The sequence below is a fragment of the Eptesicus fuscus genome, chromosome 2, assembly GCF_027574615.1.
Source record: "Eptesicus fuscus isolate TK198812 chromosome 2, DD_ASM_mEF_20220401, whole genome shotgun sequence".
Taxonomy (NCBI): Eukaryota; Metazoa; Chordata; class Mammalia; order Chiroptera; family Vespertilionidae; genus Eptesicus; species Eptesicus fuscus.
Window position 1 is genome coordinate 60,574,510 of NC_072474.1, and position 288,358 is coordinate 60,862,867.

The 288,358-nt window shown below is 39.6% G+C and overlaps 1 protein-coding gene and 1 pseudogene across 1 annotated transcript; one reads left to right on the forward strand and one right to left on the reverse strand.

Annotated features, from left to right (window-relative positions):
* Window positions 1–4,585: 4,585 nt before the first annotated feature.
* PTPN13 (protein tyrosine phosphatase non-receptor type 13) lies at window positions 4,586–211,863 on the reverse strand. The gene is made up of 48 exons (XM_054727633.1): window positions 211,368–211,863; window positions 168,923–169,042; window positions 142,115–142,293; window positions 140,115–140,180; window positions 136,370–136,555; window positions 132,107–132,194; window positions 115,795–116,358; window positions 101,346–101,441; window positions 100,883–100,976; window positions 92,578–92,800; window positions 89,331–89,405; window positions 89,019–89,193; window positions 85,381–85,534; window positions 84,973–85,111; window positions 83,941–84,093; window positions 83,179–83,361; window positions 74,048–74,210; window positions 69,218–69,635; window positions 68,981–69,078; window positions 67,372–67,428; window positions 59,006–59,095; window positions 58,241–58,348; window positions 57,939–58,070; window positions 54,192–54,655; window positions 53,027–53,158; window positions 51,505–51,598; window positions 50,801–50,886; window positions 49,680–49,836; window positions 48,089–48,303; window positions 47,895–47,993; window positions 45,634–45,998; window positions 44,488–44,662; window positions 42,793–42,951; window positions 41,543–41,714; window positions 41,232–41,442; window positions 37,806–37,876; window positions 34,698–34,759; window positions 31,906–32,041; window positions 31,091–31,228; window positions 30,905–30,993; window positions 24,248–24,303; window positions 21,983–22,086; window positions 20,322–20,470; window positions 18,481–18,571; window positions 15,520–15,857; window positions 13,712–13,927; window positions 9,648–9,710; window positions 4,586–5,298 (listed from the first exon to the last, which is right to left on the reverse strand). The coding sequence occupies exons 2-48, from the start codon at window positions 169,035–169,037 to the stop codon at window positions 5,203–5,205; spliced, it is 7,494 nt and encodes a 2,497-aa protein (XP_054583608.1). The 5' UTR covers window positions 169,038–169,042; window positions 211,368–211,863; the 3' UTR covers window positions 4,586–5,202.
* Window positions 211,864–215,993: 4,130 nt separating this feature from the next.
* Window positions 215,994–216,506, forward strand: LOC103287987 (cofilin-1-like; annotated as a pseudogene).
* Window positions 216,507–288,358: the final 71,852 nt, after the last annotated feature.

A 288,358-nucleotide genomic window follows, 5' to 3' on the forward strand; every position in this document is an offset into this window, starting at 1 on the left:
TAACTCACCCCTAATGCCTCGGCAGGGCCAGACCAAGCGATTTTGCGGCCTTATCAGCCCGCGGGCCGGACGCTCCCCACCCCTGGGTTACAGTCCAGTGGGGAAGAGATCATCGCGCTGAACACGGTAGAGCTGAGCGTTAACAGAGATCCCAGGTCTGAAATGAGCATGACCATGAGCTGTAAAGACTGCACCAAAAAGTGAATTTCTAAATTGTTTCTCTGCGGAGGAACTTAATGGTAAAATCCAACACTCTGTTCTGAAAGGATCAACTAGCTGGTCAGCGTGGCCAGCATTTACCATAGTCAGGACACTGCGGGGACAGGTCTGCCAAAAGCCATTGGCTAAGACAGAAACAACGCCAATCAGTGCCAGGGTTTGAAAGCCGTCACGTCAGAAGCCTTCCATCTCCAGGGAAGGTTCGCACATGTGTTACTGAGAAGACCTGGACACAGGGAAGGTTTGTACATGTGTTACTGAGAAGACCTGGACACCCGTAGCCCGGAGGCTTTAGGATGTAACTATGAAAAAGCTCTACCTGAATAAACGGGATTCTAACAACTGATCTAAATAACCACGAGTTCCTAAAAGCCAGGGCCTACAAGAAGCTCAGGAGAGGTGGGGCCAGGGAAGTAAGGTCAAGGGGACGGAGCCCAGCTCTCTGTCTGGAAAGGAGCCAGGTGGGCGGTGAGGGCTGCGCGCTGCAGAGGGGGGAGCACGGGCGTGGCCAGGGCTACCGGCTGGCTCCCTGGGAAAGGCTAGAGCGCCTCTGGAGTTGTGGGTGGAAGGCAGACGTGGAATTGAATCCTAGCTCTGCTATTTGGGCAAGTGACAGCCCCTTCGGACTTCAGTTTCTTTTTTTGAAAACAAACAAACATCCCAAACACTCTGAAGTGTAGGTAGTGTGAAAACAGCTGTTCGGATGGATACCTGGGGAGTGAGCGGTAAGCGTTCTGCCCCCGCTTGTCCCTGTGCATCACAGTCCTCGGGTGGAAAGGGTGATTCAGCCGCACCCGTGTGACGCATCGCACCTTCGCCTCTAACCACCTCTGACCAGTCTGTGTGTGTGTGCCCTTTCCCTCCTGGAGGAGCCCGGCCTGCCTGTCCAGGCTTATTGATTCTGCTGGAGGGACCTCGGCTAAAAAAATGGGCAACATGGCTTATCGGGGAGTGCACTGAGTTTGCTCAGGCTGACCTTTAAGATAGATCTAATTTTGGACAAATGGATAAAATTATGTTTCTAAACTTACAAAGCTGAAGACTACTTTCGAATACTTCCCGTCCGTGAATCTCTTCTCCAAGTTACACATTCAGACAGTTCCGGGGTCAGGAAGGTTTGAAAGGCTGACCCAGTGTTCGCTACTGCGGAGATGATGCCAGCTGGCAGAACGGGAAAGGCGCATTCTGCTGCTGCTCTCCCGCACCTATTGTTTCCTTTGTCTTTACACAACCAGGGTAAGGAAACCAAGGTTCTGTTCAGGACAGCAATATGCCTGGCTAACAGCCGTTTTGAAGCTAGAGATGGCCGTGTGATATGGTTCTTGCTGATAAGTGGAAGTCTACTTGTGATTTCTGGAAAAGTTTGTTTTCTTGCCCTAAGTAGGCACGCACTGACCCTTTCTCCTGTCTTTTCCTCCCATTTCCTTCCCGGAATGTGGTTGTAAAAGCTGGAGCTGCAGCAGCCATTTACAGGCCATGGAGGGAAGGCCAGGATAATTATGTATCTGTTGATATTCCAGAAACTGCCTATTTCTAAACACGTTTTTTTTTTTTTTTTTTTTTAAAGGAAAGAAATCTCTAATTTGTGCACGCTCACTTGGTTGGTTTTTGGTTACTTACAATCAAATACAATTTCTAATTGACATATTAACATTTAAATTAGCTTAAAAATACTATGCAGGTCAATGCACAATGTTACCTACATTTTTCTCCACCATCACAAGTTACCTTGGATATTTCTGAATTATGTAAAATGGGAGCACATTCTCTTGCAGTCAAGGTATCTATGATCAGAGGATAGCTTTGGTGAGCTGTTTTTTTTTTTCTTTTAAATTTCTTGTATTCATCACATTGCATTTAGATAATTAGTCATTTTAAAACCAAGAGATCTGTCCTGGCCAGGTGGCGCAGTTGGTTGGAGCATTGTCCTGTATACCAAAAGGTTGTGGGCTCAATTCCTGGTCAGGGCACATGCCTAGGTTGCAGGTTCGGTCACTGGTTGGGGTGAGTGCAGGAGACAACCGATCAATATTTCTCTCTCATATCGATGTTTTCTTTCTCTCTCCCTTCTTCTCACTCAAATCAATGAAAAACATATCTTCGGGTGAGGATTAAAAACCAACAAAAAGCTCAACAGATCTAGCAGGGAATCGGGAACCACAGATGTAAACACCTGATTTTTTCTCAATAGCCGTTTCACTCCAAAAGTCTTAGTTCATAATTCATAAATATTTCTACTAATGACACCTACCAAAATTTTGATTTGGAGACAAAAATGTTTCTAAGCCTGCAGTACTCAGGACTATACTAAAATACTATTTTTTAAGAAAATAGCACTTAGTTAAGTTTTACAAATTATTCCATCACAATTTGTTTCCTCTTCTACAGCAGAGTGGCCTGTCACAGGGAAACACCTGGTCGCCCCATTCACCCCCCAGCTTGCATGTACGAGGGGCACAATTCGACCAGTTCTTGCTGGTGAGTGAGTGGCAGTCCTATGTTCGGCTTCCAGGCCTGCCCAGCTCACATATGTAATCCCCCCGGGTGGCCCTCCACTCGCTTTCCCTTTTCTGGCTGGGGGAATGGAGAGGATTCCCGGGATGACCTTGGAAGCTACGAATGGATTACAGAACCTCCGTCCTTCTGGGTTCCTGGGAATTGGAGGGAGGAGAGCCGCCTGCTGAACTCTCTCCTGCCCAGAACTGTTAGACTAGAAATGAAGGAGCCATTCTGCTGGGGTGTATATTTTACATGACTCACCACCCTAGGTTACAGTCCAGCGGGGAAGAGATATGTAGTGGGGGTGATGAGCCCCATTGTATTTATTCACTCGTTTGACATGTGAACGCCTCCATGTGCCACCTGGTTGTGTGGCCTTGCCCTGCTTTGGAACCAGAGTGGCCAAGCCATCGGCCAGTCCCATTCCATGACAGTGCAGCCAGGGCCTGGGCGGGGGGGTGGGGTGGGGGGTGTGGGGGGTGGAGGTGGGGGTGTGGGGGGAGGGGGCATGTTTACTCCGAGGGAGTTCCCAGGGGCTGTAATCCGAGAACTGCATTTCCCTCCCAGTTTCCATTTCCTTGCTGCCTTCTTTCCAGGAGAGGGATCTTGCCTCAGCTTTCCCCTCTCCCATCTCTGCCGACTTCAGATGGTGGCTAATCACCTCCAGCTGTACTGGCTCCTGCTCTGCTGGCCTCGGTGCCTGTGCTTGTGACAGGAAAACAAGGCCTCAGGACTCCAACTCACTCAAAATGGGTTTCTAAATATTTTAAAAATATTTTTAAAATTGCTTTTTAGATAGGAAGGGAGAGAGAGTTTAGAGAAACATCAATGTGAGAAACTTGGTTTGGCTGCTTCCTGCACACCCGCTACCAGAGTGAGCCCCAAACCCAGGCATGTGCCCTGATTGGGAATCGAACCGGCAAAGGGATGACACACCCAACCAACCGAGCCACACCAGCCAGGCTCCAAATATCTTTTAAAGCCATAGAAACCTTTAAAATGAAACCTTCAGCTATAACCCAGGTTATAAAAACTCCCTAATGAGATGGATATGGTGGTGATGATGCTTCTTTTGACAGATTTGAAGCCACTTCTGAGGTAGGGTTATAGGTTCAAACCTGCTCCCTGGTGAGGAGTCAGACAGCGCTGTGGGGCTTTGTGCACTGACTGACATTGTCTTCTACCCCCAGGGAGCCTCAGATACAAAGGCGCAGGTCCCAGCAAACCGATGTGCCGGGTACGATCAGAAATTGGAGGTAACTAGCTCAGGACTGGTCAGGCCTCTGAGGATGAACCAAGCAGCTTCCTGGGTCCTGGGAGGCAGCGCCACTCCCGCTGAGGGGAGGAGCCTGTCAGAATCAGGAGGTAGCAACAGACGTTCAATAATGAGCATCTCTTCCCCTTCAGGCAAAAACAATGATCCATCTCCCAGGTATGTGACAGTGTCATCTTTCATGACTCCTTGTCATCTGAGATATTCTGAGCTTTACCACAACTAGAACTTGAAAATAGTCTGGTTTAGGCACCATCAGCCGGCACCACCCACAGGGAGGCAACAGGAAGGGAGCCTGACTGTCTCAGCTCCTGTCAGTCAGTACCGGCCCCTTAGGTCAGACCTCCCTGAAGATCCACCAGGTTCCTGACGGCACCCCGGGTCCCTGTGGCTGGCACCACTGGGCCCAAATGGGGAGATGAAAATCTGGGGTCCACAAGACCTTGCCTTCTCAGGGCCTGGATATTGTTAAAAAAAAATAGCACACTAAAAAAAAAAAATGACCCCCACCCCCCTGGCTCCACACACACACACACACACACACACACACACACACACACACACTGAAGATGTTTACTTTGCACACACTTTTGGCTTGTTCATTTTTTAAGGTGTATTTTTATTTACAAAGTGAGATGATGCATAACAAAGAGGAGATGCAGTTACAAACATATCTGCTCACTCCATTTTTCATGAAAAAGTATATAAATATATTACAGTAAATTCTATATAGTAAACATTAGACATTGATTCAGTAAATATCTGCTACTTTTTCTATGCCAACACTATTGCCATTTAAAGCTTAAATACTGGTTTTAAGTATCCCCTATAAAAACAACTACTTTATTAAAATACTGGAAAAGAATTTCTCTATAAACAAGATTGGTACATTAAAAATAAGACTCAATGTGTCCTTGTAACAATGTCCACCATAATCAAATGCTGCCGTAATGGTCACTAAGAGCTGCGTTATCCAGTTAGTGTTAAAATCTTAAAAAATAACTATCACGGGTTAAAGTAGCTGTAAAAAATACAGCAATTCACCATTATTTGCTGCTATGAAGGAAGCCTTGCTAAGGTAGAGGAGAACGAGCAAATGCTATCATGTGGACTTGCTGCCCTGTGGTCTTTGCTGTTAATGGATAACAGGAGCGTCTGCTGGGAGTTCAGGCGGGAACCGGAAAGGCACCCAGAAGGCTGTTCTTTCAGGGTCACTTCAGAGGCTGCGGCTGATCTTTTTGTTCTTCTTCAGCTTGAAGACGTGTCAGGACATAAAGGATGACTTGGTAGCAGAAAATATATTGATCCTATGAGGGTGGGCAGAGAGAGAGAGATTTTTAGATGCATACTGTGAATGTTTTATAAATATAGCTTCACCACTATTTGAGGTTTGAGTAATTTTGAAAACATAGAAAATATTTAACGTGAGAAGAAGGATGGAGAATTGTGCAGTGTCATAGAAATGATGAAAAACAGAAACCAGATTGATAAAATGAGAAGGGAAGAAGCCTTGGGGCGGGGGTGGGGGCAGGGATAGAAATGTCCCAGAGTGCTAACGGAAGCTGTCTCCGATTGGTGGACTACTTCCATTTTTTTTGTGTGTGATTTGCTTTTATAATGAAAAGAAAAAAAAATAAATAAAGAAAAACTTCCTACAAAATTTCTTCTGGATTTATTGAATTCATCTTGATGTTTTGAAATGTCAAGAAACTAATACCAAGGAAGCTACACAAAATACTTTTCTTTAAATATTTGGAACAAGAATATGGAAATCAATGTTTTCTGAATATTAACATTTTTGGTGAAATTATTCTCTATTAAGCTGATGGTGCAGGGGTTTGAGTTTTCTTATTTAACAAAGAACGTGTCTGAAAATAAGTTGAACAATTCACAATATACTATATGGGAAGTATAAAACAAATATAGCTGAGTCACAGTGAAAACACTGTGTGTGATTATGCACACCTGTGACTGAAGAATATAAGAATATTGCTTAAAACATTAACAACTCTGAAGAGTAGGAATAAAAGTAAACTTTTTATTTACTTTTTGCTCATCTGCCTTTTAACTTGCCTATATTTTTCACACATTCATCCTTAATCTTCTCTCACACACCAAACAATCCGTTAGCAAAACCACTTGTCTTTAAAAAAAAAATTTATTGATTTTTAGAGAGGGAGGAAGGGAGCAGGAGAGAGAGAGAATCGTTGATTGGCTGCCTTCTGCATACCCCCTATCAGGGATCAAATCTGCAGCTTGGGTATGTGCCCTGACTGGGAATTGAACTGGCAACCTCTTGGTGCATGGGGTGATGCCCAACAAACTGATCCATACCGGCCAGGGCAGCAAACCCACTTCTCTTCTCCTTACAGCCACACCTACTATTCTAATCAGCGCCACCACTGCTTGCCACCTACCTGACCTTCCTGCTTCTAACCTTGCATCCTCCTCCCCAAATTGGGTCTTATTTTAACACAGCAGCCAGAGTGATCCTTTAAAATGTGAGTCAGACCATGTCACTCCATACTGACAACCCTGCCATGGCTCCATTTCACTCAGAGCAAAGCCCAAGTCCTGGCTCTGTCATCTCCTCTCTTACCTGCCCCTCCTCCCTCCACCTCAGCCACCGGCCGAGACCTTCCTTAAACACATAATCCCACTCCCACCTTGACTTCCATGCAGGTGGTTGTCTGCCTGAAAGGCTTTTACTTGCAGGTATCAACATGACCCCCCCCTCTCACCTGCTCCAAATCTTTGCTCGAGTGTTATTCTCAGTGGTGCCACTTATTTAAAATAGCACCTCAACATGCCACCACTCATCCTCTTTAGCTCACTCTACCTGTTTTCCCTCTAAAGCACCTATGACTTCAAAATTTACTTATTTAATATGTCTACATCTGCCTTCCTCATCACCATCCCACTAGAAGGTCTCTGTTATTCTAACAGGGTCTTCTTTTTATTCACTGACTAGAGGCCTGGTGCACAAAATTCATGCACTGGTGGGAGGGGTGGAGGTCCCTCAGCCCAGCCTGCCCCTCTCACAGTCCAGGAGCCCGCAGGGGATGTCCTACTGACTGTCCTCTGCAGGAGGCAACCTGGCTGATCAGGGGAAGGCGCCACCCCCATCACCCTGCTGCTGCTGCCACTGCCGGCCGCCACAGCCACCAAGGTGTTTTCATCAACACGGACTCGAGTCTATTCACCACAAAAAAAATGACAACTTTCTTTAGGCATTTTCAAGATGTGTCTTTCATAGGATATGACCTTCCTTTCTTTCTTTCTCTCTCTTTTCTTTCTCTCTTTCTCTCTTTCTTTCTCTCTCTCTTTCTTTCTTCCTTTCCTTTTCTTTCTTTCTTTCTTTCTTTCTTTCTTTCTTTCTTTCTTTCTTCTTTCTTTCTTTCTTTCTTTCTTTCTTTCTCCCTTTCTTTCTTCCTTCCTTCCTTCTTCCTTCCCCTTCCTTCCTTCCTTCCTTCCTTTCTTCCTTCCTTCCTTCCTAATCCTCACTTGAGGATATGTTTCCATTAATTTTTAGAGAGCGGGGAAGAGAGGGAAAGACAGAGAGAAACATCAGTGTGAGAGGGACACTTCAATTGGTTGCTTCCTGCATGAGCCCTGACCTGGGCCCCAGCCAGGGAGGAACCTGCAACCTAGGTACATGCCCTTGACCAGAATCGAACCCAGACCCTGCGGTCAGCAGGCCAAGGCTCTATCCACTGAACCAAACTGGCTAGGGCAGGATATGACATTTCTTAGCCTCTCCAGGAGCGGACCTTCGTTTTTTTCCTCCAGGAGTGAGGTGGAAAAACCCTAGATCACCTTCTTGGATTCTTATAACCCAAGTTACCAAGAACACTGCAAGTGGTGTACCAGGAGCTTAGCCAGTGAGCGGTCAGAAAAGGTGTTTCCTCTGCAGCTCATGCGCAGAGGTGGGACTGCCGGCGAGGCTTTGCCCTCAGCCGCGGCAGCTGCGAGTGGGTCCTCTCCCCTCTCCCCTATCCCTCCTGACTAGCACTCAGCCACAGTGGCTGCAGGCAGGCCCTTCCTCTCCTCTCCAGGCCTGCCCTCAGCCGCGGCAGCTGCGGGAGGGGGGTGGGGCGGGCCCGCCCTCTCCTTTCCTCTCCTCTCCGGGCCTGTGCTTGGCAGTGGAGGCTGCATGTGAGCCTGCCCTCAGCCGCAGTGGCTGCGAGAAGGTCCTCTCCCCTCTCCCCTCCTGATCTGCGCTTGGCCGCAGAGGCTGTGGGCAGGCCCACCCTCTCCTCTCGGCCCTCGGCCATGGCAGCTTGGGAAGGCCCCCCTGTCTCTGTCTCCTTCTCTGCTCCAGGCCTCACCTGCACGTGCAGCCTCCTCCTGACCGATCATGACTGTTACGGTGCCCCGGCTAATTTGCATATTACCTCTTTATATATATAGATAGATAGATAGATGTGCTCCAGGCACCTAGAGGAGTGTGGGTACATAGGAGGCACACAAATGATATCTGCCGAACCAGTTAACTTCCTGGGTCTAAAGACCTGCTTATACAAGTCAATATGTTTTCTTTACCTATAAAATCTGTGACTGTGAGGGAGCTTAATATTTACATTTAATTTAAATTAAAAAAGTATATAAAAGAAAAGTAGGCAAATTTTACTTTTAAAGATAGTAAACTTCCATATACTTAAAGAAGTAGAGAGATGTGAATTTACAGATATATGAAAATAGCTTCCACATCCCTCCCCACAATGCAAACAAAAAGGAGATTGGAGCTACTCAGAGCAGACACTCTAGGTCAGTGGTCGGCAAACTGCGGCTTGCAAGCCACATGCGGCTTTTGAGCAGCAGTTTGCCGCTCTCTTGACTAATGAGTTTGCCGACCACTGCTCTAGGTAATGCCATCCCTTTGAAGGTCAGCAAGTGAGAAACGGGTTTGATTACAGGTGAGTGAAATGAAAATGCTCTAAAGAGAGGACAGATAGACCCACGCATTCATTGTTCCTAAGAGTGCCTCATCCAAGTGAAGCAACCCAGCCTGCCTTCTTGCCTTCTAGAAGATGCTGCTGAATCAATTCCCTCTTGGGGAATTTCTGTAGCAAGAATGTTGTCTTCTATCTTTTTGGTTGGATATGGAGAAGGAATGGCACTATCTATGAGCTATTCTGCACCACCTCCCCATGTCTGCCCCCAACATGTTACCTCGTGCTCTGTAATTTATTCAGTGCAAATTCTGAATTTCTTCATTTTTAAAATTAAAAGGCAATATTTGAAAAAAGATAGCCTAGAAATATCTTATTTTTTTTAAAAAAATATTTTTATTGATTTCAGAGAGGAAGGGAGAGGGAGATAGAAACATCAATGATGACAGAGAATCACTGACCAGCTGCCTCCTGCATGCCCCCATTGGGGATTGAACCCACAACCCGGGCATGGGCCCTGACCGGAATCGAACCATGACCTCCTGGTTCATAGGTTGACGCTCAACCATAGACCTATGCTGGCTGGTCTTCTTTTTCTTGAATTAGTCCTCATGCTTTATTTATTTTTTTTAAGCCCCTCATTACCATAAATTTTTGAATTTATACAATAATGTGGGAACCCTCAAAAGAAAAAAGATTAAACTAGAACTTTTAAAATATCAGAATCTTCATGAAAATCCTTACTAGAAGACATCAAGACTCACCTCTGTCTGAACCATCCCATGTCTTTGTAGTCTCATGCAGCGCACTAAATCAGAGATGTCAAACTGCCCAAAACAAAACGAAGCAGAGTCCATGTTAGGTAAAAAGCATAGCCCAATTTGAATGCCAAAGATTCACAGAGTCAAGTGGCTTATACATATTTCTGTACCCCATTCTCCTTCTCCTTCTCCTTCTAGCAGTCCAAACTATTATGGACAAAATAAGTTGGTGACTGACTTTGCCATCACTTCATAATTTCATTTATGATCTTTCAAAAATCAAGGGAGGTTATTCTATTTGAAAATCCACAAAAGAAATTCTTGTCCCTCTGAAATTTGACTAATTTCAAATGAAAAAAGAAAAAAAAAAGAAAAGGAAAACTAAATTTCCTGTTTTCCTTTTCAGAATAAAATTCCTGATCTTTTCATTTTCACTGATATTTAAATTTGAAACAAGGGGGAAGTAGACTATTTTGTTTTGTCTCACTTAAATTATTATGGTAGATATAATAGAGTGTAAAGTGTAAGATAGAACTTCTTTTAACAAAAATTTTTTTAAAGACAAATATTGTAATTACATATTATGTATAGTTCAATATTCTATCATTCTAAGTAATGTTTACACTAATTTAAATATTAAGTATTATTACTCTCATTAGCTTTATTTCATAATAATTTTTAAATTGGGAGTAACTGTTTAGAGCTAGACTATTTAACACCAATTAATTTATTTAACAAAATATACATTTCCCACCAATAGGTAACAACAAAAGAGTATAAGCCTGTTCATTTCAAAATATACTTTCTTTTGTGCTTTAATATTTCTATCCCTAAAAGCATGATAACAATATTGACTTTATTTTATATAAGCCTAAAGAATATAAAGAATGAAATGCATAAGGGGCTTTTGAGTACATGGCTAAAAAAACAAACAGTAACACAAATATAAAGTTGAAGTATTATTTCTTTTTCATTATGGTCCTTGCAGTTTTGAACATTTACAAAAAACAATTCTGCATAGTAAGAAAATTAAGGCATTCATACAAACTGATAAAAAAATTCCAAAATCCTAACACATCATTAAAAAGTTAGATTCCAGAGAACTATATGGAACTTAATGAGAACTACACCAGCATGAAAAAAAGAGGTAGAAACCATGAATAAGAATCAAGTAGAAATGAAGAATGACATAGCTGCAATAAAGAATATCCTAGAAGGGCCCTAGCCAATTTGGCTCAGGGGTTAAAGCATCGGCCTGCAGACTGAAGGGTCTCAGGTTCAATTCCAGTCAAGGATACGTAACTCAGTTGCAGGTTCGATTCCCTGTCCTGGTTGGGGTGTGTGTCTCTCTCACATTGATGTTTCTCTCTCTCTCTCCCCCTCTTTTTCACTCTCTCTAAAAATCAATAGAAAAAATATCCTCCTTTAAAAAATAAAAATCATAGTAGACTACAAGAAGAAATCATAGTAGACTACAAGAAGCAGAGGACCAAATCAGTGAATTTAGAAAATAGAATGTATAGAAAAACACCCATTCAGAGCTACAATGAGAAAAGAAATCAAAAATCAGGAGGAGAGTTTAAGGGAGCTTTGACACAACATAAAACTTAACAACATCTGCATCACAGGGGTACCAGGAGAAGAACCTTAGCAAGGAATAGAGAACTTGTTTTAAGAACTAATGACAAAATCTTCCTAACCTGGTTAAGAAAAAAGCCACTCTGGTTCAGGAAACACAGAGAGTCCCAATCAAGATGAAACGCAAAAGACCCACACCTAGACACATCATATTTAAAATGGCAACTGTTAAGGACAAAGAAAGAATCTTAAAAGCTGCAAGAGAGAAACAGAAAGTTACCTACAAGGGAGCTCCTATTAGACTGTCAGTTGATTTATTGATAGAAACACTTCAGGCCAGAAGGGACAGGAATGAAGTATACAAAGTAATGAAAAGCAAGGGGCTGAATCCAAGACTACTCTATCCAGTGAGGCTATCATTCAAAAATGAAGGTGAAATAAAGAGCTTTGCAGACAAAAAAGGCTAAAAGAGTTTCACCACCAAATAACACTTCAAGAAATGCTAAAGGAACTGTTGTAAGAAGAAGAAGAAATAATGAGAGAGAGAGGAACATAGGCATAAAGAATAAAAATGGCAACAAATAAGTACCTATCTTATATAATAAAAGCCTAATATGCTAAATATCTGGTCGTCTGGTTGTCCCTTCATCCAATCAAAGCATAATATGCTAATGATATGCTAAGGCCACTCAACTGCTCGCTATGATGTGCACTGACCACCAGGGGAGAGACAGTTGACCGGTCAACCAGTCGCTATGACATGCACTGACCATTAGGGGGCAGACGCTACAACTGGTAAGTTAGCTTGCTGCTGGGGTCTGGCTGATTGGGACTGGGCGAGAAGGGCTTTACTCACCCTGGAGCCCTCCCGCAATCCCTCCTGGGCTGACCAACCTCCCGTGTCCCTCCCCAGCCCTGATTGTGCACCAGTGGGGTCCTTGGCCTGGTCTGTGTCCTCTCACAATCTGGGACCCCTCAGGGGATGTTGGAGAGCCAGTTTCAGCCTTATTCTGCAGGCCAGGCCAAGGGACCCCACTGGTGCATGAATTTGTGCCCCAGGCCTCTAGTCAATAATAACCTTAAATGTCAAAGGCTTAAATGCTCCAATCAAAAGACATAGGGTAGCTGAATGGATAACAAAACATGACCCATATATATGCTGTTTATAAGAGACCCACCTCAGAACAAAAGACTCACATAGGATAAAAGTGAAGGGATGGGAAAAATTTTCCATGCAAATGGAAATGAAAAAAAATCTGGGATAGCAATACTCACATCTGACAAAATAGACTTCAAAGTGAAGGCCATAACAAAAGACAATGAAGGCCACTTCATTATACTAAATGGATCAATACAACAAGACGATATAACCCTAGTAAACATATATGCACCCAATATAGAAGCACCCATATATATATATATATATATATATATATATATATATATATATGAAAACTTCTGGAGGATTTTAAGAGAGAGATAAATAGTAATGCAACCATAGTAGGGGACTTATTAATACCCCACTGACACCAATGGATAGATCTTCTAGGTGAAATAATTAATAAGAAAACAGAGACCCTAAATGACACACTAGATCAAATAGATTTAATTGACATTTGCAGAACATTTCACCCCAAAGTTGCATGATATACATTCTTCTCAAGTGCACATGGGACATTCCCAAAGATAGACCACATGTTAGGACACCAACTAAGTCTACAAATTAAAGAAGATTAAAATCATATAAAGCATCTTCTCAGATCACAAGGGCATGAAACTAGAACTCAATCACTGGTGCAGCCACTGTGGAAAACAGTGTGGTTTCCCCCAAAAAATTAAAAATGAAACTGCCATTTGACCCAGTGATCCCATATCTAGGAATATATCCGAAGAAGCCTGAAACACCAACCAGAAAAAATATATGCACCCCTATGTTTATAGTAGTGTTATTTATAATAGCTAACATCTGGAAACAGTCCAAATGCCCATCAGTAGATGAATGGATAAAAAAATTGTGGTACACTGACACCATGGAATACTATGCAGCAGTAAAAAAGAAGGATCTCTTACCCTTTGAGACAGCATGGAAGGACCTGGAGAGTATCATGCTAAGCAAAATAAGCCAATCAGAGAAAAACAAGTATCACATGATCTCATTCATATGTGGAATCTAATGAACAAAATAAACTGATGGACAAAAGAGATCCAGAGACATTGAAGCATGGAACAGACTGACATATGCCAGAGGGAGGGGTGGAGGATGGGAAGAGATTAACCAATGAACTTATATGCTATATATGCATAGCTATGGACAGATAATAGTTAGGGGAAGGCCTGGGGAGGGAAAGGGAGCAGGGTGGAGGGGGTCAATGGTGCGGGAAAAAGGGGACATCTGTAATACTTCCAATAATAAAGATAAATAAAAAAATAAAAACAGATTCTACCATTATTTCTGGTCGAATGCTCACTCAGACTATCCTTGTCCTCACCTCAAGATCTTGACTGATTAATCCTAGCACCACGTCTATGCATATCAGAGTCCCTGAACGTCCGATGCCAGCGCTGCAGTGGGTGATGATTGGGCCTGATCTGTGAACGTGTCTCATATAAGAGATGAAAGTGAGCAAGTCGTCTGGCTGAGAAGGTGTATCGTGGTCCGGCCAGGCAGTGAAATTCAGATGGGAAATATGTCGCACCTCTCGTGTCTGCGATTACAATAGAATAAGAATATAAAGGCATGCTATATCGTTCACATGTAGTTACTTCTTAATATTATTTTGTCCTTTCAAATTTTAGCTTTTCCATCAGATAAAATCAAAGGAAAATGAGAGACAAAAAGACGCCATCAAACAACAAACACGTGGAGGGCCTTTATCAAGGAGGACGCTAGATCCACATTTTAAATATTGGTAAAACTGCTTTTTGGAAGTCCTAAAAGAAAAATATGTTTTGATAACAACCTTTTTTTAATGGCCCCATTTCAAATTCACTCCAGATAAAAGCCAGTTACTGCAATGGCTTAAAAACCCTACATAATTTGGCCCAGCTATCTCTCAGACCTAACCGCCTCCTTCTGGCCACCTTGCTCCAGCCACGGGGATCTCTCTGTGGTTCTTTAAAAACACTAGGCACAATTCAGTCTCAGGGCCTTTGCACTCCCTCTTCCTGACTGAAATGTCCCCCACCATGTCCATGTGGCTCATTCAACACCTGCACGGTTTTTCCACAGCATCAGTATTCTCTCATCAGAGGGTAAGCTCCATGAAGTCACAATTTTTTTTTTTGTCTGTGCTGCTAATTGCTGAATCCCTTAATTCCATAACAGGACCTGAACTCTATAAACATGTATATATAATCAAACTTATATTTGATTAAATAAATATATAATCAAACATATTTGATTAAATATTTAATTTCTAAAATTTAATTTAATTAAATAAACATTTAATTGAATATTTAAGAAATATTGAACAACAGTGCTTGCATAGGTAATGTAAGCTGGTGTAGATGAATTAGAAGGTATAAACTTTAATTCTTTGTAAAATCAAAAATAAAAAATCACAAACGAAAATTTCAGGCTACATTTACATGTTGCCAGCAGAACTGAGTGAATATGCTCATATGCTTTGTTTCTGTGAAAGAAAAACTACTTTCTTTAAGAGAGCTAAAATGCCAATAGGAAACACATTACTCACTCCTAACTAGTATTCCTGGGGGGGAGGGGTAGCGAAATCAAGTGTGGAGGTGAAGAAACAGTAGCTTTACTTAAGGTCTACCCAATTGTCTAATTCCAACTAAATTTATTCAGTGGTTAGGAGGCCACAGTAGGAATTACTGGAATGACAAACATTTATGCTACAATTGTCCATGTATTACCCAAGACGTCTTTATGGAGGAATATCTGCTACTTAAAGATTTTTAAAAAACAGTTTTGTTGAGTCTACTTAAAGGTTTGATTTTTAAAAAATGAGTTTCCGGTGCACAGCCTCTGAGCCATTCTGTGCCATCACTAAGCAAAGATGGATGATCACATTAAAAGCCCAGTGTTCTCATTTTCATTTTAATATAGTACATACTGGAGGAAACTGGCAGAATTTAAGAAGAGGGTCACATTTAAACTTATATCAGATAAAAAATAACAGGTGGCATTAGTTCCATTGAAATGGGAACCAAGAAATCACTGGCTTTTTTTTTTTTTTTTTTTAAGAAATACATTGATACGATCATGGAAAGGGTCCAGGCCTGCATTCCAACTAGGAGATAAGCCTTAGAAAATGGAAAGATTTATTTTCCTCACCTGAATATCTTCTAGGGTCATTGCTCTTACTACAAAGCCCTTCAGCGGCTGCATTTTCACCAGCGCCAGCCGAAGCCTGTTGCTGACCATTGTCGTTTTGCCGAGGGTGTTAGGCCAATAGCGCTGGCATTTGACTTTTTCCCCTTCTACCTCTTGGGTCATCATGGCTATCACTGTGGATTTTTGTTCCCAAATCATCTGCCAGAAATCACCAACAGTTGTAGGGAGAGGTCCTTGACAGGCAATATAAACAAACTCTTCCTTCCCTACTGGTATCTTAATGAAGCTGGCGTTGATATATCCACCTTCATCTCCGAGAGGCACTCTTGTAGCATCATCTGTGAATTTACCACCACAAAACAGAGTCATCTATCTCATGCATTTTTAAACAAGAGCTTTATAAACAGGGTGAGTTAAAGATGATGAAAAATTCCTTATAACCATAGAGGAAATCACAAACATTTCAATAAAGATATATTTTCAAATTGTAGGATAAATAATTTTATATTTACTCAAACATTTATGGTACAATTGTCCATGTATGCTACAAGCTGCCATCTTAACTTGCAACATGATATTATTTACATAGATCTGGCTGAAGATATTAAAATTAATAAATTAATGAATGCATTTAGAAGTTCTTAATAACCAACTAGAGAAACAAACACAACTATAGTACTTCTTTTCCATCCATATTTTTAATGATGACAATAATAATGAATTTAATAATGAATGACAATGCTGGAAAATTATTTCATAAGACAAAAATTAGTATTACAGTGAAACTATTAAAGTACTTATTACAAATATAGGGTGTCCCAAAAACATGTATACAAACTTCAAAGGCTGATAGTCAGTTGATGTTTCTTTCTTTTCAGCCAGAATAAACTTTGAACAAAGGAAATACATCCTAAAAGGCTACTGGAAGTTTGAAAACACAGTTGAAGTACAAACACTGCCTTTATAATTATTCAAAGTGTGTGTACACTTTTTTTTGGACCCAGGGTGTCCCCCAACAATGTATACACACTTTAAGAGCTGATAACTCACTTAATTTTCGCTCCTTTTCAGGTTTAAGTGATTTGAAATAATGGGTGAAGCCAGATTAAGCTATGAACAAAGACATTTTATCCATTAGACTTTTTAATGGGGATATATAAAAGATAAAGTTTACGTTACAAAACCAGCAATAGTTGATGGATTGGGGTGCACAACTACAGAATGAACTGATTCTTGATGTTTTCAATTCCACTGCTTCGCATTATCAGCAGTGCCTGGACCCGAATGGTCATCAGTTTGAAAACAGGCATTGTCAAAAAAAAAAAAAAAAAATTACTCATTTCTGTAGATTCTTTTACATTTTGAAAATGAACTGTATGTTAATAAACACCGATTTTGTAATCATTCAAAGTGTGTATACATTTTTTGGGCCACCCTATATAATTGGCAAAATTAACTCTTGCTCATGTAATTAAGCTACATTCTTTTTAATAAGCAGCCAAAATAATAAACACAATAAAAAGGGAGCTCACTTTATTCTCTAGGCATACAGACTCTTGTCTCTGTCTAACTGTAATTTTATATAGTCAAAATATAAACTTTCAAAACAGGCTGAACCAGTGAAAAGTATATATAAGCCATCTTATCCAAGGTAATTAATTTGTATGTATTTATACATCAGAAGTCATTTCTACTTCAAATATTTATAAACTTAACTGGTAATTTCTGTGACTCCCAAATTATGACTCTTAGTAATGGGTTTCAAAACCCTCCATTGATTGTCCTTCTATTCCTTGACTTGTACCTCTCAGTCCCTGAAACAAACCCACTCAGCAGTTCTGAGCTCATGACTTATCCCACTCTGACTCTGAGATAATAGCCTGGCCATTTTCTCTCTCTCTCTCTCTCTCTCTCTCTCTCTCTCTCTTTTTGCCTGAAATAATTCCTATATACTTTATGCCAAACCATAATCTATTCCATTTTAAAGTGCTAAGATTCACTTCTTTTTTAAAAAACATATTTTTATTGATTTCAGAGAGAAAGGGAGAGGGAGAGAGAGATAGAAACATTAATGATGAGAGAGAATCATTGATTGGCTGCTTCCTGCACGCCCCCTACAGGGGATTGAGCGTGCAACCTGGGCATGTGCCCTTGACCGGAATCGAATCCAGGACCCTTCAGTCCACAGGCCAGCAGTCTATCCACTGAGCCAAACCAGCTAGGACCTAAGATTCACTTCTTATAAGAAATTTCCCAAAATGAATTTTGTGTTCTCCATCTTGATAGAAAAAATGCAATTGTATTATTATTTATTGCATTATTTGTCATTATTGGTTCAGTTATTTCTCTTTGGATTTATGACTTCCTGGCAAAGATAGGGTCAGTGTGTCATATGGTATAATCTATTGTGATAATATATATACAAATATGGCTGATACTTTTTATAAGATATTGCTAGACATTAATATTTTGGCTACCTACATATATTTATATATAATTTAAAAAAAAATCAAATGTTTGATAATAAGAGTCAAACATGGGTAAAAAGATTTTTTTTTTCTTCTGGTACCTGAAATAATGCAACCTGGTGGTACCATTGTGCCACATGCATATACTAGTACACAGCTGTTACATACCACTGACATTTCTTTAAACTTACAATAAGTGGGATAAAGAGATGTTGGTTGTGACATATGAACTAAGAAATTGTTCAACCAGAAGACAATTTATATTGTTAAAAATACTGATTTAGCATCACTGATTATTTTCTAATACAATGCTAGTAATAATTCATGAGTGTCTGAAGAATTATTTAATATTCCTCTAATTGATTTTCAGAATACATAGATAATTTTAAAAGGAATTCACACTGTATACCTAAATTTTTTTGTTACTAATATAAATCTTTGTGCACTTAAGTAAGAGATAGATAGGCTAGTATGAAGCCAAATTAGAACTTACAGGGAAGTATATTTTTATATCGGTTCTTCCTTCTGTTTTCCTTAGTTTGTCCAACTAGACACTGATCCAAAGGTTTTAATTCTTGAAGATTCTGAAGGCAAAAAGGAAATAAAGTTAAATTTGTTGAGAGTAGCAAGTGTTAGGGTGCAAAAATGGCTATTGATCGGGGAAGACTTTGAGTGTTAAAAAAAATAGATATGTCTTGCTCGACCGGAGTGGCTCAGTGGTTGAGCGTTGACCAATGAACAAAGAGGTCACGGTTCGATTCCTGGTCAGGGCATATGCCCAGGTTGCAGGCTTGATCCCCAGTGTGGGGCATGCAGGAGGCAGCTGATCAATGATTCTCTCTCATCATTGATGTTTCTATCTCTTTCTCCCTCTCCCTTCCTCTCTGAAATCCATAAAAATATATTTTAAAAAAAGAAATAGCTATGTCTTGTCAAGATAAATAAGCCTAAATTACCAATACTAATTTGATACACCAGTTGTTAAAATATATTGTTGGAAATATCTTTCACATGTTGTAGTCAACTAACTTTATGAGGTAGTACTTTATACCTTATTTTAAATTCAGTTTAAAGATGTCTATAATTATAACTTAGAAAAAAATACAACTTATAAAACCAACTTTGGCTTAAAGCTGGAGCAGAAATTCTTGACAATATTGTCTGTGGGGTCATAGAATATTCCATATTGTAGAGTTGTAGTTAGACAGTATTATGTTCTAAAGTCAACTTTTTTTTCACTTTTTATTCCATCCACCCATCCACACGTTAACCAAATATATACTGAAAATGCCCACTGTATATATAAGGCACTGTAATAAGTATTGGGAATATAGTTGTGAGAGAAAAAAATATGATTTTGGCTCTCCTGGAGCTTATACCCTATTGGGAGAAGAAGGCAGTAAAGAAGTAAACAAGCAAATACTGTGATCTATGCTATGAAGAAGTTAATAAGCTGCTGTGATAGAGAAAAATAAAGAACTTTATAAAATAGGGTGTGATGGAAGATCTCTAACATTTATTTTTTTAATTAATCTTAGAAAGGAAGGGGAGAGAGAGAAAGAGAGAGAGAGAGAGAGAGAGAGAGAGAGAGAGAGAGAGAGAGAGAGAGAGAGAGAGAAACACCGATCAGTTGCCTCCCCCATGTGTCCTGACCAGGATTGAAACCATCACCTTTTGGTGTATGGGAAGACACTCCAACCAATTGAGCCACACCAGCTAGGGCAAGGTCTCTAACATTTAAACTTAAGACCTTAAAAAAGAAATATTTTCTGGAAAATGGAGGGGAACAGTATATCCTTGGAGCTGTTAAATTAGAAACTGTTGCTAATGATGAACCACATTTATAGTGTATTAATTATGAAGTCTAGTGGATGGTTGGACTTAAAAAAACACCACCACCAAAAATACTTTATCTCTACATATGAGGCGGGGAGAATAATTTTCAGGGAAACTTATCAAGCTCCAAAGTGGCTAAAGAGATCCCTTTAAATCAATACTATGTTTAGGATCCTAATTTAAAAAACATAATTTACTACTAGATATGATGAGATGGTGGTGCTTTTTAAAAAAAATTTAATTTAATTTTTTAATTTATTGTGTAAAGATTTACATATGTCTCCTTTTTCCCTGATTGATATCCCTTCAACCCCCCCAGCCATTCCCACCCGGGGCAAGCCCCCCCCCTCCCCCCGCCCCGCCCCAGTGGATGGTGATGTTTTTATGGTTGGAAGTTAAGTTGTAAAATAACAGACATTATCAGAATTTTCAAAATTTCTTCTAACCTTGAATACAATTTTGTTTGAGAAAGAAAAACCATTTGCAGAAGCTACTTACCTCCAGCTCCTTAGAAGGAATTCCTTGATCTAGTAAACCCCGCAGCATTCGAATGACTGATTTCAACCTGGTCCCAGTGTATTTACCAGAGGGAAGCACTTTGACGATGGGAAGTGCAGTGAGCTCCTCATTTGTCAGAAAAGGATGATCTAATAAGAGGTCAGCAGTTGATTAAAAAAAAAAAAATCCACCCTCCCAACTGATTTAGCCAATAAGGGAATTAAATTTAGTATATTTTCACCTCATGTATTTTTACATGAGTGAGAGAATCTTTAGCATTAAAAAGGAACTAGAATTATTCAGTAGGCAGGTAAGTACAATCAACACAGGAAAATCTTGGCCACAGCAAGGCCCTTGTACTCAATTTTCAAGGAAACACCTCACTGACTATTCAGAAATTCTTAAGGCTCTTGACTCAAATAGCACTGTTTTCTTGATGAAAATGTATTTAGTTCTACTATTATTTTGCATTTAAATGAGTTTCCTAGCACATGGGGAAAAGAGGAAGGGAGGTTCTTCAGAAATTCCTTACAATGCGGCAATGTACTAGTTAACACCAATCCCCCATCTACCCACTCTGGGTACTTAGTGTCAGTGTCTCTGGTATTTGATAGTTTTCTCCATGCAAATGAAGTGCTGGAGCCTTCAGGAGTTTCTCTAACAAGTGCTATCAGTGCCTTAGAATAGGCATGTGTCTAATTTAGCACTTGGTCTATGAAAAGTGCTTAAAACAGAAGGTAGTTATCCTGAAAAAAGTTGCAGAGATATCTTGCAACAGACTGCACAAGTGTAGCTTTAATTATGTCAATCAGTTGATTAAAGTATTCTGATGATGCAGCTAACACACAGGCAATTGTAATTCTAGGCACCGTGGGGCACACAAAGCTGTACAAGATACCTCAAGGAGCTTAACATCTGGCTGGGGTGAAGGCTAACTTTGAGTCAAAATTCACTCATGAAATAACCGTGAACCTTTACAAAAGCTGAGTGTGAGTGCAGCAGGAGCTTAGAGGCTAAAGAGCACCGGCTGCAGGAGTTGATGAGCTCTGTCACTGACAACAGTCTACCTAGATCCAAAAGTACTCATTCACTTCTTTAATTTCTTTTAACTAAAACTTCAAATTACAAAACCATGGTATTTTATTGCATCAGTATAACATTTCCTTATATGAATGAAGAAGAGAAATGCAACTCTGGATAAGAACCTCATTTCTCCACTGACTCAGTTATAAACGAGAGAAGCAGTGATAGGAAGGGCAGACCAATGGGCTCTAAGAGCTAGCTTTTAAAAAACGAGGTTGAGATTCAAGCGTAATACATTCCTACCTTTGAGCCATCCTACCTATTTTACTGTAAATAAAATGTGCTCCTTCTCATTCCAGAATGGCGAAATTGTGACTCTGTGTTTCCATTTATAGTTATGTATACATTTATGTGTTCGTTTTACTCCAAGCCACTGAGAATTTTCACTTACAACTGTGTAAACTTCTGGTTACATAAATGAATGTTGATGTTTGCCTATGTGATTTAACTTTATGTATAGAACCAAGTAATGTTCACATATGGTGAAGTAACATATCCATATATTCTGAAAATATAATTTTCAAACACTTATTTTTTTCTACCGAGTTTGATGAAAAAATTGCTAATAAAATTCTTGCCTTTATTGGAATCTTCGTGGTTTATTGCTTCTATTGGCAATTCATCACTCCCCCATGTTATTTCATCATCATCAGTCCTCCTTTCTTGTGAATTTTGAATTAATCTAGGAAAATAAACACATTTACAAAATTTTCTTCAATTCTGTCCATAATACATATAAATATTATGTCCTAAAACCATTCATTTCCTCTATAATGATTATGATAGTTAAAAATAAATTATCTGATTAAAAGACCCAAATCCACAATTCTTAAAATTTCCCCTCAAACAAATCCCAAGTCTCTGAACCTCAGACTGAAGAAGCCCTTGTAGGGATAGAGAAGGTGGTGGTTTGTTCTTCCTGGATGACTGAGCACAGCTGTGTCAGTACAGCTCTTTCGTTTTCCAACAGCTGCACCACTGGACTGTATGGATGCACCTTCCTAACTTACAGAAGTCCCTACTGATGAACATTATTCTTTTACTGCAGCCAGGAGCCGGCAGGACACTCTTGTCTCTGGGCACTTGCTCAAGCTATAAAGCTCAGTACAGTTCTCATTATTCTAGGGGTGCACAGTAGACGCCCTCTCCTTGGTAAGGTAAATGGCTAGAAAGACAAATTAGGTAGGAGAATAATGCTTAGCACTAAGAAGAGATGAAAAAGGATAATGTAAAAGCCTGAACAAAGTACATTTGTCTAGTGCATGCCAAAATGTCAATGACCGGGAAGTATGCTGTTTAGGGTGAATGTTTTCCTCGGCTTCAATTAATGGGGGTCACATTAACACTGAATTTTCAAGTGCTGTGTTCATGAGGTTGCTTTTGTCTTCTAGAAATAAATTTTGTCTTCAAGGATGTATTTTGGAGATCCGTCCATTAGGCATTCTATTCTTTTCTTTCTGATTCTTTTGAACAGCTTCTTAGCATTTCATTGTGGAGTATACTCCAATTTATTTTGTGTCTATTACGGTTTTATTTTACTACTATAAACAATATAGCAAAGAATATTATTATAGAAATGTCTTTCCACACAAATTGGTAGTGGGACCAATTCTTAGAAATAAAATTGCTAGGTCAAAGAGTATGTGCCAGTTCTTTGAATTTATGACATTAATCATTTATATGCATTAAGAAAGAAATAATATTGTGTATTTTAACTGTAGGACCTACCACAATTTCAGAGATGTTAAAATAAAAGTGAATCTAAGAATTAATAACATGCAAATAAAACTTTTATGTTAATAGTGTTTCCAATTACTACCTAAAGTATATTAATTGACCCTTACTCCTTCCTCCCCTTGCCCTGACCGTGGGATGGAACTGGTATCTACAATTATTGGCAGCTGCCCCAGATATTTGCTAATCTTTTAAGTATAAAATTGTATACATTTCTACATTAATATGCACCCCCTTGTCTAACTTTACATAGTGAAATATTCACTATCAATTTGCTTTTCTAGGAAAATGCAAATATGTAGCTCCCTGTGGCTGTTTGGTTATCACCTGGTATGAAGCAAAATTTATGTACAACCACTATGTTGGCTAACAATATATACAACTTTTCTTGATCCATCACTTAATGTTACAAAAAATCTTATTTTATATTAGAAATTGTTTTAAAAAAGAAAAAAAATAGTGGAATTTAAAAATGTTCCTTCTTTGGTTTTGTTTTATAAGTAAATAACTTATAAAGTATAGGAAATCAGAAACAGAAAGAGAAGTTACCTATAATCACACCAGAAGATAATCAAATGTCATCATTGTTGGCATATTCCTTTTAGACCCTTTTCCCACATGCTCAAGAGAATACTACTTTTTTGGAACAATGTTATAACAAATACATTGTCACATGTCACTAGAACCTCTTGTTAAAACTATTTTTAAAAATTTATTTATTTTTTAATTTTTACCCAAGGATGTTTTTATTGTTGCTTTTTTTAGAGAGAGAGGAATGGACAGAGAAAAACAGTGATTGGTTGCCTTCCATATGTGCCCCAAGGGATTGAACCTGCAACCTAGTTATGTGCCCTGACTGGGAATCAAACCTGCAACCTTTTGGTGTATGGGACGACACTCCAACCAATTGAGCCACCTGATCAGGGCTTATAACAATGTTTTTAAAACATTCTTAATATTCAGCCATAGCTCCATAATTTACATAACAATTCTCATTTTTTCTGGAAAAGAAAATTTTAATTTAGAAATAAATATCTAAAAGGAAATCTTCAGAGCACTTCTAAAATAAGTATGGAATTGTTATAAATACTTAAAAATTACTTTCTTACCTTTCACTTTTTTCTTTTTCTTCACAATAGTCTTCACAGCCATTCATTTTGGTAGACTACAATAAAGAGAAATCAAAATCACATTAGCCCAATGTAAAAGAAAAATTAAACACTCTCATAACGTTCACATTTTTCCTGTGAATTATTTCCTGTATGTACTGAATTATTTCCTGTATGTACTCATTTTCACATTACAAAGTCACTTATAAAAACACAATTTATGGAGTGACGTCAGAGGAATGGCGGCATGAGTGAGAGTGTATCTCTTCCTCTCCCCCTGAAATTTCAACAAGTTAACCAACTATAATTCAACAAAGAAATCCCTGCTCAACACAGACGCATACCTGAGAGACCTGCGCACTAAAACATCTAAAGGTGGGCAACCAAGAAAAAATGGGGAAGTGAGAAGGGAGGAGAGTGCAGATAGCCCACAGATGCAGCCCTGCAACCAGGATATTGAGCGGGGAGAAAGCGGGTGGCAGTAGATGCTTCCTTCAGCTGGGAGGAACAGAAAGCTGCGGGGGAGGAGGGCAGCCCAGCAAAGAGAGTGGCAAGGGAGTGAACAGTGACTGAGCCAGCATAACAGAGCATGGGGGTTCTCCACTCTCAAGGTGGCAGTGATGTTTCAGACAAAGAAATGGAACCACAGAGCCCTGTTGCCACTTGACTCCCCCAAATCGCCTCCCATTGCCCTTGGAGTCAGGTCCAGGAGAATATTATCTATAAATCAAAAGCTGTTGTGGCAGAACCACTGTTTCCCTCTGTGAATGATCCCCAGGAGGGTTGCTTGCGGTGGACCCTACAGAGGTCAGGGATTGCTATTATGGTGAGGGCAAAAAACAAACAAACAAACAAAAACCCCACCCGCAAGCAGCACGGCTGTACTGTCTTAAGGAAACTGTGGAGGTTCAAGACTGGAAGACCACAGCGGTAAAAAATCGTGTGATTCAGCATCATCTATTGGAAAATAATAGAAAGACCTCTTCAGAGATAAATGAGTAAGCAAAGGAGGACAGCAAATACCATGGAGAACCATAGCAATGAGGATGACCAGAAAGAAAATGAAAAAACTCCAGAAAGCAAGCTGGAACACATGGAAATATGTGATATAAATGACAGAGATTTCAAGATTGCAGTTCTGAAAATACAACGAGATGCAAGAAAATACTAACAGGCAACTCAGTATACTCAGAAAACAAATTAATGAACAAAACGAATGCTTTACCAAAGAGATTAAAACTTTAAAAAAGAACCAATCAGAAATCCTGGAAATGAAGCATGCAATTAAGGAGATTAAAAGTGAAGTATTGAACATAGAAAACTAAACTAACCAGATGGAGGAAAAAATTAGTGATATTGAATATAGGAATCTAGAAATGATGCAGAAGGGAGAAGAGAGAGAGACCTGAGCATAAAGAAAAGTGAAAGATATCCATGAGACCTATCTGACTCTATCAGAAAAACCAAGAATTTTAGGCACTGCAGAGGAGGAAGAGAGGGAGCATGGAATGGAGAGTCTATTCAAACAAATAGTGGATGAGAACTTCCCAAATCTATGGAAAGAACTAGATCCTAAAATACAAGATGCAAACAGAACACCTAGTTACCTCAATATAAAGAGGCCCTCTCCAAGGCACTTGGTATTGAAGCTGTCAAGATTTAATGACAAAGAAAAAAAATTCTCACAGCAGCCAGGGAAAAGAAGGAAGTGGCCTACAAAGGAGAACCCATCAGAATGTCATCTGGATTCTCATCAGAAACTCTACAAGCCAGAAGAGAGTGGAACCAAATATTCAAAGGTCTGCAGATAAATTACTAGCCAAGAATAATATATTCACCAAAATTGTCCTTTAAATATAAAGGAGAAATAAAGACGTTCCTAGACATACAGAAGCTGAGGGACTTTATCACCAGAAAACCTCCATTGCAGAAAATACTCAAGGGAGTTATTCTACCTGAAACAAAGAACATAAGGTCACAGCACTACAAGTAAGATCACCAAAAAACTTACAGCATAAAAAGGGATAATTTGTGACAACAAAAACATAAAAGGGGAGGGGGGAAATGTATAAACTGGCAAATGAAGATGAAGATCAGATGCACTCAAAAGGAAAAAAACTATGGTATATATGGAACTTCATTTTTTATTTTTAACCTAATGGTAACCACATCAGAACATATAGCTAAAAACAAACAAGAAACAGAGAAAAGATGTATGGCAAACCACCAAACAATAACAACAGACAGAAACATAAAGGAAAAGAACCAATAGAGGCACAGACATACCAGAAAACAAAAGATAGCATAGCTATGGAAATCCTCATACATCAATAATTACCCTAAATGTAAATGGTCGGAATTCACCAATAAGGAGGCACAGAGTAGCGAGTGGATCAAAAAAACAAAACCCAACCATATGCTGCCTACAAGAGATACATCTAAGCTGCAAAGACAAAGGTAGATTCAAAGTAAAAGGGTGGAAAATGATTCTCCAAGCAAATAACACCCATAGAAAAGCAGGTATAGCCATACTTATATCTGACAAAATAGATTTCAAGATAATAATGATAATAAGAGACAAAGATGGACACTATAATGACAAAGGGAACACTACATCAAAAAAATATAACACTTCTTCTACAAGTTCAAGAAGATTGAAATCATATCAAGCATCTTCTCACATCACAATGGAATATTTACAGTAGCTAAATTCTGCAAACGACCCATCAGTAGATGAGTGGATAAAAATAGCTGTGGTACATTTACATGGAATACTATGCAGCAGTAAAAAAGAAGGATCTCTTACCCTTTGAACAGCATGAAGGGACTTGGAGAGTATTATGCTAAGCAAAATAAGCCAGTGTGAGAAAGAGAAGTAGCACATGATCGCACTTATATGTGGAATCAAATGAACAAAATAAACTGATGAACAAAATAGATCAGGAGACATATAACCATGGGACAGATTGTCGAATCTCAGAGAGAAGGTGGCGGTGGGGGGGAAGTCTTAATTTATTATTTTTAAGGATGGACTGACCCAAAATATCTTGAAATCTCAAGGCACAAATTTATGGGAACTCTGTACTTTGGTGGTAGGACAGTTTATATAATATTTCCAAATAACTGGTAGGAATATTCTACCTCCACAAAAGTTAATTTTAGGTTTGTCCTGGATAGTTTTACATCCCAATTCTTCAATGTGAGTTTTAGAATAATTTTAAACAAGCCACCCCTGACTGTAATGTAAAAAAAAAAAAAAAAAAAAAAAAGACAAATATTTCATGGGACCATATTTAATTTATGGGTGAATCTAGGAAGAATTTAACTTTTGGGTTTTTCTATCAAAGAACAAGGACTGTTTTGCTTTAAGACTACTTTTATGCTTTGTGAAGTTTTAAAGTTTTCCTCATACGGATCATATAGATTTTTCGTTGAATTTATACCTAAAACTATTGTTTTGAACTAATGTGAATGAAGTTTTCCTTAATTATATTTCATAATTGGTTAAAACAAAGACTTTGTTATGGACTGATTTGTGTGCCCCCAAAATACACAGGCCAAAGACCTAACCCCCAATGTGACTATGTTTGGAGATAGTGCCTTTGTGAAGGTAATTAAAGCTAAGTGAGGTCATAGGGATGGTTCTCTAATCCAAAGGGACTGGTTTCTTTTAAGAAGAGAGACACCAGGAGTGCACAAACGCAGAGGAATGGCCATGTGTGAGGTCACAGTGAGACGGTGGCCATCTACACACCAAGGAGAGAGGTCTCACAAGAAGCCAATTTGCTGGCACCTTGACCTTGTACTTCTAGCCTCCAGAATTGTGAGAAAATAAATTTCTGTTTTTTTAAAGACACCCAGTTTATGGTATTTTGTTATATAGCACAAGCAGAATAGGACAGACTTCAAACTCAAATGTCTGCAGAAACTAGACAAATAATAAAAACCTTTGAAATGCTGGGTTTGGGAGTGATAGTGGTAAGCAGGGTCAGAAAATAGGAAATGGTGGGGTCTGTGGAGAAATAGTCATAGCATACAAGTAATCTAAATTTTGAAATTTAATTTACCTTGTGAATTCTGAGTTTATAGTATCATATAAAGAAATAGGGCCCTAGCTGGTTTGGCTTGTGGATAGAACGTTGGCCTGCAGACTGAAGGGTCCCGGGTTAGATTCCAGTTAAGGGTACATGCCCGGGTTGTGGGCTCAATCCCCAGCTGGGGATGTGCAGGAGGCAGCCAATCAATGATTTTCTCTCATTATTGATGTTTCTATTTCTCTTCTCTCTTCCTTTCTCTCTGAAATCAATAAAAAATATTAAAAAAAAATAGGGCCCTAGCTGGTTTGGCTCGATGAATAGAGCATCAGCCTGTGGACTGAAGGGTCCCAAGTTTGATTCTGGTCAGAGGCACATACCCAGGTTGCGGGCTCGATCCCTAGTTGGGGAGTCCAGGAGGCAGCTAATCAATGATTCTCTCTCACCATTGATTTTTCTATCTCTCTCTCCCTCTCCCTTCCTCTCTGAAATAAATAATTTATATATATATACACACACTAGAGGCCCGGTGCACGAAATTCGTGCACAGAGGGGGGTTGTCCCTCAGCCCAGCCTGTACCCTCTCCAATCTGGGACATCCCTCTCACAATCCAGGACTGCTGGCTCCCAACTGCTTGCCTGCCTGCCTTCCTGATTGCCCCTAACCGCTCTGCCTGCCAGTCTGATCACCCCCTAACCACTCGCTGCCAGCCTGTTTGCCCCCAACTTCCCTCCTCTGCCAGCCTGGTCACCCCTAACTGCCCTCTCCTGCAGGGTTGATCACCTCCAACTGCCCTCCCTTGCAGGCCGGGTGCCTCCTAACTGCCCTCTCCTGCTGGCCATCTTGTGTCCACATGGGGGCAAGATCTTTGACCACATGGGGGCAGCTATATTGTGTGTTTCAGTGATGATCAATCTGCATATTACTCTTTTATTAGATAGGATATATACACACACACACACACACACACACACACACACACACATATATATATTATATTTATTATAAACAACAGCAACAAAGATTCACATGAATCTTTGTTGCTGTTGTTTATAATAAATATAGAATTTAAAATTCATTAAGGTATATCTATGCAGTAGAATACTGGAAAAACAGAAATTATGAGAGGTTTTTATGTACTAATGTGGAAAGAGGATAATAATTATCAAGTAAAAACCAAATTTAGAACTATGTGTTATAATTTATATTTAACAAAATCACTTCTCTCTCTCTCTCTTCCTCTCTCTTTTTTTGATTTGAGGAAACCTGAGAAATGATTCTTTCACTGGGGTAGGATGACGCTTAAGTGTAACAAATGAAATTAACCTCCATTTTCACCCTAAATGTAATGTTTCAGTAAAATAGGCAAATAATCTCAGATGATGTCAACTTCCTTTTTTTTAAAAATTCAACAACATTTTATAATATACCAGAGGCCCAATGCATGAAATTTGTGCAAGGGGCTCGGCCTTCACTGCCGTGGCAGCTGCCTCAGCCCTCGCAGCCCCAGATTCATCTGGAAGGTCGTCCGGAAGGTCGTTTGGCTGTCTGGTCTAATTAGCATATTATGCTTTTATTATTATAGATAGACACTGAGCACTAATTCTTACATAGCTTATTCTTACCAGTTTGGATCCAACTATTTCAATATTTTATGAACCAGTCAGGTGTCTAAGTCTTTTAAAACAAGTCTCAATTGAAATCTCAAAGTAATCATAGCAAAAGCCACGGAATAATTGGAAGAATTAGATGTTTCTGTGCTAATTAAAAAACCAAGAATCTATGAGGGGAAGAAGGGAGCATTCAAAGATAAAAGCCAAGTTTTTTTTTTTTTTTACCTAGGTGAGGTATTAACTGGAATGAGATCTTGGATTTCTCAACATTTTGTTTTGAGAGAGAGAGAGAGAGAGAGAGAGAGAGAGAGAGAGAGAGAGAGAGAGATTTTGCATTCATTGGTTGATTCTGTTATTTTTATTGATTTCAGAGAGGAAGGGAGAGTGAGAGAGAGAGACAGAAACATCAACGATGAGAGAGAATCATTGATTGGCTGCATCCTGCACATCCCTGACAGGGGATTGAGCCCGCAACCCGGGCATATACCCTTGACCGGAATCAAATCTGGGACCCTTCAGTCTGCAGGCCAATGCTCTATCCACTGAACAAAACTGGCTAGGGCCGTTGGTTGATTGATTCTTGTACGTGCCCTGACTGAGCAACCTTGGTGCATTGGAATGTGCCCTTAACCAACTGAGCTACCTACCTGGCCTGGGCCTCAACTTTTATTTGGTGTAAAAATAATGACATAAAAAATTATCATTTGTTTGTGTATGTGGTTTTTTTTTTTTTGTGGAACCTTTTTTATGAATGGAAAATTTCACCAAAAGAAGTTAAAAGATTTAAAGGTAAATTCTTTCTCCAAAATGAGTAAATGACATTAGTTCTCATTCTTACTGAGATTACGAAGCAGCCATCAGGATATTATCTTTATTTCATGTCTAAAAGGGAAATTGGGAGATAGAGAGAAGTAAGGCCTCAGCAGAGAAAGCAAGTTTTAAAGTAAGGAGATATATAATTCTAACAAGATGTAGTATCCTACAGTGTTTATCTAGGTAGTAGCCTTACCTCTGTAAAATCTTCAGGTAAAGGTGATCCATCACAGTCTGTATCTTCTGCTCTCTCTTCAGATAACTTTCCACTGGTTTTCAATGCACCTGGGAGAGAAATAAAGAAGCCAAGAGGGGTTACAATGCTCCCAGAGACCTTCTTGCACTCCTTAGTGTACCAACTGATTCCTTCGGGCCCATCTACCTGGAACACAGGCACCTGCTGCCGCATTAGTTTGGTTTAAAAGATTCTGGGCTTCCTCATCCACAACATCCAGCAGAGACTGGATAACTTCAGCTTCTTGAGGGTCGTCATAAATATCATCTTCCTGTACATCAGATTCTTGAAAAACAGCAATTTACATGGGGTTTTACTTTGAAAATATTGATATAAGAAAAAGACAATGTTTCAAATAGATTAAGGCAGGTCTTTCCAATTTTAAGCATCCACTTTGAAAAGTAGCCATGAACAGATAAGCAGTTGACACTAATGGGGGCTAATCATTTTTAGTTCTAGAACTACTCTGGCTGCTCTGGCAAAAGACCACACAAATGCACCCAACAAAGAATAAAACAATATTAGTGTTTGTGATACACCTTTTTATGAGACATTAATAATTTAATGCTTATTTTGTAAATTAATCCCAATTATTAATTCATGAAAGAAACTCAACAAATTATGTTACAAAGATTAAGGATATGATAGAGCAGCCCAAACATCCCCAAGAAAAAATTTCTAAATTATTAAGTAGCCTGTAAATTGTTTCTTCAAAGAATGTGAGAAACACTATCAAACAAAATAGCTATCTTTTCAATCATTTAAAAATAGTTTTAATCTTAGATATGAGAATGAATTCTGGACATTGGTACAGTAATGCAGTTAACAACAATTACTATTATATTGTTCTTTTATTTCTTTGAACAACAAACGGTCCTTTTAAAACCAACTATAAAAAAATAAAACAAACTATAGGGACATGTAAGGCAAATAAGAGAGGATACCTAATCTTTCTTTATTACCTGAATTATTAGAGCATTTAGAGAAACTGGATGACTGATTTGGAAAACTACCTTTGGACAGAATCAAATTTGCTGATCCCTTCATCTGATAAGTAGAGCATTTTCCTTCAGGGTGCAAAACTTCATCACCATTAATCTAAAGCATAAAACCAAAGCAAATCATTAGTTTAGGATTTTATTAAGTTCCAGGGTTAGGGAGGAACTGTACATTGCCCCTCAATGTCCTTCTCCCCCTTTCTTAGTATAAAATTCATTTTATATCTCCTCACCTTAGATGTGTTTTTAGGAAGTACCAGTGCTATAAAATGTGTAATAGAAATGGAACTTTCCACCATCAAATGTGTCTGGAAATCCTAGATTAAACATTAAATCAATATTTTTACTCTAAGAATTCTCACAATGCTTACTAATATAAATTCTGGGTTGCCAAAAGAGAAATTTATTATGCTTTACTTCCTAAACTTATTTGACTGCAGAAATCTCTTTTTTGAGGCATATTTTAATGGGACTTATCTTTCCCAGAACTTTTTAGAAAAGTTTAATAGGGTTACTAAACTTAGAAGTTAAAGGGAAGGGGGAGAAAATCAACCCTTTAAGTATTTGTGAAACTGTTACATTGACATAAATTTCAGTTTAGTGACCTGATCAATTGTTAAGTATAAAGATTCTCAAATCTAGTCTAAATCTCATCTCAATTTAAGAAAAATAACAATGGGCTCATAACTATAAAGTAATTATTTATAAGATATAACTTTCTAATTCAAGGTAACTTGTGAAACATTTCATGGTAGAAAGCCTATTGAAAAAATGACTTGGTGCCTTAGCTAGTTTGGCTCAGCAGATAGAGCATTGGCCACTGGACTGAAGGGTCCTGGGTTTGATTCCTGGTCAGGGCACATGCCTGGTTGCAGGCTCGATCCCCAGTAGGGGGCATGCAGAAGGCAGCAATAATGACTCTCAGAATTGATGTTTTTATCTCTCTTCCTCTCCCTTCCTCTCTGAAATCAATAAAAATATATTTGTTCTGAAGATTTTACTCTTTTTATTAAGAAAAAAGTAGAGATGATAGATGCAATATAATTATTTCTTCATAAATAGTAGTTACATGATGTCAAATAGTTTCATTGAATTGTGAAACTCCAATCTTCTTGAGAATTTCATAATACAGACATTTGTATTCAATGACAGAATATTGGTTGAGCAACTTTCTGGAAATGTGTTTGCAGCTATGAATAACAAAACTTGTAGTTTCTTGGGTTTTATGTTAATATAAACAGAAATTATACCCTTCTCCCTTTCAACAACATGCCAATATTTAAAAGGAACATAAGCACTATACAGCATGACTAACACTCAGAACATGTAAAAATTCAGTTGCTTCAGCTACATGAAATTGAAGTCGTTGTGGCTAAACAAAGAACTGAATGTTGCTGTACCCAATCCACAAACATACAAATACCAGAAATTTTTATGTGTTTCAATCATTTCTGTCTAATTATTCTTCTGCACAATATCTTTTCAGGCCTTCCTGAACCGTGTCGCAAGTTTGAGATAAAATAGTGAGATGAAAGGCACAGAATTTTGGGCTTCTGGCCACTAAATTAATTTTCTCCTCCTCCACTCAATCTAGTTCATGTCCAGAAATTTTGTGGAGATAAGATTTTCAGATTACGAGGAGAGCAATGCCCCAAGCTCTGGATTGTACATGGAAAGACATTCAAACAGTGAGGTTCAGAATACATTGTATGGAATGTGTGTGGGATTAAACAATCTCACAAAATGAAGATCCAGCTGTGATTATTTTATTATTTTAATCCTCACCTGAGGATATGTTTTTTTATTGACTTTAGAGAGAGGGAGAGAGAGAGGAAGAGAGAGAGAAGAGAGAGGGAGAGAGGGAGAGAGGAGAGAGAGAGAGAGAGAGAGAGAGAGAGAGAGAGAGAGAGAGAGAGAGAGAAACATTGATGTGTGAGAGAAATATTGATTGGTTGCCTCCCATATGCACTCAGAATGGGGATCAAACCTGAAACCTGGGTATTTGCCCTAACCAGGAATTGAACCCATGACCTTTCAATACATGGGACAACACTCCAACTAACTGAGCACATGGGCCAGGGCCAGTTGTGGTTATTTTAGAATGTACATTACATGCCAAAAGAGAATCATTAAGTAAAATGATAGCCAAATAAATAGGCATATATGTAGCCTCTTAGAGAGAGCCTGAAGTAGAATTTACTTATATGATAAAATAGTTTTGTTAAATCACCACCAGGTTTCTCTGTGCTAATCTTAAATGATTTAGGCTCTTTCATTTTATCATTGGTAAAGCATTTCCTATGTCTTTTAAGAAGCAAGTAGCCACTTGCTTTTGCCATTAATGTTTTTTCCTTAGTAGCAACAGAAAATTGCCACTTGAGAGTCACTGCTGGTCAACATTAACCCAGATGACCAATTTCACTCTTAATTACATTCTTCTCCTCCGGATACCTAAGACAACCAAAGGAATTGTGCACATTCATAAAACACCCTGGCACAAAAGCTATCTACTTAAGTAACTAACTTGTTTAGAAGCCAAGTGTGTGCCAAATATAGTAGGGTTACTTATGTGGGGGCTTGACTATGTGAGCTCTACTTAGCAAGGCCTATTAGTTCACTGAAATATATTCCTATTATCAATATATGTTTCAGAAAAAGGTAAATATTTAAATGTGAAATCAGTTTGGTTCAAGACACAAACAAGCGGGTTATTTAGAAAAGGAAGTAGGACATGAAGAAGGTGGCCTCTTACTTACCTTGGAGAATGAGTCCTTAGGAGTGAGGGCAGGCTTGCTGCAAGGCTCCACAGTGTGATGACCTCAAAGGGACAACATAAAGAATAAGGGATGAGCCAGTCAGGGCTACACTAGGCACACCAAAATGATGAAAGAAAACCCACGTATCTGTACATGATCTTATTTTTATTAGTACATTATAAGAGGTCATGACATAAAATGATTTAAAACCAACTAGATGGAATCAAATGTTAGAGAAAGATTTACCCCAAGGAAAAAGCCAGTAGCTTAAAAGAAAATAGTTTGCATAAAAGCTCCATTCAGCCTGGTCATTGTGGTTCAGTGGTTGAGTGTCAACCCATGAACCAGGTCATGGTTCAATTCCCGGCACACATGCATGGGTTGTGGGCTCGATCCCCAGTGTGGGGCGTGCAGGAGGCAGCCGATCAATGATTCTCTCTCATCATTGATGTTTCTCTCTCTCCCCCCTCTCCCTTCCTCTCTGAACTCAATTAAAAAAATAAATATATATACACATATACACATATACATATATATATATACACATATATACATATATATACATACACACACACACATATATGTATATACATATAGTCAAGCTGAATGGTTCTAGGGTGAGGTACAGAATATGAATTATCACAAACCAAATGGGAGAGACATCACAGGCCATGAACTAGATTCACTTTACTATTTAAGAGAAGATAGCAAGTCTTTTAGACTATCAGTTTAACACAATAAAATAAGTTTTGGATATAACTAGACAGGACTTTTAACATATGGCTAAACTAAAGGTTACTTTGAACTCTTAGCTGTAGTACAAAAATTCAAACACAAATTAAAATAAAATTATGTTTCTCTTATAGTTAAAGTCATATTTAAAAATAATTTGCTTCACCAAATTGTATTTTAAGATATTTTTAAAGACATGGTAGCGTTTGGAAAAGTTAAAAAGAAAAAAGAAATACAGGTAAGTGTATTCAAGGACTTCTATTTGACAATGACCTAAATATAATTTCACCTGGAGAGATGAAGGTTGAAATAAGTTTTTAGGAATAAATTTCTAGAATTTTGTGGCTAATGTTACAAAGAGTCCAAGAATGGCTTTTAATGTTACTTCCAGAAGATACAGTACATTATTAAACTTCTAGGAAAAATAATGGAAAAAAAAAACCGATACTAATAATAAAGCACTGGTTCAAAATAATCATATTAGAATAGTATAAAACACAATAGTTTATTATGTGTAATTGCCCCCTCCCCCTTTATCTCCAGGCAACCACTGACCTGCTTTCTGTCACTATAGATCAATTTGTATTTTTCTATAATTTTGAATAAATGGAATAATACAGTTTGAACTTTCTCCCCCCCCTCTCCCCCCATCCCAAGTCTGGCTTCTTTCACTTAGCAGACTTATTTGAGGTTATTTTAATTATGTTCCTGTGTGTATCAACAGACCATTTTTATTGCTAAATAGTTCTGTTGTTAGGAATTGGATATTTGAATGTTTTCTGATTTTGACTACTACAAAGCAAGCTGCTAAAAAATTCCTGTACAAGGTTTTGTGTATGGATAAATACTTTCTATTCTCTTGTGTGAACAAATACGAATGCAATGGCTATACCATATGACAGGTATATGTTTAAATTTTAAGAAACTGTCAAACTGTTTTACAAAATGGTTGTACCATTTTACATTCCCCTCAGTGACTACGAGAGTTATTATATGATTTTTCAGAATTCATAAAGGAATTAGTTCTATGGGAGTCAAGTAAGAACCCAATAAAGACAGATCATTAGGCAGTTTCTACAAGGGGGACAGGGAGCAGTGACTTTACTCTCTTTAGCTTAAAAAGTTACAAACAGGAGTCTTTCCAGTGGTCACTAGAAAAATGCTCTCTGGGTTGTTCTGATAGCCTGACCCTAATGTGAACTGGAACTGTTCGCGAGTAGATAGAAGGAAGGCGTTCAAGATAACAGAGGAGGAGAGGAACAGATTTGCCAGCTTTCAGAAGATAAACTACTACTGCAATCTTAGTGAGGGTCCATTTAAGCTACTTTTGGTACTTAGGTACTACTACCCGATAACCTAAAAGTTTAATTATGTATGAAGTACTGAATTTACATTTCATATACACTAATTCTTTCCTTTTTTTTAAAAAAAATAATTCTTTATTGTTGAAAGTGTTACATATGTCCCCCTTTCCCCCCTATTAGCCCCCTCCAGCCTGCCCCCCGCCCCAGGCCCTCACCGCCCCATTGTCTGTGTCCATGAGCCATGCATGTATGCATACAAGGTCCTTGGTTGATGACCTCCCACCCACCCAGCCTCCCCGACCTTCCCTCCGAGATTCCGCACTCTGTTTCATGCTTCCATGTCTGTGGGTCCACTCTGTTTATCAATTTATTTTGTTACTTAGATGCCACATATGAGTGAGATTATGTGATACTTCATATATACTAATTTTCAACAACATTTCCCTGTGCCTAACATTCTTCTTATTATATTAATACTAGCATTAATAGCTACATTTGCTGACCCCAATTATGTAAGTGAGAGCATGGAGTCAGACATCCTAGGTTTAAATTCTAGCTCTACTGGATATTAACTTTATGAGTTTGGGCAAGTTATCACACTTCTCTGTGCCTCAGTTTCCCCTTCTATAAAAGGAGGATAATAATAACATGAGTGTGACAGGGCTGTTGTTGCAGAGGCTAAAGAACTTAGAAAAATACTTAGTGCAGAATAAGTATCAAATCAACGTTAACTGCTGCCACAATTACGAATTCTACAATTTACATTATGATGCTAAAATGTAAGACAGATATTTTGCTTACTCATTGCCATATTCACAATGCCAGAACAGTGCCCAGCACAGATAAGAAATTAAGTAACTGTCTGAATAAACTATTATGTGACAATTAATGTGATATTTCACATATATTATTGTATTAATGCCTCATTATAACCTTGCAAGGTAGCTAGAGCTCCTGCAAAACACTCTGCAAAGGCATTAAGAATATTTTAGTGATAGTGTCCATATCTGCTTCTGGAAAAAATAGTTACGTCTCCATCACTATTTGTGTCATAAAGTGAATGTATCCTTACCATTGGCTTTGGCTGACTTCGGAGTTGAAACAGCAGACTTCTTGGAACTTGGGATCACTGGCTGACCATTTCTGTGTTATAAAAAAATGAAAAGGCAATTGCAAATTACTCAAGATGTTTGTTTAAGTATCCTTTGAACCATCTCTTAATGAGACCACGGAGTTTTATTTTGGATGGGCTTCAGGGGGCCTAGGCGACCCCTAAAACTAAAGACAAAATTTTATCAGTCTTCATCTATGTATTTTCTGAAGGGAAATATTCTTGACCAAAAAGAGTAAGAATCACTTCTTTATATAATCTCTCTTTGGGTTTCAGTTCAACATATCACATTATTTCCCCTCTCATTTCAAACACTGGCAAAATTTCATGATCTAATAATTTGGTTCTCTGTCACGCAAGTAATACTTCAAAGATAACTTAGAAATCATAGATCACTGTTTTATGACCCTAAAGCCCTTGATATGTGTTTTACTTTTAAGTTATTTAAAGTTAAACTCTAGACAAAATAATATATATTCAAAGGATTATGAGAAGAATAATACCACCCAACATGAAAAACAGTAAAAAAGCCCTAGCCAATTTGGCTCAGTGGATAGACCATTGGCCTGCAGACTGAAGGGTTCCGGGTTTGATTCCAGTTAAGGGCACATTCCCAGGTTGCAGGCTTGATCCCCAGTAGGGGGTGTGCAGGAGGTAGCCAATCAGTGAATCTCTCTCATCATTGATGTTTCTGTCTCTCTCTCCCTCTTCCCTTCCTCTCTGAAATCAATAAATATATATATTAAAAAAAAAGAAAAACAGTAAAAAAGACAGCATCTTGGAAACAGGATTAGCATGCAATCTTACTACTGTTAATACTTGAGAAAAAAGGGAGGCTGCCTAAGGTATATAATGTTGAAAGAGGCAATTCGCCATGGGCCCTACGCATTCCTGCATATTATTCCTGGGTGATCCAGAAATGCAAGGCCAAGGTCACTTTTTATCTGGGACAATTCTCAAGGCCATGTTTGCGGTGAGCAAGCTTGAGGGATGACATAACTTCTTTTCCCACACAAAAAGCAGGCTTTCTAGCAGACACCATAAAGGGGCAGGTTCCTGGGTTCTTCTTAAAGTGTTCCTCTCCTGGCATACAATCCACTGCAAGTGCAGGAATCCACTAGGCCCACATATGTCATCTCTGTGGGCCTCAGAGGACATGTGGAATTGACACCAATACCATTTTCAATAAGTATTTTGTCTCTGATGCATGAGTTTCATATCTCCTACCAGCATGCAAGAAACAACAACTGGCTAACTTATTAATTTGCAAGTAGGGTAAAATCACAGACCCTTTACCATTCTTGACACAGAGATAATCAGCATAAATACACACCCCTCCATTATTGCTCTCCTGTGGATAAGGACAGCAGATATATCAACAGTGGAGAGAGAGCTGGAAGAACAAAGAGGAAAGCAATTGGGACTGCCACTATTATATCTTTAGTGACTCCAGAAAAGATAAAAGTAGAAAGAAAAAAGAAAGCAATTTCAGAGCTAGAGCAAAGGGTGCTCTATTGATTTTGAGGCAATCCTATACAATAAAGATGTAATATGCAAATGGTCGTTACACCATGAAGCGTAACGACCGACCGCTTAACGACCGGATCCCGGATCAGCAGGAGGGTGAGGCAGTGAGCTACAAGTGGGCAGTGGAGAGCTACAGGAGGGGGCAGGGCAGCAAGCTATGGGGGGGGGCAGGGGGGTGGAGGGAGCTACAGGAGGGTGGGGCAGCGAGCTACTGGTGCACGGATTTGTGTGCAGGGCTACTAGTAAATAAATAAATAAATAAATAAATAAATAAATAAATAAAAGTCAGCTAAATCTATGGTTTACAGAGATGTTAATTTTCACAAAAATATTTTCCAGGTTGTTTGAACCCTTTCCTTCCCTACTAATTAACATTCAGCTACAACTATGAAAATAACTCTATGCCCAATCTAATTTTTAAAATATATGAGAGAAAACAGTCAAGAATTACATTCAAGGAAAAAAGTACACATTCTGACTTAAAGGTTTAGAAGAAACAAATAAGTTTACTATCAAATAATTTAATTAATAGTACCCATATTTTGAGAGACACACTCTGTAAATCTCATCACGTATCAAGATAAAAATGTGAAGTTTCCCTTTATATAATAGAAGGCTGTAGTCTAGAAGGCCTGGATTATGTACATTGTGGGTGGCAGAATAATGCCCCCTCACCCCCACCCCATGTGTACATCGTAACCCTCAGAGCCTGTGAGTATGGAACCTTACAAGGCAAAAGGGATTTTGTAGATGTAAGGGAAGGTTCTAGAGATGAGGAGATTGTTATGGATTATCTGCCAGGGCTTGATGTATTCGCAGGGGTCCTTATAGATGAAAGAGTGAGGCAGAAAATCAGAGAAGAGCTGTGATGACAGAGCAGATTGCTGGCTTTGAATATAGAAGCAGGCCATGAGCCAAGGAATACCGGCAATCTCTAGAAGGTGGAAACGGCAAGGAAATGGATTATCTCCTGGAGAAGGAATGCAGCTCTGCCTTGATTTTAGCCCACTGAGACCCATTTTGTATTTCTGATCTCCAAAACTGTTAAAGACAATAAACTTGTTTCAAGCCACCATATTTGTAGTAACTTGAAATAATACATTTTTTCCTATTTATTTTATTTTTATGTGAAAGAAAAGTTACTATTAGCATTTATTATGTGGAATTGTTGTGAGGTAGAGTGGGTGTGGTGATTGCACGCCTCACTGGTGGTAGACATGAGGTGTAGGCAGGACTGTCCCGACACTGGGAGTGGGCCAAGACTGGCCTAGGCCAATCAATATGTTCCTATCCCTTTCCTTTAATTCAGGGACTGGCCTTAATTTAGGTCTAAGACAATCAGCACACATTCCTTGCTTTACCACGCTGATTGAAGACTGCTCTGGATGGTGTAGTACGCAGGTGCGAGGCGTGAGCCTGACACAGACATGTGACTTTTGTGTAGGAAACATGCACAGAGTAGAGAATAAAAACAGCAAAGAAATGAAGCCAGAGGCCTAATCAAATTTTACCTGACTACTACATAACCTTTTTAACCATAAATGGCAGTAAATCCCCTTTCTTGTTTAAACCAACTTAAGTGGTATTTTCTGTTACTTGCAACTGAAAACATCCTAACTGACAAATGTAGTAACCACCCTATTAATAACTGCAAACGTATACCCAAACACGAATCTGCTTAAAGTGCTCTGAGAATCTCTTGTCGATCAGGAAGTCTGTTTAACTTAATTAAGTTCTGCCAGTTTAGTCTGTGAATTACTAATTCAGGAATATATCTTTAAGAAAACACAAATAAAACCAAGAGCTGGAAATGTGTACGCATACACAGACAAAACCCACAAATAACTGCAGAGTAAGTACCTTGTTGCTTTTAACACCAGGGAAGGAAGTGACGTGTCTAATGCTCTCTCAGCTGCTTCCAAGGTCATGCCTTGTGTGCTGACTCCATTCACATAGTGGATGATGTCTAATAGCTGGAGATTACCCTCAATCGCTGCAACTGACCTTGGGTTGATATCACTAATATATACAACTTGATGAAGGCTGTCATGACCTCCAGATACGGAAAAACCTTCAGGGAATAAAAAATATTTGTTTCCTTAGCCTTAAGAGTATTTATTTTTAATCCAGCCAAGAAAAATCACACTGCATAAAGCTTGAATTTGCATTACCCAATTCTTCTTTGTTGCACGTTAATGTAATGTCAGGTAGCAAATGAGGTGGCACTGGCATCCTGGGTAATTCTAGAACTCTCCCAAGAACTAATCTGACTGTCTTGGGTGCAGCCCGTAGCAGATTCACTGCATCTGTGTGAGTCATGTTTGTAACATCTGTATCATTAACCTACACAAATGAGAAAGGGGGAAAAGTAAGATTAAATTTTTGGAACAGAGAAGTTGCCAAGAAAATATATTAACCCACCCTAACTCAGCGCTTTTCAAGCAGTGTACTGTGACACACTGGTGTGCCACAAGAATTTTTAAAACATGCAATACCTGACTATTCAGGGGCACTGACCTCTTTTCCCTTAGATTAAAAAAAAAATCAGCCAACACAACAGTAGCTGTCCAGTGTAAATAAATCAAAATTTTTTTGATACCTATTTTTGTCTGATTTTCAAAAAATATAGTTTTTGGTGTGCCACAAATTTTAGCAATTAGTTTATGTGTACCAGATGAAGTAGGTTGAAGATTGCTGCCTAACTTTTTTATATATAATACATGTTATCCAGTAAGAGATGCACAATAAAGACTGGTCCCTAGCCCTGACTGGTGTGGCTAAGTTGGTTGGACATTTCCTGTGTACCAGGAGGCTGCAGGTTTGACTCCTGGTCAAGGACACATGTTAGGGTTTTGGGCTTGATCCCGGGTAGGGGGCATGCTGGAGGCAGCTGACCAATGTTGTATTCTCACATCAATGTTTCTCTCTCTCTCCCTCTCCATTTCTCTCTCTCTCTAAAAAAAAAAAAAAAAAAAAAATCAATAAACTATTAAAAAAAAGAAAAAAGAATGGTCTCTAATTTATTGGTAATACCCTGTACTGTGGAAATACAATAAACACAATGATCAAATAATTATAAGTAAAATATAATGTAAAATACTTAACAAATGCATCAATTTTTTGGTGGTATAGGAAAGTCATCTTTATAGTAATTGAAGAACTTTCTATCCTTGAGACCCAAGATAGCTTGTTTAATGCTTTAACTGAGATTAGAGGGACTTCCAAATTAAAAAGAGAACTTTAAGCATTTTTTCAAACTGTTAACTGTATAAAGGCCTTTACTTTTAAGAGGTAGAGAAGGAAAACATAAACCAAACAGAGAAACAGAATGTTATATTAACTCAACCTCTTGTTCTTTCTCTCCAGCCCTTGCTTGCTCTTTGCCTACATTTTCAAAAATTCATTCCATGCAGTATCTTACCTTTATGAGCCGGTCCCCAGGTTTTAGCCTTCCATCACTTTTGGCTGGATCCTGAATGACATCATGAACATAACAACCAATACTCTGATTGCCTTTGGTTACTGTAAAACCCAGGCTTCCTTTTTCCGATTTAATTAGGGTAATGACAAGTTCTACTTCCTAAGGGAAGAAAACAGTGATTCCTTTAGGAAGTCTATTCTGCGTTATACACAAACAAGAAGATGACTATTATTTCTATTGAATAGCAGAGTGAGGAAACCAATCCCTAAAAGGTTACTTATCTTGTCCAAATGAAGCCAGGCCTATCCAACTCTAGATAGAATACCCTCCAACGTGGAAGTTGAGTTTAAATACAACATTATGTGTTTGTCTAGAGGCTGAGACAGAATTTACTCATGCTTCAATTCTTATATTTTCAGGGTAAACAAGGACACATTAGTGGCTATATCTTGATTATCAAAGAATACTTTTTGAAGGGAAGGTTCAGAAAATTCTTTATGTATTTCTAGGTAACCAAAATAGATGTCAAGGGCCACAAAAAAAGGTTTGTTTTTTTTATTTATTATTTTTTTTGGTTAATCCTCACCCAAGGATATTTTCCCCATTGCTTTTTCAGAGAGAGTGGAAAGGAGAGAGGGAGGAGGAAAGAGACAGAGAGAGACATTGATGTGAGAGAGACATATCGATTGGTTGCTTCTGGCACACACCCCAACTGGGGCTGGGGATTGAATCTGCAACCCAGTTATATGCCCTTGACCAGGAATCAATCCCGTGACCGTTTGGTGAGCAGGCTGATGCTCTAACCATTGAGCAACACCAGCCAGGGCTTAGGGTTTTTTATTTTTTTTGTTAATATGAAATCTTTGGGTGATTACATATCACAACTTCATATATTTAGTTGCATAATTTTTTTTTAAAGATTTCAGCTGACACATAAAGGTTGCTTACAGCTTATAAAGGTGATGACAGATTTCTTAGGAAATAATTTAAAGACTGTAGTTTCACTCTATTGCTGATACTACACACGTACACACACACACACACACACACACACACACACACACACACAAATTTATAGGCAAACAAAATATTTGGAAAGATGAACACCCAAATGTGTATGGTTTTTGGGTGGCAGGATAATAGTTTTAATTGTTTTTTTTCTTTGTTTTCTAATTTTCCTACAACAAATATTTATCACATGAATAATAAAAAGTTTTGAAAAAGACTAACTTTAGGCAAATGTAAATGATATTATTATTGAAAATTTGGCTTCCAAACTGAATTTGTAGGCTTAGAAGTTCTAGGGCTATTAGTACAATGTAAAGGGATCCATTTGCACACACTGAAACAAGTATGGTGGAGAAAAAAATTATTCAGTCTTGATTAAAAAATAATTCATTAGAATTTAGCAAATAGCAGATACTGAATTAAATGCTCTATGTATACTAATCCATTTAATCCTCACCACATGAAGGTTACTAGCCCCATTTTATAGCCAAAACTACTAAGACTCAGAAAAATTAACTAATTTTTCCACAGGCATCTGCCAAATGGCAGTAAGTCAGCAGCAGAAACAGGATTTGCACCTAAATTTTTTGCTTTCCCCCTAATTCTCAGAAGAGAGACATACCAACTATGATATCCATTTACTGGACATGAATATGAAGGTACCTTAATACAGCAGAAACAACTCACCAGCTCTGAGTCTTCAAGGTGGTTTTCCAAATCAGTCTTCAAAGATGTCAAGCTATCTTGTCTGGTTGGTTCAGAAGTGTGACATATATGATATTTATCTGTTAAATTAGTGGAAATAGATTCTGTTTGGGGTGGTCCAGGAGTCACATCCAGTGGTAGAGGGGAAGGAGGATTACTACAGAGACAAAGAAGCAAGACTCTTTTCAAATACATTTCAATGTCAATATAGTAAGTTTGTGCTGCGAACAGAAAATTTTAATAAATATTCATATCTGCTTTTGATTGAGACCCTTGCTACTTTTTATCTGACTCTGGACTATGAATTTATTTCATATCTGTTATATGCTAACATCACCAATGTTCTATTTTGAAGCTCTTTATAAAATGCACAAATCAGCAAGACAGATTAAATAAATATACTTTTGATTCCTGGTTGTTAATTTAAGGCTGAAGCTAATGTGTTTCAATTTAATAAGAAAGAGAAGAAGAAAATAAATGTTTTATTTCTGTTGTTATTTTAGATGATACAATAGAAAAAAAATACTTGAATGAATATGATTGAACCTGGATATATATACAAAGACATAACCAAACAGTACAATGTATGACTAACAATTGGAGGCATACATGTCTCTTTATATGCCTCTGTTGTCAATGATTTCTCCTTTTCCCATTTTCTGTACTTTTGTATATCCTACCTTATGCAAACTCTCTATCCCTTCCTCCATACCACTCCCTTTATATTTTTACTCACTACTCTCCTATCCCATCACTGTCTAAATAGGTTTCTTCTCTTTCTGTCAAATAATCTGAATGATGGTGAAATACAAACAACTTTCCCAATTTTTAGTAAATATGCTTGAGAAAAAAAGAAAAAACAAACAAGCAAAACGAAACAAAACAAACAAACAAAAAAGAAGTAAATATGCTTGAGAGAGCAGTAAGGCTCAGGCTGAATGGCTAGGAAGCTTACAGCTAACTAAAACTGTCAGCCACAATAGTTTGATAGCCAATAGGGTCATCATCTACTTAATCATTGTGAAATTCACTTACAGGCACATTTCATTCTTAGAGAAATGTAGATTGTTGCTCCTGTTAATAACAGTTAGTTGTGTTGAGTGCTATGCATTACAAAATTGGCAATACCTGTGCTCGAGTCCTGGTTTGTTGGATATTTTCTGAGGATAATAAAACATGGTACAAATGGTATCTTCTTGACTCTTGGTCGCCTCGTGTTGATTTTGTGCCTGTGGTAGCATGTTGCTTAGAGTCTGATGAAAAGCTGAACTCCAGCTCGTATTTGGAATTTTTGCTGGAGCTTTCACTAAGTCTTCTTCTCCACTCCCACTGCTGTCACTGTAACTGTCTTTCCTGGATGAGGATGTGCACTGTTTCGTGCTTTTGTCAGACATTTCATTTTCATCTGAGCTGGTCCCTTGCCCCACACATGCTGGCTGAGAGGGGTCTTTACTGTTGTTTGGAAGTACTTGTGCTGGAGAATGCAGCGGGGTCTGTAATGAACACATTTAAAGAGACCTGAATGTGACAGCTTATAGTAATTTTAGAACATTTGATAGAAAATGAACACATTCAACAACAGCACTTTCTATTAAAATATTCTATTACTTTTTATAATTAAAGTAATTATACTCAGTAGAGAAAAAATATATAAAAATAACTCTTAATATTATATGAATTATACTTTAAATCAGAATTAGAGTTATCTATATATATAAAAGGCTAAGCAACCGTCACATCTGAAACAACTGAACAAACGACTGAACAGGCTGTGTGGGGCGACCAGGCTGGCAGGGGGGTTAGTGAGGGGTGACCAAACAACTGAGCAGCAGGCTGCATGGAGTGACCAGGCCAGCAGTGGGGGCAATTGGGGATGACCAGGCCAGTAGGGGGGACAGTTAGGAGCGATCAGGCGGGCAGGCAGGTGAGCAGTTAGGAGCCAGTGGTCCTGGATTATGACCTCCCCCCTCCCCCCATGCATGAATTTCGTGCACCGGGCCTCTAGTACTATATATTCTGCTTTGTATCCTACTTTAAAAATTTAGGTTTTTATGAGTACTTTCTGAGGTCCTTAAATATATTTTGAAAACAACCATATAAAATTATGTAATAATACTACAGATGGATATACCTTTAATTTATTTCAGAATTCTCCTTTTATTGGATACAGGGCTAGTTTCTAGTTTTGAACTATTAATAGAAATCTAGGGGAACTTCTTTGTATATAGATTTTCACCCAAGTTTCTAATTACTTCCTTATAATTTTGTATATAATTAAAATAGAATTTTTTATAATCAGCACATAGGATGTTTTTAAAGGCCTTGTTAAATATTTCCAGATTGCTTTCCAGAAAGATTGTATCAATTTATATACTCATCAAGAGAGTTCCACCAGTTCCTAACTGCTGACCCAAATCAATGTAGTTTCTCTCTCTCTCTCTCTCTCTCTCTCTTTAATGTAGTCTCTTAAAATGCTATTTATAACCTTCCCTATAGAAATGTTACTTTCCTATTAATAGCCTTCTCACACTTTTCTTTCTGATATAAAGGTTACAAGTTTCTCTTGCCTTTCGTATGCAGGGGTCACGTTCACTGTTTATGGAACACTACTTTTTTAAATCCTCATTCAAGGATGTTTATTAATTTTACAGAGAGAGGAAGGGAGAAAGAGAGAGAGAGAAACATCCATGTGAGAAATACAGATCGCTTGCTTCCCGTATGCACCCTGACCAGGGATTAAAACTGCAACCTAGGTATGTATCCTGACTGGAATAGAACCCATAATTTTTTTGGTATACAGACAACAATTAACTGAGCCACCCAGCCAGGGCAGAACACTAGTTTAAGTACATAGGACAGAGGTTGTTTTTCTTCAAAGGCTGTCTTATCTATCAATATGCTATTTATAAGTAACTCCAAAATAGATTTTGGATCCTTTAGATATTCCTTGACATAAAAAAGGAAAAGGAACAAACATATTTTAAAATATGTTTTAAAAAAGCAAAATATCTTAAATAATTCTCAGTTTTATCTAATCTAACTTAGAATGAAAAATATGTTTCCCCATTTGGTCCAATGAAGAAATAAACAAAAGGTTTTTATAACCATTATTTTATGTCTTTTTCTATTTATGCTTAGAAAACAAATTCCTAAAATCCTTGAAGCTAGAATTTTAGAATTGGAAGGGAAAGAAGAGAAAGTGAATTGAGTTACTTTATATTGCAAATACAGGATGCACTCAGAGGTTAAGTGACACACACAAGATAATACTCTTAGCTGAAGTACCTGGGATAAAACCCCGGAGATCACGCTATATGAAATCACTACAGCTGAATTAATCACTCAGTTGACATGCTACAAAAACATAAATTACTTTTTGCAGGCCTTACCAAAAGAGCAGGGTCAATGTCTGGTAGCACACCAGGTGGAGGTCTGCAGAGAAGCAAGGATACTTCTGGAGATGTTCCTCTGAGAGCAGATATAACTTCCTGGGGGTACAATAAATGACAAGTGAAGCTTAGTTAAACCACCATTACCAAATCATTCTGAAAGGCCAATCTATCTCCACATGCTTTGGGCTCACCTGCTGAGACAGTCCTTTCAAAGAGGCTCCGTTCACTTTCAAGATAACATCTCCCACATCAATTTTTCCACTTTCTGCTGCTGGCTGTCCAGGGAAGAGCTTTTTAACCCTTACTATGCTGGTATTCATTTGCTCAGGTATAAGATTATCTTCTCGAGAAAAACTGAATCCTAGGCCTGAGCTATTTTTAAACAATTTTACCTCAAATGTATTCTCTGCAGAAAAAAAATTTAAATATTCTTAACATGTTATGTATACATATGAACATACAAACATAAATACTTTTAGACACATTTTTAAAAGCCCATTTCCCCACCATATTTACAGCTTTATATATACTCACTGCATTATTATTCTGTAAGCAAATCCTATTTCACACTATAAATCAGAAAACTAAATGTAATGAACTAAGCTGCATGAACTAACTGCTTGAACAGAAAAGAGGATTTTGAAATAAGGGTTCTGAAAAGAAAATTATGCTTAATCCCTCGTGTTTTAAAAGACTGTAGAATAACAGAAAAAGAAGAAAAAAAATCCAAGAGAGGAGAAGAATAACAAAAACCCAGGTATACAATGGGAGAGAAAGTTAAGAGCAAAACAAATGTTAGAGAAGGCATGGGGAAGATGACATTCTAATGTTTTGGTACAGTATAACATAACCCAGTAAATTACAATGACATTATGAAAAAATTCTCATCATCAACAAAAAATTTTTTTTAAATAAGCAGAAAAGAATAAAAAAACACATTTAAAAAATGATGGAAGAAATAAAGAATATAGGGCAGTGAGATTAAGTGGGTATACTAATTTTACTTTCATAATCAGGAAAAATATAGGCTGGGTTGTATTTTCTCCGTACTTTTGGAACTAATTTAGAGTTGCTAACATTTGTGCAATCAAATAAAAATTTAAAATAAAAGACAAATAAGAACTTCATACCACCACCATCCTTCATAAAGTAAAGGGTATTTATGCCCCTTAAAAGGAAGATAAATGGAATCGAAGAATAAAGGGGACTTCTGTATCATGAACACATTTAGCAAAAAGTTCAACACTACATCATTTTTAATTTTCTTATTTTGCTACTAATTAGTGGTATGTCTAAGGGCTGTTAAAGTTTGTAAGAAAGATCAGTATCTGGGATCTATTAGGTAAATTTCTACTCAGGGTTAGCTTGACAAGTCCATAAAATTAAATGGAAATATAGAAAATGTAAGAGCCAAGGTTTCATATGGGTTTGAAGCCATTTTCAGCAATTATTTCTATATTTTTATATTTTTTCCCTTACAGATATGATTTTGAATTTTACAACTAGCTAAGGCACTATTAGATGACCATAATCTGTTTTAAGCATAACTTCATTATCCAAAGTCTTTCAGACTCTAAAAGCAGCAAAAAAATCAGAAAACTAAATGTAATGAACTAAGTCATTTAAATATGTCATTTAAAAAAAAAAATCAGTGTAGTGCTGCATCAGACTATTCACATTTGAATAATAATTAAAGAGACACAGGCATGAATTATGATCCAACATGCAAAACTCAAATTTTGAATAAGTGAAAGCTGAGATGACAGTGTCCTAAGGCCTGACCTTCAGTGACAAAGCTGTAGTCTTTGATAGGAGTAATTTTCTTCACCATTTTTTCTGGCACTTGACCATCCAGATCTGGAAGGGTACACTGTGGGGTTTCAGGGGCATGTTCTTTGGATGCTGGAGACTGTCCCTTTTCTAACAGCAGATGAACCAACTGAAAAAATAAAAAAGCACTCCATTAACGAAAAATAATTATAAAAAAGTAGATCAATTTTCAGGATTTTTGTATAATCGATGGTATATATTTCAAGTAAATAACTGGTCTACAAAAGTATAGGGAGAGCAAAAAAGAAACAAAAGCAAGGGATTTGAAAATTTCAAAATTAAGTTTATATTATTTTCTGTATAAAAGGATAAATGATTAAAAAGAAAAAAAAGGTCTACTATAAAATAGCAAATATGCCCTGGCCAGGTGGATCAATTGGTTGAAGCGTTGTTCGGTATACCAACAGGTTTCAGGCTCAATTCCTGGTCAGAGTGCATACCTCTGCTGTAAGTTTGATCCGCAGCTGTAGGACATCTGGGAGGCAACCCTTCAATGTTTCTCTCTCATCTTAATGCTTCTCTCACTCTCTCCCTAAAAATCAATGAAAACATATCTTGGGTGAGGATTAAGAAAAAAATAAAATAACAAACATATTATAGAAAATTGTGGTACTAGAATAAAATCACAACTGTACTATAATATAAAGACCACTGTAAATAATTTGCTAAACTCCCTGACTTAAAATGTATTTCAACAAAATAAATTTAGCCTTGGGGATAAAGAATGACTAGAAGTGAAAATCACTAGATATTTGTAGATGCTGATGAAAATTTTTAAAAATGCAATCTCCACCATTCCTTCTGTCAGATCTCTGGTAATATTAGGGCTAAATGTGATACAGAAAGCCAGTTTCTTCAGTAAAAAAACTAAAACCTCTTGTCATAATACTTGCTTTTTTTTTTTTTTTAAATACTTGCTCCTTAATTTGTAGAAAAAAAATACTAGAATGTTTATATAAATCAGGCTTGTTTTCTTGACTAATAAATTTAGAGATATCAAAGAAATTGATGTTATTCACACATTATTATGTTCTTCTAAGGTATCTTAAAAATTTGGTATAATGATCTATTACCTGTCCCGTATTTCTCAGTGTTTCCACAGCTTGCTTATGGGTAGCTCCTTCCAGACTAACTCCATTAACAGCTAGGACACGATCACCTATAAATCAGGCAGTCATTTTGAAAAAAGCAAATCATAAAATATAATCATGCTCTTTAATACCATGTGATTTTGTTTCGTATTAATTTGTTCAGGAGAGACTCAGACAAATTTTGCACAAAACTGTAACAGTTTCTTTAATGTGTATTTAATTTCTTTCCTAATTCTATGGCTAATCTTAGGTACATTTTAGAATAAGATAATGTATATATGTAAAATTGATTTAAATCATGGCGTAAGATAAATTAAACTACAAATGTAGAGCATTGGAGGGAACTAAACTAGTTAGTTCTTATTAGAAATGTAGATGTCACTGTTTTTACAAGGTCACTATCCTGTTCCCATCATCTGGTAGTTTACTTCTTAGAAAGTGCAAAACATGAACTAAAATATCATCAAAATATTTTCTGATACTAGAGAATAAGGTGGAAAAAAAAGAGTTTTTGGGATGACATCAAGGAGTTTTTTAATACTCAAGTCTTAAAATAATTGTATATGTTCTTATTTTATATTACAAATAATTTGAAGGTCTATTAGTCTATCAACTTTCTAATTTCTTATTTATATGTTGAAGTGATAATCCTCTATATAATTCCCATACACACACAAATAGTCTACCTTTGTGAATTCTACCATCGAACTCTGCTGCTCCCTTGGGAAGAACTGCTTTCACATAAATGCCACCATGCCTGACACTGGTATTCACACCTCCCTATGTGGAAAAAGACAAATAAAATAACATTTTGTAATACAAAGAAGTTCACACTCCATTTTTCAAATATGAGACCCAGAAAGCATTCAATTTATCAGCGAAAGCAGCTGCAGCATGTCAGCACATGCAATTAGTTCAATACCCCAAAATATTTCTAGCTAAGTTTTCCAAATATTAAAGCAGTTACTTTGTAGGAAAACTCTTTATTCAGAAAATAACAACATGCCAGATCTTGACTATATGAAAAATTACTCTTCCTCTGTAAGTCTATACCATGCATTATGAGCCAGCAGAAAGCAAAATCCATCTATGTAAAATTAGTGTGAGAACTTAGTTGTCAGAAAAAATAGTATATAGAATAATATACTTCTGATCATATTTGCTATCTGAAAGCAAATCTTATGAGTCAAAGGGAAAAACATTTTTTTCATTTTGAAAGATTTTGGTAAGAAATTTGGTTATAGTGGACATGAGAGGTAATGAGTAGATTTTCCATTCTCATGGATATACAGCTTTTATTTCCCTTCATAATAATAGGAAGATAAAATTCTAAAGTTAAGGGCAAAAGGAAAAGAGCTGTAATATTTTTTAAAATGCTAGAGAATTAGGTCTTTTTGATATTGATAAGTTATATATTAATAGTGCTATTTCTGAATCACTTTTTATTACTAATATCCTTCAAATATCATAAATGATAATGTTACCATTTAGGGTACATTCATTAATAGAATTCTAAAGTAATTTTAACAAGTAGCCATGCTCACATTTTAACTACCTTAAAAGTACACATATTCCTTGGGAACCTGTAATTTTAAAATACTAATCATGTTTACAAGTTAAGATGTATTATGGAGAGAAAGGGCATATACATTAGGCTTACATTACTTATGATGTAGATTAAAATGTATTATTTCATGTTCAAGCAGAAACTATCAAATATTTGTTAAATCTTATGTCAGATTAAGCAAGTATGAAATCTATGTGGAAAATGTAGTGCGAATCACAGGAAAAAGTGATTAGTACGCTCAAGTTTTTATTTTATTTTTAAATATATTTTTATTAATGTCAGAGAGGAAGGAAGAGGGAGAGAGAGATAGAAACATCAATGATGAGAGAGAATCATTGATTGGCTGCCTCCTGCATGGCCCCCAGTGGGGATCGAGCCTGCAGCCCGGGCATGTGCCCTTGACCAGAATCGAACCTGGGACCCTTTAGTCCGTAGGTCGACACTCTATCCACTGAGCCAAACTGGCTAGGGCAGTACGCTCAAGTTTTTAAAAAAGTTTTAAGATATGGTTCAATTTTTAATTTTGGAAGTATTTGACAAGTTTCCTATTTGAAGCAAAATAATTGAATTAATTAACTGAAATACAATAGGCTGCTGGAAATGGAGAAGAGAAAACATTTGAAAACCTTGTCAAACAGTACCGTGACACTTATCCCCAAGCTGTTATCATTTTTAGCCAGTTGAACCTCAAAGATATCTCCAGGTTTAGGAGGTGCTGAAGGAAAAGTTTTAAAATTCATTTTGTTGGATGTATTCACTGAGGAGGAAGATTCCTTAACAAAGAAAAACAAACAAAAGGATTTCTTGTTAGACTCAAAATGAATTACTATTGGAAGATTTAATATGTGTTTTTTGGATAAATTAAGAAAAAAACAAGATATTAAGGGATAGAGTGGATTCAAAGATCATGAGAGTTGGAAGAGATCTTTGAGATCATCTAATCCAATGCCTTCATATTTTATGGTTGAGGAAATTGACGTCTAGAGATTAAAGGGTTTGCTTCAGGTCAAACAGCTTGATATGGCAGAGGGAAGCCCGAACCCACTGCAGACCTGGCCTTTACATAACCCTTGTCCAATGCTTTTTAGACTCCAAAATTTGGAAAGTAAGCCAATTTCCTTAAAAAAAAAAAATCAATACATATTAAACAGTAGCTTTTTACTTAGAGTTTTAAGATGAGTAGGCTTCATGTTTACTTTGCTTATGTTTACAAATCCAATATAAACATAGGCATTGCAGCTGAGTCCCATTTATAAAGGCATAACCCTTTTATGAGAAATGTTGGTTTTCAGTAAAAAAAAAAAAGGGGGGGGGGCTTAAGGTTCTTTCCTGAATTTGCTTGTGAAAGTGAGCTTAAATTTATATCATTTCTAGGAAATGGGCAATTTTCTATATTGTTGTTCATCCATCCAAAACTTCAGAAGGATTTGGTTATCAAAAATAAGTCAACTGGCCATTCCATGAACTACTTAGGAACAATACTTTTCAAATATTAAATTCTCTTACAACGTGAAGTATGCAAGAGATGAACAACTTGTAGAAAATAATCAACTGATTATTAATTTCTTTGGGTTATTAGGTAACAAGTTCCCAAATCATAGCCATTTTAGAGTTAGTATTTAAAGCTGCTAATTTCTCTGAAAGTTAGCATCAAATGCAGTAGCAGTTAGTAGCATACTATATAAATTATTTTTCCTTTCTAGAATAATGTAAGTTTATAGTAGAATACTCTACTCTGAAATTTACTTGCTGTTGTTTGTTTTGTTAAATTAAAAACGCAAAACAAAGATTCAAATTAAACTATGCCTTTTTGGGCGTTTGATGATCCTGACTGCCGGAGTAAGTGGCTTCATCCATGTCTGAATCTCCACGATCAGAGTAATCTGTTGCATCAGAAATGCCTGGTTTTTTAGCTTTGCTTTGGTTACTGTCAGTAGAAGTCCTCTTCTTCTGAGTGGCTCTGGATATCACAGATGGAGAAGGGCTGCCGTGCTGTGATTCCTGCCAGGTTCGGTCACCTACGTGGCTGGCAAAGAAGCCATTGACCTGGCTCTGAGACAAGCTGGCACTCTCAGTCCTGGAATCTTGAGAACTCAGGCTTCCTTCCCGCAGCCCTCCAGACAGCCCAAAAGAGCTCTCTGAAATGTGCCTCAAGGTACCACGTGGCCAGCGGTGATCCTCAGAAGAATCTATAGTGCTGCCTTGCATATAGGAAGGTTTCTTCATGTAATTTTTCATGCCATTGGCAATGTGCACAGGAGTAGAAGGCACTAAACGTCAAAATCCACCAATGAAAATAACAGGTTAGTGACACACACATGCCAGGGCTTACACACATGCACAATGTTCCTGACGACTGTTGGGAGGATTTTACACAGGAAAACCACACATCACACTTGACCCAGGGCCTGAAACCATGACAGGAACCCAACAAATGTAGTAGGTGCTTTCTGTTTCCTTTGCTCATCCCTTTGGCTATTCTTGAAGCAACTTCTATGGAAATGTGAGACCCCTTCATCTTAGCTCCCCATTTCCATTCTCTAAGGCCTATTTCAAGTAATCTGTGAAGGCTTTCTTGATTCCCTAACTAGAGATAATTTGGGTCTCTAAAGAACCTTGTTCTTTATTTAATGATTATTTATATATTTGTTTAATATTGTCCTACCAATTATTCCAAGTAATTCTCAAGAAAGGCAACTCCCAAAATTTAAATATAGTCTTTATTAAAACCCACTTAAGAAAGCTTCCCTAAGTAAGAAAAAAACCACATGAGACATTTGCAAAAAAAAATACAGATGCAAGTTTATAAGAAACTAAAAGTTTTATGTAGCAAGCAAAGCCAAAGAAAACTGAAGAGTAATGAGCAGCTGAAGAGAAAATATTTGGAACAGTAAAAAAACTAATTGAAGAGTTAATATCATTAATATACAAAGTTTTTCTAAAAGTCAATAAGAAAAAGTTTAGCCCCGGCTTGTGTGGCTCAGTTGATTGGAGCATCATCCCATGTACTACTAAAAGGTTGCAGGTTCGATTCCCGGTAGAGGCACGTACGGGAGGCAACCAAATAATGCCCCTCTCTGTCTCTCTCTCTCTCTCTCTCTGTCTCTCTCTCTGTCTGTCTCTCTCTCTCTCTCTCTCCCTCCTTTCCTCCCTCCCTTTCTCCCTCCCTTTCTCCCTCCCTTTCTCCCTCCCTCCCTCCCTCCCTCTCTCCCTTCCTCTTTCTCTAAAATCAATTAAAAATAAACAAACATATCCTCGGGTGAGGATTAAAACAAATTTTTAATTTAAAAAAAGGAGTTTAGAACTCCTGTGATACAAGGGTATGATAATGTAGACTGGAAATTAGGAGTAAAATCCTCATCTATAATAATCTATAATAATAAAAGCATAATATGCTAATTAGACTGGACAGCCGAACGACCTTCCAGACGTCCTTCTGGACGAAGCCACAGCGGCGGGGGCCAAGGCAGAGGCCATTAGGGGTGATCAGGCAGGCAGGCAGGCAGGTGAACAGTTAGGGGTGATCAGGCAGACTGGCAGAGTAGTTAGGGGCGATGAGGCAGGCAGGCAAGTGGTTAGGGGCAATCAGGCAGTCAAGCGAGTGGTTAGGAGCCAGAGATCCTGTATTGCTAGAGGGATGTCCAACTACCAGTTTAGGCCTGATCCCTGTGGGAGTCGGACATCCTTTGAGGGGTCCTAGATTGTGAGAGGGTGCAGGCCGGGTTGAGGGACCCCCCCACCCCCACACGAATTTCGTGCACCGGGCCTCTAGTAACTAATAAATATATGAAAAGACATTCTTATTGTTGATCAGGGATATGCAGTTTCTACCTATTTGCTTAACAAAAATGGGACTCTTAATTTCTTATACCACTAATGGTGTGAAGAGCACTGTTATATCTAGTTGGTTGACTGTAAATTGATAAAACTTTAGCAAATTGGTAGCATTTGTCAAAAATTTAAATGTGCATACTCCTTAATCTACTTCTAGGTATCTAACCTCTAGAAATAAGTACATTTTCAGTGGTGTGCAAACAAATGTATTTGTTGCAGCAACATATGTAATAGAATTCTAGCTAACCTGGATGCACAAGAAAAGAAACAAATAAATTTTGATATGCCCATGAATATAAAATATAATGCCACATTAAAAAGGCATATAGCCTGGCCAGTGTGTCTCAGTGGTTGATTATTGACCTATGAACCAGGAGGTCATGGCTTGATTCCTGGTCAGGGCACATGCCCAGGTTCTGGGCTTGATCCCCAGAAGGGAGCCTGTGGGAGATAGTGGATCAATGATGCTATCTCATCATTGATGTTTCTATTTCTCCCTCTCCCTTCCTCTTCTTGAAATCAATAAGAGCATTTTTTAAAAAGGATTCTGGACATTCATGGATGTCCAGAATATACTGAGTGAACAAGTTACAGACTGATATTCAGAGTATAAAAAAAATTGTATTTTTGTTTAAAAGTAGTGTATGTATGTATATGCACTACTTTTTAAAAATTTATCTATAATATATACAAGGCTATTGGACTGCCCTGTCCTGGACTGCATCTGTAGTGTGTGCACCTTTTATGAACACTGCCCTACCCCATGACCGCATGCTAACTCTGTGCCAGGCAGACAAGGCAGGCCTGAGATAGTTTCCTTTTTACAGAAAAAACAATGGTGGCTCAAGAGGATGTAAGTCATACACCTAGTAAGTGGCTCAGGTGTAGCTCAAATTTAAATCATCTGATCTTCATCATGTGGGTTTTCTCCCACAATATGCTAATGGAAGGGATTGTAACAAAATGATATGGTCTTGTTTTTAAATTTCTAGTATGTTTTCTTTTCCTTTTTATAAACTGGTTCAGAACAGGAATTCATAGATATTCTATTTCTATCTGTTGTGTTTTCTATTACATAGGCAATGACAAAGAATTTCATTTCTGATTTGGCCTAAGTGATAGAAAACACCAAATATTTAGGAGAATTTACTTAAGTGACATCAATTTTACACAACAAATCCATTTTTATTCAGATACAGATGACCCTTGAATAACACAGGTTTGAACTACATGATTCACTTATCCACAAATTTTTTTCAATAAATACCTGTACTATTTTTGATCTGTGGTTGGGAGTCTGCAGATGTGGAAGGCTGACTATGCATTGATCAATGCCATATTATAAAGAAGACTTGAGTATCCATGAATTTTGGTATCTTTGCGGGGGAGGGAGGCGCTCTGGAACCAATCCCCTATAGGGAGGCAACTTAATTTATGGGGGAGTCGAAAGTTAGACAAGGATTTTAAACTGTGCACATTGTCGGTACCCCTCATCTTGGGTCATTCAAGGGTCAACTGTATTACTTAAGAGGAATGAGATAAAAATCTTTGAAGTAATAAATAAAAAAGTTCTACTGATCCATAAAGTCAAAATAATCAGAACTATACAGTTAAAATTTCCAGAAAGGAAATAAGAAGCTTAATTCTGATTTATTGGGCCAAGCTGCTGAAGTTCTTGTAAAAATGAAACAGAACACAGTCGAGAGACATTTATATTACCTTTGGATATCTTTTCTTTTGGCTGAGAGATAACAAGAGTCACATCTTCAGGTGCATTTTGCAAAATTTCAATTGCAGCATGGTGGCTGACCCCCTCTAAGCTCACACTATTTACAGATATCAAACGGTCTCCTGTAAAAATAGACAATCCAGTATTTTCAATGACAAAGAAAAATTCATGCTAAATATCAGAAATGTCACGCTGCCAATTATTTTTATTTTGTCCAAGTTCCACTTTTGATATCTGTGCAAATTCATGTCCGACAGTAAAGTACACAAGAAATTACCTAAATGTAAAGTACCTGGCTTTAAGCATCCATCTAAGTCAGCTGGTCCTCCAGGAGTAATTGAACTGATAAATACACCTAGATCCAGTCTTCCCATCTTCTCCCCACCAATGATTTGAAATCCTGTAAAATAGCACATTTTAAAAAGATCTCCATTATACTGGTACTTTCTATGACTAATGATTAGCCTGTTTGACACATAGAAGTGTGGAGACTGTCACTACAAATATGATTAACTAGAGGCCTGGTGCACAGATTCACGCACTGGTGGGGTCCCTCGGCCTGGCCTGTGCCCTCTCGCAATCTGGAGCCCCTCAGGGGATGTTGGACTGCTGGTATCAGCCCAATCCCCGCAGGCCAGCCCAGGCGGAGGGACCCCATTGGAGCACAAATCCATGCACCGGGACTCTAGTATGCATATAAGATCTTTGGTTAATCTCTTTTCTCCCTCCCCCCTCCTCACTTCCCTCTGAAATTCATCAGTCTGTCCCATGTTTCCATGCCTGTGCGTTGAGTGTCTGCCCCTGGTGATCAGTGTGCATCATAGCCACCGGTTGGACTGTCACTTAGGCTTTTATATATATAGACAAGTAACACCTGTGAGATGGGACTGTTAAATTTGGTGGAAGAATTGCTTGTAAGCATTTCATCTTTGACATTTCCTGACTAGGAAGGTGGGGTGAGGGGTTGTGGGTGGGCAGCCAGTGGCCTGATCAGAAGTAGGTTGTGCCTCAATGCCAATGCTATGCTATAGACTTTAAGAATCTCACAGTGACTTACCTAAGCCATACTTTGCGTCTTTTTTCAGGTTCACCAAGGTGATCTCCCTTTCTGGTGAGGATACTATGCTCCATCTTTTGTGTAGCACATCTATTGAAAATGCATAATTTTAAGATAAAATAAACATAACATGTTCAGGCATTAAGATTATCTGCTTGTTCCAATTTAAATGTTAAAAAAAGCTCAGTTACAGATTGCTCTGTAACTATAAAATTATATTTTAAATACCATATTTTCCGGCGTATAAGACGACTTTTTAACCCAGGAAAATCTTCTATACACCCAGTCGTCTTATATGCTGGAAAATACGGTAATATAATGCCATCATCTTATGTTTTGATAGTGATTTGCAGTTTACAAAATGACTGTATGTTGTCACATTTATTCCTTATAAACGATTCTCTGTGAAATAAGTACATTTCAGTTAGAAATTATTAATTAAATTTCAAGAGGTTAAATAATTTGAGCAGGTTTACTCAGTTAGTACTGGCAAGATCAGATTTTTAAACTTAGGTTTTCTGACTTCATGTCTTTCTTTTGCATCACCATTGACTTCCTGAATATGTTAAGAAATTCCTACTAATAAATGGTTGACATTTTTATTTAAACTGAGTAAAATATTCATGAGTAAATTCTAGCGTTAAATAGCAATAAATATCTTTTTTAAAGTCTCATTAATAATGACTTGGCTAGCACATTTACATTCTCAAAGGACTTCCATTTATTTCTATTTTATTTGTGGAATAATCACATGAGGTAGGTAAAGAGATTTTTAATCATTGTTTGTGGATGAAGAATAACAATTTATGACTTGTTCAACATTACCACGAGTATTACTACTACCCAGCAAAATGTCCTAAGTTGGTACTTGATAAATGCTAGTTTAATGCTAATAATTAACTTTTTATTTCCATTTGGGTTATTTTTTTAAGTAGAATGATCATGCATAAATATCTCCTAAATTAAACCAACAAATGCCATTTAATTGTCATTTCAATAAGAAACATTACCTCATTTACTTGCAATCCAATTATCTGAAATGCATACACTCTCCTGCTCTTTCTCTCCGTTATGAGCTGATTTGTGACCCTTCCTCTACTCCCCTCTCCCTCAATTTATATGTTGAAACCCCAACTCTCATTACCTCAGAATATGACCATATTTGGAGATAGGTTTTTAAAGAGATAATTAAGTTACAATGAAGTCTTTAGGGTAGGCCCTAACCCAATATGACTTGTCTCTGTATAAGAAGGAATTTGAATAGAGACATGTGCACACATGTGAAGATAGAGAGAAAAGACTACCACCTACAAGTCAAGGAGAGGCACCTCAGAAGAAATCAATGTTGCTAACACCTCAATTTCAGACTACTAGCCTCCAGAACTGTGAGATAATAAATCTGTTGTTTAAGCCTCCTAATTTATGGGGACTTGTTATGGAAGCTCTAACAAATTAATACACTTCTTAAACATTAATTATAAGTTGATAGTTCAAACTGGTCTGTGTGTGAGGTAGTGGTGGTAAATGAGTTCAACACACTCAGAAAAATATTTTTGTAAAATAAATCTTCAAATTCTTCTCTACATAGTTCTTAAGCATTTTGGAGCTTTTTGAAAATTAGAGATTACCTGCCAACATGTGATTTACCCATGAGTTTAAAATTGTATTGTGTTATAAAACAAGTCGTAACTTTATTGTACAACATGTATTAATGCTTAAATGATGTATATGTGATACTCCATATTCTAGAAATAAACTCATTTAATTTCAGAAAAGAATAAAAACAATCATTTACTCTCTGAAGTAAATTAACCTTGTCCCTTAAACATAAGTATTAGTGAAAGTTTGCTAGCTTCCTGTAGTATACATGTCGCTTTTGTTGTTTCTTTTGACCAAAACTCAGTTATAAACTTAGTTATAATCAATAACAGTAATAGTAATTCAGTATTCCTAATTAATTTAATAAAATCGCTCCCCAAATCACTGGACAATGCATGTGTTAGTTAATGCTTAGCTTAATATTATCATTTAAGCAGCCATGATGCTTTTATCCTAAAAGAGACAATTAATTCTAATTTTCAGCTAGAATCAAATACATAATATAGTAGAACAAAACCCATAAAATAAAATAAATAAGGGAAATAAATAAATAAAATAAATAAGGGCGTGGGGTCACATCAGGTATGTAAATGTAAACTTTTGTCACCATCGTGAAGACAAAGTCCATTTACTTTATACAGTGTTTTGCCTTCAGTTATAAAGCTGATATTCTTAATGTCCCTAGGGACTATCTGCTAGAAGTCAAATATATCAATTCAAAGAATAATTCCATTTTCTTTATTTTCATTTCTAACACATACACTAACAAGATTGGTTATTTATATTACTTATTAGGCTAATGTGTATGTTAAGATATATCCTAGGTAAACACTGGATCACACACACACAGTGTTAAATTTGCAATATTTTTGCATATTTACTTTCCTAACTAGAAGCAACAAGATTAAGCTCTCTATATTCAAGGATTCACCAGTGAGATTTAAACATTCATTTATTCAATTATTCTTTCATCCTTCAAATGTTTACTGAACAATTTTCCTGTCAAAATCCCTCACTAGATAATTAGGGAACATAAAATGTGATTGTATATGAAAGCCGCTAGCATAGTAAAGGTGAGCTGAATCAGACCAAATCTTTGATAGATGAGCAAAGATCTAGCCTGAGTGATACAGAGAATTTTGTTAAGACTGTCAGTGAAATAGCTGCATAGCAAAGGCATGAGCCAGAATCACAGGAGAAGCTTCTTCTTGCCAGAAATACAGAAACTTCAAGGAAAGTGGGTAGGATTTTAATAAGTGGATTATGGAGATGGTTATAAAGCAACAAGTATGGTATTAGCAAAAGTTGAGATGCAAAGAAGGTAGAGTTCTGGGGAAATGCCATAGATCAGTGTAGCCAGAGTAGAAGACTTGAGTAGGGCGGAGTGGAATATTCTTTTGGAAATGGAAGCTTTGCTAACCCAGTCTTTTTGACAGTGATGTCCCCCTGCCCCTCCACAGTCTACCTCCATGTAAAGTGACGTATTAATGTGAGGAAAGAAGGAAGGAAAAATGTTCATCTGCAACTACATGACACTAAATAGTACTATGTACACGCCAAGTTTTTATTTATCTTTTGTATTCTATTCAAATAGATGTTCAAATATTCTTCCACTGGTTTAAAAAAAGAGGGAGGATGAAGTATCTGAGGGTATATAATACATGACAATTAAATTTAAAGGTATTTATGGAATTCAATGAGGACTGAATAAAATTTATTAATCTCTGAAAGTGAGGTAGCTAGATATTTGAAATACCAAGACATTTCCGAGTTAAGTATTACAAGGAAACAAGCACTAATATTCAAGGAGCACTTATCTTTAAATCCTTAAGAGAATTTTCTTTTCCCATTAATGTATTCTATAACCCAGCAAATTCTGCAAATATTTTAAAGTAAAAAAGAACTTCAACTTGAAATTTTGACTTTCTGAGTAATACATGCTGTATTATCACACCAGTGACTATCAGTTTCATTCTCAATAATGTCTACCTGGAAAAGATCTTAATAAATACATAATTAAGAAATAAAATGTATACCCTCTCTGCATTAGAAACTGTTGTTCCAACGCTGCCTTTCTCCTCTCTCATAAGGTTCATGTGGACACCTATAGTCGCTAACTAGAATAAATTGTAGATACTTATGATAGATCTATGAGTAAACTAACTGAATTTCACAGTAAGATCATATTTCAAATAAGGCCAAAGCCATACAGGGTGGGGCAAAAGTAGGTTTACAGTTGTTTGTATGGAAAAGAATACAATAATCCTATAGAGTATAATAAAAGGTTAATATGCAAATCGACTGAACAGCAGAACGACTGGTGGCTGTGATGTGCACTGACCACCAGGGGGCAGACGCTCAACACAGGAGCTGCCCTCTGGTCAGTGTTCTCCCACAGGGAGAGCGCCACTCAGCCAGAAGCTGGGTTCATGGCTGGTGAGCGCAGGGGCAGTGGCGAGAACCTCTCCCGCCTCCACAGCAGCACTAAGGACATCTCCGAGGGCTCCTGGACTGCGAGAGGGTGCAGGCTGGGCTGAGGGACCACCCCTCCCCCCGAGTGCACAAATTTTGTGCACCGGGTCTCTAGCAATAAATAATAATACAAAATAAACTATTTCCTGTACTCACAACTGTAAACCTACTTTTGCTTCACCCTGTATAATCACTCTGAGTCAATTTTTTTCTTTTTTGCAAGAAAAACTAATTTGTTACTTATAGAAATTACAGGGCAGCTTCATGCCATTGATTCTAAGATTAACTAGACTACAGGTAGAGTAAGCTCTGGATAAATCCATCACTCATCCAAAGGAAAAAACCCCACTTGAAACCCTGGGGTAATGAGTCAGTAGCACTATATTGTATAAAAACAAAGAGAGGCATTTTTCATTGTTATACTACTAATATAATAACTGCTCTAGTGGTAGGTAAAGGGATCAAAATGACAACTTTGGTGTTTTATTTCTGTGCCAGAACTAAATAGCTGAGTATTTGGAGCCACATAACATCTTGGGGACTTGTTTAACTCATCCATAAAATGAAAAGATGATTTGGATAAACTTTTAAGTTCCTTTTGGTCCTCAGTTTAGTTGACTCTATTTTTTTACTTCTGGTTAATTCTTATATCAGTAGGGGCATGCAGGAGGCAGCCCATCAATTATTCTCTCTCAGCATTGATGTTTTTATCCCTCTCTCCCTCTCCCTTACTCTCTGAAATCAATAAAAATAAAAAAATCCTATTAAACAAAGTGTATTTTAAAATCTTACTTTTGTTTGTATAACATTTTATTACTTGGAATTAATATTGTCCATAAAAAATAATCAGTTTTGCCCGGCTGGTGTGGCTCAGTGGTTGAGCACCAACCTATGAACCAGGTCACAGTTAGATTCCTGGTCAGGAATGCCTGGGTTGTGGGCTCGATCCTCAGTGTGGAGTGTGCAGGAGGCAGCTCATCAATGATTCTCTCTCATCATCGATGTTTCTCTCTCTCTCTCCCTCTCTCAAATAAATAAAAAGATATTTTAAAAAAATCAGTTTTAATATTAGGAAAAAAAGGCTTATTTTTACTGTCTGTACCAAGTACTTTTGTATTAGAATAACCTATTTCAATGACATTTTTGTTAAGAGTGTTTGTTGTGGTTTGAACAAGAAGGAAGGTGACAAATCTAGCTAAGAGTTACTTTTTAATTACATAATAATCCTGAATTATAATAAAATGAGAAACATTGAAAACCAATTTTACATAATTCTTGCATAAGTTTTACATTTTTGTTTTTACTCTCTTAGAAAGAAATATTATATAAGTGTGTTGTTTGAAAGGTTAAGCAACCTTTATTTTTTGAAATTACAATAAAAAAATTGGCATCTTTTCCATATCTGTTTCATGAGATTATAAGATTCATGTCCTCCCCCCCTTTTTTAATCTTCTCTTTCAAGGTTCACCTTCGTTAAGGGACTCTGAAAGTCATAAAAGATTAAGTTGTATTTGTTGGTTCTTGTATTAAGTTATGAATACTTCAATATTAGTTGATGCTCATTTCCAATTTCTTCTAATAATCTTGACCAGCAAGAAAGAACATTGAAATTAGAATAAGAGATCATATATTTGACTCATGGGCAAGTACTTAACTTTTTATCAGTTACTTTATTTGGAAAAATGTTTACCATACTTTATTACATGAAAACTCAGTTCTCAACAGAGCACTAATTCAGGGATAATTGGGCAGACTCAAAGGGAAATTGAAGAAACCATAGACTTGCCTGCAAGGCATCTGGGGCACACATCCATAGGAAGATGTATTGACCCTTCCTCTATAGGAGACAGGTGGGAAGATGACATTTCTAAAGGTTTAAAAATGCTGCTCAAGTGGTATCCAATGTAAATTCATATTCTTTTCCATCAGAAGGTAGGCTTAAACACACTTCAAGATTTTATCCTTTAATAAATTATTATACAGCTTCTTTAAAAAGTTTAGCTTGTAGAAATAATACATCTATACTAATAAAAGAGCAATATGCTAATTAGACTGGAAGATCTTCTGGAGACCGTCCGGACATCCTTCCAGACAAAGCTTGGGGCTTGGCTGGCCTGCAAAACGCTCCCAAATGGCCCTCAGCCCCTCACCTAAGCTGGCCATGCCCCCCAGTGGGGACCCTCACCCTGATGGGGGCGTGGCCAGCCTGCAAACGGCCATCAGCACCTTGCCCAGGCCCACCCGTCCCCAGCCAGGACCCTTACCCTGATGGGGATGTGGCTGGCCTGCAAACTGCCCCAGGACCCTCACCCCGGCCGGCCCCACCTCCAAAGGGACCCCCACCTTGATCCAGGATCCCCTTCAGGGCAGACCAGCCAGCCCCCAACCCGTGCACTAGGTCTCTATCTATACTAATAAAAGATTAATATGCTAATGAGACCAGGAGACCTTCTGGACGTCCTTCTGGACAAGGCCATGGTGGCGGGGCCAAGGCAGAGGTGGTTAGGGGTTATCAAGCAGGCAGGCAGGTGAGCAGTTAGGTGCCAGTGGTCCCGGATTGTGAGAGGGATGTCCGACTGCCGGCAGTTAGACATCCCCTGAGGGTCCCAGATTGGAGAGGGTGCAGGCTGAAGGACAACCCCTCGCCCCATGCACGAATTTTGTGCACTAGGCCACTAGTATGAATATAATTAAGCATTACTATATAGGAAACAGTTGAAAGAGTAGGTTAGAGAAGGGCTCTGGAAACAGACTTCCTGCATTCAAATTATGACCTGGGCATTTACAAGCTCCATGACCTTCTGTGCAATTCAGCCTCTCTATGGTGTGGTTTCTCATTTGTGAAAAGGAAGTATTAGCCACTCACCTAATATTAAATGAGAGCTAAATGTAAGTGTTTGGTACACAATAAGCACTCAATAGCTGTTAGTCAGTAATTACCACCATTACAGACATTTTAATAATTAGGCTATTTAGGCAAACAGGTATTCTAGATTCACCTCTTGTAAGGCACTTGATCATCATAAAAATATATACCAGGGTCTTAGTAACTTAGGCCCAAGTATAAGTTCACTAACTTTTTCTTTAATGATATACCCTCAGATTTTTCAAGATTGATTTTCTTAATAAGATGAAAAAATCCTACATTTTCCATGAATATTTAAGATATTTGTGTGTATTTTTACGTTATGACACAATTTTACTTCCAAGGAAAATCTTCTTCTCTCAAAGACCTGGTATGTGTATTTCTTGGTTCCTGGGTTGATGCTCAACTACTGAACAACACTGGCCGGGTGGGCGGTATGTGTATTTCTATGACAGAATGAGAATTATAGAAAATAGCACTCTGGTGTTGGACAGTTTTGACTTACAAAAACAGCAGTTTCATATGGTTCAATCTACTCTTAATGCCTTCATTTTTGCCTTGGTTCTCAGGCAAATTAGAACTAACCTCAAAACTTCATCAAGTTTAACTATATTAAAGCATTCGATTAATACATTTGCTTTTTTCTCATCAGATTTCTGATTATTTCAACTTCAAGAGTTTGAGGGTAAGAAACTAGTGTATGCAGAGTAAAACATTCCTTCTACCCATGAAAGGTGCTGAAAGATCAAATAAGATAATGTCCATGAAAGTATTTTGTCACCTAAATTCTAAAAATGGTGAATCCACTGACTTTGAAGTCATTGCACAAAGTTTCTTCCTGTAACTTTGTTTCTTCTTAGACTTCTAAACTCTAAATTTCAACAGTAAGTCTTGAAATTCTTCCCATAATATTTAGGCTAAGACTCAAAGCTAGTCCCTACTTAGTTCTAAGCTTCAATCCTGTCCTTACATACCACCATGCAGAGATTCTTGCAGTTCCTGAACCTGTTATCTTTTCACCTATCTCCACATCTCTGACTCTATTATGGCCTTGGTCTGGAATGCTTATCCTCAACAATCTACCTGAATAAATCCTTTTACTTCAAGATTCGGCTCAAGATCTCTTTAAAATAACCACCTCAGTTAAAACTCGTTAATCAAAATTATCTCTCACCTGAATTATCTTAGCTTCCCAATTAGTGTCCATATCTTTAATTTGTTGTTTGTCTAGTTCACCAACATTATCCTAAATGATAGGTCTCATCACATCACTAGGTGCTGCAAATACAATTCTCCTTTGACTCCAGTATAAGGCCTAAAATTCTTGGCACGGATTCAGAGACGCTTTGTTATTAGGTCTAAGACCAGCTCATAAGGTAAAGAGAAAAGATATGATGGAAAGGAGGGGAAAAACATTGTGTAAACCTACCATTTTCTTTTAAGGGAACTTGGGATGAAGAATTTCCAGAACTATGCAAAGTCATTCCTGTGGTATAAATTAAATTATTAGACAGTTTATAAAATGATCAGATATTAGATATAGAAGTAATTTCTTCTGATAAATGCATATAAAGCAATAAAACATTAAGGTAGCATTTTCTTTTATTTATACTCAGGAAAATATGTCTTCCCACAATAGGCTTATTTACTATTTTTAATGTCCAAGTTAAGCATATCAATTTGTTTTGCAGAATAAATTTAAAAACAAATGTATTGTTTATGATAATGATATTTTAATATGCCAAATATGAAGTGATGAAACTGAAATGATTTTTAAAAACATGTGTTCAAATGTTAAAAGAAAATCCAATATTCAATAAGAATGGATAACCTTAATTTAAAAATGCAGAAATAAATTTTCTTTCATGGATGAGTTTTACTTTATCTGTGTTTGTCTATGGAATATTTTACTATTCTACATCTGATATGTGAAGGATTTCTTCTATGTAGATCAATAGCTTAGACTTTATAAGAGATTCCATTATTGTGAATGTACTTGGAAAAGTATTTTCTGGGCTATTTTTATTATATAAGACGACTTTGTCTTTTATCTGTTTAAAGTTTTTTTTTTTTTTTTGCACCAATTCAACTAAAATTGATGATAGTATAATCTCTGAAAGTTTGGAAGCCTATATTAATAAAGTAATGTTGCTTTCCGTAAATATTTATCAACTATAGTGTAGAGTTCTTTTTTTACTTCATTTACTTCACATATCCCCAAACCAACTATAGGATGAGAAAATACTATTTTCTAACTTTGTGTAATTGGAGTTAAATGATCAAACTTGGACTAAGGGGGAGATAATTAGTATTATTTGGTGAACAGCAGCAGAAGAGGGTTATTCTTGTTTCCCTTTTATCTCCCCAGTTGTTTCCTATTTTGAGAAATCTTTCGGACCTCATGCTTAAATAGCTATTCTTTTCAAAGATCAATTATATGCATGTCCCTTTTAAGATGCATAAAGCAACAGGAAACCTGAAAGTATTACCTTATAAGGTATTTATTACCTTATAAGGTTTATAAACATACAACTTCTATACTTATATTAATAGGCCCCAGCTAGTTGGGAGAATTTGAAAAACTTAAATCAACTAGGAATTTCTACCTACCAACCATTCAGTCTGTTTTTAGAGACAATTCCATCCATGCTAATCTGAAGGTACCTTAAATAAACCTTTCTTCAAAAATAAAAATACAGCATTAGCGGAGTCTACTCTCACAGGCTTGTGAGGAAAACCCAAAGAAAGGACAGCCAAAGCCAAGAGTTCGCTGTCTGGTTCTCTTGGTAAGATGGTCATGGCTTTTAATTGCCACCAAGAGAAAGCTAACTAAGAGTCTGTGCCTTTAAGCAATCAGTTGTTAAATCATTTTATTTCACTTGGTGCATTTTAAGTAGCCTAAAATTTTATATTCACAAACAGTTTTGGTAATTAGGACATAGAACAAAAAAAAAATTCTTTGGTAAATTACATTATCTCATTCACTTTCCTATGAGCACCAGGTACGGGAAAAAGAAGGTAAGCTTGTTTATGCTGACCTATAACATATGCTTGACCAGGGTCTTCAAAAGATGAGGAGTCTGATTCATGTTTCCTCCTTTCAGGACTTCTATTTAAACTTGCAACAGACTTTGAACTAAAGAGGAAAAGGAAGGTAGGAGGAGGAAGTGTCAATGTAAAAAAAAAAAAAAAGGTGAAAATAATAAAACAAAAACAAATGTATGAAATGTAGAATTTACAAATATGTAGTTTGGGTTAGTTAATTATGTTCTTACTTATTAAGTTTTGTGACTCCTGCCAAAGATTCTGTATCAGATCTTGCCATCTGGTGAAACGGTTTTCCTACCAACTCCGCAATGGTTTGTGATGGGGATTCCATGTTAACAATGACATTTTTCCGATGAGGAGAGAGAGAGGCCTGACTGAGATCGTGGTGTGATTTGCTGATCTCTCTAGGCTTTTCCTCACACGAAGCTTTGCCACTCTTCTCCTTTGAACTTTTTTGCAATGGCTGGTAAAGCGACAGCTCTGAGCAGGATAGCCTCTTCAGAATCTCAGCTTGAACTGACAGAGGTCGAACGGCAAGTTTGTTCAGGGTGCTGCTGGCCAGACTGCCAGTGCTGATTGCTCGTCCCAAATTAAATCCTCTAACGGACTCTGCTTGGAGATTCAGGCTCCTAAACGAAGCTCTCTCTACAAGGAAATAGGATTGCTTTACACGATGGAAACACTGCAGTACCTTTATGAGAAGAGTTATTTTAATAAACAAAACACAGCATGCAGTTTTTAATGGTCTTGACTGCCAGCATAAGTAGAAAGCTTTCAAAGTGTGGCAATCCAGGGTTTTACAGAGGAGGTGGGAAGGTCTTGGTTTTCATACCATCATCTCTCCATCCTTGCAGCTTTCTCCCATTCAGGGCCTGGTTAGCATTTCCTACTTCATCTAATGATTCCCTTGGATCCAATAATGTTTGGGCTTCAGGCTTGCTGGCCCCAAATTCCCAATTATGGGTTACAGTTAGAAATGAGAACGACATTTGACAGAGAAATTTTCAACCCTAGTAGTGTGTCTGCGAAAACCAAGGATGGGGAGAGAGAGGTGACACCTGGATAGGCCAACATGGTGAGATCATGCCAAAAAAGGAAGCTGTGCAGAGGAGTTTTGCCCAGAGAAAAAGATTTTAATTATTGTATTTGTTAAAGCTTAAGGCAGATTGTGGTGATAGTTGCACAGCTCCGTGGTTATACTAAAAAACATTGAATTGTACCCTTTAAATGGGTAAATTGTCTGGTATGTGAATTATATCTCAATAAAGCTGTTGCCACAAAAGGCCTTAATGGTAAATCATTTCTTTTGTTATTTCATTACCATGCCAATCCCACCATCCAATCTTGTTGACTTTTCATGATTTAAATGTGGCACAGGAGCCGTGGGAGAATCAAATATTACTTGTGTTCTTCTCTCTTGGTTCCCGTTAATTAACATGATCAAGGAGCTGGGCTTCTCTTCACGCTTAAATTCCTTTCCCTTCTAAATATACATCCAAAATGGTCTTTTAGAGGCTAAATTTAGAGACACCTTATAACAAGTGCTTGGCTATTCTATTTTGGAATCTAATGTCATGGAAGCATTTAAACATTTGAGGCTATTTAACAAAAGCACTGCATCACAGAATTTTTGCACAGAAGTCCTTCCAAGTAAATAAAGGAACAGGAGCACAGAATTTGAAATGATTCGGTTGTTCATGCACTAGTATTCCACATCACAAGGCACCCTATTTGCCACTCCCATGTACAGTACCAACCCTGTGGTGCAACTCTAAGGAATATAGCTTGATTACTATATAAAACAGCTGTGAAACTTCCTTTTAAAAATGCCACACACACATAAAAATAAAAAATAGTCAGCTGCTGCTGACTTAGATCTTTAGATTGTTTCATTATTTTCTAATTCCTAGGAAGATTAATAATGAATACTTTATCTCAGGTGTAAATAGATAGGAAAACACTGAAGGTTTGTAATATTCATGCATCAGGATGAAGTTTAAATAAACGTCTCATTATCCTCAGAAAAATTCAATGTTCTTTCTCTGAAGTGCAAGTGGACACCAAGTTAAAAACAGGATAATACTTTTTAAAAAAGACTTTCATTTAAAAATTCCCAGAATGATCTTTAGCCTAAAATACAATTTTTATTAGAACAGACAACATTTCTATTTTCTTTAATAAAGACGCAAAACTGAATCTTACACAGATTCTATTACCAGGAAATAACTTTACATTCAATAGATTCTTCACCCTTAAGGCAAATGTAGAACAAACTTTGGCAGGAATAGGGGCAGCCAATTCTGTTTAGTATATATCTCTTTTGTAAACATCAAGGATTATGCTAGTTAAATCCACTCATATCCTACTCCTGTGTAGGATTTAAAATATTGCATATATTTATGGGATGGGATCATAAATCATCCAGTTACCTGGCTTACCCTACTGCTTGCACCTGGAAAACACTCTAACATAGCCAGGATGGGATACAAATTAGAATAAGCTTACATCCTAATACTAATGTTTCAAATTGGAACCCAAAGGCTTGCTAGTTCCACACTCAGTCTGTACTCCACACTTCCTAATCTTTCTTTGGCTATTGTTCAGTTCCTTTTATGGTTTGGTAGTTCCTTATATGTCAACTTAACTGTATGCTCTTTTGAGTTGAGGGATGTCAGTTATGTTTGTTATCCCACAGCACCTAGCATGGTGTCTTACAAGTAGTAAGTGCTCAATAAATGATTATTAATCTTAATTTAATTCCATGCAAATTAGTTCTTCAAAAGGTCATCAAAATAGAAAGATTATTGGATTAGAATGTAAGAGACCAGGGTTTCAGCCTTGTTTGACTTCTAACTCTAAGGCTAGATGATACAGTATCTTCTTTGAAACTGTTTCCTCATCAGTGAAGTTTCTAACATACTGGCCTCGAAGGTTCTTTCTCGCACCATAATTCTGTAACTCTAAAGAAGTAACATGCACTTGCTAGCCCTTCAACATCCTATAGATAACACCAGTTATTTTCACTTGTCTAGTACAGATAGTTAATTGGGCAGGCAGTTACTTCTAAGCTAATTCTAACCAGGAAATAATTCCTTTGAAGGTTTAACAAAATCTGGGGAAAATATAGATTAATATCATTTTAAAATGCTTTCCCATATGAGTTCAAGGATCCACAGCTGTTGTGTTCCTAGGGCAAATCTGTGAGATACAGAGAGCATTCCCACTTTATGGATGAAGAAAGTCAGACTCCAAAAAGTCAATTATTTTCCTAAGGTCATACTACTACTACTACTATTAGTAACAATGGTGGTAAAACAATGATGGTCATGATAATAATAAATACTTATTCAATATTTACACTATGCCAGGCATTTTTAAATTGCTTTACAGTACATTCATATTCAGAGCAACCTTATGATGTATTATCATTATGATAATAACTTTACGGATGGGGAACTAAAGCAGAGATTTTAAGTAGCCTGCCAAGATTCAGAACTTATAAGTAATAGTGTGAGGTTGGAATTCTGGCATCTGGCTCCATAGTTCATGATCTTAACTATATAGTTAAGATCTATACTATATTATTCTTTAGTATAAGAAATGTTGAAGATGGAAGGCTAGCTTCATATATGGTCTTCTGATTCTTTTTTACTATAGTACACCATACCACATCTATAATGATGTAACCTTCATTTGTTCAGTTCTGGTTTGTACTGAATATGAGTCCAAGTAGAAATACTGGTAAACCTAATAAATTAGATATTTCACTATAGTTTGGAAACATAAATTTTTTAGCAGAGCAAAGCAGGGAAAGAAAAGGAATAATGAGATTATAGCAGTAGTTATCATATTTTAGCATGCATAAACATACTGAAAAAAGCTTGTTAAAATACAGATTCTAGGAATCCAATGCCCAAAGATTGGGATACACCATGTTTCAGGTAGGTTTCTGGAATCTTCATTTTTAATAAACATACAGCTCCTACTGTCTTGATTTTGAAAGGTTATTCATAGGTTGCCATCACCCCATTCTGATCCCACGGGGAATATAATTTCTATAAGACTTCAGGATGTGAGAAAGTTTGGATAAAGAATTCAGAGAGCTCTGATGCACAGGTCATGAGTGCTATTCCATTAAATTTTTTAAACAAAGCCTTCAGAATGTTTAACTTGAAGTTTATAACAATATACTACTCAGAACTAGATTTTGTATAACAATATACTATGCAGAACTAGATTTTGTATAAGTTTAATTTCTACATGTGGTCTTGCAAAGTTAACCTTCAAATATTTCAGTTCTGATTGAGATGTTCTTTCAGAGTTGAATTGCTTTCTTCTGCTGGTTCCTTTTTAAAAGAAACCAAAACACTCTCCAGACCATTTATATTGGGTACTGTGGCTATTCACCTCAGTCTCAAAACAGGACACACCCAAGTAAAACTAACAGGTGGGAAATGTGCTGAGGTATGTAACTTTACCATGCTGGGTGCATACTCCCCTCTGCCCCCTGCCTGTTTCCCAGGTTCTTTTCCTCATCTGGAAAAGAACTTGCCATTTATGTTCAATCTATTTAATTATTTTTGTCCCTCAAAATTCCAATTCAAGCACCACTACTCAAGTACCCTAGTCTTTGCTCTCCCTCTCCTCTTCTCGTGATCACAGAGTCTAGACGCTATAATCTGTCATTCAAACCTTGACCCTCTATTGTGTACTATTTATTGTTTCATGTATATTAGTCTTACCTTCCCAAACAGTGCTTAAGTTTACTATGGGTAGAGAATATAATCCAAACTTCTATAACATTTACATCAGCTACCCTAGGGATAAACACAAAATATATATTTCAACAGGTATTCCCTGACTGATCTGGGGTCGTTTTCAAAATGAACATGAAATTGAAATTTTGGCTTCTTTTCACACCTTTCTAAACTTGACTTAATCATTTAACATCTAGATAGCTTGTAATTTTTATCCTAAACATGGAAGTGCTTTTAAAATTTGTGGCAAAAACCATGCATATAACCTGGAGTCATCTGTCATAGTTTGTGTCTCCTTACCAATATCTTGGGCATCTTGGTTGCTCTGTCTTGCTTTCATCTGCAGCTGGAACTTATGCTGGGAAGAGCAGAGATGCAGCAGGTACTGGCATACCTTACTGTTGTCTGTCTGGAAGGCATGTTTTATTCCATCTGATGTATTCTGCAATGTGATTTTCTTCTTCTACAATATTAATCAGAGGCATTAATAATTAAGACATTTCCCTATCCCTTTAATACATGACCGAATTCTGTAAACAATAATTAACATGTAAATATTATTTTTATTTCACATTATTAGGCATAAGTATTCCTTGACCTACATTTAATACAAGTATAGAAAAATATAAACCAGTATTATTAAAAATTCAGAAAACAAATGAAATTAATATCATTTGCCATGTTCACAAATTAGAGCCTAAACAGACTATACACCACCCACCAGTAAGGGAAACATAGTTTAATGAGATTATTGATATTTTTAGTTTACTGTAATGCCTACAAACACCAAGCCTATTTGAAATGTAAAGATGTTCAAGAAATGTAAGTTTAACTGTCTTGGATAAAGAAAATGAAGTTCAACAAAAGTTGATTAATTAATATCCTATCTAATAAAGAGGGAATATGCTAATAGAACATCATGCCTTCACAAAAGATGGTGGCGCCCACAGCCAATAAACAGGGAATATGCTAATTGACTGCCACACCCTCAAAGATGGCAGCGCCCAGTCCCCTCAGCCCCACTGGGGCGCCTGCCTCTGGAGTCCCCCAGTTCCCTCAGTCCCCTAGCCGCCCAGGGCCGGCCCGAGGTGCAGGCAAGCCTCGGATGTTGGCTGCCCAGCCGCCCAGGGCCGGCCCAAGGCGCAGGCAAACCTCTGATGGTGGCTGCCCAGCCGACACCGAGGTGCAGGCAAGCCTCAGATGGCAGCTGCCCAGCCGTCCAGGGCCACCCGAGGCTCAGGTAACCAGGGCCGGCCGAGGCTTGCACTGCCGGCAGTGGCAGCAGCAGAGGTGTGATGTGGGTGTTGCCTTCCCCTGATTGCTGGGTCACCTACCACCTCCGAGGGTTCCTAGACTGTGAGAGGGGGCAGGCTGGGCTGAGGGACCCCCCCCCTTCCAGTGCATGAATTTTCATGCACCGGGCCTCTAGTCTCTATATATAAAAGCCTAAGCTACTGAATGACCAATCAACTGGTTGCTATGATGCACACTGACCACCAGGGGGCAGACACTCAATGCAGGAGCTGCCCCCTGGTGGTCAGTGTGCTCCCACAGCCAACCTCCCGTGGCTGGCCAACCTCCCGTGGCTGGCCAACCTCCAGCAGTTCCTCCCCGCAGCTGGCCAATCTCCCATAGTCCCTTCCCCCTGCCAGCTGGCCCTGATCGGCCCCCGATTGGGACTGGGCGAGACAGCCCTGATCAGCCCCGATTGCCGGCCAGGCTGAGGGACTCCACTTGTGCACCAATTCGTGCACTGGGCCTCTAGTATAATATTATGAGCTGTGATTCAGTCAAGAATCTTGGTGGTATGAAGGCTGATATGGAAGCTGATATGGAAATTGCAGGAAGTTAAAAGAAAAATTTGGATGGAGATGCACTGAACAATAAAACTGCTGGGCTGAAAAATGAACACATCAATTTTTAGAGACGGTAATGCTTAAAAAAATCAGGGAAAGTAGGAGAACCACAAATTAGTCTTATTTACCTGATGTTTCTTAAAAAATAAATCTTTCTTGTAAGAAAGGCATCCTAAAATGTGACCTATGTGCTGAGGCTTGAAGGTGATCTATGTGCCTTAAAAGTGTAGCATTCAACATGTCAGATCTAAGACTAATGTTTCGGAAGAACTGCTTGAGTCCAGGTAGATTGTACAGTAGTTCTTGGCTTCTTCTATGGTACAAATCATTCTCCCTACTTCATGTCCCTTGTCTTTGATTTCAAATGCAAAATAAATAAGCAGAGAAAAGTCAATTTGGAAGGCTCACAAAAGATACAATAATGAAGTATTATTCAAACTTCATTCATGCAGGTAAACATTTTAATAACTTCTGGCCTTGTTTATAAATTGCTTACTTACATCAATTCACTTAAAGAAACTTTATATCACAACTGTAAACAGAAAGCCAGTATCACTTGCCATAAACAGAATCCAACTACAAAAATATGTAATCAATGTAATAAAAATAAAATAGGATGCTGTTGCCAATGAAATCTCTGGGACCCTGTTCTCTTTGTTAAAAAAAACACACCAGCATTCCAAGATGGCTGTAGAGTAGGTGGAAGCTACACTCACCCCTGCTCCCAGCCCCAAACCGAATTTACAGTTAAATTATAGAGCAATCAACCTGAATAACCAGCTGAATATTAGCTGAACTGAACTATCATAACCAAGGATTTACAGAAGCCACATAGAGATTGGTAAGAAGGCTGTAGATGTGGAGAGGGCTAGCCCCTGCACCTAGGTGCAGTGGCTGAAAAGCTGGAGGGATATCTCAGCTGCAAAACTCTCTCTCTCCACTTAGAGCAACAGAGACAAGAAGAGAAGCTCGCATAGCATCTGATGGTGAAATTCAATGGAGATTTAGTCTTCCTGAGAAAGAAGAGAGTCTGCTATTGATCCAGATGCCACCTCCCCAGGGATGAGCACTCCCATTGTTACAGCACCAGCCTGGGGAGTGCACTGCCCCATCCCCAGTTGAGGCCACTCTGCCATGCTCAGTCCTGCAGAGGGATCTGCTCACTCCACCCAGCATTGATCTTTGGAGCCCTCTTTTTCTGGGGATGCTCTTGGCAGAGACTCAGTGACTAAACTATGGCTTTAAAAAGGGGACCAGTCTCCCCCACCTGGTGTGCAGAGCCAGCACCCACCCTGACAACCTGATGAATCACTTGGCTGGCCCCACCCTGTTGAGTTCAGCTATACAGGGAAGCCAGAGTGCTAGGCAGAGCTGGGACTTTTGGTGCACATCTCCTGCGGAATCTTTGTCTAGGAAACAGATGGGTGGGTGTGGGGTTGTGTGGCTACCTTGCAGGGGAGCCACTTCTATCTCCCCTGTGAGACAACCCCACGCTACCCCTGGAAGGGGAAGAAGTGACCAATCCCCTCCTACAGGTTTGCAGGCACCACCCCCAAAGGGAGACTGTTTGAATCTGCTTTTCCAAATTCCAGATAACGTGCCCTGTAGGGTGGAGTGAGAGCTGGGACATTCAGAATGTGAGTGTATGGGAGGCTATTGTTTGGGACTAGGACAAAGTGCTTGCCCCCCTTCTGTGGCTAGACCAGCATTACACAAAACAAGAGACTCTTGATCTGTCCCCCTGAGGTTGGTGACTCTGCCAGGCTGAGCTTGCTCATACAGAGGGGATGGCTGGCTGCACCCAACCTGAACTTGCAGTGAGCCTGTCCGGAGAACTAGAATTGGAGACTCTAGCAGAGACTAAGTGATTTGATTGGATTAGGGGCCAATTTCCCATCAAGATACCTTCATTATAAAGCCATCATAACAATTTTGGAAGTCATAGCAGATGAACTTATACAGAGAGACAAAATGGGGAGACAAAGAAATGTGCCTCAAAAGAAAGAGCAAGAGAAACCCCAGAAAATGAAAATGAATCAAATGAAATGGAAGCAATCAGAGAGAGATGAAATGGAAGCAATCAAAATACCAGATGCAGAGTTTAAAACAATGGTTATAGGAATATTCAGGGACCTTAGGAGAAGAATGGATGATCTCAGCAAGAATTTAAATAAATTGTAAGAATTAAAAAGGACATAGAAAATAACCAGTCAGAAATGAAGAATACAGTATCTGAAATGAAAAATACACTAGAAGGAATAAACAGCAGGTTAGATGAAGCAGAGGATCGAATCAGCAATGTAGAGGACAAGATATCAGTAAGTACCCAAGAAGAGCATCAGAAAGAAAAAAGGCCCTGGCTGGCATTGCTCAGTAGTTAGAATGTCATCCTGTACAATGAAGGTTCACAGGTTTGATTCCTGTCAAGGGCACATACCTGGGTTGTAGGTTTGCTTCCAGGCCCCGGTCGGGGCACGTGTGGGAAGCAACCCCAATTGATGTGTCTCTCTCAAATCGATGTTTTTTTCTCTCCAAACTCTCTCCTAACCTCCCCTTCTTTTTATTCTCTCTAAAAATCACCGTAGGAAAAAATATCCTAAGGTGCGGATTAAAAAAAAGAAAAAGAAAAAAAGAATTAAAAAAAATGAGGAAAGCTTAAGGGATCTCTGGTACAATGACAAGCATAACAACATCCGTATCATAGGAGTTCCAGAAGAAGAAGAGAGTGAGCAAGGGATAGAGAACCAGTTTTAAGAAATAATGGCTGAAAACTTCCCTAATCTGGTGAAGGAAAAAGTCATGTAAGTATAGAAAGTATAGAGAGTCCCAATCAAGATGAAGCCAAAGAGGGCCACACCAAGACATATCATAATTAAAATACCAAAGATTAAAGACAAAGAGTGAATCTTAAAAGCCAAAAGAACAAAGCAATTAGTACCTACAAAGGTGTTTCCATAAGGCTTCCAGATGATTTCTCAACAGAAACACTTCAGGTCAGAGGGATTGGCATGAAATATTAAAAATGATGAAAAGCCAGGACCTACAACCAAGACTACTCTATCCAGCAAGTCTGTCATTTAAAACTGAAGGCAAAATAAAGAGCTTCACAGAAAAAAAAAAACAAAAACAGAAAACTAAAGGAATTCATTACCACAAAACCGGTATCAAAAAAAAAAAAAATGTTAAAGGGCCTACTTTAAGAAAAGGAAAGAAACACAGAGAGAGGAACATAGGTATAAAGAATTAAATGGCTATATACACCTATCAATAGGTGTATAACCTTAAATGTAAATGTATTAAATGCTTCAATGAAAAGACAGAGGGTAACTGAATGGATAAGAAAACATGACTCAGGCCCTGGCCAGCGGCTCACTTGGTTGGAGTGTTGTTCCATACACCAAAAAGTTAAGTGTTCAATTCCCAGTCAGGGAACATACCTAGATTGAGGGTTTGATCCCTGGTCGGGGCGTGTACGGGAGGCAACCAATCGATGTTTGTCTCTCACGTCAATGTTTCTCTCTTCCTCTCTCTCTCTCTCTCTCTCTCAAATCAATAAAAAAATATCCTCAGGTGAGGATAAAAAAAAAGAAACAAAGAAAAAATGACCCATATGCAGTCAAACCTAGATTCTCAAATGTCTCCCATCTCGAACAATTTGCTTCTCAACCTGACAATGCTTTTATGCTAATACCTGAATGATCAGTCACATGTCTCTCAGGTGACAAAGGAGAGAATATGAGAGTATGAGTCAGTTTACCACTGTTAACATCTCAGATATTGTGTTGTGAATATTTTTGCATTTGTTGCTGATTATTATTATTACATTTTGACTTTTTATTGTACATTTCACTTCCTTTTTGTTAAATTTCATTTACATTTCATGTTCTTTTTGTTTTTAAAGTTTTTATTTATAGAGTAAACAGTACATTAGACATGTACATGTTTTTATTTATAGAGTAAACAGTACATTAGACATAATAAAAGTTAAATCAGGGAATCATTTGGGGGTCTGGAATGGATTAATTTCATTTAAATTATTTCTAATGGGAAAATACAATTCGGTTTTTGAACAGCCTTCCAAACGAATTATGTTTGAGAAATGAGGTTCCGCTGTATACGCTGTCTACAAGAGAGCAGCCTCAGAACAAAAAAATACACAGACTGAAAGTGAAGAGATGGAAAGGAATTATTCCATGCAAATGGAAACAAACAAAAAGCTGGAGTAGCAATACTTATACATGGACAAAATAAACTTCAAAACAAAGGCCATTAACAAGAGATAGAGAGGTCATAATACTAAAGCGTTCAATCCAATGAGAGGTTGTAACCCTTGTAAACATATATACACCCAACATAGGAGCACTTAAATATATAAAGAAAATCTTGGTGGAAATTAAGAGAGAGAACAACAGCAATACAGTCATAGTAGAGGATTTTAACTCCCCACTGTCATCAATGGAGCGATCTTCCAGACAAAAAAATCAACAAGGCAACAGAAACCTTAAATGACACACTGGATCAGCAGGATTTAATCGATATTTACAGACCATTTCATCTCAAAGCAGCAGAATATACATCCTTCTCAAGTACACATGGAACATTCTAAAAACAGACCACATGTTAGGACACAAAATAAGTCTTAACAAATTCAAGAAGATTGAAATCACATCAAGCAAATTCTCTGACCACAATGGTATGAAAGTAGAAATCAATTACAATAAAAAACCTGAAAAACATTAAAACACATGGAGGTTAAACAGCATGTTATTAAACAATGAATGGGTTAACAATGAGATCAAGAAAGAAATTAAAAATGACCTGGAAACAAATTAAAAAGAACACACAATAACCCCAAATTTATGAGACACAGAGAAAGCAGTCCTGAAAGGGAAGTTCATAGCATTACAGGCCTACCTCAAATAAACAATCTAAACCTACAACCTAAAAGAACTAGAAAAAAACACACAAAAACAATAAACAAAGCTCAGAGAAAGTAGAAGAAAGAAAATCATCAAGATCAGACTTTAAATAAATGACATAGAGACTGGAAAAAAAAAACATACAAAAGATCAATGAAACCAAGAACTGGCTTTTTGAAAAGATAAACTAGACTGAAGAATCTTTAACCAGACTCATCAAGAAAAATAAAAGAGAGGTCCCAAATAAACAAAGACAGACATGAAGAGAAGTAACAACTGACACCACAGAAATACAAAGGATTATAAGAAAACTAGAAGCCCAGTACATGAAATTCATGCATTGGGGGTGCGGGGGGGGGGGGGGGGGAGGTTGTCCCTTAGCCTCTCCTGCACCCTCTCCAATCTGGGACCCCACAGTGATCGGGCCTAAACCGGCAGTTGGACATCCCTCTCACAATCCAGGACTGCTGGCTCCTAACTGCTCGCCTGCCTGCCTGCCTGCCTGCCTGATTGCCCCTAACTGCTTCTGCCTGCCAACCTGATCACCCTCTAACCGCTCTCCTGCCAGCCTCATTAACACATAACTGCTCCCCTGCCAGCCTGATTGCCCCCAACTGCCCTCCCTTGCTGGCCTGGTTGCCCCCAACTGCCCTCTCCTGCTGGCCTGATCTCACCCCCAATTGCCCTTTCCTGCCAGCCTGATCGCCCCTGCCTGCCTGATCACCCCTAACTGCCCTCCCCTGCCGGCCTGATCTCGCCCCCAACTGCCCTCCTCTGCTGGCCAATTGGGTTCTGATTGGTAGGTTTCTATGCCAGTCAGTGTCAAAAGCTCCGCCTCCTAGGCAGCCATTGGCTCCTCACACTTCACCCAGATTTGGTTCTGATTTGTCAGTTTCTATGCCAGTCAGCGTCTCTGGGCCTATCAATGGAGCCTGATTAGAAAGGTAGGGCTGATCAGCAGCCCTGGTGGAGGCCTGGAGAGAAATGGAGGTGCAGCTGCTGGCCAGGCCCTGAGAGAAAGAGTGAGGCAAGTGGTGATCAACAGCTGCCACAGAGGCTAAGGATCAGACCCTGCTTCTCTCTTCAGGCCTCTCTCCAGGCCTGATTCACAGCCCTCTCAGCAGTCAGTGCTGGGTCACCACACCTGCTGCCATAGTAGTCAGTGCTGACTGCAGGGCTGACTTCTGGTTGGTCGAGCCTCCCCAGGGTTTTTATATATTAGGATACTATGAATAATTATATGCCAACAAATTGGACAACCTGGACAAAATGGACAAATTCCTAGAAACATAAAATATTCCAAAAATAAATCAGGAAGAATTAGAAAACCTGAATAGACTGATTACAACTAATGAAATTGAAGCAGTAATAAAATAAAAAACTCCCAGCAAACAAAAGTCTTGGACCGGATGGCTTCACAGGTGTATTTTACCAAACATCCAAAGAAGAACTAACACCTATCCTCAAAGTATTCCAAAAAAATTTCAATAGGAGGGAAGACTTCCAAGCTCTTTTTATGAGGCCGGCATTATAATAATTGTAAAACCAGAGAAAGACATTACAAGAAAGGGAAACTATAGGCCAATACCCCTGATGAACACAGATGCTAAAATCTGCAAATAAATATTAGCAAACTGCATCCAGAAATTCATTAAAAAGATCATACACCATGGTCAAGAGGGATTTATTCTGGGGATGCAAGGTTGGTACAATATTCACAAAACGATTTAATTAGTTATAAATCCAGGGAAGTTTCTGGTCTTGACCATCTTGAGAAGATGAGGATGGTCTGTGCTTTCCTGAGAGAACATATCAACTGGTAATCTTAGTTTACCAGGTTTCAGAGGAAGACAATCAATTAACAATTAGGGCTAGAATTGATTTCAAAAGTCTCTAGGTTGAAGATTATTCAGAGTCAGCTGGGGTCTTGTTATTGATATTTTTATAAACATTGTTGGGTGAGACTATATTTCTGCTCAAACATAAACTAAAGATGTCAGTAGTTCCTGAATATCTGAAAAACAAATACCTGAATATATTTTTGACTCATCTCTGGGGTTTGCCAATTGCTTTTCAGAATAAAAATATGCCTTTATAGCTCACTATCTTTCATAAACATGATTTTCTAAAAATCACTTTTCTAACTTTATGTCTATAGAAAATATACACTAAAACTTAAAACTGAAGAAAGTTCTGGGATTAGTTCATGAAATCAAGTAAATCTCTAGACCACTGAGATTCAAATAGTTGCTGTGAGGGGCCTATTATTGGGCAAGACAAAGTTCACTGTGGTTAAGATAGTTACCTAACTTAAATACATTAGAAGGTTTCTCCATATGAGAAGTTAATACCCCAGAATAAGTTCTGAATTAACAAAAAAGTCAACTAGGTTGTAATTTAACTAAAGTTAATTGAGCATATAACCAGCTAGGAATGTCTAATATTGTTTTTTAAATTACTTCCTGAGAAAACCAAAAACAAACCTCAATAATACTTCCTACAGCTAAGAAAGAAGAGTGAAATACAAAATATTAAAGCATATTAGCCCTACTGAATGACAGGGTTTTAAATTTAAGTAAAGTCAATTAATAGGTTACATTTGAAATTGAGAACACATATTTTAAAATATAATCAAATGGGGTTAAATTGGACATACTGAAAACGAAATCTTCTTGGTTTCCCTCCATGGAAAGCGAAGGACCAATGTGCGAACTCCATTGTGAACCTCAAACACAAGGACACCTTTAGAACAGACTCCTAGTAATATTCCAGTTTGTGACTTTTTCTCAGGGTGCACCCGGTGAAAATGAACTCCATATTCTGTCAGTCTTTGGCAGACCTGTTGGAACAATACCATACACCTTGCTAAGAGGCGACAAAAAGATACAGAACTTGTACCAATGTAGTTTAATATAGAAAGGGTAGTCTTTTCAACAAATGTTGCTAAAACAATTGAATATTCACATGCCAAGAAAATGAATCTCGATCCTTATTATACTCAATATATGAAAATTAACCCCAAAAATGGACCACAGACTTACATATAGGAACTAAAACTATAGGCCAATATCCCTGATGAACATAGATCTAAAATCTGCAACTAAATATTAGCAAACTAGAAATTTAGAAAATCTTTGTCACTGTGGATTAGATAAAGATTTCTTAGATGGGACATAAAAATCATAAAGCATGGAATCCATAGACAGATAGATACGGGTTCAAATCACAGTTTTACCCCACATAACAGCCATTTACTTTGGGAACATTACATTTCCTCTTTGAGCCTCAGTTCCCTCATTTACAAAAGAAGAATTAAAATACCATGGTTTTAGTCAGGAATAAATAAAATGAGATAATTCATAGTATTGCTTACTTTGAAACAGATACAAAGCTTATCACTATAATCTTGTGTGCTTACCTTTAAAAATTCTAACTCTGTCTCTTTTTCAGAAGCTCCTGCATAGGTATTATGCAATTTGGGCAACTCTTCTTTAATATAGGACAAATCAAGTTTCTCCATCACTCTGGGAGGCAAATAATGCTCCAGTCTAAAATAAGACACACCATGAACCTAGAAAGGAGAATGTTTTTGTAAGCAATTCTATTTGCCCTTTTCCTCCTATCTTAAAAGTTCTTGCCTCAAACAAGAGCTAAGATGCCTGTATTTATACTTCTCTCTGAGAAGTGAGTTTTAAAGGAAATGCATCAGTCTCTCTCTTTTATTCAGTGAGGTATTATGACTAAACTGATTGGAAAACTTGAGAAGAGACTGACAATCCAGGGCCAAATGTCACTATACGGTTAATGTTCTGTAGGATGCTGCTTGAGTGGTATAGTCTCTTGCTTCCCCTTAACCCATGTAAATTCTAGAATATTTGAGCTTGAACATCTAATCTCCATACAGTGAACTCTGCTGGGCTCTCAGGCAATCACTGCATGGATCCATATGGAAAGTAGAAGATCCCTTTGATCCAGATTTGACTGGTAACTCTGTGTCTAGCATCTACCAGGTTGAAAATGGGAAAAGGGTAAGTGCTAGATAGCCCAAAACTCTGAAATAAGCTAATTTAAAAAAGACAGATGGGAAGGAAGGAAGGAAGGAAGGAAGGAAGGAAGGAAGGAAGGAAGGAAGGAAGGAAGGAAGGAAGAAAGGAAGGGAGGAAGGGAGGGAGGGAGGGAAGGGGGAGGGAGGGAGGGAGGAAGGAAGTCCCATAGTGTATGACTGTATACACTGAGTGGCCAGATTATTATGATCGCTGAACGCATAATAATCTGGCCAATCAGTGTATAACCAAAGTACATAGGGAACTTGGTCATTCTGAAGTACCAAACTAGCCTCAAAAATCTTTATATCTAAACAGCAAACACCTCAAATAGGTTTAGTCTTTAATTATGCTGAGGATAAGAACACCAATGCAAAAGTGGTCCTGGAGAAAAAAGTGAGTCCCACCTCTGGCTGATAATCTCCATACTCAGCCTGGAGAGCCAAGGAGGCCAACAGTAAAGAGGTCTCATCATCACAGTGCATTCTCTCTTCCAAGATATCTTTCCGCAACTGAAGATAATACTGGTGACAGGTCAGAGTGTGTCTGGAAAATAAATACAAACACAAGACATGTGGGCTTTATCTTCAATCTTGAGGTAATTTGTATTACTGGCAGATAAGTTTAGTTTCCAAGACAGTTTATAATGAAGCTTTTAAGCCACAATAATTTAATAAACAATGTTGAAGAAATTATTTCTTTTATGATAAAGGAAACATTATCATTGATCAGACTAAATAGTTCCGTATCAGTAAACTAACGGGTCAAAAACCCAGGGGTCAAGAAGAGAAAAACAGAAACTCTTGCGTACTCACTGGATTAGACTAACATCATCCATGAAAAATTTAATTCGGAAAAACAAAGTAAAATTAACAGTGGCTTTGTTCTTTTTCTTTGGTTCTTCTTTCCATCCCTCTGGGGCCACTTTGGTTAATTTTAAATCAGAATCCATGAAGAAATACTCATTATCTGTAACAAAATAAGAAAACATTCAGATAAAATAAAAATATTGAATAAAATAAGATTATGAAGAAGTATGACAGGGTGCTCTGAGGCAATATGGCTTAGTCTTTTAAGAATGAGGGGTCTTGCCCTGATGGGTATGGTTCAGTGGTTGGAGTGTTGGCCTATGCATCGAAGGGTCTCAGGTTCGATTCTGGTCAAGGGCATGTACCTGGGTTGCAGGTTCAATCCCTGGCCCCAGTTGGGTGTGGGAGTCAACGAATTCATGTGTCTCTCTCACATTTGATGTTTCTCTCTCATCAATGTTTTCTCTCTCTCTCCCCGCTCCCTCCCTTCCATTCTCTCTAAAAATCAATAGAAAAAATATCCTCGGGTGAGGATTAACAACCACAAAAAAAGAATGAGGGGTCTGAAGACAGATAGACCTGGATTCAACTTCTGGCCACAATTATTTACTATCCATGTGATAATGAATAAATTTAACCTCTAGCCATCAATTTTCTTATCTGTAAAATGAGGATAGTGCTATTTCCTGCAATTCCTGCTTTATAAGGCTATTATAGGGATCACATGACATAATGGATATAAAATACTTGATAAAGTGTGCGGCACATGGTAAGCATTCAATAAACATTAGTTATTATTTATTACTAGAGGCCTGGTGCACGAAATCGTGCACAGGGTGTGTGTGTCCCTCAGCCCAGCCTGCACCCTCTCCAATCTGGGACCCCTCAAGGGATGTCCGACTGCCCGTTTAGGCCCGATCCCACTGGGATAGGGCCTAAACGGGCAGTCGGACATCCCTCTCACAATCTAGCACTACTGGCTCCCAACTGCTCACCTGCCTGCCTTCCTGATTGCCCCTAACCACTTCTGTTGCCAGCCTGATCACCCCCTAACCACTCTCTGCCAGCCTGAATGATGCCTAATGCTCCCCTGCCAGCCCGATTGCCCCAAACTGCCCTCCCCTGCCAGCCTGGTCCCCCCTAACTGCCCTCCCCTGCCAGCCTGGTCACCCCTAACTGCACTCCCCTGCCAGCCTGGTCCGCCCCAACTTCCCTCCCCTGCTGACCCGGTCACCCCTAACTGCCCTTCCCTGACAGCCTCATCGCCCCTAACTGCTCTCCCCTGCTGGTCTGGTCCCCCCCCACCCCAACTGCCCTCCCCTGCAGGCCTGGGTCCCCACAAACTGCCCTCCCCTGCAAGCCTGGTCCCTCCCAACAGCCCTTCCCTGCAGGCTCGGTTGCCCCAACTTCCCTCCTCTGCCGTCCTGGTTACCCTTAACTGCCCTCCCCTGCAGGCTTGAAAACCCCCAACTGCCCTCCCTTGCAGGCCTGGTCCCTCCCAACTGCCCTCCCCTGCTGGTCATCTTGTGGTGGCCGTCTTGTGTCCACATGGGGGCAGCCATCTTTGACCACATGGGAGGCAATCATCTTGTGTGTTGGAGTGACGGTCAATCTGCATATTACTCTTTTATTAGATAGGATAGAGACCTGGTGCATGGGTGGGGTCCGGCTGGTTTGCCCTGAAGGGTGTCCCAGATCAGGGTGGGGGTTCCCTTGGGGTGTGGGGCGGCCTGGGCATGGGGCCTGTGGTGTTTGCAGGCTGGCCATGCACCCCGGCGACCCAAGCATAGACCAGGGCCAGCTGGAAGCAGGTATCTGGTATTTATTTATCTCTTATAATTGAAACTTTGTAGCCTTGAGTGGAGGCCAGGGCAGGCCAGGGCGGGCGGGAAGCTTGGCTTCCTCCATTGCCAGGGGGCAACCCAAGCCTCTGGCTCGCTCCAGCTCTGTGGCGGCCACCATCTTAGTTGGGTTAATTTGCATAATCGCTCTGATTGGCTGGTGGGCATAGCAGAGTGATGGTCAATTTGCATGTTTCTCTTTTATTAGTGTAGATTATTGAGCTACCAGCTGAAATCTAGGAAGAACAGTCATCATTTTTAAAATTTATTTTATTATTATTATTTGTTTTAATCCTCACTCAAGGATATTCTTTTCCAATGATGTTTTAGAGAGAGTGAAAGGGAAGGAAGAGGAGGGGAGAGAGAAACATAAATGCGAGAGAGACACATCAACTAGTTGCCTCCCGCCCCCAACTGGGGGCAGGGAGCGAACCTGCAACTAAGGTACATGCCCTGGGAATGGAACCCATGACCCTTTGGTGGGTGGGCTGATACTCTAACCACTGAGCAAAACTGGCCAGGGTTATTTTTATTTTTTAAAATCATCACTTAAGTATTATTGACTCTCTCCAAATAATAGATTATTCACTAAAATTTGACTTATCCAGAATGATTAAAAATTTGGGAATATTATATATAGAAATTTTAATTAATTAAATATCTTTATTTAGTATTATCTGTTTAGCATAAAATTGTAATTAGTAAAGTGATAGAACACAAATGGGCACTAAGTGAATATTTACTGAATGACTACAAAATGAACCATTAGTTTTTAAGAAAAGAATTCAATAAACTAAATTGAAAAAAATATTTCTCTTATCGTGATCTGGCAGGGTTTCAGGATGGTTTGATCCTTCAATTATAATTTATGGTACTTTGTTGTCTAAGCTTTCTAAGATAAATTCTGAGGTAAATAGGAATCTGAAATATTAAAGAGCAATTTAAAGAGACTTATTAAGCACAACTCCAAAGGACTTCTCATTGCTATGGAAATTCTAATTGACAACCAGGAGCGACTTCCAATGCAGCTGTGCTCTGAGACCATTGTAGATGTAAAAGTAGCTGTGATGCTGAAAAAATAGGTGAAGTCATATTTTCAGTCATCCACTGACAACATTTATAAAGACACTATATTTTAGGATAGTAGGCTAAATAAGTTGAAGTGAAGATTCTGAAATAGGTTCCTGCTATACAGTCCTATTAGCAGGATACTAACTTCTAGAATACATATGTAGGCAACTGACATATATAATCGTCTCCAAAATATAACAATTAAAATCTATTTTTATATAGCCAAAAACCAAAGAAAAATCTTCATGGTCAAGTGCAGAAGATGCAAAAAAGACACAGCCACTAAAACAATGCACCTTCCCCAGCCAGTTGTGCTCAGTGGATAGAGTATTGGCCTATGACCAAAGGGTCCTGGGTTCGATTCCGATCATGGGCACAAACCTTGTTGCAGGCTCGTCGACAGCCCAGGCCCTATTTGGGGCTCATGCAGGAGGCAACCAATCGATGTGTTTCTCTCACATCGATGTTTCTCTCTGTCTTTCCCTCTCTCTTCCACCCTCTCTAAAAATCAATGGAAAAATATCCTCGGGTGAGGATTAAAAAGAAAAAAACAAAAAACAAAAACAATGCACTTAGTTAGAAGAAGGAAGGGAGTTCCTAAACTCCTACTCCTCCTTGCTGAATGTTTTTGTAGTTACTATTTCTCAAAGAAAGGTTGGGCATAACAGGTATAGGAAGTCAATTTGTTGCCAACGTTTCATATTGCAACCTGAATTTAACATTTTTTGGTACCTTTGAGGAGAGCTAAAGCAAACAAATGATGTTCCACCAAGCCAATATGGGCCACAACCATATCCAACACATCTTTACATATGGTTTTGGTATCACAAGTCAGTTCCAATCTCTGCCCACTCAGAAGCATTACATTTACTTTTCTTCGGTTGTCCTCATTCTTCCCTTTCTTTGTCTATAATTGAAAAAAAAAAAAAAAAAAGAATGGCATCTATTGAAATAAATTTTGTAAGAATTTCAACTGTTTTTTTTCCTTCAAATCATTACTGAAATTATTTTCTAAGAGTGATACAAATTGGTTTTATTACTTACAAGGATAGACCGTGGCAAATCCAAAGACACAAAAGGTTCTATTGTCATTTTCACAAACTCAGGGCCAAAGAAATTCTGCAAATCACATAATAAGTAAAATTAAGAGTTTTAATTATTCTAGCTCTTTCCTTCAAAAGAAATAATGTAATAATAAAAATAAATTACAAGTAAAGCCACCTGATTAGAAGTAGGTGACCTGAAACAAATGCAGAAACTTTCAATAAAGAAGGACAGTGGAGTTTACAAGACCAGGAATGGAAGGTGCCTTACACGCAGTGTGAACAGAAGCTTTTCCTCAGCCCTGTCTTCTACCAGTGATGTCAAACAAAAAGCCTAGTTTTATACTGTTTCACAAGATTTTCCATTTTTGGACTCCAGAATGACTCAGACTCTTAAAAGCACAATAGTAGTCTTAATTGTTGAAGTAATATAGAGTTTCAAGCTCATTAAGGATGTGGTTTAATATCACTAATGTGTGAAGGGATTGTACAGCATCTCACTGTTTTAGAGAATAAGATTGAATCTGTCCTAAAACAAATCATAATTAAAAAACAAAATATATAAAATATTGTGATTGTCAAAATATACATTTGTGATTATAAAATATCCATATCCATCTGTAAGCATGTTCTTGGAACCCTGTGACACTATTCTTTTGTTCAAAGTACTGACTACTAGGGATAGTACACTGAGTGGCCAGATTATTATGATCTCTGAACGCATAATAATCTGGCCACTGAGTACATGTGTGTGTGTGTGTGTGTGTGTGTGTGTGTGTGTGTGTGTGTATTAGAGGCCCGGTACATGAATTTGTGCATGGGTGGGGTCCAGCCAGCCTGGCCAGGGGGAGGGGACATGGGTGGTTGGCTGGCCTGCCTGCTGGTCGAACGCCTGGTCGAGGGGACAATTTGCATATTAGCCTTTTATTATATAGGATATACACTGAGTGGCCAGATTATTATGTGTTCAAAGATCATAATAATCTGGCCACTCAGTGTATATGTATCATAGTCTCTGCTCCCTACTGCTGTCTCAAGTAAGAAAATCATATCTCTGGAGCTGGGAGTGGGAGAAAGTGGAGTCCACACACTACATTTACTGCTTCTCAATCTACTCTTTACCTGTATATCCAGGGTTTCTGCCCAGAGGGAAGAACTGATTGAGGAGATATCTTAAATCGAGATAGACTCCAGGTCAGAGTAGGATCAGAATAGATTGAAAGATTACGTCTGTCCAAATGGACAAAAGGTGGAAGAAAAGCAGGGCTAATCTTGAGGCCAAAGGCAGGTGGTGTGTGGGTATGAACTCAGGGAGGTTCCTGAAGTTTTATTTTTATGTATTTTTTTCTTTGCATTCAACTGTACAGCTCATTTGATTGCTTGGTGTGGGAATTCTACCCAATTAACCAAGTGTGAAACGTGACAGATACCATTTAAGTAAAAGTTTAACATTATGGGTTTGTTAATAATCAACGAATCAATAGGGCACATTTTAAACAAGAATAGAAATAGAGCAGAAAAAATGAGAATGGCCTGCCATGGGAAACAGAATCTAATATAAATCAACTAAGGAAACACATTATGAACAAGTTAAAATGTGTCTGCATCAAGAGAAATATAAAAACAAAATTGAAGAATTACTTGTAAAGGAACAATACAAATGAAAGATTGCCTCACCTACCAAATTGGTGATGATGATGATGATAAAAATAATAATAATATCCAGAGTAGGTAAGAATACAGTGAAACAGGCATGTTCATAAAAGCATAAATTAGTACAAACTTTTTGAAGAGGGCAATTTAATAATATGTGTCAAATGTCTTAAAAGGTGTTGTCTTCAACTTGGCTATTCTATTTGGAGGAACATATCTGCAAAGATTTAGCTATAGGGATGTTCATCAGAGCAATGCTTGCAATAGTAACAAAAACAATAACAAATTAGAAAAATTTAAAATGTCCAATAATTAGAAACTTATTAAAGAAATTATAAGCCCTAGCCAGTTTGGTTCAGTGGACAGAGCGTTGGTCTGCGGACTGAAGGGTCCCAGGTTCGATTCCGGTCATGGGCACATGCCCAGGTTGCAGGCTCAATCCCCAGTAGGGGGCATGCAGGAGGCAGGCACTCAATGATTCTCTCTCATCATTGATGTTTCTATCTCTCTCTCCCTCTCCCTTCCTCTCTGAAATCAATAAACATATATTAAAAAAAGAAAAAAGAAATTATGGTACATGGTAAATTCACAAAATGGAATACTTTACTGCCCTTAACAATAATATTATAGAAGTTATAAAATTTTCCAAGATATTTTACATGAAATAAGAAGTCTTGTCCTAACTGGTTTGGCTCAGTGGATAGAGCATTGGCCTGCGGACTGAAGGGTCCCAGGTTCAATTCCGGTCAAGGGTATGTACCTTGGTTGTGGGCACATCCCCAGTAGGAGGCGTGCAGGAGGCAGCTGATCGATGTTTCTTTTTTTTTTTTAATATATATTTTATTGATTTTTTACAGAGAGGAAGAGAGAGGGATAGAGAGTTAGAAACATCGATGATAGAGAAACACCGATCAGCTGCCTCCTGCACAACCCCTACTGGGGATGTGCCCGCAACCAAGGTACGTGCCCTTGACCGGAATCGAACCTGGGACCCTTCAGTCCGCAGGCCCACGCTCTATCCACTGAGCCAAACCGGTTTCGGCTGATTGATGTTTCTAACTCTCTATCCCTCTCCCTTCCTCTCTGTAAAAAAATCAATAAAATATATTTTTAAAAAAAGAAGTCTGCTCATTTTGAGCTTATGTTTATAAAAATATATGACATATATTGAAACAAAAATAAACGAACGGAAACACATAAAAAAATCCCCTATAGATATAAAATGCATATTTGTTTATCCTTGTGTTTGGATATTGTAATATGAAGGTATATGCTTAGAGCTACCATGACTATAAAGTGAATTATTGCCACAATTCTGAGAATGACAGAGCAGAGACGGAATGTCCTGGATAACATTCTTGAGCTTCCGAACCAACCTTGAACATCTATCTGATCTTCTTGGGTTTTGGTATAATAAATTTCTTATTAAAAAATGATCCCCACAATGCTGAATAAAGCCAGCTATGAAAACTAACATGAGATTTCAATTTCATTTACAGGCAACATTAGGATCCCTATAGAATATTTAAAAATTCTTTGCATAACATTTCCCCATGAGACAAAGTTCAGATGCAGTAATCTGAGAATCAACTTACCCTTAGTTTTCTTTGAGTCATGGCTGTTTCTAGGGCCATTTCTCTTAAAGGATCCCTGGTGATGTCAAGCATGGAAGCTTTGATTGTATCCCCTGGATACAGGCTCAACCGAGACTGTCTAAGAGCCATTCTAGCTTGGAGCTGCATCATTTCTTCTTCTTGCCGTTTTAACATAATCTCTTGATTAATTAAGTTGCCTTCTAGGGGTGTTTCATATTGTCTGCTATAAAAAAGGAGAGAAAAGTAAGGTGGGGAAGAAAACAATTATTTTAAGTCTAATCAATAAAAGCCATATTAGCTTCGCTGGTGTGGCTCAGTGATTGAGCTTCAACTCATGAACCAGGAGGTCACTGGTTCGATTCCCAGTCAGAGCACATGCTTGGTTGCGGCCTCCATCCCCAGTAGGGGGCGTACAAGAAACAGCCAATCTATGTTTTTCTTTCATTGATTTTTCTCTCTAACATTCTCCCTTCCTCTCTGTAAAAATCTATAAAATCTATTAAAAAAATAAAAACCATGTTAAATAAAGAAATAAAGAATTTAAACAAATTTTATTTTTGTCATCTCAGAAGAACACTTGCAGTTCTACTTTTAAAAAATCCTCACCAGAGGATATTTTTTCCATTGATTTTTAGAGAGAGTAGAAGGGAAGGGGAGATGTAGAGAGAGAGAAACATTGATGTGAGAGAGACACATCGATTGGCTGCCTCCTGCACATGCCCCAACTGGGGCAGGGGATAGAACCTGCAACCAATTAGGGCTCAGTTCTACTTTTAATGTACTGATGTAATATGCTGTCCACTTTCTGTTTCTCCACCTCTATTTCTATTTCTCCACCTCCACTCTGAACATGTAGCATTCTATGAAAACTGCTTCCCCTTCTCAGATTGGGGCTGTTTTACCCTTTTTTAAAAAAATGTTTTTTAATTGATTTTTTTAGAGAGAGAGGAAGGGAGAGGGAGAGAGAAACATCAAAGAGAGAAACATCCGTTGGTTGCCTCCTGCTTGCTAGCAAGCCCACAACCCAGACATGTGCCCTGATAGGGAATTGAACCAGTGACCTCTCGGTGCATAGGACAATGCCCAGCCAACTGAGCTGTTTTACATTTACAGTCCTGAAGACCTGGGCCTGGCGATGGGATTGAGATTCCTCTTAATACTAATTTCAGCTTCCAGGTGATTGGTCATCCTCCTCCATTATCCCCCAGCTTCCTTGAAGTACATGCTATGAAATCATACCCTCCACAGCTCTGCTTTGCTCTAGACATTTATTGTCCCTACTAGAGACTCAGTGCATGAAATTCATGCACGGGTAGGGTTCCTAGCGGCTGCTGGCTGCGACCTCCCTTCCTCTGGCAGTTGCCTGCTGCTGGCGGGGGCCTCCCTTCCTGCGGTTGGCCGACTGGACCTGCCCCCTGGTCGAACTCCTGGTTGAACTCGCAGTCGAGGGGACAATTTGCATATTAGACTTTTATTATATAGGATTGGTTGACTCCCTTATTTATTAAGGACTTAAATGCCTAATTCAGCCTTGGCCAGTTAGTTCAGTGGTTAGGCCCATGCACGGAAGCATCTGGGGTTTGATTCCTAGGCACGTACCTCGGTTGCAGGCTTGATCCCCAGCACTACCATATGGGAGGCAACCTATTGATGTCTCTCTCTCTCTCTCTCTCTCTCTCTCCCTCCCTTCTACTCTATCTAAAAGCAATGGAAAAACATCCTCAGGTGAGGATTTAAAAAAAAAAAAAAGCCCCACTCAGTCTTTTTCTTCACCTCTACTTCTATCATCATTCATGGTGGGTTTGTAGACATAGACTGAGGAGTCCTCCAATACTCTGGCCTCCACCACTGCCACCAGCAATCTGCTCTTATGGTCATACTGGCTATTAACAATAACCACACCACCTCTAAAATTTCCTATTTCTATCCTTCAATACCATCTTTACACTGAGTGGCCAGATTATTATAATCTGTGAACGCATAGTAATCTTATTATTATGCGTTTAGAGATATATATATATACTAGAGGCCCAGTGCATGAAATTCGTGCACTGGAAGTGGGGTCCCTCAGCCCGGCCTGTGCCCTCTAGCAGTCCGGGATCCCTCGGAGGATGTCCAGGACCCCTTGCTCCTTACCACCTGCCTGTTCCCTGCTCCTTACCACTCAGCCCACTGCTCCTTAGCAGAGGCGGGAGAGGTTCCCGCCACCACCGCTGCACTCGCCAGCCATGAGCCCAGCTTCTGGCTGAGTGGCACTCCCCCTATGGGAGCACACTGATCACCAGGGGGCAGCTCCTGCATTGAGCGTCTGCCCCCTGGTGGTCAGTGCGCATCATAGTGACCGGTCGTTCTGGTCGTTCCGTTGTAATGGTCGCTTAGGCTTTTATTATATAGATTAGAGGCCTGGTGCATGAATTCGTGCATGGGTGGGGTCCAGCCAGTCTGGCCAGGGGGAGGGGACATGGGCAGTTGGCCGGTCTGCCTGCTGGTCGAAATCCTGGTTGAGGGGACAATTTGCATATTAGCTTCTTATTATATAGGATATACACTGAGTGGCCAGATTATTATGCGTTCAGAGATTATAATAATCTGGCCACTCAGTGTATATAATCTCATTTTTTCTAGCTCACTTCCTCTAAGAGTCTTCTTTAAATAATTCATTGACTCTATTAGGAATTTTAATCCATTTACTCCATCACTTTCTCTCTGGCTATTACCCTTCTCTTGCCAATGTATTGCCTAAAATCTAAGCCCATCATTAAAATCACTCCTTTGCATAAACCTGAACTCTCATGAAACTCCCGAACCATGCTGACTGATCTCACCTGGCTCTCAAGCACTGCCTGGCGACTCATTTCCTTAAGAGAACTATTTTATGTAATTTCTTCATTTCTTTCCTTTTCTTTTCAAAGCTCCAATACTCTCTCCCTCTTCCTCTCTCAACTTTTCCTTGGTTTTCTTGGTTAAAAAAAAAAAAAAAAAAAAAAAAGAAGCAATCAGGAAATAACTTCCTCAACCTTATACCACCAAACTTTCCAAATTACATCCGTGTGTTCTTAATTTTCTTCTGTTACAATGAATGGATGTTCTGCACACTTACATAGATCCAAAACCTCTACTGTGTATGGGATTCAGTCCTGTTTCCCTACTCAAAGACTTTGCTCCTGCTATTATTCTCACATGCATCAACAGTCTGGTATATTAGATTATTCTCATTAGAATAAAAAATGCTATACTATTTCCTACTTAGAATAAACTATCCTCCTTTGGTTCCATATCATCTTTTAGATTCTATCCCATTTGTTTTGTTGCTGTTATTTACAGTAAATCTCTTCAAAACTGTCATTTAAATTTTACCTATACTTATTCACCTGCCTAGGTGAGTGTTTGACTTGGATGTTACTAGTAATATGCATCTTTAGCCTAATATGTCTAAAACCAAGTTATTGATACTTCCTTCCATATCCAACCCTCCCCTCAATCATTTTCTGTTTGTTTAGGAAACAACTTGGAGTCATTCTGATTCCTCTTTCTTAAAAATCCCACATCCAATACAGCAGCAAATCCTGAAGGCACAACCTTAAAGCCATCTACCAGTATATTTGACTCTTCTCTATCACTAACAACCTATGCTATTTACATCTCATATGGGGTGCTGTAATTGCCTCCTAACTGGTCTCTTACTTCTGTAAATCTATTCTTAACAGATCAGACCTTCAAAATCCCACTGAAACGTAAATTAGATCCTGGCTCTCTATGCTTTTTAAAAAATGCATCTTTATTGTTTAGAGTATTACAGATATCTTCCCTTCCCCCGCCTTGACCTCTTCCACCCCGCTTCTGTCTCAGCCCAAGCCTTTCCCACACTATGATTATGCACATCCTATGTAATAAAAGCCTAATAGGCAAATCGACTGAACGGCAGAACAACCAGTGGAATGACCGGTTGTTATGACATGCACTGACCACCAGGGGGCAGACACTCAATGCAGGAGCTGCCCCCAGCCTGCAGACCCCAGGCCAGCCAAGGTGGGTGCGAGTGGGGTCCCTCTGATCACTCTGCTGGTCACCCCACAGAGGGAGGCAACTGGCGGCGGCAGCAGGGGGCAGGGCCGGTGAGTAAGCAGTGCCAGGCTGGCCAAGGCAGGTGCCAGCAGGGGCCCCCAGATTGCTCTGCTGGTCGCCCTGCAGAGGGAGATGACTGGTGGCAGCAGCAGGGGGCGGGGCCAGCAAGCAGGCAGTGCCAGGCCGGCCAAGCTGGGTGCGAGCGGGCGGGGGGGGGGGGGGCGATCATCCCGCCCGTCACCCCACAGATCAGCCCTGATCACCAGCCAGGCCTAGGGACCCTACCCATGCATGAATTTCATGCACCAGGCCTCTAGTATGCATATAAATTAATTGATTAATCTCTTCCCACCCACCCCCTTCCCTCTGAAATACATCAGTCTGTTGCATGCTTCAAAGTCTCTGGATCTTCTTTATTCATCATATTTTATTCATTAGATTCTGTATATAAATGAGATCATGTGATACTTATCTTCTCTGACTGGCTTATTTCACTTAGCATGATACTCTCCAGGTCCCTCCATGTTGTTCCAAAGGATAAGAGATCCTTCCTTTTTACAGTTCCATAGTATTTCATTGTGTAATTGGACCACAGTTTTTTAATCCATTCATCAATTATTGGTGGGCACTTGGGCTGTTTCCAGATCTTAGCTATTGTAAATGTTGCTATGAATATAGGGGTGCATATATTCTTTCTTATTGGTGTTTCTGCCTTCTGAGGATATATTCCTAGAAGTGGGTCACATGGCAATTCCATTTTCAATTTTTTGAGGAAACTCTACACTGTTTTCCATAGTGGTTGTACCAGTCTGCATTCCTCTATGCTGTCAACCATCCAATGACTTCCTATTATACTTAGAAAAACATCCAAGTGCTCATCTCAGCTTCTGAGGTCTGACACGATTTGGGTCCTGGTTAACATCCACTCTGCCCTTCACTCACTCTGCTGCAGCCACAATGCCCTTTTTGCTATTCCTCCAACATGCAACACATCTTCCACACCTCATTGCTTCTGCTCTTTTTGTTTTGTCTGGAACCCTTTTGCTCCTGATACCTGCATGGTTCACTCCCTCATTTTAAATAGTGTTCTGTTCAAATATAATATCTTGGGAGATGCCGCCTCAGATCACCCTGCCTATGAAACACAGAACTTGGACATCATACCCTGCACTCTCTATCCCTTTAGACTGCTTTATTTTTCTTCAAAGTAGCATCACTCTCTAATGGCACATTACTTACTTGTTTTTCAATGGTTTATTGGCAATCTCTTAGCCCCAGAATGACCCTTGAGGGACATTTTTTTGTCTTGTTCATGATTCTATCTCCAATATCTAGAAGTACCCAGCACATGTTGAACAAATGATTGATTAAGTTTGATGGTTCAAAAACATCACTTAATAAGAGTCAAGAAGAATGAACAAAATTTAAATGTATATATTTTAATTCCCACCTGTTATTTTTCATCAAATATATTAGCCTTCTTATTCAAATTATTTTATCTGTCCCACACAATATTTGGTAGAAGTTCCTATAACTACTGAAAAGTTTGAGTGACAAACAAAACGAAACAAAAAACAAACAAACTCAGAAAATCGGAATCATTTAGGAATGAATAAATAGGTTGTTTTGAGGCAGAAAAAAAAAGTTACCTCATCGAGCAGATAGGCACAGAAGCAGTGGGAATTACACCATGTATAAACTGTACTTCAGAGTTAACACTGGAAAAAACTTTGCAATGCTCTTTGGCAAACCACTTTGAATATCTTTTTTGATCACTGAAAGACACTTTTGATAGCTCAGAATCCCAAAATTACTCATTCTGTGGCATCTGACTCATAATATCCTGTAAATCTCCCCCCACCTCCTATTTTACAAATTAATAGCACTGTCTGTATCTGTTTTTCACTTCATTCTTGCTAAAGGGGATGGAAAGTTTTATGAGGAACCATGCAACATGTTTAAATACAGCACTATTTATAGATCTGACAAATATGTGACCTCAAGAACAAAACAGGATCTCCTGATTGTGTACCAGCATGTTAAGGATATTATCAGAAACTTTGTACACATTCAGGAAATTCTGCACTTGAATAAGGAATTTGGACAGTATTTTAGTTAAAAAGCAGGTGGGTATTGCCATTCTAAAGGAAGTAGAGTTTAGCATCTTACATTAAAAATAACATATACACAGACCTAACAATCTACTTCTTGAAATATTTTGCTTCCACCTATACCTTTTATCTAACACAGGTATAATGAACGCCACATTGGAAGTTTCCCTCTTGAAATATAAAATAAAAGATAGTTTCTCACTAAAACATGATTTGATGAGCTAAGATGACCTTAATGTTAATGTTTCCTATGTAAAACTTAGAAAAAAACAAACAAAACAAAAAAACTAAGACAGTCTCATAATCTTAATGCTTTTGATGTAGCTTATCAAGAAAATGGAAATAAGACACATAAAACGTTTTAATTTTATTTGGAGGAATATGTTTTTATATGACTAAAACTGACTATAAAATAAATTCATCTTTAACACACAATCCCAATAATTCTTTCAATTGTTATTTTCTACTGCTACTTTTAAAAAATATATTTTTTTTATTAATTTCAGAAAGGAGCGGAGAAAGAGATAGAAACTTCAATGATGAGAGAGAATCATTGATTGGCTGCCTTCTGCATGCCCCACAATGGGAACAAGCTCGCAAGCCAGGCATATGCCCTGACTAGAATTGAACTGGTGACCTCTCGGTTCCTGGGTCGACACTCAACCACTGAGCCACGCCAGCTGGGCTCTACTGCTACTTTTGATCAAGCTAAAAGGGCATCATATTAACTATCTGTAAGTTTTCTCCAAATTACACAATATAGAGAAGAGTGACTTCCTCAATTTAACAGAGTTTTGTGCAATTCAATCTGCTTCTTCCTGGTGTTCAGACCCAAACACTTTCGCTTCTTTAAGAAAACTGCAATATCAAGCATAGATCTGTCTTTTATCTTACCTCTTTGTTCAAAATTACAAAAACAGGGCCATCACAATTACTATTATCACAATGGGGCTAAAGTAATATAAAATGCCATTGTGCAAATATAATGTCCCCTTAGGTACATAAATACTTATTAAGGCTTTCCTCAGGTAAAATAAAACTTGACTAAAATAAATAGACTATATTAAAAGGTATAAGAGAGAACAAAAATTACATAAATTTAATAAAAAAATCAAACATTAAAGATAATTTTATTATAATGTATTTAATTACTTGTAGTCTAAACCTTTAATCACATGGCTAGAGTTACCTGATCTATTAATAGTTTATGGCTATGAAACTGCCAGAATTAATTGGCTAAGGGGCAAGTTTTTGTTAATTTCCAAATGATTCTTTTGTATATGGTGGCACCTGAATGATACAAACTGAAATAATGAATTTAAAAGGATTCCCATAGTATGGGTGTAAGTTCTGAAGCATCCTCTGGTTCTCTAATATCACATTACATATTTCAAATTAATGCTTAACATTAGCAATGTGCTTTTGTTCATATAAGTGACCTTGCACACACAAAAAGAATGCACATCAATATAGTCACTACTGCCTCGACACTTTCCAGTTTAAACAAAGTAAATCAATACACTGCTATAATACCACCATCCTAAGTCTGGAACAAGAATAATACCTAATACCTTATAAGAAAGCTAAGTATTTCAGTAAAAAAATGAACTCTTAACAGCCCAAATTGGGCTTTAAAAAATACAAGATAACCTCTTTTAAACCAGGAAAAATATAGTGAATAATTAACTTTTTACATAACAGGTTACTTAGTAGTAACCTACTCATTATTCATTCAACAAATAATACTTAGTGAAATCCTGCTTGCTGAACCTGTTCAACCTTTCGAAAGAGGTATTACTCTCTATTTTCCCACAGGTTTAATAATGCCAGCCCCTCAGAATTTCCTAACTGTTAATAAGTACTGACAATTTTAAAATTCAAGCACAAACTACAAATAATCAGAGCCAATTCTAATTTTAAAAGATTCCAATAACTCAAACTTGAACTACTACAATGTATTCACATAAATGAATAAATTTGTGGGTATGAAAAGAGGAGGGAAAGAAAAAGGAAAATGGAGAAAAGAGGATAATTTTTAAAAATATGTACTTGATTCTAATAAAACAAAAACAAAAAAGCTGTCACTGTTTTCAGGAAACACATTAGTAGTACTTTTTCAGGTCACATACCTTGGTCTGTGTGACTGGCCTTGACTTGGAGTTTCATCTACTCCTGGGAGACCACTGTTAGATTCAAACCTCTTTGAAGCTTCACTTTTTCTCACTAATTTAAGTGAAAAAGGAACAGATGATAATAATATGAAGTGATCTTATTTAAAACTCAAGCATTTAGCAGACACAGATCCATATTCAAATCATATTCATATAATCGAATTAATGACAATGTCTAGAGGTAAGTCATGTTGTTTTTAAAGACAATTATTTTCTATATTATAAAAATGACTACATTGTTGTTGATGAAGCTGTTATTAAGCTCCTATAATACTGTTAAAATGAATAACTGGTAGCTTTTTATAATTCTTAAATTTTTTATATAGAATTATTCTTTTGCTACCTCATAACTCAATACTACTGAAAAAGAAGGACAATCACGGTTTCTTAAAAACATTTTATTTTCTGAGTTGCCTCTCACCTTGTCTGAAGTCTGAGTCAGAGGAAATAATAGATGGACTATCACTGGAGGTACTAAAGATATCACTGTGGTAAGTTTTGTATCTTCGAATTGGTTCTAAATGGATTAAAACAAACAAACAAAAAAACATTAGAAAGGAAACTCATTAGCTGTTCCACAAAAGTCAAATAAAATAGTACATTTACTATGGTGAAAGTGGAACATTTTATAGAATGCTTAAAATGTAAGATTGCTGGATGGTATTCAAACAATGTGCTTCCAATTTTGAGGTAGTCTGGCATAGAGGTTAAGAACCTGGACTCTGATGCCAGAGAGCATGGATTTGAATCTCAGTTCCACTAATTGCTAGGTTTGAGACCTTAGGTAGGTAATTTAATGTCCTATAACTAACTAGAGGCCAGGTGCATGAAATTCGTGCATGGGGGGTGTGTCCCTCAGCCCAGCCTGCACCCTCTCCAATCTGGGACCCCTTCAGGGATGTCCGACTGCCCGGATTGGGCCTAAACGGGCAGTCAGACATCCCGCTCACAATCCAGGACTGCTGGCTTCCAACTGCTTGCCTGCCTGATTGCCCCTAATTGCTTCTGCCTGCCAGCCTGATCACCCCCTAACCCAGTGATGGCGAACCAATGACACGTGTGTCAGCACTGACACGCGTAGCCATTTCTGATGATACGCGGCCGCATGCCAAGGATGAAACATTTGCTGCTCCTGAGGATGAAACATTTGCGACTAGAGTCTTGGAGTTAGTTTTTTCCTCAAAGTGGCACACTACCCGAGTTATGCTCAGTTTTTTGGCGAAGTTTGACACACCAAGCTCAAAAGGTTGCCCACCACTGCCCTAACCATTCCCCTGCCAGCCTGATCGACGCCTAACTGCTCCCCTGCCAGCCTGATTGCCCCTAACTGTCCTCCCCTGAAGGCCTGGTCACCCCTAACTGCCCTCCCCTGCAGGCCTAGTTCCCCCCAACTGCCCTCCCCTGCAGGCCTGATCTCCCCCACAACTGCCCTCCCCTGCAGGTCTGATCCCCCCGCAACTGCCTTCCCCTGCAGGTCTGATCCCCCCCAACTGCCCTCCCCTGCAGGCCTTGTCCCTCCCAACTGCCCTCCCTGCCAGCCATCCTGTGTCCACATGGGGGCGACCATCTTTGACCACATGGGGACAGCCATCTTATGTGTTGGAGTGATGGTCAATTTGCATATTACCTCTTTATTATATAGGATTTCTTTAGCTGAAAAGGGGGCATAACAATAGGGTACACCTTGTAGGGTTGTTGGAGCTTCAAGTGAATTCATATAGGTAAAGCTGTTAGAAAAGAGATGTTATATAAAAATCATCATTGACAACCAGTTTTAGGGAGTTGGAAGAAAGAGGTCTGTACTTTTAATCTGTTTCCAACAAGTGAATCTGTGACTGTACAGTATCAGCCTGCACCCTCTCCAGGATCAGGCCTAAACTGGCAGTTGGACATCCCTCTCACAATCCGGGACCACTGGTTCCTAACTGCTCACCTGTCTGCCTGCCTGATCACCCCTAAATGTCCCCCCAGCTGACCTGGTCACCCCCAACTGCCGCCCCCACCGGCCTGGTCACCCTTTACTGCCCCCCCACCCCGGCGGCCTGGTCACCCCTCACTAACCCTCCTGCCAGCCTGGTCCTGGTTGTCCCCCCCATGCAGCCTGTTCGGTCTTCTGTTCGGTTGCAATGGTCACTTAGGCTTTTATATATATAGAAGATAGATCTTCAACTACTTGTATAGCAGTGACTCTTGATACTGTAAAATCACAGATTCACTTGTTGGAAACAGATTAAAAGTACAGACCTCTTTCTTCCAACTTCCCGCGCACACATGCGCGCGCGCGCGCGCGCGCGCGCGCACACACACACACACACACACACACATATTTAAATAGAACTTTAGAAATGCAATGCAGATAAAACCCTGTTCCAATAACCTCATCATCATCCACTTCTCCAGACAAATTCTGCACTCATGTTCTAGATTTGCAAATTTATAACCAAAAGCATATACATTTTTAGGCTCCTTCCTGAAAGATACTCTCTCTGCTAGGAATGCAAATGTCCACTCCAGTTTTTTTTTTTAAAGCTAGACACTTTTTCTTTTTCCTTTAAGAGAAGCCTTAACTTGAACACAAAAGCTTTCATGACCACCTAAAGGCCGGGTTGGGCAAGGCTTCCCTCACTTTCATATTGGTTTACACATAACTGGTTGCAACTCTTCCACTGCCTAATAATTTTCTACTTGTTCCCTCTACCTAAATTATAAACTCTCTGACAAAAGGGATTTTTTTTCTTAGATGTATCTCTAGTATTTACCAACTGTTTGCTAGAAAGCACAAAAATAAATATTTTCTGAGTGAATATGAATGAGTGGATGAATGAATAGATAAATATAAATGTTACACAAAGGTCACCGATGATCTTTAAGAGGACTATTTCCATGGCATAGACAGGCCAGAGGCCAAATCAAAAAGGGTTAAAGAAGGTCCAGCTGGTAAGGAATTGAGAAAATTCTTTCAATTAGTTTAGGGGTTTGAGAAAAAAAGAGAAATTTTTAAAGAAGTCTGAATGAGGAATCAAGAGTCTTTTTGGCAGAATGGAATATCTGAGCATGATTTTAGGAAGTGTATAATAAGCCTGCAGATTGGGGGAGACTGAAGTTGTAAAGTATACTGGGGCAAACTGATGGAAAAATGTGCTGAGGAAAACAGGAGGAGATGGGGAAAAAATTCCCAATACACCTGGATGGTTAGTTGGCAAGGTGAGATAATCTTTTTTTCTTAAGAGAAAGAAATGATGGAAAAGAAGAAGTGAAAATACAGAGGGAATTCCCACATATTCTTATCAGAAAGTTGACTTACTCCTGGTAATAAAATGTGAATCACTTCCTGGGAGCCTGTTTAGCTGGGAGCTTGAAAGAGTAAAGACTTTCTGCTGTGAAGAATGTGGTAAGTCAGCAAAAACCACATGAAAGCTTTTATGTAGCCATGAGAATTTAGATTAGGCTAGCAAGCATGAATTGTATTGGAACCAATCAGAAAGGTTTTGTGGCTTTTTCTTGGCATTAGAGAAAGCAGACCATGGGAAATATCTAGATCTGAGGAATGACATGGAATGCATGGCAGAGATAACCAAGGTATGGGAGGGAGTCTATTTCACTAGTTCTCAAACTTGAGAACAGGGACCTCACAAAATGAATTATTCCTTGTGTTGAAAGTTGTTCAATAGAGAATGTTAAAAAAAAAAAAGAGAGAAAGAGAGAGATGAGTGAATGATTAATGTGATTTGAAAGGATTACAGAAGATGACAAAGAATTTTACATAATATTATTTGACTTTAATGGACATAGTTAAATGATTATTTAAGAAAAATGGTGGGTTTTTTTTTTTTCCGAAAAAGCATCAACTAATTTTTTTGTTTCATTTTTATAGAACTCCATGCTAAAATTTTTGAGGAATTTTCCCAAGGTGACTTGGCCAAATTCCAAAGCCAGTATTGCAACATAGAGAGCAGTAAAACCAGCAAAGCCAAGGAGAGGACCCAGGTGTTCACAGGCAATACAGTTAACCTTACAAAGGAAAATGGGAAGTCACAGTAAGTCTATTGTATGACTGAAGCAGAAAAGGTCAGTCACTAGGATGTTATCCATGCAATAATAATTTCACAAGCAATATTAAGTGAATTTACTGTTTCATTGCTATTTCTGCAAAGTAGCTGCAAAATAGTAAATAAATTTTAATTTTCATTCCTTGGTGGTGCTTTATTCTTATACTATTTTATGTGTCTGTATTCTTCTCTCCTGCTAGCCTATGTTTTGTTTCTTTTTTCTTTAGTTTACTCTGACAACACTAGTGAACTTTTTAAATTCTTGGGTTCCCTTCATAAGACATATTAAGGTAACTTTGATGATCCCCCTTTTAAAATATAGCAAAAAATAATCTTCCCTTGATCAACTATTGGTTTATAAGTGTTTTCAGGACCACACCTGGGGTCAGAAAGGAACCTGCCTTATGAAGTTTTCCTGCCTTAAAGAAATAGGGCACTAGCACTCCAGAAACACAAACCAGATGACTAGCTTGGCAATACTATTATGGGTAAGAAGACATTTCCACCCCCTAAGATTTGAGTAGGGGTGGGTCTCCATGTTACTTAAAGTAGTAGGAATCTTTTTTGTGAGCTTCTGTATTCTGAAATAGATCTATTAAAATGTTGTTATTCACATTTCCTTTCATGTAAAGGCATGGCAGATATAACCAGATTAAAGTTCCTAAGTAATATTTACTATTCAAGTCATGCTTATAAGAAGGTTATAATCAGATTCAAGTTCTCAGCCAAAATTTATTACTTACTCATGATTACAAGAAAGGTTAGCAGAGGGGAAAACATTTCATATATGAATACATAATGTCATTATCTTTGTTTCTCTGAGTTACAGGCTTTCCAACAAGAAAGGTTAGCCCCTGTTAAGTACAGGCTTTCCATTTCTGAATTAAATAGTAAATTTAACCATTTCAGAAATTATTATAAAATTACACGTCTTTTACCACGAGTATCTTGCATTATTAGTGTATACAGAATGGCACATTTTCCTTGCTTACAGATAATTTAGGCAAGAACAATTACTGGCTTTTTGATATGACCTACATAAAGGCAAACTGTAGACACTAACTAGAAAGAGAACAGTTGTCCTCCTCTGCTCTGGTCGGCAGAAGGGTAACCCCTAATTTTCCATGAGTTGTCCTAACATTACTAACAACTTTTCTTTTAGGGAGATACAGATACCACAAATGTTTTCTAGCTATATTTAAATGTATAATATTAACACTTTAGATTTGGTCCAGACCCCAGGAATGTGGTATTAACTGATTAAAAAAAACAAACTTTTTATTATAAAAACTTCTGAATAAGAAAACAGAACAATCAAGTTCTCATATAGCCATCTCCCAGCATCAACAAAACACAGTGATTGTTATTTTAATTAGAAAGTGTCAGAATATTTTTTAACAAAGAGATGTTCCTAAGTACTTATATATAATATTACAAAGTTTTTGAATGCCTAAATTCTTGAATTGTGTTCAATAGGCCTATTAAGAATATTCAAATACACACAGAACTGAATTTATTTGCCTTTTGTGGGATAAAATTAGACTTAAAATCTAATTTTTGGTTTGTAAATTTCTCGTTTCAGCTATTAACTATTTCAAAGAAGCTCACACTGTGCAAATCAGTGTACTAGGGTTTATTTAGGGTCATAATTATTCCTCATTTCACTAGACAATTTCCTTCTCTGACTTCCAATGAGTACTTAGTTTGCAGATGTGGAAAATGAAGTGGCAGGAAAGAATCTGAGTGTAGAAATAATAAGTGCAAGAGGACAAATGGGTAAGTAAAATTAGCCTGGTCACATATCACCAAATCAGAAGAACCACATTGGGTGTGTGTGAGTATATGTATATAAACACATAAAACATTTGGGAATATATTCTCTCCAAAATACATTTTGTGGAACAGTAGTGGGAAGAATAGGGACTACAGAAGAATGGCTTAAAGAATTAGCATTTGGATAGAAGTCTAGTTATAGAGATTTCATAGTCATACATACTTTGATATTTAAAGATATCTTTTAATTCCTCTTAGTATCTTGTATAATTAACAGTATACTATTTTTTTAAATCAAATACAAGGCATAAAAGCCTGACATTTTATTATCCTTTAATGTAATCTGATTCTCTAAACAAATTTCACTTCAGCTCCAATATCATAGTGACTCTACTTAAATAGTAACAATAAAAAGCAGCTTTTCAATAGGCTAGAATGTTTTGTCCTGGGCTCTTAACAACTAAGTCATGATTTCCACCACCACTTAGCATACTTTAAACATATAAAGTTGTGTCATGTGATCATACTTTTAATGTTTAGAAGATTATAAAGATTTGCAAGATATTCTCAGTTTACATAAAACTATTTCAGGTGAAATATTCAAATCCACAACCTTCACATTAAGAGGAATCTAAGCCAGCACAAGCTGCAATCTAAAAACTGACACATATTCAAGCTCAGACAAGTAACGTGCAAAAAGACTCCCAACTGCAACAATCAAGAATTAAGTAACCACTTTTTGCTTAGCATTTATTTACCATTAATATATGACTCAAATTACAGAAAGCAAGTTTCAAAGAGAAATGCACAAAGTGACTGGTTTTGTGGCTCAGAACTATAAAATTTTAAAACCTTGCATTTTTAAGGTTATGGACCCTAACAAATAAAATACTTCAATTTTCAAATAACTCAGAGAAACAAAGATAATGACGTTATGTATTCATATATGAAATGTTTTCCCCTCTGCTTTCTTTTCAAGGAATTAATCTCAGGAGAGTAGACATTGTACCTTTTAGATGTTCACTGGAGTCTACTGCATCCTATATTATACCATGCTGCAAGGTATAGGAGCAGAACATATTCTAACTCCTTGAGAGCTAGATATGATCAATAAGAATTTTAACCAGGAACAACAATTATGCAAATATGGACATAGGTAAATGAGGAAGACTATATGGAGAAATGCTCAGTGAACAATACTTTATAGATACAAAATTTGTGCAGAGTAAGAATGGCAACAATAATGCACAGCCTCCATTTTCCTCTCCTTCTCCTAGGGTCTTGTGTGATGCAGTAACCACAAAGCTGGGCCATGACTTGCATGGCTGTCCCAGTCTTCCAGTGCCCTCCAGGATCCTGCTGTTAGGACTTCTCTGCCTGTTCTAAAGCTTTCAAACAGAACAGAGCTCTAAAGCAAAACGACTGTATTTGTTGGTCAGGCTGTGACTGACAAGTATATGACTTTCACTGAGAATCAACAAAACAGAAGGAGGTGATTTCTCATCACTATAATTCATCAGAGAATACTGTTGTATCCAATATCAGAAATAGCACCACTGAATATACTTAATATTTAATACTAGAGTCCTGGTGCACGAATTTGTGCACAGGTGGGGTCTGGCCAAACCGCCTCGATTGGGGCCAATCGGGCCAGGCTGGCTTGGGAGAGGGGCAGTGGGAGGTTGGCAGGCCAGGTCTGCCCCCTATCTGGATGGGGAGCTATTGGGGGTGGAGCCGGCCTAGGGGAGGGGTCATGGGCGGTTGGCTGGCCAGCCCTGCCCCCTGGTCGAACTCTGGTAGAGGGGACAATTTGCATATTAGCCTTTTATTATATAGGATTAACAGCTACAATGCAATACTCAGTTTAGATGAACAACTATGAGTATCTATTATATGTACTAGTAGATGTTAAGGATACAGTTCTGAGTTAGATTAGGCAAAAAAAAAAAAAATTGGTGTCCTACAGGATGGGAAACAAACTCTTCAAAACAGATAGTTTCAATGAAAAACATAAGCCATCATCATAAACTGAGAAGCTGAGAGAAAGCTTCCTGAACCAGGTAATGCCTGAAAACTCTGATAGTCTCAAGGCAGAAAGCTGCATGAATAAAGACATAGAAATACAAAACTGCCTGTAGGTAGGGGAGGGGAGAGGGAGGAAGTGGTGAGGATAGAGAGACAGAGAGGATGTGTACATGGCGTTGGAGTGAGGTGTGAGATGGGAAGTGCTCAAGGATGAGACTCGAGAGATAATCATGGAGAACCTTGCACACCATGATCGAAAAGGAGCTAAAATTGTATCTTGCTCAGATAATAGAAAGTTATTAAATGGTCAAGAAAAGAAATCTATGGCAGGGAAATGGAGGACAAGTTGTAGATCAATTTAGAAAACTATTTCCATAGTCCATGGGAAACAGAATGTACTGACTGGGATGGAATAAAAAATATTTTAGAGGTTACAATTGCTAGGTTTTAAAAACCACAATGAGAGTAATATCCATTTTAAACCTTTCTTAAAACATATCAATCCATGCTTCTCAGAAGGTATAGGTATAAAAGCCAAACTGGGTCTATGTTAAACTATGTGTGAGTTAGATTTAAATGAGGTACCCCAATTTCTGATAAATTAGTCTATGATTTCTGGGGACTCCAAAATCAGTATTATGTGACTATGAATACAGACAATGAAAAGTTTGTACTAGTTTCACCTTTAACTTTCCTTAGTGTTTAAAAAAGCAGGTTCATTTGTTTCCCCTTGGATAAATCAAAAGAAGTAAATGTCTTTTCTCATTTGTATTTTAACTAAAAAAAAAAAAAATGACATTGTACACCTCTTCTCAAACCAATCTTTCCTCAATAGAACATTAGTATTCTATACTGGACTAACTTTATGTGAGAATGGTCTGAAGCTACACTATTCTAACACAGTAGCCACGAGCCACACATGGCTATGTAACTGCTGAGTTGGACTCTAGACAGAGAACATTTCTTCCACTGAAGAAGTTCTACTGGACAATCTGAACATCTTTACCACTCAGCCTGGAAACAGTAGGCACTTACTTCTGGCTGAGTAAGATGTTGAATCCAGATTGTCTGTGTGAGTATGCTCTTTGGAGACCCAAACTCTATTTGTACCTTAGTAGTATAATAATTAACTTACTAATAACTAAAAATATGTGATATTTGACCAACACCACATAAAATCCCTGCTTATTCATAATTACTTCTGTGGAATTGAGCAAAATAAAAACTGAATATTAATGCTATTTAATGTAACTCTTAGAGTATCTAAATAACAACTCAATCATATCTGTTTTCTATTCAAAGGGAAATAAGGTGAAAAAATAAAAACCAAATAGTTCATTTTTACCAGTTTTTGATTTTAGCAAAGAGAGGCAAGTTTTGAAAAAATGTTCTTTCTCTCCATAGAATGTCACTGGAAGCATCCTACATGGTGAACTGTAACATTTATGAATCCATCTCTTGCTTTTCTCAAATATAACTATAAAAATGTATGAACTTTCAAATTCAATCTTCTCAGGGACATGAAACATTAAGGACCTCAACAATGAGAACAGGCTCACATACTTGAGTGTTTACATATTCCAGCTGCAGAACACAGACTTTAAGCTGTATTCACAGGGCAGTCACGGAACAGCAAAACTAGGCTAGACCAGAGGGCACAGCATTGAAAGGAGGGAAATAATAGTTAATTTTGATGTAAAGTAGATTGGCTTAGAACTCCTTAAGTAATATTTAACAAGTCACTTTTGTAGGATTTAATTATATCTGTTCTTCATACTTTTCCTTCTAGTATTATACAGAATACAGAGGAGTTTTGATGGTTGGAAGCAAAATGCTATTCATGGTCCCCACCCAGGGTGTGGAGTGCTCTTCATACTATACTCACAGTACTGGTTCCAAGTCACTGTCTACAATCAGGAATCTGCTGCCAACCTACAGAGCAATGGTTGGGGAGTGTGTGGTAATTACATCACAAGAGAGATGACAACAAATGCTCCTATTAGAAAATAGACAATTGTCTCAGATCTTAAGATGAAGTGGAGAAAGATAGAAAAGAAAAACTGAGAACAAGGAAGGAAAAAAAAGAGTAGAATAGGAGAGTCCTATGGTGAGGTGAAAAAAGTGGAATGAAAAGAGAGTGACATCAAGTTTTAAAGTTCGTTTTCACAAGCGAAACCTGTTGTTTCTTTCTGTCCCTTCCCTACTGCTTTATGTATACAGAGAAGTATCTGAATGTTTAGGTGTTAATAATCATGGTAATAATCTTAAAATTTGTAAACTTCAACTATAGTTTCTTTCCTGGGATCTTTTTTTTCTTAACTTTGTTATTTTGTTCACAAAGAAATCAGAGCACTCAATGGCAACCGCTGCTTTTTGATAGCTTAGTCCCTTATCTCATCAGTTACAGGATATCCATCTTACAGAAACTACCTTAGTAAAGCCCCAACAAGACACTATCGACCACAATATAGCATGTGCCACAATGGAACTGCATCTTAACCCCCTCCCAGTGTGGTTTACAGTAGAAAGAACCAACAGTGACTCATTTTGAACCTTTCTTTCATAATACTATCGTGTTTTCCTGTATTTGAAGAGATATAATTTTATTAGATTAGAAAGAGACTTAAAGGGTTTGTTAGGCGGTTAGTTGAATGTCCAATGTCTCTGGCAGTAAAACAGTTTTCCTGACATGTATCTGGTTTCTGCTTGAAATCAGAGTAGCCGTGGAAAAAAATCTTATTCTGGGGCTCAGGAGACCTGCATTCTAAATACAGCTCTGTTATGAATTATGAATCTCCTTTGGCAAACTAGTTTACTCTGGGCCTCTGAAAATGAGATGTTTGGTTTAAATGGTATCCAGATTCCTTCCAGTACCAACCTCCATGATGTTAAGGTCTGTTCTCCCTCTGATGTTGGCTGGTGGTTGGCTGGTGGATGTCAGCTGAGAAGCCATGGAGGTGATTTAGATAAAGTCTCCTTTCAAGAGGATGGGCTAAGGAAAGGGCTATCCACCTGAGGTTGAAGGAGACAACTCTCTTTCCTATAGTTCAATGAGCTTCCTTGCACTCCCAAAAGGACAAACTGAAATGCAGTCATTTTTCTTCTTCTGATTGTTATATTAATTCAATTAATTCAATGAACACTGGTATTATGCTAAGTAAAATGTCACATAGAGAAAGACAAATACCATATGATCTCACTTACATGTGGAATCTAAAAAACAAAATAAATGAACAAAACAGAAACAAACTCACAGGTACATAGAACAAACTGATGGTTGCCAGATGGGAGGCTGGGGGTTGGGGGTGGCGGGGGAGGTGTTGGGTGAAAAAAGTGAACAGATTAAGAAGTACAAATCAGCAGTTACAAAACAGTCACAGGGATGTAAAGTGCAGTATAGGGAACATAGGCAATAATGTTTTAATCCAAAAATATGGTGTCAGGTGTGTGTAAGACTTATGGGGGGAAGGATTCCATCTGTAAGTTATATAAATGTCTAACCACTATGCTGCACACCTGAAACTAATATAATATTGAATGACAACTATAATTTTAAACATTCTTTAAATTAAAAAAAAATTTAGGAAGTGACATGTAGTGGGAAAGCCTTAGACTGGAACTCTGAAATCTATGATGGAAATCTACAATCTCCCATAGTGATAAAAACTCTATCGTCAACTTGTTGTGTGGTCTTGGGTACATGGTTAAATCTGCACAAGCCTAAGAACATGTACTCTAAGACCTCTTCTAATTCTAAAATTACTCCTACCCAGTAGCAAATGCCAAATTTAAAGATCACAAAAATTGTACAGAGCATTAGCAATATTGTAAAATGCTTTAAAACAAGAATGTATACTTTTTAAGTTTCGTTCTGGAATGCAATGCTCTTTTTAATTAAGATATAACTGATATACAATATTATATTAGTTTCAGGTGAACAAAATAGTGATTTGAAATTTATATACCTTATGAAGAGAATACCATGAAAAGTCTAGTAACCACCTATCACCACACAGTTATTATGGACTATATGCTCTGTGCTGTACATTACATCACTGTGACTTATTTATGTTATAACTCTAAGTCTGTACCTCTTAATCCCTTTCACCTTTTTGCCTATCCTCCCACCACCCAACCCTCTGGCAACTATAGTTTGTTCTCTGTATCTATGAGTCAAACAAGAGTATTTTAAAAGAAAAAATGTGTACAAGAAAATGTGCACATTAATAACATCCACTGTTCTGCTTGATTTATCACACATAAAAGGGATCTGTGGAGCCTGATTTTCATGAGAATTAAATGAGATTATATTATTTTCTATTCTATTTTTTGAATATGTAATAGCTAAAATATTCTATTAGCAATTTGTACTGTTGTTTGCACAGCCAAAAAATTATCTCACCTTTAGAAAAAGACACCACAGTACAAAACCAACAAGTTACTCAACTAAATAACTAAAAAGAATTACTGCTTTTGAATTCCAAACATCAAACACTCCATTTGCATAACACTTTTAGTCTAAAGCAAATATAGTAATTTATTACTACTTGCAAGTTTCTATATAATAATGGAGTTTATTATTTAAAATGGTCTAAACGTTTTTATAATAATAGCAACATTTTTAAGGTGTTTTATTTAACTTGGTTATAAAATATACTCTGGGGGAAAATGCATAGGTTCTTTGTGGGAGCAAATGCTTTTGAAAACTCTTCAACAGCAAAGAAAGGTTTCAGGATGACAACTGTCCTGTATCGAACAATTCAAAGCGCATTTGATTTTTAAAGGGTTTTTTCCCCCTTTTCTCATACCTCTTATAATGAATCTAAAATTTCTAAAACTGAAAACTGTGTTTCATAACAAGTTACCATTTTTAACAAATAAGGGTCTACAAGGTTATACATCATCGTTGCAAATATATATGCATATTTAGAAACAATTTAGTCTCTCTGAATTTCCTTAATACACATGCATGCACAAATTACCTGAGAAGATAAAGGCTCATATACAAACTAGGACATAACTTGGCTTAATATTCATTTTACAGGTAATCAAAAAATCACCTATTCAAATAAAATATATTAAATAGAGTATTGTAGCATAATTTAACAGGTTAAATATATATTTCATTAATGTTTGATTTCTTTATTGTTTAATTCTCAAAGATCAAGTGTAAAAAACACTTTCTCCAACTTCACTAGTATTAATTTATCAAACATTAAGTCAAATCTTTTGAGAACATTCAAGTTATTTTAATTGTAATATTCTCATTTTAAGAAAACTATTCAACCTCTTAAATGTTAGACATAGTCATCTATATTGGTATCTATCTTCACTATTTATACTCTGATACTATCATGGTTTATTGATTTGAGTAATTTAGGTTTTGGTTTTTTTATTCCACACGGGCATTATTTCTTTACATTAGTGTATCCATGAAGGCATGCTCATAATAAGGTCAGGCTAAATTACTATTTATATGCTAGCTGTTGTGCAACAGTAAACAGTCATGAAATACAACTTCTGATAGGGGAGAGTATTTTAAGCTGCAGGAAGTGCCAATTCTTTGCTGTCAAACTCTAAACATTTACAGATCAAAGTTAAACAGTGAAATCATGCATAAAATAAGTTTCTAAGTTTTTATTTTCTGTATTTGAAAGTTCTGTATTTGAAGTTTACATATGACCATCTCATAACATTAGCTAATGTTTTCTAAAATGCATGTATTTTCAAACTCTTAAAATCAGTTAAGTGTTCAATTATTTATTTTGTAATTTCAAATTATTTAGTAATTTGCAAATCCTGAATTTAAACAATTGCAAAGCTTCTTTTACTTGAAGTAAAGAACAATGTAGGAACTATATTCAGTTCCAGAACTATGCTTAAAACTTAAAGAACAACAAACCTTTAAAAGCAGAGTACTTTAAAGGCAGTCTATGAATAAAAAATATTCTACTGGAGTAACGACCTTGAAAATGAATATGATCCTTGATGATGTGACTACTCTCACTAAACTAGAAAGCTCCTTCAGGTTCCCCTTCATCAGCTATGCCCCAGGGTTTGTCTGAAGGCAAAAGGTAGTTATAAAAGTTTAATCCTCAAAAAATGTAGAGGATTAGATAAAAAACTATCTTATTTTGTTTTCTCTTTCATCTATCCACATTAAAAATAGCCTCTATCCATGTCTAGAACACAGTTTTACTCCATTCAACATACTGAGCTTTGTACATGAATCAGGTATTGTTGAAACAGAGCTTTATCCTGCAAATAATATGAATTTATCATTTATAGTTATTTTTATGCCTCTCACACTAATAATGTAATAATCTGATTTATTAATCACTTTACATTCATTACCCAATTCATCTATTTTTGTTAAGAACATTTTACAGATGGGGTAACTTAAGAGTTATTAAGCCCAACTGCTGAAGAATCACATAGCTATTGAATGGAGTAAATAATTCACACCTAGGCTGTCTGACTCTAAATCTGTAAAATTAAATACTATTCTTCTTAAAATACAGATTTAAATTTCATTCTAGACCAAACAAATTATAATCTCCAGGAGCTATGTCCCAAATTTTGTTTTTAAAGCTGGTGGTTTGGGAACCACTGCACTACCTCCACACTACTCTGCCTCTGTCTTACTTCTATGAACCAGTTTTTACGGAAGACTCCCACAAAACAGAGCATGACAGACGGTACTGTGGAGGGTTAAAAAGAAGTAGGAAACATGGCGCCTGCCCCTGAGAAGCTTACAATCTAAAAATATACTGCCCTCCCCCCAAAAAAATACTACCCCAAATATTGAGACTATAAAGCGATTGGCCTGGGTACGTTTAGTAGGGACAATTCTGTTAGGCTTTTGGTAGAAGAGAGAACAGATACTGATAGAGAAGACTAACCTGAGTACAAATGTTTGGCAGTGGAAACAAGACTTGTGGAATTGTTTAATAACCCTTTTTATTAACACAATTTTAAATGTTTCAATTCAATACTCTCTCAAACACTCACAAAATTACTAACCTTCTACATTCATGGCTTCTCTCAGAACCTGAAGTTTCTTTTGTCTCTCTCGGATTCGGTCCAAAGCACTTGATATGGCCGAGGAAGTGGGCAATTCTCGCGTGTGAAACATCGGGTCCATTTTCTGAGGGCCAAAGATATCCAAGGCTATGCTTCCATCTGAGTACCTTGCCTCCTTTTTTCTAGGAGTAGTTGAAGTCCGCACTGTTATTGCCTCAGGGTGACAGTGTCGGTATCTGCCAGTCTCCCCAGAGAAGTCTCTGTCAGCTGTGCAGAGCAAGTCCATGGATGAAGCCCAAATCTTCTTCTTGGGAAGCACATCAATGCCAGGGATAGCTTTTTTGTCTGGGCCACTAGTGTTGAACTGGTAAGGAGAGCAGGTATTTTCAGAATCTTCATGTCCAGAATTATTATCTGATAAAATGTCCTTGAAATAATCTTCCTCATCTTGTGTGTCTCTGATGGACAGAAATCCCATAGATTTACTAAGCCCTTTGTTAAGAAAGGTCTGATGAGAGAATGGAGACTTGTGTATGTCTAGTGCATCAGAAGTAGAGCTTCTTCCTGGAATGATAAGAATCTATCATGTATGCATAGAAGTTTTAGAAAATAACTGGAATGTAACCTTACTATTGACAATGAAAGTGGTGACAATTTTCTAAATCCTACACATGGAGGATCAGAGATCGATGGGATGGAATGGGATGGTCATGGTGGTGGTGTCAGTGGCAGTGAAAAGAGATGCTATGTTTATATAACTTTTCATAACCCAATGCTTTTTATCTAATAAAATCAATAATATTTCAAACTTTTATTTTTTGAGCAGTATCATTTGATATTCCTCAGAAGTGAATTACTGGTTTTTAAAAAATAGATAAAAGTGTCTGATACTATCCCATTTAGCAGAATATTAATTATCCATGAATTATTTTGGGTAAGAATAGAATGTATAGTTTACTTCTTTAACTTCAAACACATATTGATTCAAACATGTAATTCAAGCATGCATTACTTCAATATGAAGCCCTGGTATTCTCTGGTCATTTAAATAAATATGTTTAAAGAAGAAACAAAGAATTCTTGCTATATTCTGAATTTGGGGAAAAGATTATAGCATTTGAAATTCTTAAGTATCAAAGTTTTATTATGATTAGATATATTTTTATTGTGTTTATATGGTGTAAAAAAAGTTAATTTTTTTCATGAAAGATTATCATGTACTAACATAGTTTTCTCTCTCGAACATAATGTAGCAATATTTATCAACTGGAATAAAGTGCCAATTCTTATTTATTCTTTAGTCCTTGATTTAGTTCAAACTAGTAAGCATTCTAATTTTTTAAGACAGCAGTCTGTAAATGCATTGAGACAGCAAAAATACCCAACCAGAAATTAATTTTTTGAATTCATAGTTCAACAACAAAAAAATTATATATATGGTTCTACTATTGAAAAAAGAAACATGGCCCTAGCTAGTCTGGCTCAGTGGATAGAGTGTCGGCTTGTGGACTGAAGGGTCCTGGGTTCAATTCCAGTCAAGGGCACATGCCCAGGTTTCGGGCTTGATCCCCAGTGGGGGGCATGCAGGAGGCAGCCAATCGGTGATTCTCTCTCATTATTGATGTTTCTTTCTCTCTCCCTTTCCCTTCCTTCTGAAAAAAGAAACATAGAATAATACTTTGTAGTTATTAACCCAATAGCCCATATCACTGAAAATTTCCCATGTGACTATCTTTGATCTCTCTTTGATCATTTTTTTGTCTCATATATTATATGTACACAATATAAAATAATGACTAAAACCTTCTGAGTAATAAACTGCTTATTAACTCATTTGAATAAGTCCATTGCCCCTTCAGGGTAATAGCTATAAGCTTTAATTCCTTGACCACAAAAATTTACCTTAAAAATCTTAGAAAAGTGAATTCATTTCAGAATGGCAAAAAGTACTTGCTTACTTGAGAATTAGGTTCAAAAACTTTATTTTTCTTGCAACTCATTATTTCCTGCACATGTCCAAGTAAGTGCAAATAAGGCTAACAATATTTGGGGCATGTCATGTAAAGAATACTAAGAAAAACATACCATACCACATCCAGACATATGTTTATAATTTTAAAATTAGATTAGAAGCTAGAGTCTGTGATAGTCTGTATTACAGTATTTTAGGGGTAAGTTACATTCTTAAACCACATATTAAAATTCATTAATTTAAAATTTTATTAAAAAATACAGAACAAATATATTCTTGAAATTTAATAGAATTTATTAAATAAAAAATAAGAATTGAAAGAATTTAAGGCTCATACAACCATAGATAAACTCAACAATCTGTCTTCTTTTACTACCCTACCACCATGTAGTCAAAATGGAGAAAATATAAGTGAATATTTTGGCAACACCATAAATTGATGGTCAATCACTTTGGACACTTACTGTGTGTTAACAGTAAGTTCACTTGCTCTCTACAATGACTGCTTCATTTGTCCTCATTCTTCAAATTTCCCACCTCAACTCCTTATGATCTTGTCTTATATTACACCAAAAAAAGAAGTTGTCAGAAATGAGCTTTCTCATTTTTCCATGATTAATACTACACATCTATGTGGGCCTGCAAATCTTTTCCCTCTAGTCTCAAATTTCCTACCCATTGAAGGCCCGTTCCTGATACCTGTTCAATTCCCCCCTTTTACTTTATCAAAGATTTCACTTCTTTGGTTAACTTCTCCCCTTTCTGCTTACATCTTCATTACTTTCCCTTCCTATTGCATCATTCCCATTGTATACAAACATGCTCCATCATCTGGTTAATAAAACGCAAACTAAACAAACCTCTCCCTAAGTTACAATTCAGGGATGGGCAAAAGTTGGTTTACAGCTCTAAGTACATGAGTTTATACTTGTATTATTTATTTGTAATACAACTGTCAACCTAATTTTGCCCACCCGTGTTTCCCTCTAGTTACTGCTCTCTCCAATTTCTCACTTCCCATTCATTATTCTACCTACTCTAGTCAACTTCCAACTCCTCCACACATTGGCAACCTTTATCATGTATCACTAATGACCTCCATATTTCCAAATCTAATAGACACTTTTGCATCCAAATCTTACCAGCAACAACCGTTAGTGATGACAATCCCTCCATGACTCACTACTCTCCTTACAAGCCTGGTGTCCTCCTACTTCTCAGATGGCTCATTCTCAATCTTTACTTTTTCCTCTTCCTCTGTTGGATATCCAAATGTTGGATTTCCTCATGTACCAGTTTTAGAACCCTATCTTTTCATTCTTTCCTAATATAATTTCATCATTAACAAGGCTTCTAAATATGATCTACATACTAACAGCTCCCAAATTTATATTCTTCATACTGACCTCTTCTGGGAGCCCTAAGCTTATGTAATTGGAACTGCTACTGGTATATATCAGCAGCACCTTGAACTGAACATGCTTAAAACTAATCTTTTACTTCCACATCCAGAGATGTCCATTCTACCCCAGTTTTTCCTGTTTCAATAAATGGCACCATCATCAAACTGACTACTCAAAACAACAATACAGGCACCATCCTGAAATCCTTCATCATCCTTATTCCCCTATCAGATCCATCAGAGTGTGCTGGCTATTTAAATCTCAAAGATCTTACTCCATGTGATCCTTCCGATTCCAGTCATCACCCTATTCCCAATTAACATTATCACTTGACTAGATAATTGCAACAGCTTCTGAACAGGCCTCCCTGCTCTTCTACTTCTTCATCCAACCATCCTCCACTCAGCTACAAGAATTATCTTTTTGAAATGTAAACTCTGTGATGCCACTACCCTGCTCAGTGAGTCTCAAAGGCATATGATTGCACTCTAAATAAAATCTAGACTCTTTTTGGTCTGCCACTTGAATCCTTTTCAGTTTCATCTCCACTTCCTTTATTTAATCTGGGCCACAGGGTTTTCTCTGTTAAGCTCTTTTAAATGTTAGGGCCTTTGTAGATTCTTTTTTCTCTGCCCTGGAATGGTCTGCTCCTGATCTTTCTCTTGGTTAGTTGTTTCTTATCCTATAGCTTTCTTTTAAACATGACTTCTTCACTGCAGCCTACCCTGACCACTACTTAAGTAGAGCACTTTCCAAGTGTAACATAAGTCTATCCCATGTATAACAGGTACATTTATCATTCTCTTTTAGGTGATTAGTATTTACTAACAATACATCAGTGGACCATGGTATCCTAAGAGAGCCATGTCTTCTCACTAGCCATGAGGCCCAAGACTAACTGCTAATAAGGTGGCTCTTGGATAACTACTGTTTTATAAATGCTAGGTTTTTATTGTCATGTTAATGATAGTCACTATCTTTAACTACACAACTATATGAGTACTTGCCTGATTAATACTTCACAGGTGGATACTCTATATAGTATCACATGTAGCAATATGGTATCATGGTTGCTCCATGTTGCTGAAGCACTAGGGAAAAAAAGTTCACTAATCTGAAAACTCAAAATGAGAGTTCAAATATAAAATCTGGCTATATAAATGACGAAAAACAGAATTCTAGGCTCATTTATTAGATGCTTACGTCAAATAGATCAGTGAAACCATGTACTGTTAACACTAGTGTTATTTACTTAGTAACAGTATTTGAGACTAGATAAAATGCAATGTCTTCAACTGCTTTCCAGATCTTTCTAAACATGGCCCACACTATTATAATTACTTTAGCTACAAGCAATAAACAACATTGAAATCATTAATTAGGTACACCTAATGACTGTGCTCAATACCCACTTTGATCACAGGAAATGTTATTTCTTGAAGCAATGCCTTTGGATCTACTCTTAAAAGATTTCAGGTGAAAACTTCCCTGATATTTCCCATCCTGGTAGAGTTAGTACCTCCTTCCACTACACTCACGGAGCATGCTGGACCTCTATTAGGACATTTCTTTCACTGTATTAAAATTATCCTTTGGCCGAAACCGGTTTGGCTCAGTGGATAGAGCGTCGGCCTGCGGACTCAAGGGTCCCAGGTTCGATTCCGGTCAAGGGCATGTACCTTGGTTGCGGGCACATCCCCAGTAGGGGGTGTGCAAGAGGCAGCTGATCGATGTTTCTCTCTCATCGATGTTTCTAACTCTCTATCCCTCTCTCTCTTCCTGTCTGTAAAAAGTCAATAAAAAAATATAAAAAAAAAAAATTATCCTTTGTATTATATATATCTGTCAGCACTCCCACTCATTTCTCCACTCCCACTCCCAACTGGAACATTACCATAATATAAGGGACCATGTCTTATTTGTTTTTGTATTTCTAGTTCCCGACAACAGAGATTTCAAAAGAATGCTTGTAGAATGGATAGATTACATAACCTTTTGAAATCTTTTAAATCAAAAGCTTAATCCACCAGAAAGATTACTGTATAAAAACTTGGGTTTTAATTCTAGCTTTACCATTCAACCCATGAGCTTGGTCAAGCCACTTAATATCCATGCTTCATACTTCCTTCATCTACAAAAATGTGGACATAATTTGTTATGCCTTCTTCTTAGAGATGACAGAATAAATGAACTAATTCATATGAACTATTATGAGCTCTTCTGAAGAAGGGCAACATAAAATTCTAATTTTGTCTTCCTTTTGTTTCTGCTTTATTTTCCTCAGCATATAATTGTCTACTGTGGAAGAATTTAAAAGTTCTTTTGAGAGGAAATAATGGAACTGGAAATCAAAAGATCTACAAAAATTTTAGGTTTATTCTACAATTTAAAAAAATCACATTATTCTAGTGATGACTAGAGGTAGATTTTCTATTTCTTAAGGAGGCACTGAGTTCAGAGAGAGGGTACAGACAATATTAGATTATATACAATGATAAACATCTATATTTAAAATGAAACCATAAGCATTTTCCTTTTGGAGAGCACACAGCTTGCTAAAAACTAAAGGGAACAATAAATACACTTGGAAGAGCTATGAATAAATAATTTTAAGAATATAAAAAAGTTTTCATTATAAAACACATTCCATTTTAATTAGGTTGAAAAAAAATCTTCCTGGTAAAGTACATTGTATTTTAACTATTTTTGTTTTAAAAATGATAATATTATCTCTAACTGGATATCATATCATTTACCTTTCCCCTCACAAGAGACTAAAAAAATTCACAGCATCTCTTAGAAGCTAACTTCAAAATGACATTTCAGTATTAAAAGAGGCTCTCGATTCCCCATCTGTCCTCACAAATGTGTTCAAGTACATAGAAAAAGAAACGTGATATTATCAATACGCCCAAGTTCTGAAGCTATATCATGCTGATCTGATCATGGTGTAGGTTTCCACCTTAAGCTTGGCAGGAAATGTTTGCTTTCTTTCTGCTTAGTGAAGCCATTTTATCGGCATGAGCAGTATTAAATAACAAAGTGGGGGCAGACAGCCCACTAGTTTGGGCCTTACCTTCTTTGACAGATCTCAGAGGTTAGATATAAGGAGGGACCTTTTAAGGTCATCTACTTATAGATGAAAAATTGTATTGTTAAGACTTAGTTGAACAATCAAATTACATAGTTATAAGGCATTATCCCTAAAATGGTTTGCAAGTGACCACTGAGAGTTGAGAACTGGCACTGCCCAAAAGTAACACCAGGATTTCTAATGGAGTAAATTGCTCCATTAAAAATGATTTTATTGCTTTTCTATGACTTCTTCAAGAACAACAGTACACTTGCTTAGGGAACATTCTTCCATTTCAGATTTATGAGGGTCCTGAACTCTGCAAAACATTTGGTCCAGATAATCAATCATCTATATTTAGTTTTTACAATGAGAGTTTCTCATGGGTTTTAAATAAGATAGCTGGTCTCGGTGTCCTAGAGGAATATTTCTTCTTCACAAGGTAATTTTTTCTTAACCTTGAAGTTTTTATGTTATTATATGCCACTGACTCTTAGCTGCTAATTGCTTCTGTCTGGTAATGGCTATAACTGGTATATTATTTTTATTGTTTTTGAGATGTGGTTTTATAAACTAGTTAAAGGTAAATTAAGAAAGCCTTTGAGCAGTACTATTGTGGGAAGCTATGGCTAAAACAAACTGGGGAATCTTCTTACATTACACTTGATCCAAAAGATTATTGTTTCTTTAAGTATCAGGACCTCTAATTCTATTCAAAATTATTCTGAGTGACAACTAAATTTCTTACAAATTCTCTTGAGTTTACATATAGGGAGGACTTTGTTATCCAAAAAAGAGATAGGACTATTTTAGAGAATAAAATCAATGGAGAGACTATTTAAAGATTTCCCTGTTAATTTTTTTAAGTCATTACCATTAATCCTAGATTATCTGTGTTTGGACAGTCTGTTAGTCATAGAATTTTAAAAAGCTGTTAGACAATTATATTAAGTCTTTCTCAATATTATAAAAACAAAGTCGCAAATAAAAGAGAATAATACTTTTGTTTGAAATGACATAGTCTAAAAATATGAGTCAATATGATGAACTATGTTTTTCTTTTTACTTTGTACAACCTAAGGTTTCAAATGGATTATCTAAAAAGATAAATCACAAAGTCATATATATTTCTTTATGAAGCCATTAAAATTATATTATAAATATATTATTATATCTAATATTTTAAAACTATTTTTCACACCCATTCAATCAAAAAATATTCATTGAACACCTACAAAAATGAATGTACTTAATCTACATGTCTAGTAAGTTTTACTTTTATATGACTTTTATTTAAAAACATATAAAAAACAGAGGATTAAAGATGGCGACCGGCAGGAAGGTAGGGAGAGAGAGAGTGTGAGTGAGGAACCCATAGAGAAGAGTGTAGACGTGTGTGGTGTGTGTGTGTATGAGCTAGGGTCAGTTAGATTCTGCAGGTCTTCCAAAGGGCTGCCTAACCGGGCAGTCCTAGACAGCGGAGCCCCGCGCACAAAGCGGACACATCTCCGCGGCTGTTGCGGACGCGGAGACCACGCCATCTTGAGAAACAGAGCTGCCTGAGACTCGGATCCTGGCTTCTGACACAAACCAGGACCCTGCAGCCACTGGGGACAGAGAACTGCTATCACAGCTTCAGACCAACAAACAACAAGAATCCAGACGTCCCGGCAGAATTCCGTGAGTCAAAGAGCCTACCCCCTCCCCGCAGGCGCGCAGACAGCGCCATTTTAACTGATAGATCCGCCTCTCGCCCAAGCCGCAGAGCTTTGCGCAGGGACTCGCTCCCCCTCAGGGAATTTGGCACGCGCGAGCGCACAGGAGAGAATCAGCTCCCTGTTGGGGAAATCTGTCAGTGCGCACAGAGGGCTCCCCTTCGGAGAATTTGGGGGAATTTGGCTTGCGGGTCACAGCTCTCCCTTCAGGGAATCTTAGTGCTTGCACAGAGGGGCTTTCCCTTGGGGGAATTTGGCACGCAGGACAGACTCCGCCCCCTTCCAGGACTCCTGTAGAGTGCACAGAGCCAGCTCACCTTCAGGAAATCAAGAGTGTGCGCCCTACCCGGTTTGGCTCAGTAGAGAGAGCACACACAGGTCGCAGCTCCACTTCAGGGAATTTGGCACGCCGGACACAGCTGCCTGGGATCCCTGACTCACAGCGCATTCACACTAAGAGCCAGCGACCCCAATTGTTGGTGCATGCACACATAGGGACCCTGAGTCTCAACGAGAAACCGCACAAGGCAACAGAGACTCTGACACTCGAGTCTTGGTGCAGACACAGGGAAACTCTGACTCCTGGCACATGCTAAGGATCTCATTTTCGGCACATACCAACAGTGTGGTGCAGACAGGGCCCCTGAATCTAAGTGTGCACACGAGACCACACGGAACACTGGGGACACTGACTCTGGGCAAGTCTGGTTCCCACCAACCAAAGGCAGCCACACGTCCTAGTGTCAGAGCACTTCAGTGAAACTCGGGTGGAGTGAAGTCCCCACAGCACACGGCCCAAGTCCACGCAAACGGAAGCTTGAGCTTTCTGGTGATAGCCAGAATGGGGAAACGAAATAACTCACAGAGGAAAGAAAATGTGGAGTCGCCAAGAAAGGAAATCAGTGAAACTGAAGCTTGCAACATGACCGAAAAGGAGTTTAGAGTAATGCTCGTGGAATTTATACATCGGATGGATGAGAAAATAAACAACTTATGCAAGAATCAGGAAGAAATGAAAAGTGATATAGCTACAATCAAAAACACCATGGAAAGTTTCAACAGTAGACTACAAGAAGCAGAGGACCGAATTAGTGAGTTAGAAGATCAGGTACAGAAACAAGCTCAATCTCAACAGCAATTGGAGAAAAAAATTAAAAAGCAGGAGGAAAGCCTAAGGGAGCTTCGGGACAACATGAAACGAAGTAACATGCGTATAATAGGGCTTCCAGAAGGACAAGAAGAGCAGCAGGGATTAGAAAATCTATTTGAAGAAATAATGACAGAAAACTTCCCGGATATGGGAAAGATAAAAGTTACGCAAGTACAGAGAGTCCCAAGCAGGATCAACCCCAAAAGACCCACACCAAGACATGTCATAATTTCAATGGCAAATATAAATGATAAAGAGAGAATCTTAAAGGCGGCAAGAGAGAGACAGAGAGTTACCTACAAAGGAACACCCATCAGATTGTCAAATGATTACTCAACAGAAACACAACAAGCTAGAAGTGAATGGACGGAGGTATACAAAGTGTTGCAAAGCAAAGGACTGAATCCAAGAATACTATATCCAGCAAGACTATCAATCAAAATTGAAGGGGAAATCAGGAGCTTTGCAGATAAAAAAAGGCTTAAGGAGTTTATCACCACCAAACCAGCAATGCAAGAATTGCTAAAGGGAATACTGTAAAAAGAAGAAATAAACAGGTAAGAAGGAATATAGACACAAAAATAGATATGACCACAAACAAGTACCTTTCAGTAATATCTTTAAATGTAAATGGACTAAATGCTCCAATCAAAAGATATCGAGTAGCTGAATGGATAAAAAAACACGACCCATATATATGCTGTCTACAAGAGACCCACCTCAGAACAAGAGACTCACACAGATTGAAAGTGAAGGGATGGAAAAATATCTTTCAGGCAAATGGAAATGAAAAAAAAGCTGGGGTAGCAATACTTATATCTGACAAAATAGACCTCAAAGTAAATGCCATAACAAGAGATAAAGAAGGCCACTTCATAATACTAAAGGGAGAAATCCAACAAGAAGAAATAATTCTGGTAAACATATACGCTCCCAATATAGGAGCACCCAAATACATAAAAAAACTCCTGGAAGATTTCAAGGGAGAGATTAATAGCAATACAATCATAGTAGGAGACTTTAATACCCCACTATCACCACTGGATAAATCCTCTAAACAAAAAATCAGCAAAGAAACAGCAATCCTAAATGAATCACTAGACCAGATGGAATTAATTGACATCTTTAGAACATTTCACCCCAAAGCCACAGAATATACATTCTTCTCAAGTGCACATGGGTCATTTTCAAAGATAGACCATATGCTGGGTCACAGGCAAAGTCTCTTCAAATTCAAGAAGATAGAAATTATATCAAGCGTCTTCTCAGATCACAGTGGCATAAAACTGGAAATCAACTACAATAAATACAATCCAAAGAAATCAAACACTTGGAGACTAAACAGCATGCTATTAAACCATGACTGGGTCACCAGAGAGATCAAGGAAGAAATAAAAAACATCATGGCAACAAATGACAATGAAAACACAACAATCCAAAATCTATGGGACACAGTGAAAGCAGTCTTGAGAGGGAAGTTCATAGCTCTACAAGCCTATTGCAAAAAACAAGAATCAATGGTAATAAATTACTTAACCCTACAACTCAAAGAGCTAGAAAAAGAGCAGCAAGAAAAGCCCAGTGTAACCAGAAGGAAGGAAATAACAAAGATCAGAGCGGAGATAAATGACATAGAGACCAAAGAAACAATACAAAAGATCAACAAAACCAAGAGCTGGTTCTTTGAAAGGATAAACAAGATTGATGGACCTCTAGCCAGGCTCACCAAGAAGCAAAGAGAGAGGACCCAAATAAACAAAATCAGAAATGAAAGAGGTGAAATAACAACAGACCCCGCTGAGATACAAAGGATTGTTACAAAATACTACGAACAACTCTATTCCAACAAACTGGACAACCTGGAGGAAATGGACATATTCCTAGAAAAATATAACCTTCCAAAAATCAATCAAGAAGAATCTAAAGAGCTCAATAGGCCAATAACTATGGACGAAATTGAAGCAGTCATCAAGAAGCTTCCAGCAAACAAAAGCCCGGGGCCTGATGGCTTCACAGGAGAGTTTTACCAAACATTCAAGGAAGAACTAAAACCTGTCCTCCTCAGACTATTCCAAAAAATTCAAGAGGAAGGAACACTTCCAAGCTCCTTCTATGAAGCCAGCATCACCCTAATACCAAAACCAGATAAAGACAACACAATGAAAGAGAATTACAGACCAATATCCCTCATGAACATAGATGCCAAAATCCTCAACAAAATTCTAGCAAATCGGCTCCAGCAGTACATCAGAAAGATCATACACCATGACCAAGTAGGATTTATCCCAGGAATGCAAGGATGGTACAATATCCGCAAATCAATAAACGTGATACATCACATAAACAAATTGAGAGATAAAAATCACATAGTCATATCAATTGATGCAGAAAAAGCATTTGACAAAATCCAACACCCTTTCTTGATAAAAACTCTCAACAAGGTGGGAATAGAAGGCTCATACCTCAACATAATAAAAGCTATATATGATAAACCCACAGCAAACATCATACTCAATGGACAAAAACTAAAAACATTTCACCTAAGAACAGGAACAAGACAGGGATGCCCACTCTCACCACTCCTGTTTGACATAGTACTGGAAGTATTAGCCATTGCAATTAGACAAGAAGAAGAAATAAAAGGCATCCAAATTGGAAAAGAACAAGTAAAGCTGTCTTTATTTGCAGACGACATGATATTGTACATAAAAAATCCGAAAGACTCCGTCAAAAAACTAATAGACTTAATAAATGAATTCGGCAATGTAGCAGGATACAAAATTAACACCAAGAAATCTATGGCCTTTCTATACACCAATAGTGAACTTACAGACAGAGAGACTAAAAAGGCAATTCCATTTACCATCGCACCAAAAAAATTAAGATACCTAGGAATAAACTTAACTAAGGAGGTAAAAGACCTATACACGGAAAACTACAGGACACTGAAAAAAGAGATAGAGGAAGACGTAAACAGATGGAAGAACATACCATGTTCATGGATTGGTAGAATCAACATCATTAAAATGTCCATACTACCCAAAGCAATCTATAGATTCAATGCACTCCCCATTAAAATACCAATGGCATATTTCACCGACCTTGAAAGAACTCTCCAAAAATTCATCTGGAATAAAAAAAGACCCCGAATAGCCACAGCAATCCTGCGAAAGAAGAATAAAGTAGGAGGGATCTCAATACCAGATTTCAAGCTGTATTACAAAGCCACTGTTCTCAAAACAGCCTGGTACTGGCACAAGAACAGACATATAGATCAGTGGAACAGAATAGAGAATCCAGATATTGACCCAAACCACTATGCTCAATTAATATTTGACAAAGGAGGCATGAACATACAATGGAGTCAAGACAGTCTCTTCAATAAATGGTGTTGGGAAAATTGGACAGATACATGCAAAAAAATGAAGCTTGATCACCAACTTACGCCATACACAAAAATAAACTCAAAATGGACACAGGACTTAAACATAAGACGGGAAACCATAAAAATACTAGAGCAATCCACAGGTAGCAAAATCTCAGACATATGCCAAAAGAAATTCTTCACTGACACTGCCCCTAGGGCAATGGAAGCTAAAGAGAAAATTAACAAATGGGACTACATCAAAATAAAAAGCTTTTTCACAGCAAAAGAAACCATTAACAAAACCACAAGAAGGCCTACTGCCTGGGAGAACATATTTGCAAATGGCATCACTGATAAAGGTTTGATCTCCAACATCTACATGCAGCTTATACAACTTAATAAAAGGAAGATAAATGATCCAATAAAGAAATGGGCAACAGACCTAAATAGAAGCTTTTCAAAAGAAGACAGAAGGAAGGCCAAAAGACACATGAAAACATGCTCAACGTCACTAATTATCCGAGAGATGCAAATCAAAACAACAATGCGGTACCATCTCACACCTGTCAGAATGGCTATCATCAACAAATCAACAAACGACAAGTGTTGGCGAGGATGCGGAGAAAAAGGAACCCTCGTGCACTGCTGGTGGGAATGCAGACTGGTGCAGCCACTGTGGAGAACAGTATGGAGCTTCCTCAAAAAACTGAAAATGGAACTCCCATTTGACCCAGTAATCCCACTCCTGGGAATATATCCGAAGAAACTAGAAACACCAATCAGAAAGGATATATGCACCCCTATGTTCATAGCAGCACAATTCACCATAGCTAAGATTTGGAAACAGCCTAGGTGCCCGTCAGCAGATGACTGGATCAGAAAACTGTGGTACATCTACACAATGGAATACTATGCTGCCATAAAAAAGAAGGAATTCTCATCATTTGCAGCAACCTGGATGGAGTTAGAGAACATTATGTTAAGTGAAATAAGTCAGTCAATGAAAGAAAAATATCACATGATCTCACTCATTTATGGGTAATAAAGAACATTATAAACTTGAACAAAAAGATAGATACAGAGACAGTAAAGCATCAAACAGACTGTCAAATTATAGGGGGAAAGTTAGGGAGAGGGGGGGAGATAAGAGATCAATCAAAGGACTTGTATGCATGCATATAAGCATAATCAATGGATGCAAAACTTTGGGGGGTGAGGGCATATATGGGAGTGGGGTGGAGGGTGGCAATGGTAAAATATGTACACATGTAATACCTTAATAAAAAAAATTGGAAAAAAAAAAAAAGAAAAAAAAAATAAAAACATATAAAAAACAACATATGTATATATGTAATGACAAGTAAATAACTTATTGTTTAAGGTATGTTAAAAAGTAGGTGTAAATTCAGTTCAATCTCTAATTCCTATGTCTAAAATATTATATAATAATTAATGTCTATAATAATAAGGTTGAATCATTGAAGGTAATATATTAACACCTTAGAATTTTTAAAATTTAATGAACTGAATATGGCAGGGTGATTTTTTTTTCTTTTCTATAGGTTCATAGTGGATAGGGATAACATTTTATTGTTAGAAAAAAAGTCTTTAAAAATGAATAATATAACATTATATTTTCTAAGTAAACAAGTGACAAACAAGCAAAAAAACCCAAAAAACCCACACCCCAATTTTATAACATGGACACTTAATTGATAGTAGATAATAGAAAGGAATTCTAGAAAGAGATAAAAGTACAGAAAATAAATAAGGAGGTAAGGAGGAAGAGAGAGAGGGAGGGAGAGCAGAGAAGGAGTGAAAAGAAGGAAGAGAAAAAGGGGGAGAGGGAAAAAAACTAGAAAGATAATAAATAAGAGAAATAGAAATAATTGCTTTTAAATCTAATATTTCAGTTATGAAAGTATGCTGTCTCCCTGAAAGACTCTTTCAGATTGCCAATGACATTCAGCTATAATTTCTGCTACTCTTCAGTTCTGACAGGACACTGACTGAAAATTTGATGCATTAACAAAGTGCTGCCATTTTTAGCACCAAGTTTCACACTGTCATATTTCAAATCCTAGTATAGTTTTAAAATAAAGGGAACCAGTTTTTTACCTACAAGAAGGTGTGTCTGTATATATAGGAACATAAGTACATTAAAGAAACAAAAGAAAGGGTTAAAAATTCTTTTTGAATTAGCATCAAAGTATTGTAAAAACTAAGTTAAACAAAATCTGCTTTCTGGTTTGTTTGTTTTTACCTCCACATAAAATAATAATATATGTACGAGAAAAGAAACCTTATGTAACCAGAAATGAATTGATTATATTGATGATATGAGAGCTAAGATAACTCTTCAGGAAAACAGTCATTATTCACAATAAGTAAAATAAAAGTACCAAAGCAGACACTTAACTAACTGCATCGTTACAGAATTACTCCATTAGAAATTATTTTATTGCTTTTCTTTGACTTTTTCAAGAACAACATTACACTTGCTTAGGGACAATTCTTCCCTCTGGGATACATGAAAGTTCTCAATTCTGCAAAACATTTGGTCCAGATAATCAATTGTCTATATTTAGTTTTCACAATGAGTTTCTCATTGGGTTTTAAATAAGATAGCTGGGCTCTGATTATATGATTAACTGTAAATTTAGGCATCTTAGCTTTCTAATCTGACTACATTATCAATTAGAATGTTTTATTAGAATATATTTAAGCCATATTTACATTTACTTCTTCCCAGCCTCCATAAGACAAAATTTCACCCACAAAATATTTTTGTTATTATTTAGATTTTCATAATTACCAATATTACTTGATAAGAAGTAAAGAGAAAAAAGATAATAAAAGCCCCCACAAAAGTTCATTTCATAAATAAGCCAAGCCTGAAACTTAACTTTCATTTCACATGTTTGGAATTTCTATTCATTTCCTTAAAAAATAAATTCAATTATTATATAGAACCCATAATTATTTAATGCTACTGGCAAATGGCTAAACTATTCATCAGGTTTTTTTTTAAACATCATATAATCTAACATAATATGTATAACTGCAAGTCACAGAATTGGTTGATCATAAAATCAATTTAGTGGTTTGTGACTAGCATTAAAAAAAGAAATAGAATATAAAATAAAGTTTAGTAAGAATAATGTTTCTTTGTGAAACTCTTATTTCAGTAGAGTTTATATTCATAAATGTGTATTGTTTTGTCTTGCTTTAAAATGCATTTTTAACCTTTTGCACTCAGATGTCGAGTGTGACTCGACACGGTTAGCATTAGAATAAAGGAATCGAGAAAAAAGCAAGCGAGTGCAAAGGGTTAATGTAAAGTACCATGATAAAGTAACAATTTATATTATTGCTATAATAATGATATGCAAAAGGAAATGATTTGCTGTGGTGGTCTTGATTATATTAACATTTTATGCATAACTTTAATGAATTAATACATTAAAATAAAGGTAGCTTTCCTATCTGTTCCCTGCCTCTACTTTGCATACCTATATTCTAATGATGGTCACCTCACAATTATCAGATTTTCAAGCCAGGTAAGTATGATTTTGTAAAGGAAACCATAAAATAAGGTTTAAGCCAAGAAATTTCTACTATTATACTCTTACCTGTTGGTAATCCTTTTCCTCTCAATCGGTCACGAATAGCCTGGCTTCGATCAGGTTTTTGGTCACTGTTACAGCAAAGCTGATCCGTCTGTACAAAGGTAATCAAAAATCAAGTCTGACAAAAGAATCTCCCTTTTTTGTCATGGTAATATGCTATAGAATGACATTAGTTAGACAATTTTTGGAAGGTGTCGCATTAAGTAAAGACATTCCACATTTGCTATTGTTAATTTGTATTCCTTGGATAAGAATTTATGTAGCTCAGTTCTGGGCAATTCATTGTCAGAAAATAAAAGGCAAGAAACTGTTATCAAAGAGCAGTCTGCTAACTAGGGAACAAAGTTAGCCAAATTAAAGTAGTTAAATTTGAGTTCCATTTGAAAATAGTAAACTTGAAGTGCTCTTTTCCCCCCAAAACTGATAACTACGTTCATCAATCAAGTTATATTATAATTTTAAAAATATATTAATTCTGGTATAATATAGCTTTCACCTGATTGTTGCAATGCATGGAAGTTACTGATATGAATTATTTTCAAAAATAATTTTCTAGATTTTTCCTGCCAGGAATTACTTTTGAGAAATGCTTTCAACTAAAAGGACATATTGAGGAATGGCAATTAAATCTAAACCATTGCTCTTTTTGATAGAGCCTGCAACCTGGGCATGTGCTCTTGACTTGAATCAAACCCAGGATCCTTCAGTCCACAGGCCAACGCTCTACCCACTGAGCCAAACCAGCTAGGGCTAAATCTACCCACTGAGTCCCCTTTATAACAAAAGGCTTTAGTAATCTTAAACTTTAGTACTTTAATCAAGGGTACTTGGTTTAAAATAAGGCATGTCAAATTGGATCTAATCCCACATTATAAGGCATGAAAAGTTAGACTGAACACTGGGCTTATTCAGATGATTATTAGAGTAGAAATTTCATAAAATAAATGGAAGGAGAGAAATGGTAAAGAGAAATTACTTAAATCTGGCACCAAGAACATACATACACATCTGGTTTTACACACACACACACACACACACACACACACACACACACGGACAAGCACGCACACACCCTAACATTTCTCCTTTAGTGAAACTTGAGTATGGACTAAAAAAACTGTTTAAGGTGGTATATTCAAGGCATTGTTTCTTACCTATAAGAAGACTTAAATGAATATATTTCTGAAATGATGTTTCATGTAAATGATGTTAGTCCAGATTGCACTCTATTGTCAGTAACTGAGGAGATAAGGACATCCTGCATCTTTGGGAATCCCTGCTGTCATTCATTGAGCAATTACTATCAGGCAGGCCCTACCTTAGTGCTGTACATACTTTATGTCATTTAGTCCTCAAAGAACCCCATGTGGTAGGGTTTTTTTGAGGACTATTCTTCTCTTATTACAGTTAAAGGGGGAAATAACAAGAAATTTTCTAAGAACTTTGAAGCAGCTCATCAACATTGAAATAATTATCTTCACAACTGTTCAGTAGTATAGGTAGATGGTATGTACTATTTTTCAGATAACTAAAATTGAGGTTAAAAAAATTAACAAACACCAGTGAAAGAATCAGGACAAGTAAGCTAGCCTACTGACTTTTACTCTATGCTAATCAATTTTAAGTAGGGATTATCGTCACTTATAATTAATTTCACCCTGAGTGAAAGACAAGTCATTTCATCAGCTACTGGTGGCAACAACAGCCGCAGAGAAGCGTAATGGCTAACAGCATGGACTTGGGGTCAGAGAGATCCAGGTTGCAATTGTGTCTCTGTCATTTACCATGTATGTAGCATAGGTATGTAATTTATTCTTTCAGAGCCTTAGTTTCATTATCTCTACAATGAGAATAAAATTAAAATGAAACCTGGGTTGTTATGATGACTAGATGTGAAAAAGCACAAAGCCATTTAGCACAGTGCCTGGCTAAAATAAACACTTAAAAAATGGTAGCTGTCAGAGTTACTTCTGTCTAGGAGATAAGCAAGAGCATTGGAAAGATGAGGGGAGCATTGTTACTTCTACGTAGTAGAAATTTGCCTCTGGAAAGGCAGGCTCTCTATACACTGATACTTCTATTCTTCTCTCCCACTAACCAACCCCATAACACACCCCATACCAGACTTATTACTGTTCCTCAAACACACCCTGCTCTTTCCTATTTCACAACTTTTATTCAAGTTTACTTCCTTCTGCCCAGATTACTCTTTCTACCTAGTCTATAGGATCTAGTTCAAAGTGCTGTTTTTCAATGTGGTCCTAACTTGTATCTTTTCCCCTCAAGCTCTCATAGGTTTAAAAAAAAATTACTTTTAATACCTTTTTTCGCATTTTATAATTGAACAAATGGTTGTAGAACTTTAATTTAGAGCTCTTAGAAGGCAGAGCATATTCTATTCAAATTTGTATCTCCTATGGTATCTAGCACAGGTTTCATAAGTAGATGAGCAATATATAGCTATTGTAATAAATGAACTAAATACCAAAAGTGATGGAGTCTTATCTAATATGGGCAATTATTAGATGGATAATAGAATTCTGTGAAGGAATAGTTCTTCATGGAAAAATATTTCCAGCAATTTTACTATAGGAGTAAAATCAGTAAACAGGACTAAGTCTTAGAGGAGGTGTGGTATGACAGAGAGATCCCTTGGACTGACTAATAAGAAAAATAAGTTCCATAAGCTATGTCTCAATTTTTTTTTATTTATAAAGTAAAGGAATTCATGTTGAGCAACATTTCTCAGAGAGTGTTACAAAAAGATCTGAAAAAAAAAAGATTCAAATAAGTTTGGGGTATGTTTCACTTACAAGCCCATCTCTCTTAAAGGTTAATAATACAGCCTGGTGTAATAAAGACTGAAAAGTTGTGCAGTGAAAACACAATTTCCCTTAAACAGTTTTTCCTCAAGCTTATTTAATCAGAGGAATTTAAAAAATGTTTGAAAATATGTAGGAAACTTTCATTTGGATAGAGGTCTTTCATAGACTTTTTAAATAGCTTTATCTTTGTTAAAAAAAAAATCACATGCAGGAATATAAGCAAACAAATCAAATACAAGTGGAGCAGTTGTAGTTAAGGAGGGGAAATAAGCGGCTAAGAACCCCATTCACTCAGCCTCTATTACCTGCATTCCCCTTCACTACAGAATCGAAAAGGCTCCAGGAGCTACAGTTTACAGACCATTTACCTAGTTATCAACTGGCAAAGTGTATGGAATTTGAATATATTCCTGCCAGCCATATGACATCCTGGTTAAGATGGCAGAACTAAACCTCTAGGGATAAGGAAGCCAGCAAGAACATGTGTGACAGTGGTGAATACAGAGCTCACACAAAGGACAGGACACTACTCAGGGACCATAACCCTAAAGGGTAAGACAGATCTCATTTAGATCTAGATCAGATATCAAAATCCAAGGTATATCCAAACTAGGGCAAATAGAACAGAATATAGCTTAAGAAGTGCACTATTAGATATAGTTTGTCATTCCTTGGATTCTTCATATCCAAGAGGGAAAGTGGAAAAGTCCAGGTTTGCAGCAATATGGCAGGAATACACACATGTACCCTCTTCACCCCACCCTCCACATGCACCAGGTGCCAGTGTCCAGTGAAGGAGGGGAGGATTTTGGGAACAGCTAAGGGGCCCAGACAAATAAGTGGCCAAGAAAGAATAAAATGACAGAAAGTACATTTAAATAATTATAAAACTCATTTTGCATATCAATGAGTTTTTCATAATAGACAGACCAACAAGACAAGGGCAGACATTTTCAGCTCTAATATGCTGTGATTTTATGACACTTGCTGAATTAAAGATCTAAAGAATAGGTTTCATAAAATCTAGGAGACCAGGTCATTGTGCTATGCTTGTAAATTTTAATTATTGTTTCAAATAAACAACATTAGAAAAAAAAATCCAATCTCCTGTTCCTAGTTTTCAATGAGAAAATGCTACTTATAAAATATCTTTAAAGAAAATTTTGTTATATGATAAATTTAAAAATATGACTATTATATGGCCTGGCCAGTGTGTCTCAATGAATGAACATTGACCTATGAACCAAAAGGTCACCAGCTGGATATCTGGTTGCAGGCTTGATCCCCAGTAGAGGGCATGCAGGAGGCTGCCAATTCATGCTTCTTTCATCATCGATGTTTCTCTCTCTCTCTCCCTCTCCTTTCCACTCTCTAAAAATTTTTTTAATTTAAAAAAACATTAAAAATATGACTATATGTAACAAATGGAACTGCAGCTTACCCCAGAAAGATTTCCCAGAACCAGTTTTACCAACTGTTTCACGTAGGAAAATGAAGGTGCACAATTGCTATTCCTGATGTGGGCACTGCAGGCATCCAGCACAGTCCGAACAGAAACCCGCGCATAGATAACATCCTCACACATTCCAAGCAGTATGCTGTTGAGATGATCTCCAAGCTTGATAGGCTGAATATAAAGAACAGAGAAACCACATTGATAGGTGTGAGTAAATTTTACAAATTTAGCCATTCTGGAAGTCAGAGGAACTACAACAAACACATTTCAAATACTTGGAGGAAATTAATTCCTTATCCAGTAGTATATATTCTTTACTGCATTTTACTTTTTGATATCACAAAAAATTATTAGCAGAGCATTAATATACATCTCCCAACATAGGAAGTATTATAGAAAAACTCTGTGGCTTTTCTGTATATAAAGAAATGGAATTCTTTATTTAAATATTTTGGTCAGTATTTACAATATAGATATCATTTTGGGGGAATAAACAATTTCCTAATATTCAATAAAATGTAATATTTTAAATATATATTTACTATAGATTGATACTCTTATGATAACTTAGAAGAGATTCCAAATATTACAATGACTAAAGATCATTTAAATATGTTTTCATTATGATGGTGAAACAGAGAAGACAAAATGTGAAAATTTTTTTTATTAGCTGGATAATCTGTAGATTATATCCAAATATCCCATAAGCATACCAAGAAATGCAAATTAAAATCACAAAAAGAAGCCACCACACACTTGATAGAATGGTTAAAAAAGACTGACAATAGGAAGTACTGGTGAGAACTGGAGCATTACTGATGGGAGTTAAAATTGGTATATCTACTTTGGTTTAAACATATGCTTTCCCTGGGACCCCTTCACTTCTCCTCCATTTGGGCATTATATCATATTTTAGATATAGCTTAGATATAATCTCCTTTATATTCTAACCCTTCAAGTCTATTAGAGGCTCTATCTCTGGTTTTCCAGAGCACCCTCCATTTTCCCTAACATAGGGTTTTTAGGAATCAGAAGTATTATAGAAAACTAGAGGCCCAGAACCTGAAATTCGTGCACTTGGTGGGGGAGAGGGGTGCGGTCCCTCAGCCTGGATTGCGAGAGGGCACAGGCCAGGCCGAGGGACCCCACCAGTGCACAATTGGGGTGGTAAGAGATGCAGGAGATTGGCCAGCTGGGGAGGGACCTTGGGAAGGCTCCAGGGTGTGTCCGACCTGTCTTGCTCAGTCCCGATCAGCCAGACCCCAGCAGCAAGCTAACCTATCCATCAGAGCATCTGTCCCCTGGTGGTCAGTGCATGTGATAGGGAGCGGTTGAGCGGCCTTAGCATATCATTAGCATATTATGCTTTGATTGGTTGAATGGCCAACCGGACACTTAGCATATTAGGCTTTTATTATTTACTAGAGGCCCGGTAAATAATAAAAGCCGGGGGGTGGGGGGTGTCCCTCAGCCCAGCCTGCACCCTCTCCAATCTGGGACCCCTACAATCCAGGACTGCTGGCTCCCAAATGCTTGCCTGCCTGCCTTCCTGATTGCCCCTAACCACTTCTGCCTGCAAGCCTGATCACCCCCTAACCACTCCCCTGCCAGCCTGATTGATGCCTAACTACTCCCCTGCCAGCCTGATTGCCCCTAACTGCCCTCCCCTGCAGGCCTAGTCACCCTTAACTGCCCTCCCCTGCAGGCCTGGGTCCCCCTCAACTGCCCTTCCCTGCAGTCCTCGTCACCCCTAACTGACCTCCCTTGTAGGCCTGGTCCCTCCCAACTGCCCTCTCCCTGCTGGCCATCTTGTGGTGGCCATCTTGTGTCCACATGGGGGCAGCCATCTTTGACCACATGGGGGCAGCCATCTTGTGTTGGAGTGACGGTCAATTTGCATATTACTCTTTTATTAGATAGGATAGAGGCCTGGTGCATGGGTGGTGTCCAGCTGGTTTGCCCTGAAGGGTGTCCCGGATCAGGATGGGGGTTCCCTTGGGGTGTGGAGGAGCCTGGGCAAGGGGCCTGTGGTGGTTTGCAGGCTGGCCACGCCTCTCCCCCAGCCCCCCTCCTGCGGCCCAAGCGGAGGCCCTGGTATCTGGGATTTATTTATCTTCTATAATTTATAATTGAAACTTTGTAGCCTTGAGCGGAGGCTAGGGCAGGCCAGGCTGGGCAGGAAGCTTGGCTTCCTCCATTGCCGGGGACAACCCAAGTCTCCTGCTCTCTCCAGCTCTGTGGCTGCTGCCATTTTTGTTGGGATTTATTTATCTTCTATAATTGAAACTTCGTAGCCTTGAGCGGAGGCCAGGGCCAGCCAGGGTGGGAAGCCAGGGCCAGCCAGGGCCGCAGCCATCTTGGTTGGGTTAATTTGCATACTTGCTCCTGATTGGCTGGTGGGTGTGGCTTGTGGGTGTAGCGGAGGTACAGTCAATTTGCATGCTTCTCTTTTATTAGTGTAGATAATAATAAAAGCCTAATATGCTATTTAGAGTGGACGTCCTTCCAGATGACCTTTGGGACGAAGCTGCGGCAGCGGAGGCCGAGGCAGAGGCGATAGCTACTGAGCCCCTTGCATAAATTTTGTGCATTGGGCGTCTAGTATAAGATAAAGAGTAGAAGCAGCCCAATGGTCATCAGAATCTGAGGCCTCAGTGTTACTTTAACATCTGTGCCTGCTCCCCTAGGGCCAGTGAAGTATGATTTTTGAAGTGAAAAGAGTAAAAATAAAGAAGTCTAAACCCTACTCTGAGACTCAGAATTAGTATTCATACAGTTTTTGCACCAAAAAATATTATCACTTTCAGTACAAGAATGAATCATCAGTCATTTACAATCCTCCTTTATCAGTCACTAAATAAGAATAAACAAAGCACACTCCCATTTCTCTTGCCATAATTTTCTACGTGGCTGCACTGTTGAAACCTGAGTAGTAACTGCTATGACTAAGAACATTCTAGAAATAAATAATTTCTTTAGTTCTTCATTGTTATTTCACTCTGTGAGTGTGACATTATTAATGTGAACAACCAGCATAGAAATGCTGGTGTGCCCAACAGCATGCTGTAGAATACATATACATTTGTGAAGAACATCTTTAAAAATTTATTTTATTTTCAGTTTATAATCAATATTCAATATTATTTTGTATTAGTTTTAGGTGTAAAGCATAGTGGTTAGATAATCATATACTTTACAAAGTGTTTACCCTGATATTTCTGATTCCCACCTGGTGCTATACAAAGCTATTACAGTATTATTGACTATATTCCCTATTCTGTACTTTATATTCCTGTGACTATTTTGTAACTACCAATTTGTATATCTTCATCCCTTCACATTTCTTACCCAGTCCACCAACCCACTTCCCTTCTGGTAACCATCAAACTGTTCTCTGTATCTATGAGTCTGTTTTATTTGTTCATTTATATTGTTCTTTAGATTCCACATGTAAGTGAAATCATATTTGTCTTTCTCTGACTGACTTGTTTCATTAACATAATAACCTCTAGGTCCATCCATGCTGTTGCAAATGGTAAGATTTCATTTTTTTTTTTTATGGCCGAGTAATATTTCATTGTATATATTACCACAGCTTTTTTATCCAATCGTTTACTGATAGGCACTTGGGTTGCTTCATATCTTGGCCATTGTAAATAACACTGCAATGAACACATGGAAGAGCTTTTTTAAAAGTGTAAAGTTCTACAAATGTGAAGACTTGACTTACTTGGCTCTGAGGTACTTCATGATCAGCCCCCCAATATAATGTCATTCCAAGAGAATAAATATGGATCTAGGAATATAATTTTTTTTAAAGTCATTTTATGGTAAAACAAAATTTTAAAAAATTTAAGTACTATATATTGATAATCTTTTGTTCCAAAGGAAGTATAATACATAATTTGATAAAATCATTTTGTATTTTTTAATAAAAATGAGAACTTTTAAAATAGAAAATACAACTAGAAATTATTGAAAATCCCCCCCCAATTCCCCAGCCCATCCTCTAAGCAGCCATTTTTATTAGTTCTTATCCATTTTAAAGTTTATTTATGCAAACTCAAGCAAAACTTAAAATACATTCTTATTTTCACCTTATTCTACAAAAGGTCAGAAACTTTAAAAATTACTTGCATTTTTAATTTAATAAGAGAGATATTTCCATATCAATGCTTAGAGATCTCCTCATCCTTTTTTAATACTGCACAGAACTCCATTTTGTGGCTTAGCACTGTCTATTTAGCCAATCTATTATTAATGGGCAATTAGGATTTTCCCAAACTTTTGCTATTACAAATAATGTTTCAGCAAACAGTATTGTGATATGTCATTTTGGACATTCAGGTATTTCTCTTGAATTGATTCTCTGAAATTACAGATAAAGGCTAAATCTTCTATAGTTTTGATACATGTTGTCATGTTGTCAGATTTCCCTTTCTACCAGCAACATATAAGAGGTTTTTCACAAGTCTTGTCCATATAATGTTATGGATATTTGGATTTTTGACAATTTGAAAGTGAGAAAAAAAATCTCATTGCAAGCATTTTTTTTCTTATTATGAATTCATGGGGTAGTAGTTGGAGAACCAAGCAGGGTAAAAAAAAAAAAGATTACATACTTTTTGATTTAAAAATTTTACTACTAGCAATTTATTATGTTAATTTTCATACTTCTGTGGAATGTTGTAAGAGAAATGATATTCATAGCAATATTGAATTTTCCAAGGTTCCATATCTAAATTATTACATAACATATACTATATTTGTTCCCATTTTTTTTCATAGCCTTAACAATGAAATCAGGTCTTCTTCTGGTCACAATGGCATCACCATCCTCAGACTGAATATTTCTATCATAAACTTTTCTTCATTATTCCATCAAATGAATCAACAAACTCAGTCTGCTTTGCTTTCACTGTACTTATCCTGTATTTAGTTCTTTTCCCTATATTAATATTAGATTCCTACACAATCTTTCATACCACCTAGTTATCCCCTTTTCTCAAATTTACCCTCTGAAATAAAAAATCCCATCATATTACTCTCCTAAAATTAGGATAGCTCACCACTGACTCAGAAGAAAGTCTCAAGTTTTGGCATTGGGAGTCTTCCTTATTCAGAGCTATAGCTTTCTTTTCTTTCTCTAAGCATAGCCTGCCAGGTAGTAATGCTCTAGCCCAGTTGGTCTAACCAAACATTTCCCCATCACAGTGAATCATTTCACATACTAATAACCCTGAGTGAAATGCCTATTTCTACCTATTTTCACTTTTCTAAGTTCTACTCATTCTACAAAGCCCAATATAAATACTACCTTCACTGTGATATCGATCTACACTAAAAAGAACTTGTTCCTCCTCTTGATTCCCAAAATACTTTATACCTCTAAGTAGCATTTACTTCATTCTGCCATCTATTACACATTGTTCTATAGATGTTATCAGGATCAATACTATATTTTTTATCTTCCTTATAAGCACAATGTTTTATACACAGCATGTATTAAATACATCTTTGTAAACATCAGTTAATAATGGCTCACATTTTTTCATATTTTTCTTAGTTCCATAAAATTTTATAAAACAATTTTGAATTATTAATATAAATATGAATTTCTTAAAACACACAATCATTTTTAAATTTTTCTTTAGAGGGTTGAGGTAGGGTAGACCAAACAAAATCAAGCCCCCCCCCCCCCAAAAAAAAACCCAAAAACTTAACAGTTACCTTTTCGACATCTGAGAGAGAAGTTAGTGATTGATTTTGAAGAACCTCGGGTGCAGTGAATGCTCGAAGATCCTTATTGGAAATATTTTCATCTGTAAATGACACATTTCCAGATGGCAGCAACAGCAGAGACCACGGAGAAATGATAAAGCCAAGGGCAGCAGGATCGGCTATGCTTACTGGTTTGTAACCGCACATAATAAAGGAAAAAGAAAAGATAATTTCTCAAAATTATAATCAGAGACACTGCAGAGCACTTAAATTAGTATCCCAGCCTATTCATATTACATGGTAATTGTAAAGTTACATACACCAAGTCAAAGGAGAGTTTCATATATCAACTACTGTTCACATTATTAACTATAGTGCCTTGACGGAGCTTAATTTTTCAAAACCTAGATGGTAAATCTTAGAAACTATAAATAGAGAACTTTCATTGTCAGTGTAAGACTTAAACAAGTTTAACTACTTTATCACAGTGAGATAGATAGATACATAGGATAGAAAATGATAAGGATCAGTAGTTTTTAAACATTTTAGGGGGATCATGGATTCCTTTGAGAATATGGTCAACACTATGATCTCTCTTTTAAGGAAACTACCTATAAAAACAAAACTCTGTATACAAAGGAGTTCATAGATCTTCTTGTAGCCCATTTATTGACCCCAGGTTAAGATTCCCTAATTTAGATTATAGTGGTCTGAAACTGATAGGAAATAATCAATTTGATAGTTCATCAGATTTGAAATTAGTAAAGCTTTCAAGTACAATGAAAGGCTCTTTTTGTGTGTCAAAAGATATATCTGTCTGAACTTGGATTTTGTTGTGTTAGCATTTGTTCACTATTTCTCTGGAATTTCAAGTAGCTTATATATTACCAAATATGATAATAGGTCTCTAATTTTATTTTAATGTTTACCTGTATGGGTGCCTAAGAGCTCATGTTTAGAAGTATTTTTAAAAATGCCTTAAGATTTCAGCAGTTCTCCTTTCAAAAGTAAATCTATACATTAGACTAAACAAAACAAACTTATTAGAGGGAAATTTATTTTGTCCTCCTATTTCAAAAATAAGTTAACATAGGTTTTAAAGTAACTGCTAAGTGAACTGGATTATAGACTCAAGAAACTGCTGTAGGAAAGTCACAGAAGGCCTGTGACCACCAGTGCCATTATTATTCAATCTGATTGGGTTATACTGGTATCTAAGTCAAATCATAAGAAATTGGCAAAAGTCTAGGCAACAGTTTAATCAAACATACAGTATTTATGTGTTCCTAAAAACTACCTTTTTATTGAAACTGAATCATTTATCCTTTCTGAATTTTTAACCTCTACCTGTGGCCAAGATTCTGATCTTTATGTCAATAAAAAAGTAAGCTATTAAAATTCATTCCTCCTTCGAAGATTAAAAAGCCAACTATATATGTTCTCTTGTGTGTTTTTTTATGAACCCCTAACTGTGTCAAGGAAGAAAATGTGTTTGAATGCATCCTTTAATCAGTCAGCACATGTTAGATTGCACTGAAGCAGAGTTACAGACCAATGGTTCACACAGTCAGACCCATCCACACATTAGTCTGCTAAAAAATATGGCTCACATGTTTATGGCAAAATATGTTTCAATGAACCATCACAGCTGGTAAGCCTAGACAAATTGTTGCCTTTCACAGCCACTTTATACATTTTCTGTTAAACACTTCTTAGGTATCTCGGAACAATATTTTCTTTGCCAAAGAATGCTACTCAAAATACTGAGGTATCACATGTCACTGCATTATAAAAGAGTCTACAATAAATTATTTTCAAATCAGCAACTAAAGGGCACACTAGGAGACCATAATATCTGGTATGAGATGATGATGGCCTGCAACCAGACTGGTAGCACTAGAGATAGTGAGAACCTGCTAGAAACTCAATGTATTTCCATTGAAATAGAGCAGTAGAGCCAATGACAACAGAATTTTCTGACAGACTGGATGTGGAGTGGAAAAGAGAGGAATCAGGATGACTCCAAGATTCTGGTCTCAATAACAGAAAGAATGGAGGACTATCCACTGAGGTAGAGAAGACTACCGATAATGCTGTTTGCTGAGGCAGCAGTTTGAAGATGGTAGCTAGAAGTAGAACTTTACTTTGGGACCTATTCAGTTTGAGATATCTGTCAGATACTCAAATGGGGTGTCAAGTGGGCAGTTGGATCTGGAATTTGGGAATAAGATGTCAAGAAGACATATTTTTGGAAGTAACTGGCCTAATAGATGCTATTTAAAGCCCTGTGACTGAATGAGACCACCAAAAAGTGAGTTATGACAGAAAAGACATCAAGACCAAGGACTGAGTCCTGGTGTATGCCCACTCCAAGAATGCTCCTTCTCAGTCCTTTTCCAGGCTCATCTTCTCTTGGTCATCCATGCAAGTATGGTGCTGTCATATCCCTACCACATTTCTCCTTTCATTCATCATCCTCAATCTCCACCCCACTATTTTAATTTGTTCTTTTTTTAGCCCTTCCATCCAGTTCCCCAGTATCCAGCCCTAAACTGAAGACAGGAGGCTGGGATTCTAACTCTCATGTTTAATTCCTTATTTTGGGACAGAATTATTATTTCTGGAATACCTGTTACCATCTGAATTTTTAAATTACTGGGAATCACAGATAACGGAGGCACAAATGCCTCCCAGAAGTCTAAATGCTATGTCCTGTCCTACCATCCTGGATGCTGGTACTCACTCAGATCAGAGAAGAGCTTGCTGCACATCTCCTCCTTATCATCCCTGACCACAGACTACACTCTCCCTTGACAGGGTGGCATGGAACAGAAACTGTGGGAGGTAAAAGCAATCCATAGTTGCTTATCACTCTGAAATTACTAAGAGATTTCTTCACTTTACCCAGCACAACCGTGGTGAGAAAACACATTATTCTGGCAAGAACTGTATCTTTTAACTTTTGCTGTATATAATAGGTGTTTGTTTGCTTATTTGTTTTCTTTGAACATCTATAGTAAAACATAATTTAAGCACTATACATATTTAAACACTAGTGGCCTGGTGGTGCACAGATTCGTGCACATTGAAAGGAAATTAATTAGAAGAAAGATTCGTGTTGTAATTACGTTACTACAAAATATTACATGTCAAAATAGTATATATATATATAAAAAGAGGTAATATGCAAATTGACCATAACAGCCTCACAAAGATGGCTGCATATGACTAGCCTGGCAGGGGGGTTAGTGAGGGATGACCAAACGACTGAACAAGCAGGCTGCATGGGGCAACCAGGCCGGCAGAGAGGTTAGTGAGGGATGACCAAACGACTGAACAGCAGGCTGTGTGGGGCGACCAGGCTGGCAGGGGGGTGAGGGATGACCAAACGACTGAACAGCAGGCTGTGTGGGGCGACCAGGCTGGCGGGGGGGGGGCAGTTGGGGGCGACCAGGCCAGCAAGGGGGGCAGTTAGGGGCGACCAGGTCAGCAGAGGGGGGCAGTTGGGGGTGACCAGGATGGCGGGGGGAGGCATTTAGGGGCAACCAGGCTGGCTGGGAGGGGGGGGTGGTGCAGTTGGGGGTGACCAGGCAGGCAGGCAGGTGAGCAATTAGGAGCCAGCAGTCCAGGATTATGAGAGGGATGTCTGACTGCCGGTTTAGGACTGAGATCAAGGGGTCCCTCAAGGAGTCCCAGATTGGAGAGGGTGCAGGCTGGGCTGAGGGGACCCCCCCATGCACGAATTTCATGCACTGGGCCTCTAGTAGTATTATAAAATTAAAACACGTGTGCAATTTGCGCCAGCAAGAGCTTTATATGTATCGCATATGCATGAGTCAATGCTTATTTTTAAATTGCCAGTGCGTGTGATATGTACTGGCTGGTTGGTTGGACAGTCAGATGGACATATGGTCGGTCACTTAGCCTTTTATATATATATATAGATAATCTTCCAAAAATAACAGGTCATTTGCTCATAGGATCCATAGTACTACTGGGGAGAATAATGTATATAGCAAGAAAAAGAATATAAAGGTGATATAGAGTACAGCAAAGTTACCTCAACTACAATGAAAAGAGAATTAATTTCTTTTTTTATATATGGCCCTTTAGATGAGTAAGATTTGACCAGGGTTAAGGGGGAGATCCAAAGAGAAGAGCCAAAGCAAAGGCATGTAGACAGGAAATCATTAAGTTTGTACATAGAACAATAGGAATTTTGGACAGAGGAATGGTGGAGAAGAATAATGAAAATAAATTAGAAAGGTTGGTCATATTTTTGCTTGTTAAAACACACACACACAAATGACATAAATATTTTCACTTGATTTTTAAACGTCTTGTAATAAAGCACCTGTGACAACAAACTACATTGCTGTTGAATGCCCTATACACACACACACAAACACAACTTTAAGTACCAAATTCTTTAGAAAACTATTAAACCACAAAATATATTTTAAAATAATTGTAAAGTGTTATGCAAACATACAAGTGAGGAAATTTAGAATCATGGCTAGAATCAGTCTAATTTACTTACATTATCTATCTAAAAGGAAGGAATTTAAAGCAAATGTATTCAAAGTCCTTCACAGAATGCTAACAAAAGAATATTTTAAAATGAAATTCCAGAAGCTTGTAATTTAATGTCCTATAATATTTCAGTTGTGTGATAATTGTCCTCAAGAATGTTATTATTATGAAAGAGTAAATCTGATGTGAACTGATTCCAGTAGTCAAACAATTCTATTTATAGACCTTACCAACATTCCACAGAAAAAGTTGCTTAAACAGAATTTCAGGCAGCTAGAAGAAAGGTTAGAAATAAACAGAAATCTGATATGCAAAGAAAGGTCTTAGAGCTTCCTTCCAATAAAACCTTCAACTAACACATAGCTCCACATATTTTTTTTCTGAGAGATCTTGCCATTTCCATTAATTGGTCCCCTATATTTTAGTTTTTGGCTTTCCATTTAAGGTATTAAAATTAGAGAAATGATCAGAACTGGGTATCAAATATGAAAAGGGAATACTCACCAAAAGTATCAGGAAATCATCTAAAGTCTTAGAACAACAATGACACCTATTTTACCTGAAAAAAATCCCTTTGCCTATTTAGGGACAAATAGAGTCACTGTAGTCTTCCCATCTATATATATAAAAGCCTAAGTGACAGAACGACCGAATGACCGAATGATCGGTCAACTGGTCACTATGACATGCACCGACCACCAGCGGGCAGATGCTCAATGCAGGAGCTGTCCCCTGATGGTCAGTGCACTTCCACAGCCAACCTCCCGTGGATGGCCAACCTCCCACGGTCCCTCTCCTCCCCTCGGCCAGCCGGCCCCGATGGCCCCGATCGGGCTGGTGGCCAACCTCCTGCAGTCCCCCAAATTTGTGCACCAAGCTTCTAGTTTTATATATGACTAGAGGCCCAGTGCACAAAATTTGTGCAAGGAGGGGGGTGTCTCTCAGCCCAGCCTGCACCCTCTCCAATCTGGGACCCCTCGAGGGATGTCCGACTGCCCATTTAGGCCCGATCCCAAACGGGCAGTCAGACATCCCTCTCACAATCCAGGACTGTTGGCTCCCAACTGCTTGCCTGCCTGCCTTCCTGATTGCCCCTAACTGCTTCTGCCTGCCAGCCTGATCACCCCCTAACCACTCCCTTCCAGCCTGATTGATGCCTAACTGCTCCCCTGCCAGCCTGTTTGCCCCTAACTGCCCTCCCCTGCAGGCCTGGTCACCCCTAACTGCCCTACCCTGTTGGCCTGATTGCCCACAACTGCCCTTCCTTGCAGGCCTAGTCCTTCCCAACTGCCCTCCCCTGCTGGCCATCTTGTGATGACCATCTTGTGTCCACATGGGGGCAGCCATCTTTGACCACATGGGGCAGCCATCTTGTGTTGGAATGACAGTCAATTTGCATGTTATTCTTTTATTAGATAGGATATCTGGGTTCTTGGCAAAAATCTATGCAGAGGCCACAGTTTCAAACTCTGAAGGATTTAATGAAGTCACATTATAGTACAGAATTCTCTCAAAAACTTGGTTCATATGGGCATAAAAATACAGTAGGTCCTCAGGTTATGTCAGAGATCCGATCCTACGGTGCGATGTAATGCGATTTTCACCGTAAGTCGGAACCCACCTATATAAGCACCTACGTCACTCACATGGAGCACATACACAGCAGTAACGAAGTGAAACAGTAAAAAATATTTAAAAGAAAGATAACAATTCCTGACCTTTACTTGTGGTAAATAAATAATAAAAAAACATAAAGCACATATGTACATATGTCAAAATGACGGAACTTTTTTTTATAAATAAATGGGAGATGGCAATGTAACCATGAAATGATGCACATCGAGTCCGACATAACCTGAGGACTGCCTGTATATGTAGTTAAATCAATCATCTGGTATAACAATGAACAAGTAAACAAAAATTTTTTTTAGTATTTCCCTTGTGTTTTAATATTTTCTTGATAGTAAAGCTTTGTGATAAATTATTTACGGCTCACTGAAAATTATAGTACGTGCTACAGATTGATTTCCCATTCAAATTTTATTAATTTCTCATATTAATTGTTACTACTTTTTAAAACTTCAGTTTCTCTAATATGAAACAAAGTAGTAATCCCTTTATGAAAATAAAATTGTGTGACTGAAATTAAGACATCTATATAATGTAAATTGATGATAGTCTCTTCAAAGGTATTTTACATCATGTAAATTTTCTTGAGATAGCCAAGTATTCAAATAGCATTTAATAAACTCCTATAAGCCTTACATCCTTAAGAACTTATATTCTGATGTAGTAGGTCCCAGATCTTGCTAATCATACAAATCTCTTACCTATAAGTTATATTATAAATACAGATGATTTAAGGTACAAAGTATCCTAAAATAGTACTAATTTTTATTTTAATTCCTTGGGGGAATATACTTCTATTTATCACATGGTATTCCTAGTTAGCTTAGATCCCCAATTAAGAAAAAGTGGTTTAAAATTTTACAATCAAGCCAATTAATACTTATTGAGTAACTATACATATGAAATAGATATTTTGCTGTATCTAGTCATTATCTTTAGGTATAATACAAATTATCAAATGAAGATATTTACTTAAGTGAACATATATAAACTACAGCATCAGCATATAATTTTAGAAAAATGTTATTTGTAATAGAAGTGACAGCAATTTAATTAACATGAAATTATGTAAACCTGTCATTCCAAATTGATATTTTGAGCTTTTCTTCACTAGGAGACAAAAGATATTTTTATTTCTTAGCAGTGATCCTTTGTTGCACAAACACATATTTTAATTTTTATTTCTTTTTATTTAAACACTAAACACATGCAAGTCACCAATCTAACCAAGCCACAACGCCTGGAATCTTGGTGAGGTTTCTGATCAATTAGGCTTATTGTAGTTTTGTTTTCTTATATGCTTGTAAGACTCAAGGTAATTCCAAACCTTGAATCTTGGTTAACTAAACACTAATGAGATTGAGTTTAACAAAAGTGATATATAGGCAATCTATATTAGTAAAGCGAAACTGGTTATAATTATTAAAAGCAACAGGGCTTAAATAGCTGGACAATATGGAGAGAAGGAAGCAAGTCTCTGAGAGTTTGCTTTCTTCTTCAGCAAATCTCCTTGGCCTCCTGATCAAAGAAGAAGCATGAAAGAAAGAGGAACAGTTCCTTTCATTTCTTCTTGGCATCTGTATCATATTCTGAGAAATCTGCCCATTTTATTCCTTTGATATATTAAGTTCCTCCTCTTAGTTTTTCCTTTGGTTTCCACCTTTCTCACCAACTTGCTTTATCCTCAACAATAAAAAGTACATACCCAAAAATTACAGGCCAAAATGCTGAACAAAATATTTCTTCTAGAATATATATGGCTTAAGGATAGAAATTATGAATTCCTAAAGATCAGGTACAATGCCACTATAATAATATAATTGAAATACTTGGAAATAATAAATGTTTACAATTCCAGTTATATTCCACAGATCACACACACATTATTTTAGAGCGCTATTATAAAGAAAACATTTCTTCAACCTTTCAAACACCAAGAACTCTAAATTGTTCACCCAGAGAATACTCTGGATCTTTAATTTGATTCTCCAGGCTTTATTACTTTTAGTTATTTTTTGAAGTATGATTCAAAGGGAGGGTCAGCTTTGTTCATTGTAATATTGAAACAAAGTTATTTCCAAAGCATCTGCCTTTGGGGGCTTGAGAAATTAAGAAAGCACACAGACCTTCTGTCTCTTCAGTCATTGATAATTTTTATGTGAATTCTGGAGAAGGGGCACAGTATTCTGCACAGTATATTTTAAAAACTTTCTTAGGAATTCAGATGTGCATACCAATCTACCCGACACACACATAAAGACCACTAATAGAATGGTATCATAGCTCAATTAAGTTGCTTCTTGACCTTGTACTTGTTCCGTTTCTATGTCAATTGACTGATACTAAAAACGTCATGGAGTATGCATGACTTATATCCTCCCCTAATTCTTATAAAAATTTTTTTCAGCTTATAAAGCCACTAGTGAGGCATTTTACAAGACTTGCATCAAGCCAGAAAGTGTTACAAGTAACTATTTTATATAAATTCTAATAAAGTCATTTTGAATTAGAAAGACAAAATTAGTATCCAAAATAATTTTAAACTAGAAGTGAGACCTGACTAGCTCTTCTCTGTTTATAAGGAGGAATCTAAACAAATTACACCAAACTCAGGATGTCATTGACTGTGAATTCAGAAATAAGTTGCCTTACCCAACTAAAAATTTATTTTTAAATTGCACTCCTAAAGTAAAGTACAAACTAACTGCCCACACATTTTGTTTCTTCTCTGACACTTTCTATAAATCCAATTAATATCTATATTGTATCTCCTCAGGCCTTGGAGTGAGCATCTTTGATCTTTTCTATCCTGTCTGATAGATAAATATACCATAAGCATACAACCAGTGCCTAGAAAAATACCTGGGATTAACACCAATTTCTATTTTCCAAGAAAGATCCAATTTTTTCAGAACAAAATTATTCCACATAAATGTAATAGGCAGTGGACTTCCAAAAGAATTTGCTTTAAGGTAGTTTCTTTTTAAAATACACCAGTCATAGTTTATTTGACCATCCTATTCAAGCAGTTGTAAAACTGTTAATCGTGAATGGTAAAGTCTATTTAAAAACCTGATCTTATTGTTAGCTTATTAATTTTGTTGAAACAACTCTAGAACCAAGTGCTAAGCTTCTTTTAAAGCACTCGCATTTATTTTGCCACCTAACAACTTCATGACAGCTTCTGTAGATCATACAGCTGCCACATTATATTTTTCCAGACAAAATAAACTATAACTGAGGTAATTAGTAATAGAAATAAGTTTTATGGTAAAGGCCTTTTATAAAGCATCAGGTTTTTGGTTTGTTTTTCAATATGGAAGCTTCAAGTTAAAGGAGATCTTCTTCCACCCTTGCTATCTGCATAGAGTGGGGGAAAAGGGGAGCACAATTTTTAAAAAATGATCTCAGCCAAAGGACTTGTATGCATGCATATAAGCATAACCAACGGATGCAAAACTCTGGGGGGTGAGGGCATATATGGGAGTGGGGTGGGAGGTGGCAATGGTAAGATATGTACACATATAATACCTTAATAAAAAAAATTGAAAAAAAAATGATCTCAGCGACTTCTCTTTACTTTTAAAGGCCTGCTCTATACAACAAAGTGTGAAAAACCAGTCAAGGGGTGACTACCATTTATCTCATTTTTGGATAACTGATGAAAAGGTCAATGAATATTAGTTAATATTTCCAGTTTCAGAGGGGAAAGAAAATATATAGTTTTCTAGAGAGGAATTTGCTTTAATATGATGATATGATTCCACAGAATCCTGATATGTAACTACTTATGGAACATATTTTTGTGATCACTAATGCCATTCTCTCCTGTTCTTCAATCACTGCCTCCCCGCCCCCGCCACCTCCATTTACATCTTAAAGAAATTTTCCTTCTCAAAGAATAAAGGGGGACCAAGATGGCGGCAAAGTTAAACAAATGAACTGCGCCGCGCACAGCAATTTCAAAAATACAACTAGAGGACAGAGCGTCTGCCACCCAGAACCACAGGAGAGCTGGCTGAATGGTGGATTTACAACTAAGAGGGAAGAGAAAAGAGCAAACGCGGAGGCGCGTGGCTCGGGCTGGTGGCGGGGGAAGGGACGCGTGGCTTTTTTTCCAACCCTAGGGGAGATTAGCTCCCCATCACCCTGAAATCCAGCTTCTGGGGATGCACGGGAGACCCAGACACCTACGGGGAGAAGCTAGACTCTCGGCCATCGTGTCGGAAAGTGAGAGCGACTCTCTTGCAGAGGTGCGCCCAGCAATCAGTGTTTACTGCGCTGGAGCACAGGACGCGGGGACTTGGAAATGCGGAAAGGCAGAAAAGGCAGAAAAGGCAGACTTGCAGCCATTGCGGTTTGCCACGCCCTAGCCTAGTGACGCCCTGAGACCCCGCCCCGCCCTGAGACCCGCCCCGCACATTCTACAAACCCGCCCAGGCTCCAAACTGCAGCTTTTGCATATAAATGACCTGCCCTGTGGCAGCTTAACCAAATAAACTGCAGCTCCAGTCAGACTGCTCCAAAACCACTCAAGCAAAGAGGAGAAAACTGCGGTTTTTGCTGTAACTCCTGCTGAGTGGCCTCAGACAGTAGCTGACCTGCACCCCATTGGAGACCCAGAAACGAGGGCATCTAGTGGTCGGTGTGAGACGAAACCAGATTTCAACCACTCGCATAAGGGACACATTCAAGAAGCAGACTCAGTGAGCGCCAAAGCCCTACTGGAACAAGTCCCGGCCCATAAACGTGTCTCCTGCACAGCAACTCTTCCTTTATAGATACAGTGGGTCCTCACAGCCAATTGGCCTGGAGGAAAATTCCTCCCAGTGACACCAACAACAATCAAGACTTAACTATACAAAGGAGGACCAAGATGGAGGCATAGGGCGGAAGCCTGATTGTTGCCTACCACAACAACTTTGAAACTACGACGGGAGAGCAGAGCAGACACCATCCAGAACCACCGGAGGGCTGGCTGAGCAGATGCTCTACAACTAGAATAAAAGAGAGGGGTACACGGGATGATGCTGATGCCGGTGAGCCAAAGACCACACGTTAAGAACTACGGCTCTGGCGACACAATGGCGGCCTGGAGCGTGCTCGGCGCAGTTCCCCCGGCGGTCTCCAGCTGAGGGGACGGCTCCACTCGCTGCCGAGCACAGACAGACGAGCCCCTGGGAGACATGGGGTGGGAGACCCCGCACTTGCTGACCTCCGAGTCCTTCGAGAATCTCAGCGCCCCGGAAGCGGCCAGGTGTGCACGCCCGGCGACCGGCCACCGCTGCAGACCCGAGCGCCGACACAGCGACCCCGGACCAGCCTGCCACCGCGCACCGGGCGCACCGGAGCTTCGCCGAGCCCGCTGCCCAGCGAGTTCCACGACAGCCGCCTCGGAGCTTTGAGAAAATGGCCGGAGGAATTGCTGAGAAGGAATTGACCGATGAGAGTTGGGATCGGGAAGACGAGGCCCCGCTGGGTCCTGGATCCAGGAGCGCTCGCCCGGTGACTGGTCGCCGCTGCAGACCCGAGTGCCGCCGCAATGACCTCGGACCAGCCCGCCGCCGCGCACCGGGCACACCGGAGCTTCGCCGAGCCCGCCGCCCAACGAATTCTGCGGCAGCTGCCCCGGAGCTTTGAGAAAATGGCCGAAGGAATTGCTGAGAGGGAATTGACCGACAGGAATTGGGATCAAGAAGATGAAGCCCCGCTGGGTCCTGGGTCCGGGTGAGGCCGCGCGCCCCTGGGTCCAGGTGAGGCCACACGCCCCTGGGTCTGGGTGAGGCCTCACGCCTCTGGGTCTGGGTAAGGCTGGGTCCCGGGTCTGGGTGAGGCCGCGCCCCTTGGTCCGGGTGAGGCTGGATCCAGGGCCCGGGTGAGGCCGTGCACCCCTGGATCCAGGTGAGGCTGGGTCCTGGGTCCGGGTGAGGCCGCCACCCTGGGGGAGAGGCCACGCGCCCTTGGGTCCGGGTGAAGCTGGATCCCGGGCCCGGGTGAGGCCATGCGCCCCTGGATCCGGGTGAGGCCACGCCCCTGGGTCCGGGAGAGGCCACGCGCCCCTGGGTCCGGGTGAGGCCACGCGCCCCTGGGTCTGGATGAAGCTGGATCCTGGGTCCGGGTGAGGCCGTGCGCCCCTGGATCCGGGTGAGGCTGGGTCCCGGGTCCGGGTGAGGCCGCGTGCACCTGTGTCTGGGTGAGGCCACGCGCCCCTAGGTCCGGGTGAGGCCACGGGCCCCTGAGTCCGGGTGAAGCCGTGCCCCTGGGTCCGGGCGAGACCAAACCAGAGGGAGTTGGACCTGCATTACCACCATTTGTCCACCATCCAGAGCTGAAAAGTCAGTGCCGACACGTACACATAAGGAACTGGTGGACATTGAAATTGTGTCTCAAAAGAACTGTTGGTCCAGAAAGAAACTCACTACAGACTGATTCATTTGCCTGTCAGCATAACTATTATTGCTCATCTCACATTCGGTTCTTATAAGTATATTTCTAGTAACACATGATCTCACTCATCTAGGGGAAATGATGAACAACATAGACTGATGGACAAGAACAGACCCAGAAACAAGGAGGCATCGATCGGACTGTCGGGCCTCAAGGGAGGGTAGGGGAATGTGGGGGTAGGGGGGAGAGATCAACCAAAGGACTTATGTGCATGCATACGAGCCTAACCAATGGTTAAGGACAACAGGGGGGTGGGGGCATCCGTGGGGAGAGGTGTGGGATGGGAATGGGGGGATGAGGACAAATATGACACCTTAATCAATAAAGAAATTAAAAAAAAAAGACTATCTCAGTAAAACTTTAATTATATTTCTCCTGTTGTACATAAGGGGGCGTCTTTTCTCAGGTTTCACTAACTCTTTATATCTTGTTTATCTTTCTTTCGTGTTGTTGATCTGTTTCATATTGATTTGTGGAAATAAGCACATGGTCAGTGGAGTTGTAATTATTTTTCAAGTTTGTCTTTTGATTTTGTGTATGCTGGGTTTTGCCATGCAGACGTTTTATTTTAATAGTTTAAATTATCAGTCTTATCTTTTATGCCTTCTTGGTTGAGTCTCTTACCTAGAAAGTTTTAAAATACTCCTCTATGTTACTGGCACATTTTTTGCTTTTGTTTTGTTACAGATACATCATTGTTTTATATGGGATTTATTCTACTATGAAGTATGAGGTATGAATACAACATTTTTTCCCAGATGGTTCTCCAATTGTCCCAATCCCATTTACTGAATACTGCATTTTTCCACTCAGTTTGAAATACCGTATTTACCTTAGACTAAGTTCTCATGTATAACTTCTGAGATTATATTTTGTTTCACTGAAAAAAAAAAAGAATAAAGGGGAAAGGAGGCTTATTTGGATGATAAACTATTTCATTTTTCAAAAAGAAATATTAAGGATGCATTCCTCACAAAAATGTTAACCATGACCAGTGCTCATCACCCTAAAAAAGTAAAAATCTTAACTATTACTAAGTGATACAAGGCACAAAGCCACCTTTTAATTCTTTTATTTGAGAATAGGGTGAAGAAATTGTAATATGTATTCTTTGAAAAACTTGGTTACATAAAGCAGATATTTACTCTATCTCAGAATGTTGAGTAAAAGAAGGCAGAAAACACAAGAGTTCACATTGTATGATTCTATTTGTATCATGTTTATTTTCAGGCAAAACTTAATCTGCATGATATGGCATAATAATGATTACTCTTGGTAACCCAGAATTGACTGATTACAGTGGAGCATGAGGGAGCCTTCCTGGGTGCTAGAATTATCCTGGGTGCTAGAATAATTCTAACACCCAGTGGTGGTTATATGAGTGTACACATTCATAAAATTCTTCAAGCTGTACAATCAAGAATAATGCTTTTTACAGTATATATTTTATCTCAACATTTGAAAAAAATCCCTATCTATATATATAAAAGTCTAATATGCTAAGTATCTGACAGTCCGACCAGTTGCTATGATGTGCACTGACCACCAGGGGGCAGACACTCAATGCAGGAGCTGCAGAGCTGCAGTGTCTTGGCAGCGGTGGTTCTCGGGTGATGCAGGATTCCTTGCGGGGCCTCACGATTCTACCTTTGGCCTTGGGTTATGTTGTTGCTGGGGCACTGTCGGCCCGAATCTGGTTTACTGCACACTTGCGTTTGCGTTCCACACCCTGTACGACAGCAACTTTGCAGAGTGCCCTCTTGCACTCTGGGGATGTCGGAGAGCTGATTTCAGCCCGATCCCCACAGGCCAGACCGAGGGACCCTACCTGCTGGAGGGACACCACTCACTCAACCTCAGCCTGGGAGGTTGGCTCCAGGGCATGTCCGGCCCCTCTCGCCCAGACCTGCCCCATTGCCCACCTTCTAATTAATTTCCTTTCAATGTGCACGAATCCATGCACCAGGTCAGTAGTAAGTATATAAATTGAAACAATAATTATAATGAGTAAAATCACAAAAAAATCAGCAAGTGTGGCACTAGAGATAGAGAGCTTGATCTGCAGCAACTTTCCCTTCTACATGTATGATTCTTTAAGTTTATAAAATGGTCTGTAAAATCTAGAGCCAAATAACTTCAAATCAAAACAAGTGTACGTATTGACTATGTATTTGTGAGACAGGAGAGGTTTACTCTAAGTGCTTCAAACACTTGTTAAACAACCCACATTATTCATTTTTTAAATGCTAGATATTAAATTAATTTCGTGTCTTATAATTTGTTTTCAGGGAACAAATAGTGTAATTTTATCAGGTTCAAACACATTTAACTTGAAGAACCTGATAATTCTGGTCTTATAAATGCTGGGCAAGATGTAGCATGTCAAAAACAACTGATGCACCCTGTTAAACAGGAAAATTGTGATTGTAGATAATTGGAAATGTAATACAGACAAGTTAGGTTTGGGTCTTTTAAAAGCCCTATACACTATTTATGCAAAAGCTCTTAATCCATAAAAACTTGCTATATTTCCTATAAAGGCTTAAAAAAGTTAGGAATTAAATATTTAAGTTCTGTGCTTTGTCTTCCTTCTCACACACTGAGTTGCTTATTTTCCTTTTGTTCTATCAGATTGAAAGTTTTACATTTTCCTTCTATGGTTTATTTGACTATGCTAACTCTAAAGTCAATATCTCTACAATTCTCAAGAACAGAATCAAACCCTTAAATTGTTTTGATTCCTATGGTTTATATCAATCTAAATGTTATTTTATTTGTAATTTTGAAGTTACATCATTATTAAGCTTTTATACAGCTAATGATTGTTTAGATTTACCATCATGTTGACTAGTTCATTTGCTATCTTCTTCCTTCTAACTGAAATACATTTTTTATTAATTTGTTCAGAGAGGGTTTCCCTGACAGTAATACTCTGTTTTCATATGAAGATGCACTGCTTTGATTTTTTTCTTGAACCACGATTTAGCAAGACATCAAATTCTATCTGCACATTCCAGTGCAGTAGCCATTAGCCACCTGTGGCTTTTTACTGGAAAACATTTTCTTTTAAAAACAATGAGTTTCAGCCCAGCTGATGTGGCTCAATGGTTGAGCACCAACTTATGAACCAAGAGTTCACTGGTTCCATTCCTGGTTAGGGCACATATCCAGTTTTCGGACTCGATCCCCAGTAGGGGGCATGCAGGAGGAGGCAGCTGATAGATGTTTCTCTCTCATTGATGTTTCTATCTTTCTATCCCTCTCCCTGTCTCTCTCTCTAAAATCAGTAAAAACATATATTTTTAAGGACAAAACAAAAAAAATTAGTTTTAAATTAATAAGGAAAAATGTCAAGGTCTTAATTTAAAAACTATAACAATTTTTGGAAAATATTTGTTATATTTTTAAAAGAAGCTTTAATTAAATAACTGCACATATTGAAAGAGTACAATTTGATGTTCTGATATGAATATACTTGTGAAACTATTACCACAATGAAGATAACAAACATATCCACCATCCAAATGTTTATTCATACAATTTTGTAATCCCAGTTTCCTCCTCCCCTTGTGTAACTCTCATCCCCAGGTAATCAACTGATCAACTTTACCTTTATTGTTTAGTTTGTATTTTTTAGAATTTTAGATTAAAATCATACAACATGTATTATTTTTGTCTATTTCCTTCACTCAGTGTAATTCATTATTTTGAAATTAATCTATGCTGTTGCATGTATCAATAGTTTGCTCCTTTTAAAAATATATACATCTTTATTGATTTAAGAGAGGGAAGGAGAGGAAGAGAGAGAGAAATATCAATGAGAATCATGGATCAGCTGTTTCCTGCACACACTTCCCCCCTGGGGATCACAACCCGGGCACATGCCCTGACTGGGAATCAAACCATGACCTCCTGGTTCATAGGTCGAGGCTTAACCACTGACCCACACTGGCCAGGCAGTTTGATCCTTTTATTGTTTCATTACATGGAAATACCACAATTTGTTTACCCATTCACGTTGATAGACATTTGGTTTCTAGCTTTTGGCTACTGCAAAACAATCTGGTATGAACATTTATGTACAAGTCCTTGTATGGAAATATATTTTCATTTCTTTTGGTAGTACGTGTATATTTAACTTTTTAAGAAACTGTTAAACAGTTTCCAAAATGTAAAACCATACCATTTTCCATTCTCACTAGCCATGTATAAAAGTTCCACTTGCTGCCAAGTCTTTGCTATTCTTGGTGAGGTTAGTCTGGTAAATTTTAAACATTCTAATAGATGTGTACTAGTATTTCTGTGGTCTTAATTTGCATCTTCTTGATGATTAATGATATTAAGAATTCTGGATTTCCCTGATGACTAATAACTTCATGTTATCTTCTTTGATAAAGTTTCTGTTCAAATCTTTTGTCCAATTTTTTGGGGGAGTTGTTTGTTTCTTACTATTGAGTTTTGTGAGTTCTTTATATACTATGGATATAAGTCCTATATCCATTATATAATTTACTTACAAATATTTTCTCCCACATTTTAACTCCTTTCATTCTCTTAATGTATTTACTAGAAGAGATGCTTTTAATTTGGATAATGTCCACTTTATCTTTTTTTTTTTTTTTTTTTTTTTTTTTACAAATCAAGCATTTGGTATCATATCTAAGAACTGTTTCTCTAATCCAGGGTCACAATTATTATCTCCTACTACAGGCCTGGTGCATGAAATTCGTGCACAGGGAGGGGGGGGGTCCCTCAGCCCGGACTGCACCCTCTCCAACCTGGGACCCCTTGGGGAATATCCGACTGCCTGGTCCCCCCCAATGCCCTTCCCTGCAGGCCCGATCACCCCCAACTGCCCTCCCGTGCTGGCCATCTTGTGGTGACCATCTTGTGGCAGCCATTTTGTGATGACATGGGGGCAGCCATCTTGTGGCGGCCATTTTTGGTGATGTGGGGGTGGCCATCTTGTGATGACATTGTGTGACGCCACCTAGGCTTTTATTATATAGGATTCTTTCTTCTATAACTTTTACAATTTTAAGTTTTATATTTAAATCTATGACCCATTTTGAATTAGTTTTTGTATGTGGTATGGGGTAAGATTAAAAATTATTTTTAAAAAATGTTTTGGGCCTGGCTGGTGTGGCTCAGTGGTTGAGCTTCAACCTTTGAACCAAGAGGTCAGGGTTCGATTCCCAGTCAGGGCACATGCTCGGGTTGTAGGCTTGATCCCCAGTGTGGAGTGTGGAGGAGGCAGCAGGCCAATGATTTTCTCTCATCATTAATGTTTCTATCTCTCTCTCCCTCTCCCTTCCTCTCTGAAATCAATAAAAATATATTTTAAAAAAATTTTTGGTATGTGGATATCCAATTATTATAGTCCCATTCCTGGAAAAGACTATCCTTAGCATCTCTCTCAAAAATCAATTGACTATATAAATGTGGATCTCTTCTAGAGTTTATAATGTTCCATTGATCTATTTGTCTATTTTGATTAATATAGCTTTATAATAAATGTTGGAATAAGGTTATGTGAGTCCTCAAATTTTGGTCTATTTCAATGCTGTTTGGGCTATTCTAAATCCACTGAATTATCTTATGGATTTTAGAGTCAACTCACAAATTTCTAAAAACAAACAAAAAACCCACTGGGATTGCATTGAATAAATAAAGAATTTAGAGAATTTAGACAACAATATTGAGTCTTCTGATTCAGGAGCACAGCATAGCCTTCCCATTTATTTAGGTCTTCTTTAATTCCTCTCAGCATTGTTTTTTAGTTTTCATTATATAGGTCTTCACATCTTTTGTCAGATTTATTCCTAATTACCAATTTAAAATGCTAACTTACAGGGGAGCAATGGGCAGCAGCAGCTTGTCCCAGGTTAACCCCCTGAACCTGTCTCTAAGAACCTCTTTTTTCTGACCTCTCAGTGACCCAAAGCAGCCCCGCCTAAGCTCATTTCTTTCCTATAACATTTCTAGAGCCAAAGCAGTCCCATCGATGCTCTCCCCTGTTGTTTCTCCTATCCTAAGCCTTTCCTTGTTTCACTGTCCCCAGCTTAAATAAACATACTCTCCAAATCACCTGGACTCATCTTGTGAAATCTTTCCTGCACAGGCTGGCCTGAGGCAGACCCACTCCGGGCCTGGTCCCTGTCTGGTAATATTTCAACTGAAAGGACCAAGTGAGATCTCAGACAGGGAGAAGCAGTCTTCACAATTTTGTAGATTTCAACATAGAAAAATTGCAATCTTAGCCCAGCTGGTTTGGCTCAGTGGCTGAGCTTCGACCCATGAACCAGGAGGTCATGGTTCTATTCCTGGTCAAGGGCATGTGCCTGGGTTGCGGGTTGGATCCCCAGTAGGGGGCATGCAAGAGGCAGCCAACTGATGTTTCTCTCTCATCATTGATGTTTCTATTTCTCTCTCACTTCTTCTCTCTGAAATTGATATATAAAGAAAAATTGTAATCTTAGCAGGAAAAAGTACCATGATTAATTGGTGATGTTTGTCATGGCATGCAAAGGAAGAGGGTGGGATTTATGCCATGTATTTGCCATCCCTCATCTGGATAGCCTTTAGTCTTCCAGTGATTTCTTTTTAAATGATTTTATTGATTTTACAGAGAGAAGAAAGAAGATGGGGAAAAAGAAAGAGAGAGGGGGGGAGGGGGAGAGAGACCTCAAAAGAGTATATAATTTTAACTACCCTATAATCCAATCTTCACATGACCACCACCAAGAAAACACAGAATCCATTTGCAATCCCATTCCCAAACTGCTTCCTCTCACCTTGCCTTTATGTAATCTTCCTTACTTCCCTCCTTAATTTCAAAGACATAAAAGGAGCTGTGAAACTTATTCTCAGGAGCATTTGAAATCTTGCTCCTCAGCATATGTTTGGCTCAAATAAGCTCTAAAATTTTTTAAAAATAAAATAGTATTTTAAAATTTCAATTTCCAACTGTTCCTCGCTACTGTTTATGAACATAACTGATTTTTGTATACTGATCTTATATCCCACAACTTGCTGAATTCAGTTCTAAAGATTTTTTTTCTGGATTTCATCCAATTTTCTATGTAGATATTCACGTAATTTTCAAATGAATAGTTTTACTGCTTTCTTTCTAATCTGGATGCCTTTAATTTCTTCTTCTTGCCTCATCTGCACTGTTTAGAATGTTGAATGCAATGCTGAATATAAGTAAAGAGAGCAGAAATGCTTATTCTGATCATAGGAAGGAAATTTTAATGTTTCACCATTAAGTATGATATTACCTATCCATTTTTTGTAGGTGCCCTTTATCAGTTATAGGTAGTTCTTTTTTAAAAAATATATTCTTATCAATTTCAGAGAGGAAGGGAGAGAGAGAGAGAGATAGAAACATCAATGATGAGAGAGAATTATTGATCAGCTGCCTCCTGCATGCCCCCTACTGGGGATGGAGCCCACAATCCAGGCATGTGCCCTGACTGGGAATCAAACCATGATTCATAGGTCAATGCTCAACCACTGAGCCATGCTGGCCAGGCGAGGTAGTTCTTTTTTATTAACAGGTGCTTTTTTTTTTTTTTTTTAAATGAGGAACTGATGTTGCATCTTATGAAGTGTGTTTTCTACATCTACTGAAATGATCATATGGTTTTGCTTCTATTTAGTTTAATAATATGATGAATTATACTGATTGATTTGTGAATGTTAAACCAATCTTGTATTCCTAGGATCTACTTGATCATGATGTATTTATTATCACCTTTATATATTGTTGGATACAATTTGTTAAAATTTTGTTAAGATGTTTTGCATTAGTGTTCATAAGGTACTAGTATATTGGTCTATAGTTTTACTTTTCCTAGTGTATTTGTCTGGTTTTGATATTATAGTAATGCTAACCTCATAGAATTAGTTGAGAAGTATTTTCTCATTTTCTACCTTCTTCAAGTATTTGATATAGAATTGCTTTTTCTTCTTTAAATTTTTAAATTTCCCTAGTGAAGCAATATGGGCCTAGAATTTTCTTTGTGGGACATTTTAAACTATATATGCAATCATCTTAATAGATATAATAGATATAGGCAATTCAGGTTGTCTGGTTGTTGTTTTTTGTGAGTGAGCTTTTTTTGGTAATTTGTGTCTTTTCAGGTGTCCATTTCATGTAAATTATTAAAATTTCCAATAATTTTCCTTATTATTCTTTTAATATCTGTATAATATAAAGTGATGTCACTTTTGTCACAGACATTTTTTCTAAATATACTGTTGCAATGCTCATGGAAGAGCTATCAATTTTAATACTTTATTTTAATGTGTAAATAAAGTGGTTTTACAGGTCTAAATAGGTATTGCTCATTAAAGCTTACTTTAAAATAGATGTATCATTTCTATTCAGCCAATATTAATTCTTATAAGTCATATAAACTAGACCTTGTTTCTTTATTTCTAAAAATGATTAGTCAGGTAAAATGGATGAAGATCTTTCTAGTTCAAATAGTTTAATTTCATAAATAAAAATATATGTGTATGTGTGGCTCTGAGTTTATATAGTTCTTACATGTTTATTTCCCTTTCAATAGCAAAGACATTTCCCTGAAAGTATTTATTCAATGAAAGCAATTCTATAAAATAAAAACAGGAAGCACTTAATATTTCATATAATTCTGCTGATAAAAATAACAGGTCATTCTCTAGTAATACTGTTTGTTTAAATAGGTACTTACAAATCCTAATTTTTAAACACTTCTTAATGAGTGAAGAGCAAAGTTATTTATTTAATATCTGTCCTAGCTATCTGTAGTAACTTGTAGTTTTCACTCATGGGTATAACAAGCATTTATAATGAAATACAGCCAAAGGATTCTATATACCCTGTTCTCTGAATATCCAAATTTGTTTTCCAAAAACAATAAGAAATGTGATATGATCTTCTCAATTTTCCCAGGACACTTGCTGGTAACTCTGAATTTGTTTATTCAGAGTTACAGCAACTTTACTTGTTTGTTTTTAGTACTTCTCTTTATCAAAATGTTTTATTTGTTATCTTTTAAACGGTTTAATTTACAAATTTCATGAATTTGTTATTTTATTTGTTAAACAGGAAACCAGAAATGATTACAGACATAATAAAAGGAATTTACATGGGATTTCTGTCCTTGCCTAAGCCAGGGAGACTGGGTCTTTCCCTCTCATTAGTTGCGAAGAGGCAATTTCACAACAATCAACTACTTTACACCTTAAAATTCCACAGATTCAATGGTGGATTTTTTGCAAAGAGCAATCATTTCATCACTTTTTAAAAAAAATCACTGTTTTGGGCAACTAATATAATTGTAAGCTAATTTTTCCAAGGCAGCAATAATTTCCCAGAATGTGTATGAGAATGACATTGCTTTTTATTATCTAGGACCACTAAGCTACTGCATGAGTTTATCCATGATGTAAAAGCTAAAATCTTAAATGTATATGTTTTTCAATCAGTTAATAAGCTATGCTTTCCAATCTGTTAATAAAATGGAATAAGAAGCATATAATTAGGAAGGGAAGACCCTTAATAAAATTTCTCCAGAATTTTTATTTCAATGGCCACATTTAATTTTTCAATTTAATTTTTGGCCTTAGCTGGCCAAAAAATAGTGAAATCCAGCTATCTACTATTTATAAGAAATACCTAACTTTCAACACAGATAAGTTGAAAATGAAGTAGGAAAGATATTCTAGGTAAAATGGCAAGGAAAAGAAAGCAGAGGTGGTAATATTAAGAGCAGACTAGGCAGAATTTAAGGTAAAGAGTAAAAAGAAAAGAAAGGCTTAATTTAAATTGATAAAAGATCCAATCTATTTAAATTAGCCATTATACATATCACATAAAATTGCATGAAAACACATGATGACAGTAGTAAGACAGACAAAAACATCATTATAGTGGAAGATTTTAATTATCCCGAAATATCTGACAGATCAAGAATACAAAGCAATAAAAACCTAGACAAATTTTCAAAGCACATGCATGAATTAGCTTAAATTATACCCTAGACACAGAAAATATTTTCCAAATTCCCAGATTATTTATAAAATTAGACCATGGGCAAGACCACAACCAAATCTCAAAAAATTCTAAAAAGTAATCACACAGATCGCAAATTTTAATAAACACAAGACAATAAAACTAAGAAACTTATACATAACACAGGAAAACCAATTATTATCCAACCAAACAAATAAATGTGTAGAATTATACATTTGAAAAAAGTTTTACCTTTCCTCCTCTGAAGAGAAACTCATATGAATATGGTGTCTTCCAACAAAGTCATGCTTAGTAATGGTTATTATTTAAATATTAACCACAAGTTTGTATGTGTGTGTTTTTTAAAGGTTAAAATTGCAAGGAGACTCAAAAAGATGAAGAAATAATTATCTTGACCTGTGTTCAATAACCCTACAGTAGAAATGCTTATTACCAGCCTTTTACTAATAGGAATGTCAACTTTCACTTAAATACTGAAAAACACATAGGAACATACAGGTTAAAAAAGGTAGGAAGAGTCCTAGTCTGTTTTGCTCAGTGGGTCAAGTGTCAGCCTGCGGACCAAAGGGTCCCAGGTTGGATTCTGGTCAAGTTCATGTACCTTGGTTGCAGCCTCCTCCCCAGCCCAGGCCTTGGTCAGGGCTCGTTCAGGAGGCAACCAATCGTTGTGTTTCTCACATAAATGTTGCTCTCTGTCATTCCCTCTCTCTTCCACTCTCTAAAAATCAATGGAAAAATATCCTTGGATGAGAATTAACAAAAAAACAAAACAAAACAAAAAGGTAGGAAGAAAAAGCCATTCCTAAGAACCAAAACTAAGACACAGAAAAGAGAAGAAAATGAATTTCTTAGAGACCATTGTATTTTACCTGCTTTTATTTCACTAACAATACTAGTCATTATTCATAAGAGTGTTTATTACAGAACCACAAAATAAGCAAACTAATACAGGTATCCCCGCTTTTTGAAAGTCTATTTTACTCCACTTGGCTTTTATTAAAAATCTATATTAATACTGGTCTTTGCTAACTGAAAGAATTCCAAAGAGGATTTTAGCTTTTATTTAAAAAAAAGTGAAAATACAGCATTCAGCATTTGTCTTGCAGAGAGCCATTATAGAGGTTGGACACCTGGGCAGCGAGAGTGGTACTGCCAAGCTCTTCCCAGTAAAACTGAGGGTCCTTATGATGTTGATTAAATTTAGCTTTAAATCCTAGCTTCAGAAATCATCTCTATCTCTCAGAGACCTAGCCTTTTCCCTGGATAATCAGCAACTCTGGGGCAGCAAAAGATAGCAGCCAGAATCTGGATAATATTGGTCACAAGGTCTAGACCTCTGGCCAGCTAAAGATAACATCTTGAGCTGTTATGTATCAGTGCCTGAGTCCTACGGTAGATGGGCCCCCTGGCTACTTTCCCATGAGACTGAATAGAGGAACAAGGGAACAGATCTCAAAACTGTCCTCAAGAGAGAAATAAATGATTTATTACTCTTCCTCACCTCCAACCAATCAGTTCCCAGCATGACCCAGAAGCCCTAACCCAGTGTCTTGCGATTTTGCCCTATATACTCTAGTAAGCTACCCGTCATGGGGAGTTCGGGCTTTGGAGCACCAGTTTGCTGGTCTCCTGGATGGCGCCTCCACTGCAATTCTGTTTGGCTGTTGGTGCCCTGTGGATGAACTCTTTCTGTTCTATAACACCTGGGAACCACACTCAGCATCAAGCTCTCACAGCTTTGAACTGTGTCTGTGAGCCTCTGTGCTTTATCTCCATTTACCTTGTATATCTGTTATAAAAATGTGCTCTAAGGTAATCAGAAAAGCCTAAGAGAACTTACAAAGGTGTTACTTAACATGAAACTAGATGTAATTAAACATATTTGGCATGATTTGGTAGGTTATTTGGGAGATCTGGAAACACTAAAAATTTTTCCCATACAAATTAATGGCATTTGCTTCTTTGATTTACGTATTTCAGCTTAACAAAAGGTTTCATAGGAATGCTCTGCTTTCCTATAGGAGGGGAAATTTATTTCAGTTCAGTAAGGAAAAAAATTTCAGTTCAGTAAGGGAAAAAAACACAAAAACTTGTGGCAAAAAAAAGACAGTGTGCTATCAAATACAAGAAATAAAAAATCCTAGATTTCAGATAAACTCAATCAAATAAACATAATATTCCTCAAAAAAAAAAAAAAAAAAGAAATTTCCAACTGGCAATCATAATAGTTGGTAATCTCCAGACGGCCAAGGAATCCAAATTCAATTTGTCTATATTACTGATGCTATTCTGTGAATTGGACTGAAGGCCTATGGTAACCAGCTCCCATGGACAGTGTTTAGGGCATAGCTGCCTTACAATTAATTTTATAACACATCCAGTAAGTCTCTTTATTGTAATGTACCAATATGTTATGCAATAATTACATCTCAATGACAAGTACTTTACATTCAGACACTAAATCTCTATTAAAATTATGAAATTTGAAAGAAAGAGTACTCAAGAGTATGCAAGATGCTTATATTCCACGAGTCATGGCTAGGGCAGTGATCCTGCCATTAGTACAATAAAAAGGTATATCTCTCCCTCCTCTGAAGGAACATCTGTAGTTATTGTCTTTATCACTCATTTGGCACACTGTTTTGAAGCAGTAAACTTTTCATATGCATCTGATCTGAATAAATCCCTTAAGGGCAACAGTGACATCTTCTTATCAGGATCTTCCATGCAATACCTCACAAGTCAATGTTTCTTAAATATTAACTGACTATTGTTAATTAACTGAGTAATGCCACCAACATATCCTTTCTTCAACAACACCTTTGGAGCATGGCTACCTGTTCTATAGCCTAGAGTGCCTATACTTTCAAATTTCCTGAAAAAATTAAAATAAAGCAAACAAAGCTACAAGGCCTATTAAAATAGCTAGATTTTAGGTAAGTGTATTAAATAAAAGGAATTACTTTTCTTTAGATTTATCCTAATTCTAATCAAACATCTTGGGTGGGACCTAACACCATTTTGTTTAAGTTCCAGTCCCTGGATGGGAAAATAACAGCAGCAACAAGAATGACGACAAAGCTTTACTATCTGTCCCCAGTCTGTACTCAATCAGTGGTCACCCCTACAACTTCCCAAAGGTCACCATGCTCTTACTCTTAAGCAATTCAAACATAAAATGCATCAGAACATCCTTAAAGAACTTGTTAAAACACAAGTTGCTGGCTTGTACCCCCAGGAGTTTCTTATTCAGTTAGGTCTACAGCAGGCCTAAGTACCGTATTTTCCGGTGTATAAGACGACTTTTTAACCCAGGAAAATCTTCTATATGCCCAGTCGTCTTATATGCCGAAAAATACGGTATTTGCATTTTAACACGTTTGCAAGGTGATGCTGATGCTACTCATCCAGGGACCATACTTGCAGAATTATTACCTCATCTATGTTTGTTTATTGTGCCTGATGAATTCATTCAAATCAAAGATGAAGTTTGGTTCTTTACCTACTGTTCTAAACAGGTGTTGTTCATATGGTGTAAAAGCTTCATGTGGAATTTTCAGCATGATATCAAATGTTTGTGGTCAACCAATGGGTGACTCTTTAATTTTTCCCGCTCCAAAACGCCACATGACCATTTGGAGCAGGTGACTACCTCTATAGGGAAGCACCAAGGAAGTTATTCAGTATATATTATCCCAATTTAGAGTTACAGGGATATTATTCTCTCTGCCAGGAATGTTTTCCCTCCTCCTTACCTGGTTAACCTCTCCTTCCTTTCAGGTCTTAGCTTGATATATGCAAGGAGGCCCTTCCATTTCCTCCCCATGACCATGTCAAATTCTCCTACTATGAGTTCTCATAGAATCCCTGGATCCTCTCCTATGTAGCCTTGTCATGGTTGAATTTTTTACACTTGTTTATATAAATATTTTATTAGTAGCTGTTTTCCACACTGGACTATAAGCTCCCTACAGACAGAGAACATTTTTTATTTTGATCATCATTACATTTTTAGTCCCTAGCACAATATCAGGCACATCAAAGATGTTCAAATGAAGGTAAGAAAGTTCTGAGCTTTTTTAGCCCTAAGAGAGGTAAGGAAAATATTCTTCTATATTCTGCCCCTTTATCAATTTTCAGCTATCCAATATTCAAAATTAAGAAAAGAGAAAAAAAAGACCTACCTTTCCTGAATAATTCTTGAAGACTTTCAGCACTTTGATTTAATACAGCCCATATTTCTTCCTCCTGAAGGGGTCCACCCCGAACCTCCAGGGCCTCAGCTAGTGACACGTGCATATTACCTAGGAAACAAAGGTAACAGATGGTCTACACATCAACAACATTACTGCACTTGCAGGAGCGAAAGTTGTCATCTATGAGGTCCCTGTCTACCTAATTTTTCAATATGGCTTTCAATCTAAATATAATCTTACACTTAGACTCACAGAGGGTAAAGGTATTGAAGGGGGAAAAAAACATCAAAACAACTACTTGCCCTAATACAATAGAGTCAACCTCAGAGACAGAAGTAGAGAATAGTGGTGCTGACTAGTATTTCATGGGAGATGGAGAGACCGCAGGGTCCCAGGAGGCCAAAGTGCAGATGATTAAACCAAAGCAGCCAGACTGAATTGAAGACCTTTCAGACCATTTACCTACCCATCCAGGTAAAAAGGGTAGGAGGAGTAGAGAGGAGACCCTACAGCCATAGTGGGAGAAGTTGTGAATAAGATGGAATATGTGTCTTCCATTCATTGACTGATTTCTATATTTCCAACATGTATACTATAATCTAATCTAATAATAGACAAATATGCAAATTGACCGCACCTTCGCTACACCTAAGCCACGCCCACCAGCCAAGCCACGCCCACCAGCCAATCAGGACGAGTATGCAAATTACCCCAACAAAGATGGCTGCTAATTTGCATATCAAGACAGCGTCGAAAGAAGCCAAGAGCTGCAGAAGGGAGTAAAGCTTCGAAGAAGCAAGCAAGCCAGGAAGGGGGGCGGGAGGAGAAGGGAGGAGCGAAGTCAGGGCCGGGGCGAAGGGAAACGCAGGCGGGCTGGCAGAGAAGGCGGGGTGGGTGACAAGGGCGGAGCAGAGGCGGGGTAGAGTGCAGCAGGAAATCCTATTGCAGGATTTTTCCTGCAACGGGAACGCTAGTCCTATATAATAAAAGCTAATGTCCTAAGTGTCCCACCATTCATTCAACTGTTCGACCAGTCACTACAACGTGCACTGACCACCAGGGAGCAGACGATCCGACCGGTAGGTTGGTTTGCTGCTGGGGTCCGGCCTATCGGGACTGGACAAGATGGGCCGGACACGCCCTGGAGTACCTCCCCTGGTCCCTGCCCGGCTGGCCAGCCGGCCCCCATCGGCCCCCATCAGCTCCCATCGGCCCCCATCGGGACTGGGCGAGTCAGGCTGGACACCCTGGATGAATCCGTGCACCGGGCGGGTTTCGGCTCCATCCCCGCAGGACAGGCCGAGAGACCCACCAGCACATGTATCCATGCACTGGGCCTCTAGTATACTATAACTATAAATTGTACACTGAATGGACTTAACTATTTCTAGACCCAGCTTTGCTGCTGAGGAGGTTCAGAATAGACCTCCCCAAAGTGTGCCACTTTGGCATGTGAATTATTTTGAGTTGATGGCAAATTGAGACCCTGCAGGCTCGTGAGAAACTTAAATCTCTCCTCAAAGAATTTAAATTTGGGGCCTTGCCCATTAAAGGAGTTATTACTAGAGATTACTTTTTTTCCCCCTATCTCGACGAGAAGGCAAACATCTAATTACTGAACATCTGCTCTACTTTTCATCCTTAAATGACCTTCTTCCCCTCTGCAGCCCCAAGTTGCCTTACCTCAACCTTAGTTCAGAATGTCATATTATACCTCCTTTGAACTGTCTCTGAACCTCTTGTGTTTGTGGGGTATCTGACTCTCTCATGTACGTGAGGTTCCCATACATACATATGTAATTAAATTTGTTTATTTTCTCTCTTTAATCTGTCTCATATATATTTAATTATTAGACTAATAGGAAGAACCGTAAAGAGTAAAGTTTCTTCCTCACCCACACTGCCAACTTACCATTTGCCCTTGGGAAAATAATTTCACCTTTAAACCTCAGTTTCCCATTTGTGACATAGGAATAATAACAATATTAATAATAATGATCTGGGGACTATGACAAGGAAAGAGGTTATGCCTATAAGCATCATAATCTAAGACTCCATAAAAGTTTGGAAAGGTGCCTTTGTGATAACATTTTTGTAGGGTCAATTTTTTCAGTGGCATTCAATTAAGTAGGTGATCTATTGATAGCATTTAAGGTTTTCGTGGGTCTCAATAATCCTATTTTCCTTTTGGAAGGAGAAATGCAGCTAGTCAAAACTTCCTATATAGATTTTCCTGAATTGATACTTCTTGAAAGAAAATTGCTCTTTACAGTGATTACTAAAATTTCTACCCAGACCAAACCAATTCATGCATAATGGCAATGTATATATTACGGTAGGCAGAAGCAGATGGGTTGGGAAAAGAAGCTATGAAGCTAAAGGGAGTGAAAAACGTTAAATACTTATTTTCTGTAATATATCTTTTGTTAAATTTTAAAATTAACCTATAAAAGGCTAACAAAAAAAGCTAATAGCTTCTTTTAATTTACATTTATGATAGTTTAACTCAGAATGAAAAAAGCAACTCCAGCAACAAAATGAGGCCAGCCTTGTCCTGTTACTTTCCTTTTCAAATGTATACTACAGCATTTTATGCTTAGAGTCTACCTTGAGGGGTGTCTACTTAAATGTACAATGTGGTAGTTAAAAGGGAAGATATAAGCCCTGGCCAGGTGGCTAGGTTGGTTGGAGTGTCGTCCTGTACACCAAAAGGTTGCGGTTTTGATTCCTGTTTAGGGCACATTCCTTGGTTTCTGGTTTGATTCCCAGGGTGGGGCACATATGGGAGGCAACTGATCAATGCTTCTCTCTTACATCGATGTTTCACCTCTCTCTCTCTAAATAATAAATAAATAAATAAATAAATAAATAAATAAATAATCCTATATAACAAAGAGCTAATATGCCAGTTAGACCGGATGGCCGAATGACCTTCTGGAAGGACCAGTGGGCAGCGGGGTTAGCGAGCCTGTGCCACCAGGCCAGCCATGGTGGTCCCGGCGCGCCCGCCCCGCTTCCGCAGAGGTGGCAGGAAAGGGGGTGGTGCAGACCCAGCGCCTCCACAGAGACGGGAGGGGCGCAACTGCAGCGTCTCAACCTCCCACAGCTCCTCCCCCAGCCGGCCCTGCCTCTGATTCCCGCCCCCCCCCCCATTTAGTGGGTGGAGGGCGGGGACAGTGCTAAGGCTTCGAGCCTGTCTTCTGGTTGAGCGGTGCTCCCCATCCCCCGCTCAGCTAGAAGCCAGGCTCTTGGCAGCGCTAAGAATGTCCGACTGCCAGCATAGGCCCACTCCTCGGCCTACACCGGCAGTCAGACAGCCCCTGAGGGCTCCCGGACTGCGAGAGGGTGCAGGCCGAGCTGAGGGACCCCTCCTCCCCCGAGTGCATGAATTTTGTGCACTGGGCCTCTAGTAATAATAATAAAACATATCCTCAGGTGAGGATTAAAAAAAGGGGAGGAGGGGACAATACTACTTTAAAAAGCCAAAATAGTTTTTATTTAGCCTGTATAAGAAGTACGATTATTTATTCAGATTAAATCACCAAAAATTCCCTAGGCTTTTTTTTTTTTTTTTTTTTTGCTTTTTTCTCTCTCTAGGCTTTTCATGTACTTCATCATATGACAAAAAAGGACAAATGTTTAAATTCAATTTATTAAAGGGAAAAAACAGAAACTGATTACTTTCTAAGAGATATTCTGAGCTGTCTTCTAAATAAAACACTACATTAAATTGGAATTTTTAATAGAGGCATCCAGATACTATTAGCAATCAGATAGTAACATAACTTGTGAAAAAAGACTATCCTGTTGCAAATTTCCACAGTGATATGTCCGAGAACCAGTTAGATAGCTCTAAAGCTAACACACAGGCATAAAGAGTAGAGAGGAAACTGCCTAAGGATCTCTTTGAAGAGACTTGTGCTGATTTTCATGTTTCTCCACAGGAAGAGGGGTGTGGGAAAAGTTTCATTTTTTCACATCAAGCCAGTGAAAGAAGCTCAATGGGACACATTGGAGTGCCTGGTCCCTAGAGTGGGGGGTTGGAGGGAGGGTGTGGAAGGGGAGGGCACAGACTGGTGCCTGATACTTTAGGGATCTAAAGGCTTTGGCTATCACTCTGAAGCAGCAGCCAGTGGGGAGGAGAGGGGACACGCTAGAGTCAGAGTGAGGTAGCATGCTTTATTGAGAGAAAACTACTCTTCCATTAGTAGTGGGGGAGGGAGGAGCAAGAAGAGGGCCAGCCTGGAGCTACGACATCCTATCCACATATTAAAAAGGTCCCCAAACTTTATATTGTTTTACAGCTCTTTGCTTACACTAAAAACTACAGAAGGTGCATTTTTAGAAGGGTGAATTGTATGGTACTTGAATTATATTTCAATAAAGCTGTTTAAAAAAATCCTACTCAGGATATCACTCAAGTTTCCCTGAGTACCACTATAAGGAGAATGGGGAGAGAGGGAGAAGAATGGGGGGAAGAAATTTATATTTAAAGAAATCAGTTTTTATTTCCTATAAAAAAGGAAATGAAAAAATAAAAATAACTTTTTAACACAATTTTTCATTGCTTGATTCAATCAGGTCTTAATTATGTTTTATTAATCCTCTGTTAATTTCTATTTATAATTTTTTTTGTCTATTCAGTGAAGGATCTATGCATCTCTGATTGGAACTTGTTAGAATTCTGAAATATAGAAGGAACATTTGCTTTTGTACAATGTCATCTAGTGCCGAAACCGGTTTGGCTCAGTGGATAGAGCGTCCGTCTGCGGACTGGAGGGTCCCAGGTTCAATTCCGGTCAAGGGCATGTACATTGGTTGCAGGCACATCCCCCGGTGGGGGGTGTGCGGGAGGCAGCTGGTCGATGTCTCTCTCTCATCGATGTTTCTAGCTCTCTCTCCCTCTCCCTTCCTCTCTGTGAAAAATCAATAAAATATATTTTTAAAAAAAAAGATTAAAAAATAATAATAATGTCATCTAGCCAACAGTAAATTTGATGTATATATTTTAAAATTTATCTTTATTGTTGAAAGTATTACATATACCCATATTTCTTTTTGCCACTGGCCCCTCCCAACTCACACATCCCCCTCCCCCCAGGCCTTCATGACACTATTGTCTGTGTCCATGGGTTATGCATATCTATATATATAAAAGCCTAAGCAACCATTTGACTGGTAGCTATGACATGCACTGACCACCAGTGGGCAGAGGCTCAACACACAGGCATGGAAACATGAAACAGACTGATGAATCTCAGAGGGAAGGGTGGGAAGAGATTAACCAAAGATCTTATATGCATAGTAGAGGTCCAGTGCACAGATTCATGCATTGGTGGGGTCCCTTGGCCTGGCCTGCGGGGGTCGGGCCAAAATTGGCAGTCCGACATCCCCTGAGGGGTCCCAGATTGCAAGAGGGCACAGGCCAGGCCAAGGGATCCCACTGATGCACGAATCAGTGCACTGGGCCTCTAGTATGCATATAAATTCTTTGATTAATCTCTCTCCACCACACCCCCATCTCTGACTTTCATCAGTCTGTTCCATGCTTCTATGTCTCTGGATCTATTTTGTTCATCAGTTTATTTTGTTCACTAGATTCCACATATGAGCAAGATCATGTGATACTTGTCTTTCTCTGACTGGCTTATTTCACTTAGCATAATACTCTCCAGATCCCTCCAAGCTGTCTCAAAGGGTAAGAGATCCTTTTTCACCGCTGCATAGTAGTCCGTGGTGTCACTGTATCACAGTTTTTTTATCCACTCATTTATTTTTTTAAATATATTTTTATTGATTTCAGAGAGGAAGGGTTGAGAGGCTGGCATGGCTCAGTGGTTGAGCATCGACCTATGAACCAGGAAGTCACAGTTCGATTCCCAGTCAGGGTACATGCCCAGGTTGGGGGCTCGATTCCCAGTATGGCGCATGAAGGAGGCAGCCAGTCAATGATTCTCTCTCATCATTGATGTTTCTATCTCTCTCTCCCTTCTTCTTTATTTTTTTTTAAATTGCTTTCAGAGAGGAATTTTTTCATATATCTCTTGGTCATCTGTATGCCCACTTTGGAGAAATATCTATTTAGGTCCTTTGCCCACTTTTCCACTGGATTGTTTGTCTTCCTTTTGTTAAGTTGTATGAGTTCCTTATATATTTTGGATATTAACCCTTTATCAGATATATCATTAGCAAATATGTTCTCCCATATAGTGGGCTCCATTCTCATTTTGTTGATGGTTTCTTTTACTGTGAAGGTTTTTATTTTGATGTAGTCCCATTTGTTTATTTTCTCCTGTTTCTCTTGCCCTGCGTAATTTATCAGCAAACATATTGCTATCTGAGATGTCTGAGATTTTGCTTCTAGGATTTTTATGGTTTCATGACTTACATTTAAGTCTTTTATCCATTTTTTAGTTTATTTTTGTGTATGGTATAAGTTGATGGTGTAGTTTCATTTTTTTGCACCTACCTGTCCAATTTTCCCAACACCTTTTATTGAAGAGGCTGTCTTTACTCCATTGTATGCTCTAGATTTGATATTTTTAATTTACAGCTATGCTAGAAAATATGTTTAAGATTTTTTAAAAACTGCCACACCCTGTGAACACTTAATCTCAAGATTTAATGTAATGTTAGAGCAGCTTTCTAACAACAAAACTATACCTTATAAATCACTATCTTTGGCAATTGTCTACCATTAGCATCTCTCCGTTATTTTTATTTACCTTTATTGTAACTCTCTAGATCATTATTGCCAAATAAAAGAGAAGACAAAGGAATGAAAGAAATACAGAAATGGGAAAGGGATAAAAAAAAAAGTGAAGAAAAATATAGCTTGAAGACAATTCTTAAGTCCATTATTTCAATTGTTTCTTTTAGATACAGTAATAAATAACTTGGGGTACAGATAAATGACTGTCATATTTTACTATCAAAATGATCCTGCTTTACAATAAATATAACCATAGCATTCATTTTTGTTTCCTTGAAAGTTGTGGGCTGCATGATAACTAGACAGTATATGGACTTTCAAATAAGAAAAAAATATTTATACTACATAACCAGAACCACTATTATGTTTTTTATTAACAGAGGTATTAATGTGATGACCTTAAAACTGTGCCCACAGTTAGACAAAGCCACAAAGGGATTCTAACAGATGTCATTTTAATCCTGAAGGATTTGTGGCACTCACAGTTAGCACAGAAGTGATTTTAACAGAATGAAATAGTAAACAGATTAACTGAATCCAATCAAGTGATATAACAATCTGTCCAGAAATAAACTAATGAATTAGGAAAATTTAAATTGATTCTACGGAAATAGGGCTATAAAAGTACACTGTTTCAAGAACAAAGCTACTGTAAAATAGAGCTCTTGTGTGGCCACTAACTTTGAGCAAAGATCCACTCACCACCCTGGCTAAGGATTTCTTACTGAGCAGTGAGAAACCATAGTGAGTTGAGAAGGCAACCCCCCAAATCGTAAGCATCTTTTACCCAGGATGATTCACAATGAAGTTTATAAAAGTTTACTAGAAGCAAACATACATATTAGTATTTTTTTAAGTTAAAGAATCTCTACATATTTGGTATTTTAGCTGTTTATAAATGTTTAAGAGAATAAGGTCAGTTAGAATAACAGATTAGCCTTGTCATTCCAAATTAAATACTGTTAATTAATAAAATGAGACATTTGCCCTAGCCAGTTTAGCTCAGTGTTTAGAGCCTGAGGCCTGTGGACTGAAGGATCCCGGGTTCAATTACAATCAAAGGCACATGCCCAGGTTACGGGCTCGATCCCCAGTAAGGGGCGTGCAGGAGGCAGCCAATCAATGATTCTCTCTCATCATTAATGTTTCTCTCTCTCTCTCCCTCTAACGTTCTCTCTGAAATCGTTAAAAATATTTTTAAAAAATTAAAATTAAAATAATGAGACACAACTATATTGCTATTAGAATGGCTAAAATGAAAAAGACTGACCATAAGAAGTGTTGACAAGGATGTGGAGGACCTAAAACTCTCATACATTGCTAGTTGGAATGTAAACTGATACTCTCTGGTAAAATGTTTAAAGAGGTTCTTAAAAGTTAAATATAAGCTTATAATATGAGCTAGGGTTTTGACTTCAAGGTATTTCCCAAAAGAAATTAAAGCACATAGCCATAAAGACTTATACACAAATGTTCATAGCAGCTTTATTTGTAACAGCCAAAAACTAGAAACACGCAAATGTCTATCAACAAGTGAATGGATAGATTTTAGTATATTCCCATAATGGATACCAAGCAATAAAATAAACAAAAGAAACCACTATTATTGATGCATAAAAAAATATGGATGGTGAATATGTTCATTATCTTAATTGTGATAATGGTTTCACATTGCATACATATGGCAAAATGTATTACATTGTACACTTTAAATATGTACAGTGTATGTCAACTATGCCCCAATGAAACTGTTAAAAAGAGAAAATAAAAACCAAAACAGACCAGAGCCAGATAAAGCACTCCTTTTCTTTGTCCCATGAACATGCCTGGATTTTTTTTAATTGTCAGAAGAAACCAAGTCCCAACTTCAAGTAATACATAGGTTTTGTTTGTTTTAATTGTTTTTTAATTTGTTTTCTAAAAGTTAACTTTTTCATTAAAAAAAATTCTGTAAAACTAAAGAAACCAAAATCCATGGCTAAGGTCTAAGATCTTCTCTCCTTTGACAAACAAGTCAAAGCATATCTAAGATGCCATGTAACTTATGCTTATAAAGTTAGAATTTGTGCATTGATGACACAATCATGTTTTAAAAATCCATTACTCAAGATAGCAATCTCTTGTTTTTCTTTCAATTTCTAATTTCCTAAAAGCATTTAAAGATAAAATGATAACTACAATAATTCCTGGAAAACTTAAATAATGTGAAGTTATTTCTACCTATTAACTTTGATCCAGAATGATCAACAAAAAGACAGATATATACAAAGTAGCAATAATAAAAGCACTAAAAGTAGCAATAATTAGAACTCTAAAAGACTAAAGCTAATTTCTCTAATAAAATAAATACATTGCTATTTCTTTCCATTAAGGGTAGGTATAGAACAGGTAGTAGAGAAAAAAAACAACATTATTGCTTAATATAGTTAGGAAAGACTAATAAAGAATTGGAATTTTAAGGAGAAAAAAAAGAAAACTCAGTGTTTTAATTGGATGTTGCTCAAGGTAGAAAACAGAATGTGTCTAAATATTTTTATTGAAGTTGGAGCCATGCGTATTTGTCAACTTTTCCATTGTACTTTCCCAGTGAGAGAAAAGAAACTAAAACAATCACAAGTCTAAATTGCCTTTCTGGGTCTCTGGCTCATTTCAACTACTTATCTCAATAGAAATCATATATGCTTGCTTCCTGCTTTCAAAGGACAGCTTCAAAAAACCAGAAGAGAAAAACTCTGGAATTCTTCAGTCCCTCTTCGTATCATTAAACTGAGAAATAAAGCAAAAATTTCGAATTTCACAATTGCTGTATTTCTCCTCACCGACTGGGAAGTACCTACAAAACAATGTGATGGTAGAATTTTGGTTTTGAGAATTGTCTTTCTATAGCAACCCCTCCTCTACATCCACTGATTTTTCTTAAGATTAATATTAGGAAACTTGCTTGTCCTCCTCAAGAAATATAGACTCTTAAAATATCTCAAAGTGGGCATGCATTAAAGGAAACAAATATGTATAAAGCACAAAAGACTAAGCAAAAAAAATTCATATTTGTCCTTCATATTGTAGTAAACAATTAGTGTGACAGACATAATTCTGAGATTGCTCTCAAGATTCCTTCCATGTCGCCCAAGTAGAAGGACACATGGCAAGGACCTGAGGGTGGCCCCTAGGAGTGGACTGTGTACTCCAGCCAACAATCAGAAAGAAAATGGTCCTACAACCATAAGAGATTGAATTCTACCAACAACCAATGAGCTTGGCTCAGATAATATCAGTCACAGATGATACCTTGAGTTCAGTCTGGTGAGATCCTGAAAAGAGGAACCATCTAATTTGAACCCAGACTTCTGAGCAAAAAGAAGTGTGAGATAGAAGAGACCAACATGGTGGCGTAGACAAACACCTGTACCCACTGCCTCCCACAACCACATCAAAATTACAATTAAAATACAGAACAACCATCATCCAGAACCGCCAGAAAGCTGGCTGAATGGAAGTCCTACAACTAGAGAAGTAAAGAAGAAAGCACACAGAGACTGGTAGAGGTACAGAAGTGAAGAACAGGCTGGTCCTGCAACCATGTGTGCCACTTTTTTAATCGGGAGGGAGACTGCCTCTGGGGAGGCCGCCGAGAGGAGCAAGGGGTCCCAGCCCCACACCAGATGCCCAGCCCAGGGTCCCAGACCTGGGAAAAGAAGTCCCTACAGGCAGTAAGAACTACAGGCTGTAAAAACCAGTGCAGATTGGGGCTCAGTGACACAGAGGCTGCTGGAGACCCAGTTGCTCCTCTTAAAAGGCCAGCACCACAAACTGAACTTACAAGTTCCCCCTTCCTCTGAGCTCCAGAGCCAGGCAAGGCTCTGGGGGATGCAGACAAATATGAGGAGGAACTGGATTGTCTGGCATCGGGGCAGGAACTCGGCAGCCATTTCTGTTTGCTCCACCCTGGTGATTCCCTGAGACCCCGCCTCATCCAATTTGCAGCCCCACCCAAGCCACCTGAAGCAGCTTTTGCATATGAATGGCCTGTCCTTGCTCAGGTTAAACTCTCTCAACAAGCTGCAGCTGGGTCAGGGAGTTCCAAACCTATCAATAAAAGGCCCAAGACCCAGACCAGCACCAGCCTGCCTTGCTTCACAGGTGGGTCTCGTCTGGGCACTTCCAAACCCGATACAAAGAGGAGGAACCTGCAGATCTCTCTGGAGCTCCGGCTGGGTGGTCCCTGGCAGTGGATGACTTTGCACCTCCCTGGAGAACCAAGAGCCAGTGTACCAGTGGTCAGTGTCAGACCATACCAGATTACAACTCTACACATCCATAAGCGACACACTCAAGGGGCAGATGCAGTGAGAACCAAAGCCCCACTGAAGCAAGTCCTGCTCAATAAGGGTGTCTCCTGCACAGCAGCTCTCCCACTGTAGTCACAGCTGGTCCTCACAGCCAATTGGCCTGGAGGTCAATTCCTTCCAGTGACACCAATAGCAATCAAATCTCAACTAAAATAAGACTGTGCACACAGCCCACAAAGGGGTGTACCTAGAGTGTCCATCTCAGGTGATTGGGGAGGCTGAGCCACTGGGCCCTATAGAACACCTACTACACAAGGCCACTCTATCAACTCAAGAAGGCATAGCAGCTCTACATAGAAACAAACATATGAAATTAGCCAAAATGTGGAGACAAAGAAACATGTCACAAATGAAAGAAATGGAAGTAAGCAAACTACTGGATATAGAGTTCAAAATCACAGTTATAAGGTTACTCAATAATCTTCTAGAAACCTCCAAGGGACTTAGTGAGACTTTCAAGGATATTAGTGAGAATGCCAAAAAAAAAAAAAAAAATGGAAAAGGACCAGTCAGAAATTAAGCATACACTGACTGAAATAAAGAATAATATATAGGGATTCAACAATAGACTACAGCAAGCATGTCAAACTCCTGGGCCACATGCCTCATTTATTTGGCCCATGTTAGCCTTTGAGTTTGACATGCTTGGACTAGAGGATCCCAAGAATCAAATCAACAATTAGAAATGAGGAAGCAAAAAACACCAGAAGAGCAAAAAGAAAAAAGAATCCAAAAATACGAAGACAGTACAAGAAGCCTCTGGGACAACTTCAAGCGTACCAACATCTGAATTATGAGGGTGCCAGAAGAAGAGAGAGCAAGATATTGAAACCCTATTTGAAGAAACAATTACAGAAAACTTCCCCTACCTGGTGAAAGAAACAGACTTATAAGTCCAGGAAGCACACAGAACCCCAAACAAGAGGACCCCAAAGAGGACCACACCAAGACACATCATATTTAAAATGCCAAGGGCTAAAGATAAAGAGAATCTTAAAAGCTGCATGAGAAAAGCAATTAGTTACCTACAAGGGAATGCCCATACAACTGTCAGCTGATTTCTCAACAGAAACTATGCAGGCCAGAAGGGAGTGGCAAGAAATATTCAAAGTGATGAATGAATAGCAAGGACCTACAACCAAGATTATCCAGCAAAGCTATCATTTAGAATTGATGGTCAGATAAAGAGCTTCACATACAAGAAAAAGCTAAAGGAGTTCATCACTGCCAAACCAGTATTATATGAAATGCTGAAGGGTATTCTTTAAGAAGAGGAAGAAGAAAAAGATAAAAAATATGAACAACAAAATGGCAACAAATACATATCTATCAACAATTCAATAAAAAAATCAAAATAAACAAATAAGAAATCTAATGAACAGAATAAACTGGTGCATAAAATAGAATCAGAGGCATGGAAATGGAACAGACCGACGATTCTCAGACGAAGGGAGGTGGGGGGCAGGAAGAGATTAAACAAAGATCTTATATGCATGTATGCATTACCCATGGACATGGACAATAGGGTGGCGGAGGCCTGGGATGGGGTGGGACCCAGGTGGAGGGAGGCAATGGGGAGAAAAAAGAGGGACATCTGTGAAAACCTCAACAATAAAGTTTTGTTTTGTTTTTAAAAGAAGTGTGAGATAATAAATTTGTGTTGCTTTAAACCAGTAAATTTGTGGTAATTTGACACACAGCAATAGAAAATTAGTACAGATTTTGGTAACTGAAAGTGGAATGCTACAGTAACAATAACTTAAAATGTGAGAATGAATTTGGAAAGATAGAAAGCAAAAGCTGGAAAAAGTTTTAAGAAGCATAACAGAGACACACAGCTGCTGAGGGCTGAGAAGAAGTGAGGGACATGTCATTAGAAAGTGAAGGGAGAGCCCTAGCCGGTATGACTCAATGGATAGAGTGTTGGCCTGCAGATTGAAGGGTTCCAGGTCCGGGTTGTGGGCTCAATCTCCAGTAGGTGGTGTGTAGGAGGCAGCCCATCAATGGTTCTCATCATTGTCCTTCCTTCCTTCCTTCCTTCCTTCCTTCCTTCCTTCCTTCCTTCCTTCCTTCCTTCCTTCCTTCCTTCCTTCCTTTTTTTTGATGTTTCTAGCTCTCTCTTCCTCTCCCTTCTTCTCTGAAATCAATAAAAATATATTTACAAAAAAAAAGAATGTGAAGGGAAATCTTTGCTATATAGTGGCTGAATGCATGGTGGCACGGAAAACAGAAGTTAGAAGTGACAAAGCTGGATATATAGCTAAGGAGATTTCCAAGTGAAGTGTTAAAGGTGAAACCTGGTTTCCTCTTGCTTCTTATAGGGAAATGCAAGAGGAGAGAGGTAAATTGAGGAAAGAGCTGTTAAAGACAAAGGAACCAGAAAAAAATATTATCTTGAAAAAATCTGTAGGTGTAGCTTTTGATTAAGGCAGTGAATCCCTGCAAAACTCAGAGTTCTTGAGGAAATTGTTTCAGAATAAACATTTCCAACTTGTGCTAAAAGTAAACAGAAAGAATATAAAACGAAAAGAGGCTGTTTAATACTCCCAAATTCTTCTGGCAAGAAGGCTGATTAAACTATTCATCACCAAACATGTGCCACCTTCCTTGAAAAAGGAAAAAGGGTTCAAGAGGTAGAACCAAGACTCAGATGGCAGAGTCAAGAGTTACGAAGAATTATTTCTAATTAAAAACTCCAGCTGGAGTCTGCCAACCTGGATTTCAAAATGGACCAATGACTCCACCTTTTTTTTTTTTTTTTTTTTTTTTTTTTTTTAGAGAGAGAGAGAGCGGAAGGGAGAGGGATAGAGAGATAGAAACATCGATGAGAGAAACATCATTGATTGGCTGCCTCCTGCGCACCCCCTACACCCACAACCTGACAGGAATCGAACCAGTGACCTCTTGGTTCCTGGGTCAATGCTCAAACCGAGTCACACCAACTGGGTGTGATTCTACTTTTTACTTTTAAATCTTCCCTTCCCCATTTTGAACCAGATGTCTTAAACAGTTATCCCATGCCTATCCCAAACAGTCTCTTTAGTTTTATCGATTCACAGATAGATGAAACAAACCTAATTTAGATGATTTAGGTAAGATTTTGGACTTTGAGCTGATTCTTTAATAGGAGGAGAACGCTGAAAACTGTAGGAATATTTTGCTTGTGTATGTGTATGGGTGTGTGAATAACTGATGGCCAGTTATTGTGGTAGGCAAAATTCTGCGATGGCCCCCAAGATTCCTGCTTGGTGGTATAACAGCCCTGTGTATAGGTAGAACCTGTAAATATCAAGAAATAGTCACTCACTTGATTAGGTTATGTTATAGAAGACTTTTGCAGCTGACTGGAAAGAGATTCAAAATCACTGACCCAGCCCGGCTGGTGTGGCTCGATGGGTGAGTGTTGACCTATGAACCAGGAGGTCAAAGTTCAATTCCTGGTCAAGGCATATGCCTGGGTTGTGGGCTCAATTCCCAGGAGGGGGCATGTAGGTGGCAGCCGATCAATAATTCTCTCTCATCACTGATGTTTCTATCTCTCCCTCCCTCTCCCATACACCCTGAAATCAATAAAAATATATTTTTAGAAAATCACTGACCTAATAGCATTGATGAGCTGAGAGCATACCCAAGCTGACAGCCAGCAAGAAAATGGGAACTTCAGACCTATGGCTGCAAGGAACTAAATCCTGCCAATAACCAGTGAGCTAGACTGTAAGGCTCAGATGACATTTTTGCTCTGGCAAACACCTTGATTTCTGCCTACTACAACCCAAACCCGAGGATCCAGTAAACACGTTCCTGGAATTCTGACCCACGGGAACTAAAAGTTAATAAATTTATGTGATTTTAAGCTACTACCATTGTGATAACTTGTTATCTAGCAATAGAAAACAAATGTAAATAGAGTATAAATTTTGAAGAAAATATAACAAAGTAAATCCTCTTATACTTCTACTCTTAGGTTTTCTGGAAAATGCTTTCAGACTATTAAAAATGAAATTGTAAGATTGGGAACGTAATGGGTAAATTAATCATTGTCTTTCTAGACCTCAAGCTTTTTACAAACCTATCATTTTACCTTTTAATCAACAGAACAATTTGCATTGAGGTGCCTTTCATCATATTCTGTTTGGGATGTCAGGTTAGACGGTCCAGAAAGGTTGACCAAAACTCACTGCACACCAAGGTCACTAACATATGTAGACAAATAGTGACAGCCTATTAAAGAGTTTCCTGCTACTTTTTTGATTTTCCACTATTTAGTATTCCCAAGATCAGGCAATATTTCTGAAGTCATGATCTAACTGATACACAAGAAGCCAGCTACTGTAGATATTAGAAGGCAGAAGGCAATAAACACTATCTACTCAGCAAATACTTGAAAGTTGACTATTGAAGGTTTAAGTGGTATCTGTCTTCTCCTCTTGTTCTTTTTTATAAATCTACAAAATCTAAAATGTTTTGAGTAAATTTATATTGTGGTAAAATAAAGTAGTAGGTATCATTCATATTAATGTGAAATAAAATAAACTCTGATTCCACAGAAAACAAATGAGAAGAGTAAACCCAAATAACTTCACAAGTGATAGATGAAGCACAATAAGTCTAGACATACTCCAGTAATTGCAAGAATAGTTTCAACTTAATATTTGGAGACAGTCAAAATTTCTACTCAACCTATTCTATTCTAAAAATGATTTTGGTGTTACCAACTTGCATTTTGAAATATTTTATTACAATTCAATTTTTAAAATATCTAATTTTATATCTAAGCAGTTACACAAGAGATATTAATATTGAATATTGTTATTCATTATACCATTTTCATAATATTTCACTGTGATAATTAAATGAGATTATTGCTTCTAATTTAAATAATGACAACTTACAAGAACTAATAAACAATCTCAAACCATGTGGCTTGAGCTACTCCCTTATTTTGTGGCAATTCAACTAACTCTATAAAGATGTGTTTCTCAAGGTATAGTTATTATACCTACAATTTTCATTTTAATTAATTACACAGCACTCCATGCAATTGTCATAAATAAGAATGACTAATATATAAAAGTTCTGGAGCCCTTTTCACATGAGAAGATAAAAAAATTCTGGCTTATAGACAGATAATGACAAAATGACTTTGGATAGTTATTCAAATTAATATTAATGTACTAGAGGGCCAGTGCATGAAATTCATGCACTGAGAAGGGAGGTCCCTCAGCCGGCCTGCACCCTCTCGCAGTCCGGGAGCCCTTGCACCTTACCACCTGCCTGCTTGCTGCTCCTTATCACTTGGCTAGCTGTTCCTTAGTGCTGCTGCAGAAGCAGGAGAGGCTCCTGCCACTGCTGCTGCGCTCACCAGCAGTGAGCCTGTCTTCTGGCTGAGTGGTGCTCTGACCACCAGGGGGCAGCTGCTGCATGGTCAGTGCTCATCATAGTGATGGGTCGTTCTGGTAGTTCCACCGTAACAGTCGCTTAGGCTTTTATTATATAGACTAGAGGCCCGGTGCACAAAATTCGTGCACGGGGGGCGGGGGGGGGTCCCCTCAGCCCAGCCTGCACCCTCTCCAATCCAGGACCCCTCGGGGGATGTCTGACTGCCAGGATAGGGCCTAAACCGGCAGTCAGACATCCCTCTCACAAGCTGGGACCACTGGCTCCTAACTGCTCACCTGCCTGCCTGATAGCCCCTAACTGCCCCCCTGCCAGCCTAGTCGCCCCCAACTGCCACCCCCGCTGGCCAGGACACCCCTAACTGCCCCCCCCCACTGGCCTGGTCATCCCTTACTGCCCCCCCCCCACTGGCCTGGTCATCCCTTACTGCCCCCTCTGCCGATCTGGTCGCCCCCAACTGCCCCCCCTGCAGGCCTGGTCACCCCTAACTGCCCCCCTGCCAGCCTGGTCGCCCCTTACTGCCTCCCCTGCCGGCCTGGTTGCCCCCAATTGCCCCCCTGCCGGCCTGGTTGCCCCACGCAGCCTGCTGCTCAGTCATTTGGTCACCCCTCACTAACCCCCCTGCTGGCCTGGTCGCCCCACACAGTCTGTTCGGTTGTCTATTCGGTTGCGATGGTCGCTTAGGCTTTTATTATTATAGATTACAGATTAGAAAAAAAGGAATAATGTATACCTTTATAATTCAATGGTCAAAATTATGAATTTCTGCCCAGCCAGTGTTGCTCAGTGGTTGAGCGTCGACCCATGCACCAAGAGGTCATTGATTGCATTTCCTGTCAGGGCACATGCCCAGGTTGCAGATTCAATCCCCAGTATGGAGCACTCAGGAAGCAGTCTCTCTCTCTCTCTCTCCTCCCTCTCCCTTCCTTTCTTTCTAAAATCAATATAAACATATTTTTTAAAAATTATGAATTTCTGATTACATCACATCATCTACTTTAACTTTAACCAATGTAATTCAAGTCAAAATTAATTTTTAGTTATACAAACTCCATCCATTCTCATAAAGCTAGTATTCTCTATATACAGTTTCTATAAGAGAATTCATCTGCCACCAAGACTTAACCTAATCACCTTCGGGCAGATTATTCCTAAATCTATTTCCAGCCTTAAGGTAGCCTTGCTTCAAAATCCAGATCTTCAATTTCAGAGAGGTAGGGAGAGGGAGAGAGAGATAGAAACATCAATGATGAGAGAATCATTGACTGGCTGCCTCCTTCACTAGGGATCAGTTAGGGCACATGCCTGGGTTTGGGGCTCAATCCCCAGTAGAGAATGTGCAGGAGGCAGGCAATCAATGATTCTCTCTCATCATTGATGTTTCTATCTCTATCCATCTTCCTTCCCCTCTGAAATCAGTAAAAATATTTTAAAAAAATAAAATAATTTCTAATAGTCCTTTATTATTCTTTTTATAAATCCAGAATCTGTAGTGATGTCATCTTTCTCATTCCTGATATTGGTAATTTGTGTCTGCTCTTTTTCCTAATCAGTCTTGCTAGAGGTTTATACATTTTATTGCTCCTCTCAAAGAATCAACTTTTGGTTTCATTAATTTTCTTTTTTGTTGTTGTTGCTTTCTATTTGATTTGTCCTCTGATCTTTTTTTTTTTATTTAAGATTTTTTAAATTGATTTTTAAAGAAAGCAGAAGAGAGAGGGAGTGAGAGAGAAACATTGATTGGCTACCTTCTGCACGCCCTCCTCCCCCACTGGGCATTGAGCCTGCAACCCGGGCATGTGCCCTGACCATGAATTGAATGGCAACCTTTCCATGCATGGGACGACACTCTACCAACTGAGCCATACCAGCCAGGGCTGTCCTCTGATCTTTATTCTATCCATTCTACTACTTTCTGCTTTGTTCTTTTTCTAGGTAAAAACTGAAGTCGTTGGTTTGAGACATTTAGTGCTATAAGATTTACCCTAAGTATGCTTTAGGAACTTGCATCCTGCACATTGCTATATTATGTTGTAATTTGTATCCCAAACTATATACTTTCTCATTTCCTCTTTAGGCCATGTGTTATTTAGTTTTCAAATAATTGAGGATTTCCCAGAGATGCTTTGAATGACTTGAATAAATTTAAATGCATTAAAACTTGTTTTATGGCCCAGAATATGAACTATCTTGGTACATAGTCTGAGTGCACTAGAAAAGAAAGTGCATTCTCTGCTGTTGTTGGGTGGAGTATTCTATAAATGTTAGATCAAGTCAGTTGATTGTGTTGTTCAAGTCTTTTATAACATTGTTTTTCTACTTCTCCTGCCAACTATTGAGAGACATATTGAAATCTCCAACTACATTTGTGAATTTTAAAATGTCTCCTTACAGTCATTTATTTCATTTTGTATTTTGAAGCTCTGTTATAGGGGAACAAATATTTAGAATTATTACATATTCTTGGTGAATTGACCCTGTTGCCATACTGAAATATTTTTTTCATCCTGGTAATATACTTTTGTCCTGGGATCTGCTTTGTCTGATATGAACACAGAGAGTTTAAAAAAAAAAAATTAGTGTTAACATGGTATGTCATTTCCATCCTTTTACTTTTAACTAAGATTGCACATACTCAAGTTTTGATATTTTTAATCTAATCTGACAAGTTCTGCCACTTCATTGGGATGTTTAAGCCATTCACATTAAATGTGATTATTGATATAGTTGGGTTTATCATTTTGCTATTTTTTATTTGTCCCTACTGATTTTTCCCTTTTATTCTTTTTCTACCTTTGAAATAACAGTAATTTTTATGATTCCATTTTATCTCCTTTGTTGGCTTTTAGCTATAACTGTTTTATTTTAGTCATCACTATAGGGTTTATAGTATACATTTTAATTTATCATAGTCTACCTTCAAGTGATATTACACCACTTTCATATAAGAACCTACAATTGTATTCTTCCATTTCTCCCCTCCCAACCTTTATACCACTGCTATCCATTTTACTTTTACATGTATTATAACTCCCATTCTACAGCGTTGTTGTCATTTAAAGTCAATCATGTTCAAAAAAAGTTTATTGTAAAGGAGAAAATAGAAACACATTAATTAAAAGGTACCGATCTTTACCCATGTGATTTCAACATTAGTAGTAATACTACAAGTCAGATTACCCAAATGTAACCTTCTATTTCCAGTTAGCTGATCTTGTACGTAAAATCATAAAATGTTACAAATGTTATTAAAAATGAAAGAGAAAAGTTGTTAAATCATTTAGGTCTATAGTCCAACCAATCAGTGAGAGACCTGGCTGAGGTGATGCAGGGGTTAGCTCCCTGAAGAGAGGGTTCATCACCTCCCTGGGACAGATGAGAATATGTTTTGCTACATTTCATAATTGCAGAAGGCACATTCTGAACTATGTTAAGCTAGAAAAGGAGACCTGGACTCATTGGCTCAAACATCTGTGTAAATTTTTAATTAAAAAAATAGCACAGTTACTCCGAATAGCCACAGCAATCCTGAGAAAGAAGAACAGAGTTGGGGGGATTACAATACCAGATATCAAGCTACATTACAAAGTCACTGTTCTCAAAACTGCCTGGTACTGTCACAAGAACAGACATATAGACCAATGGAACAGAACAGAGAACCCAGAAATTGACCCAAGCCATTATGCTCAATTAATATTTGACAAAGGAGGCAAGAGCATACAATGGAGTCAATTCAGTCTCTTCAATAAATGGTGTTGGGAAAACTGGACAGATACATGCAAAAAAATTAAACTAGATCACCAACTTATACCATACACAAAAATAAACTCAAAATGATAAAAAACTTAAATGTAAGACAGGAAACCATAAAAATATTAGAAGAATCTATAGGCAGCAAAATATCAGACATATGTCGTAGCAATATCTTTACTGATAAAGCTCCTAGGACAATGGAAACTAAGGAGAAAATAAACAAATGGGACTACATCAAAATAAAAAGCTTCTGCACAGCAAAGAAACCATCAACAAAACAACAAGAGAGCCCACTGCATGGAAGAACATATTTGCCTATGTTACCAATAAGGGTTTAATCTCCATAATTTATAGAGAACTCATACAACTTAACAAAAGAAAGATAAACTATCCAATCAAAAAATGGGCAATGGACCTAAATAGACACTTTTCAAAAGAAGACAGAAGGAAGGCCAAGAGACATATGAAAACATGCTCAAAGTCAGTAATCATCCGAGAGATGCAAATGAAAACAACAATGTGGTACCATCTCACACCTGTCAGAATGGCTATCATCAACAAATCAACAAATGACAAGTGCTGGCAAGGATGTGGAGAAAAAGGAATCCTTGTGCACTGCTGGTGGGAATGCAGATTGGTGCAGCCACTGTGGAGAACAGTATGGAGTTTCCTCAAAAAACTAAAAATGGAACTCCCATTTAACCCAGTGATCCCACTTCTACAAATATATCCCAAGAAACTAGAAACACCAATCAGGAAGGATATATGCACCACTATGTTCATAGTGGCACAATTTACCATAGCTAAGATTTGGAAGCTGCCTAAGTGCCCATCAGCAGATGAGTGGATTAAAAAACTGTGGTACATCTACACAATGGAATACTATGCTGCGATAAAAAAAGAAGGAATTCTTACCATTTGCAACAGCATGGATGGAACTGGAGAGCATTATGCTAAGCGAAATAAGCCAGTCGGAGAAAGAGAAATATCACATGATCTCACTCATTTATGGAAAATAATGAACAACATAAACTGATAAACAAAAAACAGATCCAGAGACAGAGAAGCATCTTTCAGACCATCAAACCTCAGAGAGAGAAGGCAGGGGAGGAGGGGGGGGGGGGAGGGGGTAAGAGATCAACCAAAGGTCTTGTATCCATGCATCTGAGCATGACCAATGAACACAGACAATACGGGTGGGGTCATGTGCTGGGGGCAGGAGCATGCAGGGAGAGGTCAATGGGGGAAAAAGGAGACATGTGTAAAACTTTCAACAATAAATACTTAAAAAAAAAAATCAGCCCTCACCGGTTTGGCTCAGTGGATAGAGCATCGGCCTTCGGACTGAAAGGTCCCAGGTTCGATTCTAGTCAAGGGCATGTACCTTGGCTGTGGGCACATCCCCAGTGGGAGGTGTGCAGGAGGCAGCTGATCGATGTTTCTCTCTCATTGATGTTTCTAACTCTCTATCCCTCTCCCTTCCTCTCTGTAAAAAATCAATAAAATATATATATTTTTAAAATCACAGTTAAAAGTGCCAAATTGAGTGGCCTTGACCACACAACTGGAAACAATCTATGATACATGTGTGAGGAGTTGATGACATCCCAACTCTTCTTTATTTCTTCCTCCTTCACTCTTTACTTGACCCTTTTTGACTTAGCATCTGTTCTATACTATTTTCTATTTCCCTGATGGCAATGTAGAAAAATGGTAAAGTACCTAAGTTTGAGAGTCAGGCAGAATGAGTTTAAGCCCAGCCCATGCATTTAATAGTTGTGTAATCTTGAACTATTTATTTCACCTTTCAATAGCTTACTTTCCTCCTTTGTAATAGAAAAAGAATAATACTTAATCATAAGGTTGTTAGATTAAATGAAATGATACTTATCTGCTCATTCTAATCCCTGTTAGTTCTGAGTCAGTTTGATTGATTTATCATTATAGGTAATATTTCCCTGCTTCTTTGCATACCCAGAAATTTTTTATTGGATGCCATATATTGTGAATTTTATCTTGTTGGATGCTTATGTTTAATCCTCACCTGAGGATATGATTTTTATTATTATTATTGATTTTAGAGAGAGAAGAAGGGAGAGAAACATCAATGTGAAAAACATCGATCAGTTGCCTCCCTTATGCACCCTGATTGGGTATCAAACCTGAGATCCTTTGGTGTGCAGCATGATGCTCCAACCAACCAAGCCACACCAGCCAGGGCTAGATGCTTATGTTTATAAGTATTCTTAAGTTTTGCTGGTGGATTAAAAATTATTTGAAAACTTGGAAGTCTGACCCTTTGGGATCTGGCTTTTATGATTTGTTAAACTGGTCCAAAACAATGCTCAGTCTAGGGCTAATTATTTCTCACTACTGTGGGGAAATTCTTCTGTGTACTCTACCTAGTGCCTCATGAATCTTGAGGTTTTCCAGTGTGCTTTGTGGAAAGAGGCACTATTCCTGACCCTGAATACACAAGTACTGTTCCCTCTAATCCAGCTCAAGAAGTTTCCTCACGTGTAAGTGCTATTGAGTACTCAGCTGTATACTCAAAGGGGACCTCTACAGATCTCCATGGTTCTCTTTCTGTGTAGTTCTTACCTTTCCAGTACTCCGTCCTGTTAACTCTAGCTGCCTGTGTCTCCTTAACTTTAAGTAACATATCCTAAATTCAGGAATTCTACCATTCTTCACCTTGTTTCTCACACCTTGCATGCACCACAGTCTAGAAAGTCTCTTCAGTTTAGTAAGCTGGGCAATTATAAGGCTCACTTCGTTGCCATCTCTCAGGGATATCACTGTCTTTCATTGCCTGATCTCCAAGGTCTTAAAAAGTGTTGCTTCAAAATGTTTTATCCATTTTTTAGTTGTTGTGGGCAGGAGGGTAAATATTGTGTCTATTACTTCAACTTGGCTAGAAGCAGTTTTGCAAGCTTACTTGGTTTATTTTTTCTGTACCGAACCACTGTAAATGGCATCTCTTTCAATCATCCCTGATGGATTGGGGTCAAATCTTACATGGCCATGGGGCTGCCCCTTTACCAGTAGATTGTTTCTGTGTGGGTCTTTTCACTAATAGTCTTAAAGGCAGTCATTTTTCTGCTTAAAAAGCACATTTGAAAGAAAGAGTATTAAGACTAAGGAATTTTAATGTTATGGGGAAAAATGTCTTAAAGTTTGTGCAGCTTAGTTAAGTCACAAAGTGATTTTCATTCTTTAGAATTTCTATAAGAAAGATTTCCCTTTTATAATTCTTACAAATGAAAAGAACATTCATGGGAGGAGCAGGGAGATACTGAAATGTGGAGACAGGAAAAGAAGAATGGCAGACCTTGAGAAAGAAAGGGATTGAGAATGAAACTCATGGAAGCCAAGACATACGTCACTGTCTCTACATAGTTTGTTCTTTTCTTTATTCCTACACAAAAATCCAATGTTTACTTAACTAATATGCTAAGGTGAAGTATTAATCAAAGCAGACAGCTAGAAGCATTATCATTATTATCCCTTAATAAATGTCAAAACAGAATATGGCAAGTTCATGCAAGTGTAAGGTAGTGAAGATAATCTAGGGCATAGGTTGCATACCAGTGGCCCATGGGCTTTATTTGGCCTGCAGTCATGTTGTATTTGGCCTATAGAGTGATGGCCCACACCATTTATTTTACAAAAGTGTGAATTAGTAGCTAATATTTATACATTTGATTTGACAAATGGGAGAGATTTCATTTAAATTTTTTGAAGAAAAAGGAGCAGAGTGGGGAGCAGAGTCTGAGTCCTTTAGTTAACTATACAGTCTATCATTCATTATTGTTTTCTTCCCTCCTCAACTATCTCTGGTCCTTCTTCCCCTACAGGTATTTTTAGGCTAGTGTCACCTGATCAAGGGTATATATAATAATATCCCAACTTATAGAACAAATGTATAAAATAGTGACCAAAATATATATTACCTTTTAAAGGGAAGATAGGATTTTTAGAAAGACACATTGAACAGGGTATTTTCTACTAGTTGTAGGAAAGCTGTATCTGGGGCACATTTTTTAACTATAGATTCCTATGGGTCTGGAAGTGTCTCAAAATGCTTCTTTTAAACAAAATGAATGTAAATTAGATATAACTCCCTTAGGAAACTACAATGTACCCTACCTTTTGCATACATTTAATAAGATACACATAAAAGGAAGCATAATTAGAAAGAGCTACAACAATGTCATTAGAAAATTACTCTCTGGCACACTTGTCCTCCCAATGCAGGAAAAAAAAAATCTGAACTTTAGGTACACAATAAGAGTAACTCTGTATTTATTCTTCAATGTTCATAATTAAGCCAAGAAAAGAAAATTAGAAGAACAAATGCTATACACCAAAACTTTCTATATGTTGAGGTTTCTTTGCACCCCAGAGCTCTATAAAATAGAAAAATTGAAATAGAGTTAAGTACCCCTTACAATTGTAAAATGATCCAACTTCACCTAAACCCAATATTTATCAACTTCAGTTAAAAGAAAATTTTCAACTTAGCAAACAAAACAGTATAAGACATCCATGTTTGCTTTTATTACTAATAGATTTTTAACTTCTCATAAAAGAATGGAGATTAACAAGTCAAAAGTGTGAGACATGTCTAATGAGGTAACTTGAGGAGGGGGGGAAATAAAATCAGAAACACGAAGATGTAGTTTATTATATAAAAACAATTTGGGGAAGCCCTGCCAGTGTGGCTCAGTGGTTGAGTGTCAACCTATGAACCAGGAGGTCCCAGCTTCAATTCCGGGTCAGGGCACATGCCCAGGTTGTGAGCTCAATCCCCAGTGTGGGACATGAAGGAGGCAACCAATCAATGATTCTCTCTCATCATTGATGTTTCTATCTCTCTCTCCCTCTCCCTTCCTCTCTGAAATCAATAAAAATATATTTTAAAAAATAGACTTTGTGTAAATTTTTTCAAAAGCAAAGAACTTTATTGCATATTAATAGGGAACATGTAAAGTTTCACTCAGTTTGGCACATTATTCATTAATGTTTCCTCCTCACTTTGGTAATATTACTGAAGAGAGCACCCCAGGGAGGGAGCCTGGAAGTAGGAATAGAAAGATGACTTACTTGTCAATCTTTGTACTTTCTAATGTTGTACAATACACATTTTACCTATTCTAAAAAATATATAAGATACTTAAAAATAAGAAAACAAACTTTACCTACTATAATAATTAAAGTCTGCACAACTCATCCCCTTCTGAGAGCAATAAAACTATTTACTTAATAAGAGAACTGCATGATCATCCAAATTATTTGCACGAGACTACAATTCTTAAGTAAAAAAAAAAAAAAAGGAACTGAAAACAGTTAAGGAAAAGGGATAATAGTGATTTTAATTTTATGCCTCAAAGAACTCTAGGATACAAATTCCACTTCTCCAAATAAGAGCAAATGTCAACCTATTATAGTGCAAATGAATTTTAAAACCATATAATAAACTAAAATTTAGGACTTTCGTAGTTCTTCTATCAGACACATACAAAGCATCTAAGTCTACTGAAAGAGTTGATTCAAATGAGAATAAAAGAAACTTTGTTAGCAGTTACCAACAGTTTGGGGTTCTGTAAATAACAGCTGTCAAACAAACCAAAGGACTTTTTTTAATGCACTAAGAATGGAATGGAGAGTTTGATCATAAATATTCTGAATTACCACAAATTCATAAGATCATTACTTCTAACCCTGAACTAAGTTATAGATGATGTTCACAATTAAAATATATAGTATGTAGTGATTAAATACACAGGCGTTGGGAATAGATAGCATAACTAGATTTAAAATGTTGGCTCTCCCACTTAACTATCTATATTATTAGGGCAAATCAGTCCAACCCTACCTGAGTTTCCTTATCTATAAAAATGGAGATAATAGTCTACTCTGAGGCTGTTTTGGGAAATTGAATTTTCACTACATTAAATAGTATATATATATATATATATATATATATATATATTATATATTTAAATACACTTTATTGATTTCAGAGAGGAAGGGAAAGATAGAAACATCAATGATGAGAGAGAATCATCGATTGACTGCCTCCTGCACTCCCCTCACTGGAGACTGAGGGGAGTGCAGGCATGTGCCCAGGCATGTGCCCTGACAGGGAACTGAACCGTGACCTCCTGGTTCATAGGTCAACACTCAACTACTGAACCATGCTGGCTGGGCTTACACAGTATATTTTGAGTGTGTATTATCATTATTATTACTGAAACATACTTGTAAAACAGTAACCTAGACTCAAGTACAAGTTCTAGTTTGTCTAAAGTGTTGGCTAAGATAATTTGATGCATTATCTTCCACATTTTTTAAAATCTTCAGGCAAAATATCATAATCTGTTTCTCAACTCAACTTAACAGATTCTATATGTCATGAGTTCTTCACAAGCTAATACTTCTACTCCCAAAACAAGTTGGTTTTCCCTTACACAGTGGGACCTCTGTTCTCAAACTTAATTCATTCCAGAAGGCTGTTCGAAAAGCCATTTGTTCGAAAACCAAATCATTTTTTCCCATTGGAAATAACATAAATTTAATTAATCCTTTCCAGACCCATCTTTCATGTATACAATACATGTCTAATGTACTGTTTAATCTGTGAACAAACACTTCTTTTCCTAATTTATCGACCCACTCCTACTAGTCTTAAAGGAATCGATGAGAGAGAAACATCAATCGGCTGCCTCCTGCATATCCCCCATTGGCGATCGAGTCTGCAACCGGGCATGTGCCCTGAGCAGGAATCGAATTGCTGACCTCTCAGTTCATGGGTCAACACTCAACCACTGAGCAACACCATCCAGGCAACATTATTTCTCATAGGATGTTTTGTGTTTTTTTGCTTAGATGTGGTAATATAAAAACTAATAGAAAATGAAAATTCACTATTACGTACATTTGATTAAATCCTTAATCCTTTAGATGATTCGTCCAGCAAAAACACTATTTTTAGAGGCCTACACTTAGAAGCAAGCCTACAATGAATTTTGCTGTTACTTAAAAATCAAGTAAGTGACTTTAGGCAATCCACCATTATTTGTAGATAGCCAAGAAATTTTGTAATATGCTGTTTCAGGAATTAAAGAATAAATAAAGTCCTGAGTTGGTAAAATAATATATATTTCTGTACTGTATTTCTTACATCACACTAGGTATAGCAGGTAAAATTATCTGAATTAAAAATTGAAGAATGGGGTTCATTTCAAAACTTTTTATTTGCCAAATATAATGCTAACATCTAAGACAAGGATAGAAAATCCTTTCGTAGCCAAAACAATTTGCAGAAAACATTCCCAATTAATTTTAAATTTTAAATCCTAGTGATAACTATCAAATCCTATATAATAAAGAGCTAATATGCTAATTAGACCGAACAACAGAAAGACTGTCCGGATACCTTTGGGGGCTGTGAGGGCCGAGGCATCGTGCCTCTAGTACTAAGTAAGTATAAAGGCTGACAGTAACATCAAACACACTACTTGAGAGTCAAGATCCTTTGTCACTTTGTTCTAACCAAGTGGCAGAGAGCAGCAAATGACAAATATCTTTGACTCAATCAATAGTTAGCTTACTGAGCAAATTCAGAAAGTGCTGAATAAAATCACTTCCCACTGCTTCCCATAATCCCTGCCTCAGTGAGATTTCCTCCTTACTAGAGGCCCCATATTTCACATGACCATCACAAATTGCAATAATCTGTACACTTTTCATTTGCTGCAGATGTGGATTTAGGGCAGGGGTCTGGCACTGCCAAGGCATTAGGGGTGAGTTAATTAAATGTTTGACCAAATACAGCAGGCCAGTTTTTTAAAAAATTTTCTTATTGATTTCAGAGAGGAAGGGAGAGGGAGAGAGAGATAGGAACATCAATAATGAGAGAGAACCATTGATTGGCTGCCTCCTGCACGCCCCCTACTGGATATCCAGCCCACAACCCAGGTATGTACCCTTGACCGGAATCAAACCTGGGACCCTTCAGTCCGCAGGCTTACGCTTTATCCACTGAGCCAAACCAGCTGGGGCAGCAGGCTAATTTTTAAGTTGATAATTTTGTATGGCCTGCGAATGATATAAATATCCAAATGGCCCTTGGAAGAAAATAATATTCCCCACCCCTGATTTAGGCCATTGCTGTTCAAATTATTCAACTTCAAACTGGTAAGGCCTGTAAATCCTTTCTTTATCAATCTCCCTTTGCTTTCCCAACAGCAATGATTTCTGACCTTTACCTCGCTCCTAAAACACTCAATTCTTCACCTCTACCCAAATCATATTTAAAAGCAGATAATCATTTTCTAAAGATCACAGCATTAAGTGTAAATTCTCTTACAAAACTTTATTTTCATTTCTAGTCATCAGTAGGCCCACATTGATCTTTGTAGACTACCCTTCAATTTTACAGAAAAATGTTGCTTTCCTTTTGACTAAAGCTAGCAAATCTACCTAGGGCTCATTCCTTCACATCCAGACAGAGCCTCGTAAAAGGAGATGACTCTTTTTCTCTCTTCTGGCATTTCAAATCTCTTAATCTCACAGAGTCTGTTCTTTCACCATCTTTAATCTTAAACACAAAATTTCTCTAACCCATAAAATGTCATCTATTTTGCAACCAAATACCATCCTCCATTTTAATGTCCTTCCTTTTCTCCTTGTCAGTGTAGTAAAATGGTTCTTTTGATGGGAAATAACATTCAACTGATCACACTGTTCTGTTACTTCTACTTTTCTTTCTTTTTAAATTTTTTAAATCGACTTTAGAGAGAGGGTAAGGGAGAAAAATTTATGCATTCATTGGTTGATTCTTGTATGTGCCCTGATGGAGGATCAAACCTGCACCTTGGCTCTAACCAAGTGAGCTACCAGCCAGAACCTTCTACTTTTCTTCAGTGGGCTTTCTTTGCTCCCTGTGGCATCTGGCAGTATTGGTCACATACTCCTTGACAGACTCTCCTGACACACTGTTTTTTAACATACACTTTCCCAATTCTTTTACTCTTCCTTAAAAGTTTTATTGCACTTACTTATTGTAATATACACTGAGTGGCCAGATTATTATGATCTCTGAACGCATAATAATCTGGCCACTCAATGTATGTATGTATGTGTGTGTGTGTGTGTGTGTGTGTGTGTGTGTGTGTATATTATATTAGAGGCCCGGTGAATGAATTCATGCATGGGTGGGGTTCAGCCAGCCTGGCCAGGAGGAGGGGACATGGGTGGTTGGCTGGCCTGTCTGCTGGTCGAACTCCTGGTGGAGGGGACAATTTGCATATTAGCCTTTTATTATATAGGATATACACTGAGTGGCCAGATTATTATGCATTCAGAGATCATAATAATCTGGCCACTCAGTGTATAATGGTTTCCTATCTTTCCTATGCCTTTTTTTGACCTAGATTTAAAACTTTTTTTGTAAAAAGCACTTTTTTTTATTTTTTAGTGTTTCTCTGGACAATTCTGAACACAGAGTAGTATGTCAAAGACTGTAAGCTATGTAATTAGTTTAGACAAAAAACAAGATATTCAAAACAAAAATAAACTTATATTACTTGTAAAACATTCCTAATTGTTACTATTTCAACTATAGCCAAATAATCCTATAGATAATTTTTCTACCAATTTCCATATTTTTTCCCATATTCAAAAGGACATGGCATATTTGCCCATTTTCTTTCCTTTAACATTTCAATAATTTTAGTCTTAAAGTAGTTTATATGTAGCTACCATGTCTACAAAGATATTATGTATATAGCAATCTAATTAAAGCAGTCAGTGACCTAATCAAACAATGCATACTAGAGAAGTTAGTATACATTAGGTGATAAAGAAATAAGCCATACCGTTGACTCAGTATTATTAGTCATATTTCTTAGGTTACTATTTCCCCTAATATATACAGCTGAAGAAAGAAGTGAAAGGCAAAAAGTTCTTATGAACTGAATCAGTGGGCTGTGATATGTGTAGTAATTCAGGAATAAAGCTCAGAAAACCGTATAGTAGATATTATCATTTCCATTTTCAAGATTACACTCAGAGCCCTAGCCAGTTTGGCTCAGTGGATAGAGTGTTGGCCCAAGGACTGAAGGGTCTTGGGTTCTATTCCGGTCAAGGGCACATACCTCGGTTGCAGGCCTGATCCCTGGCCCTGGTTGGGGCTTTTGTGGGAGTCAACCAATCGATGTGTCTCTCTCACATCTATGTTTCTCTATCTTTGTCTCTCCCTCTCTCTTCCACTCTTTCCAAAAATCAATGGAAAAGTATCCTTGGGTGAGGATTAACAAAAATAAAAAAGTTATTAAAAATTTTTTTTAAAAAAAGGTTGGACACAGAGAGATTAAATGACTCCAATTGCTAAAAGAGCTAAAGGACAAACCAAAAACTACCTAAATTCAAAATCTGTATTCTTTCTACTACACTATGATTCCTAATTTATGCTTGAATTTAAATAAACAAATCATGATACTACCTAGATTCAGTTTTCACGAACGCTAACATTTAAGAATGAAAATAAATACAATAATTTTCTCTTGTTAAAGGTTAACAATAACTCAATTTAATGTTTCAATGGTAGGATGAATACTGATTTTTTAAATTGTATAAATGAGCCATATTATTTCAAGGAATTAAGTATCAAACCATGCAAAAGTATAAAGGTACCAAACACTAGTAATCTTAATGGTCATGAATCAGTCTCCACGGAAAGTGAATCCAGTCTCTTAAATATCCTCTAGGTCAGGGGTGCAGAATGTCCAGCCCTCGGGCCATATAAGGCCTGCAAAATCATTTGGTCTGGTCCTGCCAAGGGATTACGGGTGAGTTAATTAAATGTTTGACCAAATATAGCAGGCTAATTTTTAAATTGATGTTATAAATATCCAAATGGCCCTTGACAGAAAAAGATTCCCCACCCCTACTCTAGGTAAAGCCACTTTAATCAGCATCATTTATGCGTTAGATATCAAGTGGGAAGTCAATAACACCAAACCCCTTAACTGTGCATATTACAACCAAATTCCACTAAACTGGAAACAAATGGAGATCAGATATTAAGAAGTCTGGAGAGAAAATAATTGGATCCCTAATATTTCCTCTCTTTAATTAGTTTTGGGACAGCCAAGTTCCCAGCAAAAAATTACAATTCCCAGCTTCAAATTACTCAACTTCAAACTGATGAGGCCAGGAAGGCCTTCATCACTCTCCCTCTACTTTACCAACAGCAATGATTTCTGACCTTTACCTTGCTCCTAAAGCTTCCAATTCTTCACCACTCCCCAAACCATACTTAAAAACAGATAATCTTGCCTCCTCCATCAGCACTTTCTGAAGTGCTTCCCTTAAATGTAGGGGTGGCCAATACAAACAGAAGTCATTGGATAAGGCTCTCGAGAAAATTCTTTAAAAGGATCTGACTCAGCTGGAAGGCACACCCTTTTTGCCATTTTCCCAATTTCTTCCATATTTTTCTGCCTGGAAGGACATTCTGAACAGAATGCTAGGAGCCATTTGGTGACCATGAGGCCATCCTGAGGATGAAAGCCATGTATTGAGGAGGCCAAGAAGAACAATAAAAGATGTCTTGGTCAGCTCTGGAGTATTATGCCTGGACTTTACTAGTATATGTTAGAAGGAAAAATAAATCTCTACCTTCTTTTAGTCCATTGATATGCTAGGTCTCTTGTATTAGCAACCCAATGTAATTTCTAACTGGAAGAAGCAGAACAAATCATTGCAATGGTCTTGGATAGGGCACCACACAACGAATATCTCAAGCAGCATTTTCCAAATCAGTGCTCCTATTATGAAACACTAGAGGCCTGGTGCACAAAATTTGTGCATGGTGGGGGAGGGTCCCTCAGCCTGGCCTGGACCCTCTCCAATCTAGGACCCCTCAGGGGATGTCCGACTGCCGGTTTAGGCCTGATCCCGCAGGGGACATCCCTCTGGCAATCCAGGACCGCTGGCTCCTAACCGCTCACCTGCCTGCCTGCCTGATTGCCCCTAACCACTCTGCCTGCTTGCCTGATCGCCCCTAACCACCTCTGCCTGCCTGTCTGATTGCCCCTAACCCCTGTGCCTGCTGGCCTGACCGCCCCTAACCGCCTCTGCCTTGGCCCCTGCCACTGTGGCTTTGTCTGGAAGGAATTCGGACATCCAGAAGATGTCCAGTTGACCTGGTCTAATTAGCATATTACCCTTTTATTCGTATAGATTATTAGTATAGATGTTAAAAGATGTACTATGAATTCTGTAGTTAAACTGTCAAATAACGGAAAAGTGATATATTTGATATCATCTTGGAGATTCACAAGGTATGTTAAGATATCAATGGTTCTAAAGTGTACACAGTATCTGTTGGGAAATGTGCCACAAATACTTTATATAGAATTTTAGGTTATGATACACAACACTTACTCCCAGAGGCACAGAAATCTAAGATTCACAAACATGAAATAACAGCTCTGTTTTTGTGACACTGTGACCGTGTACAGTTAAATATACTAGAATTTATAAGTTTGGGAGTGTTACCTTACAAAATAGACACTTTGGGAGGATATATACCCATGTCCTCGGTGATTCTCTCTCATCATTGATGTTTCTATCTCTTTCCTCTCCCTTCCTCTCTGAAATCAATAAAATTACATTAAAAAATCACTCCTTTTACTTTATAATCATTTTTCATTTTTTAAAATATATATTTTTTATTGATTTCAGAAAGGAAGGGAGAGAGATAGAAACATCATTTATGAGAGAGAATCATTGATTGGCTGCCTCCTGCACACTACCTACTGGGGATCAAGACCACAACCCGGCATGTGCCCTGACCGGAATCGAACTGTGACCTCCTGGTTCATAGGTTAACACTCAACCACTGAACCACACCGACCAGGCAATGATTTTTAATTTTATTCAAATTATACTCCTTAACTATTCACCTTTCTAAAATATGGATAAATACATTATTTAATTGAATTAGACTTACTCTCAAAGAACACATGTGCCACTAGAAAAGATAGTCAAAACAACATGTCATATGCTCTAAAAGTAACTCCAAAACAGGAGATGTACAGTTCTTAAAATGAATAGCTTGCCCTAGCCGGTTTGGCTCAGTGGATAGAGCGTCAGCCTTCGGACTGAGGGGTCCCGAGTTCGATTCCGGCCAAGGGCACATGCCTGGGTTGCACCTCTAGGGGGCATGCAGGAGACCGCCAATCAATGATTCTCTCTCATCATTGATGTTTCTATCTCTCCCTCTTCCTTCCTCTCTGAAATCAATAAAGAAATACATATATTTTTAAAATGAATAGCTTGAAGAGGACATTTATTTTCCAGGAAATGTGTGAAAATCAGGCACACACTACATATATCAACGAGCCCAAGTAACGAGTAGAAGAAACATAAGTAGAAACATCTGTAGCCCAAGGAACAGAGTAGGTCCATAACTTTGCAACAAACAATCACATTTAAGTTCATTTATTACCTTTACCCAGGGTGTTAAAAAACATTAACTGATAAATCAAATACTAGTACTAGTATATACCAAAAATAATAATAGCTAATATTTATAAAATACTTGGTATGCACTAGGCACTACTGTAAATGTTTTACATGTATTAACTCATTTGGTCCTTACAACAATCTCATGAAAGAAGACTGGTTAGCCCTGGCTTCGTAGCTTAGTTGGTAAGAGTGTTGTCCCGATGCACCAAGGTTGCAGGTTTGGCCTCAGTCAGGGCACATACAAGAATCAACCAGTGAATGCATAAGTGGGTGAAACAATAAATCCATGTTTCTCTCTCTCTCTAAAAATCAACAAAAATATATTTTTTAAAAAAGAAGACTGGTATTATCTTTATTTTGCAGATGAAGAAACTAAATAAAGTACAGTGAGGTTAAGAAACTTGCACAAGGTCAGAGAGTTGGTAAATCTGAGTGGGAATCAAAACCCAGGCAGCTTGGATCCAGAGTCTTGTCTCTAAATGCCATGCTATATTGTCTCTCTAAATAAAACAGGAGTGGTCAACACCATGCACAGCTGCATCTAAAAACAATTCATACAGCTCTGCCAGTGTGGCCCAGTGGTTGAACGTCAACCCATAAACCAGGAAGTCACAGTTCCATTCCAGGTCAGGACATGTACCCGGGTTGCAGGCTTGATCCCCAGAAGGGGGCGTGCAGGAAGCAGCCAATCAATGATTCTCTCATCACTGATGTTTCTATCTTTCTCTCCCTCTCCCTTCCTCTCTGAAGTCAATAAAAACATATTTAAAAAAGCAATGCATATATATTCAGATAGTTACCCACATGTTTATAAAGTTTTCCAAGTTTACATGTTATTTAATTTTCTCTTCACAGCTGTTCTGTGTCACTATGTCCTATCAATACATCGATTTACTTGGCATGAACTCAGATAATTAAAGCTATGTAGCCACAGACTATTCCATTTATTTGCTGTCTTGAAAATCTGTCTTCTCTGTGAATCACCAGTGCTTAGTAAAGTGCCTGTAAGAAAATGGGAATTCACTGTATCCTATCTAATAAAAGAGTAATATGCAAATTGACCATCACTCCAACACAGAAGATGGCTGCCCCTATGTGGTCAAAGATGGCTGCCCCCATGTGGACACAAGATGGCCAGCAGGGGAGGGCAGTTGGGAGGGACCAGGCCTGAAAGGGAGGGCAGTTGTGGGCGATCAGGCCATCAGGGGAGGGCAGTTGGCAGGGACCAGGCCTGCAAGGGAGGGAAGTTGGTGGTGATCAAGCCTGCAGGTGAGGGCAGTTAGGGGTGACCAGGCCAGCAGAGGGAGGTTGGGGGCGACCGGGCCTGCAGGGAAGGGCAGTTGGGGGGGGACCCAGGCCTGCAGGAGAGAACAGTTGGGAGGGACCAGGCCTGCAGGGGAGGGCAGTTAGGGGTGACCAGGCCTGCAGGGGAGGGCAGTTAGGGCCAAACAGGCTGGCAGGGGAGTGATTAGGGGGTGATCAGGCTGGCAGGCAGGCGAGCAGTTGGGAGCCAGCAGTCCTGGGTTGTGAGAGGGATGACCGACTGCCAGTCAAACATCCCTTGAGGAGTCCCAGATTGGAGAGGGTGCAGGCTGGGTTGAGGGACACACACCCCTGTGCACGAATTTCGTGCACCAGGCCTCTAGTATTTACAGAATACAGAACAATTAAAAAGGGAGCTGGGCATCAGAATGTGGACAGATCAGACCAGATTCATCACTGAAGTCAACTGGTTTGGCTCACCAAAAATGAGTCATTAGTATCCCATGAGGTGGAGGAACAATATTATCCATTTTTCAATTAAATCTTAGTATGTCAATACAATCTTAAAATCCCTTTGTAGTGAAATCTTCATGCACTAACAAACACACTGGGAAAGATTCAGATAAATTTTTTTAAAACAGCTCAGTTTGGTTTTCAATTACAATGGTGTGATATATTATGTGACCACATTAAAATATTTTATTTAAGAGTTGAAGGAAATCCCCATTAAGTTTAATGATAGAGAACAATATATTCTAGATTTTTTTTATTGTAATGATAAGAATAATAAAACTATAAACATTGGAGGATAAGTGAAGTAACAGTATTGCTGGGTACTATATCCTATTTTTTATTCATTTCCATACACCTCAGAGCAGTGCCAGAATTTCAAAGTTTATCTAGTTTTGATTTGATAATTGAATATTCCTGGACTAAATTTATTATTTTTTTAATGATTAGGTTTTGGGTGTTTTTTGTTTTTTTTTTTTGTTGTTGTTGTTCGTTTGTTTTTAACAAAACAGCTATTCCAGCTTTCAAGTGCAGCTACAAGGATACATTTTAGCTTTAGTAAATTTTCACATAGCACATAGAAAACTGAGATGTGTTACATTTCAATCATTGTCTCAAGCTCATTCCTTAAACTAAGAATAAGAAGCTATCATCAGAATAAAATTAAAACAGATTGTGTAAAGAATGAAATTAATCAACATTATGTTGAAATAATACCGTGTAACTACATCTCAGCATAAATAAAGAAAATGAAAGACAAAGAGGAAATGAATCTATTATTCAGAACCTTACATTAAGAGAAATTCCTGTACCAAAACACTAATTATTTCTTTTCACTTCAAAAACTGAATTACATTATATTTTCCAGAAGAGATATTTGACTATACTAAGACCTAAAACAATTAATCATCCCTTAATAGTTTAAATGTTTATTTTAAAAATTATATTTTCTAGAAAACGTGTTTAACTAATATTTAAGCAGTGCTAAGAAAAACAAAATTTCTTTTAAAAAATTTTCCAGATTATATCTTTCTTCAAAAACCACCGATTTTGAATATTTCCACCACATTCTCAGGTTATACAGTCAACCTTAATTTAGGTTATTCAACCAGAATATCTCATTTTTGTTCCACGGACTACATTAGAACCAAGTGGAAAAGCATTAATACATGAAAGGGATATTGTATACAAACCATTCCATCAGGCATCCTTTAAAAAAACCCACACAAACCCACAACATTCTGGATGTAAATCTGTCTTATGTGAGTAGGTAAGAAAGCATGTTTATGTAAAAAGAAATGTACCACCTACCAATAAGGGAAAAACTAAAGAAAGAGTACTTTTAACTTAAGACAACTGGTTTCCATTTCTACTCAGAACACACTAAATCAATAGAGAAAACTTCGATTTTTTTTTTTTACATGTTTAAGGAGGAGTTGCAGGTGAGATAAACTATGCAGTACAGTTTCTTCTAAACTATGCATCAGTAATTAATACCATTAAAACACCATTAAAATTCAAAACATACTTCTAGTTTCCAACCATTTCAAATTGTTTAGAAACCTCATTCGTGTTGAAGAGGATGTTTTCCCATATGGGAAAAAAATAAAGCCTCTTGTGCATCTGCACGTTCATGTTAAAACTAATAAGATGACTTTCTGTTGAAAAATTGATCATATCAGATGAACTAAGAGTCTCTATTTATAAAAGTCAAAAGAACCTTCACCAGATTAAAAACAACAACCTTGAATCAAATTTCCAACACTTGAGTTGAAATGATGACTTTCTCTATTTCCAGACCAGAAACTGACAGCATACACGAGGGAAATTTTAAACTCTTGGTTAGATTCAGAGCATTCTGATATAAATAATAAACACAAAGACACTAAAGTTTCTCCTCTCAGTTAAGTTTTTAAAAAGGAAAACCTTACAACTAGGTACAACACACTGAAGAAAGAGGTAATATGAACATCGAAAATGTGGCATTTCCCCTTACTTAAAAAACAACTATCAAAAATACATAATTTTAAATTATAAATTTATATGTGAATGATGAGAAATTAGAATACAAATTTTAAAATCTATAGGTAATAAAGAATTTTCTGTAATGATATCCAATAGAGTAGCTACTAGCCACAAGTGGCAATTGAGCATTTAAAATACAGCTGGTGTTGCTCAGTGGTTGAGTGTTGACCTATGAACCAGAAGGTCACAATTCAATTCCTGGTCAGGGCATATGCCCGGGTTGCATGCTCCATCCTCAGTGTGGGGCATGCAGGAGGCAACTGATCCATGATTTTCTCTCATTGTTGATGTTTCTATCTCTCTATCCCTCTCCCTTCCTCTCTGAAGTCAATAAAAATATATTATTTAAAAAATTAAAAATTAAAAAAATATGGCTAGCAGGAATAAGGAACTATTATAAATTGTTATCTAGTTAATTTAAATATAGCCACTTGTGGCTGAAAATACTACACTGGACAGTGCAGCTCTAAGAAACTAGAGGGAAATACCTGCATCTTAAATTCTGATTCCAACAGTAAAAAGTCCTATAGATGGGCATATATATCGATGCTTCTGAGACATTAAGTTTATTTCTAAAGAAATACTTGTGATTTATATAGAATAAAGAACTATAATTCAATATAAAAATGTTGCTGCATTGGTGGGAATCAAGTTTTCTAATACTGACCTTCTAGGGAGGACTAGAATATTGGTTCACAGGTTGGCTCCATGTTTAAATTCTTAGCGAAGTTCCAAAAATATGGATGCATCGGTGTCACTCCCTGCACCCCTATCCCCTCTCCCCCAAGATTCTGATTTAATTGGTCTGGGTTGAATCTTAGGCATAAAGATATTTCAAAGCTACTCAGGTGATTCTAACATGCAGGCACTTTAATAGAAATAAAATAGGAAACTGTTTATTAGGCATAGATGTAGTATGCAGCCAAAGACATTTCTTTGCTTGTAGATATACTCACTCATTTCTTACAATGAGTATGAAACTCTTTAACTTAGGCCATTTAAAGTCCTATGTTAATTTACTCATTAAAAGCTAACTTAATTTTCAAATTAAAAGAGAAAGGTTTTCAGAGAAAAATTGGGAAATCCAGAGCAAGGAACCGTCACCCTTCCCCATCAGCACTAATCCTTTCCTGAGACCCAATATCTTTTGTCCTTTTTCAGGGCCCTACCTTGTAAAGTGACATTAACACAAATGAGTCACACTTGGTTATACCAGAGGCCAGACAGAATACCGTCAATGCACTATTCTAATTAACAGTACAACGTATATGCCAAAGTAAGAATATGTTGACAGGAATAACTCCTAAATGCACTGACTTGGAGTATGGTAGTGTTTCTTTTAATTTCAAATGGTATTAATTACCCGTATTTTCCGGTGTATAAGACGACCTTTTAACCCAGGAAAATATTCTCAAAAGTCGGGGGTATTATACGCCAGAAAATACGGTATTTACAATTTAGAATTAAAGTGAGTTATTGCCAAATGATGGGTGGGTTACAGTACAATATAATTACACCACAAAAAATGTTTTGTAGTTTATTTAAAAATTACAAACTTGCCCTAGCCAGTGTGGCTTAGTGGATAGAGTGTCAGCCTGCGGACTGAAGGGTCCCAGGTTCGATTCCGGTCAAGGGCACATAACTGGGTTGTGGGCTCAATCCCCAGTAGGGGGCGTGCAGAAGGCAGCCTATCAATGATTCTCTCTCATCATTAATGTTTCTATCTCCCTCTCCCTCTCCCTGCCTCTCTAAAATCAATAAAAATAAAAATTACAAACTGTCAAAAAAGCATAAAAAGCAGTGGCAGTTTATCCCCAATAGTCTTTGTTGTTATCACCCGAGGATACTTTTTTTCCATTGATTTTTGAGAGAGAGAGAGAGAGAGACAGAGACAGAGACAGAGATAGAGATAGAGACAGAGACAGAGATAGAGAAACATCGATGTTAGATGAGAGACGTCAATTCATTGCCTCCTGAACTCCCCCTAATGGGGGCTGTGGTTGGACCTGCAACCCAGGTACATGCCCTTGACTGGGAATCGAACCCGTGAGCAGTGTGCAGGCCGACACTCTAACCACTGAGCACACCAGCCAGGGGGCCAATAGTCCTTTTCTCCAGTGTGTTTGGAGCTGGGCAATAAGATGAGCTGGAAAAATATATATAGAACTGATATAGGAGAAGCTACAATGCTCTTCCACTAATCCTCAATCTATTAAAAGTGAAATAAAGCAATGATTTGACCTGTTTTTCTTTTTTTTAAATAGATTTTTATTGATTTCAGAGAGGAAGGGAGAGGGAGAGAAGAAACATCAATGATGAGAGAGAATCATTGATCAACTGCCTCCTGCACACCCCCCACTATGGATCAAGCCCGCAACCTGGGCATGTGCCCTTGACTGGAATCGAACCTGGGACCCTTCAGTCGTCAGGCCGACACTCTATCCACTGAGCCAAACCAGCTAAGGTTGACCTGTTTTTTTAATAATAAAGAAAGAACACATAAATTCCATTCATTTAAATATTGACACCTATCTTCTACCTAAAAACTTATTAACAATTCTCAAATTCACATCCTGAATTTATGAGGCATATCTACAGAAAAAGATAATGTAAGGTATTTACAACTTTTGACTCCTCTCATAGATGGTATAGAAATCTATCCTTGCCCTAGGCGGTTTGGCACAGTGGATAGAGTGTTGGCCCTCGGACTGAATGGTCCCAGACTCGATTCCGGTCAAGGGCACCTACTTCCGTTGCAGGTTCCTCGGCCCTGGCCAAGCCGTGTGCAGGAGGCAACCAATTCATGTGTCTCTCTCAAAGGATGTTTCTCTCTGTCTCACCCTCTTCCTTCCACTCTCTCTACAAATCAATGGAGCCCTAACTGGTTTGGCTCTGTGGATAGAGCGTCTGCACGCGGATTGAAGGGTCCCGGGTTTGATTCCGATCAAGGGCATGTACCTTGGTTGCAGGCTCCATCCCCAGTAGGGGGCGTGCAGAAGGCAGTTGATCGGTGTTTCTCTCTCATAGATGTTTCTCTCTCTCTCTCTCTCTCTCTCTCTCTCTCTCTCTCTCTCTCTCCCCTTTCCTCTCTGTAAAAATCAACAAAAAATATATTTAAAAATAATAAAATAAAATAATAAAAATCAATGGAAAAATATCCTCGGATGAGGAGTAACCAAACAATAATAATAAAATAAAATAAACCCAACCAAACAAAAAAGACATCTATCCTTTAAATTGACACTGGTTTCAATGGTTTGTGTATATTGTGTGTTACTTGTGACATGAAAAGCTATTTATAAGAATTTTTTTAGGGTGGTAGTCACCCTCCAAAAAATAAGTAGGCTTTACATTAAAGTAAAAATTTTGGTGGGACAAATGTAAATGCAAAAGACAGTCCTTCATATTGGTAAAGGAAGTCATAATTCTCCAATTGTAAAAGTGAAGAACACTATAAATTGGTTTCTTTTTCTTAATAACTAACCCTAGTTACCTTTCTATTTTTAATTCCCGCTTCCATCCTGCCCTCTCCCCCACACATACTCCCACAAAGGCTCTACAACGAAGTTAGAACACAATGTTATGAAAAAGTATAATAAATTTAGGACTGCATGACAAAGCATTCAATTTGCTCTTGTATGAATGTACTGAGTCAATATATGCATGCATTTCATTTTAAAATGCTAATGACATTAAAACGAGAAATAACTTGTATCATAGCCCTACCACAAGCGACCAATGAGCATGAAGCAAGTTTTCACTTGGACCCTGAGAACCTAGTCATAAAGAATTTGAGAAAATACCAACGCTTGTTTCACAATACAGCGACTTTTATCCTCCTCCCCACCCCCATCCTTTAGTAAACTCTGCAGATACAAATTTTAAAATCTTGCTAATTAGTTGCCAGCGCCCGTCAACCAACAGCTCAGGTGTCCCACATTTTGTCTAGGTCCCCGCCTTGAAAACAAACCCGATTGCCCCATTTTCTGAGAGGTAAACCCAGCTCCCGGCAGCTCCCTATGAAGTCACCGCGTTTGTTGTTTCAAAGATGCAATTAAACGAAAATGACACAAGGCTGTCTTAGAGATTAGCTGGACGTGTGTGGGGGTGTCCATCGCATCTGCAGGCCAATGAAACCTGTATTGCTTGCTGTAAGTCTATTTTAGCGGTCATATTTTCCCCCCATCTCCCCTCCTCCCCTCCTCCAATATATTCACAACAGTAGGAAATGAAACTTCCTAAGAACTTGCTCGACTTTACCAAACTTTAGCTTTCCAGCTTTCCGTACTACGGAATCCTGTAATCAGCGGAGGGGGAGGGGGGTGACTCGCGCACGAAGAAGAAGAGCAATAAAAGAGCTTGCACCAGGCAGTGTCTCTCCCTCTGCCCCCACAGCCCCCGTCCCCACCCCCACCCCCACCCCACCCCCTCTCCCCCAGCCCTTACATATACACATTCTTCTGGGCGGCCTCTCGCCGCACCAGGTCCACAGTCATTTGCAGAAATTGGAAACAGACTCCGGGAGCCCTTCCCGTAGCACGCGCGGAGCGGAGCTGCCCCAGCCCGATGGGACCATGTCACTCCCGATCACCCCACGACCTCTCACTCGCCCCATGGGGGTTGCATTGCCCAGAATCCGGCTCTCCGCCGCGGAAGAGGTGGATTTACCTAATGCAAAATGAAATGTCCATCTCATCCCCTTCCCTATCCCGACTCGAACGTACGGAAACCAAAGAAAAGTTTCTTCCAGCAGGGCAGCAGAGGAGTTGGTTTTTAGGGGGCTGGGGCAAAAGCAAAGGGAAGAGAAAGAGGGCGAGCGGTGTCTTGGCTGTGTGCCCTTCGGCACATGCAGCCCGGAGCCCGGGGCCGCCCCGGTCCTTACCGGCTCGTCGGGAGACCCGGTCCAGCTACTGGAGCGCGCGGCGGGGACGCGGCGTCGGGGCGGGCCGCCGGCAGCCGCCGCGGGCGCGGAGAGCCACCACCTCTTCTCCCCGGAGCGGGTGCGGGCGTGGGCCGACGGAGGTGGAGACGGAGCCTGGGGAGGGGGAGAAGAGGAGCAGCATCTCCTCCTCCGCCTCCCCGCCTCGGAAACGCCCCTCCGGCGGCGACCCCGGCCGGCCGCCCGACCCCGGGAGCGCTCGCGCAGCCTCTCGCCCTCCGGTGCCCGGCGCGCCTCCGAGGGCTTGGCCAAACCCGTCAGGCGCGGGGCGGCGGCTCCACGCCGGCAGCCGGCTCCGAGCGCGGCCGCGGCGGCCGAGGCGGACCCGGGAGCCGAGGCGGGCTGCTCGCCAGCACGGCGGTCTCCAGGGGCCGAGATCGCCGTGTGTCACCCTCGCCGCGCCGCGGCCGCGAGAGGTAGTCGCCCAACTCGGGCTCCACCTCGGGCGGCCGGGCCGGCCCCGCCCCCGCTCCTGTCACTCAACCCTTCCGGGGCTCCTGGAGGGCCGCGGAGCTCTCGCCCCGGCGCTCCCCTCGGCCTGATTGGCCCACCCGGCCTTCAGCCCCGCCTTCTCCCTAGGGACGAGGTCGCCGGGGAGACCGGCGCTCGGGTTCTCATGACAACCGGTGCCTGGGGCCGGGCTTTCGCGTCCTTCTAGCCAGGAGCTCAGGTTGATGGCCTCGCGCAGGGTTCTCGGCCCCTGCCGTCCGGACTCCGAACTGTAGGCCAAGTTGAGAACGTACCAGACCGCCCCCGCGCTTCCCGACTTCAGACCCAGAACTGGGAGGCTCTGGGGAGTGCGAGGGAGAGAGAAATGCCTCACTGAGTGCTCTTCCCCTACCGTCCTGAAGAGCCCCTCCCCCCTCGCCCTCTCTGGCCTTCAGCCTGGTTTCCAAATTCTCACCGGGCGGATCTGGCTTTGAAAGGGTGAGGAGGAGGAGGAGGAGAGAGAGAGATAAAGGGCAGGGCTGTGCCCGTTCCCTGCAGCCATATAGCCTCTTGGAAATGGCGGGGTCAAGAAAAGCAGCTCCGTGAGTTTTCCCACAGCTGTAAAGTGATCTTAAAGGTGTGGTGGCAGCGCTTGTCAACCCCAAATGCCCTCTGGAAAACGCTAATGCTCCTATGTTTGAAAAGAGTATGTGAGTTTTTGCCCTGTTATTTTTCAGTCTGAAACTAAAACAATCTTAAAATTTAAAAATTTAAGTAAAACATTTAACGTAATCTATCTATCTATCTATCTATCTATATATCTATATATATAAAACCTTAATATGCAAATAGACCGAACTGCAGAACAACCGAACAACTGGTCGCTATGACGGGTGCTGACAACCAGGGTGTGTGCACGGAACATGGCAGGATGGTGGAGCAGCTGAGCGGGGGCACCAGACCAAGGCAGGGCACGGGCCGCTGTCATCTGGGTGAGCCTCTGGTGGTTGCTGAAAATTCTTTGCTCCCACACGCCTTGGTCCCTTGCTCGAATCTACTGCCAGCACCTGGCGCCGGTCCCAATCGCGCTGCGCCATCAGAGGGTTCAAGCGGCGACTGCCTGCCCTGATCGCCCCTGAAGGCTTCTCCACCTCCCCCTGCTCCTGAGGGGTAATAGCAGCAGCCTCTGCTTGCACCTGCTGACAGTGGCAGGAGTGGGGCTGCAGGGCAGACAAGGGCGGGGGAAGGGGGGCACGGTGGGAGGGGCCGGGCAGGGGTGTGGAGGATGGGCCGAGATCTACCCCTGTGCCCACCATGGCCTCGTGGCCCACAGTTCCTTTCAAGGTGCACGAATTCATGCACTGAGCCCCTAATCAAATCAAATAAAAACCATCCTTTTTTTTTTTAATGTAGGGACTACACATTACAACGTGGCAAAGGTATGTCCTAGCAGTTATCCCACTCCTGCAAGCTAAAAGATTTGGGTTTCAGCAATTTACAAGGTAGTTCTGCCGAATTCATGAGAAAATGGTATCTTGTCATTTGAGTTTCAATTGTTTGGTTTTATTCTCAGATATCAAAGCTAACCTGGTCCATTTTGGGGGGAAATGCAGTCTTGGACCCTTAGTGTTGGGCCCTAGGCAAATCTAAACTTCCTGGTTGGCTCCAAAATGGAGAGATCTGAGACAAAGAGCTGCAATCCTAGGTTCCCTAGCCCCTGAGGCTGATGTACATGTATGATGAATGAGGGAATTAATAGTAATGGTTTACCTTTGGCGAGCATTTGCATTTGCATTATCTCATTTACTAAATGAACAACTGTGATGGATGTCTTCAGTGAAATATGCCTTGCAAGTATGCAGTGAATGTACTTACTCACAGTGCTAAACACAATGAGAAATGCCCAGCAGAGTTTTAAGATAAGGTCCCTGCCCTCAAGGAGCTAACCACAAAGCCTAAAAAAGAAAACTAGCTACTCTTTGAAACAATTTGAGAGCAATTATAGCTAGAATGTACAGCCAAACTTTAAATACAGTAGCAAATGAAAGTCTGTGGTATGTGGAATAAACTGGATTAGCCAGATTATGGAAGAAGGAAATTTAAACTGGGTTTTGAAGTAGGTGGTGGGATAAATGAATCAAAGATGAGGAAAGACAGTTGCAAGAAAGAATATAAAACTGGAGAGCAGCAGCAGGAATACAGTGCTGGAAGTAAATAACAGCGAGGAGACCTGACCTGGAGAGAGGAAGGCTTGGTATTCATTTCCCAGCCCCTCTCCATTTTCTGAAATAGGAGTTTTTGTATGTTCTGGTGCAGGTGTCAGGCTGAAAAGATAGAGAGGGTAAGGTAGGTTTGTGAGAATAAAAACCTTCATGAAACATCTGCCTCTGTTTGCCACTGAAAGTTCATATATTTATTAGAAGGGAAAGCAATGTCCATAATACTTGGAATAGCTTGGAATTTATGTCAGAAAGAAGGTATAAAGAGTATGGTGTTGGAAATTTTTACGAAAATAGATAAACCACAGTGTTGTAAGCATCTTTCTTTTTTTTCTTTCTTGTTTTTTATTACATTATTTGAAAAATTACTTTAACATCTCTGAAATTGAGATGTATCTTACAAGGGTAAGATTCAAGAGTATCTTAGCATCATGCTGTTCAATCGGCTGTAATTATTTTTATCTTAGTCGACATAAATGTGACTTATAATCAATAACTTCTTAGATTCACTATCACATAGTATATTGAACCAGGAGGTTACAGTTCATCAATTCCCAGTTGGGGAACATGCCCGGGTTGCGGGCTCAATGCACAGTGTGGGGTGTGCAGGAAGCAGCCGATCAATGATTCTCTCTCATCATTGATGTTTCTATCTCTCTCTCCCTCTCCCAAATAAATAATTTTTAAAGAGTAATAAAAAACACATAGTGTTAAATATGAAATATCTATAAAACCTTGAAATGGAAATGAAAAATAAGCATTTGGATATGTCAATTTAGACATCAGAAGAGAGACTTGAACTAGATTTAGAAATGTGGGGCCACACTGTGAATGAGATTCCTTTGTGGGGAGTATAAAGACCAGAGGATCAAGGTTGCAGTTCTGAGAAATCTCAGCAAGTAGAAGTTGAGAAAGAAGAGCTAACAAGGACTCGTATTTGTTCTGCGTTTATTGTGTCCATGTAATAAACACCTAAACCTGTAGAGAATTTTTATGAGTTTGAGTCCAAACTGTTGACAATTGCTGGGAAGCAAGATCTGAAATACTCTCCTTTTCTTTCTTTTTTTCTTCTAGGTCATTTCAACTGGTTGCCTTCAAAGCTTTTTCACCAACAATCCTTCAGTTTTGTATGTTTGTTTTTTTTTAAATGGTTATGATACCAAAACCTGATAAAGAGTACACAAAGGAGAAATCTACTGGTTAATCGCCTTTCAGATATAACATAAAATTAAAATACAATATTAACAAATAGAACCTAGAAGTACATTACAAATGATATGCCAATTGGCCTTTGCCAGTCTAATAGGTACAAAATGCTATCTCATTCCAGGAATAATTTTCAATTCTATTATGAGTACCTTTATTAAAAAATATTTTTTTTATTGATTTTTTTACAGAGAGGAAGGGAGAGGGATAGAGAGTTAGAAACATCGATGAGAGAAAAACATCGATCAGCTGCCTCCTGCACACCCCCCACTGGGGATGTGCCCGCAACCAAAGTACATGCCCTTGACTGGAATCGAACCTGGGACCCTTCAGTCCCCAGGCCGACGCTCTAGCCACTGAGCAAAACCAGTTAGAGCATGAGTATCTTTTTGTATGCTTACAAGCCGTTTTATTTTCTGCTACCAAAAATATTCTCCCATGTTTTCTTCTAGAACTTTTAGGGTTTTGTTTTTTGCCCCCCCCCCTTTTTTTTTTAAATTTACATGGAGTTTATTTTGGTGGTAGCAACAGCTACCCAGCTGTTCCCAAAACCTTAAAATAACTTGTAAATTTCACTATATAAAATATGAAGCTTCTACATGGTAATAAAAACAATCATGGGTTCAGTCGGATCCCGGCAGCAGCTGCCGCAGCGCAGCGCTCGTCTTTCCAGGCGCTTCTTGCTCTCTCCTTTAGCTTTCCGAAACATGTCTCTGATGGAGTCACCAAAGTGTTCCATGACATGAAGGTACGGAAGTCCTCGCCACCAGAGGAGGTGAAGAAGCACAAGAAGGCGATGCTCTTCTGCCTGAGTGAAGACAAGAAGAACATCATTCCGGAAGAGGGCAAAGAGACCCTGGTAGGTGATGTGGGCCAGACAGTAAACGCCCCCTACGCCACCTTCGTCAAGATACTGCCGGGCAAAGACTGACGCTAAGCCCTGGATGATGCGACCTCTGAGACCAAGGAGAGCAAGAAGGAGGACCTGGCGTTTATCTTCTGGGCCCCTGAGTCTGCACCCCTTAAGAGCAAAAGGATCTATGCCAGCTCCAAGGATGCCATCAAGAAGAAGCTTACGGGGATCAAGCATGAATTACAGGCAAACTGCTCGAGGAGGTCAAGGACTGCTGCACTCAGGCAGGGAAGCTGGGGGGCAGTGCTGTCATCTCCCCGGAGGGCAAGCCTTTGTGAGCCCCCTCCAGCCCCCTGCCTGGAGCATCTGGCAGCCCCAGACCTCCCTGTGTGGGGGAGGGGAGGGTTGCAGGCTGCCCCTCTTCTGCCAGACCGGAGGGGCTGGGGGGTCCCAGCAGGGGGAGGGCAAGCCCTTCACCCAGTTGCCAAACAGCCCTCCACCCCCTGGACCTTCCTTCTCTCTCCACCCCTGACGGTTCTGGCCTTCCCAAACTGCTTTTGATCTTCTGATTCCTCTTGGGTTGAAACAGACCAAGTCCTCCCCATTCCAGGAATCCCATTTTTGGAGAGGGCCTGTATATTTTTTAACGACACGCCTAATTGCAACCTGTTCCTCCCCCTCCCCCCCCCCCCCCCACCTTTCCCATGCTGCCAACTTCTAACCGCAATAGTGACTCTGTGCTTGTCTGTCCAGTTCTGTGTATAAATGGAATGTTGTGAAGATAACCCCTCCCCATGCTGCCTGGTTCCCCTCCCCTTTTCCACCTGGTCTGGCCACTCATGGAAGCAGGACCAGTAAGGGACCCTTAATTAAAAAAAAAAAAAAAGGAAGGAAAACAACAATTAAAAGCCTCACTTAATAAATAAATAAATAAAAATAAAAACAATGATGATTAGGAAATTTACAAAAAAAGAAATCCAGGAAGGCAATTAATATTTGAGAGTAAAACAAGTGTTTAAATTAAAAACAAAAATGAACTAGTACATATAACTATCAAATTAGGAAAATATTTTTAAAGCCATAATATCTGCTATTGGTGAAAACAGGTGAAATAGGTAATGCCCCATGATTGTTGGTAGGATTATAGATTGGCTTATTTCATTTGGGAGTGCAATTGCAATGTTTTTCATAATTCATAATGTTTATATCCTTTAACTTACCACATTTTAGAAATTTGCACCAAATAAATATTTACATACATGATCAGAGATATGATCAAGAATATTTATTGCAGTATTATTAGCAATTATAATATTAAAAATACATGTCTATAGTTGTAAAATGCTTACATAAACTGTGGTCTATTCATAATATTATTTAATGATAAAACCACACAGCAGTACAGTATGATCTGATTATTGTTCAAAAGTTCATATATTGACAATATTCATACTGCTTGCTAACAATGGTTTCTCTGAGGATTAGAATTACAGAAAACATGCCATTTCTGAGGTGTTTCTATTTAGAATCTTTACAAGCATGTGTTACTTTTGTTATAAAAAGTCAACATAGATTTTTGCTACTAATAGTAAAGCAATCAGATAGCTGACCCATAACACAAATTTAGTTGGTCTCCCAAGTGGCCCTTGGGCCTCAGAATGTTACTCTAGTAGGGGCCATATTTGTCATACACTCTAAGTCAGGAATATTTTATGTGGGACCCATAGATCACCCCATAGTGGACCAGTTGAAACTATATTCCAAGTATGTGTGTTTCTGTATTTTTCTAGGGAGATCAACTATATGTTTCCATAAATCCAGATAAGGGTTTATATTGCTCCAAACTGTTAAGATTGTGTTCTTTAAATGCCAATGGTTTAAAAATATCACTTTTGCCTCAAAGGTTGAAATGAATTCTGGGCTAATTTAATCTGTAACTAGCAATGTTTTCCCAGGTGGCTTCTTGTGTTCATCTCAATGTGAAATATTTGTATTCTGGCTTGTACCAACCATGTTAGTGTTTGCCCCTCTTTAAGCCCAGAAACATGTTCTCCTTTCTTGCTTACAGAGTAAGGACTATGATGGGAACTTTGCCCAGGTGAGAGCAGAAGCCAGATAAGTAATCCACCAAAACATGAGCAGGTAATTGGAGCACAAACTCTGACAAGTGCTTAAGGAAGACTTTGTGAGGCAGTGGTAACACTTCCAAGTAAACCAAGAATTAGCTAGGGAAAAAAATGCAGCGATGGAAACCAGATAGGACTACAATTACCCTCAGGTCCATTGAATAAACAGGTTATTTTCTTTTGGAGGTAGCTGAACTCTCTTTAAAATGTGAGAATTCCCCAAGGATGTAGAGTTACATGACAGCAATGGCTCAGATAAGTCTAAATGTTGGGAGGCAGCCTGGTAGCTCAGGACAATAAAAGAGCACAGCAGCTGCACTCTTAAGACCCAAGTACAAATCTTGGCAAGCCACTTAACTTCTTTGAGCATCTTTTCCTCATTTATAAAGTGAAGGAAATAAGAATAGTCGGTAATGTTCTTTCAGTATTCAACAGGATTAAATGAAATATGTACGTGAAGACTATTTATAAACTTTAAAGCATTATTTTTTTTAAAAATCAAGCAACAACAATATCTATACAGATTTTTGGAATTTGGGTTTTAGACTAAATGAGAACAAATATTTTCAAATAACTTATTTTATTCTGAAGAGAAACTTAAAAAAAATTATTAGGCCTGGCCGGAGTGGCTCAGTGGTTGAGTGTTGACTTATGAACCAGGAGGTCATGGTTCCATTCCCAGTCAGTGCACAGCCTGGATTTTGGGCTTGATCCCCAGCATGAGGCATGCAGGAGGCAGCCAGCCCATCAATGATTCTCTCTCATCATTAATGTTTCTTTCTCTCTCTCCCTCTCCCTTCCTCTCTGAAATCAGTAAAAAAAACAAAACCTGTGATCTCCTGGTTCCTAAGTCAATACTCAACCACTGAGCCACATAGGCAGGGCTACATTTAAAAAAAAAAAATTATATATATCTATTAGGTACCAAGGCTAGCTAGTCCCATGAAAAGTTAATTGAAAAAATTTTAATTGTGGTGCTTCTGTAACTTTCACTTTATTTGCCAATCAAAGATTCTTATCTCTTTTCCAATTTCCCCCTACTGACTCCAAACTGACCAGGGCTTGTTAGTGACTCTGAATAGGGCTGGCAGTCTGTTAGACTAAAAGCATTTATCTACTTCTCTTTGATTTGCCAGGTGCCTCGTGGCTCTCCCTGAACCAAAATATTTCCCCTGAATATTCTTCTGCTGGAAATTTTCACTTTCAGTCACTAATGAGTTAAACTCCAAAGGTGTTAACTTTAGAAGGTCAAGGTTTGAATTCACTTTACCTTCCAGCTTTCTCTCTTTGAACATTAGTGTAGATAGGTTTATCAGATGAGGTAGTTGTCACTTTAAACCCTGAGGGCAAGAGATACTGGAGAGGTAAATTTTAATTAATGACGGAGAAGGAAGGAAAGAGGGAAAACTAGTTTCGGTATGAGTGGAAGAGAAACAGGGAAAGAGTGCCATTTGATGGGGAAAGGTATGCTGAATGAGGTTGACCCTCAGGGCGATGATACCAAGGGAGAGGATCGGGAAAGAGTATGTAGTACTAAAGGGGTGTGGCACTGAAATCAAACTGCCTAATTCACAATTTTTACTAGGGCTGGTTCTGTCTGACTCATTTCTACTACTTGCCCTGGCAAGTTACGTAACCACCTATTCACTTTGGATGAAGGGAGTATGGCACATAAGCATAACCCTTCTGTTGTTTGAAACTTAGCCATGTTTGAACATACACAGAGTAATTTAATATGAATATGCTGTCTTCTAAATTTGACCTACAGGGACTTGCCTTAGGGTTCATGACTGCTAATCTTAACCTTTTTAAGTGTTCTCACACATGGAGGTTAAATCAGAAGTTAAGCTTTCTAGTTAATGTTCTATTTTAAAGGGGATGATTTCACACTGATCGAGCTGCTGTGCAAGAAAGTTGATCATTAAGGCTTTAAGTGGAGTTGGAATGTTAAATAAAACAAAGCATTACTTCGTGAAAATTTTCTTAAAAGCTGAGTGCCTTGATTTTTGCATTTTTCTCTATAATGTCTAATAGAAAACTTGGGAGGAAAATGGTCTTATCTACAGAAACTATCAGTTTAGGGCCAAATCCAGGCTGATGACATTCATATAAATGGAAAAAAATGCTTTTTATAATCACGTGAAGAGAGGAAATATGTCAGAGAGTTGAAGATGTTAGGATGAGGAGCTCTTCGGCGCATCTAAAAAGTTAGAGAACTATAAAAAATTATACACATGTAGCTGAAGTATTTTGTTTTTACTAAAAACCTATCGTGCATTTATTAGCCAATCTTTCCTTAGCCAAGGCCATCTGACTGTGAATCTGCTGTTGAGAGTTCCAGGTTGTCTTTTTCACATAAACCCTTCCCAAGTGCAAAATGTACAATGTTCTGTTTTGGTTTTTGTTAAAGGAAACCTAGAACTAGAGAACATGTGTAAAATAATTTGAGTTTAGAATATTTCTACATTTGTGTAATATATTCCAGCTTTCTTGCCCCATGATAATTTGTGGCAATAATTTATTTTTCTACAATATTCAACTCCACTTTATAAAAATTGTGGTAAAACAGGCTCTGGCTGGGTAGCTTAGTTGGTAGAGCATAGTCCCCATACACCAAGTTTTCAGATTCGATCCCCATTCAGAAATGCATAAATTAGTGGAACACAAATGAATGCTTCTCCACCACCACCCCTTTTACCCCCTCCTCTCCCTCAAAAAAAAAAAAATCAATTAAAAAAATTGTGGTAAAACTCATATAACATAACATTTACCACTTCAGGCCCAAGCTGGTGTGGTTCAGTTGGTTTCGCATTGTCCCATGAGAGGTCACTGATTTGCTTCCCAGTCAGGGCACATGCTTCCAGGTGGACTTGACCCCCCAGTAGGGACATGCAAGAAGCAGTGCAGGAGACAGCCAATGGATGTTTCTCTCCCTCTTCCTCTCTGTAAAAACTCAATAAAAACATATTTTTTAAAAAAAAAAATTTACCACTTTAGCCATTTTTAAGTTTCAACTTCATTTTCAATAGGAAAAATATATTTTGCACTTATTTTTAATAAAGTATATAAAAATTAAATTACCTAATTACATTAGCAATAATAACTCACATTAAGAGTTTGGAAAAGTAAAACAATTGATTTTTATGTAAGCTTCATAAAGACAGAATTTTTGTTTTATTCACTTCTGTGTCCTTAGCTCCTAGAACAGTACCTGTCACATAGTAGGTACTCAGACACTATTAAGGGAATAAATGGTTCTTGGTAATAATTATAACTCAGATGGAGGAAGCATAAATGTGTAGTATACTATGATATAGCCCATTGGTAGGTACTAAGAGACCACAGGCATTAGTCTGTGTGTTTTATAGCAGGAATGGAGAACATCAGTTAATCTAGTGGTTTGACTAAGTGGATGTCATTTAGTAGAGCTTCTATTTTATTTTGAAAAATGCCCATATAGTGCTAGTGTTTAGCAGGCCTTATACACAATACATGTTCTATAAATATTAATCTTTGTTTATGTTTGGTTGATTTCTTTTTTCTTAATATATTTTTATTGATTTCAGAGAGGAAGGGAGCGAGAGAGAGAGAGAAACATCAATGATGAGAGAAAATCCTCAGTCGGCTGCCTCCTGCATGCTCCACACTGGGGATTGAGCTGCAATTTGGGATTGTGCCCTGATCAGGAATCAAACCATATGACCTCCTGGTTCATAGGTCGACGCTCAATCACTGAGTCACGTTGGTGGGCTGGTTGGTTGATTTCTTTATTATATATATATTTTTATTGATTTCAGAGAGGAAGGGAGGGGGAGAGAGAGATAGAAACATCAATGATGAGAGAGAATCATTGATTGGCTGCCTCCTGCACACCCCCTACTGGGGATCGAGCCCACAGCCTGGCCATATGCCCTTGGCCAGAATCGAACCTGGGACCCTTCAGTCCGCAGGCTGGTGCTCTATCCACTGAACCAAACTGGCTAGGGATGATTTCTTTATTCTTGTTACTTTGCTGAGAACAGGAGAGAGAGAGAAAATAGGGAGGAGATTAAGAGGGAGAGAGAGAAAAAAAGAGGAAGGACAAAGAGAAGAGCTTTTATATAGTTTTCATATTCATGCATAGTCTTAAGAGTGTGAAGGGCAAAAGAGAGTTTTTTAACCTCTCAAAACAGTTACTAAATTATGCCAATAATATGAATTCAAAGAAGAATAAACTCTATTCCCTTTGATCAGAAAATATATTTCAATTACTCAGATTGCAATAAGCATTCTCTTGCTTTGTAGTTGTTTGAATGATCCCCTTTCTCTTGTCTAGTTCTTTTAATGGGAAAGTCTTCTCAATACCATGAATGATAACTTGAATTAAATGAAGAGTTAAGTTAGCCACAAACTTCTGTTAGGCAAAAATCACCATCTTTAAAACTTGCCAGCTTGAGGAATGGACTGGATTCCAATTACATTAATAACAAATTTAGCTTCACCTGCTCTCATAGGACCTCCAGACTCCTGAAAATTTCTCACCTACTTCCTGGATTTCCAGGATTCCTCAAGAGATAATTCATGTGTGCTCTGTAATGTTGGGCTTTGTTGTTGTTTTCAAACATTTCCTGAAAATCAAGTGCCTGAACATCACTTGCAGTCAGAAGCTTGTCACTGCCACTGCTGCTGATACCCTCCATGAGAAAAATGATGGAGTTGTCTCTCAGTGCTCATAGCTGCCCACCAATGAGTCAGAGGTGGGCTGGGCCCAACTGCAGAGGGAGGCCACAACTGTGTTGTCACCAGGTTCTTGAAGCAGCACTGTTTGTGTTCATTATTAGATCACAGCTTCTGCTGAAATTAACTATTTTAAGTGAATGGAGGTGAAGGAAGAAAATCATGATGCCATGCTTTTCTTTTACTGTCATCATCCTACACACACACACACACACACACACACACACACACACACACACACACATTCACTCAATACTCACACACATACTCACTTACACTCACACACATACTTCTTTCCCGTTCTTCAGCCAAAAGTAAAAGTACTTCTATGCATAAACTCATTCAGATAGATGCCTTTTCAGCACAACCAGAATAATCAGAATAATGTAAGAAGATGCAGTGAGTGGGTACATTCTCTTTAAGATAAGAGCGCTATCTTATAAAGATAGTCATTTATTTACTTCAGGCATCTGACCATGTTTTTTTCAGTGGAGTATGAACTCTTTGAAGGCAGTGCATCAAAAAGGCTTCAAGTACTAGAATATCTGAGAAGCAGCAGCTTAAACAGAAAGGATTATTTTTCTCACATAAGAAACCACATGTTAAGGCAACTACTTCTGAATTCCAAGCCAGGGTCATCGCAATTCTCTTTGCCTTCCTCATGTAATCTATAAAAGGACTGCTGCAACACCAGATATCTGATTATCTTTAAAAACAAAAAGAAGGATGGAAAACTGTGGTGTCACTCTTGGTTGTTTATATATTTATATACCAGAGGCCTGGTACAAGAAATTCATTCTGTGGGGAGTGTCCCTCAGCCTGGCCTGCACCCTCTCCAATTCGGGACTGCTGGCTCCTAACTGCTCACCTGCCTGCCTGATCGCTCCTAACTGCCCTCCCCTGCCAGCCTGGTGGTCCCTAACTGCTCTCTCCTGCCAGCCTGGTGGTCCCTAACTGCTCTCTCCTGCCAGCCTGATCACCCATAACCACCTCTGCCTCAGCCCCTGCCACCATGGTTTTGTCTGGAAGGATGTCTGGATGGATGTCTGGAAGATATCCAGTCTAATTTGCATATTACCCTTTTATTAGTATAGATAACTTTTCCCAAAAGATTTTGCTCCAGTACTCTTTCACCTACATATAATTGACCAGAATTGTGTCCTCCTAATTACAAGGAAAGCAGGGAAGAGAGTAGTTAGCTTTTCTAGTCTCTAGTGCAGGCAGGCACAGAAAACAGCATTTGGAAATATATATTGGTTTATGTAGGCAATCATCAGTGTCTGAACTTGAATATCACCAGCATGGGGGTACTACAGGCAAAGTTAAGGTTCAGGTGACGATGATTGTAAAGTGAACAGGTTATATGGATAACTTTTTCTATGGAATCTTTAAGTAAACAAACAAAGACTTTATAAACTATGTCAAATTAAAACAAAATTTTTAATGAATTGTTTTTAAAATAATGCAATACTTTCATTACATACATTAATTTTTAACATCACCTAAACAATTGTATTAAAAACATGCTCAACTATGGCAACAGTAGTAAGATTAAAATATAAATATAAGTCAACTAAAATGCAAAAATCTTATAAAAAGGGATTACATTTTATGTAAAATATCATTGGTTTCTCAGTTACTATAGAAAGTTTCCTATCAAATTACTAATATTTTCAAGGTCCATCAGTTTAGTTCCTAATTTCTTTTTGATGGTCATCAGTGCCAAGCCACTGCCTCTCTCTTCCCCCACAGTGTCATATAATTGTGTTTTTTTAGATGACACAGATGATTATTTCAGTCTTGCTCTAGTTATAGATTAAGCCAAGTAAAATATAATAGCTCTAAGGTACAAGAGGTTTATTTTGGAAGGGAAAACAAAGAGCTAAAGTAGCTAATTTGATATGAACATGAATGAAGGTAAAATTTGTATAGTTTTGGTAAAACCAAATTTCTGAATTTATATTTGCATGAAATGTGCAAGAACTCTTGTTTACTCCTGTTTCATACTACTATAGTATTCATTCTCTGAAAAGCATGTATTTATATTAGTTATATGGCATCTGGCCCTTGAAAAAATATTTTATACTGTACTTCTAAAAATATAAAGAAAAATGTATTAACTAATTTACTCTGGACTTTTAAATTTCTTCTTCCAAAAAGGGGTTGTTTTTTACTTTGAAAGAGCTAGAGATTACTTTTGGCTTACCTTTTCCATTCTTTCATAAGTGAATTTGAAATTTGTTATTACTTTCATGTTTACAGATGAAAAATATTTCTTGTATTTTTTAAGACAAAGAAAAAAGCCTATAGATTCATTATGAAGCTCCTGATAATTCCTATTATACTTGGCACCTGACCAATAATATTTTAACAGAAAATAAACTCCTCTTTGGGTATCAATTCTGCATATCACTTCATTTACATGCCACCTCAGTGTTTGAAGATATGCATGAACAACTTACCATGTTTTCATAATTTCTAGAAACTTATCATTGCCAGCTAATAGCAAGCAAGAACATGCAATTAAACTATTATGTTGTGTTTATTTATATTAATAATGTTTTTAATTGATATTCAAAGATGCATGAATATAGATTGTATAAAAAATTTCACGTCCTTACACCTATCTTCATCAAAAAGCAGCAGACGTACACATAATAACAAACAACTAAAAGAAAGATAACTTGGCTATGCAAAACTGAACAAGAATAAACATACAAATTTGTTCAGCCAGAACGCCCGCTGGGAGGATTTGATATCACTGAAAAATCATTGGTGGAGTTTTGATGAAGTGCTTACTGTTTTTCTTTGTTTTTGTTTTCCTGCTTGTGAATATACATACTTTCATGCCACAATCTTGTTTTAATTTTCTTAGAGGGCTAATATAATCTGTATTTGACAGTTTTTCACCTTATTTCTGATAGCACATTATTATTTTTTTGCCTGTGGAAGGTTAAAAGGGGCATATATATGCCTTCTTTGCTTATGGTAGTTATTTAGTAGATATTTAACTTCAAATTATTTTACACATATTGAATTTTTTCCCCCTCCCCATTTGGAGACATGCAGCTGATCTTTCCCTTTCTGTAGACTTAAAAAAAACCACAACTGATGGTGTGACCCTGGACAAATCACTTTAGCCTCTTTGTGCCTCAGTTTCTTCATTTATAAAATGGGTGTTACCCTATAGATGCTTTGGCTCAGTGGATAGAGCATTGGCCTGCAGACTTAAGGGTCCTGGGTTCGATTCCAGTCAAGGGCACATGCTCAGGTTGTGGGCTCCATCCCCTGTAGGGAGCATGCAGGAGGCAGCCGATCAATGATTCTCTCTCATCACTGATGTTTCTATCTCTCTCCCTCTCCCTTCCTCTCTGAAATCAATAAAAATATATTAAAAGTAGGACACCCTAATACTCTTTAATAAAACAAACAAACAAACAAATAAGTAAATAAGTACGTGTTACAACAGTACCTATCCCATGGAACAATAGTTCTAGCTTAGTGTCCGAGACAAGGTTGTGTCCATATACCTTGAGAAATTTAAACAGATGTGGTGCAATGCCTTCTGAATGTTTGATGGGTCATTTCCGTGTTCTGGGAAGCATGTTGAATCCATAAAAGTCAAAGTAATTTTTTTCTCACTTGAAATAGAAGAGGGCTAGTAAATTTAATGTTTACATCCACAAGGATTATATTAATTTGGAATAAAAAAACATTCATTAAAAAAAAAACCATTGACCATAGAATAGTCTATGGACATAGAATAGACTTTTCTCTTGGGAAGAATCTTTTTTTAAAAAATATTTTTTTATTGATTTCAGAGAGGAAGGGAGAAATAGAAACATCTATAATGAGAGAAAATCATTGATTGGCTGCTTCCTGCATGCCCCACACTGGGGATCGAGCCCACAACCTGGGCATGTGCCCTGATCATCAAATGGTGATCTCCAGGTTTATAGGTCAATGCTCAACCACTGAGCCACGCCGGCCAGGCTTTTGGGAAGAATCTTAAAAGGGCCACAGAGAACCTAAATGTCCATAGGTAGACAATTGGTTAAAGAAGATGATATATATATATATATATATATATATATATATATATATATATATACACACACACACACACACACACACACACACACAATGAAATATTACTTTGCCATAAAAAGAGTAGAATTTTACCATTTACAACAACAATTTTACCATTTGTGACAACCTAGAGGGAGTTATGCTAAATAAGTCAGAGAAAGACAACTACCATATGATTTCACTTATATGTGGAATATGAAAGACAAAATAAAAGAACACAGAAAACAGAAACAAACTTACAGATACAGAGAACAAACTGATGTTTGCCAGGTGGGAAATGAATTGAGGGGCTGGGTGTAAAAGGTGAAGGCCGAGAAAGAAGTACAAATTGGCAGTGACAAAATAGTCACAGGGATGTAAAGTACAGTATAGGGAATATAAACAATAATATTGTAATAACTATGTTGGTGCCAGGTGGGCAATCGACTTACTGTGGGGGTCATGTGGTAAGTTATATAAATGTCTAACCACTATGTTGTACATCTGAAACTAATATAATATTGAATGTCAACTGTAATTGAAAAAAAGGGAGCAGACCTTGGAGAAACTCACACTCTCCTTGGATTTCACAGTTCCAGGCCAAGTTAGCCTGCCTGCGAAGCCCTGTGAACAAGGGTGTTCCTGGGTTAACTTGGGGGATGGTTATCTGCTGCATTTTTCATTCTCTCCTCTATCAAGCCCCCATTCTGAGCGCCACTCAAAGAAATGAGCTGTTCAGGTTGCATAGGGTTGGATTATGGGAAATAGGTGGTAGAGAGATAGAAGGATTTAATTATTTACACAATTCCAAGGTTCTTAGCTTACCATTAAAATCTTGTTGAAAAAAGATTTTATTGTATGTGATTACTTAGACTTTTAGCATTTGTTCTACTATCTTTGACTGTACTAAAATGATATTCTTTAAATATGAGAAATTAAAATACTACTTAAAGCAGCATATTATTTAAAATTTAAGTAATTGCTATTTAGCAGTGCAGAAAATGATACAAAATTTCGTCCAATTAAAACTACTGATTTATTTTTATGCAAGGGATACTGTCAAGTTTCATCATGAATTTGTTTTCAAACATACTGTTTGTTAAATGATACATTTTCTTTAAGTTGGCTTAACGAGAGGCTTTTTAAAAACATAGAAAGTGTACACCTGATTTAAAGAATATTTTTCTTTTAGTGTACCTGAGAATGGAAAAACTTTAAAAAATTATTAAATGATTATTATAGTATGGCATACATAGAGAACCTTAGGCAGGATACCTGAAGGGAAAAAGTAGAGGTGGGGAAGATTCATGCAGATGATTTGTTTCTCTAAGAGTCAAGAGTGAGATAATCTGCTGGTCCAATGTATGGCTGTAGTGATGACATAAACTAGGCATCTCGCTTCCTCTTCTCTGCCGAGTACCCTGTTAAAGATATATTGTTATTGGCACAAGATATTGGAAGTTGTGTGAATTTCCAAGTTAGATTTGTATTTTCTATATGGATTTTTAAACATTATGTGATATTTGTGACTTTAAAAAGTTACTAAGAATAGTGTCATCTTCACTTCACTTGCTGTCAATGTTTTTAAAAATAGCTTGTTACTCCATTATGAATTTTTTTATATGTAATGATGGAGTTGGCAGTCTGTCATTGTCTAGTAAAGTATTTTTTTTCTTGTTTGCCTATAATAAGGTCTGAAATAGCTTTTCGGTTAGGAATCTGGATCTTCAAGATTTTCTGTCTGAAACACTTTATTAAGTTGCAAGTTGGAACTTGATGTGCAAGATGACAATCAAGATAAAAGTTCTCTCTTTTTTATTTTTTTAAAATATATTTTTATTGATTTCAGAGAGGAAGGGCGAGGGAGAGAGGGATAGAAACATCAATGATGAGAGAGAATCATTGATCAGATGCCTCCTGTATGCCCCCGACTGGGGATCGAACCTGCAACCTGGGTATGTGCCTTGACTGGAAATTGAATGGTGACCTCCTGGTTCATAGGTCGATGCTCAACCACTGAGCCATGCTGGTTGGGCGGCAATATAGGTCTTTTTTATATTATTATGCTGGGTACTGGAAATTCAGGCTTTTAGTTTAGGGAAACTTTCCTGTAATATAATTTAATTAATTTCTCTGCCTGTCCCCCACCCCTCCAATATCTCTGCTCTCTCTTTGTAAAGCTACCCATTAACCATATGCTGAACCTCTATTTTTCTTATGCCTCCTGCTCCCCGCCTTAATTTTATCTTTTCCCCTATATTTTCTGAGAGCTGTTAAAATACTATCTTTGACTCAGATCACTGTAATTTTCAAACTTTACTGATTGAAATGCAATATGGTACAACCTTGTTGGAAAACGACTTGACATCTTATCTAATAAAACAGTAGTATGCAAATTGACCGCACCTTCGCTACACCCATAAGCCACGCCCACCAGCCACGCCCACCAGCCACGCCCACCAGCCAATCAGAAGCAAATATACACCTTAAACCAGCAAAGATGGCGGGGGAGAGGGCAGCACCTATGCCTGTGAGATCCAAGCCATGATGGTGGACTGGGGCAGGCGGTTAACCCCGCAGCCGGCTGCCCTGGTCCACAATCACGGATCTGCCCAGATCAACGATCACCAATCACCGATCTGCCCAGGTCCATGATCACCAATCGCTGACCGGGGCCGAAAGGGCAGCCGCCTGCCCAGGTCCACCATCACCGATCTCGGACCTGGGCAGGCGGTGAGGGTTAACGCCCGCAGCGGCCTGCCCAGGTCCACGATCACCAATCGCGGCCCGGGGCCGAAAGGGCAGCCGCCTGCCCAGGTCCGCCATCACCGATCGCGGACCTGGGCAGGCGGCGGGGGTTAACGCCCGCAGCCGCCTGCCCAGGTCCGCCATCACCGATCTCGGACCTGGGCAGGCGGTGAGGGTTAACGCCCGCAGCCGCTTCCCCGGTCCACGATCACCAATCGCGGACCGGGGCCGAAAGGGCAGCCGCCTGCCCAGGTCCGCCATCACCGATCGCGGACCAGGGCAGGCGGCGCGGGTTAATGCCCGCAGCCGCTTCCCCGGTCCATGATCACAGATCGCGGACCGGGGCCAAAAGGGCAGCCGCCTGCCCTGGTCCGCCATCACCGATCGCGGACCTGGGCAGGCGGCGCGGGTTAACGCCCGCAGCCGCTTCCCCGGTCCACGATCACAGATCGCGGACCGGGGCCGAAAGGGCAGCCGCCTGCCCAGGTCCGCCATCACCGATCGCGGACCTGGGCAGGCGGCGTGGGTTAACGCCCGCAGCCGCATGCCCACCGGGGCCGAAAGGGCAGCTGCCTGCCCAGGTCCGCCATCACCGATCTCGGACCAGGGCAGTTGGCATGGGTTAGTGCCTGCAGCCGCCTGACCAGGTCCTGGATAAGGGCTTCCATTCAGCTGCTGCTGACAGAGGCTGACTCGAAGCCCCTATCAGGGATCATGGACCAGGGCAGGCGGCGTGGGTTAAGGCCTGCAGCTGGCTGCCTAGGTCCGCCATCACTGATCATGGACCAGGGCAGGCGGTGTGGGTTAAGGCCTGCAGCCACCTGCCCAGGTCCACGATCAGGGATCACAGACCAGGGAAGGCAGCGTGGGTTAGCGCCCGCAGCCGCCTGACCAGGTCCCGGATAAGGGCTTCAAGTCAGCCATCGCCAGTGGCAGCTGACTCAAAGCCCCTATCAGGGATCATGGACCAGGGCAGGCAGCGTGGGTTAAAGTCCACAGCCGGCTGCCCAGGTCCGTGATCACCGATCTCAGAGCAGGACAGGCGGCGTGGGTTAGTGCAGGCAGCCACCTGACCAGGTCCGGGATAAGGGCTTCAAGTCAGTTCCCGCCAGCAGCAGCTGACTCAAAGACCCTATCAGGGATCATGGACCAGGGCAGGCAGCGTGGGTTAATGCCTGCAGCAGGCTGCCCAGGTCCCCGATCACGGATCCAGGTGGCGTGGGTTAGCACCCACAGCCATCTGACCAGGTCCACGATCACGGATCACGGACCAGGGCAGACGGCATGGGTTAGCACCCACAGCCATCTGACCAGGTCCCCTATAGGGACTTGGAGTCTAGCATAACGAAAAGAATAGTCAGCAAAAGCAGGAGACAAGGTTTCATAAGTTCTCCCCCAGGTCACCACTGTTCTCTTACACATTTTAATTATCCCAGACTTTGCCTGATGGGATTTGATTTGAATTATGCCTGATAGAGATTACGTGGCATGAATTGTAGGCTCATTCTTTCTTTTTGTGGTTGCCTGACTAAGAAAGGCCTTGGAATGAGAGAAGGCACTTTTATTTTCCTTTTTCATTCTTTAGAGGCTGAGGAATTACAGTTATATGAAGAACTTAGTGAGAGAATGAAAGTCTCATGCTGTATTTTTCTGTAAGTTTTATCATGTGGACTATCAAAAACTTGATGGGATTCTTTTCAAGAGGTGTTACAAAAATTATGTTGGAATTAACATTCAAGAGTAAAAGGAGAGAAGTGAGTGGTGGGTAAAGGAAAGAACTTTGTCCTAGAAACCAAATAGAAGCCACATAAACCTTCAGATTCTTACTCATTGTGCTTTGGAGGTATTAAAGGATAATTTTTTAAAAAGTTAAAATCATGACTTATAATCTGTATAGATAAAAGGCTAAGTGACCGACATTTGTCCATCCGTCTGACCAACTGGTACATATGACGCACTGGAAATATAAAAATAAGCTTTGACTCGCACATGTGCCATACATATAAAGCTCTCGCTGGCGCTAATTTGAATGTTGCATTTGGTGGGAAAGTTCTTTTCAGAGGGAATTTTTGTGTTGCCATGCTATACGATTGGCCATAGTACAAATAAGTTTTAAAGTATTGTAGTGTTTAGGGATGTTTCAGACAGTTGTCTCTTAAAACAAATATGAGATCAGAGGATTCTGCTTATAGTGAATGGTTAGTAAAACTTGGAGATGGCAAACTTGATAGCAGTTTTCATTTAGGAATGGATATTATTGAAATTCCCCATGAAATGATTTTTAATGGATCTATTATTTAAGCCATCTTTGGAAATATATCTAAACATGCAATTCTTTGTTCAAAAAATGAGCACGTTCAAAAATTAAATGAAGAAATTTTGGATATACTTGATGGAGATTTTCATGCCTATTTGAGTGATGATTCCATTGACTCAACAGATGCTGAAAAGGAAAATTTTCCTATTGAATTTCTTAATAGTATTACTCCTTCTGGAATGCCGTGTCATAAATTAAAATTGAAAGTGGGTGCAATCATCATGCTATTGAGAAATCTTAATAGTAAATGGGGTCTTTGTAATGGTACCAGATTTATTATCAAAAGATTGCAACCTAATATTATCAAAGCTGAAATATTAACAGGATCTGCAGAGGGAGAGATTGTTCTGATTCCAAGAATTGATTTGTCACCATTTGACACTGGCCACCCATTTAAATTAATTCGAAGATATTTTCCTGTTATGCCAGCATTTGTGATGACTATTAATAAATCACAAGGACAAACTCTAGACAGAGTAGGAATATTCCTACCTGAACCCATTTTTGGACATGGTCAGTTATATGTTGCTTTCTCTCTCACTTTTTTAAAAAAAATTTTTTAAAAATATTTTATTGATTTTTTTTTACAGAGAAGAAGGGAGAGGGATAGATAGTTAGGAACATCGATGAGAGAGAAATATCGATCAGCTGCCTCCTGCACACCTCCTACGGGGGATGTGCCCGCAACCAAGGTACATGCCCTTGACCTGAATCGAATCTGGAATCTTTCAGTCCACAGGGCGACGCTCTATCCACTGAGCCAAACCAGTTACGGCTGTTGCTTTCTCTTGAGTTCAAAGAGCATGTTACGTTAAAGTTAAAGCTGTAAATACTTTATCTCAAGGGAAATTAGTCAAGCACTCTGAAAGTGTTTTTACTCTTAATGTGGTATACAGGAAGATATTAGAATAAGTTTAATCACTTTATCAATCATTATTTGCATCAATGTTGTTTTTATATTACGAGTTTGTTATTGTTATATCAGTTTGTTATTGTTATATCAGTTTGTTATTGTTTACTTATTAATAAATTTATGTATTATTTTCATATACATTGTACTCATTTCCTTTTATCTCTCACACTTTTATTATAGAGAAAGGGCAAATAGCAATATTAAAATATTTCATCTAATTAATTCCCTTTCAATGTGCACGAATTTCGTGCACCGGGCTACTAGTCTTACCTAATAATAGAGTAACATGCAAATTGACCGCATCTCCGCTATGCCCATGATTGGACCTGCGAGAGGCAGGGGGCGGGACTCCGGGTGCCTATATGGCCGTTGAGAAAACCAAGATGGCGGCCGCCAAATCCTCTTAGTTCCCCGGGTCCTGGGGAGCGATGGCAACCCTAGAGGGGCGTGGTAGGGAAAAGCCAGAAGCCTCCCTGGGTCCCCGGCTGGATTGAGATGGGGGGGCGTGGCCGGGCCCGGCCAGCAGCCTCCGCGGGTCCTGGGACCCATCAGGACCCGGGGGGGCGTGGCCGGGCCCGGCCAGCAGCCTCCCCGGGGTCCCGGGACCCATCGCGACCTGGGGGGGCATGGCCGGGCACGGCCAACAGCCTCCCCGGGGTCCAGGGCTGCATCGCGACCCGGGGGGGCGTGGCCGGGCACGGCCAGCAGCCTCCCCGGGGTCCAGGGCTGCAACGCGACCCGGGGGGGTGTGGCCGGGCACGGCCAGCAGCCTCCCGGGGGTCCCGGGACCCATCGCGACCCGGGGGGGCGTGGCCGGGCACGGCCAGCAGCCTCCCGCGGGTCCTGGGCTGCATCGAGACCCGGGGGGGCGTGGCCGGGCACGGCCAGCAGCCTCCCCGGGGTCCCGAGACCCATCGCGACCCGGGGGGAATGGCCGGGCACGGCCAACAGCCTCCCCGGGGTCCCGGGCTGCATCGCGACCGGGGGGGCGTGGCCGGGCACGGCCAGCAGCCTCCCGGGGGTCGTGGGACCCATCGCGACCGGGGGGGCGTGGCCGGGCACGGCCAGCAGCCTCCCGTGGGTCCTGGGCTGCATCGAGACCCGGGGGGGCGTGGCCGGGCACGGCCAGCAGCCTCCCCGGGGTCCAGGGCTGCATCGCGACCCGGGGTGGCGTGGCCGGGCAAGGCCAGCAGCCTCCCGCGGGTCCTGGGCTGCATCGCGACCCGGGGGGGCGTGGCCGGGCACGGCCAGCAGCCTCCCCGGGGTCCCGGGACCCATCGCGACCCGGGGGGGCATGGCCGGGCACGGCCAACAGCCTCCCCGGGGTCCAGGGCTGCATCGCGACCCGGGGGGGCGTGGCCGGGCACGGCCAGCAGCCTCCCCGGGGTCCAGGGCTGCATCGAGACCCGGGGGGGCGTGGCCGGGCACGGCCAGCAGCCTCCCGGGGGTCCCGGGACCCATCGCGACCCGGGGGGGCGTGGCCGGGCAAGGCCAGCAGCCTCCCGCGGGTCCTGGGCTGCATCGAGACCCGGGGGGGCGTGGCCGGGCACGGCCAGCAGCCTCCCCGGGGTCCCGGGACCCATCGCGACCCGGGGGGGCGTTGCCGGGCACGGCCAGCAGCCTCCCCGGGGTCCCGGGCCCCATCGCGACCCGGGGGGGCATGGCCGGGCACGGCCAGCAGCCTCCCCGGGGTCCAGGGCTGCATCGCGACCCGGGGGAGCGTGGCCAGGCACGGCCAGTAGCCTCCCCGGGGTCCAGGGCTGCATCGAGACCCGGGGGGGCGTGGCCGGGCACGGCCAACATCCTCCCCGGGGTCCCGGGACCCATCGCGACCCGGGGGGGCGTGGCCGGGCACGGCCAGCAGCCTCCCGCGGGTCCAGGGCTGCATCGCGACCCGGGGGGGCGTGGCCGGCACGGCCAGCAACCTCCCCGGGGTCCTGGGACCCATCGCGACCCGGGGGGGCGTGGCCGGGCACGGCCAGCAGCCTCCCCGGGGTCCCGGGACCCATCGCGACCCGGGGGGGCATGGCCGGGCATGGCCAACAGCCTCCCCGGGGTCCCGGGACCCATCGCGACCCGGGGGGGCATGGCCGGGCACGGCGAGCAGCCTCCCCGGGGTCCCGGGACCCATCGCGACCCGGGGGGGCATGGCCGGGCACGGCGAGCAGCCTCCCCGGGGTCCCGGGACCCATCGCGACCCGGGGGGGCATGGCCGGGCACGGCCAACAGCCTCCCCGGGGTCCAGGGCTGCATCGCGACCCGGGGGGGCGTGGCCGGGCACGGCCAGCAGCCTCCCCGGGGTCCAGGGCTGCATCGAGACCCGGGGGGGCGTGGCCGGGCACGGCCAGCAGCCTCCCGGGGGTCCCGGGACCCATCGCGACCCGGGGGGGCGTGGCCGGGCACGGCCAGCAGCCTCCCCGGGGTCCAGGGCTGCATCGCGACCTGGGGGGGCTTGGCCGGGCACGGCCAGCAGCCTCCCGGGGCGGGGTCCCCGGCGATCGCCACCCTCGCCTAAATGGCTGGTGCTGAGAGGGATCAATGGGGCCAATGGAAGGAGCAGGTGGTAGTTGACCACGGAGGCCATCTGCAGCAGCTGGATGCAGAGTTCGGGTCCACGTTCTCCAGGTTGGCCTCCATGGTGCCCGTGTCGCACCCATTGTAGCCGAGTGGGCATGCTGGCATAGTAGCCCCAGCATGAGGCCAGCTTCCCAAGCCAGGCTGCGGAGGGAGGGAGGGCCTCTGGGCTGGGAGCACTCCCCGACCCCAGTGGACAGGGCACAGAGCAAGCAGCAGAGAGCTACTAGGGTTGGTGGGTGTGGTGGCCTGGCTTCCAAGAGGCTGGCTTCAGCTGCTGTGGCCTGCGCTGAGGTGGCTGGTGGTGGGGGCAACTGCGTGGGCGCATCCGTGGCTGGGGCACTGGGAGACGTGGGACTGCAGCCCAGAAAGCGAGGCTCCGGAGGACCTGGTCACCGACCCCGGGCATTGAAGCCGCCTCCTACAAGATGGATCCTAGCCTAGGTGTGTGGGAAGCAGGTTCAGGAACCTCTCCCTTTGCGGCGCCAGAGCCCAGGCCTGCCAGCGCCCCAGAGGAGACCCCCACCAGGATCGGGGGCTTGACCGGTCTCTAAACCAGGGTGGCCATTAGCCCAGGCCTGCCAGCACCCCAGAGGAGACCCCCAACAGGATCGGGGGCGTGACCGGCCTCCAAACCGCCAGTGACCCTAACCCAGGCCTGCCAGCGCCCCAGAGGAGATCCCCACCAGGATCAGGGGCATGACCAGCCTCTAAACCGCCCTCAGCCCTAGACCAGGCCTGCCAGCACCCCAGAGGAGACCCCTGCCAGGATTGGGGTCATGGCCAGCCTTCAAACTGTGGCGGCCCCTAGCCCAAGGAGGCCTCCTGGCCGAGGACGCCTGAGTCTGTTCTTGACCTAGGGCCGGGCTCTCCCCGCAAGGGACTCAGAAGCCACCAGAGTCTAACTGCCAGTCTCTGGGAGTGCATCCACTGTCCACCAAAAAGTAGGGCCATCAAACCATTCAGTCGCAGTGCAGGCACAGGTCCGTGGCTGACGGGGTGGAGGCCAGACCAAAACAAAACAGCAGAAACACCCTGCCCACCTGGGCAGGTACTGCTGTAGTCCACGTGGCCTGGGCAGTGTAGAAAGCGCTACCTTCTCCCAGGTCCTATGCTGGCACTGCCGCCTAGCTCACCCTCAAGCACCCCTGAGTCCTGACAGCAAAGTGTGTGGGGCATTCTGCAGGAGTTGTACCGTTCTGAGTGCTTTTGCCCAAAGACACACTTTGGGATGAATTCAGAGCCACATCTCATTTCCCATGAGATTGGAAGAACCATGTGAAAGGATTTTGACAAAAGCTTTCCACATCTCTGTTTATTCTTTTGAATCCATAAAATGACCTTAAAAAAAGCATCCGGGCCACCTAAGAAAGAATGCACTTTCTGGCCAGAGCATGCAGGATTCTTTTGCCCAACAGGTTAAAGGGAGCAGAGCTGGCCCAGTGGGAATGGCCCTGGTGCCCTATGAGGAGACCGGGGGAATGGGGTTGCCGAAATTCCATAAGCCTCTTGCCACCTTCTCCTTTGCAAACCACACCATCCAGATCCACCAGGAGTGGAGGCAACTGGGAATCACAGCCGTGATTTGGGACATGGTGAGCAAATCTTGAGGGGCCTCTGAAAACATCTGCAACTGATTATAAGACTGGTCTTTATTTAAAAAGAAATAAAAGAACAGCTTTGTTGAGATATAACCCATATACTGTACATGTCACCTAAAGTGTACAATGAACTGGTTTTTTAAAGTAAATTCAGAGTGGTACAACCATCACCATGCTCAATTTTTAAATATCTTCATGACCCATCCCCTCCAAAAAAAACTTCTACCCATTGGAATCACTTTCCTGATCATCTTCCCCAAAATAGATTGCACTTTAAAGGTGGGTAAAGGAAAGTTGAGGGAAGTTAAAACACTGCACAAAGGATATTGTAAGATGACAAAGCCCAAAGTGAAGATGATGTGTTTTCTTTAAAAAAATATATATTTTTAAAATTTCAGAAAGGGAGAGGGAGAGAGAGATAGAAACATCAATGATAAGAATCACTGATCAACCGAAACCGGTTTGGCTCAGTGGATAGAGCGTCGGTCTGCAGACTGGAAGGTCCCAGGTTCGATTCCGGTTAAGGGCATGTACATTGGTTGCTGGCACATATCCCGGTGGGGGGTGTGCAGGAAGCAGCTGGTCGATGTTTCTCTCTCATCGATGTTTCTAGCTCTCTATCCCTCTCCCTTCCTCTCTGTGAAAAATCAATAAAATATATTTTTTTAAAAAAAAGAATCACTGATCAGCTGCCACCCCAGGCCCCCTACTGGGGATTGAGCCCGAAACCCAGGCATGTGTGCCCCTGATCAGAATCAAACCTGGACTCTTCAGTCCACAGGCCGATGCTCTCTCCATTAAGCCAAACTGACCAGGGCCATGTGTTTTCTTCAAGTTCTGCGTGGTTGTAATGGTCCCCAAATCTATACTAATAAAAGGGTAATATGCTAATTAGAGTGGTTGTCTTCTGGACATCTTTCCAGACAAAGCCGCAGTGGCTACAAAGGCCAAGGCTCAGGCAGCCATAACCAACTGCAGTGGCAGCAGCATTGGGGTTATGGGGGTGGTGCCTCCAGAGGGAGGCCAGACGGGGGGCCAAGGCACAGGCAGTTTGGGGTGATCAGGCTGATAGGGGAGTGCAAGGTAGGGGCAATCAGGCTGGCAGGAGATCAAGGTAGGGGCGAGCAGGCAGGCAGGCAGTGGGGTTAGGGACAATCAGGCAGGCAGGCAGGTGAGTGGTTAGGAGCCAGTGGTTCCGGATTGTGAGAGGGATGTCCAACTGCTGGAAGTTGGACATCCCCTGAGGGGTCCCAGATTGAAGAGGGTGCAGATTGGGCTGAGGGGCACATCCCCTCACCCCCCCAGTGCACGAATTTCGTGCACCGGGCCTCTAGTTGATATATAATTCTTATTATTCAAAAAGTGAACTCCTGCCCTGACCGGTTTGGCTCAGTGTATAGAGCGTAAGCCTGTGGACTCAAGGGCCCCAGGTTCGATTCCGGTCAAGGGCATGTACCTTGTTAGCGGGCACATCACCAGTAGGGGGTGTGCAGGAGGCAGCTGATTGATGTTTATCATCGATGTTTCTGACTCTCTCCCTCTCCCTTTCTCTCTCTCAAAAAAAAAAAAAAAAATCAATTAAAAAAAAAAAGTGAACTCCTATTCATGTGGAGGAAGCCTAAAAGGCCATTAACTTGTTCTAAATAAGTTTCCGAAGAACATGGCATTCATGAAAGAGAAAAATAAAAGAACAAAAGGACAGTTGATGTACTGAGGAAGAAATCACTAAGAAATTGTTTAAAAAATAATAATATGAAGTGATGTGAAAAAATAGGAAATAAAGTTTCAAAACATATAATAGAATACTGAAATGCATACATATGTCACAATATATACTTATATACTGTATATGAGGCCCCTAGAACCATAAAACATGCAAAAAATTCACTGTTAATAACTCATTCTCAAATTGCCCCCCTTAAAAATCAAATTGCCCTGCCGTAGTGTGTGTGCCCCATGTTGGGAACCACTGGCCTAGAGTGTCATACTAAAAACAGGTGAATTAAATTAAAAAATCAGAATTCTGAATGATGAGAGTTAACCTGTTCTCTCACTTAACTCCCAGAATGCTACATGTGCATTCTGGGATATCTTGGATATCTGGCTGGATATCTCTTGGTAATCCTACATTAAAGCTCAACAACTGATTTCTTGGTCATATGGTAAGTGTACAGTTTAATTTATATGTCTTTAAGCATATAATCTAAATGTATAATTGATGTATACAAGGTCAGCTGTATAATGTGTCAGGCTTCTTGGTCCAAAACCAGGAAAAAGTGCCCAGGCTGGTTTGTTCAATGGTTAGAATGTCGGCCTGCGGACTGAAGGGTTTCGGGTTTGACTCCCAGTCAAGGGCATGTACCTCAGTTGCAGGTCTCTCTCACAGCGATGTTTCTCTCTCCCTCTCTTTCTCCCTCTTCCTTCCATTCTCTCTCTAGAAATCAATAGAAAAAATATCCTCCAGTGAGGATTTAAGAACAACAGAAAAAGTGTCATTAAAAATACATGGATTAATCTTGAGAGTATTATGCTAAGTAAAATAAACAGAACAGAACAAAAACTGTATGATTTCACTCATATGTGGGATATAAAACAAAAAGTAACCAACTAATAAAACAAACACAAATATGGACATCAGAATGTGGTTACCATAATGGAAGAGGGTGAGGGGAGGGCGAAGTGGGTAAAGAGGGTCAAATATATGGGAATGGAAGGAGACCAGATTTTGGGTGAGGAGCACACATATGTTGAATTATAACCTTGTACATCTGAAAATTATATATTTATTAACTAATGTTACCCCAATAAATTTAATTTTTTTAATACTAAAATATAAAGCTTTTTCCTTTCTTCCTCAGTCACTCTTGACTTGCCATGGTGGTTTGTTTGTTTATTTATTTATTTGTTATTTAATATTTTTCTAAGAAATGAAAAAATTTAAATTACTAGCCCAAATTTCAGCATTCATCTTTATATTGTGCAAAGGCAGCAAATATGAGAGCATTTAATTAACATACAGAATAATCTATAATAATAAATGCTAATTAGACCAGACGTCCTTCTAGATGACCTTCTGGATGAAGCCGAGGCTGCAAGGGAAGCCCGGGTCCTGGGTGCCGGAGGGAAGCCGGTGCTGGCAGCCAGGGGAAGGAAGGCTTACTCTTGCACAAATTTCGTGCATCGGGCCTCTAGATAAAATATACAATTAGTATTTTGTAGCTCATATGTACATATGTATTTTGCTTTTACCAAAACAGTGGAAACATCACAGTTGTTTACTTCATCCTTTTTTTATTTGTTATTTTTTGGTTAATCCTCACCCAAGGATGTTTTTCCATTGATTTTTATTTTATTTTTTTATTTTATTTTTTTAAATATATTTTATTGATTTTTTACAGAGAGGAAGAGAGAGGGATAGAGAGTTAGAAACATCGATGAGAGAGAAACATCGATAAGCTGCCTCTTGCACACCACCTACTGGGGATGTGCCCGCAACCAAGGCACATGCCCTTGACCAGAATCGAACCTGGGATCCTTGAGTTCGCAGGCCAACGCTCTATCCACTGAGCCAAACCGGCCTCGGCATTTCCATTGATTTTTAGAGAGAGTGGGAGGGAGAGGGAGAGACAGAGAGAAATATGGATGTGAGGCATCCATTGGTTGCCGCCCACACCCACCTTGTCCAGGGCCAGGAATCAAGCCTGCAACAGAGGTACATGCCCTTGACTGGGATAGAGCCTGCAACCCTTCAGTCAGCTGGCCAACGCTCTATTCACTGAGCCAAACTGGATAGGGCTGGGTTTTTTGTTTGATTGTTTCTTTGCTTGTTTGTTTTTGTTTTATTTTTTTTAGAGAGAGAGAGGGGAAGGGAGAGAAAGAGGAAGAGAGAGAAACATCAATCTGTTGTTTTGCTTATTTATGCACTCATCGGTTGATTCTTGTATGTGCCGTGACCTGGGATGATACCTGTAACTGCGGCACATTGGGATGATGCTCCAACAAACTGAGCTATCCAGCCAGGGCTAGTTCATGATATTCTACCAACTCTCTCTACTTTGGGCTTATTGGCATCATCATTTTCAGCATAAGTGGTTGGCAAATACTGGGAAGTAACAGACTGCCATTGTCTTTTTTCTACATTAGAAAGAATTCTGGCTCAAGCAGAAGATGTAGCCTCTGGGGTTTGTCTGTCCCTGCTTACTCAGTGTAGATGTAACCTGCTCAGTGTAGCTGTACTACCTTTGAGTCCCAATAAACACTCATGCATCATGGGTGTACTAGAGTTATGTTTATGGGACATCTTGAACACTATATTCTAATGAGACAACAAGTACTGGCAGATATACTGAGCGTGTTCCAGTGTTCCAATAAACTTTAATTACAAAACCCAAGTTCAAAGATAAAGTTATTTAGAATTTCAAGATAGAAACAGCAGAACATTTAAGCAAGCATGAGGCTTTTCTGAGCATGAGGCCTTATGAGTTGCACAGGTCTCATTTCCATGAAGCTGGGTCTAACTTTATAAGAAAACTAGAGGCCCGGTGCACGAAATTCGTGCACTGGGGGGGTGAGGGGATGTGCCCCTCAGCCCAATCTGCACCCTCTTCAATCTGGGACCCCTCAGGGGATGTCCAACTTCCAGCAGTTGGACATCCCTCTCACAATCCGGAACCACTGGCTCCTAACCACTCACCTGCCTGCCTGCCTGATTGTCCCTAACCCCACTGCCTGCCTGCCTGCTCGCCCCTACCTTGATCTCCTGCCAGCCTGATTGCCCCTACCTTGCACTCCCCTATCAGCCTGATCACCCCAAACTGCCTGTGCCTTGGCCCCCCGTCTGGCCTCCCTCTGGAGGCACCACCCCCATAACCCCAATGCTGCTGCCACTGCAGTTGGTTATGGCTGCCTGAGCCTTGGCCTTTGTAGACACTGCGGCTTTGTCTGGAAAGATGTCCAGAAGACAACCACTCTAATTAGCATATTACCCTTTTATTAGTATAGATTTGGGGACCATTACAACCACGCAGAACTTGAAGAAAACACATGGCCCTGGTCAGTTTGGCTTAATGGAGAGAGCATCGGCCTGTGGACTGAAGAGTCCAGGTTTGATTCTGATCAGGGGCACACATGCCTGGGTTTCGGGCTCAATCCCCAGTAGGGGGCCTGGGGTGGCAGCTGATCAGTGATTCTTTTTTTTAAAAAAATATATTTTATTGATTTTTCACAGAGAGGAAGGGAGAGGGATAGAGAGCTAGAAACATCGATGAGAGAGAAACATCGACCAGCTGCTTCCTGCACACCCCCCACCGGGATATGTGCCAGCAACCAATGTACATGCCCTTAACCGGAATCGAACCTGGGACCTTCCAGTCTGCAGACCGACGCTCTATCCACTGAGCCAAACCGGTTTCGGTTGATCAGTGATTCTTATCATTGATGTTTCTATCTCTCTCTCCCTCTCCCTTTCTGAAATTTTAAAAATATATATTTTTTTAAAGAAAACACATCATCTTCACTTTGGGCTTTGTCATCTTACAATATCCTTTGTGCAGTGTTTTAACTTCCCTCAACTTTCCTTTACCCACCTTTAAAGTGCAATCTATTTTGGGGAAGATGATCAGGAAAGTGATTCCAATGGGTAGAAGTTTTTTTTGGAGGGGATGGGTCATGAAGATATTTAAAAATTGAGCATGGTGATGGTTGTACCACTCTGAATTTACTTTAAAAAACCAGTTCATTGTACACTTTAGGTGACATGTACAGTATATGGGTTATATCTCAACAAAGCTGTTCTTTTATTTCTTTTTAAATAAAGACCAGTCTTATAATCAGTTGCAGATGTTTTCAGAGGCCCCTCAAGATTTGCTCACCATGTCCCAAATCACGGCTGTGATTCCCAGTTGCCTCCACTCCTGGTGGATCTGGATGGTGTGGTTTGCAAAGGAGAAGGTGGCAAGAGGCTTATGGAATTTCGGCAACCCCATTCCCCCGGTCTCCTCATAGGGCACCAGGGCCATTCCCACTGGGCCAGCTCTGCTCCCTTTAACCTGTTGGGCAAAAGAATCCTGCATGCTCTGGCCAGAAAGTGCATTCTTTCTTAGGTGGCCCGGATGCTTTTTTTAAGGTCATTTTATGGATTCAAAAGAATAAACAGAGATGTGGAAAGCTTTTGTCAAAATCCTTTCACATGGTTCTTCCAATCTCATGGGAAATGAGATGTGGCTCTGAATTCATCCCAAAGTGTGTCTTTGGGCAAAAGCACTCAGAACGGTACAACTCCTGCAGAATGCCCCACACACTTTGCTGTCAGGACTCAGGGGTGCTTGAGGGTGAGCTAGGCGGCAGTGCCAGCATAGGACCTGGGAGAAGGTAGCGCTTTCTACACTGCCCAGGCCACGTGGACTACAGCAGTACCTGCCCAGGTGGGCAGGGTGTTTCTGCTGTTTTGTTTTGGTCTGGCCTCCACCCCGTCAGCCACGGACCTGTGCCTGCACTGCGACTGAATGGTTTGATGGCCCTACTTTTTGGTGGACAGTGGATGCACTCCCAGAGACTGGCAGTTAGACTCTGGTGGCTTCTGAGTCCCTTGCGGGGAGAGCCCGGCCCTAGGTCAAGAACAGACTCAGGCGTCCTCGGCCAGGAGGCCTCCTTGGGCTAGGGGCCGCCACAGTTTGAAGGCTGGCCATGACCCCAATCCTGGCAGGGGTCTCCTCTGGGGTGCTGGCAGGCCTGGTCTAGGGCTGAGGGCGGTTTAGAGGCTGGTCATGCCCCTGATCCTGGTGGGGATCTCCTCTGGGGCGCTGGCAGGCCTGGGTTAGGGTCACTGGCGGTTTGGAGGCCGGTCACGCCCCCGATCCTGTTGGGGGTCTCCTCTGGGGTGCTGGCAGGCCTGGGCTAATGGCCACCCTGGTTTAGAGACCGGTCAAGCCCCCGATCCTGGTGGGGGTCTCCTCTGGGGCGCTGGCAGGCCTGGGCTCTGGCGCCGCAAAGGGAGAGGTTCCTGAACCTGCTTCCCACACACCTAGGCTAGGATCCATCTTGTAGGAGGCGGCTTCAATGCCCGGGGTCGGTGACCAGGTCCTCCGGAGCCTCGCTTTCTGGGCTGCAGTCCCACGTCTCCCAGTGCCCCAGCCACGGATGCGCCCACGCAGTTGCCCCCACCACCAGCCACCTCAGCGCAGGCCACAGCAGCTGAAGCCAGCCTCTTGGAAGCCAGGCCACCACACCCACCAACCCTAGTAGCTCTCTGCTGCTTGCTCTGTGCCCTGTCCACTGGGGTCGGGGAGTGCTCCCAGCCCAGAGGCCCTCCCTCCCTCCGCAGCCTGGCTTGGGAAGCTGGCCTCATGCTGGGGCTACTATGCCAGCATGCCCACTCGGCTACAATGGGTGCGACACGGGCACCATGGAGGCCAACCTGGAGAACGTGGACCCGAACTCTGCATCCAGCTGCTGCAGATGGCCTCCGTGGTCAACTACCACCTGCTCCTTCCATTGGCCCCATTGATCCCTCTCAGCACCAGCCATTTAGGCGAGGGTGGCGATCGCCGGGGACCCCGCCCCGGGAGGCTGCTGGCCGTGCCCGGCCAAGCCCCCCCAGGTCGCGATGCAGCCCTGGACCCCGGGGAGGCTGCTGGCCGTGCCCGGCCACGCCCCCCCGGGTCGCGATGGGTCCCGGGACCCTAGGGAGGCTGCTGGCCGTGCCCGGCCACGCCCCCCGTCGTGATGGGTCCCGGGACCCGCGGGAGGCTGCTGGCCATGCCCGGCCACGCCCCCCCGGGTCGCGATGGGTCCCGGGACCCCGGGGAGGCTGCTGGCCGTGCCCGGCCACGCCCCCCCGGGTCGCGATGCAGCCCTGGACCCCGGGGAGGCTGCTGGCCGGGCCCGGCCACGCCCCCCCGGGTCTCGATGCAGCCCAGGACCCGCGGGAGGCTGCTGGCCGTCCCGGCCACGCCCCCCCGGGTCTCGATGCAGCCCTGGACCCCGGGGAGGCTGCTGGCCGTGCCCGGCCACGCCCCCCCGGGTCGCGATGCAGCCCTGGACCCCGGGGAGGCTGCTCGCCGTGCCCGGCCATGCCCCCCCGGGTCGCGATGGGTCCCGGGACCCCGGGGAGGCTGCTCGCCGTGCCCGGCCATGCCCCCCCGGGTCGCGATGGGTCCCGGGACCCCGGGGAGGCTGCTGGCCGTGCCCGGCAACGCCCCCCCGTGTCGCGATGGGTCCTGGGACCCCAGGGAGGCTGCTGGCCGTGCCCGGCCACGCCCCCCCGGGTCGCGATGGGTCCCGGGACACCGGGAAGGCTGCTGGCCGTGCCCGGCCACGCCCCCCCGGGTCGCGATGCAGCCCAGGACCCGCGGGAGGCTGCTGGCCTTGCCCGGCCACGCCACCCCGGGTCGCGATGCAGCCCTGGACCCGCGGGAGGCTGCTGGCCGTGCCCGGCCACGCCCCCCCGGGTCGCGATGGGGCCCGGGACCCCCGGGAGGCTGCTGGCCGTGCCCGGCCACGCCCCCCCCGGCTCTCGATGCAGCCCTGGACCCCGGGGAGGCTGCTGGCCGTGCCCGGCCACGCCCCCCCGGGTCGCGATGCAGCCCTGGACCCCGGGGAGGCTGTTGGCCGTGCCCGGCCATGCCCCCCCTGGTCGCGATGGGTCCCGGGACCCCGGGGAGGCTGCTCGCCGTGCCCGGCCATGCCCCCCCGGGTCGCGATGGGTCCCGGGACCCCGGGGAGGCTGTTGGCCGTGCCCGGCCACGCCCCCCGGGTCGCGATGGGTCCCGGGACCCCGGGGAGGCTGCTGGCCGTGCCCGGCCACGCCCCCCCGGGTCTCGATGCAGCCCAGGACCCGCGGGAGGCTGCTGGCCTTGCCCGGCCACGCCACCCCGGGTCGCGATGCAGCCCTGGACCCCGGGGAGGCTGCTGGCCGTGCCCGGCCACGCCCCCCCGGGTCTCGATGCAGCCCAGGACCCACGGGAGGCTGCTGGCCGTGCCCGGCCACGCCCCCCCGGTCGCGATGGGTCCCACGACCCCCGGGAGGCTGCTGGCCGTGCCCGGCCACGCCCCCCCGGTCGCGATGCAGCCCTGGACCCCGGGGAGGCTGTTGGCCGTGCCCGGCCATTCCCCCCGGGTCGCGATGGGTCCCGGGACCCCGGGGAGGCTGCTGGCCGTGCCCGGCCACGCCCCCCCGGGTCTCGATGCAGCCCAGGACCCGCGGGAGGCTGCTGGCCGTGCCCGGCCACGCCCCCCCGGGTCGCGATGCAGCCCTGGACCCCGGGGAGGCTGTTGGCCGTGCCCGGCCATGCCCCCCCGGGTCGCGATGGGTCCCGGGACCCCGGGGAGGCTGCTGGCCGGGCACGGCCACGCCCCCCCGGGTCGCGATGGGGCCCAGGACCCCGGGGAGGCTGCTGGCCGGGCCCGGCCACGCCCCCCCATCTCAATCCAGCCGGGGACCCAGGGAGGCTTCTGGCTTTTCCCTACCACGCCCCTCTAGGGTTGCCATCGCTCCCCAGGACCCGGGGAACTAAGAGGATTTGGCCGCCGCCATCTTGGTTTTCTCAACGGCCATATAGGCACCCGGAGTCCCGCCCCCTGCCTCTCGCAGGTCCAATCATGGGCATAGCGGAGGTGCGGTCAATTTGCATGTTACTCTATTATAATGTAAGATGGGCTGGGAGCAATCAGGATTTTAGAGATGCCTAGGTGGGACATGGCCAACAAAAGGTTGGGAACCACTGCTCTAGGTGTAATCTTTGCTTAGTGACCTCAAGCTCAGAGTTCCTCTAGTTTAAAAACTGCAATAAACCTCCAGTTGTTCGCTTCATGAAGTTGCTAGGAGCTGAGGGATAGAGCGGCCTAACTTTTTCATTCAGACTTTTAACCAAGCATCTTACTGAAGCTCTGCTGGCAACCCACCTTTTAGAGATAGTAGGTCCCTCCAATTCCTGAGAGTTTTCAAGGTTTTGCCAAATTAATTAGTTTGTTTCTTCTTTTTATTTTATTTCAAATACAAGCAAAAGTTTACTTAGAAAGTTGCATAAGTAGAAGTGAGCCAGCTAGGCTGCCATGGACTCAGGAAACATGTTACAGAGGCAAAAGAAGGGCCCTTTCAGCTTAGGATAAAGAAAGGAAGAGAAAACCTGTCTAAGGGAAGGAGAGGGGGAAAAGTGTGGGCATGCTCCAGAGGGAGAGAGTGCAATGCTTCTTAAAAAAAAATATCAAATTTTTTTTCAATTACAGTTGACATTCAGTATATATTAGTTTCAGATGTACAGCATAGTGGTTAGGTATTTTATAACTTATGAAGTGATCCCCCTGGAAAATTTTGCACCAACTTGACACCATATATAGTTAATATAATAGTATTGACTATACTAGAGGCCCGGTGCATGAAATTCATGCACGGGGGTGTGGGGGTGTCCCTCAGCCCAGCCTGCACCCTCTACAATCTGGGACCCCTCAGGGGATGTCTGACTGCCGGTTTAGGCCCAATCCCTGTGGACATCCCTCTCACAATCTGGGACTGCTGGCTCCAAACCTCTCGCCTGCCTGCCTGCCTGATCACCCCTAACTGCCTCTGCCTGCCTGCCTGATCACCCCTAACTGCCTCTGCCTGCCTGCCTGATTGCCCCTAACCCTTCTGCCTGCCTGCATGATTGCCCCTAACCTCTCTGCCTGCCGGCCTGCTCGCCCCCCAACTAACCCCCTTGCTGGCTTGATTGCCCTCAATTGTCCTCTCTGCCAGCCTGCTCACCCCCAACTGGCCACTCCTGCCGGCCTGCTTGCCCCCAACTGGCCCCCCCTGCTGGCCTGCTCACCCCCTACTGCCCCCCATGCCAGCCTGACCACCCCCAACTGCCCCCCCTGCCGCCTGCTTGCCCCAAATGCCCCCCCTGCTGGCCTGCTTGACCCAACTTCCCCCCCCTGCCGGCCTGCTAGGCTCCAACTGACCCCCCTTCCTGGCCTGCTCACCTCCAACTGCCCCTCCTGCTGGCTTGATCACCCCCAACTGCCCCCTCACCTACCTGCTCATCCCCAACTGGCCCCCCCACTGGCCTGTTTGCCCCCAACTGCCCTCCCCTCCTAGACTGATCACCCCTAACTGCCTCTGCCTCGACCCTGCCACCATGTCTTTGTCCGGAAGGTCTCCCGGAAGGTCTCCTGGTCTAATTAGCATATTACCCTTTTATTAGTATAGATTCGCTATGCTGTACTTTACATCCCTATGACTGTTTTGTAATTAACAATTTGTACTTCTTAATCCCTTCACCTTTTTTCATCCAGCCCCTCAACCCCCTCCTATCAGGCAAACATCAGTTTGTTCTCTGTATCTATGAGTTTGTTTCTGTTTAGTTTGTTCATTTATTTTGTTTTTCAGATTCCACATTATAAGTTAAATCATATGGTATTTGTCTTTCCTTGTCTGACTTATTTCACTTAGATTAATATCCTCTAGGTCCATCCATGTTTTTAAAAATGATAAGATTTCATTCTTTTTTTATGGCCAAGTGATATCCTATTATGTATATGTACCACCTATTTTTGAAAAAAAAATTTTTTTTATTTATTTCAGAGAGGAAGGGAGAGGGAGAGAGATAGAAACATCAATGATGAGATAGAATCATTGATTGGCTGCCTCCTGCATGTCCCCTACTGAGGATCCAGCCCGAAACCCGGGCATGTACCCTGACCTGGAATTGAACGGTGATTTCCTAGTTGATAGGTTGACACTCAACCACTGAGCCATGCTGGCTGGGCCCACCTCTTCTTTATGCATTCATCTTCTGATTGTAGTAGTTAATCCATTTACATTTAAAGTAATTATTGTTTGGTATGTAGTCATTGTCATTTATTGTTTTTCTGATTGTTTTTGTAATTCTCTGTTCCTTTTTTATTCTCTTATAGATTGATGACATTTTGTGGTGTGTTTGGATTCCTTTCTCTTTATTTTTTGTTTATCTCTTGTAGATATTTGTTTTGTGGTTACTATGTGCTTCATATAAAACAAGCTATTTTATGGCAGTTATTTTAAGTTGATGGTTGCTTAAGTTTGAACACATTCAAATCATACCATTTTTACTCACCCTCTACATTTATGTTTTTGTCATTATTTTTTACTCCTTCTGTGTGTGTGTTTGTGTGTATCTCTTAATTTACTGTTGTAAACACATGACCTCCCTACTTTTGTCTTTTATCACTGTACTAGTTTTAATGTTGGCTGATCCACTGCTTTTATTATGTCTTTGCCTTTGTCAGGGGAATATTTTTTCTTTGCGCTATTTTCTTAATCATATATTTGATTTTTTTTTCTTCTTTTCTTAAAGAAGTTTCTTTAACATTTCTTGTAATACTGGTTTGGTGGTGATGAACTCTTTCAACTTTTTTCTTTTCTGGGAATAGTTTGCTTCTTGACTTTCCCAGGGACAAGCACTTTCAATTCCTCTTGTTTGCTAATAAGTCAGTTACTACTTACTTTATCATATACTTTCCAGCTTTCAACTTATGTTTGACAGTTCTCTCTGCTATTTTCTCTTCTTTGAGGTTTTATATTTTTAAAAATCCCTTTCCTGCCATTATTTTGTGATGTTTTGGGAAGGAAAAGGGATAAATATATACATATGTTTTACCTGTTATTGGAAATATATATTTAAAATTTGGATGTCACTGCAAATACTTTTATATATATATATATATATATATATATATATATATATATATATATACTAGTAGCCCGTTTGCACGAAGATTCGTGCAATAGACCTTCATTCACTTGGCTGCCTGCACCAGTTTTCTGCTGGCACCGGGGACCCAGGCCTTGGCTGTGGACACCGCCTTCTACCTTCTTTCAGGGTCCCGGCTTGGCCCTGGGCGGTGGCCTTGGGCTCGGCTGCACCCAGCGTCCCTGCGATCGGAGCAGGCACCCGGCTGGCACCCAAGGCCCGGAAAGCCCCGGGCGGCTTTCTGGGCCTTGGGCTCCGCCGCACCCCAGCGTCCCTGCAACGGTTTCCTGGTGGGCGTGGTTGATGGGCGTGGCTTGGTTGGTGGGCATGGCTTGGGCGTAGCGAAGGTGCGGTCAATTTGCATATTTGTCTATTATAAGGTAAGATAACAAAGGTGGAAATTTATTGAAGAACAAGTACAGACTCCCACGTGGGGAGAGGGAAAGAATCTCACAGCATAGACTCCCACGTGGGGAGGGGGAAAGAGTCCCCGCAAATACTTTTATGTTTATTTTCTAGACACTTATATCACAAAAAATTAAGTATTTTATTCTTGTATATAAGACAATACAACTTTTTTTAAAAAAATAATCCTCACTCAAGGGTTTCTTTCTTTCTTTCTTTCTTTCTTTCTTTCTTTCTTTCTTTCTTTCTTTCTTTCTTTCTTTTCCTGCAAAAAAGCTTTATTATTTCATTTGGTCCAATGCATGGAGAGGGCTTCAAGATGGTTAAAAGAATGGCTAGTAGTTTCGAGAAGAGGCTCAGGTAAGAGAATGACACCAGGGGCCTGCAGAGGGGCCTCTGAAAGGCCTCTGGGCTCCAAAGTCGGGCTTGAGGGTGAGCCTTTTAAAGGGATACTTGCCCAGCCCAGCCTGGGGGCTGGCCATCCTACAGATGTTCATCAGGTGGTAGCCCATCTTCTTGATGAGTTTTACCTCCTCACCCAGGAAGTGGTTCTCCAGGAAGTCACAGAGATGAGGGTCTGCATGGGCAGAACCCAGAGAGAGCATGCAGCTCCAAAAGGGTCTGGTTCAGGTTCCTCTCCAAGGCCAGGGTGGCTTCCATGGCGTCCTGAGTTTTGCCCACTCATCTTGGGAAGGTTTTAGCACATCCTGGAAGAGAATACGGCCATCTCACTTGTTTTCAACTTTAAGAGATGCTCAGCGCCCATTCGCTTCTTTTCCACCAACTCGTAGAAGAAGTGGCCCACGCCCCCAAGAGCCACATCATCAGGGTCAAAATAGAGGCCCAGAGAGAGGTAGGTGTGGGAGGCCCGCAGATGCAGGCTGGCCAGGGGTTGACCACAGCCTCTACCTTGGTGGGGTAATTCTGACGAATTTGGGAGCTCATGGTTGTTCGGCAATAAGGCATTAAAGTAGAAAAAAAAAAAACACACACACAAAAAAAACGGTGTGTTGGCTGGTCCCCGAGGTGGTTCTGAAGGTGGTGACTGGATGAGATGCAGGAGAGTGGCTGGAGGCTGGAAGAAGGGGCGTCCGTGGGTCTGTTCTGTCCAAACACTGTTGAAGCAAGAGACAGATCTGGGACCACTGAGAGCACTGCTCAAGGATATTTTTCTATTGATTTTTAGAGAGAGTGGAAGGGAGGGGGAGTGACAGAGAGAGAAAAACATCTCTCCCATCACTTGGTTACCTTCTGCATGTGCCCCGACCAGGGCCAGGGATCAAACCTGCAACCAAGGTACATGCCCTTGACCAGAATTGAACCTAGGACCTTTTAGTCTGAGCGCCAACGCTCTATTCATTGAGCCAAACTGGCTAGACAATGCAACTTTAACAAGTGAATGGTGAATACACTAAAGGCAGGGCAGGTCCACAAAAATAAGAGAACATAACAAGGACCCATGTCCATAGAAGGAAAGAGGTTATGGTGTCCTCTCAGTAGATATCTCCTCACAGAGCACCATCAGGTAGCTTGTTATAATTGGAATTGGGTTTATGGTAGGGGTATGGAGTTGAGTCATTAACACCTGAAATTAATTATGACTAATCCCATCTGAGCATCTTTTTATCTGAAGACCTGAACTGACCATGAGTGACTAAAGTTCCCCACCAACCACCCTGGTGACCCTTCTGCCTATCCCCCTTGTTTTGTTTACTCCTCGTTAGCTTTTCAGACTCTTTCTGATGCCATTTACTCCCAGCAGTTTGCTTTGGGAGTAGACCAAGCTGACTTAGGTGTTACTCCCCAATATTTTCATAATAACCAGAATTCTCAAGTTATATCCTGTCACTATATTTGCCACATTATATTTTAACTAGAAGCCCGGTGCAGGAAATTCGTGCACCTGGTGGGATTGGGCCTAAATGGGCAGTCGGACATCCCTCTCACAATCCAGGACTGCTGGCTCCCAACCGCTTGCCTGCCTGATTGCCCCTAACCACTTCTGCCTGCCAGCCTGATCACCTCCTAACCACTCCCCTGCCAGTCTGATTGATGCCTAACTGCTCCCCTGAAGCCCGATTGCCCCTAACTGCCCTCCCCTGCTGGCCTGGTCACCCCTAATTGCCCTCCCCTGCCGACATGGTCGCCCCTAACTGTCCTCCACTGCAGGCCTGGTCGCCCCCAACTGCCCTCCCCTGTTGGCCCGGTCACCCCTTACTGCCCTCCCTTGCCTGCCTGGTTGACCCTAACTGCCCTCCCCTGCCGGCCTGGTCATCACCAACTGCCCTCCCCTGCAGGCCTGGTCCCCCCTAACTGCCCTCCCCTGAAGGCCTGGTTGTCCCCAACTGCCCTCCCCTGCTGGCCCGGTCACCCCAGCCCCTAACTGCCCTCCCCTGCTGGCCTGATTGCTCACAACTGCCCTCCCCTGCCGGCCATCTTGTGGTGGCCATCTTGTGTCCACATGGGGGCAGCCATCTTTGACCACATGAGGGCGGCCATCTTGTGTGTTGGAGTGATGGTCAATTTGCATATTACTTTTTTATTAGATAGGATTATATCTTTAATGATTTCAGAGGTTAGCGTACATTTTCTGGAAAGTTTACAGTTAGTAAATATTTTAGGTTTTGCAGGCCAATAGGCAAAATCAAGGATATTATGTAGGTCTGATATTGTAACTGGACAATCGATGGGTCTGTGCTGCCTATCACTACTTGAGCCAATTAAGTAGAGACAGGGTTCATGAGCATTTATTCCAATACTGTCGGCAGTGTGGGAGAGCAGCAGGTCATCCACAAAAATCTGCTCTGCAGCCCCCCATAAACCAGCTGCTTATATAGGGTAAGACAAGGATTACATGGGGAAGTAGGGATTACAGGCATGGAGAAGTAGGAGGCTGGAGTGGGACTCCATTGTTTGGGCAACAAGGTCGTTAATCTTTCCATGATGACAGGCAGTTCTTGAATGAGAATGGACCTCATTCCAAGGTTGACTCCCAGGTCCTGGGGGGGTATAACTCCCAGCCAGGTCAGAATGTCCTTTCTGTAACCAACACAAGGCAATCATGGTTAACAGAGCATGATTAATATTTTCCATAACCATAGCTAGTCCCCAATATTCTATTTTTGCCCCTACCAATACTTTGCACACATCATGATAAGGCAAGGTTGCATCCTACTTTGGGCTCATCATGAAAAGGCAGTGTTCTTTGGGAAAGACAATAAGGCTGGGAAAAATAGAAAACAGCAGGGAAAGAGGAAGACCAAATACGAGACGGATTGACTTCATAAAAGCCATAGGCGCCCTAGCTGGTTTGGCTCAGTGGTTAGAGTGTTGGCCTGCAGACTGAAGGGTCCCGGGTTCAATTCTAGTTAAGGGCACATGCCTGGGTTGTGGCTCGATCCCCAGTAGAGGGCATGTAGGAGGCAGCCGATCAATGGTTCTCTTTCATTATTGATGTTTTTCTCTCTCCCTTCCTCTCTGAAATCAATAAAAAATATATATTTTTTAAAAAGAAAAAAAAATAGAAGACATAGTCATGAGGCTACAGGAGCTGAGAAGGATTGTTGAGACTAGGACCTTGTGGACATCATTCATTCAGAGAATCACCAAGAGTAGGCACTAACTCAATGGTATGTAACAACAACTTATATAATAAGAAAGGAAATAAATTTCAATTTTATTTATCTTTTTGTTAATCCTCACCCGAGGATATTTTTCCATTGATTTCTAGAGAGAGTGGAAGGGATGGGGAGAGACAGAGAGAGAGAAACATAGATGTGAGAGAGACACATCGATTGGTTGCCTCCCACAAAAGCCCTGACCAGGGACAGGGATCAGAGCTGTAACTGAGGTACGTGCCCTTGACTAGAATCAAATCCGAAACCCTTCAGTCCTGGGGCTGATGCTCTATTCACTGAGCCAAACCAGCTAGGACTTTAGTTATTTTATATTGACAAAATTAAAAATATAATAAAATTTAGTATAATTTTATTTGTAACACGGATAAACTGATCAGGAGAATGGAATTCTTTTGGAGAGGATAACAATTCTCTTAATGATGGTTCAAAGTTAGTGTGCCCATTCATCAAATTGACTGCAAATGTTATCTATAAAAACCATTCTTAGCTCACAAACCTTATAAAAACAGGCAGTGTCGCTTGCTGACCTTTGATCTATTTGTTTAACTCTTTGTCTTGATTATGTTTTGAGATCTGGGACTTGTCCTGGGTCTTATTTATCTTTGAATTCCCAGGCAATGCTCTATGCGGCACATTATAGGTGCTTGGTAACTTTTTTTTTTTTTTTTTTTTCAGGCAATGAAGAGATTTGAGTCTTGGTTATCTCAGACTTTCATCTTAATGGGCCATACTGTGCCTTCATGTATTTATTGCCTTTCCTGCAAGGATTTTCAGATCAGTTATCTCACACTATCATCTAGTATGCAATAGAAAAAGAATTGATGTTATTATTCCCATTTTATTGATAGGAAAGTGACATAATAGTAGGACCTGAGAGAGACTAGAATTAAGGAATTCTGATTCTCAGATATAGAGGGTTTTCAAAGGATGACATAACATCTTCTCCAGTATGTATGTCTCTTGTCCAATTCAAGCATTATGAATAATAAGAGAACTCAGAGGTATATGTAAACCATGATTTGTTAGCACAGATAAGGAAAATTACTATAGCACTTGGTGGGTGAGGGAAAGCATTAAAAATTTGGCTTAAATAAATAAAATCCATAGAAATAATTTTCTTTACTGAGTTTTCAAGTCTGAGACACTCTACTTTTGAATAACATTTTTATATATAGTGTGCAGTACAGGTAATTTTAAAACGCAGTCTTAAAAGATGTATACCAAACTGAATCTCACTCATGAGGCTATAGGTAATTATTGGTTAACACACAGTATAAGCTATTTTTATATCTGTTGAATTTAGGAAAGAAGCAGGGTGTGTTCAGTGAGGTAAATTCATGTGGTTTTTTTTCATCGTCGTTTTGTTTTGTGGTTAATAATTTCCTAAGAGAGTCCACCCTAGTCTTTGTTTTCTATATAGGCCCATTATCATCACAGCAACATTGTTATCAGCAACAGTACTTGAGTACTTTTTAGTTCTAGTTTCTGGGGATAAAATGACAGTAGACCTGATGCTTGATCTTGGGAAAGGGAATAAATATACGCAGTATAGCAATGGATGGAAGCATTTAGTAAAAGCCAAATGGTAGCCCAGAAGATACTTGCCAGAGGAGTACAGGGAAGGGGGTGTTCCACACCAGTGTGGATGTGTGCGAATCTGTTGGTAAGGAAACACTTCAATCAGATCTTCCAGAAAGGTAATAGACAAGTGGGAAGACACTTGGGGAAGGGTTTGAGTTGAATCATGAAGGTGGAAAGAATGTGAACGTTATGTTCAGGAAACAATAAGTAGACCAGTTTATCATGAGCAGGAGTTCTAGGAAAGGAAATGCCTAGATACATTTGAAGTGTTAGGAAGGAAAGTGAAGAGAAAGGCCAAGTAAAGGAGCTTGAAAGCTTAATGTAGAAGAAATGTAAACAGGAATGTGGGGATGGAATAGGCCACAGGTGTTGTGGGCACGCTGAATCTTATTTATTCCTGGGTCGAAGCACTAAATACTGTATTATTTTTTGCAACATAAACTAAACTGTGCTACATAAAAATGTTACTTCCAGGTATCTGTTTTTTATTGTGTTTTATTTCCTTTAAATTGGTTTTCAAAAAACTAAACACAAGTTTATTTCTAATGGTTCAGAAGGAACTTGGCCATCTTTCAGTGCTTCAACTATGTGCACTCTTTTTGGATTAATTATTGCGCATGAGCTGAAGTGGTAACTTTTAGAGAACATTTGTGAGTTTGAAATCATCTTTATAAGCTATCATAGTGTTCAGAAATACTTAATATCTTATACATTTAAGATTTGTGTGTCCTGTCTACTGTTTTAAAAATCATTACAACATAATAAAAATGACAGAAATGAAAACTTTTAGTTTATTTTTAAAATTGATTTGAGAGGGGGTGGGAGAGAGAGGGAGAGAAAGAAGAGAGAAACATCAGTTTGTTGCTCCACTTATTTATGCATTCATTAGTTGCTTCTTTCCTGACTGGGGATCAAACCCACAACCTTCGCATATCAGGACGACTCTCTAACCAACTGAGCTACATAGCCAGGACCTACAACTTGTAGTTTTTTTGAAAATGGATTTATTCTCCTGAGCAGAGTGTGAAATGAATCTGTGTGTAATTTGGAAATATACAGTACTCTGGATTTTATCAATCAAAAGGTATTACTCTGAGCTATTAAAAAGAGAAGTTTGATTTGACTATGTGCTAGTGTACAGTAGGAGGCTGACCCATCTTCTCTTGTGCCCCAGCCACCTGAGGGGGGGGCGGGGAGGGGCATCTGGCTGCCACATGTGCAGCTAGCTCCATTCTCAACAGGAGTGGGAAATGTAGTAAGAAGAATCCTCACAGAAGCTCATTTGTAAGGTTAGACTTTCTCCCTCTGGTCTGGGTAAGTTCTCAGGATGCCAGGTCGTTAAGCACACTTTCCAGTGTGGGAGGCCCTCGAATCTCCCCCATTATCTCTGGCTTGAATAAATGCAGATTGCTCCACAAGCCTAGGCAAATACTTTCTCGTGTTATTCTCCAGGGTATTTTGACCTTGTATGCTTGAAGAATTCCTCCCTAAGACTATCTTGCCCTACCGGAAATTCACCCTTTTCAAGAGCTTTGAGGCCTAAATACAACCTAAAGAGCCTTTGCTTGTTGCATTTCCTTAAAGTGGTGGTGGAGGAGGGGAAGGAGCTTTGTCTCCTGACTCCACACCTGGGTGGGATTACACAGCCTTCTCTCTCTGCTGCAGAGTAGGGAGTGGGAGAATGGTATTCATTAGGTAGTGTCTTAGCATTTCTTCATCTTGAGGCAAGCGAGCGCTTTACCTTGTAGCATCTCCTTTGAATCATTTGCTATATCTTAAGAGATGGAAGCAAGAAAGACTGCAGTGGGGAAGCAGGCAAAAGGCTTGGAAACCAGGTGCTTTTAGGGGGAGGAAACTCCTGTAGTACTTCTAACAGTTGCAGTCTCTTTCCTCTTCTCTCCTTGTATATCCTTTTCAAAACACCATCCATCCTACACCTTTTAGTGGTCAGAAGACTGTTCACTTCAAAGCTATGTGAACCAGAGAAAGGTTACATGTATCAAGTAATCAGAAAAGTTACTCCAGTCCCAAATGGACCTACTTACCCCAATGACATCATAACCTTAAATACAAAGAGATTAGATAATTCAGCACATAGAAGCTGGTCATTTAGTTGCCTGGATACAAATAAGGCTGCCATTTGGAGCAAGTTCTCTTTGAGATATTCTAATTTTCCCCTCTCTCCTGGAATTTTCACAATGATTTTACCCACTGACCTCAACACCTTTTTGTACCTCCCCCATATTATGTAAAGAAATGAATTACATACTAGTATTTGAGAAATTGGAAAGTTCTTATATGGAAACTATAAACCAACATACAATTATGAACAAAATCCCTTTATTTAATATTAAAGTTTCACTTCTTTTACATTAACAAGACTTTCCATGACATTTATCTCCTCCTACATATTTGCTCTCATCTCTGCACAGTTGCTTGTTCCTCCTACCGAATTCATTCAACACCTCACACATGTTTACTGAGTGATCAGTATATATGACACATGCCAAGAATTATGTGGTAGTTTTATATGATTGTAAGGAAGAAATAAATAAACATAACAATACAAGGTAGTATTTGACTGGCGCCATAGAGTAATACAAAGAAAGAACTTAAAGCATTTAGATGAGATTGAGAGACAGATCAGTTTCTTCTAGAGGAATTCTGGGTAGGCTTTATGGAAGAAGCAGCATATGAACTTTACCTTAGATGGATAGGATCTCAATAGAGGGAATTCTAAACACTGGGAACAGTGTAATTCAGGGTGGAAATGTGGGAAAATGTGTGTCGTATATCAGAAACTGAGTAGATTGACATCTGATTTTAAAGCATCGAGGCTGAGGCTAGATTAAGAAATTAAACTTTATTTCAACAGCATTTATTCTTGAAATTTTCAAACCTGTATGAATATAATCAAAGTAGAAGTTAAGATGAATAATGAATCCAGGAAGATCAAAAGGATGGGTTTACCAGAGGTTGGAAGACCTTTTAGAAGAGACCACTGTAGTGATTTAAAAGGAAGTGATAAATGCCTAGACTAGGGAGATAAAAATTAGAAGGGTGGGAAATGAATGGTTTGTCATGAATGCAAAGGAAGAAAACAGTTTCTATTCTAACTAGATTGTCAGTTATCTGAGAGCAAGGATTGGGTCTGTGTCTTGTGTCCCCAGTGCCTGAAATGTTTTATGGTGAATAAATACTCTCCTTTATTATCTACTAGAGGCCCAATGCACAAAATTTGTGCAAGAGCAGGCCTTCCTTCCCCCAGCTGCCAGCACCAGCTTCCCTCTGGCACCCAGGACCCGGGCTTGCCTCGCAGATCCGGCTTTGTCAGGAAGGTCGACTGGTCTAATCAGCATATTATGCTTTTATTATTATAGATTATCTACTTCATTCACTTTAATATTGTCTGCTTTCAAGTAAATATATATATATATATATACATATATATGTATATATATATACATACTATATATTTATAATATATTTCAAGTAAATGTATATATGCAGCAGAGCTAATCTTCCATAAAACAGACCAGTTTTATAATACCAGAACAGTTTTTCATTCACTGTAAGTCAACAAGAGAAGCAACAATGAAGAGTTGATTCTGGAAAAGAGGGAGGAGGTTTTGGTGAATTGCATTCAGTGAAAAATGAAAGAGCTTTTGAAACTGAGCTCAAATGTGCCCGGAGCACATGAGAGTCCAGTTTATTAAGGCATGATAGAGTGTTTATTAGAAATACTACCACTACTACAGATTCACATTGTACCATAAAAGGCATGATACACAGCAACTGACAGTGATCTAGGAAACTGAACAGGGCTTTTACTACAATGTGAGAATTTCATGTGCTTCGCTCTATTTTTGACACAAACTTTAAAAGAGCAAAAAAAGGCTTCATTCCTTGCACAGCTCATTAACTATACTCTATGATGTCCTAGTATTGCACAGGAAAGAATCTGCTAACTGAATGAAAATGATTTCAAAACTTTATTTTGAGTTGAAAATAGTTTACCAAGCTTTCTACCCCTAAGTCAGTAAGGGTTATTGCAGTTTGTTTGTTTTTTCTGTTTTGCAATGCTGAGTTTATAGTCTGCTGCATGAGTTTAAAAGAGGGAATGCTAATATATTACTACTTAACTACTTTAGATTAGCTGTTAGAGAGATAAGGGTGATGAATGGTGCTTAGCACCAAATGGTGAAATTGACCCAGTTTTAAGAAACCAGATAGAACAGGCAGGTTTATCAACTACTCCCTAAAATAAATATTTGGAACTGTATGACAAATAAGTATAACTGATTCTATCCAAACCTTAGAATAAGAATTCCATTATAAGTTACAATAAATATCAAAAGATGTGTCTTTTTAAAAACTCTCATTTGACACAAATAGAACATATTTCTATTTTATGAATAAAAGATTTTGTAACATGTCCATGCTATATAGGCACTGGTGGACTTTGGAAAATATTTTAAACATCCAACAATTGATATTTGCTTAACAGGGCTCAATCTGACCTTGATACATGGAGTAATCCATTCATCTGAAAAGTCTTACTATTTTTCTTAAACCATATACTAGTACATGTGAACTTTATATAATTGGTGAATTTTAACCATACTATGATTTAATTTAGTATAGCAGAATTTTAAAACAAAATATTTACTGCTGAAATTCTATGACAAATAATATTTTAAATTTAAAAATTGGTGGTTTTATATAAGGCAGGTGAGTGCTATATAAGGCATGAAGGGTGAAGAATAAAATATTTGAATAGTGTAGTTTCAAAATTAAAATGGTGTGGTTTTGCCTTTCCTCTTTTTACCTTTTCCACAAAGGTAATCATTGCATTGTGCCTTATACAAATTATTCAAAGAAGACCAGAGGAAAGAAGAAAGAGTTCATTATGAAAAAAAGAGAGACCATTTGTTGGTAGCATGATCTTACACAATTAATGTAGTAGTAGAACATTGTAAGAAAACCAAGAAGCATAAACAAACCAAACTTAGAATAAATCTAATAATAGAGACATCTCCCAATAAGCATTTTCATTGAGACAAGGCATTAAAATATATTTTTTAAAAACCTGTGATTATTAATAATTTTTTGGGGAAATGCATTTTCTCTTTTAAGAAGAGATGCTAGTCATGTGAGGGGTAGGAAAACAAAGCCATTGGATTTGGGTAAACCTTAAAATAAACTTTTTGGGATGTTTAAAAAAAAAGAGAGAAATTAGTGACAGAAAAAAGTGTAAGTTTTCTCTTTTCATTTTGCTTTGGTAGCAGACATTTGCCATTGAACTCTAATAGAGAAATGGAGACTTAGATTTACTTTCAGTCAACGTGAGGCATAATGCAATAGCAGACAAACTAGTTGTAACTGGGTGTATGGCAGGTCTTCAGTTCACAGAGAGCACAAGCCTGAACAAGCCAACACGAGTCACTTCATGAGGTTGTAGCATAACAATATTGCCATAAAGATTTCTAGGTGAATGGCCTATGTGGACTCTAAAATGTCCCTATAAACGATCCGATACTGTATGCTAGACAGTTCCTAAAAGTTTTATATGTAACTGTAAGTAATCCATAATCTAATTTCTTCAGGGTACCAACTTGTACATTTTGTTACAAAATGTAAAAAATCCATTTTATAGCAAAGAGGAAGCAATAAAATAAATTTTCAGAGTGGCAATGAAAATTTTTCAGAGTGAAAAAGCAATTCATCTTAACTATGTTGCTAAATGAGAATCCTTTTCTGTTGAGGACGTTAAAAATTAATACTGATAGGAAGGAGAAAGGAAGAGGCTAATAGCATGGTTGTCTGTGAGTTTTGTAGCTCACACTGAATGAGTTCCAGGTTTATTCTATGTCACTGGGCAGATCTCATACTAATTTTTTTTTTGTCTTATTTCCTCAACCATAAGAAAGGGTTACTGATACTGACCAGAGAGGTGTGGTGAGAATTAATTAAGGCCCATAAAGGGATTCAAAGGCTGAAGATGAAAGACACCATACTAAGTACAAAGCCTCATCATTAGCTCTGAAGTTGATGGGCTATAAAGACTCATTTATTAATGAGAATTTATTGATGGAAAAATTCTGAAACATTAAATAAGAATGCACTTTCCTGATTTATGTGACTTAATTTATGAATTGGTTTATTTACTTAATTTTTCAACCTAGGCTAACAGAAGAATTTAAGAGAATCCTAGTTTAGAAATATAGCTATTTAGAATAAAATATATATATATATATTATTTACTTTTTATTTCACCTCTGTATGTCATCAATAAGCTAATCAGGTGTTTGTTTCCAAAGAATGATTGAGTCTAAAAAAGCTTCTTGGAGGTACATGAAAGAATAAAACATTTAATTTCTTGCCAACATTTAGCATCAAGGTAATACAAGTCAGTTTAGAATAAACATGTTATTAAATTCTACCCAAGTCAGGACATTGAATCAAGGGAAGTATGTTTCTCTAAATGCCTGAATTTTACAGAAAGTGTATGTAAAAATAGCAACTTCATTTTCAGCTATGACTCCTATTACACGCCCCCCCCCCATGACATATTGAGTTTCTTTGATTCCAAATGACTAATATGTAAACAAAAGTTATTGTGATGAATCAGTCACCTCTTCGTTCTATAAGGAAAAAATATTTGTCGCCTACTTTTGACTATAACTAAATAGCATCTTGGTTTCACTAAATTTCAGCAACTATTGCTGAATAAATGAACAATTTCACCCTTTAAAATATTACCAAATTTATCAGTAGTTTGTAAATGATTACATCTAGAGTCAATACAATTCTTAAGATGTTATTTTCTAATTAAATAAGTGCTCTTACTTGGATGAAATTTTGGATGACGTAAATTAACAATGAAACTATCATACCTCAGATTTCTACCTTTTTAGGCTTTAAAAAATGTACTAGTTTTTAGTGACAGTCTTTCCTTAGGTTGGTTCATGGGAACAATTCATTACTGCTGTTTATTTTGCCTTGGGTTGGGCTGTAAAACTACTCTACAATAACATAACTTAGGAGGTTGTTATTTTAGAATTATTATATCCTATTCTGGTTGTGGTCAAGAAAAAGACAGACTGTAAAACAAGAAGCAATACATCTTTAAAGCATTTACTACTGCCATTTTTATATATATAAAAAAAAAAGATTTAGTTCACTCTAGTTAGAATTTCATTAATGGTCCACTTCATATTTCTTTTGTTGAAAACTCATTTATCCTTTACCCCAAATTTTGAAGGTAAACATTAACTGTCAAGGTTGATAGCCATGCAATTAACCAGCTTAATTTTGGTTAGAAGATGAATGATTCACTGCCTTTTTGTGCCTGATGAGTAGGCAGAGCACTGTATTTAAAATGGCTCTGCCCCAGAGGGTGGATCTTAAGGGTTTCACTGCCCAGCCCATTCAGAATAAATAAAAGTTGTAGAGGTTACAGTTAAGTACAGACTGAGCATGAAATTGTGAGGACATCTTATAGCTCGATTATCTTGCCAGTGTTATAAGAATGGTTCTCATTTTTTACATTGCTAAATTTTAAATTTTAGGAGACTTTTAGAAGATATTTTCCAAGTTATCTTTTGGTTGAATTATTCTTTTTGCATCTCAGACTTAAAAGGATGCTGTAATAAATAAACACTAAAGTTTTGTTTTGCTTGCCATCTCATTCTTTTTGCAACCACAACTCTCTATTCTGTGAAACAAAAATATTTCTCCTTTCCTCGGGGTCTGTTTTCTGTACTATCTCTTTTAGTTGACAGAAATAAACTCTTTTCATCTTCAGGATTGAGTCAGCAATTACTTCGTAGGTTCCTTTGCCCCAAGATGGTCTAAAAATATTTCTCTATTTCCGTTAAATGCTACATAAGAGTAAAAGCAAGTCTTTTCATTCTTTCTGATGCACATGTGTTATATTTTATTATATCAGGCAGCAGGTGAATATGCTTTATTAGAATATCATTTAAATTTTGTAAGGAAAGATTAAAGCATCCCATTTAATACAATTCTGTAAAGACGCATTCAGAATGTTTTACCTGGAGAAAAGGTGGGATGAATAAAAGCTCTCTCTCCTCAAGGAACTTGTAATTTCCTAGGATAGCTAAGGTAGGTAACTCAGATTTCTTCAAGTTTCATCAACCTATGGGTACAGACCAGGTCACATTAAATCTACCATATTTTCCGGCGTATAAGACGACTGGGAGTATAAGATTTTCCTGGGTTAAAAAGTTGGGCGTATAAGATTTTCCTGGGTTAAAAAGTTGTCTTATACGCCAGAAAATACAATATATATATATATATATATATATATATATATATATACGCACACACACACACACACATACACACACACACACCGTATTTTCTGGCGTATAAGACAACTTTTTAACCCAGGAAAATCTTATATGCCCAGTCATCTTATACACCGGAAAATACGGTATATAAAAGGCTAATATGCTAAGTGTTTGTCCGACTGGTAGCTATGATGAGCACTGACCACCAGGGGGCAGACGCTCAATGTGGAAGCTGCCATGATGTGCACTGGCCATTTACAGAGAATTGGCACCACGGACCTGGTGCCCACAGAACAACAGTCGGCTTCCCTCAAGTGAGACACAGGCCCTGCCACTACCCCGGACAGCCCACCAAATCGCAACTGATGCTGCCAAGACCCCATGGTGCAAATTGCGGCCCGCAGCCCAGCCCAGTCCGGAAATGGTGGCTGTGTGCGCCGGGTAATGACGTCACATAGTAATGCCCGGCTTCCTCTCCCTAGTGACTAGCCTCCTTGCAGTTTCTTCAGCCCAGGAACACAACTTGCTTTATAGCCAGGTGCAAACATTTCACACTATAACCAAATGTCTGTGAAGCGTTTCCCCATGCCTCATCTCATTTGATCCTCACAGAAGTCCTGGAGTAGGTAGATAGAAGACTCGGTGGAACCCTATTTTCTTTTCATTAGCCAGAAAACGGAGATTTAGAAAGCTGAGAAACTTGACCCAATTGAAAAGAAGTAAGAAATAGTGGACCTTGAAAATGACTTCAGGTTTTCTCACTGTGCAGAATATAGTCAAACACTGCTGCAGTTAAATATTTTACCCTTTGTTCTCCCTGAGTGATCTACAATAATCTGCTTTGTGTTCATGTTTATTGCTGTGTTGCTGACGATTACCTGAAAGAATGTTGGGGTGCTTCACTGGGGTGGAAATAGTTTAGCTAAATCAGAAAGCAGATCTAATTAAGCAACTTTATTCTATATATATAAAAGGCTAAGTTGACTCGTGATATGTGATACATACAAAGCTCTCACTGGCGCCAATCGCACGTGTGTGTTTTGATCTGTCATCGTCGATCGTGAATTTGGTTGATACTTCTATTATAGAGAAAGGGCAAATAGCAATATTAAAATATTTTTTCTAATTGATTTCCTTTCAATGTGCATGAGTTTATGCACCAGGCCACTAGTTAAATATAAAACACATGTTGTCTTGGTATTTTCCCATCCTCCTTTATGAATTGCTTCTTGCCTCTCATTTCCCACCTACATGTTTCTGAGACAGCATAGAAGGTGTTTGATCAATTTGATAAAGTGACCAGATAAAATGCAGTATACTGAAAAATGCTATGCCCAAAACCAACTTGCTTTATAGCCAGGTGCAAACATTGTGAAATTGACACTCTGATCAGAATCCTATATAATAAAAGGCTAATATGCAAATAGACTGAACGGCAGAACAACCGGAACAACCGAACAACCGAACAATTGGTCGCTATGATGTACACTGACTACCAGGGGGCGTGTGCAGAATATGGCAGGCATTGGCTGTGGCAGGATGGTGGAGCAGGTGAGCGGGGGTGCCAGACCAAGGCGGGGTACTGGTTGCTATCATCGGTGTGAGCCTCTGGTGGTTACTGAAAATTATTTGCTCCCGTGCGGCAGTCCCGCCCAGCACTCGCACCTGCTGCTGGCGCCGGCCCCGCTCACACCCACTGCCAGCGCCGGAGCTGCTGCTTGCACTCACTGGTGGTGCCCAGCGCTGGTCCTGAACACTCGTTGCCATCAGTGGGTGTGAGCAGGGCCGGTGCCATCAGCGCGTGGGAGTAGCAGCAGTGGGAGGGGGCTGCCGGTAGATGGTACAAGGGGCCACAGTGGGAGGGGCCGGGCAGGGTCTCGAAGGATGGGCGGAGACCCGCCCCTGTGCTATCACAGCCTCACCACCCACAGTTCCTTTCAAGGTGCATGAATTCGTGCACTGGGCCCCTAGTCAATATATAATCTTAGAAGCCAGAATAATCTTTTGGGATCTTCAAGTTAAACTATTATTTTATTAATGGCATTCCTAATATTATAACGCATGATGTGATTATATGTACACAAATGATCACCTTTTTTATTTTTCATGACCCTTAGGGATGCAAGGATAATTCATAGGTGCCCCTCATCCTTAATTTAGCAATTAGTTTCAATATTTTCCCTTATCAAATCTCTTAAAATTTTAATATAAAGCAAAATTTAAACTTGTTTTTTTCTTATGTGATAAGTTTATTATGTTCATTTAAATAACCCAAATGAACTCATTATGGTAATCATTTATTATATAAATATCTAATTATTATGTTGTAATCCTGAAATATAGTATTAAATGTCAATTATACTTAAATTTTAAAAGAAGAGAAAAATGTAAACAAAAATAGAAAAAAATAAATACCCTTGTGGGGTAGCTCAGTTGATTAGAGCATCATCCTGATACAATAAGGTTTTGGGTTCAAAACCTGGTCAGGACACATACAAGAAATAACCAATGAGTGCATAAATAAGTGGAATAACAAATTGATGTCTCTCTCTCTCTCACTAAAATAAAAAAGAAAAGAAAAATCAAAATGAAGGTTGTCAAGGAATGAAGTTTTCAAAGAATAAACTGTATAGAATATAGAATATGGAAAATATTGAAAATATCAGCATTCAGTTGTTCAAGAACTGATTCCAGGGCAAGGCATTCACTGGATTCTGACTCGACATGAGAAATTAAGTTATTAAGTCAATAAGCATTTGTTCATGTATATTTAAGACATTTGCCTAGGCATCCAGCACTCAAAACTGAAAAGCCTATGAACCTTACTCTTAAAGAATTCAGTCTAGTGGAAGAGGTAAACACATGAAGAAGTAAATCAAATACACAGAAATAAGTGCTGTGGTATCTGCTAGAGGACAGAAGAGGTAAACCCTGGAGAGCCTTGAATACAGAATGGGGATTTGCTACATACAGAAGAGGAAGAAAGGGCATTTCAGGCAAAGAGGATAAAATGTGCAAAGGCACAGAGTTTTGAAAAGATATGTGAGAAGTTCATTGTGGTTTGGAGTTTAGGATTGTGGCGGAGAGTGGAAGGAAATGAAATTGGAAGTGTATATTAGGGTTACATCATGAAGCACTGTACCCAGACCAAAGAACTTGGCCTTTATACGATAGCCAGTGGGAAATCAGGGAAAAAATGTAAAAAAGGGGAGGGGGTGTATAATCATATTTACTTGATAAGAAACTAATTATGGCAGGAGTGTAAAAATGGATTGTAGAGGAGAATGATGGGGGAAGAGAGGCCTGTCTCATTAGTCTTGGATAGAAATCATAAGAGCCTGAGTTAAATTAGTGGCAGTAGAAATGGGGAAGAATGGTCATATTTTAAATATAGTTCTGAAAGAAAATGGATAGGATCTGGGTGCGGATGGTTATGAAGAGGAGGGACTCCAGGATGAATTTCTACTGGGGAGATTGGAGGATGTTGACTCTATTAATCATGTTGGGAAAGGAGGGAATATTTAAAGAGATAAGGACTGTTTCAGGGTTTTGTTGTTGTTGTTTTTTGTTTCGTTTTGTTTTAATATATTAGGTTGATGTGCCTGTGGAAAACCCAGGTTGATAAGCATTTGAAAAAGCTGATCTGGAACTTGATATGTTAGAACTGGAGATATAGACTCGAGAACCATAAACATATAAATAGATTCTACAATGTAGATGAAATCATATATCTAGAAGTGTGGAAGGAAAGACCACCAAAGATAAAACTGTGGAAAAAAAGGGTCGCTTATGACAGTGTCCCTCATTCATTTTCAACCAATGCCTCATTTTGAAAACAAATATTTCAGCTTACCTCTAATCATGGTAATTCAGATATTTCCCCTTAAAGGCTGATGATAGCCCCCTCATCCTAAATTCTCCTGAATTCTATTTTTTTTAAAGAATATCTAATTGACGACGTGGTCTTACAAGAAGTAGCCATTTAAGAAAACCGAAGGCCTCTTAGAGAAATAGAAGAAAAATAAGGATTAAATAATGTCATAGAAGACAAGATCATATTAGCTTCACATCCATACTGCAAACCCTGACCAAATCATCCTATATAATAAAAGGCTAATATGCAAATTGTCCCCTTGACTGGGAGTTCGACCAGCCTGCCAACTGCCCACAGCCCCTCCCCCTGGCCGGCCCCACCCTGATCGCCCCGCACTCATCGAGGCTGGCTGGCGGGACCTTACCTGTGCATGAATTTGTGCACTGAGCCTCTAGTACAGTGGTTCTCAACCTTTCTAATGCCGCACCCTTTAATTCAGTTCCTCATGTTGTGGTGACCCCCAACCATAAAATTATTTTCGTTGCTACTTCATAACTGTAATTTTGCTACTGTTAATGAATCGTAATGTAAATATCTGTGTTTTCCGATGGTCTTAGGCTCTACAGCAGCGGTTCTCGACCCACAGGTTGAGAACCACTAGCAGGATAGCCTAAGACCATCGGAAAACACAGATATTTACATTACGATTCATTATCAGTAGCAAAATTACAGTTGTGAAGTAGCAACGAAAATAATTTTATGGTTGGGGGTCACCACAACATGAGGAACTGCATTAAAGGGTCGCGGCATTAGAAAGGTTGAGAACCACTGCTCTAGTGTATATAGAATCTGGACACTGTCTTTTCTCTTGGAACTTGGTAGAATGGGTGACTTGGGTGCCTATGTTCAGAGCCATACAAGTTTGCGTCCTCACTCCCTAACTTCCCCAGCTTACTTGGAAGTGTGGATACAGTTTTTGTTCCTTCTTGAGGACAGGGAGACTCAACCCCACCTCCAGTTGACTTTCTCTTGAAAGAGCTGAGGTCAGAGTAAAAGGGATAAGGGAGGAATCTAGGGGTGTGTAGGGAGAGAGTGGCTCCATGCCAGTAATTAAAGTGTATTTACTTTCCATTTTGAGTGACTGAGAGGCTGCTCAGGGCTCAGTTAAAACTCGGTTCCAATGTTGTCAGACTGCCCTGTGCCCTCTATCAGTGTGGCAATTCCTTGACCCTTTCTCTTCCCTACCAAAGGAGAGTAAGCAACAACTAAAGCACCATTTAGGTGACTTATTTCAATCCTACCTTTTGCCACATAGACTCTAAATATCACGACTAGGTAGGACAGTGGGAGACTCCACCCGCCCACTCCACCCCCCATCTACCTTTGCTTATTGTTTGGGCCAAGAACTTCCCTACTGAGTCCTACGTGTTTTCATGATCCACAATTCAGTCTTTAGGACCCTTTGTCCTTTCCTTTCCAGAAAGCCATGTTGGTGAGAATCTCATTCTTGTTGCCAAAAGCTGTCAAGTTAGCTCGCCACAGTTTTTTTGGGTGCTGACCAAAAACATGAGATTCCTAGGTCAGAGAAAAAGGACTTTATTCTCATAACACGTCAGGCATCATGTCATTCACGCTCCCACAAGTCTCATGCAGGTGATGAGCAGTAACACACATGAGTGCCACAGATACAGCTGAGTACCCTGGAGTTTAGGAAACCCCAATCAATTATAAGGGGGCTGTAAGTGAGCCTGCCCAAACTTTGCTCCAGAGGGAAACATTCTCTTAATCATACTGTGCGTCAAACAAACCTGCCCTCTGCTCTCAAGAGATATACTTCTGTCTTCTAAGGTTGTTCTCCATGCAAACATCCTTTAAAAGATAATCCAGAAAAAAAGTCAGTTCGTCGGCTTGCATGATATGCAGAGATGTGAGAGATGCATGGAGAACTGTTTCCCAAGTAAGCTCTGTGTAGTCTTCTTCCTCTGTTAAATCATCTTGTTTCATGTTTATTTCTTCCTCTTTATTCCCTTTTTAGATACAGTTTAATTTACTAAAATGGTTTTCTTAAAAATAGGTATCATCTAATGACAAAATTCAGCAGAAATTAAAAAAAAAATCTATCTTTGAACCTATGAAAATAAAATTCAGGCCCAAACTGTTGTGGCAGCAAAAAGCTACAAGAATACTTGGAAAAAGGAAAAATTAGGCTATTTTTTGAAATATCAATTTTATTTTTTGTTAATCATCACCAGAAGATATTTTTCCCACTGCTTTTCAGAGAGTGGAAAGGAGGGTGGAAGGGACAGAGAGAGAGAGAGAGAGAGAGAGAGAGAGAGAGAGAGAGAGAGAGAGAGAGAGAGAGAAACATCGATGTGAGACACATTGACTAATTGTCTCCCGCATGAGCTCCAACCAGGGGGCAGGGAGCAAACCTGAAACCCAGGCAGGTGCCTTGACTGAGTATCTAACCCTTTGGTGTTTGGGGCCACACTCTAACTACTGGCCAGCACTGGCCAGGGCAGGAATGATCTTTTTGATAAAACTTCACTCATTGGTTATGAGATAAGCCTAATTACAATAATTCATGAGTAAAGGCAATTCCTACAACAATATTTTAACTGGTTTTGCCTAGTTAGAAATTCATAGGCAAAAAGAAAAAAAATTAAAAATTGACATGAATAAATCCAGCATAAATAATGTGATCATTAAATAGTAAAAAAATAAATAAATTTCTATAAAATAATATGCATAAAGTAGTTTTATTTGATGGTCTAACACATATATATAGTTTAACTGCCCGTTATTTTTAGTATGCATTTTAGAAAATCAAGGTCAAATTGCCATACATCTGGATGACTGTAATGCACTATGGGTAGCATCAGTGCTGCTCACTTAGTTTTTCTTTTCCTCTGTTTTCTGGCAAACAAGGGTGTTGTGCTTACCTTCCTCCTTGAAGTGGGGTGTGGCCACATGGCTAGTTTTGGCCTGTAGATTGTGTGTAGAAGTGATGTATGTCACTTTGATAAGGAAGCATTCAGTAGCAGTATTATGGAAGCATTTAGGTGCCATAATGCCAAACCAGCACAAAGAAAACAAGCCTCAGAGGACCTCATGTGAGCAAGAATTAAACTTTCCTTAATTCTTTTTGGGGTTTTGCTTTCTTTCTTTCTTTTTTTAAATTGGATCCACTTTATAATTAGTGGGTGTGGGTATAGGAAGAAGAGAAGTAGGTTTGCCACCCAGGCTGGTTGGAGCATTGTCCCATGCACTGAAAGGTCTTGGGTCCAATACCTGGTCAGGGCACATACCCAGGTTGCAGGTTTAATCCATAGTCGGGGTCTGTGTGGAGAGCATGGAGTTAGCATGACTTGACTGACTCCATCTTGAAGTTGACATAACAAACTCCATCTTGAAACCTACCAAGTGTCAAGTGCAGCCACTGTGACCGCCTGATAAACTGAAAGGTGTGGGCTCCTGCAATGGATGTTGACACCTGTTTGCAAGTCTGTTTGTCACATCGACTGCGACATGTTAACACACCTTAATACACATGCCAGGCCTCTATGAAAGCTGCAAGCAGAACCTGAGCAAGCTGCTATTCGCCCTCCTGCGAATTGAGCCGTGCTGACTGCTTGTGCATCTGGCTTGATGGTCACTGAGTATTCCGAGGCCTTGCTGTCTCAGACTGATTCAGCAGTCTTCCTTGCAAGACATGGACCCCCTGGTCCTGGCCGGTTTGGATCAGTGGATAGAGCATCAGCCCTCGAACTGAAGGGTCTCAAGTTCGATTCCAGTTAAGGGCACCTACCTTGGTTGCAGGCTTGATCCCTGGTCCTGGTCGAAGTCAGTGTGGGAGGCAACCAATCAATGTGAGATGTTTCTTTTTCTCTGTCTCTCCCCCTCCCTTCCATTCTCTCTAAAAATCAATGGAAAAATAGCCTCGGGTGAGGATTACACACAAAAAAGGCACAGACATGGACCCCCTGGACACCACGGTTTCCGTAACTCATCCATCATGACGGCTCCAAGCGACCTGCCATCAGCATTCTAAGAATAGCCCTGACTGGAGGACATATGGGACTCTTAGACTTTTAGTTCATTTATCCCCAGTTTTGTTTTGTTTTTTAGTACGTTTTATTAAAGTTGAGGACCATGAAACAAAACAAGGAAGGGCTTAGCATAGAAGAAGCAACAGGAGAGCCCAGGCTGGGCTGCCCTAGCTTTCTGGGGAGTCAGAGAAAAGGGGGACAGGTTCAGAGGTTAGCCTGGAAGGAGTTGCCACTGCCCATTGCTCCCCTGGTTGCAAGTCCCATGGAGCCCCTTAGAGTTTAGGAGATGCGCGCCTGTGGCGGAAGAAGAGGGGAAAGGGAGGGGGGTATGGTGCACTCTACAGAGGGCGAGCGCAGGCGTATCCCCAGTTTCGAATGTGTTCTGATGTTTGATGTGTTTGTGATTGGATTAATTCTGCAAGTAATAAAAGCTACGTTGACAGCAAGTCACCTGTGGGCTCACTGTTGATGCTTGGTATCAGGAACCTAGAGGGCCAAGCAGCCACCTAGGGTCCCACCTAGGCACCCCTGATACTATCTGGGGGTCAGGATATTGAGTGACTTATAGGAAAGACTATACTTGCAGCTAGAGTGCTCGAGACAGCATCTTCAGGCGCAACCCATGATGTTTCTCTCTCACATCAATGTTTCTCTCTCTTCCTCTCCTTTCCTCTCTCTTTAGAATCAATGAAAAAAAAAAAAAAAAAACAACCTCGCCTCAGGCGAGGATAAAAAAATAAATTAGAAAACATCCCTTGCCCATCATCCTCTGTAGCCCCAGTGACTGCTCTCTGGAGATTCTTCCTTGTTCATTATCTTCCATGGCCACAATTGAGGTAGGCATTGGAGAGCTTACTGCTTCATATTCGTACTTTTGGCTGGTTCAGAATTAGATGTCCAGTGTGTTTGAGGAGGTTAGTAATTACAGTCTTTTGCAGGCTAGACTTGTGGGAATGCTTTGGTAAAAAAAAAAAATCTCAATAATTTAGCAGACTTCCAATCAGTTTGCTACTGGTCAGTTTCATGTGCCAGTAACCACAACCAAAATACTTGTCTAGACGTAATTTTTTGCATGAAGATTTTGGTCTCTATTGGTATAGTTCAGCTCATTCCCATCACTCAGCTTAATGGAGGCTATGAAATCAACGAAAGCAATAGGCTGGCTGGAGAAGGCAAAATCTTAAATCTAGCTCTTGGTATGATAGGGGCTATGTACTGTTAAGATTGTAGTTTCTAAGACACTGCTTAAAACTGCTTTGGTTGTGGGATAAAAGGCTTGGCTTTAAATCTGGGGATGCTCTAATTCCTTCCATTTCTAGTTTCCTTTGATTGCAGGTTGTAGGCAGAGTAGGCCTCTCTTAGCAGAGCTGAGGTCCTTTCCACCTTTGCTTGAAGTCTGGCTAGCTCTAGCTCAAGCTTGTAAGAATTCGAGGTAGTCAACAAGTACCAGAGATTCTTGCTAATTGTTTCCCAAGGACTACATTCTTAGTTAGCATGTGATCTGCCTTCCAAGTTATCATAGGTAACATTTATTAAAAAGTTTTTAAGACGTAAGAAGAGTTGCTACCTTTCTAGCTCTTAGGAGAATATTCCAACCCCTTTCATTGAGCCAATCTCACATATTTTAGGTTCTGTATATGCAACAGCCCACAAGACTTTTGTATTAGATTTGACTCGTGAGTGGCAGAAAAATCTCAAATAATAGTGGGCTAAAAATAGTGTTTTCTCTGTTGTAAATGTTCTGAAGTAGTTAGCACAAGGCCGGGTTGGTACTCCATGGTGTCAGGGATCCAAGGTCCTTCTATTTTGTTCCATGGTGAATGAGCCTCTATTCCCAGGTTACCTCATAGCCCAAGCTGGCTACTCTCAATGAATGAGAAGTGAGTTGGTGGTGGAGAGTTGTCTGTGTTATGCTCTTTGTCATACTGTGCCTGTCTTAAAATAAAAATATTTATTAATTGCCCATTGAACTGAAATTCCATTGAGATAATTATAAGCTCAGGTTTTTGTTATTACATAACAGCTCCACTTTTCTCAAAGATTACCTTGAAATTTTCAAATAAAATAAACTTTTATGTATATGTGAGGGACTGGATTACAAAGGCAAATTAACCATAATAATGAGGTAAAACTGGTGTTTGATAACCCCCTACTTTTCTATGTAGTGATATTTGTAATCCCTTACATGCTGATATTTTTGTTTGGATAATACCATTATTTTATTACTAGAGTCCCCAACATGTTTTGTTGAACCCTTCCAAATCTGACCTTAATTGTAGGGCAGGGCCAACTTCATGGGTGTATGACCAGTGCAGACACACAGCCCCCACACTCAGAGGGCCCCTCACCTGGTTCAATGCTCCACGGTTGCCATCTTGAAATTGTTACGTTTTGAACAAGGAGCTCTGCATTTTCATTTTGCACTGGGTCCTGTAGTGGTTTGCTTTTATTTTCAAAGGAAGAATGATATAGATACTCTTTAATGTTTGTCTAATATCTGACTAAATTTTTTAAAATGTGAAATTGGTACTTATTCTATTTGGATGTATTTAGCCACTAAAGCAATAATGTCCCCGGTCAGAGTTGAAGTGACACAAGTGTTTGAAGTGCCAAACTAGACTCTCTCTTCCTATTAACACCTTCCTTCTCCTTTCTGTCTACCAGGGCCTTTATGCTCCTTTCGGGACTTCCCTCAGGCCTTCTGCCTGATGTCCCACCGTTTCCCATCATGGAAAATGCAACAAGCATATATAGTTGTTCATAGGAAAATATACAATAAGTAGTACATAATAATAAAAGAAGAAGCTCTGTGTTTCACGTACTCACAACGGTAAGCTTACTTTTGTCCCAACACTGTATATATATTTTTCATTTAGAGACATTCCTATCAGGACATAGTTGTTTTCTCTTCCATTACCATAGAGACCTACACAGTGCTATTGGAGAGCAACCTGAGGTGCTATTGCAGAAATTCTTCCGAGGTCTTTTCATCAAGGCCTTAACCATCATGGAAAAGGTGTTTGAGTTGGAGAAAGTGCTCAGGGGAGAGCACACCTGCCTCAGGATGCCCCCGGCCCTCACTGAAGTGGCCTCCTCTATTCTGTCTTACCAACGATGCCTCCATACCAAGGAAGAGGGGAGCAAATGAAGGACACGAGGGAGAAGGTCTCCTATTTCTTCATGCACACATTTCCCCGGTTTAGCCTTTTTAACCTGATACACTGATTCCACTGGTTACAAATGTTGTCAGGTGAACAACCCTTGTACTCATTCAAAACCTTGTAACCTTGGCTCTGTGGGCCTTGCCTTGCATTCTTATTCTTAGTCCTATGAAGATACACACATGGGCCTTGTAACATTTTTTGGCTCCTTTATTATCAACATTTTAATATTTTGTAACACAGAAAAAAACAACAGTCAAAAACATGACTATGACATCATTTTATTTCTTCTTTCCTTTCTTCCTCTTTCTTTCTTATCCTTCCTTCCTTTCCCCTTGCTTCTTCTCTTCTTTTTAAAATTCTTCCTTAGGAAACAAGTCTAAAGATTTTGTTTCCTTTTGAAATAGTGAAATTAACACACACACACACACACACACACACACACACACACACACATACAACTTTCAGTCTTGAAAGACAAAACTTGTGGGCTTGTCTCTGTAACCACGAAGTTGCTATGTCAGCAAAAGCCCTTTGTTCACCACAGGAAGCAATCCGGTCACAACAATTTCCTTTCCAGCAGTTCAATGGAACTGTTGTTTCAGAAGCTTATCAGATAGACCCACTACCAAAAATCCCCACTGGCAACAACATAGAAATGGTCTTTTTTATAATCACCAAACTATAAACTTCTCTCGAAGTGGCTACATTTTGTTTTATTTAAGTTTTCTGTTTATTGAATTAGCTGGCATTGCTCACTAATTTTGATGATAGATTTGAAACTGGAGAGAATGTAAACAGGTGACCCTTTGATTCTTTGAATTAAAACTACATTTGTGACTTGAAACAATTTATGAGAGAGAGAGAGAGAGAGAGAGAGAACAGAGAGAGAGAGAGAGAGAGAGAGAGGTGAGTATTTAGATGTTTTCGGCTTCCTATCCTGCTGCAATTTCAGTAAGAGCGGCTGGCTGTTAGGCAGTTAACTATGATGCAGGCTCTAATGTCAGCCTTGCCTGCAGCATCAGCAGTTTTTCTAAAAACATTTTTTTTTAAACCGTAAACCATTTAAATGTCTTCTTGTTAATTTAAGGTATCTTTATCCTTTGTGTACTACCTCCTGCTCTCTTACTTCATATTAGAAAATTATTTTCTGCTCAGGGATTACACTGGTAAGCACCAGAAAGGCAACACATGACCTCTTGGGTTATTTGAGAATAATGACTTAATCTCTTCTGGAAAAAAACCTTCTCAGGAATTCTTCGGGGGAGATAACCTTCTTATTAGAATTCCTCAATTCCTCCCACATTCCCCATTCTCTTCCCCCCCTATCAGCAACACTGAATTTCGGCAAAGAGACACGTCATCTTTTCTCCTTCTTTACTTTTCTCCAGTCTTAGTTTAAATGGCATTTCTACCATTTAAACTTCTTCACTGCTAGTTATGGGGCTCATTTCGCTAGAGAGACGGTGTCTTCTGGTGTTTTCTGTTCTTCTTTCCCTTCTTCACGTGGTGACTCACTCATCTCTTCAGATCCCATCTTGAAACATTCCTGGGCCTGTTTTCTTTGGCCGGAGCCTGACTCCCACACAGTCTAATTCCCTTTGCACTCCTCTTAATGTACTTGCCAAGTGTGCTTAATTGTATCTTTTCTACATTCAAATTTTAGTTCTTCTCTTTTTAGTGTTTAAAAAATTCCTAGTTTTTCTTGGAAAAGATTACCCAGTCCACTTCCATTTCTATTTTCTTCTTTTAGGTTAGAAATGAAGATGAACAGACTAAAAGGGCAGTCGATTTTCACTCGATAGAATTCAAGTGCTTAGGGCTTGCATCTTCCTTCGAACCCTGTGAGTTGGTTGTCTCCTGAGACATGACAGAGAGTCTCTGTCATGCATCACTCTGGTGAGTAGGAAGTTTGTCCCCAGCAAGCCAAAGAGGGCTTCTAGACATTATATATGGGAAGAGGAAGAAAATTCCCAGAGGAAGATGCAAGACATACATATACTAGCAAGAACAGAAGAAGAGAAAAGTAGCTGGGCAATTAGTTTGGTGAAATCATGGTTAGTTTAGAACAGATGTGTAAGTTACGAGTTTGGTCTTCGTTCTTACAGCTCCAATCCCTGCTGCACCCTTCTACGTGTACCTGCTCCATCTGAGTCCCCACCCAAGGCAGACCCCCGCTCCCTGAGGATGCGGGGTGACTCTGCAGCACGTCCCTTTGGGCTTCCTTGGCTTTGCAGTTCCCTGGACTGAAGCAGCAGCAGTGAATCTGCCCTCGCTAGCTCCCTCCAGAAGCCCATCCTTGTGGTCTGTGGCTCTGATGACAGACTGCATGACGAGGCCGACGAGGCAGGCAGTGTGCTAAGGGTAGGAGGAGATATGGCACCATCCGGAATGGTGGCATTAGGGTCCTTAGGCTGATCGAGGCTGGTGTCAGGGCCAGACACTAGCTGCACTCCCATTCTGGGAGTGGGCTGTAAAGTGTCCTTCCTGACAGAGGTGCTATGAAAACAAGATGGAAAACATCCAAATGGTGTTGTTATGTTTCAGTCTCAGAAGTGAAACAAGCAGAGTCTATGGAGTTCCCCTGGAAGTACTCTGAAAGTTCAGACTTCCGCTGGCATGGCTGGGTCATTTTGTCCTTTCACATACATATCTGGGAACTGTTGGGAGTTGAGGTCTGAGCTGGGGTCTGGTGACAGGTCAGTGACCTCTGTGATCCTATAGCCAGTTTAGGCCTTCATTTCACAGGCGAAGAAACCTCAGGTTCAGGGAGGTTGAATTGAAGGTCCGCAGCTCGCCAGTGTCAGAACTAAAACTCAGGGCTCTAGCTTCTCCACCTCATGTTCTTTCCATTGCACCGCACTGCCCAACAGATCTTGTGTTTGCAGGCTGCTGGCTTGCCCAGGAAGCCAAGAGATAAGGGCCTATGACATACCTGACTTCTTAATGTCATTGGGCTGCCTAATGTTATTTCTCTGGACATTATGGGTAATATTTTTATCTCTCTATATTTTGAATAGCAGCATAATACATACTCATTGTGGAGGATAGCAAATTTAGAAATGCAGGGAGAAAAAAACATGATGTTTTGTAATCTTGTTACTCAGAGATGATCACTATTAACATCATTCCCTCTAATCTTTTTCCACATATAGATGTGTGTGTGTGTGTGTGTGTGTGTGTGTGTGTGTGTGCTTGCACGCACCAATGTGCTTTTATACATTTACAAAATTGGGATTATATATTTTGTATTAGTTGAAATTATTTAGTTGCAAAGAAGACAAGCTAACCTAGTTTCAAAGTTAAGGAAGGACAGAATTTCCTGGCAGCCTACAAAATCAGAGAAAGACCCAGGCTTTGGAAAAATAGGACCCAGGAAACTCAGCTGCTTTTATCAGAAGAGAGACCACATACTGGATAAGCCAAAATAGCATTGCATATAGATGTCCCAGTTTTGAAATTTATAATTCTATCTGGGCTGAGAAAAAGAATAGGTTTACATTTCTCTGTAACTGAAGTCAGTTTGTTGCCAGGGCAGGGAAACATTATTACATTCATAGTTCAGACTCCCTCTCCGGCATTCTCCTTTCCACCCCACCATCCTCAGTCCCTGCAACAGCCCCTGGGATCAGAGGAAGTTCATGCCACCATCCTGCCAGCAGGGGATGGGTGTCTGGTCCTTGTGTTACTTTCCAGTGTTTTTTGGCTGTGGTCTTGCCTTGTGTGGATTTTGCCTGTGGGTCCCTGGCCCCGCTCTTCTGCTGCTAATGTATGTTCTGGGCATGGGCGGTGCAGGACAGAGTGACCGCTGCCAGATGTTTTGTCATCTTCCCCTGCTGCTGCTGAGAGCCAACTGCCCAGGCTTTAGTATGGGGCCTCCTTATCCTCTGCTGCGGTCATCCCCACCCCCACCCATCCCAAGTGCTGGCTCCCTTCCATTGCCCCCTCTGGGAACCATGGGGATTGTGGGGGCGGTGGCTCTCTCAGGCCACCTCTGTCTCCGGCCCCGACCTGCTGCCATTCATCCCCTTCCGCAGCCACTTCATGTTCTCAGTGGGTTTTCTGAAAGTGGCTTCTCCCTGATTTTATGGAGGATGTGGAACAGAAGTACCTTCTTTTTCTCACATCCTGAAACTTATTTGGAACACAAGGATCCATCTTGAATTTCAACCCAGGAAGGGAGACAGTCCCCTCAGGGACTCTGCTCACATCTGGCTTTCTTCTCTTCTTCCCCTCTTTCTCCAGTCTCTTCCCTGCAGCCCAGGAGGGAATTCTTCTGCTTCCTTCCTACCAGGCAGGAAACTGACTTTAAGTTAAATACAGCATTATATGTGTTCTGTGACTAACTTGTATCATTTCTGTGTGTCGGTCTTCTGAATTCTGCCTCAGTATTCCAATCATGTCCTTTTTATTAGTTCAAAAGAAAATTAATTATCTCTCAATGGCCTAGTTCCTATGTATCAAAGGTGTTTTTCTTTAGAATCCATTCAAGCATGCCGATAGATTTCTTCTCTCCAAGGCAATGGTCCCAATTGGTACAGTAGGTGGAGAGCTACAGGGCAAAAGAAATAATTTAGTAAATGAAAAAAACACAAAAACTCAGTTAAAAATTTTCAACTATAGGTTTATCTTTGTACATTCAATTTGATACCCTGTTCTCCACCATCAAGCGAATTTTCTAGTACAGAGCTGCATAATATTTAATCATCTACCTATTTGTTTAGTTATTCCATAACTCATTTAACTTTCCTCCTAAATGAATATTTAGATCATTTTGAGATTTTATTAGTATCTTTAATACTGCAACAAATGTTCCTGGACATACATTTATATATGTCTCTTTACTTATTTTATTAGACAAGATTTTTAGTAGGACAATGTATCCAAAAGTTAAAAAGAATCTTGATGTATTTTGCAAAATGGTATTCCATAGAAATGGTATCTCATTTCTATGTCTACCAACAGTATATAAGGGTATGTGACTTGTTGCACACGTTCTGATTTTGAATAATGATTTAGTCTTAGCTTCTCCCAGCCCTCACTCACTTATGAGAACAGAAAAGGTCCATATTAAAAAATAATAACTTCAATATTGTTTTTTATTTTTATATTTTGCCCTTGCTAGTGGAAATTCTTCTTAAGCCCCGTGATCAAGTTTTTCTAAAAGTGCCAGGGGCTTCACTCCTGTGCTCACATACCAGCCTCCTTTTGACTGGCTTGGTCTCGGCCAATAGCTGAGGTTTGAGGCTTCAGAGTGTTGTTCTGTGCAAAGTGCAGGATGATGCTACGCCTGTCATATGTCACTCCAACAGGCCCTAAACTGTGCTGGGCATTCCAGTGCTTCAAAATGATGAAATTACTCTGATTTCTTCCTCCCTCTCTCACTTTCTCTGTAGGAATGCATCAAGGAAACTGGAACTAGAAGACAATACATACATACATACATACCAGATTGTACTAGTGACAACTGCTGTCTTACGGGACTAAAGTCATTATTCCTAATTTCTTTCTTCCAATGTGTTCTTTTCAGAGAGGCTCTTCAATGTGCATACAAGTAGTTTTTTTTTTTTAGCAAACTCACCCCATGACCTGGATCCTGATGGGAGCTAATTTTCACTTAGACTCAAGCTGATGTGTTTATTATAGCATTTTTTTTTAAAAAAAGGCTTTTGATTTGATAGGAGAAATAGTATCTTGTGGGTATTTACATTTATTTACTATTAATTAAGCCAGGCATTTTTCTATATGCTTCTAATTTGTGTACCTTTCTTATAAATTGTCTGGTCAAGTCCTCCTCATTATCCCATGGATTTTTAATAGGAGATTTTAAAATATTCAGTATATAAACCTTTGAACTATCATATTTGTTAGAAACAATTCCCCCATTTTTTTCATTATTATTTTTATATGTACAAATTTTTAACATTTATATGAAGTACCATGTTCATGGATAGGAACGGTGAATATATAAAGACATTTCTACTGTCAATTTGGTGTATGGATCCAGTGCAGTGCCAACCAAAATCTAAAAAGATTGTATGTAAAACCTTACAACTTTATTCTGAAATTTATATGGAAGAGGAAAGAGCTAAAATTACCCAAAATATACTTAACAAAACAAAACAAAACAGGGAGACTTGCTTTACCAAATATTAAGATTTATTTTAAGATTTCAGTAATGAAGACAGTATGGAATCGGTGTTGGGATAGAACACTCAGGTGTGATAAAGAGTTACTTTTCCTTAGAATGAATAGTAAATGGTGCTTGGATAATTGGTTATCCATATACAAATAAAGGAATTGTATCTCTAATTGTTCCATAGATAAACAAAGATTCTGTGTGATTAAAGACCCATCTATGAAAGGTAAAAACTTAAACTTTTAGAAGACAGTATAGGACACTATGAATATGGGTAGGAAAAGATTTCTAAAACAAAGACCACAAAACACAAATCATAAAGAAAAAAAAAATTGATAGATTCAACTATAATAAAATTAATAATGGCTTTTTATTAAAAGATAGTGACCAGATATGCCATAAATGAGAAGATACTTTCTATACGTATAATCTAGAAAGGATTGGTTTACAGAATAGGTAAAGAATCTCAAAAGCAATATGGTAAAGACAAAGACAACCTGATAAGAAATTAAACAACAGATAGGAACCGTATTTCTTAGGAGGGCTTTGAGACTTGAATCCCTATAAGCTGGCTTCCTGTTAACATGTCACCCATTATTCTTTGGGCACTTCCTTACTAATGCCATAATAAGATGTTCCAAGCCAATTTGCACTTTTTATTTCTCATCCATAGTTTTGCCATTTCTCCAAGGATTCCTGATTCCTTTTAGGGGAGAATTGTATTTTGAAACCAAGATCTGTGTACAAAGTGCAAATATTATTGTTATGTTGTTGTTGTTCCCATACTCTCTCTGTGGACAGAGATAGGAAATATTTGCACACACAATACATGCATGTATATACACAATACATCTATGTTTATTCCCATAGCTATAATAATAAAAGTGTAATATGCAAATCTACCGAATGACCGAACAGCAGAACGACTGTCCGGATGACCTTTCCGACAACCACACTATGACATGCACTGGCGCCAGGCCAGCTAAGGCAAGTGTGATGCAATTGGTCAGGGGGCCCCGCCATCGCCCCACGATTGCCCCACAGAGGGAGGCCCAGGCCACCCTCTGTGGGGCAATCAATGGGGGGCTCCATGATCTATTGCCCCAAAGAGGGAGGCCCAGGCCACCGGCCAGCAATGCTATGGTGGGTGTGTGGGGCCAGCCAGCGATCACCCCGCAGAGAGAGGCCCAGGCCAGCCAAGCGATGGCACCCCATGCCTGTCACCCGCAGAGGGAGGTGACCTGTGGTGGTGGGGGGGGCAGCACCATGCAGATGGCAAGCAGTGGCAGTGGTGGGGGCAAGGCCAGCTGCTGCCAGCTGGGGGAAGGAAAGCCCCGATAGGCCCTGATCGCCAGCCAGGCCTAGGGGTCCCAGATTATGAGAGGGCACAGGCTGGGCTGAGTTACACCCTCCCCTTCACGAATTTCATGCACTGGGCCTCTAGTATATCTATGATAGTGAAAACCATTATGCTCAAACAGAAACCTCCAATTCCAATTCATCACCACAAAGTTCAATCTATTTTCCTCCCTGGATCTCATTGTCCTTCATACATTTACTTCTTTAATCAATTTCCTTACATGCACCAATCTCTTTTTGCCACAAAATTCCTCCCTCCCCCTTACAACAATGACTGCCTTATCCCACTTGGCCTGCAGGGCTGGTGCAGTTAGATGCCACCATGTAGACTCCCTCTTCATCCTACACAGTCTTCAACACTTATGCCAGGCTACCCTCATGCATGGGCACTCTCCTCACCCTGCTCAGTCTCCAACATCTGTGCCAGAACTTCCTCCTATGCAGATGCTCATCTTACTTCACTCTGGGCCACCATGGATTTCCTATCCTGGTGCAATGCATATCCTGCTTGTCTCTGCCTAATGATTTTATGACTGAGTTGTTCTGGAAAGAAGGAAGAGAAAGAAGAAAAGAAAAGCTACTTCCAGATCTCTTTTTAATTTAATTTTTATATTTTATATGTTTTATTTTTAAATGTTTTATTTTTAAATGTTTTATTTATTGATTGACTTGAGAAAGATGAGAGAGAGAGAGAGAGAGAGAGAGTCTTGTTATTCCACTTACTTATGGCTTCATTGGTTGATTCTTGTGTGTGCCCTGGCCAGGGATTGAACCAGCAACCTTGATGTATTGGGATGCTGCTCCAACCAACTGAGCTACCTGGCGTGGGACCATTTAGATCTTTATAGTTTAACTAGAGCCCTGGTGCACGGATTCGTGCACCAGTGGGGTCCCTCAGCTAGGCCTGTGGGGATTGGGCCAAAACTGGTTCTACGACATCCCCCGAGGGGTGCCAGATTGCGAGAGGGCACAGGCCAGGCTGAGGGACCCCACCGATGCACGATCGGGGTTGGGGAGGGGCTGCGGGAGGGCTCCAGGGTGTATCCAGCCCATCTTGCCCAGTCCCGATCAGCCAGACCCCAGTAGCAAGCTAACCTACCAGTCGGTGTATCTGCCCCCTGGTGGTCAGTGCACATCATAGTGACTGGTCGAATGGTCGAACACGGTCAGATACTTAGCATATTATGCTTTTACTAGTAGCCCATTTGCAGGAAGAATCCTGCAAGCGGCCATTGTGGCCTTGTGAGCTGCCGCTGCCTTTGCGGCCGCCGCACCTGCACCCGCTCGCCACTGCCGCCCGCCCCGCTCCGCTACATTCCGCCCCGCTCTGCCCCGACCGGGCTTTCCCTCTGGCAGCCACCTTGCTTTCTGCTTTTCCTCCCTCTTCCTTCTAAGTTGTCTTCAGTCTTCACTCCTCCCTCCCTCAGTGTATGCAAATTAACTGCTATCTTTGTTGGGTAATTTGCATACTTGCACCTGATTGGCTGGTGGGCATGGCTTTGGCTGGTGGGTTTGGCTTGGGCGTAGCGAAGGTGCGGTCAATTTGCATATTACTATTTTATTAGGTAGGATTATATAGGATTTAAAAAAATAATATCCCTTTAATCCATGGAAATATATTAAGATTAAAAAATAATTTTACTTATATCAAACTCTTATTTACTATATAACTATATTCCATATAAATATCTTTTTGATTAGTTGGATATACAATGTTGAAATAAATGACAATTTTTATTTTTGAAGAGAGTGGTAGAAAGAGCACTATGAGCATAGCTGAAAAACAGCCCTAGGAGCAAGAAAGCTAATTTGTCTGAGATGTCATCTACAACTGAAGAAAACTAAAGTTGAATTTTAACAAGGCTGAATTTTTCTTTTAAGAAGCCAGTACATAAAGCCCAACTTAGGAAAGTTTTAAAGTTAAAATTAAATAGAGAAAGCTATTCACTAAAATGTGAAACCTCAGGAGGAATAAATGTAATCATGCCTGGGGCTCTGGGACTGCAGTACATTTGTTGCTCACAAGGGATTGTTCTCTAATACACATCTGTTTCCATCTAGAAAAATAAACAAAAAAGCCCTTTCTTACCCTTGGCTCCACTTCTTTGAATTATGTCAAGTAAAATTACACATTGGAAACCAAAACCTGTCCAAAGAAAGCATGGATTTATATGAGCATATTTACTATTGTAACTATTATGTAAGAAGACTGCTTGCTGAGTGTTGGAGAGCTTTCTGTGTGGTTTATGCTCATCTATGTATCACTAAATAATTTAGTAGATCCTGTTATTGCCTCAGTCTTGCCTTGAGCCAGAATATCTCCTCTAGTTTTTCTACATCAATTTCCCATTGACTAGAACCGCTAGGGTGACACGTGGAAGTTAAATGTCCCCATTGCATTTCTTCTTTATTGCATTACTATAGACTCACTGTGAACTTCTGGGATATATCCCATAATTCTCTTGGCTCTACTTTAGTCCCCAAGAATAAATGGCTATAGATTTGATAAAAATTTTCTGGGATTATGTTTATAACATTTGATCAAATGTTTTGAAATATCTTACACTGAAAACAGACAAACAAACACTTCAAAATTTCAGTCCTGGGAATCTGACAGATATTCTTTTAGCTCAGCTTGCTTTGCACTTGCCCCTCTGAGAATTGTTTTACTATCAATGTAGATTAAAAAGCCCATGGCTATCTCAGCATAAAGAGTACATACATTTAAGGGTATTCTTGGATTAATGAATTATATTGTTGATAGAAAAGAATATAGTTGATGTAGGTTATGTCTTCAGGTGATTCTTGATTGTCCATTTTGAATAAATCATTAACTATGTTTAGGCAGTAATTAGCTTGAATTATTTTCTAGTAAATTTTGTGAACTTCTGGAATTTGCAGGCTTTGGTAATAGAATCTCCAGTGCTCACTTCTCAGAAACAAAATTGAAGGGGCCATTTCTTTGTAGTCACCAACAAAACTCAAAATAGAAACAAGGATCCAAAAAACCAGTTAGGACAATGTTGAGAAAAAATATTAAGTGATATATACAGATGGGCATGATTCTGTCGTATTGGTTTTATAAGTTGCACGATAGAAAAGGGGTCTCTCCCATGAGCCGGGTCAGACACTTTTTCATTTGCTTCTAAAGATGACTGGAGAAAGTATTAATAATTTTTTTACAATTAGCTTTTTATTTTGAAACAATTTTAGACTCACAGAGAATTGTGAAGATAGTGCAGGGTTCCCATATACTCCTCATCAGTTTCCCTTAATGATACTATCTTACGATACCATTGTACATTGGTCACAGCTAAGGTGGCAGCACTAGTACATCACTATTCATTAAGCTTCGTACTTTATATGAATTCACTAGTTTTTCCAGTAATGTCCTTTTTCTGTTCTGGATTTTAATCTGGGATACCACATTATGTTTAATCATCATGCTTCTCTAAGTCTCCTCTAATCTGTGCCGGTTTCTCATTTTTTCCTTTTTTTTTTTTTCATGATCTGGACAGTTTTCTGGTGTACCAATCAGGTATTTTGTAGAATATCCCTTAATCTGAGTTCATCTGATGGTTTTGCTTATTTTCTTTTATCCTTACCTGAGGACATGCTTAAAAAGAGGAAGGGACAGAGAGAGAGAGAGAGAGAGAGAGAGAGAGAGAGAGAGAGAGAGAGAGAGATAGAGAGAAACATTAAACGGTTGCCTTCCATACCTGCCCTGACCAACAATTGACTAACAACTTTTTGGTGCACAGGACAACACTCAACCAACTGAGTCACTCCGGCTGGGCCATCTGATGTTTTTTTCATGATGAGATCGAGCTTACAGGTTTTTGGAAAGATTATCACAGGCATATAGTACCCTTCTCATCACAGCATATCCGGAGTACATGCAATCATCATGACTAATGCCGGCAATGTTAACTATATCAGTTATTGTTTGCCAGGCTTCTCCAATGGACAGTTTTTCCATTTGCAAAACCTACTATTTGGAATCAAGTTACTAAGTTTAGCTCACACTCAAGAGGGAGCGAGGGTGTGGGAAATTAACCTTTACCTCGTGGAAGGGAGTGTATCTACATATATTTGGAAGTCATCTGTGTGAAAAGTCATCTCTTCTCCCCCATATATTTATTCACTCCTTCATTTATATTAGTGTGGACTCATGCATTTTATACTTTGGGTTATAATTGAGTGCTGTGTTAATTTGTTGCAAAATTGTTCCAGCTTTTGGCCATTAGGAACTCTTTCAGGCTGGTTTCCTCATACCTTTGACATGCCTCCACCCTTTTGTGTTTTGAGCTTTTTGGCATTACAAGATGCTCTGGGCTCATCTTGTATTTGTCCTACCCTAGCCCTAAAATCAGCATTTCTTTGAGAAGTCCTGTTTTATTTACCAGAAAATGATATTTGGATGAATTTTTGTAACGCATTACAGCCTAGGTAAACTCGGACAGGTAGAGCTCAGATCATTTTCACAACAGTGATCGATGGCATGATCCAAAGTCTAGGAATTTTACCAGAAATTACCCAACTGGGGAATTCTTATGAAAATTATACCAAAGGCATATAAGTGAATTATAAGATTGAAGAACAATACTCATATAGTCTTAGAAATTTTCTTGAGAGTGAGCAGAATTTATCAAACCGACAGCATATTAAATCTCTATGATTCATACCTGAGAGGCACTGCAGTGGAGTTCAGTGGACTCTGAGAACAGCTTGCATGGACTTTGTTAGAACTTCAGTAAATAGGAACAAAATCTGAGAGTCATAAATAGATTCATACTTAAAAGAAATCATATGATTAATGTAAACCCTTTTTTTTTTTCTTGGATTGATGATAATGATTCCTGAAAACGTCTAAGTGACAGTCTAATTAAAGTTTTTAATTTTTTGGTTTTTATTTTTTTGGTTAATCCTCACCTGGAGGATATTTTTTCCATTGATTTTTAGAGAGAGTGGAGAAACATCTATGTGAGAGAGACATATCCATTTGTTGCCTCCCACATATGCCCTGACCAGGACCAGGGATCAAACCTGCAACTCAGGTATCTGCCATTGACCAGGAATCGAACCCACAATCCTTTGGTGCATGGGCTGACGCTCTAACTACTTAGCAGCACTGGCCAGGGCTAGTACATTTTTTTTTTAAGAAGTGGCATGTGTAGTCAAAGGCACTACAAAAAGTATAAAGACATATATATGTAAGACCGTGTCTCTGCCTTTCAGGGAGGTGAATATTTCAAGGAAACATGTGGTAGGAAAGTTTTAATGAAGAGCCTTGGGTGCTGTAAGGTAAATAAATTCAGTGGCTATGACAACAGGATCCCCGAGGAGGCTGTAGAGGGCTATATCTTTAGAGGCACCAAAGACTCATGATTCTAAGCAGGGAGTGGTGGTGCATGTGTGAGATGGGGAGGAACACTGAGACAATGGAGGAGATTGGTTCCTCTCTCTCATGGGAGAAAGATGCTTACTATGCAGGGAGCAAATGAGGTTGAGTCCATGGGGCATGGAGTCCGTAGAGGGTGAGAAAATCAAACAGTAGGAACATGCGCAGGAAGCAATGCTTGGTGAAATATGTTTGTTCAATAACCCTTGGCTTAAAAACTCTTTACACATCATTTTCAAGTATATCATTCAGAATCAGGCCTCAAAGTGGCATAGAAGAAACTAGAGCCAAGAATTGAAAGAACAAAAGTACATCCAGAGCAAATACTCAGTCTGATGAAATCTTAGTGGGGGAAATATCTAGCCGGCTAGTTAGGAACCTTGAAAGAATGAGTGCTGATTCAGCTCTCTATTTTGATTTTCCACCAAACTCTTGGTGATGTATTTTTTTTTTTCATGTGTGAATAGTTCATTTAAAATTTTTATTTATTTATTTTATCACGGTAAAAATAGAAGTAACATAAAACTTACCATTTTAATTATTCATTTTTTTTTGTTAATCCTCACCCAGGGATATTTTTCCATTTATTTTTAGAGAG

What these genes read in the sequence shown, in the direction of transcription:
- PTPN13 (XM_054727633.1), bottom strand. Translation starts at nt 169,037, where the DNA reads ATGCACGTGTCACTAGCTGAGGCCCTGGAGGTTCGGGGTGGACCCCTT. An exon ending in AGAAGCCATGAATGTAGAAG is followed by an intron (nt 101,442 to 115,794) that starts GTTAGTAATTTT and finishes TAATCCATTTAG; the next exon opens with AACCAATTCGAAGATACAAA. An exon ending in GGCCAGTCACACAGACCAAG is followed by an intron (nt 92,801 to 100,882) that starts GTATGTGACCTG and finishes CCTTTTTTATAG; the next exon opens with CAGACAATATGAAACACCCC.